At 47.6% G+C, this 288,358-nt stretch overlaps 1 protein-coding gene, 3 long non-coding RNA genes and 1 pseudogene across 8 annotated transcripts; 3 read left to right on the forward strand and 2 right to left on the reverse strand.

Moving 5' to 3' along the window:
• Nucleotides 1-8,701: 8,701 nt before the first annotated feature.
• LOC129042693 (uncharacterized) lies at nucleotides 8,702-11,050 on the forward strand. Of its 2 annotated transcripts, XR_008504188.2 has the most exons (4): nucleotides 8,702-8,834; nucleotides 9,003-9,477; nucleotides 9,698-9,800; nucleotides 10,797-11,050. It is a non-coding gene; the product is annotated as an uncharacterized LOC129042693 (long non-coding RNA). The 2 variants fall into 2 exon arrangements; XR_010127131.1 differs by having other exon boundaries at nucleotides 9,003-9,800.
• Nucleotides 11,051-12,471: 1,421 nt separating this feature from the next.
• Nucleotides 12,472-29,380, reverse strand: LOC134739963 (uncharacterized). Its single transcript, XR_010127130.1, has 4 exons — nucleotides 29,298-29,380; nucleotides 27,023-27,135; nucleotides 14,015-14,128; nucleotides 12,472-12,919 (listed from the first exon to the last, which is right to left on the reverse strand). It is a non-coding gene; the product is annotated as an uncharacterized LOC134739963 (long non-coding RNA).
• Nucleotides 29,381-57,888: 28,508 nt separating this feature from the next.
• Nucleotides 57,889-59,097, forward strand: LOC129042630 (hsc70-interacting protein-like; annotated as a pseudogene).
• A 44,343-nt stretch (nucleotides 59,098-103,440) lies between these two features.
• ST3GAL1 (ST3 beta-galactoside alpha-2,3-sialyltransferase 1) lies at nucleotides 103,441-219,956 on the reverse strand. Of its 4 annotated transcripts, none has more exons than XM_054498153.2 (10): nucleotides 219,581-219,956; nucleotides 193,950-194,102; nucleotides 147,759-147,813; nucleotides 124,883-125,205; nucleotides 124,324-124,679; nucleotides 114,496-114,692; nucleotides 113,385-113,564; nucleotides 112,020-112,065; nucleotides 110,481-110,600; nucleotides 103,441-108,536 (listed from the first exon to the last, which is right to left on the reverse strand). In XM_054498153.2, exons 5-10 carry the CDS (start codon nucleotides 124,627-124,629, stop codon nucleotides 108,363-108,365), a joined length of 1,023 nt encoding a protein of 340 aa, XP_054354128.2. In that variant the 5' UTR covers nucleotides 124,630-124,679; nucleotides 124,883-125,205; nucleotides 147,759-147,813; nucleotides 193,950-194,102; nucleotides 219,581-219,956; the 3' UTR covers nucleotides 103,441-108,362. The 4 variants fall into 4 exon arrangements, with proteins under 4 accessions (XP_054354128.2, XP_063525166.1, XP_054354129.2 ...); XM_063669096.1 differs by lacking the exon at nucleotides 219,581-219,956 and adding an exon at nucleotides 194,219-194,335; XM_054498154.2 differs by lacking the exons at nucleotides 193,950-194,102; nucleotides 219,581-219,956 and adding an exon at nucleotides 147,911-148,087.
• A 45,828-nt stretch (nucleotides 219,957-265,784) lies between these two features.
• LOC129043055 (uncharacterized) lies at nucleotides 265,785-278,783 on the forward strand. The gene is made up of 3 exons (XR_008504278.2): nucleotides 265,785-265,876; nucleotides 268,361-268,516; nucleotides 276,777-278,783. It is a non-coding gene; the product is annotated as an uncharacterized LOC129043055 (long non-coding RNA).
• The last annotated feature ends 9,575 nt before the right edge of the window (nucleotides 278,784-288,358 follow it).

Here is a 288,358-nt window from a genome sequence, read left to right on the forward strand (position 1 = left end):
CCTAAGCCCTCGTGTGCACAAGGCCATATCCAGATGGATTCGCTAGGCTGGTTCGTCGAACTCCTCTGGAGACGGGGCCAAAGCTGGCAAATATTTAACCAGGGAGGGGACGGGTAGGTCCCATGCTTCCCCAGACCTGCATGACTCAGCCCCAGCGATGACCCCAGGTACTTGGAAAAAGTGCTGTGTGAGATTTCTGCCTGCATCTGCCTCCCCATCCCCTACCACTGTGGTCTGGGGGTGTCTCCAAGCAGCTGCAAGCCTGAAAGGCGCAGGATCCATCTTTTGCTGGAAAGAAAACTTCTCCAGACCCTCAGCACTGAACAGCTGAGGTGAAGAAATCTTCTACAATCAGGGCATAAACGCTTAGAGGGAAGGTTTATTGTCTCTTCTTTACAGATGGGGAAACTGAAGCCCAGAGAAGGGAAACTCTTGCCTAGTGTCACCATAGCAGAATAGGGATGTAAACTCAGTCTCCTGACAGCCAGTTGTGGCGTTTATCCTCCCCAGCTTCGTCTGTCTGGGCTGCCATAAACATATACCACAGACTGGGTGGCTTAAAGAACAGGCACTCATTTCTCACAAGTTTAGGGGCTGGGAAGTCCAAGATCAAGGCACTGGCAGATCTTGTGTCTGATGAGGGCTCGCGTCTCGGTTTGCACGTGGCCACCTTCTTGCTGTGTCCTCACATGGAGGAGACAGAGATTTCGTGTCTCTTCCTCTTTTTATAAGGACAGTTACATCACAAGGGTCCCAGCCTCATGACCTCCTCTAATCCTAATTGCCTCTCAAATGCCTCACCACCAAACACCATCACATTGAGATTCAGGCTTTAACCTACAAATCTGGAGGAGGCACATTCAGTCCATTGCACTCCCCAAGACTGGGGTATACCTTGTGCCTCTTTGGTTCTTCACCCAACTGCAAAATCTCCATCCCACCCCTCCTTCTCTATTGTCAAAATCAGTCTGTCTCCTCCCTGGGTCCTGAGCACCCTCCTCAGGGACTCAGGAACCTCTTCATCTCTCTCTGCAACTCTGGAGCTGGCCTAGTGCCTGGCCCAAGGCGGGTACTAAGGGAATATTTATTAAATCCATTTAACTTTCTCTCTTAATGCATTCCACAACCTGCTTCCAGAGTTATCTTTCTGTTTGTGTACAGGAGGGTAAGGCAGGCAGAGGGTTCAGCCCATGCAAAGGCCTCATGGCAGGAGTGTTCATAGTCAGTACTAGGAACTTGGAGGAGGCCAGTGTGTGGCTGGAGCAGAGAGCAAAGGGAAAGTCTCAGGGCAGTGTGTTAGTCCGCTCAGGTTGCTGTAAGAAAGTACCACAGACTGCGGGCTTAAGCAACAGACACTTATTTTCTCACAGTCCTGGAGGCTGGAAGTCTGAGTCCAAGGTGTCAGCAGGACTGGTTTCTTCTGAGACCTGTCTCTTTGACTTGTTTGCCATCTTCTCCCTGTGCCTTGACGGGGTCTTCCATCTGTTTGTATGTGTCCCAGTCTCTTCTTATAAGGACAACAGTCATATTGGATTAGGCCCCACACTAGCAGCCTCATTTTATCTTAATTACCTCTTTAAAGACTCTCTCTCTAAATGCAGTCACATTCTGAGGTCCTGGGGTTTAAGACTTCAACATAGGAGTTTCTGGGAGACACAGTTTATCCCATAACAGGCAGGGCCTTAGAAGGCTTTGCAGAGACTCAGGGAGTTTGGACCTTATTCTAAGTTGCTGTAAGACCAGCAGAAGGCTTTCAGCCAAAAGATAAAGTACTAGATTTGCTTTTGAAAAAGATCCCCATGGCTGCTGTGTGGTGACTCAACTTCCAGGGGGTTAAGTGTTGAAACAAAGAAGAGGCCCTTGGAGTGGCCCAGTGGACAGATGATGGTGGCTAGACCAAGGAAGGATGGGGAAGGTGGCGAGAAGTGGCTGGAGCGGGGTAAGTTTAGAGATAGAAATGACAGTCCTGCTGACAAGTGGGTGGATGGAGGATTTGAGAGACAGAAGATATAAAGGAAAACTGGATTCAAGTCTTGCTCAGCCTCATGGTGGTGAGATGACTTTGGGGAGGTGATTTCATGTCTCTGGGGTCCTGCTGAGAAGTCTGTAAAATCTGAATCAGGAGGCACAGCTCACTGGCAGACGGGGAAGTAATGTGTGGAAAGTGTCCCGTGGAGGCGCATTCATGGGTAGTGATGCTGAGCATCTGATATATGCCCCCCAGGCCAGACACTGGGCCCAACATCCATGTTGGGGGTGATCCACTCCCTGTAGGGGTATCTCGCATGCCTCCCAGGGAGTCCATTCCAACACCCAGATGCTCTGTTCAATTTTCAGCAATGTCCACCCTTATTTCTCAGTTTTATCTCTCTGAGTCACCAAAGCAAGTCCACATCACACTTGTCCCTTTGGGTATGGGAGCCCCCTGTTCTATTCCCATCCTGTGGCAGGATACCATGGAGTCAGAGATTTGGAGATTTCTATTTTTTTTTTTTTTTTTTTGAGACAGGGTCTTGCTCTGTTGTCCAGGCTACAGCCTCAACCTCCAGATGTCAAGTGATCCTCCCAACTCAGCCTCTCGAGTAGCTGGGACTACAGACGTGCACCAGTGAATCCAGCTAATTTTTCTATTTTACATAGAGTCAGGGTTTCTCCATGCTGCCCAGGCTGGTCTTGAGCTCCTGGACTCAAGCAGTCCTCCCACCCACCTCAGCTTCCCAAACTGCTGGGATTATAGGCGTGAGCCACCATGCCTGGCCTGGAGGTTTGAATCCTAGCCCTGGCTCTTAGAGACTGTGTGTGATCCTGGCTGGTCACATCACCTCTTGGGGTCTTGCTTTCCTCAGACATAAAGGAAGGATAATCATAATCAAATCACAGGCTGCCGTGAAGAGTAAACAAGATGAGCTCATACAACGGTCAGGACCCAATAAAGGGCAACAATTTTAACATCAAAATCTATTTGTGAGAAAATAAAAATTACTTAAACTTTGCGTGGGAGGCTTCTTGCAAGCTTTAGGATGGGGAAAAACAGATTTGGTGGATCTCACAGTTTTACTTCCTAGACCATGCCTATGCCACCAGTGAAGGCATTGGCCGGATCATTGGTTGTGGTTATTATCTTTGTTAGGGTCCTAGTCGTCTTCTTCTCCCTGAGCACATGCTTCATGTGACCAGCATCTCAGTGTTTCTGTCCCACTCTTGTTACCGTGAGTTGTGGCTGTCATCAACACCACCCTGCAGCCCTTCAGAACAACTTCCGCCTGAGGCCCACTCACTTCCTGCTGCCTTCAGCCAAGCATCATGGCCGCCCAGAACAGACTTGATGGGGATCAGGCTTTGCTTGGCCGAGAGGCTTCTGCTGAGAGGAGACTCTCTGCCAACTGGGACGTACTAGGGAAGGGGCCGAACTCTAGGTGGTCCCTACCCCACCTTACCAACCACACACCCCTTATGTCTTCCATTCCACTCTGCCTTCTCCTTCCCCCCCACACCATACGAGGCCCTTCCAGACCCACTCACCTTTAACACAGGAAATGACCAACAAGACCACCAAGGCCTGCGTATCCTAGAGAGGGGCCTTAGGGGGATGCAGTTGGGGTTCCCCAACATCATTTTTGAGGCACATGCATAAGGTGTTAAATAAAATCAAGCCACAGCAGACAAAATTTCTTCCTAGTTCCTTGCATCTTTCTGGTTACATCAAGGAGCAGGCCTCGGTTTCGCACCAGAGCAGATGCTAACACCTCCTCTGCTCTCCTTTTAACCAGGAAAGAGCAGCCTCTGGGCTGGGCACCTCCCCCGGCAGCTAGACCTAGCTGGAAGTTAATATCTTGTTTGCTTTTGATTGTGTTTACTTTTACCCAGGCCTTTGATTTATGACCAGCCAAACTGCTTCTCCACTCAGAACAGCTATACACTGGTTTTCCTTTAATTTTTATATTTCAATTTATACAAAGGGATCCATTAAATTTTCAGAAATATAGAGGAATGAGTTTTACAAAGTGTACTTGAATTATGTCAAAAATCATAATTGTGGTACACAAAAAACTACCATTTGGGAAACATTACTTGGACACAAACAGGAATCCAAGCAGGGAGAAAGTGAGGCCCTGGAAGGGGCTTCCTCTCAGCTAGTACTCAGTGGAGCTGGGCCGATGGAGGCAGTCACATTTGTTATGGGCTCCCTACGCACTAGCGTTGTACACACCCAGTTACTCTACACAAGCAGCCTGCGAGATGCTATTTTCCCTGCTATGGTTCTGAAAAATGGGTTTCAAAGAGGTTGGGTGACTTTTCGGAAGTCACACAGCTAATTGAGGTAGAGGCAAGACCAGAGGCCTTGTTTCCTGGGCCTATGTTCTTAGAAAGAACCCTAGCCTAAAGCCCTCCCCCAAAACCCCCCTCTCCCTCCCCTGCACATCTGGGGGGCTGAGTATATAAGGCCTGAGCTGGCCTTTCTTTGTCTTGACATGAAGGGTGGAACTTCTCCTTGTACTGACCCACAACCAAATGCTGACTCACCTCCTAAACCCACAGAACTCAATTTTCTCCTACAAAAGCCACGTGGCAAGGAGTACCTACTTGGGGCTAGGGCCTCATTTATGTTAAGTTGACTTTGCATACAGCCTTGTGTGTTAGCCCATTTTAGACCTTAGTATACTGAGACCCAGACTGGTTCTATAACTTGTCAAAACTCACCCAGCTGAGAAGAAAAAGAACTGATATTCCCACTCGCATTGTTCTGGCTCCAATGCTGACATCAGCATCAGTGTCCCTGCCCTTGACTTACAATTTCAGAGAAGCCCTAGTCTTCCCTGACCCCACTATCTCTGTAGTAACCTGAGTCTCTCACCCCTGATCTCACTCCTGGGGCTGGAAGCACTGTTTTTGGCAGCATCCGTTAAAAAGGCCACGTGGACTTCCACGATGACAGTGGGTTCCTGGGAAGAGGTGGGATTAGGGATCTGAAGGAGGCAGGTAGGCCGGGCTCCTCCCATGAGAGATCCTGCCTCTGGGATGTTCACACCCTTGGCCTCAAGGGGTCAGAGCAGAGGGAACGGTCTGGACTGGGAAATCAGAAATCTCTCTGCTGGACACTTACTCACTCCCAATGACCTTAGGCAAACTGTAGCCCCTCAGTTTACTCAACTGTAAAATGGAAAAGAGCGTCAGGAATTTTGAACTCGCAGGCATCATATGGCCCACAAGCTTGTCCTGGTGTTGTTTACAAAAGAGGAATAATTCTCATTATTTAATCTCTCTAAAGTAATGTCAGGGGCAGTCAGATAGAGGGTCTGTCTACAAAAGGTACACGTCCCTCCCTCCCTTCCTTCCTTCCTTCCTTCCTTGCTCCCTCTCTCTCTCTCTTGTTCTTTCCTTCTCCTTTTTTCCTCTCTCTTTATTCCTTTCTCTCTCTTCCTTTCTCTCCCCTCATTCCTCCCTCCCTCTCATGTCCCACCCTCTGTCCCTCCTCTTTTCTTTCTTTTATCTTTGCTTGTTTGTTTATTTGTTTGTTTTGAGGGAGGGCACACTGATGCATGTATGGAAAGGAAAACTCTTCCTGTTAATATACAAAGTGAATCTGTGGCCATGGCTGCACTCCTCATTTTCACGGTCTGCTGTCTGTCCCAGGAGGCTGTGGCTCTGGACTGGAAGGGCTGGAGGTCCCCTCCCTGAGGACAGCCTCTGCAGCTGCTGGCCAAAGGCATGGCAGCCTCAAGAGTCAGCCGCCCCAGGCTGAGTCTGGAATGTCTTGTTTTGTTGTGTCATTAACACAGTGTTCATTTTTAGGGCCTGATTTGGGAACGGGTGCCAAGAGCATTCCTGAGGGGTCAGAAGGGAGTGTGTTTATTGTCAGGCTACAAAAGTAACTTCCTTCAGTAATCCCTCAAGTACTCAGCAAACCTTCATTAGGCACCCACTACTATGTACCAATCACTGCACCAGGCCCCAGAGATGCAGAGAGGATCAATTAGCTATAATCCCTATCCTTGGACAGCTCCCAGGACTGTGGGAGACGCTGACCTATCAAGGGACAGCTCCCAGAACTGTGGGAGAGGCTGACCTATCAAGGGACAGCTCCCAGAACTATAGGAGAGGCTGACCTATCAAGGGACAGCCCCCAGGGGTAAGAACAGTGACAATGGAAAGCCCAGTGCACTGTAGGGTAGAGATGGTGACGCAGAGGGGTGGCCTCCAGGCTGCTTGAGTGCACTGGCCCTTTATTCTAGGGAATGTGCTAAAAGGACACAGTTACTTCTCCAAGAGGGCCTTTTGCAAAGGTATTCTTTTGCAATTCGTGATTTTTTTTCCTAATTGCAAGACTCACTTATTCCTACTTTCAAAAATCTTAAATGCTATGAAATGTGTGAGTCCAACAGTAAACATTCCTCAGAGATAACCAACGTTGGCTGTGTGCATTTCTTCAGCATTTTCTTGCAGGCTTCAGCATAACTAACACTCCTGGGGGCTTACTGTACCCTAGACCTCCTAAGAAGGCAGCATGCAGCTGCTCACTAAGGTAAGTACCGTCTGCGTGTCCAGCTTACACACAGAGAAATTGAGACACACTCAGAATGAGTCACTTGGTCCAGATCACGCAGAAAGGAAATAGCAAACCAGGACTCAAACCCGGGATATCAGGCTCCCTCCAAGCCCTTAATCCTGAGAGGCAAGAAGTCAAACATGGCTGGGCATGGTGGCTCAGGCTTGTAATCCCAGCATTTTGGGAGGCTGAGGTGGGAGGATTACTTGAGACCAAGAGTTCAAGACCAGTCTGGGTAACATAGTGAGAGACACCACCTCTACAGAAAAAATTAAAAATTAGCTGGGCATGGTGGTACATGACTGTAGTCCCAGATGCTCAGGAGGCTAAAGTGGGAGGATTGCTTGACCTCAGCAGTTTGAGGCTGTTATGAGCCATGATTGTGCCACTTCACTCCAGCCTGGATGACAGAGCAAGATCCTGTCTCAAAAAAAAAAAAAAAAAAAAATTAGTCCAGTAACTCCCCCATCCTCACCTGGCTAGTGTAGGAGCCAAGGTCTGCACCCAAGCAGTCTTAGTCCATAACACTTGGACTTAACCACACTCTTTGCTGCCTTCAACCTAATGATTAAATATGTATACTTACATGAAAACATTATTTACCAATGTCTCATGGTGAACGGGATGTTCTGCACTTCAAGTAGATCTTGTATCACTTTCACTGTTATTACAAGCAAATCTGCCTCCTTCACTTCAAGGTCAATTTGGCAATCCAAATCTCAGCATGCCATTGTTGATTTGCCCAGTGTCTTCTTTACGATTTTTTGGGTGGTTTCTGATGATCTGCTCTTGCAAACAATGCGTCCACAGAGATCTCGGCAGAGGTTGCTGAGAGTTGCATGAAGACTGATTCCTAGAAGAGGGACGGCTGGGTCAGTGGTGTGCACCTGCACGCCCTGGCATACCTGCCCAGAGCCCCATGCAAAGACTTCCAGGGCTCATTTTCATCACCTAAAGAAAGAATGTCAGAGCCGGGTGGTGTTTAAAGGCTTTTCCCCACCATGGCTGGTGGCGGGACCCCATTTCACGGTTTTCACGCACTGTGCATTTTTATCTGTACTCCTAGATGACTTTGGGAAGGTCATGATCTAAAAAGGAAAAAAAAAAAATCAATCATGCTATCAGCAAAAGCCACGGTGCAGTCAGCAGCTGGCATTTCCAGGAGGCTAGTCGTGGCTTGGCAGTTCTTGTGTGTAAGTTACACAGTGGTGCCTCTTCCTCCAAGCAGCCCCAGAGAGCAGAATCCCAGCTGGATTTCAGCTTCTCTGTGCCCCCATGGCCAGGTGCCCTTGTGCAGTGCACAGCCTGACCAACCTCACACATTACTCTAGTTAGAGCTGTAAGCTGGATCCCAGCTGCCTGGACTCAAATCCGATCTTTAAATCCTATTAACCATATGCCCTTAGACAAGCTACTTAAACTGTGTGTGTCAATTTCCTAGTGTGAAATAGAAGCTGATTATAATAATAGTGCCTCCTTTATAGGGCACAGCAGCAGCAGTGAGGAATTAAGTTAAAATATCAAAAGCCCTTAGAAGAGTACCTGGCATATAGCAAACACTCCATAGATGTTTGCTACTAAGCAATTAATAATCCTACTGTGCCATGATTTAAGGAGGCCCTACCATTCCACCACAGGGCTTTATTTTTCTCCAAATACAAAGACTTTCTTGGCCTTTAACGGAAAGATGCTGGGTTTGGGAACCAGAGATAATGGAGCTGGAATCCCGGCTTCTTTCCCTTCCATCCTTGTGAGTTCAAGCAACTGCCTTTGCCGATCTGATCTTTACTGTGCAGAGGTTTGTTTCTATATTGGAGACCTAGCAGTGTCCCTGGCAAGGAACTGCACAGTGGATACTGGTTTCTCTCCCAACTCAGGGCACTAGGACTCAGCACAGGATGGAAGGTGAGGGTTTGGGTCACTCCCCAGGAGGGAAGTGGGAGGTGGAAGAATCCAGAGAGAAGCACACATTTTGTTCCCAGTGCAGCCTTGCCAACCTCTCCAAGGTCTGCCCCAGGGCCGTCTCAATGCCCAGCCCCTGGCAGGCTTCCACACGCCAGGCCAGCATTCCTGCACTTCCAACCTTGCTCATTCAAGAGCCAACACTTGCACCACCTCCTCCTGGAAGCTTAGAACCTTTCTCCAAACTAGGATTATTCCCTCCTAAGACCGCTCACATCTTTTAGCTTGTGCCTTTTTTGCAGGTGCTTTGATTCCACTTGTACTTCAACGGTCTGTGAGCTACTTCTATTCTCTTTAGGAGACTGGCAACTTCCTAAAGGCAGAGGTTGGTGTAATGGGGATGGGAGCATTGGCACATGGTGAGATTGGGGACATTGGAGTTGTGGCTTTATCATGGAACAGTTCCAGGGTTTAGTTCCTAGTCCCAACTCTCACTAAGCCAATATCCTTGGGTAAGGCACTTAACATCTCTGCTTTTCTTTTCCCTCCTTAGCATGAATTGGGGGACAATTGGCCACCATTATGGAGTGTCTACTCTGCCTTGCTCTGCACCTGTGGATCCTCAGAACAAGGAAGCTTGGTTCTTCTCCTTCTGCCCGTTTTGTAGGGGAGGAAACAGTGGAAACTCAGAGGTGCAGACATGTGCCTAAGGATATACAAAAGATAAGGAGCAGAGCTGACATCAGAACTCAAGCTTGCAAATGTGTATGCGGGCCACCATGCCACATCTGCCACCTCTCTCACAGCACTGCTGGGGGAACAGGAGAGGCATTGGAGGTGGCGGGCTTTGCCCTACTACACATGACATACTCATTTTAAATAAGGACTTTGATCTGGAAGCAGGATAGGGTATTTATTGCCTCAACTCAGCTTGATTTGGGCTCTTCTGTCCCACAAATGACACCAACCCTCACCGGCCTGAAGGCCTTGCCTGGAAGAGAAGGAGCAGTGGCGTGAAGTCAGAAGAGGTGCGTTTACCTGCCAGCTTTGCCTCTGTTTGTGTTCTCTCCCTGAGCCTCAGGAATCACATTTCAGTAATGGTTTTGCTATGAGAATTTGGAAGCAGCATGTGTAAAAACCCTAGCTCAGATTGGGCGCTGGATAGACATCAGCAGCGAAGATTCACTGAGTTTGCGCCAGGGCAGGCAGTGGAACAGGTACATTAATGCATATCCCAAATCCTCACAGCCACCCAGAAGTAGATCCTGTTACTGTCATCACGGCTACCCGATCAGAAAACTGAAGTTCCGAACAAGGCAAGAACTGCATTGTGAGTGGATTTTCAACCCAGGTGAGTCGGCAGACATGTGTAAATGCTAGATTTGACCATTTAGTTCATGACACAGCACAGCCCACGAACTTGGAGTGTTTACATGAGAATTCAGAAATGCAGACTCAGGGCAGGCATTGGCTGGGTCCATGTCCTTTTCCCCCGAGCTGTCTGCCCCTGGGCTGTTTATAATGTTGCTGGAGTTTACTTAATGCCAAGTGAGTAACAGACTGTTCACCAGCACTTGTTTTGTGACTCTCATTTTTAAACCGAGTTGGAGTCTAACCCGATAAGGCCCGACCCAGTAAACAGCCTATGGAATGACAAACATTTCTGTTAGCCAGCAACAGCTACACATGATGCCTCCCATTGGCTGAAACTGTGCCTTTGTAAAAGAGATGGTAGTTTGGGGATGACGTAAACAAGGGTAGAAAAAGTCAATTCCTGCAAAGCTTTTTTTTTTTTTTTTTTTTTTTTTTCTGAGACGGAGTCTTGCTATCTCCCAGGCTGGAGTGCAGTGGCGCGATCTTGGCTCACTGCAAGCTCCGCCTCCTGGGTTCACACCATTCTCCTGCCTCAGCCTCCCGAGTAGCTGGGACTACAGGCGCCCACCACCACGCCCGGCTAATTTTTTGTATTTTTAATAGAGACAGGGTTTCACCATGTTCGCCAGGATGGTCTCGATCTCCTGACCTCGTGATCCACCCACCTCGGCCTCCGAAAAGCTTTTTTTTTTCTCATCTTACTGTATCCATCCCTTTTACGTGGACTGGAATGTTGGAAGAACATTACAGTGACAGGTGTCTGGGTTTGGGCTGTGTGACATCAGGCAAGTCACTTATCATCTCTGAGTATTACTGTCTTCAAGAGGAATAATTACACATATCCACCTGAGTGGTGAGGAATAATAAGACAGAAAAAAGCAAAGACAGTGCTGACAGATGGGCAATGCTTGATTTATGTTAATCTTTTTCGTTTCCTCACTGTTAGGAGTAATTTTATCTGTTTCTTTTTCAGAAATGCACTTTGAAGAGACATGCGTTCGTAAGAGGTCGCTCCTGAGAATGTGACAAAAATCGCTGTGTGCCACCTGGCTTTCTTCTTTGTGAGTCTATATCTAGAAGCAGGCTAGATTGATGCTCTGTGGTATTATTCTAACCAACAGCAAGCTGGGCATGTTGGCTCATGCCTGTAATCCCAGCACTTTGGGAGGCCGAAGCGGGTGGATCATGAGGTCAGGAGATCGAGACCATCCTGGCTAACACGGTGAAACCCCGTCTCTACTAAAAATACAAAAAATTAGCCAGGCATGGTGGTGGGTGCCTGTAGTCCCAGCTACTCGGGAGGCTGAGGCAGGAGAATGGCGTGAACCCAGGAGGCGGAGCTTGCAGTGATCAGAGATCACGCCACTGCACTCCAGCCTGGGTAACAGAGCGAGACTCCGTCTCCCCCCCCAAAAAAAAAAAAAAAAAACCAAACCAACAGCATTTATTGAATACCACTATAAGTTTGGCTCGATAGAGCCAGGGGCTGGGGAGTTGAGGAAAACCTGGTACTGCAGAAAGGAGCTTACATCCCAGTTGGGGAGGCAGGAAGCTCTGGCCTGAATAAACCAGGGATTGAAGAGACAGGCACAGCCTGTGAGTATCTCCAGGGAGTTATTCCTCCAGACTGTGGGGATCTGGGGATACTTTCTGGAGGAGGTGGCATGTTCAGAGTCCCCCAAACATGAGTGAGCCTGCTACTGGCAGAGACAGGGAGAAAGGCATCCCAGATAGAGGGAACAACAAAGGAATGGCTGTGCTGTGCAATTTGTGAAACAGTCATGGCGAGCAGCAGCTCTCAAACTCGAGCTAGCATTGGAATCACCTGGTGGGTGCATTAAAACACAGACTCCTGCACCCCACGCCAGCACCAGAGCTCCCAACTTGGGCACTCTGGAGAGCAGCCTATGAGTTTGCATTCTAACAAGTCCCCAGGTGCTGTTGCTGCTGTTGGTCCACACGGGAAGAAGACATTGTAGAGGAAGCAGATGGGTTGGATGGAGCCAAAGCATGGAGGAATGCAAGCACCCGTCTGGTGCATCGCTCACCGGCTATAGCCATCAATGTGTTCATTCAGTCCTTTACTGAGCAAGCAGCACCTCTGAGCCCTACTGTGTGCTAGTACAGTGATGGACTCTAGGTACACAGCGATGAATACAACAGTCTGGGTTTTGCCATATCTTTACCCTGCTGGGGCTCTCAGAGGAGGATGGATGATATCCCACGTGACGTCACAGGCTGATGAACCTCTGGGCATCCAGGCACAGAAGGCAGGGGCTCTGGAGGTGAAAGTTGCCTTCAACCTCATGGCCCTTTAACGAAATTTAATGTGTCTTACCCATGTTAAATTCAGTTTGGTTTAAATGTTTCTTCATACATAGTGAACTATCACCTAACTGGATGTGTAAACAGGCTATAACCAACTCTAGTACCAATCTCTGGGTTTCAGCCAATCACAGACGGCCAACTGTTCAAAGTTCAAAACATGTTCAAAGAAGGCAAATGCCAAGCTAGAACCCATCCAGCTGTTTCTGTACCTTACTTCCGTTTTCCATATGTCACTCTCTTTTTTCTGCCCATAAATCATCCTCTACCATGTGGCAGCCTGGAAGCGTCTCTCAACCCATTCTGTTTTGGGGATTGCCCAATTCAAGAACCATTTTTCAATTCAATTAAATTCTGTTACATTTAGTTTTTCTAAAGTTTTCCCTTTAACGCCCAGAACACCCTGTGGTGTTTAAGGGAAGAATTGCTGCAGAGCTGACTTTCCTAATAATGAGGGTGATTGAGTCTGTTTTTTGCAATATAGGGTCGGCTGCCCCGACTGAGACCAAAAACAATATGATAGAAACAAAAAGATTATTTATTTCTCTTTTCATGCAATGGTCTGGGCTTGGGAAATTCCTGGAAGAAATGTTTGTTTCATGGGGGCCCTGGCTCCTTCCCCTGTACTCCTCCACCCTCCCTGGGGTGTTGTTTCATCCACAGGGTTGGTGATGATTTACGGCCAGGTGCCCCAATGCATAACTCATGGCCATGTTGCATAGAACACAAGGAGAGTGGTGCTCTCTGGAGCCATGCAACACAGTGCTGCCTCTGTGAGGAGAGAAACAGGAAAGGAGTGTGAAGAGGACATCCCTTCCCTTTTAGGGCTCACCCTGGAAGCTGTGCACCTCACTTCTGCTCACAAACCACAGACCAAAACCATCCTGTGGCCTCAGCTGGCTGCAATGGAGGTTGGGATGTGTGATCTTTATTCTTGGCAGTCTTGTATTCAGCTGAACCCCAGCCACTTAATGAATGCAATCTATCCTCTCTTACTTCATTCTTTTAGAGTAAGTTTTGTGTAGCCATTCTCTCTAAGATGTCCTACTCCATCGCCTTGCCTCCCTCTTTTGTTTATTGAAGAGATACAGATATTTCCTTGTGGACAATTATTTTACCCCATCAAAATTCTCTGCAAACCTTCTAGAATTAGATCCATTATTCTCAATTCTAACTTTTCAGCAGAATCACTGGAGGGGTGAGGATGAAGATAGGGGAGGCTCTTAATACTGATGTTCCAGCCTTTTTGCTGGAAAAACCAATTTAATTTGTTTGTGGTAAGGTTGAAGCATCAAGAATTTTGTAAAGCCCCCACTCATTGCCCAGGTTTAGTTCTTTTCCCTTAAAATATTAGGTTTCGGCTATTGGCCAGTGAGCTGAAAGTTGAGCCATAGTGAACAGGAGGTGTGCAAAGGTATGAATTGAAATGTTGAGTATTGGGTGCACAAAAACTGGGCCTGACATAAACACTCAGCATCCACAAGTGCTTGCCACACTGCCTCTGAAATGGAGCCTCCATCCTACTGGCCCTCAGGTGTCAACTCTTTGAAAATTGATCACCAAGTGTCCTGTGAAGATGCAATCTACAGCAAGTTTCTCTGTAGTGGGAGGGGAAGGAAGATAGGTTTAAATAGCAATGTCAAAAAGAAGGGGGAAAACAAAAGATATTCTTTGGTGGTTATCTGGAGCCGTAATTTAACTTCCCTCTACAAAGGTTGTATACCCTTAATTATAGTGGGTTTTCTGTATTTATGTATGTATATGCATCCATTTAATAGTCTGTGTTTATAGGTTAATACCCCAAATGACCCTTTATTGGGATAAGACAGAATCATTCTTCAATTCCCTGCATCCCTGTTCACATACCCGATCCTCCAGATGCTGACTTGCTTGTCCTCTCTTCCTTGAAACATTCCCCTCAGGCTCCACGTGCACAGTGAAGAAGCAGGCAACATGGCATCAGCCAGGTAGAGAACCCATCTGCATAATAAAATATTAGGGTGGGGCAGCCAGTTTCCTCACAAGCTATGCAAACGGCACACCTAGTCTAAACCAGTACTTCCCTCGCTATACAAATGGCCTACCTGCTCCAACCAATCCTTTGTGTCCTACGTAAATCAGACACCACCTCCTCAAGCTCATCTGTAAAACCTCCTGCACTTTGCTGCAGACTGGAAGACCCACTCAGGAGTCTCTCTCTCTCTGCAGGAGAGAGAGCTTTTCTCTTTCTTTCACCTATTAAACCTCTGTTCTTAACCTCACTCCTTATGTGTCCACATCCTTGATTTCCCTGTCATGAGGGAACGAACCTCGGTTATTACCCAAGATGATGACGATGCTTCACCCCCACTGGATGTGAAAGATGAAGAATGCAGCTCAGATTGCAGCTGGCAGCCACTTTGTGATCAGAAAGGAATGAGCCTGTGGATGAAGCCAACACAGTGGAGGGAAGGATGGAGACATGGAAGAAACTGGGCCTTGTTGATAGCCATAGAGATGCTGAATCAAGCCTTTCCTGAAGCCCTTTCTAATTTCCAAGATTTTCAGATATTACACCAACAAATTCCCTTCATCATTCAGTCTGGTCGTTGTATGTATATGCTGTTTCTTATAGCTAAAACAATTGTAGCTTTTGTGAGATATTATAGTAGGTTCTGGAATATAGAAGATACATGCTCAAGTTAGCTACCATATGCCCTAGAGACTCAGAAAACCATGCATGCCACCAACATATCTGTCCCTCAGCATTTTTATGTAGACAAAATCAAGTTAAAATGAAAACCATGGATGGTCTTAAGTGGGCACAGAAATCCTTAGCCTCCTTCAGTATTATGGAGGGGGCTATCTAACCTTTTTTTACTTTCTTGAAGGTAGAGCTGATTGGGGTGGGCAGTCAGTGGTGCTAGTATATAAGCTTTCTGCTTTTTTTCTTTCTCTTTTTATTTTTATTACTATTATTATTTTTTGGCTGCTTCTCTGAGTCACTGCCCAAGATTGTAGGACATCTTATTAAAATGAGGTGATTACTGAAATTAGCTCTAACTTCACATGGCCCTGCAAGAATTGGGTGAAGTCTGAACCCTGGAGATAGTCATCTCTTTCTCAAGAGTCAGCTACATGCACACTGGTCTGAATATGATCCTTCACTTTGTCCAAGGATAGGAAGCATTAGTCCCTTTGTAATGATGATTATTTTTGTTTGAGGGTGGGTGGGTAAACACTTTTGGTGTCCATATTCTTTTATTGAAAATGAAAATGTATTTTATTTCCTGATAATGCCTTATCCTTATCAGCCTTTATTGTGAATTATCCCATTGCTATACACAGCTTGCACAATCTTTGAAATCTTGCACAAAAATACCTTGGGGTTATAAATTCAGTCACATTTGAATTGATTGTGGTGTAGATGAAGGTGAATTCAAACTAGGTCTCTGAATAGCTGTGTGGCCTTGGGAAAGTCACTTAGCTTCTCTGAGCCATTGTTCTTCCTGAGGAATGGGGCAAAGGGTTGTGTTAGGCCAAGTAATGGCCCCCAAGATCATCTGGGTCTTAAGCCCTTAAACATGTGAATGATACTTTATATGGCAAAAGGGATTTTGCAGATGTGGCCAAGCTAAGAATTTTGTGATGGAGAGATCATTCTGGATTATTCAAGTGAGCCCTAATTGTCATCATAAGTGTCCTTATAATGCAAAGGGGATTTGGCAGAGAAGAAAAGGCAATGTGACCACAGATACAGGGATCAGAGTGATGCGGCCACATGCCGTAGAGTGCCAGCAGCCACAAGAAGCTGCAAGAGGCCAGGAACAGATTCTGCCCTAGACCCTCTGCAGGGAGCACGGCCCTGAAGCCACCTTGATTTTGGCACAGTGAAATTGATTTCTAAACTTCTAGCCTCCAGAACTGTGAGAGAAAACATTTCTGCAGTTTTAAGCCACACAGTTTGTAGCAGTTTGTTACAGCAGCTCTAGAAAATGAATGCAAGCATCGCCTAGCACAGTTAGAGTTCATGAGAGAACACCCAGCCTCCCAAAGTCTACTGCTCTGAAATAGCACCTAGAATGTGTGTCCAAAATTCAGATTCCCAGGCTCCACCTGAGAAATACAAAACCGGAATGTTTAGGGGGTGGGCCCTGGGCAGCTGCATTTTTAACAAGCTGCCGGGTGATGCATGTGATTGGGGAGCTCCAGTTCTATCATCAACATCAAGCTTGGCCCTCCCAGCAGGCCTGGGAGACAATTACCACTGAAGAACCCAGGGAAGCTGGGAGCAAAGGAAATCTCCAAGGAAGAAGGCTGGATGAGTATAATGTCTGGGCATATAAAGTTTTTATCTATATTTTCATCTGCATATGTAGAGTGAAGACACAGTGTACACGCATTAAAATAACCTAAACAACACCTGCTCTATAGAAGAAAAAGAGAAAATAATCCACACTTGCCACTTGAATTATGTGGGTGGTTTTGCTTGCTCTTCCTTCCCTCCATGAGAGTGTGCCCCTGGTGGGTGTGAAAAGGAGACAAGAGCCTGTTCCTTAAGTTCCCAAGTGCTCACATGGTGTGGGACCTTTCACAACACCAGTGCCACTCCAGGATTTAGCCAAGTGTATTTTGATAAAATGTGGCATAAACCGTTTTTGCTATGTATTGTGTATAACTGTGCAGAGCCATTGAACAGTTATAGGGGGAATAAAGTGGCAAAGACCCTGTCCTTAGGGAGCACACATTCTAACAGGGGGAGCCAGGCAACACAAAGAATAAACAAGGAACTAAACAGCTTGTTAGTTGGAAGTTAGTTCAGAAGAAAAATAAAGCCAACTAAGGGAAATCTGATGAGTCAGGTTGAAGGGAGGTTTCAGTTATCAATTGCCACATAACAAACCCCAAATGTAATCATTTAAAACAACACCAATTTATTATTTTTTGCAATTCTGTCATCTGGGCTGGGCTCAGCTGAGTGGTTCTTCTGCTCCATGGGGAGCCTGCTGGTGCTACACCAACTGAGTGGGCATCTCCTCTCACATGTCTGGCACCTAACCTGAGATGGCTAGAACAGTCAGGGGTTCTTGGGAATCTCTTTTCAAGTGGCTTCTCCACCAGGCTAGCTAGGGCTTCCTCACAGCACGGTGGTCTCAGGAGTGGCAGATTTCTTACGTGGCAGCTGGATTTCAAGAGGGAGGAAGGGGAAGCTCTCAATGTGACACATGGGCAGGTACGGTGTTATTTCCACCACATTTACTGGTGGATGGAGTCAAAATCCAGCCCAGAGTCAAAGGATGGGAAAAATCTTGCTGCCTTTTGCTATAAGGAGTGGCATGCACATACAAGGAGGGAAGGTATTGGAGGCAGCCATCGTTGGAAACTACCCTTCACAGGGAGGGGCAGTCTTTTGTATAGGGGAGGCCTCACTGATAAAGGTGCACATAAAGCAAGGCCAGAAAAAAGTAAGGGAGACAGCAATATGGATATGTGGGAGGAAAGAATTCTAGGCAGGCTGGGCATGGTGTCTCATGCCTGTATTCCCAGCACTTTGGGAGGCCAAAGCGGGTGGATCACTTGAGGTCAGGATTTCAAGACCAGCCTGGCCAACATGGCGAAATCCTGTCTCTACTAAAAAAAATACAAGAACAAAAAAAAAATTGGCTGGCTGTGGTGGTATGCACCTGTAGTCCCAACTATGTGGGAGGCTGAGGCAGCCTATGTGGGAGGCTGAGGCTTGAACCCAGCAGGCAGAGGTTTCAGTGAGCCAAGATTGCACCACTGCACTCCAGCCTGGGCAACAGAGTGAGACTCCGTCTCAAAAAATAACAGAATTCTTGGCAAAGGGAATAGCAGGCGCAAAAAGCCCTGAGTCAGAAACATACTTGGCATAACCGAGGACCAGCAGGGAGTCCAGTGGGGCTGGAACAGAAGATGTGAGGCCAAAGGTATGGAGATGAGGTTGGAGAGGGTCTAGGTTGGCCATGGGGCATTGATGGCATCAGTGCATTTGGGGTCTTAGGGGCTACGAAAGGACTTGGTTTTAACCCTGAGAAGATGTGGTGTAGAGTGACCAGCTGACCCAATTTGTGCAAGATGGAGACGATTCCTGACATATGGGAATTTCCATGCTACAACCAGGAAATAGACAAAAGGGAAGATGCAGGAAGACTCAAAGTATGAGGCGATTGCAGTACCCTAGGCATGGGAAGAGGGCAGCCTGGCCCAGAAAGGTAGTCATGAGGCAATAAGAACAGACATGGGCAATCCCTGCATGGAGTGGTTTCCCCCAGCTTCATGGCATGGGCAACTTACAGGCTTCCCAAGGGTAATTCTGATTATACAAGACTTCAATATAACCAGTTATAACTGCTGCATAAAGTACAACTTCCTTGATGCCATATGTTCAGCAATGTCCCCTGGGTCCCATTCTGCCCAGCAGCCACAGGCAAATGGGCAGGGGTTGAATCCAAGGGGTCCCCATCATGAGGCTTCCCCCTGCCCCATGGCAATGTAGAATCTCCTCTGCCAAGCTGGTTTCAACTTCCTCCCACTTCACAGCTGTTAGGCCTTAAACTCTAGCCTTAAAGAAGAAACACAGCACTTCCAGGAAAGCCCAGGAAACTGGCACAGGCTCCCTGAACTCAGTGATTCCCCTGCTGGTTTTCTTCTCATGCCATATGGGCCAGCTGAGGCCAGTTCCCACAGTCTGCAAGGAGACTCCACGGTTCTTGGACACTTGTGAAGGGACCACTTCCCCAGTGGGAGCCGTGGAGGCCCCCTGCTCTCTGTGTCCATGGGTTACTTTGGCCGTGGTTCCCTAGCACTGGCCTAGGGACTGGACATTCAGAAAGAAATGGGGCAGCCCAGCCCCGCCCCTAGGAAGAGAGATGCAGCCCGCAGGGAGGGAGACATCACACACACTGCAACAGTTCAATTGCAGGGAGCCAAAGTTCTGACAGACGGAGGGCCAAGGGGATGGGGAGGCTGAGAGGAGGCCCGGGTTCCTTCCTGGAGAAAGTGGCAGACAGAGGAGGACTAACCAGGGGCAGAAGAGGAGAGGACACATCCCAGGCATCCCGACAGCTGGAGTGGGAGCAGGAAGCCCCATGCCTGTGGTGTGGGGGTAAAGAGGCACAGAATTTCAGTTTTGCCAGAATGAGAAAGTAAGAAGGGAAGGAGCAGAAGGAGAGGAAGAGAAAGTTGGCCTCCTCCCTATAGCAGGGCGCTTGTAGAAGTTTCCATGCCAGAAAGAGACAGGGGCATCTTTCCCTGAACCATCCCCCAACCCCAAGCCTTTGGCCACCTGAGCACCCAGCGGAGGCCCCTCCGCCTGCCCCTCACACTGCACACGAGTACCCTGCACCCGCCTCTCAGCACTTTGCACCCTCCCCTCCCTGCTCCACCCTACCTGCCAGGAAACAAAAGGCGCTTTCTCCTTCCTCCTATGACCCACTTTCCAGGGCCAAGGCAGGCTGCTGATTTGATAACCTCGGCCATAGGTACCCTTCCCACAATAATATGTTTGCTCACACCGGGATTCCAGCAGGGCAGGGCCTGATAACTGGAGTGATCTACACCACAGTGCCTCAGATGGGAAAGGAAAGGGGCCTTCCTCAAGGTCCCTCAGGTCCCACCAGGCCTGGAAGTCAGGTTTCCAGACTGAGTCTCCCATCACTAAAGGTAATCAAGGATCGACCATGGAAAGATAGAGATGGTCAGGGAGAATCGGGACCAGCCAACCTCCAGTCTCCATCCTCATAGGGTCTAATGCCCGAATTCGGTGTCTACCTCCTTGTTTATTCACTGCCAATCAGTCTGCAAGCATTCGCTGAGTGCCCCTGGGTGCCAGGCAAAGACGGGGCTGGCTTCCACTCCCAGCTCTATCTCTCGCCAGCTGTGCAACCTGGGACACATAGCTTGTCTCTGTGCCTCATCTACAAAATGAGAATTCAGAGTTACTGTGAGGGTCAGAGATAAGGCACACAAAGTTCCCTGTATACTGGAAGTGCTCAATAAATGCTAGCTGTCGTCATTCCTTAAGACATGAAGAGGTCTGAGAGCTCTGGAAAGTTCTGACATTATAGGGTATCTCTGCTGGCATCCCACAGCCCAGGAGGCCCTGGTATTAGCAACTTGCTCCTTTGCAGGGAGACAGCCGGTCCCACTGAAAATGTAGACACCCTTGTGGCCACACGTCCACCTGCATGCGCGCACGCCTCACACTCAGCCCCCATGCCCTTATTACAGCAGTAGCTTTGAGGAGGCTATTATCCTCCCCAATTGTATAGACACAGAGGTAGTGTGTCCAGGGCCACCCGGAAAGCATGGAGCAGCAATAAGTATGAAGTCCAAGCCTCTCGATTCCACAGACGTGGTGCCTGGGCCATTTCCAGACACATCCATGCATCCCATAGTGCTGCTCCTGGAGTGTCCTTCCTAGCTGTTCAAGCTCCAGCATTTCTTGCAGGCCCCAGTTCACAGGGCCCTCCCCGAGAGGGCTTCCCGTAGGCCCTAGCAGAGTTTTAGGTTTCCCCTCAACTCCTGCAGACCTTGCACGTGGCTGTATTATGGCCTTTTGGAAAACCACCATTAATGACCTGTTTATGTCTCCATTCCCCTGATGTAGAGCTGCCCAAAATCCAAGACCTTGACTTGAGAGGCAAATCTGTTATCTTCCGGACCTTATCACGCTCTGCCCTGGGTCACAGTCATTTAGGTTTCTGCCTCATCTCCCTAGCGGGCTGTCTTCACTTTAAAATATTTTAAAAACCATTTTTGTGTCTATTAGCCAGACTTTTCCTAGCCACAACTAGGTTGAGGCTGACAGTTTCCAAACCACAGGTTGGGGGCAGAGGCAGGAGGGGAACATGCTGAGGGAGAGGGGCAGGGGATTGCCATGGCCTGGGAAAGTTGGGGAGAGGGAGGAGAGAAGAGAAGAGGAAGGAGGAGGAGGAAGGAGGAAAAGAGAGAAAGGAAGAGGGAGAGAGGAGAAAGAGGAGAAGAAAGAGGAAGAGCAGAAAGAAAGGAAGAACCTTAATGCGTATAAAATGCACAGTGAAAACAGGGTTGACTGAGGTTCAAATGTGCCTCCCTGGGCAGCTCTTTCTCCAGCTCAGCTCTGGCTTCCCAGGGCCTTGTCTCTAGGTGCCCCTGTTCCAGGCCCACAGAGAGGCTCTTGTGTGGCTGATGCAAGTCGGCCATGGAGAAGATGTTTCCAGTAGGCTCTTTGCTAGTGGAAACCTGCACCTGCCTAGGGTCTGGTACCACACTGTGATGGGCAGCCCAGCTGTGGGCCAGATCAGATTCTGAGGCTGGCTTTGGCACCAGCTGGCTGTGTGACTGTGAGCAGGCTACTAGGACCTTTTGAGCCTCTATTTCTTCCACCATGAAACAGGACTAGTAATTCCCAAGCCACAGGGACCTTATCAGGGTTAAATGAAATGATGGAAGCAGAGTTTGGGGCACAAGGTGGGAGGGAGCTAGGAAAATGGTAGCTCTTTTCCTGTGAGCACCATGGTGACAGCTCAGAGATGTGTGAATGCAGCCCAGGACATGCAGCTCCTCTTGCCAGGACTTGCGTAACTGATGGGATTTGTTGGGTGATCCTATGACCTGTGGAGCAGGAAGGAGCTCTGGCAGTGGGGAGTGCCGGGGAGAAATCCACAAACCAGGGAGCTTAAAACTACACGGCAGAAAGTTCTGAGCGTCAGAGATGATGTGGCTAGTGCCACAGTCTGAGAAGTTCTCATTTTGAATTCCAGAGTCTTTGGGGAAACAGAATCATAGGTATGTGTTTCTAAGATCTCTTTCTATTGCAAGTGTCAGAAACTCAACTCAAATGGACTTAAGGCACAAGGAAAATACTCTGACTCATGTGGCCCAAAATTCTGAAGGGCTGCGAGCTTCAGGCAGGGCTGGATTCAGGTATTTACACATTGTCATCAGAATAGCATGTGTGTGTGTTTGTGTGTGTGCGCGTGTACGTGTGTGTGTGCATGTGTGTGCCTGTGTGTGCACACACGTGATCATGCATGTACCATGTCCATGTGCCATGGCTCTGCTCTCCTTTATGTTGTCTTCAATGTCAGGCAGACTTCCCAAGCAACGATTAAGTTTTGGTCTCGCAGCAGCTTCAGGCTTGTATCCTACCCAGTTACCATTTCCTATAGAGTTTCAGCAAAAGCCATCTGGGCAACTCTCATTGGACTGGTTTGGGTCATAGTCCAATTAGAGTCAGTCACAATGACCAGGGAATGGAATGTTCGCCATGGCCAGATGCACTCGCTGGCTGAATAATGTCTACGCACCATCCCCTTCCCCTATGTCCACATCCTAATCCCTGAAACCTGGGAATGTGTTACCTTCTATGGCAAAAGAGGCTTTACAGATAGATTTAAATTAAGGATTTTGAGATGGAGACGTTCTCCCCAGTTATCTGGGTGGCCCTGGTATAATCACAATAGTCCTTATCAGGGGAAGTTGAGAGAGAAGAGGTGGCCTTGGAAGCATAGTTTGAGCCATGGTTTGAGATGGAGGAAACGACTCCACCAAGGAATGCAAGCAGCCTCTAGAAGCTGGGAAGGGCAAAGAAATGATTCTCCCCTAGAGCTTCCAAGAGGGAGTTTGGCCTTGCTGACACCTCTTGATCCAGCAAAACCCATTTCAAACTTCTGATGTCTGGAGCTCTAAGAAAATACACTGTTGGCACACCTGTAATCCCAGCTACTCAGGAGGCTGAGCAGGAGAATTGCTTGAACCCGGGAGGTGGAGGTTGCAGTGAGCCGGGATGGTGCTACTGCACTCTAGCCTGGGTGACAGAGCAAGACTCATTTCAAAAATAAATAAATAAAAAAAATACACTGGTGGTATTGTAAGCTGCTAATTTTGTGACAATTTGTTACAGCAGCTGTAGGAAGCTCATGCATCAGGCTGGCTCAAGTGTGCATCTCTGGAGGTGGGGCTGGGGGACAGAGAGAGTCCCCCAAACGAGATGGACTGAGTGGGAAGGAGGGATAGGACCCAAAGGCAAACAAAGCCCCTTTACCAAAGAAAGGGGGGGTGGGAGATGGGCTGGCGAAAAAGAAGGCAGAAGTCACAAAGACACAGAGGCATTGTGGGGTTCCTTTCGGAGGAAGTTCAAGATCAGGCAAAACAAGCTCATGGAAAGTGAGATTGGGGTTGCTTCTCAGAGAAGCGCTGGATATTGACCAGGAAGGGGCACCAGGAGTCTGTGAAGCCGGGGAATGTTCTCTGTCTTGACTTCAGTGGTGGCTTCACGATGTATACCTATGTAAAAAATTCTCACTCTTAAGATGTACATCCACTTAAGATGTACCCACTCTGTGCATTTTTCTCTCTGGGTGAGTCATTCCTCAATTAAACAGCAGTTATTGCAGGGATAATTCATGGCAGCAAAACTCTGCCATTTGAACCCAACTAGCTGTCTTCTCTGTGCCATAATAATATTTATTCATCTCAATCTTCACTCATTTGACAGAGGAGGAAACCGAGGCCCACGTGGTGAGGTGCAAAGCACAGGCGGAGTCATGTAGCCAGACCCAAGCCTGTCTGCTGTGCCCTTCCTCAGCTCTGACTGCTTTGAGCTGGCCCAGTGTCCTGCTCTGCAGGCAGGGGTGGGTAGCCCTCACCGGCACTGCCCCCACCACCGGATGTCACAGTTACTCCTTGGGGCCTCCTGGGGAGAAAACATGAGTTTCTTCTTTTTTTTCAGTGCTTTTGGGCTGCTAGAAACTTCTGATCCCTCACTCACCTCTGCGCTCACTCACCTCTACGCTCACTCACCTCTGCGCGCACTCACCTTCTGCTCTCATTCACCGTCTGCTCTCACCCACCTTCTGCTCTCATTCTCCTTCTGCTGTCACCCACCTTCTGCTCTCACTCACCTTCTGCTCTCATCCACCTTCTGCTCTCACTCACCTCCTTGGGATCTGGTGCCCAGCTGAGGTCTCACAGCAACCCTTGTTACTGCCCCTATGGAAACACAAGACCTCTTGGGGCAACGAGGTGGGGGTGTACCTACTCTCAGCATGCCTTTTGGTATTCACTCCCTTTTATTCATTCAACAAGCATTTCCTGAGGTCTCAAGAATTGGGGGTACAGCTGCAAACAGGGCCTCACGGGCCCTGCCCTCAGACAGCTGACAGTCTAGATGGGAGACACACAGTAGCCAGGTGAGAAACCATATGACTCCACAGATTACCCAGGCACCTGCCATGTAAGGGGGAAGCCACCTGGGCACCCAGGAAGCCCCTGCTGCTCACAGCCATCCTCTCCTCACCTTCAGCACACACTTTGCCTTAAGAGGGAGAAGGAAACTAAGCCGGGCAGCACACACTTTGCCTTAAGAGGGAGAAGGAAACTAAGCCGGGGGTATTAAATGAGGTCTCAAGTCCTCCATCGTCCAAATCCTCTGAATGGCAAAGCCAGGCTTCTCCCCAGCGAGAATCCGGTGCCCTCCCTGCTCCAGGCTGGCCCGCTGCAGTCAGCCTCCTCTGAGCCTCAGCTTCTGACTTCACGGAGGCCCTGCCATCTGCACAGCACATGCCCTCAGGTCCAGAAGAGACTGGGCAGAGCAGGTGTTCGTATCCATTTTTCAGACCTGCAAGCTGTGGCTCAGAGAGCAAAGAGTCCCACCCAGGGTTACTGTTGCTGGTGGCAGGGCCTGGCACCTAACATCCATGCACCTTGGGGTAGAATTATAGGCCTGTCTCCTCCACTGAGCTGGGCTCCAGGAGGGCTGGGGCAGGGTCTGCGTTCAACTCCTAAACCCCAGGTGGGCCCTTAGCTGGAGTCTGGGAAACCAGGGTCTTTTCCCCGTCGGGACTTGCCCAGGCCATGGGTGCTTGTCACTGCCTGGCACAATCCCAAGGCCACTGTTCCAGGCTGGAGAAGGGGAGGGCGGTGGGAAGGCTGAAGGCAAGGGAGGGCTGAGCCTGGAAGCCACCTCCCATCTCCCTCCCACATGGAGACGTGCAGTGCCTCACGCCCCTCCCAGGAATCCCTCAAGGCCCAGAGGTGACTCAGCAACACGTGAGCTAAGCTGTCTGAGCTGAGCCCCGCCTCTTGCCAGATGCAGAGCCCAGTGGGTGGAGGGAACGTGCCACCCGCCACGTGCACCCCTGCAGCAGCTCAGCCTGCAGCAACAGAGCCCCCCCTGCCTCTCCCTCCCAATCTCTCTCCTCTTCTTTGTGGGGACCTCACATGTTCCTCCTGCCTCCATTCAATGCTCACCTCACTCTACAGGCATTAAACGCAGGACTGGTGGCTTGCTGTGCTGATGGTGCCACAAAAGCTACCTCCTGCAATCCTCTCAGGCCAAGTGGGGAAACTGAGACTCAGAGACAGTTTGTGACTTACGCAAGGAACTGAGATTCAAACCTAGCTCAGCCTAACCCTGAAGACTGTGTGATTTCTCTCTCACGAGCCATGCTGAGTAGGATCATTGATATACTCTACCCCTTTTTGCCCATTTTACAGAGGGGGAGGGAAGACTGAGGCACAGGGAAGGGAGGTGACTGGTGGAGGAGGGAAGGGACCAGCATAATATTGTCCTAGGACAGAATGGTGGCTGTGTCCCCAGGACACTGTGGCTGACACTGGGACAGACTCCCTGCCCTAGGAATGTGTGGTGAATGAATTAGTAGGTGCTGGGTGTGCTCTTTCAACGTGATGGTCACAGGCCACATGTGGCTGTGGGGCACTTGACATGTGACAAAGAAACTGAATATCTCATTTGATTTTAATTTAAATGTAAAATATCAATACTGTCTACAGTTGATATATTTCAAGACATACCGCATCATTTACACCATGCTTTAGCACTTGTAGAGCAGTTTATAGCCTCCATCTGCTCTTTCGATTCTCAAAACTCACCAAGACCCACATCTCCACTTTCCAGAAGAACGTGAAGTTCAGAGAGGTCAAGAGACTTGCCCAAGATCGCACAGCCAGGAAATGGCAATGCCAGAGAACCTGGCCACCCTGACTGTCTGCCAAATCCCTTTCCACTTTGTGCTTTAGTCACAGTCACAAGCATTTATATGGCAGGTCCACCTCTCAGTGCTATGCCTGCATTACCTCAGTGATTCCATCCACTTCCCTAGGGGAAAAGGACACCAGTGTTAAAGTTCTAAGATGGGGAGACACAGACAAGCTGAATTCCTTGCCCACTGCTGCCTGGTTAGAAATCAGCAGAGCTGGGGTTTGCATTTGAGGCTCTGGAGCTGGACTCCGACCTTTGTTATTACGTGAGCGGCCTTTGAGTGGTGTGTGGGGCGTGCAGAGTCAGCAACGCTCCCGTCACTGAGCACCTTGGGTGATGCCTGAGAGTCTCTGAGCACTGGGAAGCCACTGGGAGGTATTGAGCTCAGACCATGGGACTTTAGGAGAGGGCTCTGCTGAGGTCTGGGGAGGGACAGCTGGGATGAGTTCAGGACAGGGGGTGCAGGGGGAGACTGCTCAGTAGCCAGGCACTGGCCACAGAAAGGAAAAAACAGAATGACTAGTTAAAGGACTTGGCTGCAAAGCCACGCTGTGCAAGGATGCTGTCCCAGCACAGATAGGGAAGGGACACAGCCCAGAATCCCAGGTGGCAGCTGCACTGCCATGTGGAGGAACAAGAAGGCCCATGCAGAACGTGGCTGGAGGCAAAGGTGCATGGTGAGGAGCAGGCGGGGTCTGTGGGTGGAGCCCCCTATGGTGCCACAGGCTGCTGCCCAGGGCCGGCGACCCAGCAGAAGGACACAGAGACTGCAGACAGGAGGCTCCAGGACACAGGGTTTCCACATGGCTCTGCCCTTGGTGGCCTGAGGCCGCCTGTTTAACTCCAAGCTGCGCTGCAGCCTCCTACCCAACCAAGGACACCAAACATACCTTGTTGCAGGTTTCAACCAGACATACCAATGGTGACAGGGAAGATGCCTCCACCTGCATCTTCCATCTGCTCATGGCTCTGTGATCATTCACTTTAAGAGAGGGACAAAAACCTAAAGGGAAAACAAACAAAAAGCGTCAGGTGATTCTGCTTGTAAAAGGCTGACATATGATTAACTTTGAAGAAGGCTTAAAAGTAGCTTTATTGGGTAACAGTACAAAAAAATACTTATTTAAAGGAACTACTTATTTAAAATTGCAAACCTCCCACACACCTCATGCCCTGTTCTTTCCCACTTCTCTTCCTTTGTGGCACTGATCAGGGTTTCATATGCAGCTTTATGTAAGATACAAATTTATTTTGCTTAAAGTCTATCTTCTTCCATTGGAAAGTGAGTTCCACGAGAGAAGGAATGTTTTGGACTTTCTTGTTCACCATTGAACCTTCGGAGCCTAGAACTGTGCCTGGCATATAGCAGGTGCTCCATATGTTTCTGTTCAATAAATGAACGAAAGGGTGGCAACAAGAAAGCAACAATGCAACAGTGATAACGTGGCACCCAGGGAAGGAGGTGAGGAAGTGTCTTTGAGGCCAGCCAATCACCGGGTGTCGTGCATGTGACATGCATTCGGGGGCTGCTAGGGACCAGGCCCTGGGCTAGAGCTTTAGAGAGGTTTCAGGCAAGGAGAACATTGTCTGCTAAGTCACAGTATCTGGCTAGCGCAGCTAAGGTCTCAGGTGAGGCACATTAAACTCAGCTCAAGGCTATGAGCAAGGCGATGAGCAGGTTTGCCTGCTGCAGGCTGGGCTAGCCCAGCTTTTGGCAGAAATAGCAGGAAGAACTGCCCCAAGCAAGGAGGGGAGGGGCTTCCTGGCCTATTTTGTGTGCTGGCCATTCCTGTCTGCTTCTCCCCCACCTCACCGAGCTTCCCCTTTTGCCCTGGAGACAGTCATCAGTGATTTGAAGCTGGGCTGGTCACTGCAAAGAATCTGGAATCATTTCTAGGAGTTAGAGCTGAGAAGAAAGTGATGAGATGCAAGAAGCAAGACAATGCCAGGCTGGTCGTGGTGGACACAGAGTCCTAGAAGGGGCAGCTTGTGCCACAGAGGGGCCAGCAGAGCCATATCTCCTCTGTGAGTGCGCTTCTGTGTTAAACAAGTACCGCAAGTTCTAGAGTCAGACAGGGTCACGTTCAAATCTACCAGTGGCCCTTCCGAGCTGTGTGACCTGGAGCCAGGTACTTTTCCTCTCTAGACTCTGGTTTTCTGCACCTGTGCATGAACATGTGCCCAGACATATACACACACACACATGCACATGAGAGTGGTATATTTTTGCCTCACAGGGCTAATGTAAATATTATTAAATGGCATACATATAAAGCTTCCCTTTCCTGCTTTGAGCTCAACTTTTAAATTCTTTTTAAAAAGATTAATAATCAATAATCAAGTGATGCGTATGTATTGCAAAACAATTATTAAAATGAGATAAGAAGAAATTTAAAATCACCTATCATCACAAGAATGAGAAGACAAGTCACAGGCTGGGAGAAAATATTTACAAAAGACGTGTCTGATAAAGGACTGTTATCCAAAATATGCAAAGAACTCTTAAAATTCAATAAAGAAATAACACAATTTTTTTTTTAATGGGCAAATGACCTGAATAGATACCTCACCAAAGGAGACACACAGATGACAAATAAGCATATAAAAAATGCTCAACATCATAAGTCATCAGAGACTTGCAAACTAAAGTCTAATGAGATGTCACTATTAGAATGGCCAAAATACAAAACACTGGCAAAACCAAATTCTGGAGAGGATGTGTGGAGCAAAAGGAACTGTCATTCGTTGCTGATGTATTAGTCTGTTCTCATACTATAAAGAATACCACCTGAAGCTGGGCGCAGTGGCTCACACCTATAATCCCACCACGTTGGGAGGCCAAGGCAGGCGGATCACTTGAGGTCAGGAGTTCGAGACCAGCCTGGCCAACATAGCGAAAACCCCGTCTCTACTAAAAATACAAAAAATTAGCTGAGCATGATGGCAGGCACCTGTAAGCCCAGCTAATTGGGAGGCTGAGGCAGAATTGCTTGAACCTGGGAGGCGGAGTTTGCAGCGAGCAGAGATCATGCCACTGCACTCTAACCTGGGCAACAGAGTGAAACTGTCTCAAATAAATAAATAAATAAATAAATAGAATACCAACTGAGACAGGGTAATTATAAAGGAAATAGGTTTAATTGACACACAGTTCTGCAGGCTTACCAGGAAGTGTGGCTAGGAGGCCTCAGAAAACTTAACAATCATGGCGGAAGGCGAAGGGAAAGCAGGCACCTTCTTCACAAGGCAGCAGGAGGGAGTGTGTGGGAGAATGAGGAAGTGCCACACTTTAAAACCATCAGATCTCGTGAGAATTCACTTATCATCACGAGAACAGCGTGGGGTAAACCGCTCCCATAATCCAATCACCAACCACCTGGTCCCTCTCCTGACACATGGGGATTACAATTGGAGATGAGACTTGGATGAGGACACAGAGCCAAACCATATCAGTTGGTGAGAATGCAAAATAGTACAGCTATGTTGGAAGACAGTGTGGCAGTTTCTTACAAAACTGGACATACTTTTACCATATGATATGGTTTGGATCTGTGTCCCTACCCAAATCTCATGTTGTAATCCCCAATGCTGGGGCCAGCTGGAAGGTGACTGGATCACGGAGGCAATTTCTTGTGGTTTAACACCATCCCCCTTTGGTGCTGTTGTCGTGATAGTGAGTTCTCATGAGATTTGATTGTTTAAAACAGTGTGGCACCCCCCTTCCTCTTGCTCTGGCCATGTGAAATGCTGGCTCTCCCTTTGCCAGCAAAATTGAGTAAAAGTTTCCCGAGGTCTCCCCAGCAGAAGCCACTATGCTTTCTGAACAGCCTGCAGAACTGTGAACCAATTAAACCTTTTTTCTTTTTATTAATAAATTACCCAATCTCAGGTATTTATAGCAGTGTGAAAATGAACTAATACACCACACTACCCAGCAACTGTGCTCCTTGGTATTTACCCAAAGGATTGAAAACGAATGTCCACACGAAAACCTGCATGCAGATGTTTGTAGCAGCTTTGCAAGTAATTGCCAAAACTTGGAAGCAACTAAGATGTCCTTTAGGGGGTGAATGAATAAATAGAATGTGGCTCATCTAGACAGTGGGATATATCATTCAGCACTAAAAAGAAATGAGCTATCAAGCCTGAAAATATATGGAGGAAACTGAAATGCATATTACTAAGTGAAAGCAATTAATCTGAAAAGGCTACATACCGTATGCCTCCAACTATATGGCATTCTGAGAAAGGCAAAACTAGTGACAGTAAAAAGATCAGTGGTTTCCAGGAGCTAGAGCGGAGGGAGGGAGGAATAAGCAGAGCGCAGAGGATGCTTAGGATGGTGAAACCCTGCATGATACTCTAATGCTGGATCCATGTCATTATACATTTGTCAAAATCCATAGAATGTGCAACACCAAGAGTGAACCCTAATGTAAATGATGGTCTTTGGTGATGATGATGTGTCTCCGTAAGATCATCAGCTGTCACAATGCACTCTCTGATGGGGGATGTTGATAATGGGGGAGGCTATGCATGTGAAGGGGCAGGGAGTATACGGGAAATCTCTGTAGCTTCCTCTCAGCTTTGCTGTGAACTTAAAACTGCTCTAAAAAATAGTCTAATAAAAAAATCACTCATCATCCCATCCCCTGGTTGTATTTACTACTCTGTTCCTAGCACTTAGTGTGCTTCCTGGCACATAAAAGGGCCATTAAGTCAATAAATGTTAGTTGGGTGAATGAAGGAATAAATACACCCAAAATAATGTGTTAACATTTTGGTGTATACAATTCCAGTTATTTTTTTTTGCTGGGTGAGGAATAGAGACTTGCTTTGTCGCCCAGGTTGGAGTACAGTGGCACAGTCTCGGCTCACTACAACCTCTGCCTCTCAGGTTCAAGGAATTCTCCTGCCTCAGCCTCCGGAGTAGCTTGGATTACAAGCACCCGATACCATACCCAGCTAATTTTTTTATTTTTTAGTAGAAACAGGGTTTTGCCATGTTGGCCAGGCTGGTCTCGAACTCCTGACCTCAGGTGATCTGCCTGCCTCTACCTCCCAAAGTGCTGGGATTACAGGTGTGAGCCACCATGCCCAGTCAAATTCCAGTTACTTTCTTTGCACATATATCATACTTTTTTCATTTAAATGACATTCTACCAGACACATGATTTTATAATCAGTTTCATCTCTTGATATACCATAACTGTTGCTCCAGGGCAATAAATACAAATATTCCTTAGGAACACTTTAATGGCTGTGCATTGTTCTGCCATTTGGATAGACTACCATTCATCAAACTCAGCCTTTCTTTTGGCATCTGGGTTAATTTCACATTGTTGCTTTCAGACACAACACAACAACAGGCATCCCCATATGTGTGTGGTTTCCTACGTGACTGTTTATCTGTCAGGATCAGTTTTAAACAGTCTGGGCAGGATAGAGGGAAGATGGTGGTGATGTCATCTTGGCTTCTGAGTCTTCTGCCTGTAGGGGCATCTCAGTGATGGAGTTCTGCATGACTCATCTTCTCTGAGAAATATCTCTGTGAACACACCAGGAACATGCCACCTGCATCAGCCCCATGGCGAGGGTGACCACATGACCAACCCCAACAGAAGGCCTGGTCGTCTGACAGGAAGGAACATGCTCCCGGGGCCAGCAGGGCAGAGGGGGGCCTGGTCCTGTCACCCCTGAACACCCAGCAAGAAAGTCACTCAAATCCTGAATACCCAGGATTTGAGGCCTGGGCTGCCACTTGTTAGCTGTGTGTCTTTGGTGAAGTGACTTAACCTCTGAGCTTTGATCTTCCTATTTGTAAAACAGACATCACTCACCTCGTAGGGTTATCAGGGGGATTAATGGTGATGATGCAGTAATGCTCTAGGAGGTGTTTGTGCAGAGCCCAGTGTGGGCTGTGAGTTCTGCCTTTCAGCCTTAGTAGTGGACTGCTTCAGGAAATTTTTCAGACAGGAGCTGAGCCAGTGGGCCCCTGGGTTTAGAGTTTATTTTAGAAAGAAACATCCTCACTCTCCTGGTGGGGGCTGTGTTCTCAGGGTGGGAAGAAGGGATTGGGCCATGAGACTGGAGGTGGAACCACGGCCCTCAAGAGCTCATGATCCTGAAGTCACCAGAGCTCTGAGCATCTGCGTCTCCATCTGTAAACCAAACTAGGGCTCATTGGGTCACTAGGCCTTCCCAGCTCTGAGAGTCTAAAAATTCCTTCTCAGAAATGATGAATACAACAATCTACAGCAACCCAAATCCAGCCCAAAGCCCTTTTTTGTAATGATCGAAAGCTAAGAATGGCTTTTACATTTTTAAATAGTTTAAAAAAATCAAAAGAAGAATATTTTGTGACATGGGAAGATGATGTAAAATCCAGATATTAGCGTCTGTAAATAAAGTTATAATGGAAGCCAGCCGTGTTCATTCATTTGTACACTGCCTATGGCGGCCTTGAGCTGAGGTGGTGGAGTGGAGTGGCTGCCACACGCTTCTGGCCAGCAGAGCCTGGGAGGTGTGCTGTCTGGCTCTTCACGGAGAATCCTTGCTCTTCCCTGGTCTAGGGTTGACTGCAGAGATTACTCACCATCTTTGGAATATCTGGAATTTTTCTTTCTTTCTTCGAAGGTCACTACTTCCAAAGACCAATAATGTTTAGAAAATAAAACAGAATGAGTAGAGAACTTCTTTAGCTTGTCCCAGATGCCTGGGCAGACAGCCCATGGCCCAGGGCTCTGCAGGGTCGGCCCAGGGTAAGGGTTTGTGGATGTGTGGAGTCTCAGTGCCAACTTCTCTTTTGACATGCTCACCCTGCAGAGATCCAGTTAAGACATGCCCCTCTGAAGGGGCCAAAAAGGGATTAAAGAGGAAAAATCTGTGCAGTGCAGTGGAGCTAAGTGCATGGGTGTGGAATCAGAGCTGAGTTCCAACCCCATCTCCCTACCTCTTAGCTTGTGTCCTTGGACATGGTACATAACCTCTCACTGACTCAGTGTGTTTATTGGTAAAAATGGGGGAAATAATAGAATCTATCTGTATTAGTTTGCAAGGGCTGCCACAATAAAGTACCACAGACAGGGTGGCTTAAACAATAGAAATTAATTCTCTCACAATTCTATAGGCTACAAGTTTGAGATCAAGGGATGGTCCCTACATAGCTGGTTTCTTCTGAGGCCACTTTCCTTAGCTTGTAGCTGGCCTGTGTCCTCACTTGGTCTTCCCTCTGTACCCTTTTGTGTTCAAATCTCTTCTTATGAGAAATCAGCCACATTGGATTAGGGTCCACCCTGATGAACTCATTTTACCTTAATTATACCCTCAAAGACCCTGTCTCCAAATGCAGTCACATCCCGAGGTCAGGGCTTACGACTTCAACATATGAATATCGGGGGCACATGACCGAACCCATAAATGCCACCTCATAGGGGAATGCAGGGACTGAATGGAATTGGGAATTTGGAATATTAGTGGTTTATGGAAACTTAGTGAGTCTTCAGCCAATGGAAGCTCTTATTTTCATTCATCACAATTCGTATGCATCATGATGCAGCTATTGCAGTGTGTGGAAGAACACTGGAGGAACATACACGCAGGGTTGGAGGGGCTCCTGGGTGGTTCTGAGCAGCCCTGTTGGGGACAGTTGGGCAGTTTGTTCACTGCACAACTCCAGAGGATGGTGTTTATATGTTATTATCATTATCAATTTGCATACTGATTAGAGACATTTTTCTGGCAGATGTCAGAAGAAAGAGCACCTTTTCTGAAATCCCCATGGAGACTCAGTACACAGGGCAGTGCTGCTTCCCAGCCTGACACTCAGGTTGAAGAACACCATGCAGAGACCAGAGCCTGACACACAGTCAGCGCTCAACACAGCTGTGCTGGACAAGTGCACGTGAAGGGTCCCTCGCCTGGCCATTCCACTGGAATGCAAACTGCACAAGGGCAGGGGCACTTTCCCAGTTTCCATCTCGGCCATTGATATGTTTCAGCCCCTATGCAGTTTCTGGCACATAGTAGGTGCTTAGTAAATATTTACTGAATAAAATAAATGGATCAGTTATAGCACAGTTTTTTCCTTTCCATTGAACAAGTCTTCTACAAAACGCATAGGGACTCAGGATGGGGGCACAGAATCTATTGAACACTACTGTGTGTCAGCTGCTCCCTCACTCACTGTAGCCTTTATGCTTCCCTGTCCTGTTTCTTAACATCACAGCCCCGTGGGGTGGATCTTTTCCTGGAAAGGGAATGCACTGTCAGTCAGAGCCAGCCACTAGAGCTCTGAGCCTCCACTGCTTTTGGCTGGAAGTATTAGATGAAACGACTCAGCAGTGTGTCACGCACATAGTAGGTGCTCAAAAAATGTTACTTTGCCTTCTCCTCTTTCTCACCCCAGGATGGTTGGAATAATTCTCTCCATTCCAGCCATCAGCATTTCAAGCCCTCTCTTCATCCAGAGGGCCCCACTGTTTGTCCCTGGGACTTCAGAGGTGAAGGATAAGAATAAAGCCACCGAGTGGAGGAAGAGGAAGGAGAAGGAGACCCCACCCAGGCCATGGGACAGGGCCTGAGGAGCCAACCCATGAGGCTTGAGGGAAAGGGTCACCACCCCCACCCTTGCAGGCTCAGGGACCTCCCATGCAGCAGCCAGGGGTCACAGGTGGCTTTGGGGATAGATAAATGTGACAGCTGCCTGGGCTCCAGGCCTGGAGGAAACATTGGGCATCTAGGGCCTAGAGCTGAATGGGCCCTTTCTCTTTCAGTAACAAACACATCCCTTGTTTGTAGGTTTGTTTGTGTGTTTGTCTCCCCAGGCTGTTTCTGTTCTTCTTCTCCTCCCACACAGCTCAGCCTCGGGCAGGCAGCTCCAAGAGCCCAGGGCTTCAGCACTTCCAGAGCATTGCTCATCTCTCCTCCAGCCAAGTGCAGAGAGCATCTGGGGATCAAAAGAGAAGAGAGGTCTTCAACTGATCCAAATCCACTTGGAAAAACAACCTGTCTGCTGAACTGAACTTAGGGAGCCCTGAACAAAGACCAGGCACCATGCTGGGCTTAGGCAGATAATACTCACAACAGTCCCTCAGGGCCGGGCTGGTTAGCCACACTTAAGATTGTGTCCCCACCTAGCTTCAAGCCCTTCAAGGCTCCACTTTGCTCACCAGATGAGGAGCTCGAGGCATAGAGATCTCAGTTCCTTTCCAGTTACAGTGGTTGAATCTGACCCCTGGACTTTCTACCCTTCTGCCTTGGGTGAGGATCCAGGCTCAGTACCCTCCTGCTTCAGGTAAGGATCCAGGCTCAGTAGCCTCCTTCCTTGGGTGAGGATCAAGAATCAGTACCTGCACCTCTCAGTTCAGCTTCCAGCTCCATCATCCTTTTATTTACTACCATACCACTGGCACCTAAGTGCTCCTATGCTCTCTGGTCCTCACTCCCCTCTTCTGTAAAACGCAGGCACCAACAATCCTACCTACCTCAGAGTCTGTCTTCAGGATGAAATGTTTTAATTCTTAGGAAACACTGAGACCATGGCTTGGGCAAGAGAGTCCAGTTGTTCATGTTTTCTCATCTTTGAAAGAAGAGCTCAGGGAGATGCTGCTGTTACTCCCATTTTACAGGTGAGGCCACTAAAATGCAAGGAAATTAGGTAACTTGCCCAAGGGCATTTCACTGCTAGGAACTAGAGCTGGCATGGGGCTTGGCTCTTTCTTGCCAAGGTCCCACACTGGAGTCCAGACGGGATGGAGGTAGAGCTGGGAAGTCATGAGCCTGGATAATGACCAGACGAAATCAGGAAGCTGGAGAATTTCATGTGATTCCACACATTCAGATTTGTGAGGACCAGAGGCAGAGAAAGGCTGGGTGCCAAGATGTCTCAAAGGGGAAACTGATGTACTTGGTTGGCTTGCAGACTTTGAGGGAGTTTGAGGAAGTCCTGATGCCAGCACCTGTGCCTTCTTTTCTGTTTCCCTGCCAAAACCAACACAACAAGCATCCCTGAGTCACTCAGAAGTCTTGGGCTGATGTGGCCCAAGTATCAGTGAACACTAGAAACTATCCCTCTCCATTTCTCTTGAGCCCCCTTCTCCTGTTCCCACACAAGGCCAGCCTCACTGGCTACTTTCTTCTGATGGAGTCTTCCCATCCCCCACCCCTCCCTCTTCCAAAGCAATGAGGAAAAGCAGTGGGGCTATGGGCTGCCAGCACTGTGCTGTGCAAAACAGAAGGCCTCCTGATTAAGGTGAAATGGTGTCGTTGTCTGGGATAAATACCTGAGATCTTTTGTCTCAAGGCCACAGAAACCTAGGATGAGGACACACAAAGAGTGATGTTCAGAGTGGAAGTTTAACAGGTGAAAGAAAGATAAGAGCTCTCTCTGCTGCAGAGAGAGGGGTCCTGGAGAAATGGGTTGCCGCTTTGGCAGTGAAATGCAGAAGGTTTTATAGATGAGCTTGAGGAGATGGTGTCTGATTTACATAGGGCACGAAAGATTGGTCAGACCAGGTGTGCCATTTGCATAGTGCACGAAAAACTGGTTAGGACTAGGTGTGCCGTTGCATTGCGCACAAAGAAGCTGGCCACCCCAGCCTAATCTTCTATTGTGTAGATGGGTTCTCTACCTGGTCAGTGCCATGTTGCCTGTTCCTTTACTGTGCATGCAGTGACAATGAAAAGGGAAGATGGAGCCTCCACGTTGAACATACCTGGCTTCCAGGTAGCCCTTTTTTATTGGTACAGCTGCCGGTATTCACCTGTGCAAGTTTGCAGCTTGCTTATATACGTTTGCAGCTCAATTTTTCAGGCTGCTCTTTGTTAGAAAAGAAATGATTTGGGGGCTGCTTTTTGTTAAAAGGGAAACCTTGCCAGGGACTCTTCTGTCCTTACTATCTGCCTAAATAATTTCTTTCCATCTCCTAGATCAAAGGCAAATGTGCCAAGGCCTCTCCAGTTGCCTTGATCACACCCTGGGGTCTCGCCCAGACTCAGAAAGAAGCATGCCCAGAAAAGCATATATTCTTCAAGCAGGCAGGGTCTCCCAAGGGGATTCTGCACATGTGATGCTCCCCCTCTGGGGTGGGGGAGGAGGGCAGGAATAGGTGGAGAATGTGTGTGACTGGGGACTCAGGGTTGGCTCATGAGGGAAGAGAGGGTCAGCACACAGCTCTCCAAGGGTAATAGGTCTTAGTACTCCACTTGGTGGTGTGGATAGTCTTGGGCAAGCTGCCGAGGCTTTTGAGCCTCGAGGTCCTCTTTGGTGAAAGGAGAGCACTGGGATTTCAGGCTCACTTCACCACCTTTCCCCCTAAACTCTGAGCATCTAAGTACTGCAGACTGCAATTCCATCACCTCCCTATCTCCAGGGCCTGGGCCATTCCAGATACCCCATTCACTGGCACTGTTGAGTGCACAGCACATGCCAGGTACCCCACAAGGACCTTCTCATGTTACCCTCACTGGCCCAGTGAGTATCTCCATTTTACCCATGCAAGGCAGAGGCTTGGAAAGGGGAAGTCAGCATGCCCCAGATGGAGTTAGGACATGGTGGCCATCAAATCACAGCCAGGCTGATGCCTCCAGAACCTGCCAGCTTAACCACCCCACTACACTGGTACTACATGTGTTCCAGAATTACTTATCAAACTGATGGAATTCAATGTTCAACTGAGGCTGTTGAGAGAATTTAATAAAGTGATGTATATACAGAACCTAACGCAGGGTGTCGTATTCAGTAGGAGTTTAACAGTGTGTAGCTCCTCAAAGGAGCTGCCCTTTAGGGCTGTTGGCAGATTTTCTTGAGATAAAGCCATGCATAATCCAACATCACAGAATGCTCAATAAATGCATCAAGTTCAAGTGTCCTGACTTAGCCCTGGAGGGGCTGAAAATCCAGTCCAAGAACATCTTTCCAACTGAGAAAAATGGTTGGAAAGGCTGTTTGCCTTACTCAACTGATGTTTTGTCTGAGCCTGAAGTACCACCATAAGCACAGTTGGGAGGGGAAGGCCGAACCCTGGCAATACTTCTCACTGGTTTGAAACTCTGAGCTCTGGCCACAGAAGCACCGTGTTTTCTGGGAGTAGCTATTGCCTGGAGAGAATGTGGTGAGGGCGAGACCTCATCCTTCCCTCAGCAGCTTCAGGAATAATAACACACAGCAGCCTATGATGATAAAATCTATTATTAAGACTGTTTTAAGCACTTTGCATGAGTCAGCTCCTGGGTAAGATAAATATTACTCTTTTTTTTTTTTGAGACAGGGTCTCACTCTGTCACCCAGCTAATTTTTGTATATTTTGGTAAAGGCAGGGTTTCACCATGTTGGCCAGACTGGTCTTGAGCTCCTGACCTCAAGTGATTTGCCTGCCTCGGCCTCCCAAAGTGCTGTGATTATAGGCATGAACCACCACACCCAATAATCACTCTTCTTATTCCCATTTGTAAATGAGGAAACTGGTACAGAGAGGTCAGATAATTTGCTGAAGGTCACACAGCTAGCTGGTGGTGGAACTGGGTGAGGTTTGAACTTGGGCTTTCAGGTTTCATAGTGTTCTCTAGTAACCCTCCTTCCCTGATGCCTCCCACAAGCCAGTCTATAGCCAATTCTTCTGTGGTTAAGGGAATCATTTTTCATGGTACTAATAGACGAACATTCCTTGTTTAATGTTATTATTTTTCTGAATTTTCAAAGCAACTTTATATGGGTCCAGAGATGAGTAAGATAGCTTCCCTGGCCCTTGAAGGACTTATGCTCTACTGGAGAAGGAAAAATGAAGCCATAATTTCACTTTCTCCTTTTGACAGATGATGAAATATCAGGAGAGGCATGAAATCAACCCAAGGTCCCAGAGGCAGGGAGTAAAGTTGGGATTCTAACCCAGGTCAGGCTGCCTCCTTTCCATACTCCCAAGCCACTAGAGAATGTACTTTGGCAGACATGACAGCTGCCAGTATTTGACGGACCCCTTGAGGGGAAGAAGTTCTGCCTTCTTCTCTGTGATTCCAGAGGGGAGGACTACAGCCTTGGTTGGGATTTAGAGGGGACAAACAGAGATCTAATATAGAGACTTCATGGAGGGGAGCTCATGTATTTCTGAGGAATGCTTGTGTTTCAGGGACTACAGTGTATCTCTGGTGGTATAGAGAGACTAAGAATCCAGCCCCAGGTTAGCTCAGGACGAAGGAATGTAATATCTTCTTGCGTCTGTTTCTGTCCTGTCTAAAATTGAAAGTGCTGTAAGGAAAATACCCAAGGCACTCATGTTTCCCCACGCAGCAGGCAGCAGACAGCATCTTGATTGGGATAATATTATTCTGTAGGTTCCTTCCATGATTTCCTCATAAATTCACCCTCATGAAAATCCAAGAAGAGCTCAGTGTTTATGTAAGACCCTGATCTTATTCTTCTTCCTCTTATGAAGTTAGATTAAATTAGTTAAGAAATGAAGAAAAAATAATTTTAAAAAATTCCATCTCCTTTTCTCTGCATGAGTAAGTATGTTTGCATGAAAAATAACAAAACGAATCAAGGAAGGAAGGAAGAAAAAAAGGAAAGAAAGATTGATTCATGTTGCTGGGAAATGAATACATCTTAAGGAGAAAAATAGGCTGGCGTGGTAAGCCTACCCACTGGATAATATCCATCAGAGATCAGGCAGCTGGAGAAGCACCAGTATTCACTTTCCTGTTCTCAGCTTAATGGTCTGGTTAGGGAATATAGCCTCCATCAAATCTGGGATTCTATAATTATACATGAATTGCTGTTTTTTTCCTCCCTCCTGAAAATGACCGTGAAGATTGCCCCCACAGGATTTAGAATCACACGCGCACCTGGATTTCAATACCGGCTGTGCTTCTTGGTGACAACAAGACTTTGGGAAAGCCGTGTCATCCCTCGGCATTTTGGCTCCTCCTCTTGTGAAAGGGAAGGAGCAGTCACACCTCTCCATGAGATCATGTGAGGGTGAAATGAGATTGCATGTGAAATGCTCAGGAAATGAGCTTGGCTCATGATAAGTGCTTTTAAACAAAGTTATTTCCTTCCTCTCTTTTAAGAAACTTTCCTAATTGGATTTTTAAAATTGTGAAATAATTTTCATTGTATTTAGCTAAACAGTACAAAAGTCTATTTCAAAAAAAAGTTGATAAACTTTTTGTGGCAGGGAATGCTATTTGGCCATCCAACATCCATTATCCATTTCTGTGTTAGTAATAAAACTCTTATATTATCTGGGCTGCCCAAACGCCGTACCATACAACATGATACTATACAATATAACACAGTTACTGTGGCCAGCTAAAATAAAACTACATTTCCCAGCTTCCTTTGCAGCTAGGCGTGGTTGGTGGGACTTCCGGGATAGCTCCCTAAAAGAGGCATAAACTGTTTCTTCCATGCTCCTGCCTTGGCATGATGTTGCAAGCACTGGCTGTCATCTTAGACCACAAGCGGCTTGAAGATGGAAGGCTGTGGTTAAGGGCAGTGGAACAGAAAGGCAGACAGAGCCTGAGTGAGGACTAGAGCTGCAGCCATATTAGTTCAGGACCATCTATTTCTGAACTTCCTTTACAAGAGAAAACTAAACTTTCTCTTTACTTCAGCCACTTATTTTGGGGATTTCTGTTGTAGGAACCTGAATCTAATTATAACTGATGACATGTCTTTTCCTTCTAGTCCCACCTCTTGACATAACAGGCATTAACAATTGCGTTTTTCTACACATTTCCTTATGCTCACAGCAAAGATATTTTTATGTACACATATGTATAAAATGGTATCATGCTCTATACCATGCTTTTTCATTGCTTAGTAATATACATATCAAGGTAAAATTCCCAGATCAGGGTATGCAGATTTCTAACCTAATCCTTTTAACATTAGGCTATAAAATTATAGTGTGGATACATCATAATTATTTTTTTTAAAGTTACTCAAATATGTCAATTTTATTGTTTCTCTATACACACATTTATATGATACCGAATACTGCAAAAAAAAAAAAAAATAGCACATCAAAGTTTCCTTTTATTGGTATCCAAATTTTTGAAAACCGGAAAATCTAATTATTATGCTCTAGCCAAACTACCCAATGTTTTCATTACATTCTTTCCCCACAAGTGACTTTGCCTCAAATTCTTGATATTGGGTTTCATCTCACTGACTTTAGGCTTCTAAACATGGGAATACTTATGTCCTTTTGGTATTTCTTTGGGTCAAAACAGTGAGTAAAGGTAAAGTATACTGAGGTTATCCAAATACATTCAAACTACATATACCACATACACTACATATATTACTGATTTCATGGTAGGAAGGAAAAAAAAACAAGAAGAAAAATATATCATAGAACTCATTATCAAAATTATTTGTATACAATCCATCCTAGCATAGAGTAGCTTTCTCAATCTGCTACATAAAATTGCCAGCAAGAAAGAAAAGTATGAGAATAAGCTTTCTGGCTGAATTGGTTCAGTGCCATAATTCCCTATTCTAGCATTCTCAGAAGAATCCCATCTGTGATACACACAGAAACCACAGCCACATTTGAATGGTTTACTTCTTTATCATTCTGAACTCCCTTAAGCCCGGTGTTTGTTTTCTTTCAAGCCTAGGGAGCCTGCTGAGTGACATGTATCTACATTTTAGCATCATTTCTTTCCATACAGATAGCAATGTTCTTACTCCCTCCTCCTGTAAGGTAAGCCATCTCTGATGTCCTGGAAGATCATTTCTCTTTTCTCCTATTGTTAGAGTGAAGCTTCTGGTAGAGAAGAAGGGAATTTGATACCAGAGCTGAGAATCAAGTTTAAGGTTCTTTATCAATGTCTCGGAGCAGAAGTTATGAGAGGCCCTGAATTGTCCTGGGAATTTTCTTCAGTGAGCATTTTTGAAGGCTTTGGGATCAAGGTTGGATTAAACTTCTGTGATGGGTCCATTGGCAATCTAGACACAGCACTAAGCTCCTCCTGGATCTTTGAAACCCAGCGGAAACTGATATCAGACTTTCAAATTGCCGCAAGATAGCCGGGAAAGAACTCTCTAGCCCAGAAAGAGTCTGAAAACCTGAACTCCAGCAAATGGTAATGAAAGAGCTGACCAGAAATTTAGGTCTCATCTCCTCTTAAAATACAGATAAGCCAATTATACATCATAATTCATTCAATAATTGTCCTATTGCTATACTGAGAAGGTTTCTAGTTGTTTTTCAGCTAACATAAACCTTGCTACAATAGACACTTGGTACAAATAGCCTTGCCAATACTGCTTTTATTTTTTAGCACAGACGTCCACAGTGGGGTGACTAGCTCTTTTCACTTTTACATCTCCTCTACCCCTTCCTTTTATAGATGAGGCAAGAGAGGTCCTGAAAGATGGTGTGCCAAAGACAACAGAGAAATACAAAGCCAACAATGCCTCCAGAATCCTCCTGATTAGAATCTGAGGTCCACACCCCTATTTTCCTGTATTTTGTAGCAGTAAATATTTGTTGAAAGAATATGCTAGTAATCTTTATTAAAAGCTGTTCCACCAACTCTGTTTGAACATATCTGATGAAAAAGAGAGTATCAACTGCTAGAATGTTCTTCCTACATTGCGTTGCAATCTAATTTCTTGAAACTTCCACTTGCTAGTCTCTGTTCTGACTTCTGGGGTCCTGGAGAACTGATCTACTTCCCCAAAGGACAGGTAGGACTCACGAAGGCAGGCACTTGGTGGTAAAGGCATTGAGGATTGTCTCTTTGGGGCTCTCCACACTTCTCACATCTGGAGTGTATGCTACTGGTTAGGCAAGGAGCATGGGTCTGAGGATGCAAAGAAGAATAAGACATGGTCTTTGACCTCAAGGTAGTTACTATCCAGGGTTTGGGGGACATATCACAGAGGTGTAGCTCATCCTCTGACAAACTCAGCTTTGGGGTGATCTGATAACCCAGAATAATGGCCACAGGGCACTACTTGAGGAATGTTCAGAGGGAGGAGAGGGATGTTTGGAGGGAGGAGAGGAAAGCATGCTGGTGGGGCTAAAAGGTCATTTGAGAGCAATAACTGGAAATAAAGTTGGATGAGGAAGAGGGCAGCCTGTTTTCACCCAAAGGAAGAAATCAATTCTGCTATCAGTGTTGATTTGCTTTTTCTAGAAATATTCGTTACTCAAAAGCACAAAGAGTCACATTCTCATGAGTCCCTCTCTCTCTCTCTCTCTCTCTGAGAGAATTTAGAAAAGAACCTGAAAGAGCACAGGCTCTATCTGCTTTTCCTCTCAACATTCTAAGAAAGTCTGCTCGACTTGGTCATTACTAAGAGAGATTATAGCAATTAAATTTTCCTCTTATTAAAACATTAGGTAATTTGATGGCAAAATAAAAGTTAAAAATGAGTGGTTGAAATCTATAGAAATTAAATCTTAAATGGCAAAAGGCAGGCAGGCAGTACTTTGGTGTAGAAAAAGCATGAGGTATAAAGCAGAGGGCATTGAGTTGGAATCCTAACTCTGTCACCTGTGGCTGGGGAATCTGACTGCGTCACTTCTCCTTGCAGCTTCATTTTCTTGTTGTAGAAAGAGGAGAGAATGGTACCTACATAAAAGATGTCTGCAAGAGAGTAAATAAAATAAAATAAATAACTTCTATAAAGTGCTTAGCCCACTGGAGGTGGCAAGTGCCTGTGGACTTTCCCCTTGCTTGTATTTCCACTTGTCATAGTTTGGGCACATACACAGAACATTCTCTCTGTTTTTATTGGGTGGCTGAGGTCCTGCTTTAATTTTCAGAAAATAATGCATGAAGAATGTGGATCAGAAAAGGCACAAAGCTCTACACAGTTATCAGGGGTCCAAAGTGTCTGCTATGGTCTAAATGTTGGTGTCCCCACAAAATGTATATGATGGAATCTAATACCCAATGTGGTAGTTTTAAAAGTTAAGGCCTGGCCGGGTGCGGTGGCTCACGCCTGTAATCCCAGCACTTTGGGAAGCCAAGGCGGGCAAATCACGAGGTCTGGAGTTGGAGACCAGCCTGGTCAACATGGTGAAACCCCGTCTCTACTGAAAATACAAAAAATTAGCTGGGCATGGTGACGGACACCTGTAATTCCAGCTACTTGGAAGGCTGAGGCAGGAGAATCTCTTGAACCTGGGAGGCAGAAGTTGCAGTGAGCCAAGATCATGCCATTGTAATCCAGCCTGGAGACAGTGTGAGACTCCACCTCAAAAACAAAAGAAAAAGTTAAGGCCTTTGGGAAGTGATCAAATCATGATGCTTCCAACCTCATGAATGAGATTAGCTCTCTTATAAATGAGTCTCAAGTGAGACCTTTTGCCCCTTCCACTCTGTGAGGACACAGCAAGAAGTTTCCATTGATGAGGAATGGGTCCGCACCAGACACTGAATTTGCTGGTGCCTTGAATTTTTTAATTTATTTGTTTTTTTTGTTTGTTTGTTTGTTTTTGAGACAGTCTTGCTCTGTCGCCCAGGCTGGAGTGCAGTAGTGTGATCTCGGCTCACTTCAACCTCCACCTCCTGAGTTCAAGCAATTCTCCTGCCTCAGCCTCCTGAGTAGCTGAGACTACAGGTGCATACCACCACACCAGGCTAATTTTTGTATTTTTAGTAGATATGGGGTTTCACTAGTTCACCATGTTGGCCAGGCTGGTCTCAAACTCCTGACCTCAGGTGATCTGCCCACCTCGGCCTACCAAAGTGCTGGGATTACAGGCGTGAATCACCACGCCCAGCCTCATGCCTTGAATTTGGACTTCCCAGCCTCCAGAGCTATGAACAATAAATTTTTAGTTATTTATAAATTACCTAATCTAAGGTATATTGTTATAGCAGCCTGAATTGACTGGGACAGTTTCTCTTGGGCCTTTGCCCAAATCCCGTGTTGCATAGATGGCCCGTAAGGTTACCAAGCCAGGGGGTCTGGGCCACAGGTTGGCTTCTTCTATCCTATATTTGGCTGATTGCACTTTATATAAGTCAATAGATGATAGGTGAAATGCAATGGAATTAAGGGAAAAAAAAAGGGGGAAAACAAAGGGAGGGACCTGAGGTCTTGTCCTGGTTCTGCCTCTGGTGACCTGTGTGACCTGGAGCAAGTCAGTTAACCAGAGTATCAGGTCCCTGCTGTGTAAAATGGGGGTATTAACCCTCTTCTTGCCTCCCTGAAGAATTCTTCACAAATTCTATGGAATGCAACAATGAAACGGTTCAGAAAGTTATTTAGTGGTAACAATGTAAAGGTTTCATAGGGACAAATTGCATGGGTGGTGAGAATACCCCATCTAAGGGACCACCAGGGAGTTGAGTTTTTTGCCTTTGCTTTGTGGAGAGAATACTAGACAGCCCTTGTTCTACCTCAGCCTCCATCAGGCTGTACCTTTGCCTTTTAAGGTCTCGCTCTATTTTTTATGAGAATCCTAAGGCCCCCCATGGGCTTGGCGTATCACATGCTGGTGATCAATTAGCAGCCTGATCTCTGCTTTGGCAGAGCAGGAGGATTCCAGGTTGTAAGATCTCTGCTTGCTGGGGTGAGTGTGGGTTACTGAAGATCTCAGATAAACAGTTGATTTCTGCAACAACAAAGCCTCTTGCAGATGATGTCTACAACAGCTAGGCCTAGGTACAGCAGCCCTAGTCCTTGGAGTAAGGTGGCTCTGTTACCTTTGTTACCAATACACTTCGTTAACCCTCATATGGAACCAAATGCTGATTGGGAAGCATTATTGTTTATATCCTCATAGTGATACTCTTTATTGAAGGCTTATTCTATGTCAGGTGCTTTTCTTACATTATTTTTCTCATCTGCTCCTCTTGCAGACTTTTGAATTCAGTGGTACTTCTAAATAAATTAGTGCTTGACTAGTCATACCCATGTATATTTGAAAACTGGTAGTACATTTTTTGTGTGAGAAAAGGTTCATTTAGTGTACATGCCATGCCAGGTGGAATATGGCTTTAGGAACCCCTTCCATTACTCTCTAATGCTTTGGCAAACTTAGCCACAGGTCAGTAGGACATACTGATTGTGTTGGTTAGCATATCAGCTTGGCTGCTGTAACATAAAGTCCTAAAATAATAATGGCTTAAATAATGCAGAAATTTAAATTTAATTATCTTTCCCATAATGGTTGGGTAGGTGGGCCAGGTGTGGTGGTTCACGCTTGTAATCCTAGCACTTTGGGAGGCCAGGAGGATCATTTGATGTCAGGAGTTCAAGACTAGTCTGGGTAAAACCCCATCTCTACAAAAAAAAAAAAAAAAAAAAAAAAAAATTAGCCGGACATGGTGGCCCATGCCTGTAGTCCTAGTTACTTCGGGGTCTGAGGTGGGAGAATCACCTGAGCCTGGGAAGCGAAAGCTGCAGTGATCCATGATCATGCCACTGCACTCCAGCCTGGGCAACAGAGTGAGACGTGTCTCAAAAAAAAATGGTTCGGGCAAGTGACCCAGGGCTCATACAGTGACTCTATAGTAATCAGCATTCAAGCTTCTTCTGTCTCATTGTTCTAGAATTCTCAATATGTAACTTATATCTCACGATCCGAGATGGCTGCTTCAGTTCCATCTATCATATCCTCATTCCATCTAGTGCGCATGGGGAAAGAGAAAGTTGCACATAATATTTCCTTTCATATCCCATGAATGAGAACTTAGTCCTATGATTGAATTGCAAAGGACTCTGGAAAATGTATATTTTAGCTGAGTGTTCTGATTAGATAAAAATTCTGCAATTCTAAAAGAAGGGGAGAATGGATATTGAACATTGAATATTGAAGGGCAACTCATGTCTGCCATAGAGGTCAAGATATGAACTTGGAGACCTGTAAACATGAGCTGAAACCCCAGTGCCATAGCTTCCTAGCTGGGTGACCTAGCAAAAGTATATCAGTTATCTATTGTTGTGTCACAAATAATCCCGAAACTTACCAGCTAAAAACAAGTGCTTATTATCTCACTGTTTCTACAAGTCAGGAATTTTGGGGGCAGCGTAGCTGGGTGATTCTGGCTCAGGGTCTCTCATGGAATGAACTGTAATCGTGACATTGGCTGGGACTATAGTCACCAAGAAGCTTGACCATGGATTCCAAGAAGGCTCATCCACATGGCCATTAGCAAAAGGCCTCAGTTCCTTACCATGTTGATGTCTCCATAGGGCTGCATGGCTGTCCTCATGACATGGCAGCTGGCATCCCCACAATGAGAGATCCAGCAGAGAGCAAAGGCGAAGCCCAGCGCCTCCTATGAGTCAGTCTTCAACACCATCACTTCTGCTGTATTCTATCCATTACAGTCACCATGGGCAGCCCACACTCAAATGGAGGAGAATTAGCCCCACCTTTTGAAGAAAGGAGGATCAAAGAATTTGTGGACATATTTGAAAGCCAGAACAGCAAGTTAGTCATTTTTGCTAGCTGAAGTGCAATTTCTCTATCTATAAAATACCAGTAACACCCAAGTCATAGGGCTGGGGAAGGGTTTATAAGAGAAAATGCATGCAAAGGAGCAGATACATACTAATTACTCAGTAAGTGCTAGCTAACATTGTTCCCCAATTTTCCCAGAAAGGCATAGCCTCACTCTCCCACCACCCACAATGGCCTGTGCAGACAGAGCACATCTGCAGCACTCATTGCCAAGATATCATCGGAGATGTGTTCGTAAGGATCACTCATAACTGTAAACATAGGAAATGAATTCAAGAGCAGTGCCACAAAGAGTGGGGATGAGCATGTCTGTTCCCAGCTAGGGCAGCACAGCCATGTGGAGCAGCATAAACACAGCTCATAGTGCACTCCATGTGCCAACTTTGAAATTATATGATTCATATATGGTGGGGCTGGAGTGGGAAATTTGAAATACTTCAGATTTTGCACACTGAGAATGTTTTCTCATTTTACATTGCATGACATCAAAATCACAGGGTTTGGATTCACTCGGAATGTGATGACATTGTAGGTATTCGTGTATCTGTTTCTGTGGCTACATGAATTGTTTGAGGACAGAGATCAGGACCCTCAATAAGCCAGTTCATCTTTGAATCCTCAGTTTTCTTCATCTGTCAATGGGGATGATCTCACTCACTCACACAGCTGCTGTGATGATTAAATGATCTAATGCAATAAAGCGCTTGACAGAAATCTGTTCTAACTGAGCACTCATTAAATGGCAACTACTATTTCTTTTTAACTTTTATTTTAATTTCAGGAGTACAAGTGTGGTTTGTTACATAGGTAAAGCTGTGTCACAGGGATTGTTGTAGAGATTATTTCATCACCCAGGTATTAAGCCCATTACCCATTAGTTAGTTTTCCTGATCCCCTCCCTCCACCCTCCAAAATGCTCCAGTGTGTGTTGTTCTCTACGTGTCCATGTGTTCTCATCATTTAGCTCCCACTCATAAGTGAGAATATGTGGCATTTGGTTTTCTGTTCCTATGATAGTTTACTAAGGATAATGGCCTCCAGGTCCATTGATGTCCCTGCAAAGGACATGAACTCATTCTTTTTCATGGCTGCTTAGTATTCCACAGTGGATATGTACCACATTTTCTTTACCCAGTCTATAATTGATGGGCATTTAGGTTGATTTAATGTCTTTGCTATTATGAATAATGCTGCAATAAACCTACCCAAGCATGTGTCTTTACTGGTGGTAATCACAGGAAGTCTTTCCTCAAGGGCTCAGTGGAGACAAAGTCCAGGAGGCCTGAAGTAGGGGGAAGTCAAAGGTAAGGGGAAAAAGTGGGAAGTAGACAAAATAGAGGAACCCTTCTAATAAGGACTCAAAAACTGGTATCCATGAGAAGTCAAGGCTCCCACAGGTCAAGGGTCTAAGCCAGGTCAGCATCCAGAGCAGGAGCCGACAGGGCCCATGCGAGACAACCGGAAATGGTGGCTGGGCTTGCCGTGGGCTGGGGACCACTCATCTTCCAGCTGCTGTGGCCAGACACAGAGCTGGGTGTCCAGGTCTTGATGTAGCCAAGAAGCCAGGGACTACCAGCAGCCCTGAACCCCTCTTCTGGAAGCAGCCGCCCAGGCTTTCTTAAGCTGTAAATTTCCAGGACCTGGCCCTTTCCTGTCATCTTTGGCATGTCTGCAGGCTCTGCAGACCCAGCATGTCCAAATGGGTCTCCTCCCCAATGGGCCAACTGGCTTCCTGCCACGTTCTTTTCCTTGGCCTGCCTCTGGACCAGCCATCTCCCCAGTCCTGCCTTCTCCCCATGTTTCTGGCCCATCTGTCTGTGCCTCATCTCCTGTCACTTTTCTTCTCCTTCCCTCGGCTGGCATGGCTGGCGATGGCCTCTCCCGCTGCCGACCCATCCTCTGCAGGGCCCTGCTAATGCAGCTTGGAGCACTCCCACCCACTGCTCCAAGACCTTCTGTGACTTTTTCTGACACACAGCTGGAAAAAAACCCAGCAAACCAGGAGGAGGAAGTAGTTTACCTCCCAAAACACTCAGCATGAATTAATCCCCCAGCCCAGGAATCCCAAAAGTCACCCTTGAAATTCCCCTTCCTTCCCGTCAGTCCCTCTCTCTCCTCCCCAGGTCTTTGTCACACTCGGAATCTCTCCAATATACCTCATCACCACTTTTCTGCTAAATGGCTATTTGTGTACCTATTGATTTTACTCCACTCGACTGTAGCTTAAAGACTTTTTCTTATCCAACTACATAAACATGATAAGTATCAGGGCCAATACTCAGAATATTAAGCCCTCTGCAGGAGCTTCCTGATGGAAGAGAAGGCCTAGCTGTTGGATTAACAGAAGTAAAAGAGATAAAGAAGAATCAGATGGAGATTTTAGAATGAAAAACTATAAAAACTGACATAAAAACCCCATCCACCGATGGGCTCAACAGCAGAATTGGAATATAATCCTAACGTCAGGATTAATCTCCCTTGTCTCCTGCAGTATACCAATGGCTCCTGAAAACCTGGGAACTGGGAATAACCATCTCTGTACTCTGAGGGGCTAACCCCAGGAGTGGCTCAGTGGAGAGGCTTGCTTAAGTGTTAGTGGAGTTTGATTTTGGCTGTGAGGCCACTAACAGGTAGATGAAGCCTCTAGAGAAGTTGAAATCTCCTTCTCCTGGGTTAACGCAAGGGCAACGTATACTCATCTCCCTGGATAAAGCTATGGCTTCCAATTTAATTCAGCTTGCCCAAGGCACCATTGGAAAATTTCATCCTTCAGTGGTCCTTCTTCCAGGAGATCTCAGCCTGCAGGGAATAGTTTCAAAGTTTCCAGCCTACAGCGTTGACAGGGTCATCGAAAAGCATCACATCTGGCCCATTTTTCCTCCAGGGAAACTGAGGCACAGAGGAAAAGGGACTTAGCTAAGGATCTATTTGAGTGAGCCTGTAACAGAATTAGAATGAAACCTAGGCCTTCCACTTTACAGTTTTTTCCCGCCAACTCCCAGGAGTCCTTATATTTTAAATCATGATTCTTAGTTCCTGGGAGCTCAGCCTGGGCTTGGTAGAAAGGCCAAGGTAGGGAAAGAAGCTGTTTTGCTCTCCATTAATTCAAAAATTATTTACTAAAAACCATATTGTCATTAGAATTTGTAATGTTTGCCATTGCTGTGTAATAAACCACTCCAAAACTCAGTGGCTTGAAACCTAAGTATTTATTATTGCTCACAAGTCTATGGGTCCTTCAGTGGGTGGTTGCGGTCATCTAGTCAGGCTTGGCAGATCTTGGCTGGGTTTTGTGCTAGATCAGCTGGCAGCGGCTGGCATGAAAGGGCCTCACTCATATGTCCTGCAGTTGGCTTGCTGTGGGCTGCAGTGACAAAGGTGACTGGGTCATATATCTCTCACCCTCCAGTAGGCTAGTCCAAGCTTGTTTACATGGTAGAGGAAAGTTTTCAAGAGAAGATGAAAATGATTTCAAGAGAAGATGAAATGATTCAAAACTTCTGAGCCCTAGGTTTCAAGCTCCACATCACTTCTACCACATTCTTTTGCCATAGTAAGTTCCAAGGCTGGCCACTATTCTAGGAGTGGGGAAATAGCTTCCACCTCTTGATAGACACAACAACAAAATCCCAGTGCCAAAAGGCATGGATGCAGGAGGGCTGGACAATTGTAGTCACTTTTTTAGTTTACCATGGGGCTGTTAAAAAATTTTGCTTCTATTTCTGTCTGGCTTTTTAGGGCTGTGTGAGCTGCTTTGGTCAATAAATTAGAGTGAATGAAATATGGCACTTCTGGGTGAAAACTTAAAAATCCAATGTGTAATTCTCTTCCTTCCTTCTACTGTGGATAGCAGAGGATCACAACGGGGGCCTCCACGACCCCAAGTCCATAAATGATTGGCATGATCAAATTCCATCCCCTAGGCCCTCTGTCACCCATGTTGCACATGTAGCATGAGCGAGAGCTACAACCTTTGTTGCTTGAAGTCCCTGGGATATGGGAATATTTGTTACTGCATCATATCTTGTTATATCCTGACAGATACAAGCCCCTACTATGTGCCAGAGACTATCCACTGGGCATAAATCAGTGAACAGGAAAGGCACAATCCTTGCCCTTGGTCAGCTCACAGTCTTTTGAGAACAAAATACAAAACAAGTGAACAAATAAATGTATACTTACAAGCACGTAAATTATGATCTGTACTGTGAAAGAAAAGAATTGGACTGAAAAAGGAATGAGGAATGAGAGGGACTGCAAAAGAGGGGAATCAATGCAGATCACATGGTTAAAGGCAAGCCTCACTGGAAAGGAAGCCTGGAAGCCAAGACATGGAGGGTGGAAGGAAGACAGCCGAGGCAGCCTGGGAGCAAAAGCAAAGCATCCTGGGGCCGAACAGTGGGTGAGAAGGCAGAACAGAGTGTGAGAAAGCAGAAGAGTGTGTGAGAAGGCAGAATAGAGTGTGAAAAGGTGGAACAGTGTGTGAGAAGGCGGAGAAGTGTGTGAGAAGGCAAAACAGTGTGTGAGAAGGCTGGAACAGAGTGTCAGAAGGCAGAACAGAGTTTAAGAAGGCGAAACAGAGTGTGAGAAGGCAGAACAGAGTGTGAGAAGGCAGAACAGTGTGTGAGAAGGTGAACCAGAGTGTGAGAAGACTGCACATGTGTGAGAAGGCAGAACAATTTGTGAGAAGATGGAACAGTGTGTGAGAAGGCTGGAACAGTGTGTGAGAAGGCTGGAACAGTGTGTGGGAAGGAGGAACAGTGTGTGAGAAGGTGGAACAGTGTGTGAGAAGGTGGAACAGTGTGTGAGAAGGCTAAACAGAGTGTCAGAAGGCAGAATAGAGTTTAAGAAGGCGAAACAGAGTGTGAGAAGGCAGAACAGTGTGTGAGAAGGTGAACCAGAGTGTGAGAAGACTGGAACATGTGTGAGAAGGCAGAACAATTTGTGAGAAGATGGAACAGTGTGTGAGAAGGCAGAACAGTGTGTGAGAAGGCAGAACAGTGTGTGGGAAGGTGGAACAGTGTGTGAGAAGGTGGAACAGTGTGTGAGAAGGCTAAACAGAGTGTCAGATGGCAGAACAGAGTTTAAGAAGGCGAAACAGAGTGTGAGAAGGCAGAACAGTGTGTGAGAAGGTGAACCAGAGTGTGAGAAGACTGGAACATGTGTGAGAAGGCAGAACAATTTGTGAGAAGTTGGAACAGTGTGTGAGAAGGCTGGAACAGTGTGTGAGAAGGCGGAACAGTGTGTGAGAAGGCGGAACAGTGTGTGAGAAGGTGGAACAGTGTGTGAGAAGGCTGGAACAGTGTGTGAGAAGGCGGAACAGTGTGTGAGAAGGTGGAACAGTGTGTGAGAAGGTGGAACAGTGTGTGAGAGGGAGGAACAGTGTGTAAGAAGGCAAAACAGTGTGTGAGAAGGCTGAAACAGTGTGTGAGAGGGAGGAACAGTGTGTGAGAAGGCAAAACAGTATATGAGAAGGTGGAACGGAGTGTGAGAGGGTGGAACAGCGTGTGAGAAGGCAGAACGGTTTGTGAGAGGATGGAACAGTGTATGGGAAGGTGGAACAGTGTGTGAGAAGGCAGAACAGTGTGTGAGAGGGAGGAACAGTGTGTGGGAAGGCAAAACAGTGTGTGAGAAGGCAGAACAGAGTGTGAGGGGGTGGAACAGTGTGTGAGAGGGTGGAACAGTGTGTGAGAAGACTGAAACAGTGTGTGAGAAGGCAGAACAGAGTGTGAGAAGGTGGAACAGTGTATGAGAAAGTGAAACAGTGTGTGAGAGGGTGGAATAGAGTGTGAGAAGGTAGAACAGTGTGTGAGAGGGCAGAACAGAGTATAAGAGGGCCAGAGAAGGAAGGGCTGGCTCACTGCAGAAGTGAAAGGAGGCCACGTAGCAGGGAGAAGTGAAAGGGGAGGGTTCCCCAGGATGAGGATGGTGTGAGGAGGGGGGCCAGGCCACAGGGCCTCAGAGCCTGTGGAGAGGAGCTTGGGCTTATTTGAGGCACCTAGGCCCCCACAGTGGTCAGGGACGTGAAATGGAGTCCTTTGGGAAGCTTCCCATTTCCTGCTGGGCTGGGGGCAGTGCAGCAAGCTGGTCACATCCCTTGTCCTTGGGCATAAGCTCCAGAGATGTCAAGGCTCATTCCAGGCCTCACGGCTGCCTCAGAGAAAGGGAAATGTGACTTCCCCACAGTAGTTCTGACACAGCATAATAAACACTCCTCTCTCCCTGCTTGGCTGAGGCCCTGGTCAGGTGGAAGCTGGCCATAGGCACCTCTCTGGGCCCTAGCCCCACTCTGGATCCTGCAGAGACCCAAGTAGGGGCAGCTGGTGACCAGAAAGCTGCCTGCAGTTGCTCACCCCTGCCAGGCTCCAGCAGGGCAGGAGACATAGGCCCAGGGCTGGCTGGAGTGACTCAGATGTCCTCATAAGACACCAAGGCCAGGCCAGGCCAGACTCTGGGATCCTCAGTGATGTCCCAGCTAGGGTTTCAGTCCTCCCTCCCACAAGCCTGCAGGAAAAATAGTGTGTTGTATGGTGCCCATGAAGACCACAGGCCAGCGAGGCTCAGGGCCTGGGACGGGGCTGTGCAAACACACTCTTTTCCTCCATTCTCTCAGACTGTGTTTCTGTCCCCTGTGACAGCTACTGATGGGTGACAATGTCCAGGCTTGTGGTTGAGTGTTTTGCTTGACAGTGGGTGGATGGGGGCAGGGAGAGGTGGGGGAAGCACAGACAGGGCTTCAGCTGGGCCTCCCTTTGTGTTCCACTCTTCTCAGTCTACACACCCGTACCACACACACACACACACACCCCACACCACATATCACACCACACACATACCACACACACATCACACCACACCACATACATCACACCATACACACCACACACACACCACACCACACACGCATATCACACACCACACACATGCCACAAATAGTCACACAACACACTACACACAACACATACCACACCACACACACATACACACACATATCACACACCACACATAAATACCCACATGCCATACCACACACACCACACACACACTCAACACTTATACCACACACACCACACACACCCCCCACACATATACTCACACAGTACACACCCCACACACACACCACACACATATACCCACACACACCATGAACACACTACACACATATACACACACACCACATACACCACACACACCACACACATATACCCTCCTACACACACCACACACCACCACCCCCACATAAATACCCCCACACACACTGCACACACCATACACATATACCCACACACACCACACACACATACCACACTGTGCACACACAGTCCACCCACTCTAATCTCTGCGTCCATCTCTATGTGCCATTCCCCTCTTTGTGCCTCAAATCTCCCTCTCCTTTCATCTATAAGGAGAACTGACTTTGGATTTAGAGCCCACCCTTAAATCCAGGACCATCTCATCATGAGATCCTTCATTACATCTACAAAGATACTTTTTCCAAATAAAAGTTTTTCCAGTGAGGTTCCAGGCAGCTGTATCTTTCCATATGAGGTTCCAGGCAGCTATATCTTTCCATATGAGGTTCCAGGCAGCTATATCTTTCCATATGAGGTTCCAGGCAGCTATATTTTTGACCCACAGGGTCAGCGGGTTTCACCAGACTCCTAAAGGCAGTCTTGGAGCTTGAGCCCTACGACTTTTCTGACTTGGCGACTCTGCCCGAACACACCACACATCACAGCAGTAATGAGAGCAGAATGGTGCCTCCTGCACTGGGCCCTGCGAGCCGCCATGCAAAAGGGACTGGCAGGGCAGGGACTGCAGGAGCTTCCTGCGTTCTCCCTTGCCTCCTCCCCTTGGGTAATGGGGTCCTGTAATATGAGCATGGTGTAGTTGCAGCTGGCCCAAGTACCCCATGAACAGGTGAGGAAACTGAGGCCTGGGCCACATGAGGAGGCTAGGGACTGGGACTCTGGATTTTTGTATCACCTGGAGCAGGACCCAGAGGTGAGAAAGTAGTTTGATAAACTGAAAGAAGTTATTGTGGCAGACGTGACATGGACCCTGGGTGAGGCTGACAGGTGGGCTGGGTGGGCTGGGGGAGACCTTGCTATACCCACTGGAACAGCAGGAGCCCCTGATCCAGGATTCGCTTCTGTCTGGTGACCTGTTCCATAGAGGGGCAGACCCTATCTATCTTCCCAGATCAAAACATGCTTTTGAGGGAGACACAATGAACTCCTTCATGCTAAGGCACAAAGGGTCATGGGGACAATCAGAGTTGACCTCTTCAGAGGTGCAGGCTTCTTCAGACCAGGACTCTGAGAAGACTCCACTTACAGGACAATCTCCTGAACCCTCTCCCATCCCCTCTCTCCAATGCGTAAGGATGCTGGATTCAGAGAAGGGATATGACTTGCCAAAGTCGCACAGTGAGTTAGTAGCAGAGTCAAGACCCAAGCCGCGAGACTCCTACAGGTATCCTACGCTGTTTCTAGCCAACAGCCCCTGCACGCAGTTCTCCCAGTCCTAAAGCTCTCATTCTACAAACGAGCAAGCTGGGGCTGCCGGCTGAACATTGCTTTGTTGGTTTGGGAACAAAACAATAAAAACAGTGTGTTGTGTAGACTCTTGTTTTGCTCACAAGCTGAGATCTCTTGGGGCAGAGTTCTTGCTGAGCCCCTCTGAGTCATTAAACTTCAGGCCATCGCAAGCCAGAGAAGAGAGATGTTTTCTGGGTCTGGAGTAGAATGAGGGTGTCTTCCTCCAGCCCCCCAGATCCAGTCCTTGGTTCATGCTCCTCGATCCCAAGGCCACTTCTGTTCTGAGAGTCATTTCAGGAGGCAGGCTATGCAGGCTCTGAGGTCTGGAAGAATCAACTTTGTGTCCTGGGATCCCCTCTTCCCTGCTGTGTGACCTCAGGTGGGTTGCTTAACCTCTCTGCAGTCTCCGGTACTCCCAGCTCAGGGATGCACTGAAGAGAAGCCCCACCCTGCCTGGAGTCAGGAGCAGCACAGATCCTCCATGCAAGCCAGTTTCCTCCATTCCACTTCAAACTCAAGGCGGTCCTTTCCTAGTGGTACAAACAGGAACTGAGCAGGCTGGAATGGCTGTTTGAAAGAACTTTCTGGCCAAGAGGGTGTGTCTACACAACTTGGTTCTCTGCCCCCAGGGATCTGGGAAAAGTTCCAGGCCTGAGCAAGTTTATGAAATTCCTTTCTTTACCCACCCAGCCTTGAATTTCATGGAAAACAAAATAGAGAAGAAAAAAACAAAGTAGCCTAACATTTGCTTTAGTTAGTGTATGGATTTTAAAGTTTCTCAAAGCTGGGTTTCTGCACTTGGCTGTCTCCTAACTGTGTCTCCTGGGTAAGATATTTCAGTCCCTCTGAGCTCAGTTTCCCCATTTCCTGCATGTAAAATGGGTACAGTGATGAGCTCTTGCTCTGTGTTGAAGGGCAAGTGAGCCATGCCTGAGAGCGTGCAGCACAGCTCTTGGTATGATGTCAGTGCTCACGGTATGACAGAACTGGTTATTGTTGCCGCAGACAGCCTTTCTCACACTCTGCCACAGTGTCTCCTGCAACAGTTCTTGGCTCTAGCCCTATTTCTGTGTTCATCCAGAACATTCTCTTTCTCCTCCACACGATTGCTCAGCTGCTCACTTGCCGGTCTCTTTGGGCCACAACTTTCTCCCCTGAACAAGCAGAGGCTTAGTGACCTCTGAGGGGTTGTTCAGCTGTGACATCCTCAGAGCCAACGTGGCCTTTGTATATTTTCAGAAAGCTATAACGTCCTTCTCATACATTAACCTCCTCTTCTTCCACCCAAATGGAGGCAGTGCATGTTTTGGCTCTTCAGTATCCATTCCCCCTAGAGTCTGACAAGAATTTTGTTTAGAGGGTCCGGGCGTTGAGCTCTACTCAGTGCACGCAGCCACACAATATGCTTTTGGACGTGGCTCCCTAGAGGGGATGTTATCTCCCGCCTCCTTGAAGGCGCCCATTTCTGGGGTTGCCCCATCCAGGGAGCTGGTTCTTAGTTAAGAATATGAGAATGTATGCGAAGGGAGGCAGGAAACAGCACGAACAGCCATGCTTCTAGAAGATTCTAGGGAGTGCGCAGGAGCAGCACAGAGGGAATAGGAATGAGCAGGCGGAGGACCCGGGGTCACGAGACCATTGGGTGGGAGGAGCCGGCGGCCAGGGAGGTTCTAGTCTCTTCTGCCGTGCGGCAGCCACCCTCTTCTGCGTGGTCACGCCAAGCCAGTGCCTGGGCCTGGAAACGGGCCGCGGTCCCCCAGCTTCGCCCACCACCTCCCTACCATGGACCCCCGCAAAGTGAATGAGCTTCGGGCCTTTGTGAAAATGTGTAAGCAGGATCTGAGCATTCTGTACACTGAGGAAATGTGCTTCCTGAGGGAGTGGGTGGAGAGCATGGGAGGTAAAGTACCACCTGCTACTCAGAAAGCTAAATCAGAAGAAAATACCAAGGAAGAAAAACCTGATAGTAAGAAGGTGGAGGAAGACTTAAAGGCAGATGAACCTTCAAGTGAGGAAAGTGATCTAGAAATCGATAAAGAAGGTGTGATTGAACCAGACACTGATGCTTCTCAAGAAATGGGAGATGAAAATGCGGAGATAACGGAGGAGATGATGGATCAGGCAAATGATAAAAAAGTGGCTGCTATTGAAGCCCTAAATGATGGTGAACTCCAGAAAGCCATTGACTTATTGACAGATGCCATCAAGCTGAATCCTCGCTTGTCCATTTTGTATGCCAAGAGGGCCAGTGTCTTCGTCAAATTACAGAAGCCAAATGCTGCCATCTGAGACTGTGACAGAGCCATTGAAATAAATCCTGATTAAGCTCAGCCTTACAAGTGGCGGGGGAAAGCACACAGACTTCTAGGCCCCTGGGAAGAAGCAGCCCATGATCTTGCCCTTGCCTGTAAACTGGATTATGATGAAGATGCTAGTGCAATGCTGAAAGAAGTTCAACCTAGGGCACAGAAAATTACAGAACATCGGAGAAAGTATGAGCAAAAACATGAAGAGCGGGAGATCAAAGAAAGAATAGAATGAGTTAAGAAGGCTCGAGAAGAGCATGAGAGAGCCCAGAGGGAGGGGGAAGCCAGATGACAGTCAGGAGCTCAGTATGGCTCTTTTCCAGGTGGCTTTCCTGGGGGAATGCCTGGTAATTTTCCCAGAGGAATGCCTGGAATGGGAGGGGGCATGTCTGGAATGGCCGGAATGCCTGGATTCAATGAAATTCTTAGTGATCCAGAGGTTCTTGCAGCCATGCAGGATCCAGAAGTTATGGGGGCCTTCCAGGATGTGGCTCAGAACCCAGCAAATATGTCAAAATACCAGAGCAACCCAAAGGTTATGAATCTCATCAGTAAATTGTCAGCCAAATTTGGAGGTCAAGCGTAATGCCCTTCTGATAAATAAAGCCCTTGCTGAAGGAAAAGCAACCTAGATCACCTTATGGATGTCACAATAATACAAACCAATGTTACCTCTGACCTTCTCATCAAGAGAGCTGGGGTGCTTTGAAGATAATCCCTACCCCTCTCCCCCAAATGCAGCTGAAGCATTTTACAGTGGTTTGCCATTAAGGTATTCATTCAGATAATGTTTTCCTACTAGGAATTTACAAACTTTAAACACTTTTTAAAACAAATTGAAGGTTCTGTTAATTCTTATATTTTTCTTTACTAATCATTTTGGATTTTTTTTCTTTGAATTATTGGGCAGGGAATATACTTATGTATGGAAGATTACTGCTCTAATTTGAGTGAAATTAAAGTTATTAGTGCGAGGCAAACATAACTCATTTGAGGATAAAAAAAAAAAAGAATTTTGTTTAAAGAGTTATTCTCCCTCACTTGTGGGCCAGTTTGGTGAGACATAAGTCAGGATGGGCTACACACCCCTGAATGAGCTGTCGGTGTTTGGCCAAAGCCAGGCCCTTTACACTATCTTACCAGACTTTGAATCTCTGGCAGAAATATATGAGATGGAAGAATAAACAGAGGTCGTTTGTTCCAGCGATTGGCCCCATGGTCATCTGAATACAGCCTCCAAAGATATCCATGTTTCTAATCCCTGGAACCTGTAAATATGTTATTTTAAATGGCAAAAAGCCGGGCACGGTGGCTCATGCCTGTAATCCCAGCACTTTGGGAGCCTGAGGTGGGTGGATCATGAGGTCAGGTGTTTGAGACCAGCCTGACCAACATGGTGAAACCCCGTCTCTACTAAAAATACAAAAATTAGCCGGGCGTGGTGGTCCACACCTGTAATCCCAGCTACTCAGGAGGTTGAAGCAGGAGAATCGTTTGAACCCGGGAGGCAGAGGTTGTAGTGAGCCGAGATCATGCCACGGCGCTGCAGCCTGGGTGACAGAGCGAGACTCCATCTCAAAAAAAAATAAAATAAAATAAAAAATAAAATAAATAAATAAACGGCAAAAAATTTTTGCAGATGTTATTAGGTTAAGATTTGAGGTGATGTATTAGTCCATTTGGGCTGCTATAACAAAATACCTGATACCAGGTAATTGATAAACAGCATAAATGTATTTCTCACAGTTCTGGAGGCTGGGAAGTCCAAGATCAAGGCTCCAGCAGATTCAGTGTCTGGAGAGGGTCTGCTTTCTGATTCATAGATGGCAGCTTCTAGCTGTCTCCTCACATGGTGTAAGGAGCAAACAGGTTGCTCAAGCCTCTTTTATGAATCCCATCCATGAAGATGGAGCCCTCATGATCTAATCACTTCCCAGAGGCTGCACCTCTTACTACCACCACTGTACGGAGTAGGTTTCAACACATGGGTTTTGGGGGAACAAAATCGTTCAGACTGTAGCAGTTGAGGAAATTATATGGATTGACCTGGTAGACTAATATATTATAAGGGTCCTTAGGAGAGGGAGGCAGGAGCATCACAGTCAGAGCTAGAAGAAGGTGATGTGATGATGGAAGCAAGGGCGAAAAGGGCATTTGATATGGGGGCCATGAGCCAAAGAATGTGGGCAACCTCTAGAAGCTGGAAAAGGCGAAAACAGATTCTATCAGTGAACAAATTTGTGTTACTTCAAGCCACCAAATTTGCAGTAATTTTTACAACAGCAAAAGGAATCTAATGTAGGCCCTGATGAGACATTGGCACTGAAGCCCTGGAGCTCCTGATTCCAGCCTTTTCCTTAGCCTGCCTGTCCGGCCTTCTCTTTGATTCTGCAGGATTCCTGATATTGCACTTTGCCCACACTCCACTGAAGAGCCGCTCTACTGTGCTTTACCCAGCTGAGCATGTTCTCCACCCTGTGTGGTGCTGTTTGCTCCACATGGTTGCTCCTTTGGTTGTTTATTTCACATTTAGGTTGGCAGTTCTGACTCATAATAGCTGATAAGGCAAGTGTTGATGATGTTTGTTTGCACTTGTTGCAAACACTCAGAAGAAGAATATTATGCTGGATGTAACAAATGCAAGTTTTCGGGTTCCTTAAACTGCCTTTAAGAAAATGTTAGAGAAAATACAGGAGAAAGATGAGCAGAGTCTGGAATCTTCCTGAGAGGATTGGCCACAGTTGTATACATCATGGTAGCTCATAGATCATAGAGGCCACCCCATTTATGACTTCAGGGTTTGAAGAGAGCAGAACGTGTGTGACACAGAGAGCTCATGCAAAGGCCGCTCGCTTTAGCTTTGATTTTGTTACTGCTTTCATTTCCATGAAAGCATTCCTAGTGCTAATGGTCTGAGCCTTCACTTATTTGCTTAACTCAGATATCTCTGGAAATCATGTTTTCCTGTCTTCCCCTATCGTCATTTTCATTTTGTTGTTGTTGTTCTGTTGTTGTTGAGACAGTCTTGCTCTATCACCCAGGATGGAGTGCAGTAGTGCGATTACAGCTCACTAGAGCCTCCACCTCCTAGTCTCAAGTGATCCTCCCACCTCAGCCTCCTGAGTAGCTAGGACTACAGGCATGTGTCACCATGCCTGGCTAATTTTAATTTTATTTTTTGTAGAGATGGAGTCTTCCTATGTTGCCTAGGCTGGTATCAAACTTCTGGGCTCAAGCAATCCTCTCACTTCAGCCTCCCAAAGTGCTAGGAATACAGGCATGAGCCACCATGCCCTGCCACCATCTTTACGTTTTACCTGTACCCTTCTCTGTTGGCCTCCAGACTCTTCTCCTCTGGAACAGGAGTGATCTAAGAAGCTAGGCTGCTGAACATGAACTCTCCCCTGCTTTACATTCATGAAAGCTTTCTATTGATCTCAGGCTAAAGGTTCAGCCTTTAAGCATGACTGACCAGGCCTTCCCAGCTCCATCCCTGCCCTTTCCCACAATGGGCCCCTGACACCCCCTCTTATTCCAGCCATGTGAGATGTCTCTAGCTCCCGATCCACTTTGGATTTCCTGTCCTCCAACCCTTTCCTCTGCCCACCATGCCAAGCCCATGAAGATGATAGAGAGCAATGGTTACATGGGCACGTGTTAATGGTCATAATCCCAGTTCTTCCATCTCCTAGCAGTGTGGTCTTGGACACATGACTTAACCTCACTGGGTCTTTGTTTCATCATTGCTCTGATGAGGAAAATAATATACCTCCTTCTTAAGGGAAGGGGTAAGTTTTAATGAATTTTTATAGGTAGGGCTTAGAACAGTGCCTGGTGTGTGTTATATGATATTCTAGTTGCTATCTCATTTCTTTAGCTAAGAAAATATTCTTGCTGGTATTTCAAAATTCCATTCAAATGTTAATTCTTCCATGGAACCTTCTTTGAATTCTGCTATTTCACCTTCTGTTCTGCCAATGTTTTCTTCATATATCTAGGATCGCTCATGTTTGGTACACAAATATTTATAATTGTTATGTCTTACTGCTGAATTGACCCCATTATTACTATATAATATCATTCTTTTTTTCTCTTGTGTCAGCATTTGATTTAATGTCTGTTTTGTCTGATATTAGTAAACTACCCCTACTCTCTTTGGGTTACAATTTGCATAAAATATATTTCTCTATCCTTTTACTTTCAGCCTATGTGTGTCCTTAAGATCTTAAGTGAGTCTCTTACAGGCAGCATATTATTAGATCCTATTCTAAAAATATCTGTTTGGTCCATCTATGTCTTTTGGTTAGGGAGTTTAATCCATGTGGAACCTTCTTTAACCATCCCTTTCACTGAGAGTTGTTGGTGCCCTCAGAGCCTGCACATCTCCCAGCATGGCACTTGAACTACTAGACCGTTGTATTTGTTTAATCTCAATATTTCATTTAAGTCTGTGGCTCTTTGAGAATGGGAATTTTGCCATTTCTCCAGCCACTTTGTATAGTGCCTGGCATTTAGCAGCCACTCCATGCATTTTATTAAACAAACACTATAGATGAGAATAATAGTAGCTAATATTTATTGAACACTTGGGCTAGGTGCAGTGTGCAGCTCTTTACTTACATTATTTCTTTCAATTCTTACCACAAACATGAAATACAGACTATGATTATCTCTATTTTACACATAAGGAAACTCAAGTTCAAAGGAGTAAAGGGAATTTTGAAATTTACACAAATGAAAAATAGCAGACCAGGATTCAAGTCCAGGTCAGCCAATTCCAAGCCTGAGTTTTTAACCCACCTCACCATTGCATCAGTTAGCATTAGGGGTTGCTGCATGTAACAGAAAACCCCAAGTTGTAGTTTCCTAGACAGGAGGAAAGTTATTTCTCTCTTATGCAAATGAAGCCCAAAGGAATGCAGCCCAGGCTGGCCTGGCCACACAGCAGTTTCACCAGGAGCCCAAGTTTCTGTTTTCTGTGTGCCTCCCTTAGTATATAGCTTCTGTCTTCGAGGTATCATGGCCCAAGATGGCTTATGTAGCTTATATAGCTCCAGCCAAACATATATTAGGCACTGTTCTAAGCTCTACTGATAACATCCACATTCCACATCAATGACAGGGTGGGGCAGGTCAGAAGGGGCACTCTTCCCCTTCAAGGCAACTTGCTGGAAGTTTTATGCACAATTTTTATTGCTGTATAAGAAATTACCAAAACCTAACAACTTAAAACAACATGCCTATATTACATCAGTTTCTGTGAGTTAGGAGTCTAGGCATGGCCTAGCTGGGCTCTCTACTTCAGGTTCTCATGAAGCTGCAATCCAGGTGACCTTGGCTATGTTCTCATCAGAGGCTCAACTGGGGACGCGCCTAGCATAATAATAGACTAGTAAGAAATCCACTCCTTTAAAACAGCAAGGATGCAAGCTTTTGCCTATAATACTAAGTTTACATTTATGTATGCCTGCTGCATTAGCACATCTCAACACACTTATTCTGTCTTTGGTATCCTTAATTTTTGTAGAGGCTGTCTCATCAGTTATAGTCAATATTTTTCTGGGCAATAACACCAAAACCAGGATGTTTCTTCAGTATATTCTTCTTCACAGACTTGTTCTGGCATCAGGTTTTTATTGGGAATGGCCTTGGCAAACTCAGCAATTAATTTCTCTGTTGCTTCATCATCAGCAGATGCTTTATCATTACAAATCATTAAAAATTTAATGTCATGTCTTTTCTCCAAATTCTGCAACCATCTTGTTGAATTATCACAGTTTCCTTTGATTTGCAGTTCACTGGGATTGATGTTTGCTTGTTTCACGATCACCATACTATTAAGTGGCATGTGTTCAATGCAATGCTGACAGATCCATTTTTTTCAAAACATAACTGAGACCTTCATTTTTAGCTTGATGCTGAAAATTTAGTGTTTTTCTATTTTTTTAATCTATGTTCATCACTTTCAGCATAGAACTTTAATGACTTATCATCCTGTTTCTTCAGGTTCTATATGGTGGACATTACAACACTACAATCTTCTATAAGATGTTTCACACTTACACCATTGTCTAGTTTCTCCAACAGCTTTGACTTTCTGTGCTATAAGCATAAATGCTTTCTCTTTTTCTTATCATTCTTATCCATGGGGGTATCTGGAGGCCTTGTTGACATTTTCATCAATGTCTTTGCACTACAGAGCAGAGAATAAGCAAATAAAACATGATTAATGCATGATGGTCTTGGCCCCATGTGGGGCATCATGGAGAATCTGCCACTGGTGCCTCCAGCCTGCACACATGTCAGGTAATTATCCTTTGTGTGCTTGCTTACATGAGAAAATCTGGACATGCTCAGAAAAGATACATCATGGCTAAACAGGGCTGGGAGGATCTTTTCTCCCTTGGGGACACTGAAGAAACTATGTGTTGTGTGCCTGAGTTTTGACTGTGACCCATCATATTAGGTCAAGTGTAGCATTTTTCATTTGTGGCATCATATTGACACTCAAAATGTTTTGGATTTTGGAGTATTTCCAATTTTGGATTTTCAGGTTAGGGATGTTCAACCTGTATAACAGCAACAACAAGGATGCATTAGGTTAAAAAAATAGGGCAGATAACCGTATGTACAAAATGACCTCAATCATGTAAAACGTATCTGCAATAAAAATAATATGAAAGATAAATTACAAAAATAATTACAATGTTTATATTTGGCTGATGAGATTCCAGGTGCATTTTCTTCCTTCTTTACATATGTTTATGTTTCCTATATTTTACATAATTGGCAAGGATTACTTCTAGTGTCATAAAAATGGAGGAGACAGACAGACATCCACTTGCATTGATGGGGAACTGCATGAGTGGGACATGGTTGCAGTGGCAGCTGGCTTCAGGGCCTCCCTCTGTCAAGCTGAAAAATGAGCATTCCTCCCAGAAAACCATCACCTAGCAAGGGGGGGAGGGTATCTGAGCCCATTAGGCTAGAGTTACTCTTCCCATTGCATCCAAAATGATCAGAAGTGGAAGTTGTTTTGAGGCTGGGGCAGGATGATACGCAATCCATCAGGGCCCATGTGATGCTCACCCATAGGCAACAGCAACCTAGGAAAAATTCTCTGCATCCTGCCTGCAGCTGATGCTGTCAATGTCCTGTCCAGATGCCCTCAGCGGCCTGTTGCTTCCTTCCCAAAGCACCTGCATATGTGTCTGAGCAGAAGCTTGCTCATCCTGTGCAGAGAGCAGACCAGAGGAGCCCTGGAGTCCAGGAGCAGCCCGTAGACAATGACAGACAGGATTTGGTGGATACAGGTCCAGCTCTTTCACCCACCAGTGCTGACTCAAGCTCTCTGCTGTCTCCCAGAGACACCCAATAGGACTGAGTCATGGTGCTCACAGTAGTAACCACTCGTTGGTGCATCCTGCATCGGCGTTCTCTTCCCTGCCTCACTTTCTTGCTCCTGGTGCTTCCTGAGATCATTTCCTGAGTAAACTATGTCCACATATCCCTGTGTTAGAGTCTGATTCTTGGGTAGCTCAACCTAAGATCTGACACCTGTCACTGGCTCTGCTGCAGCCTCGTAAATATTCTTAGCTCCTCACATATCTTACCCCAGGGACACAGGAAAGGCAACTGTCAGCATAGGACATAGAGGTGGAGAGAACACCAGAAATAGGCTAACGATGAACACTGAGTTCATTCAAATGTTGAAGTAGTTCAAAACAAACGTGAGACTCATGGCTGGTAAACAGACTGCAAGTAATTTTAAAAATCACTAATAAAAAGTACAATAACCAGGTGATGGAAACAGAGGAATATTATAAACATAGGTAGGGGCACAGGCTTTCTTATTTTACGTAGTGGGAAATTAATGCCACTGCTTGACATTAGAGCATGTAGCCAAAACCAAGAAAAGAAAAAAGAAATGCAACCTCAATGTTTTTCCTATTGACATATATTTTAACTTTAGTAGAAAAAATATTCAGAAAATAGCATCTTTTGCTGTACAAATTTTTATCAAGTTCCGCATTCTCTTGAATTTCATTTATATTTCCTTTTCTTCATTTTAATTTAAAATTTGAAGGGATAGTCTAGTGATCTAGAGTATCTCATTTTTGTCAAAGTACTTCTATTATTAATTCAACGCCTATGTATTCGGCACCTGCTCTGTGCCGCGTGCTGTTCTAGATGCTGGAGATTCCTCAGGGAAGAAGGCAGACAGCCGTTCTCTCCCCGGGCGCACTTGCTGTGGGGTCTCCAGGGTAGGAAAGACTTGCTGTCCATTCATAAACTGTATGCAATGATGTTTACCAAATAACAACAGTTTTTCTTCTGGGTGGTGGGATTTTGGATGACCTTTTACCATCTCTTTCTTCTTTACAGTATTGCTTGAACTGAAAAGAAAAATCATACATAAGTTTCACAAAAACACCAGCCGGGCATGGTGGCTCACATCCAGCACTTTGGGAGGCCGAGGTGGGTGGATCACTTGAGGTCAGGAGTTCAACAGCAGCCTGGCCAACATGGTGAAACCCTTTCTCTACTAAAAACACCAAAATTAGCCAGGTGAGGTGCTGCACACCTGTAGTTCCAGCTACCCGGGAGGCTGAGGCAGGAGAATCACTTGAGCTTGGGAGGTGGAGGTTGTCGTGAGCCCAGATCGCACCGCTGCACATCAGCCTGGGTGACAAAGTGAGACTCTGTCTCAAAAAAAAAAAAGTTTTACAAAAACACCAAATTGCCTTTTGGTTTGTTTATTTGACAATCCTTGGTCTCCAGATTTTCAAAGACCTCAGCCTGACACACAAGGCACTGGTGTCTGGGAACTGATGAGAGGATGTCAGCCCTATGTCAGCACACACCCGCAGGCACCCTATGTTGCTGGAATAGAGCCATAGAGGCAGGGCCCAGTGCATTCCCCAGTACTCCCCTCCCTGGGAGAGCCCCCTTCCTTCTGGAGATGCCTCTCCTGCATTCCTCACTGACTCATAAAGTGTCCCCTTGCCCCTCCCCTCGGCCAGGTACCCACCACACCAATGTCTTTCTGTACCTGGAACCCTCAATGCTCACTGCTGGTTTCAGCCTGTCTGCTTCCTTGCAGTGTCTGGCTTGCCTAGAGAGGGCAGATTGATGATGGTATTTGCATAAGAAGGACATGTGGACTGGGTGGTCCAGAGAAGCCCAATCCTCCATCACCGGGGTGGTCTGTGGTCTCTTGAGCAATGGGGTTGTGAAGAGTGCCCAGCTTTAGTCAGAGGGGCTTCTATCTGGTCCTAGCCTTGCCTAACCTCCTGTTCTGAGGACTGTGAGGGCTGAAAGTGAAGTTTAAAGTTACCCTTATTTTGAGTTATGACATGGCTAATGTCATCCCTGTCATTTTTTATTTAAAAAGATTCTGGAGATCACACATGACATAGTTTGGATATTTGTCCCTGCCCAAATCTCATGTTGAATCGTAATCCCTCATATTGGAGGTGGGGCCTGATGGAAGGTGTTTGGATCATGGGGGCAGATCCCTTGTGAATGGCAACAATCCCATCTCTACCATCTCTTGGTAACGAGAAGATTCTCTTGTTTTTGACTTTGGATATTGAGGTTCTATTTCCCATTCTGTTACCTATTAGTTGTGAGGTCCTTGGAAAACTAATTGATCTAAATGGGTCACAGTTTTGCTTTTTGAGAAATTATAATCCTGCCATCCTATTTCACAGGCTTTATATTACAATCAAACAAAATATGAAAGCTTACTTCAAGATGTGAGTTCTTAAGAAAAGCCTGCAATGTAATTCCCAGTTCCATGTGATCTTCATAAAAAGTCTATTCAGACACGGAGTCTATTTTTCCCAGGGCCTTGGCATCTGGGTCAGTCTTTGTGATTGCCTCAGTGAATGGGATGTAGCAGGAGGAATGCAGCGTGACTTTGGAGGCCAGGGTAGCAAAGAGGATGTAGTCTCACCTTCTCTTCCCCTGATTAAGGTGACAAGATCTTGAACTTTCAGGCTGACACTGTTGCCACAATGAGAAGAGACTCTAGACAGTATCTAGTTCTCTCATCAACCTGTAGGGAGATATGGCCACTGTTCTGTGATTTACAGTGGTTTTAAGTCATGTGGACACTCCTGTGGATTGGGAGATAATCTGATAGACAACTCTGACAGAAATTACATGGACTAGTGAGATAACAGTTCCCCCAATGGGTTGAAGGAGCTGATAACAGAGGAAAGTGAGAGTTCTTAAGGAAAAGAAAATCAGTAACAGGTTTGCACATGTTAGATTGAGTTAGTCCAGTAGACTCTACCTCCTTAACAATTTTCAAATCCAGCCTCTCATTTTCATCATTATTAAATCAATCACTGTTAGTTAAGCACTCACTGTGTGTCAGACCCTGTTCTCATCTCTGGGGATAAAACCATGAATGAGGCAAAGTTCTGCCCTTGTGGAGCTGACATTCTAGTGGGTATATGGATGGTAATTTCTGCAACTTGCTTAGTTTATCTTATTGTTATGGTTCCCTTGAAAAGCTCCAGAACCCATCAGGCTTGTTAATGCTTCTAAGTGTACTCTCTACCTGGAACATTTTTCCCAACCTTCTCTTATTTTGCCTTGTTAACTCCTACTCAATTTTACTCAGTTTAGGCATTGCCTCTTCCAGGAAGTCTTTCCTGACTTCACACTCTGGGTAACTAGGTATCCTGCTAATGTGCCTCCTTCAACCACATCTCCTCCTATCCCTGAGAATTTTTCTATCCTGATGCTTATCACACTTAATGTAATTTGTTTTTATTCAATTTTCAATTCTTTTAGAAGCTGAACTACTCAAGATAGGGATTATGTCTTTTATGCACTTGTGTTCTGAACAGAGTGCCAGGAAGATAAATAGACAAGTGTTTATTGAATAGAGACATGATGAATGGATAGACTGAGAATGAATGAATTGAAGAATGGATGGGTAAACAGTTGGACAGGTGGAAAAAAAAGTGGGTAGATGGATGATGAATTAAAGAGTGGCTAGATAAATAGTTGAATGAATAGATGGATGAATGGACACTTGGAAGGAAGGATGTTGAAATTAAAGAATAGACAGATTAGTTAATTGCATGTACATATGTATGTATTGTAATAAAATGGTTTGAAAGATTGTGAGAATTACCAAAATGTGACACAGAGACACAAAGCGAGCACATGCTGTGGAAAATCGTGCTGATAGACTTGCTCAACACAAACCTTCAATTTGTAAAAAAACTCAGTATCTGTGAAGCACAACACTGCAAAGTGCAATGAAATGATGAAGACCTATATGTATTTTGGATAAACTAAAGAACAGACAGATGGAGAGTTGGATGGATAGATGACAAATTAAAGAATGAATGTGTAGATAGTTGAATGCATGAGTGAATGGATGGAAGGCAGTCAATGAGCTGGTCTCTTGTGCAGTGTCACCCTTTACAATGCAGGGTCCATTCTATCATTGCCACCTGGAAATCTCAGTGTCACACCATGCTCTCAACCTTCCATCTTCTCTCCATCACCTAGTAGATAAAGTCCAAGCTCTTTCTTGTGCCATATCATGTGCTCTATGACCTTATTTCCTCCTTCCTCTCTAGTTCTTTTCTCAGAGCAACTCCTGCTCCTGACTCAGCATCATATATAACAGAATCTACATGCTCTAAGCTACACTCCCTCACATGGCCTTTAACAGGCATCTTCCAATCTTTATGCTTCTGCTTTCTGTACTTGGAACTTACTTCTCTTCCAGGTCTCTTTCTCTCATCCTTTTGTTCCTTGTTTCTTTATACAGAATTACATCTTTTCCCCTCCAATACCTCAGCTTGCCTATTTGTTTACCTGTTTGTCATTGGCGCTACCCTGTGAATTCCTTCAGAAAACAGGCTTAGATTTTATTCAACTCAGAGTAAGGCACTGCACCTGGCAAAATGTAGGCACTCAATAAATATGTGTTAAAACATAATAGTATGACAAGGTAGAGTAATGGCCCCTAAAGATGTTCATGACCTAATCCCCAGAACCTGTGAATATGTTACTTTACATGGAAAAGGGACTTTGCAGGTGTTATTAGGTTAAGGATTTTTTTTTTTTTTGAGATGGAGTCTCACTCTGTCACCCAGGCTGGAGTGCAGTGATGTGATCTTGGCTCACCGCAAGCTCTGCCTCCCAGGTTCACATCATTCTTCTGCCTCAGCCTCCCAAGTAGCTGGGACTACAGACACCTGCCACCATGCCCCACTAATTTTTTGTAGTTTTTAGTAGAGATAGGATTTCATTGTATTATCCAGGATGGTCTCGATCTCCTGACCTCGTGATCCGCTCGCCTCAGCCTCCCAAAGTGCTGGGATTACAGGCATGAGCCACCGCGCCTGGCCAGGTTAAGGATTTTAAGACAGGGAGATTGCCTTGAATTATCTATGTGGGACAAAGGTAATCAGAAGGGTCCTAAAGTTTTAGAAGAAGGAGGCAGAAGAGCCAGTAAAGAAGATGTGATGATGCAAGCAGATGTAGAAAGATGTGATTGTTGACTTGGAGGATGGAGGAAGGGCCACCAGCCAAGGAGCGCAGGCAGCTTCTAGAAACTGGAAAAGGCAAGGAATCGAAATTTCCCCAAGGCCTCCAGAAGGAGGGTAGCCCTGCTGACACCTTGATGTTTGCCCATGGAGTTCCATTAAGCGTGCCTGACCCCTAGGTCTGTAAGATAATAAGGCCCCTAGGACTGTAAGATAATAAGTTCATGCTGTTCTAAGGCACTAAATTTGTGGTTGTTGCGGCAGCAATTGGAAACCAACGCAAATGGTAACAGCTCACATTTTTGGAGGGGAGGGGTTGATGACTGAGGCAGAGCTAAGATATTGTCTTTCTTTATGCTTCAACAATCATATGTGCAGTTTTACATAAGACATTAGAAAATTGGATCAATTTTCCTAAGAATTTTTAAAGAAATTTTAAAAGACATTCCATTTATCAGTTAATATCCCGTGTCGTATGAGCCAATGCAATGTTGGATGTTTAAAATGACCAAAACTCAGTTGCTCAATCCTAGGCCATTTTGCCAACTGAACAATTTTTATTATACCACATCCACAATTTCCGGCAGCTAAATGCTGCATGTGAGAAGATGTTCACTAAATCTTCTGGAAGCTAACAGTGATTGAAGCCTTCCTACGTGCCTCCACTGTGTTCCACACATTGCGTTCAGCTCCTGGAGGCTGAAGGAAGTGATGTCACTGTCACCTGGATAGTAAGTGGCAGGTGGTGATTGGAACACAGGCAGTTTGGCTCCAGAGCCCCAGTTCTTAGTCTCGTCCATGAATAAAAGAAATCTAGAAACCTGCATCTCTGTGATCCGGAGACTCACTGGCTGGCTATTTTAGTATCAGTTCTGAAAGAGAACCTGGAATGCTCCTAGGACCTTCCTTAATCCAGGCCCCAGAAGCAAGAATCTTTTCCTCCTCTTCCACATTGTTTCACCTTCTCTTCTCCTTCCTTCCTCACGAGGAAGCCATCAGCACTAAGAAAAACAGGCTTCATGGGAGCCAAGTGAGCTGGGAGGCAGCTGCCTGAGCCAGCCAGTCCGCATGGCTGCCTCTTCCTCAAGTCTCCCCCTCTCCTGCCCCATCCAAGCCTGCCACGGAGGAAAGGAGGTGGTGGGGTGTCAAGTCAGCCTCAGGTTCTAGCCAGGTGGGCTGTGGCTTTTCCCAGAAACCTTTGTGCTATGCCAGATCCTTCTGGAATCTGCCTGCCCACTCTGCCAGGTGAAGTTCCATGCTGCTGCACTGATCTGCCTCCCTGGAGCAGGCAGCATGAGGCAGGGTGCTGAGACCCAGCAGCTCGGGGCAGACTGTCCAGACTCAGCGGCCAAGGCCCTCTCCAAAGTCAGTGCTTGAGGTCTACATCGTTGGCTCCCAAGGGCACAAAAGACAGCAAGAGGAAATGTGAATGGTTCAGGAATTAATGGAAAAAGATTTCCCCCACTGGCAGTCAAAGAAACACATTGCTTACCCAGCAAATTCCCGAAGTTAAAAAAATGCTAGTACTCATCACTCTTAAAGTTCCTGGAACAAGTTTCTTACAATTCAACTTAGCCTTATGTATTCCTTTATAAACTTATTATCCTCTGAGCCCCTAATTCTACTTCTAGGGACTCATAATAAAAAGAAAAAAAACCAGACATCTGGACAATTATTAATGTTGAAAAATCATCATTGTTGTGTTATCTATAAGAATAGAAAATAAGCAACAACACAAATGTCAAACATCAGGGGGTGAAATAAATACATGTTGGTAATTCTATTTGATGCTATGTTAAAGAGACTGACTAGAAAATGAAAGTTTTGTAATACGTTGTTAACATGATACATTTTTTCTGATGAAGGATTATGTGAAAATAAGATTCAAATGTGTAAGAATCTACGTGATTCAATGAAATACACACACATGCACATATGTACATATACATGGGTGTACACACACATATTTTTTAAAGAATACATGAGAATGTTAAGCATGGTTATCTCTGTAACTGGGTTGTAATTTTTTTTTTTTTTTGAGATGGAGTCTCACTCTGTAACCCAGGATGGAATGCAATGATGTGATCTCGGCTCACTGCAACCTCTGCCTCTGGGGTTCAAGCAATTCTCTGCTTCAGCCTCCCAAGTAGCTGGGATACAGGTGCCTGCCACCATGCCTAGCTAATTTTTGTATTTTTAGTAGAGACTTGGCCAGGCTGGTCTTGAACTCCTGACCTTGTGATCCACCTGCCTTGGCCTCCCACAGTGCTGGTATTACAGGCGTGAGCCACCGCGCCCAGCCTGAGTTGTAATTTTTAATTTTCTCCTTATAATTATCTGTGTTTTCCAAAATAACATTACATTAAGTTTATGTTACATTTAAATCAGAATAAATATAGGTGTTCTTTGTTTAACCTGTATCTGAGCTATACTGTCTCACTCATTCATTACATTGACCAAGTGCCTACTATGTGGTAAGCGCTCACAAAATCGGGAGTTACAGAGACAATTAAGGTCTAGTGTGAGTTCCTTCCAGGAGCTCTCAGATTTGTGGAGGAGGTGAAAGCCGTGGCTGGCTCAGTCACACAGAGCCTTTAGTGAACCACCTTTTTAAGGAAAGGTCTTAGGATAAAATCAGGTCTGTCTGTAGAGCTCTACCTAACAGCTGCATCTTCAGCAATCAGCCTCCAGTGTGGCACTGACCTCACCTCGGCACAGGTTTCCAACATGCCTTCCTGGGAAGGGCTCCAGGCGTCTCAGGAGGTCGGTCATAGTTTTGAAAACAAAACTGACCAACAATAGACAAAAGCATTTTCTGGCTCCGCTTTTCAGGAGTCTGGTCCCAACTCTGGAGATTCAGATCTGACTCCACAGTGGCCCTCACAAACCCCTCCCTTACACTCCACCCCAGGTTGGCCTGGCCTGGCCTCACAGGGCAGCCCCTAGTCTCCCAGGGCACCAGGCTCCTTCCCTCTTCCTTCCAGCCATGAAGACTGTGCTTTTCTAAAAGGCTGGGCCTCACACAGCTGAGAGCACAGTTTTGGAGCTGGAAACCTGAGTTTGAATTTCAGCTTCATCACTCACAAGTTACATGGTTTAATAACTATGCAGATTGCTAAACTCCCTAAAGCTCAGTTTCCTAATTTGAAACATAGAGGTAATGCAATGACTCTTTCAAAGGACTGGATTGTGAGAGCATTCATCAGATGTGTATTACCAAGTTGTTTATGTGGGTGGGCCTGGTACAGAAGGGAAGAGGCTGTCCTGGGAAACCACACTCTGCAAAAGAAGAAAAAATCCCTGATTTGTAGCCTTTGCCAATTCTCATGCCGTAAATACTCCCACTCAGGCCAATTTCAAGCTACCAAAGTTTAACTGGTTGGCAAGAGTCCTGCGTATTTGACAATCAGCTTTTGGGATCTCTATAAACATCAGCACACCATTTGTCCCAAGAAGACAAGCTTGGTCCTGGTCTTCATGGAGCTCATGATTCAATAGGAGGAAACCAGTTTGTGCCATTTGTGTAATTGCTTAATATATACCTGTCTTACCTCTAGCCTAGAAGCTCTGTGATGGCAGGAACAATTTATTTTTTAAGAAAACATATTCTTGCTATGTTATCCTCAGCCCTAACAGATTGTGTGTACCTTATAATATGTGTTGAATAAATGAATGTCTTTAGTAACAAACATAATAATCAGAAGTTGAGTTAAGAGCTGAGATGAAGAGTGATATGGTTTTGCTGTGTCCCCACCCAAATCTCATCTTGAACTGTAACTCCCGTAAGCCCACATATCGAGGGAGGGACCTGGTAGGAGGTAATTGAATCATGGGGGCAGGTTTTTCCCATGCTGTTCTCGTAATAGTGAATACGTCTCAGGAGATCTTATGGTTTTATAAAGAGAAGTTCTGGCTGGGCGCAGTGGGTCATGCCTGTAATCCCAGCATTTTTGGGAGGCTGAGGCAGGTGGATTGCTTGAGATCAGGAGTTTGAGACCATCCTGGCCAATATGGTGAAACCTGGTCTCTACTAAAAATACAAAAATTAGCCGGGCATGGTGGTTCATGCTTGTACTCCCAGCTACTCAGGAGGCTGAGAATAACTTGAACTCAGGAGGCAGAGGTTGCAGTGAGCCAAGATCGTGCCACAGCACTCCAGCCTGGGCAAAAGAGTGAGACCCTGTCTGAATAAATAAATAAATAAATAAATAGCAGTTCCCCTGCACATGCTCTCTTGCCTGTAAGAGATGCCATGTAAGACATGCCTTTGCTCCTCCTTTGCCTTCCACCATGAATGTGAGGCCTCCCCAGCCATGTGGAACTGTGAGTCCATTAAATCTCTTTTTCTTTGTAAATTCCCAGTCTCAGGTGTGTCCTTATAGCAGTATGAAAATGAACTAATACAAAAAGTAATAGGAATAACTATTTGAAATAGGTGGCCTCTTTAAAGAAGAGATATTTAAGAATGAAGTGACACCATATATTTAAAGGACATAGCACAATGTCCACTATATGGAAAGTGCTTAATAACTCAATACATGGTACTTAATATTTCCCTTGCTTTGTTCTTTGGACCAAATCTTACTACTATCTCAGCTCAAATGATTTGTCACTTTCTGGCACGGTACCCTCTTACTTCCTATCCTCACAATCACCCCCTGTGGAGACCCCCACAGTGGCTCTGCCATAGCTTCATGGAAGTGTTGATGTCTTTTCCTGCCCTTGGCCTTGGTGGCTAAGTCAAGGCATCTTCACATTCCCATGTATGGGCTCTGGAATAATTCTGGCTGCCAGTGCCCAGCATGGACTATGGGGCTTTCTTTCCATCAGGGGTGGTTGGGGAACCTGAAGACACTGGAGGGAAACCTGTTAGGTTAAAACTGGTGTGGTTGAGGTTGCAGGTTGGCTCTGGTTATGAAGAACTGCTCAGATTTCTGGCTAATACCTTGGGCAAGTCCTCATTCCCTGAGAGCTCAGTTTCCTAGTCTGTAGGATGAAGGTTTAAACCCATTCATGTCTGAGCCTTCTTCCAAGCTTTAACATGTTCCAATTATATGAGTGAATACTCTACGAAATGTCCTTGATGTTTTCAAACTTCTGGACCTGGAGAATAAGCTGTGAGTCCTTGTGACCCATCAGCTCCACTGCTCTCTTGCCCTCATGGCTCCTGGATCCCCAGTGGTCAGCTGCCCTGGAGTATACTGGTAGCTCCCTGTGGCTGAGTTGGATCTCAGGCCACCGAAGGTGGCCATCTTTGTCAATTTTTCTTAATGTCAGAGGCATTTGAACAGAGTGACTCCATCTTGAATAGGGGCTGGGTAAAATAAGGCTGAGACCTACTGGGCTGCATTCCTAGTAAGTTAGGCATTCTAAGTCACAGGATGAGATTGGAGGTTAGCACAAGAAACAGGTCATAATGACCTTGCTGATAAAACAGGTTGCAGTAAAGGAGCTGGCCAAAACCTGCCAAAACCAGGATGGCAAAAAGAGTGACCTCTGGTCATCCTCAATGCTCATTATACACTAATTATAATGTATTAGCATGCTAAAAGACACTCCCATCAGTGCCATGACAGTTTACAAATGCCATGGCAACATCAGGAAATTACCATATATGGTCTACAAAGGGGAAGAACCCTCAATTCCAGGAGTTGCCCACCCCTTTCCCAGAAAACTCATGAACAACCCACTCCTTGTTTAGCATATAATCAAGAAGTAACAATAAGTATCTTTAGTCCAGCAGCTCAAGCTGCTGCTCTGCCTATGGAGTAGCCATTCTTTATTCCTTTACTTTCTTAATAAACTTGCTTTCACTTTACTGTATGGACTTGCCCTGAATTCTTTCTTGCACAAGATCCAAAAACCCTCTCTTAGCATCTAGATTGGGACCCCTTTTCCGGTACCATTAATGCTCCACATGCAGAAGTCCAATTTCTGCTGAGATGCTTCTATTTATGGGGAGCTCCCTGCCATAGAGAATAAAGCTTTCCATTGTTGGGGGGCTCTGAGAGCATGGGCAAAGACAATGAAGCTGGAGAGGAGAAAGGGGGCCAACTTCTTACTAAGCCCTTAGGAGGTGCCAGTCACACTGGACACAGCTCTCTGCAAGTCATCTCACCAAATCTTCCTAACAATCTTGGTGTCAGAGGCATTTGAACCAGAGCAACTCCATCTTGAATAGGGGCTGGGTAAAATGAGGCTGAGACCTCCTGGGCTGCATTCCCAGACAGTTAAGGCATTCTTAGTCACAGGATGAGTGAGATAGGAGGTAGGCACAAGATACGGGTCATAAAGACCGTGCTGATAATTACAGTAAAGTAGCCAGCTAAATCCCACCAAAACCAAGATGGCAATGAGAGTGACCTCTGTTTATCCTCACTGCTACATTCCCACCAGTTCTATGACAGTTTACAAATGCCATGGCAACATCAGAAAGTTACCCTATATATATATAATCAAAAACAACCATGAAAATGGGCAACAGCAGCCCTCAGGGCTGCTTTGACTATGGAGCAGCCATTCCTTATTCCTTTTTTTTTTTCTTTTTTTTGAGATGGAGTTTTACTCTGTCCCCCAGGCTAAAGTGCAGTGGTGCCATCTCCACTCACTGCAACCTCTGCCTCCAAGGTGCAAGCAATTCTGCTGTCCAAGCCTCTGGAGTAGCTGGAACTACAGGTGCACACCACCAATATTTGTGTTTTTAGTAGAGATGGGATCTCACCGTGTTGGCCAGGCTGGCCTCAAACTCCTGACCTCAGGTGATCCACCCACCTTGGCCTCCCAAAGTGCTGGGATTACAGGCATGAACCACCGCTTTAACTTTACTTGACGGACTCGCCCTGAATTCTTTCTTGTGCGAGATCTAAGAACCTTCTCTTGGGGTCTGGATCTGGACCCCTTTCTGGTAACATTGGGAGGCATGACTAATCAACCTCCTTTTAGAGATGAGAACATTGAGGCCCGGAGACACTGGGTCACTTGCTGGAGGATGTACATCAGGGATGCCTGAGCCTGAGCACCTTGCCTTGTGCCACATGCTGGTCGGGACACAAAGCCCAACCTGATTTCACTGGGAGGGCAACTTCTGCACCACTCTCACCTTAAGCATGCCCCCAGCCACTCTATGCTTCTCTCTTAGAGGCCGTGGGTCTCTGGGAGCCCTTGGGAGAAAACTCTCACCACCTTCATCTACACCCACGGACTCAGAGGAAGATTTTCAATTATTGAATACTTACTAAGTGCTAAAAAAAAAAAAAAAAAACTCACATCTGCTTTGCTCCATTGTATCACATGTCCCTTAAGACAGGTTGCAGAGTTTATGGTTAATAAGTAAACCATACTTGTTATTGAGTGGACCAAGGCACGTCTCTTGCAGAGTTGGAAGTGGAGGTGCTAAGAGGCTGGTTGACATTCCCACCCCACAGAGGATAAGGAAAGCTGGGACTTGAATCCAAGGCTAGCTGGCTCAGGGCTCAGGACCCTGTCCCCAGAGGAAGCCACACATCCTCAATTGCATCGAATTTACCCCTGCACCCCCACCCCCAAACCCTGAGCTCAAAGTTCCCAGGGAGATTAAGGCTAATCAGCTGTGTTTATAAAAGGCAGGTATAGAAGCCTCCGGACCCTGGTTACTCATTACATTGTACTAAATGCTGATATCGCAAACTCTCATAAATAGGCCAAAGGGTGGTAAGTCACCAAAAGGTCAAGCCAGACAAACAAGAGCCTTGCTGATTAACTAAGGCCCTGCCTTCCAGGCCTGCCAGCTGCCCAGCAGCCATGGAGGGGCCAAAACTACCGCCTCTGCCAAGGTGGCCAAGCATCAAAGGCTGGGCTTGTTTGCTAGGCCTCGCTCATCAGGAATCTGAAAACCTGGCAGCGGAAAGGAGCCCTTGACTTTGGTGCCAACTCCCAGAGCCTCTTAAAGGCCCCGTTGCTGGGTGATTTTAGGGAAGTTGTCTCTGCATTCTGCTTCCTCTGACCCCATGTGGCTCACTGAGGGGAATGGGGAAACGCGCTTTCCTCCTGCCTTCCTCAGGGACATCTGGGGGGCTTGACTGTCTTCTCTCCCACTGGACTCAGGGCCTCAGCTGCCACCACTGCTCTGGTCCTCAGGCTGGATGGAAGTCAGGGGCACTAGTGACATTCTTTGGTGCCCCCAAGATAAGCCCACTATTGTTCTTGGCTTCAAATTTTTCATGAATAATTTTTGTGGAGAAACAGAGAGAGGGGAAGGGGAATGACTGCCAAAGGAAACAAACAACAACTAAAAAAAGTTCTGGATATTCCCCCTGTCACTGTCTTGGTTGCTGGGTGTATGAGTTTGCTATGGGGATTGTTGCAAATAACCACAAACTCAGTGGCTTAAAACAACATGAATTTGTTATTGTAAAGTTCTAGAGGTCAGAAGCCTAAAATGCATCTCCATGGGCTTAAATCGAGGCAGGACTGCATTTGTTCTGGAGGCTCCAGGGGAGAATCCATTTCCTTGCTCCTTGCAGCTTCTGGGGGGCTGCCATTGTTCTTTGGCTCAGGGCCCCACATCACTCTGTCATTACATCTCCTTATCTGCCTCCCTCTTATAAGGACACTTGTGATGACATTGGGCACGCTCAGATAATCGAGGGTAGTATCACCACCTTGAGATCCTTAATTTAATCACATCTGCAAAATCCCTTTTGCTATGCAGGGTAACCTATTCCCAGATTCTGGAGATTAGGACATGGGGGCCATTATTCAGCAAACCACAGTGGCTGGAGCTCTTTCTGCAGTGACCATGGACAGACCCTTTGTCCCAAAGGTCACCAAGCTTCCCAGTGACCCAAAAGCACAGGCATCCCAGACTTCTTGCTTGGGGCTCTCTCCCCATGGCTCAGGGAGTAGGCACTGGAGACCCCTCCCTCAGGAAGGCAGGGTGCACCTTTGAGCCTCCAGGTGGGGAGGTTCTCATGCTGCCAGGCTTTGGGCCCTCAGCAATACCCTTGTGGGCACTTCTCCACCCTTGGATCCTGATGGAGCTTTGGTTTCTGTTCTCAACCACATTTCCCCTCCTGGGCTTGGGTCTGAAATCAGACTTGACCGTGCCAAGGTCATGTGTGATTACAGTCTCCTTCTAACCCTTCATTTCTTCATAGGCATGAAAAAGCCCAGTATCATCTCTTTCCTAAGCTGTTATGAGGATGGATTGAAATGGTGGCCATATAACTCAGATACCTGTGAAAGTTTCCTTGGCCCTTGCAATCAGGATATTTGAAAAACACAGCTCAGATACCAGTACTCCCCTGCTTTAAATCCTGCAGTGGCTTCCCATAGCACTTAAAATTAAGACCTAAATGCCCCTCCTGGAGCCTGTGGGAACTGCATGATCTGACCACTGTCTACCTCTGTAATCTCACCCAAAATCATCCTCTCTTTGGCTTACCAGACACCAGTCACACTGACCTATTTCTTGTTCCCTGAACACACTGAACTATGATTGTCTTATTCAAGTTTCTGTTGCTATAAAAGAATACCACAGACTGGGTAATTTATAAAGAAAAGAAGTTTATTTCTTACAGTTCTGGAGGCTGGGAAGTCCAAGGGCATTGTGCTAGGATCTGGTGAGGGTTATTTCAAGGCAGAAGGCAGAAGGGAGAGAGGAGGCAAGATGGAGAAAAACAGGGGCCAAACTTTTACAGCAACTCACTCACTCCCATGATAGCAACATTAATCTATTCATGAGGGCTAACACTATCACAGTAGCATCAAGTTCCCAACATAGGAGCTTCTGAGGGACACATTTAAACCATAGCAAAGTCCCAATTCTGAGATTTGTCCTTGTTTTCCTTTGATTCTAGAACACTCTTCCCCAAAAAATTTGAATAGCTGTCTAATTCCTCTTCAGATCTCAGCCCAAATCCCATGTCCTCAAATAGTCTTGACCTGGCCACTCAATATGAATTAGTTATCCCAATATGAATTAGTACTCCCACGCTTGATACCTCCTTTATTTCCTTCATAGCATTTGTCTCATTCCTCCTCCTCCACCTCCTCCTCCTGGGCACCTTGCTGGACCACATTTCAAGCCTTGTTTGCAGTGAGGTGTGGGTGGCTTTATGACGATGCCCCAGTCAATGGTATGTGGGTGAGAGTAGTGTGGTCTGTTTTGAGTACTGGTTTGAAAAAAATCTTCCACATTGTCCTTTGTGCTCTCTCTACTCCTGTCTGTAAGGGCAGGCACAGAGAATTCAGTGAGGACTAGATGTTCTTAGCCAATGGTGGAGTCATGAGATAGTGGAGCCTGTACCCCCACATCAAGGAAGACCTCCTAATAAACCCCCATATTGAGTTTCTCTCTGAGGAAAAAAATGCATTTTCATGTGTTAAGCCACTGAGATTTTGCAGGTGTCAGCCAACCCAGCATTTTTATTTGTATTATATTTTCTTACTGATGTATTGCCTGTCTTTTCCTACTAAAGTATAACCTGCATGAAGCCAGTCCCTGGCTATTTTTGCCCCTATTGTTGCCTCAGCATCTAGCACAGTCTCTGGTGCACAACCAAATCTTGCTGAATGAATGAATAAATGAATGTTCTAGGGAGTTCTATGTTCTATGGAGATCCAAAGCCCACCTCAAGTATCTGCTCATTTCTGAGGACTTGGGTTCAAGGGCTCAGGGTTCTGGCACTTTGCTTTTCTTTCTGTTGAATTCGTTAATTTTCAGTGTCATCATTCCATCTTATTTACATTATGATAAGTCAGGCATAAGACTCCATCCCTTCCTATGACACACACACACACACAGCAGCCCAAGGCCTTTGTGTGTGTGCAGGATCCTTGGCTAAATGTGGAAGGCAGAGGAGAGCCTTCACTCCATAGCTATGTCTACACGTGCAACAACCTATATTTTTTTAGTTTGTTTATGTATTTATTTCCTAAGACAGGGTCTCACTCTATTACCCAAGCTGGAGTGTAGTGACACCATTACCACTCACTGTGGGCTTGATCTCCTGGGCTCAGCCATTCTTCCTTCTCAGCCTCCTGAGCATCTGGGACCTCAAGTGTGGACCACCACACCTGGCTATTTTTTTTTCTTTTTGGAGATAGAGTCTCACTACGTTGCCCAGGCTGGTCTCAAACTCCTGGGCCTAAGCAATCCTCCTGTCTCACTCTCCCAAAGTACTGGGATCCTAGGCATGAACAACGATGCTCAGCAATGACCCATTTTTAAATGTCTAGGGCCACCTCTTATCTCGCCCAGGCTGTTTTCACTGCCATTCCCTCCACATTTTGTTCTAATGGTATGCTAGTTTTCTGGGTCTCCTCTTCTTCTTCTGCCTCTCCTCTGATCCATATTATGCTATTTGACTCAACAAAGTTTGCAACCATATATCCCATCTCACATGCTCTTCTACCATATAACTCTGCCATGCTCCCAACCAGAGTAGCAGTTTCTGCCTTGCCCCTGGACTACTCAGCCTGCGACGGCTCCACCCAAGCAGGGCATGGAGAGAGTAATTATGTTCCCTGCAAAGCAGCTTCCGCCTCCTCCACCGGATGCTGCTTTTGGAAACCTGAGCTGACAGGTGAGAGGTTTGACACCCCTGAGCCACAGTACTGTGAGGAAGTCCTGATCACCTGGAGGGGTTGTGACAGATGCTCTGGTCACCAGCCCTGAATGAAGCTCCATCTGTAAAAACTGAAAGTGCCTTTTGATGGCCCAAGGTGCCTGCTGTTGAATCACCCCAATCGGTTGAGTCTTCCCAGTTGAGGTCCCAGACACCCTGGAGCAGAGGCGAGCCACCCCTGCCATGTACTGTCCCAGTTACTGACCCACAGAATTCGTGAGCACAATAAAATAGTTGTTTTATGTCACTAAGTTTTAGGATCTTTGCTCCACAGCAATATAGCAACAGGAACATCTCTTCCCTGCTCTCTCAGAGGCAAAGAAAAAATTCCCTTCATTTTCCTCAGCAGAGCTGTGCAGTTGGTTCTTTCGTTCTCAGTCCCTGCCCTGAGGGTCTCACATTCTACCCCAAATGGCTTGTGAAGGTATTTTCTTAAACAAAGCTTGGAGGTGCTCTGATGCCAGCAATTAAGATAACAAAGTGTTTTATCTCTGCTAAGTTTTTTAGTACTTTGCACATAAGACGCTTAATGAATGTTGGTTTTAAATTCCGTATTCTTCTTTGAACTCATGGGGAGTGGGAAGGTGAGTGGAAGGCTGGAATAGGGAATAATCTCACAATTCCAGAAATATGCATTGGCTCACATTGAACTCAGCATCTGTAGCAAGTAGGATCCAGCAATCAAAGAGCTTCTACTGAAAGTTTAATAGAGGAAATTTAATCCGGAGAATTACGTTCAATGGTATTGGAAGAACTGAGAAGCCTTTTATGTAGGGTTGCCAGATAAAATACAGAATTGCCAGTTAAATTTGCATTTCGGATAAACAATGATTTTTTTTTACATGAAACTATGTCCCATGTAACATTTGGAAATAGGTTTGTTGTTTACCTGAAATGCAAATTTAACTGGGCTTCCTGTGTTTCTATTTGCTAATTTTGGTAACCCTACTCACAAGGAGGACATTAAGACAACTGAGAGGTTAGAACAGCAGGAAGCTTCCTTTGCTGGGGCTGGAGGATGGGGTGTTAGCATCCCAGGGTTAGTAGAGCTAGAACCCCAGCAGGGGCTGCCTGGCAGAGGCTGGGACCAGGGAGGAGGTGCAGCCACTGCAGAGATGCTGCTTGAAGATCAGCAAGAGGGGAAAATGCCCAAACTCCTTCCTTCCTCCTGCCCTCATCTCTCCCGTCAGTGTCTCCTATTGGTTGAACCCAGCCACAAGCCATTGGCAAGGAGCTTGGGAAATGTAGTTTGCAGAAGTCAGGCCTCTGAGACCCAGGCAGAGCAGGACCAAGGCACAGTATCTATCCTGTAAGTGTCACCATATTTACCAAAAATGTGATATCAGACTTCTACAGCCATTTCTTGAGCTCTCCCAATATTTGTGGCTCCATATTAAGCAAACTCTATTACTTCCCTCAATCCTTAACCAAATGAGGAAGGTGCTATTTTTTTCCCCACATTTTACAGGTGAGGATGTTGAGTCTCAGATAAATTAAGAAATGTGCCCCAAGGCCAGGAGCGGTGGCTCATGCCTGTAATTCTAGCACTTTGGGAGGCCAAGGTGGCTGGATCACCTGAGGTCAGGAGTTCGAGACCAGCCTTGCCAACATGGTGAAACCCTGTCTCTACTAAAAATATAAATATTAGCCAGGCGTGGTGGCGGGCCCCTGTAATCCCAGCTACTCGGGAAGCTGAGGCAGGAGAATCACTTGAACCCAGGAGTCAGAGGTTGTGGTGAGCCGAGATCACGCCATTGCACTCCAACCTGGGTGACAAGAGCGAAACTCCATCTCAAAAAATAAAAAATAAATAAAAAATTAAAGAAATTTGCCCCAAATCTCACATAAAATGTATATGGTGGGGTCAGGTCTTTGCTGCACCAGCAGGGGGTGATTCAGCATGGTGGGCAGACCAGGGAAGGTTAGAAGTCAGAGAACCATGGAAAGCATCCATTCATCATAGGGTGCTGGGTCTACAAATGACACTGTCCTGATCCACTGTGCCCATGCGCTTTGGCTGATGCTGTACCTGAAATGCCGTCTAATGCTCTCCCTTCTTAAAGGTATTACTTTCTTTCCAACATTCAGATCATACATGTTGGCAGCCAAGCACGGTAGAAAACAGCAAAGTATAGTATAATAGTTAAGAGCTTGAACTCTAGAGTCAGATGTCCAGGTCAAATCAGGCTCTGTCATTTACTACTACTACTCTGTCGTCACAGAGCTAGTCAATTACTAGTAATTGACTAGCTCGTGACTCTGGGCAAGACACTAAAGCTTTCTGGGCCTCTTTTTTTTTGAGATGGATTATCGCTCTGTCCCCCAGGCTGGAGTGCAGTGGCATGATGTTGGCTTACTGCAACCTCTGCCTCCTGGGTTCAAGCAATTCTCATATCTCAGCCTCCCGAGTAGCTGGGATATAGGCGCCCGCCAAAACATCTGGATAATTTTTGTATTTTTGGTAGAGACGGGGCTTCACCATGTTGGCCAGCCTGGCCTTGAACTCTTGACCTCAAGTGATCTGCCTGCCTAGGCCTTCCAAAGTGCTAGGATTACAGGCATGAACCACCTCGCCTGGCCCTTTCTGAGCCTCTTATTACTCATTTTTTACAGTGCAGCTGGTGATGCCATCTATAGTGTTGATGATGATGATAATGATGATGATAGACAGGCAGGCCTGCCACGGACAGTCAAGCAGGTTGTTCACCATTCAAGGGTGCCTCTGAGTGTCTAGGGCCAGCCACAGCCCTGCCCATAGATGTGAAGGTTCAATAAATTCTTCCATATGAAGTCCTGGCCCAGTGCCTAGTCTGCATCCAACACATATTGGCTGTTACGCATATTACAGAATAATCTAAGTGCAGGATAATGTGTTAAGCATGGGGACACAAAGCTAAAAGTCCTCGTGTGTTGTATCATGGGGAGGTAAGAGGTGGCAGAGACCACACTATTTTAATGTCTTATACTGAGTTCTAACGGGCACTGTCATTAGTCTCAAGGTGGGCAGAGGACAGAAGGAACCAGCTCTGACTGAGGGGTGAACTGGCATTTCTATTATATTTCAACAAGGAGGAGTTGATCTTAGAGAGAGTGTGAGGGAGAGCATTAGAGGCAGGGAATAGCTGGGACAAAAGCACAGAGCATGGCAGACATACAAGTGGAGAGAATGGTGAGATGTGGAGCACAGCAGGGGCAAGATGAGAAAAGCTGGCGATGTGAGCCACGGAGCTGGGAGAGGTTAGCAAGAGGCAAATATTGTGGATCTCACTAGGACCTCTGGCTTATCAAAGATTTCAAAGGTGGGAAGTTGCTTGTGCAGTGGTAGGAAGGGCAGGTGGGAGCAGGCTGGAAGGAATGACTCTCCTGATGCCTTTCTTTACCCCTGGATACCAACCCTGTTTTCCTCCTACTCCCCTACACCCTCATCCACCCTCATCCTTCACTTTGCCACTCCTTGGACTCCTTGCCCTCAAATAGCACCCAAACTGGCAGGACACTGCATTCTGGAGCTTCCCAGACCAGCCTGACCCCTTCAAAATGTATGTGAACTCTATTCTCAACCCTCTGTGCCCTGCTAGGGACTCAGGAGAGCATGCTAGGTAATTTACACAAAGGGGTCCTGGGCATCTGGACTTACTGAGCTCCTTCTCCTAGGTCAGTTTTGCATTTCAACAGATACCTTCAAAGTCCAACGAAGGACAGCAGTGTTATTTTGTTGGGAGCCCCTGGGTAAGTAACTGCACGCCCCTAAATGTGGAGCTGGTGGCTCCTGCTCCCTGGCTCTCTGCAAGAGTCAAAGAAAGCAGATACAATGGTGGACACTAAAGTCTAAGGGAAAAGTCAGAATCTGAGTCTAAAGCAAAAACCCCAGGGATCTAGGTTGGTCCTCCTCCCTACCCCAGGTGGACCCTTCCGTGGAAGGCAACTGTCCAAAACTCCCTGACCGGAGACTTTGGCCTTGGTAAGGTCCCCTCCATCCCACTGAGGAACATGGGCTCTAAATCGTATAGAGGATCAGAACAGGAAAGGCTTTGGGGGACCATGCTGCCTAAACCCCATATCTTACAGATGGGAGACCTGGGGTCCGAGGAGAAACAGGGTGGTCCTATGGCTTCCCAGTGAGTTGGGATTGATATGGGAAGGGGTCTCTGAGCTTGACCCCTAGTCCCCTTTCATTTGCACTTAGCTCCAATCCTTCCATTTACCCATCTACCTATCCATCCAACTTTAAAAAAGCGATGCCCTTTTCAATTCAACCAGCCCTTACTGAGCTCCTACCAGATGCCAGGCACTGCGTCAGGCACTGAGAACACAAAGAAAACTCACACATCTCTAACTAAAAGCTCCCCATTACGGGAGGTAGACAGAAACAGAGAAACAGTTCTGATCAAATGAGAGCAATAGTGGTCCTGGCAGCTCTGGAAGCCTGATAAGGGATAGAAAGAGGTGACTGATGCTCCAGCCAAGGCTAGAACGGGCAGGGGATGATTTTCTGATAGACCGGACGGCTGCTCCCATCCTGGACGAACTAGTCCAGTAGCAGAAATGGAGACAATCGCTGGCAGCCACAGCAACTAGCTCAGCAGGGCTGGGGGACAGGGCCCTCGGGGAGAAGAAGTTACGGCCTTTTCACTATAGCTTGAACTTGATTTTGCAGGGGGTTGGGAGCTCTGGGAAGAATTCAGCCAGGGGGATAATCTGATCAGTCCTGCTTTTTCCAACACTCCCACCCTCATTGTGTCTACGTGAGCCAGGGCAACGAGACTCCCACTGTCCACGCAATCATGGCCCAGAGTGGCGGTGCACTCTGCATTTTCTATCTTACTTCAGAAAGTTCAGCGGGTAAAGGGAAGCCACGTTTATGTAACAGGAAGCCTGATTTCCAGGACGTGCAAAATACAATCAAAGCTCTATTTGTGGAACAATTCTGTGGGCTCCGATTTCCTTAGAAACTCAAATGAAACCTCTGCCAATGGACAATGGAAGGGCTCAGCTTTTCTCTTTCACTGTTCCTGTTCTGACCCTCCCTCCTTATTTTCCTCTGCTCCTTTCTATTCTAAAGGCCTCCTGCTGGGAATGTGTAACCTGTACCCCCTAATCTGGGCTTCTGGAAGAATTCCCACCCATCGAGCACAGGACTGGACAGCTGCCCTGAGACTCAGCCTGCAACAGGTTCCTATCTCCCCAATCTCTGGCCCTGAGGCCCAGCAATGGAGATGCTTGATCCCTACATTCTCCCAAAAAGCAGTAAGGGGGCTAGCTTTATCTAAGCTTTCTACTGTTGCTAATGCCCTGTGAGATTCTGAGCACGTCTTTTAACCACCCTGGGCCAAGATTTTGACATCCATAAAAAGGGGTTATTAACACATGCTCTGCCTGTCTCATAGGGCTCATTATCAAATCAGAAAATATATAAAATTTTAATATAATATTTATATTCATAATATAAGATGAATATTATAAGATTCATATTTAATATAATAAATATATTATTTTTAGTTGTTTTTTAAGTTGAGGTAAAATGTGTATAACATACTGTTAGCCATTTGGAAGCGCAGTACTTAGTGGCACTTAGTACATTCACAATATGTGATCACTATTTCTGTCTAGCTCCAAAATATTTTCATCCACCCCAAATATAACCCTGTCCCCACTAAGCAGTCACTCCTCATTCTCCCCAACCCATGATACCCCTCCCTCCCCCAACCCTGGCAACCACCGGTCTGCTTTTTGGCTCTATGGATTTACAAATTATGGATATTTCATATAAATGGAATCATATGACATGTAACTTTTCCTACCTGGCTTCTTACACTCTGCATGATGTTCTTGGGGCTCCTCCACACTGCAGCATGTACAAGTACTTCATTCCTGTTTATGGCTGAATAATATTCCATCTTATGGTACAGTCGGCCCTACCTATTTGTAGATTCTGTATCTATGGATTCAACCAACCACAGATTGAAAATATTTGAAAAAATTGCATCTGTGCTACATATGTACAGACATATTTTCTTGTCATTATGCCCTAAACAATATGGTATAACAGCTATTTAAATAATATTTACATTGTATTAGGTATTATAAGTAACCTAGAGATGATTTAAAGTATACGAGAGGATGAGTATAGGTTACAATATATGCAAATACTACCGCTGTTTGTATCAGGGACTTGAGAATTTGCTAATTTGAGTATCCATGGATTTTGTTATCCTAAAAGCACTTCCCCACAGAAACTAGGTGATGACTGTATATGCCATAATTTGTTTATCCATTCTTCTATTGGCCATTTTGATTGTTGCCACATTTTGGCTATTGTGAACAGTGTATGTGTTTATTTAAGTACCTGTTTCCTATTATTTGGGGTATATGCCTAGGAGTAGAATTGCTGGGTCACATGGGTAACTCTATGTTTAACTTTTTGAACTTTATGTTTAACAGCCAAACAGAAGCTACACAATTTTACATTACCACCAGCAATGCACAAAGACTCCAATTTCTCCACATCCTCACCAACACTTGTTAGTTTCCATCTTTTTTATTATAGCTATTCTAGTGGATGTTAAGTGTTACCTCAGTGTAGTTTTGATTTGTATTTTCCTAATGACTCATAATGTTGAATATCTTTTCAATTGCTTGTCATCCACTTATATATCTTTTTTGGTGAAATGACTATTGACACCTTTTGCCCATTTTGAATTGCCTTTTTGTTGTTGAGTTGCAAGAGTTCTTTATGTATTCAGAGTATTGGGCCCTTATTAAGTATATGATTTGCAAATATTTTCTCCCATTCTGCAGGTTGTCTTTTTAAAAATTATTTATACTAGAAATAATTTTTTAAAAAGTTGTGTAGTAGTAACTTTTGTATTGCCTTACTCACTGTTTATTATTTATTTATTTAGGACACTAGCTATGTTCTAGCAACTGTGCTAAGAGCTTTATGTGCTCTTCCCTTCCCTCCCTCCCTCCCTCTCTCTCTCTCTCTTTGTTGTCTGTCTTTCTATTTCTTTTTCTTTTTCTGAGATAGCGTCTCACTTTGTCATCCAGGCTGGAGTGCAGTGGCATGGCATGATCATGGCTCACTGCAGCCTCAGCCTCCTGGGATCAAGTGATCCTCCTGCTTCAGTCTCCCAAAACATTTACATGTATTTTATAATTTATTCTGGAGGTACAGTCATTTTTACTTTAAAGAGGGGGAAATGAAGGAGCAGAAGGTCTTTGCATGTGTTTTTCTGCCTGCCTGGACATCCTTCTCTGGCCTCTTCACTTGGCTAACTACTGCTGTCTTCCCATCTCGCCCAGCCCTTCTGTCTCCTTCCCTCAGCCTAGGCTTCGTCTAGCAGTGAGAGGTGACTTCTGGGTCCCTGAGGCATCCTGCCCCCTTCCTATCAAGCTTGTTCATTTAATGATAATGTTCCCCCACTAAGCACCCATCAACCCCCTGACTCCCTGACTGCCAGGACCAAGGGCCTCTCTCTGTGTTCCATAACACCACGTGTAGTGCAGTGCACAGTGGATGTTCAATAAGGTGTTATTTCCTAGATAAAAGTGTTCACTGCTGTTGAAGTGGGGATTGGGAAATGTTTCAGTGTGGAGAGTAATGGTTATAGAATAACAAGCCAATAAATAAAATCCAAAAAATAGATCACCCTCTATTATTGCAACTCTGTTAAAATATACCTGCATATATAAGGAGGGGGGAAGAAGGAACCACCTACTTGGTTCTTAACTCTTCCTCCCTCCAGCCTTTCCCTCCCTTCCCCTCCCCTCCCCTCCTTTCGCCTCTCCTCCCCTCCTCTCCTCTCCTTTTCTCTCCTCTTCTCTTTCCTTTCCTTTTTCTTTCCTCTTTTTCTTTCTTTCTCTCTTTTTTCTTTCTTTCTTTCCTCTTTCATTCCCTTTCTTTCTTTCTTTCTCTCTTCTCTTTCTCTTTCTTTTTTCGAAGAGAAAGTGGAATGGCAAGAGAATCCAGTTAGAACTTCTGGAGCTTTTGGGCTCTTTCGGGATGCCCAGGTGGCTAGTGGTGAGGCATTGCAGACTGCCCTCTTTTGAAAGATAGAGCTGGCCGTTCTCGAAGCTATTGGGTGCCCACTGCCCACCTGGGGGGCATTGAACCTGGGAGTGCAGCTAACACCTGACCAAGTCTTTGTGACCAAAAAAAAAAAAGCCCCAGAGCTTGAACTTGAACTTGGGTATCCCTTCCCTTCCCTTCTTCCCTTCCCCCTTCCTTCCTTTCTTTTTCTTTCTTCCTTTCCCTCCCTCCTTCCCTCTCTCTCTTTCCTTCCTTCCTTTTTTTTTTGAGACAGGGTCTTACTCTGTCACCCAGACTAGTGCGATGGGATGATCTCAGCTCACCGCAACCTCCGCCTCCTGGGTTCAAGTGGTTCTCCTACCTCAGCCTCCCAATTCGCTGGGATTCCAGGCATGTGTCATCATGCCCAGCTAATTTTTGTATTTTTAGTAGAGATGGGGTTTCACCATGTTGGCCAGGCTGATCTCGAACTCCCGACCTCAAATGATCCATCCTCCTTGGCCTCCCAAAGTGCTGGGATTACAGGCGTGAGCGACTGTGCCCGGCCGGGCCTTTCTATTATAAATTGATTCAGTCCAAACCAGTTCATTTCCTCTCACACATTATGCACCTGAACCGGGCTCTCCCCTCACCTCTGGGGATCCAGGGTGGTCCTGGTTTTGTGGGATCTCCAGGCCATCTGGGGAGATGCATGCCTCCTCCCTTAATCCCAATAGGACTGTCTGGAGAGTGTGAGGAGTAGAGGCTGGACACTGCACCTGGGCTCCCTCATCCTAAGTCTCTGGGTGGAATGGGGTCAGATATTTCACGGCCAGAGCCCATGCTGGCTTAGTTACTCCTCGTGGGATGTTGCTCAACTGAGAGCAAGAATGAGAAGACATTTTTAAAATGTGCATGTTTTTTAAATACACATTCAACTACCAACAATGTTTTTCTTTGTGATGGCCCTTCAGATTTCCCTGTTGGCCTCACTCTGCACCCTTTGGTGGCCCCCAGTTTTCTTGGGATAAAGCCCTTTTTTCCTAAAAGACCCAAAGGGGCCTGGATCCTGCACCCCTGCTCCCATCTTTTGCCACTGCTTCCCTTGTTCCCAGGGTCACTGGAACGAACATCATCTGCCTTGTGATTGTGCCCTACTTTCCCTCAGCACTGGGACTTTGCAGTGCTCTTCCGTCTGCCTGGCACACCCTCTTCCCTCTTCCGTGCTTGGCTAACACTTATCACTCACATCTCAGCCTAATGGCCTCTTCCTCCTGGAAGTCCTCCATGACTTCTCTAGGCAAGCTCAGGATCTGTACTCTTCCTTAGTCACTTGTCACACTGTCTTCTGGTGGCTAGTTTGCTATCTCCATTGAGAGAATGCAAGGATTTTATTAGGGCAGTAAGAGCCTCCGACAGCTGTCACAGTGCTGAGACCAATGAACTTGGCTGGAATGAATAGATGTGGTAACTATCCCCAGGTTCTTGTGGGGCATCTGAATTCTTAGGTAAGGGCCAAACCAACTGTTATCTACCCCAGATGTTGCAGCCAATACTGAGGCACTCATGTGCAGGGAGGTGGTTGGTGGTTGCAGGAGGCAAGTCCCCTTCTTAGCTGACAGCTCTCCAGCCTCCTGTCCACTGTCCTCAAGCCAATGGGCTCTTGTCCATCCAGTCCATTCACACAGGCCAGAGTTGAGATCACCTGAATACTGCTGCCCTCACCCCACCCCCCACCAGGCCCAGCTCAGGAAGCACGCAGCCTATTTCCTCCTCTGCCTCTTCTGTTGGGGGAATGAAATGCTTGCCAACCCCTGTGGCATCCCACTACCCTGGATTACTAAGTCTGGTCACATGTGGGCTCCAGAGACAAAGAGAAGATGTCAGGTATACCGCCATCTTCTGCTTCTGCCGGGGTTCCACTATGCTGCTGGAAGACACCTGGGCTTTGAGATCCAGCAGACATGGTCTTGCTCACAGCCCTGCCACACACTGGCTCTGTGAATTTGGGCAGTTATTGAGCCTTCTGAGTCTTGTTCTTTTCATTTTTCATCTCGTGAACAATATCACTGCTGCCACTGCCACCTCCACCACCACCACATAGTGAGCTTGGTGCTCGCTATGCACCAAGCACCGACCATTCTTCACTTCATCCTCACAACAACCCTCTGAGTTCCTATTTCCATCATCGAAGGGAAGGAACAGATAGATATCCACGGAGAGCCTACTATGCACTAAGGCAAGGTACCAAGAACCTCATGTGCTGGCACAGGACAGGTAAGACAGAAGATTGCAATGGGCTGGAACAGTGAGAGAAAACCACATGGCCTCTTGTGGAGGATGATCTCATAGATTATAGGGATGGACTGAAGGTTGGGAGTTGGTGAGAGAAGGTGGACTCCATATCTTGGCTACTGTGAATAGTGCTGAAATAAATATGGAAATGCAGATATCTCTTTGAGATCCTGGTTTCATTTCTTTTGGATATATACTCAGTAGTGGTATTGCTGGATCATATGCTAGTTCTATTTTTGATTTTTTGAGGAACTGTCTTACTATTTTCCATAATGGCTGTCCTAATTTACATTCCCTCCAAGAGTGTGCAAGTCTTGGTCTTTATCTTGATGGGGGAGCCAGTGAAAGTTTGAGCTTATCAACAACATAGCCACTGCAGTAAATTAAATAAGTGGCCCCAGTGTCTTGCTCCCTTGTAATGGGGTACAGCTATACCCTTGCCATGGCTTCCTAGTGCAAAAAGAGTCTTTCCTCATCATTGACACTGGGCTTAGCTATCTTTTCTAGTTATCCATTACTATGTAACAAACTACTCTGAACCTTAGTGGCTCAAAAAAAGAGCAAACTAAACCAAAACAAAAAACTAATTTACCCAGCTCACAAACTTGCAATTAGGATAGGTCTTGGTGGGCATGATTCATCTCTGTTCCACATGATAGCAGTTGGAGCAGCTCAACGGGGACTGGAGAATACTCTTCCAACATGGCACCCCACATGATTGGTGAGTTGGTATTGGCCTTGACTCCTGTCCATATGGTCCTCTCTGTGGGGCTGCTGGAACTTCCTTGCACTGTCATGGCCAGGTCCCAAGAGTAAGTGTCCCCAGAAACAGAAGTTGGAAACTTCCGGACTCTTAAGGCCTGAACCCATAACTGGCATAGGCTTTTCTGCCATTTTGTATTAGTTGAAGGAGTCAAAGGAGCTTGTGCAGATTCAAGGGAATCTGAAGGAACACTCTTGATGGGAAGAAGGTCAGAGAAGTTGTGGTCATCTTTAATCTGTCTCATCATGTGATTTTCTTCAGCTCACCTGATTTAAGAGGACATAACACAAAGGCTTAAATGTGCTTAAGCAGTGGGACTTGTATCCTTGTGCTCCTGCCTTCTGCAGATGTTCTGTACCAAGAGTGATGAGTAGACAAGACCTGGATGCCCTTGCAGGCTGAAGGTAAGTCCAAGTGAGCTAAAACCTGGAGCAGAGCCTTCTCAGGTAACTAGTCTCATAGTTTGTTATGCAGCATTACCATGGCAAATAGCTGACAGATACAATCAGATTTGGATTTTAGATAGATTCGTTTGTACACTGTGTAGAGAATGGATTGGAACGTGGTAAGATAAGTAGCAGAGAAGGAAATCTGTAGTTAGTAGATTCTTGACATAATCTCATTGGAAGATAAGAACCTAAACTAGAGCTGATGGAAGGGGGTTGGGGAGAAGATTAGGTTTGAGCAATAGAGATTACAGAGGCAGAATGGACAGAGTTTGGTGATGGGGCAGCCATGGAGGATCAGAGAGAGGCAGCATCCAGGATGGTGAGCTGGCCTCTGCCTGGCATACCAGGGGGGTCAGTGTGCCTGCAATAGAGACCCGTGGAGCAGAAGCAAGGGAGAGGGGAAGATGAGGATGGTGGCGTGGGCCTGTGGTTGTTGAGAGTTTTCAGACATCCAAGAGAAGCTATTCAGAAGATTATAGATGTGGGGACCTGAGCAAGGAAAGAGAGGAAAATGGGGAGCTGTGCACCCATGGCCAGGAAGAGTGTGGTATGACTGTGGTTTATAGAAGTGGGCCAGGGATGGAGTCTTGGGGAGTGCAGCTAGTTGAAGGCAGTGTTGAGGGTGGGGACCTGCGAAGTGCTTGAGAAGGAATCAGAGAAGAAAACAGCAAACAAGGACAGAGGCATGTCCTGGAAGTCACTGGAGAGCACCTTTTTGGTAAACTCCTATTGTACCCTCAGCACCCAGCTTGCTGTGACCACACTCTCTTCTCTGAGCTGCATGAGCACTCGCACTGCCGCCTGCTATACTCTTCCACCTGGGACTGCTCAGTGTTCTTGGACAAAAGAATCTTCTGGCATCCCCTGGTATTCCCTGGACAGGGCTGGCTCCTTGGTGATGAACCAGCTGATGGGGGCCACCACTGAAGTGCCTCTGGAGCAAAGCTGAAAGTCTCCATCCCTACGGCCTTGAGGGGGATGGAGTGCAAATAATCATTAGCCAGGGCTCATATCATTTCAGGCACATGTTCTCTCCAGGAGCTTGATCTCTACTGGTGCTAACACAGCATCAGGTGTCTTGAAGGCACGTGTAATGGCTGTTTCAGGGATGCTGCAATGGTACGGTTTGGAACTCAAGCTTTGAGCCTGACTGCCGGGTTTGCATTTGGGGTGACGGCTGCTCAGCCATGCATGCTGGGTGAGGTGGTCCACCTCTCAGAGCACTTGTTTTCTCTTCTGTAAAACATGCATGTCAGTGAGGCTCCCTGTCCTCAGGGTCATGTGAGAAGCAGATGGGTGACCTCATGCAAACACTGAGAATGGGCTGAAACATGTGAAATACTCAGCAAATGTTAGCTCTCATTCTATTTAAATAAACTCCAAAAGACCTACTAGTCAATCAACAGGATTTTTATTTGCACACCTACTATGTGCCTGGCATTGTGTTAGGTGCTGAACATTCAGAAGGGAAAAAAGAACACCATTTCTAGCCTCAGTGAACTTCTTTGTAGCTGTCCTGGGAAGTGAGCAATTAGGCAAAAAATAGTAAGACAGATTGATTTTTTTCAAGCCCTCCAATGTACAGATTTGGAAACGGAGGCAACAGAAGCCAGTGTAGGGCAGCAGCCACCTGTCTGCAAAATAGCAAATGGCCTGGATTCATTAGCAGAACCCACTCCCTTTCCATTATTTCTTCCCTGATGCCCAAATTGCTGTATAGCATCTCCAAAAAGCAGCTCTCCAGCCTTTGCCCATGTGGCTCTGAGGACAGAGCTCACTTCCCCATGAGACAGCAGCCCACCCATCGCAGTGGGAACAGGCTTTTGCAGGAGGAGCCAGAGGCCACCAGGAGCACACCCAGCTCCTCTCCAGCACACCAGGCTTTCAGACAGCAGGAGGCAGGGATTGAGACTGGGGTGAACAGTCTTGATCCCAGCACTCCTGTCCCCTGGAGTTCCTGCCGAGGGTCTGCCCTGGTCTGTCCACCCCACTGAGCCTGCAGCGCTCCTGTCCCCTGGAGTCCCTGCCGAGGGTCTACCCTGGTCTGTCCCACTGAGCCTGCAGAATGGAGCACTCGGCCTGTGTTCGCTCAGCACTGACAAGGGCAGCACCAGGAGCCTCTCACCAGCCGGCTCCAAGTCCAGGCCTGTGATATCGAGGAGAGGCATAAGGGGAGCTAGCTAGCACCCCTCTACTGTTCTGGAGGCTCCGAGGCACCTTCCAGTTTTCTTCCAGCTTTGATTGGACAATGTAGCTGGTTTTGGCTCCAGAGCTTGAATGAAAGCGATGGGTATCGACTCCATGAGGAGAGTTAGCAGCCAACAAGCCACCTTTATTTCCTTCTCCCCTTGTGCAGTGACCTTGAAGGGCACATGCTGAAGTTGAAGCTGGCAATGTCCCAAGATGAAAACAGCTGGGTAGCCTGAGCTGCCACATGCAGGGCTCATGTAGGATACTGCAATTTCCATCAGACTTTGACCCTGCAGTGAAGAAACCTTTGTTGTTCCATCTTAGGTCGTTGGGATTGTGGAGTTTGTCAGTATTGTAGCAGCAGCCTCTTCTGTCCAGACTGAGACAGAATCAGACCTGCTTTTTAATCCTGGTTGATGAGTTATGAACTGTGGCTACAGACACATAACTAACAGTCTCTGTGCCTCAGATCTTCCATGAGGACACTACCCCCATGTCACTCATGGGGGCTGTTGTGAGAATTAAAGAAGAAAATGCGTGTGAAATGCTTGGCACACAGAAAGGACTCAGAAAAGGCTGCCTGATGTCTTTCCTTAATATATATTATGTCACCTTATACCCATTTTATAGATTAAGAAACTGAGGTTCAAAGAAGTCAGGTTTTCCCCATTGGTCACACAGCTAAGAAATCACTGGAGAGTCAAGGAGCAGGGGTGGGACAGGTAGGCCAAGTAGAAATGCCAAAGTGTGGAGGTCTGGGCAGGCAGCAGCCGGTGGTGCCACGTAGCCCTGTGAAGCCATGGGCAGCTGGTCAGACACTCACCCTTGCTTGGGGCTTTGACATTTTCCAACTGGACACAGACTTCTTCTCAATCTATTTTCTTAGCTGGATGACAGAGATATAATCTCCTCATCTGGAAGGTGTTGTCCTTGTTACTATCTAAGATCAAGTTATTTTAAGTTCTGGCCTTACACGTGGGTGTGTGGCTTTTCCCTTGAGGTTTTCAGCTTGTGTCTGGTTCCCAACCAAATCCCATGTTGAATCTGGTGGAAGGTGGGTCCGTTGCGCCCTCTGGTGGCCACCATCACCAGGCCCTCTTGGCCAAGGTCCTAATGAATAAACCTGGCCATTGGGCTGGACCAGCTCTGTCGCCATGAGCCAGCCATGGGCACTCATCTCCAAAGTGCTTTTCTCTGGAGCAACACCGTCCCCTGTCCCCACACCCCTGGGGAGTATGGCGCGCTTGCAATCTTTACCCAGGACTCAGGAACCCCAGCCCTTGCGATTTAAGTTCTGGCCACATCCCTAACCCCCTGGCAAGTCACTTAACCTCCTTGAGTGAAGCTCAGTTTCCTCTTTAAATTCCCCTCTCGAGAGACCAATGCCTCTTGGCAGGATTGTTGCAGGATTAAATGAGCTTAATGGAGGTAAAGCACTCAGCCCACGTTGCCAGCGTGTGAAAAGGAACCAGCCGCAGTCATTAACAAGCTCCTTTATTTCATGGGTGTTGCCGCTGTCCGCCCACCCGTCCCCCCACTAACTCTCACACTCTGGGGGCAGAGACCTTCTCTTGCCCATCTCTGTATCTCTAGTCCCCATGGCCCTCAGTGCGTATTTGCCAAGTGAAATATATACATAAAGCACATTCGCTTATCACAGTCCTGTGAGGCAGACACCACTGGAATCACTGTTCCCGGTTTGCAGAGAGGGTCTATCCATGGATCCCGGTCTTTGACTGCTGGGGCCTGTGGCTGTCCATGGGTGTCCATGACCCAGTCATACCCTCCCCTTGGGTGGCTGACAAAGGAAGAAATCTTCCAGCCTCCTGTAAATCTATGCAAATGATTGTTCCCTATTTTGGACATAGCTTCAGTAAAGCCCATCCCAAACTTACAAAACACAGGGGGCATGTTCTCAGAGTTCTTAGGTACCCACCGGAAGCTGGGCCTGGGTGTCTGTGCATGTGAAAAAGCCCCCAGGATATCCCACTTCCCACGGCAATTGGCTCTACGGAGACACCCTCCTGAGGGCTCAGAAGAGAGAGTTCTGATATCTGCCTAGGGTCCGCTGTATGCCAGGAGGTGCCCAGCACCGTGGTATCCCAGGGAGCCCCCAGCCTACGAAGGGGCAGGCTCTTGCCCGACCAGCGCAATGAACCTGGGGGCTGTGTCCCCTGCCAACATCCCAGCCCACAGCTCTCTTGTTTGGCTCCGACAGCAGTGTTGGGGTGAGGTCTGCATCTTCTGTGGCCTACGTGGGTGTTTAGGACCTTTCTTTGCCACACGCTGCTCCGAATTTCCTGTCTCCAGCACCCACCATCTTGCTGCCTGCATTCTGTCACTCATGGCGGACTTTGCAGATCGGTGAGGGTGTTTCTTCCCAACCTGTGCCCTTATCTTGCATGACTCTGGTGTCCCTGCGGAGCTTACGTGCAGCCCCTGCCCTCTGAGACCCTGGATGTCTTGCACCACCTTTCCCTGGGCCCCGCTCCCTCCCTGGGAACTGCACCATCTTGAAACCGCTATTCATGCTCCTTGTGCCCAGGCTGCCCAGCCTCCCAGCCCCCAGGTGGTACCTGGGAAGACCCTGTGTCCTGACACCTGCAGGAATCCGCTCACGGGGTCTGCATCTTCTCCTGCCTTTCCTCTTTCACCCAGCTTCCACTCCCACATGGAGGCCAGCAGCCCATCTTCATCCCTGCACCCAGGCAGTTGCTGAGTAAAGGCACCTGACTGCACAGTTGGAGCCCTCTAACTTCAACCCAGCCCTCCACCCTAGCCGCCAGCTGCCTGTACTCACAGTCATTTTCTCCGATGGTCCACAGTCCGTGGGAAAACGTTCTTCAATTGTTCTCTCCTCCTGCCTTCGCCTCAGCTCAGCATTTTATCTCCCCAACTCTAGGGGAAAAGGAAGCTATCAGAGGGCAATGACCTCAGCTTCGTGCTGCTAAAGCTGTCTGCCCCTGCCTGGGTCCCCACCCCGGCCCCTCACCATCCTCTTGTGATGGAGGTGGGGGTCCCTCCAAGCCCTTTCCCTCTCGAGGGCCCTGCTCCACACTCCTCCTTCTCTCTGCTGCATCTTCCTGTCTCTACTGGCTCCTTCTGGACAGCATTTAAGTCTGCTGCAGTCTTTGCTGCTAGACAAAGCATCCTTCCTCAAATATGTGACCTTCTCCTTTAACCCTGCACCCGCCCCGCATGGCCCTTCCCTGTTTCTCTCCTAGCACACTGCTGGAGTGCCCTACTCACTCCTTATACACGGGTCTTTGTAGCTATTACGCGATTCCAGCCTAGTTTCCACCTCTATCCCAAAGAGAGCTTGCTCTTACCCAGGCCATGCATGGTGCCCCTTCACCATCTCTGGGGACAGGCTTCACCAGGGCGAGGCCTCAGTCTCCTTGAAGTGACCTTGCTATAGCCTCAGAGGCACCGCGAAGCCGGAGACCTGTGGCCTCCCTGGCTGCTTCTTCTAACCTCCTTTCCTGTATTTTGCTCCTTGGACCATCTCATTCAACTCCCTGCAGGCCACATCCAGACCCAGGGCTTCGTGATCTATAGCCTGACGAGGCCCAGATTTCTGTCTCCAAGTGGGTGGGGTCTTAGGGCCTCAATCGCATTACCCTCAGTATGGGCTCTGAGCTAATGGAGGGATTGATTCAGGAACCACCTGTAGCTGTGTTCTGAGTCAAGCTGAATTGGGGCATGTGGCTTAGAATTGCAGCAAAATATCCCTCTTCTTTATCTCAACCAATTGAACTGACTTTCTATACCCAAACACAGCCTCCTCTTTGTGGCAGCCCCATCAGCCTGGAAGGTGAGCTACATGCAGCCAAGTGGGGGCCCAGAAAACAGGAAGCCTCTACTTTTCACAGCTGAGCTGAGAGGTGACTGCGCTGAGGGCCCCAGGGTCTGATCAGTCAGCTGAGTCTTTTCCACCTGCAGGAGGTGCAGGTCCAAGGGAACCAGAGGAGGGCAGAGCTGCCATATTCGGGGGGCTTAGGGCTGGGGAGAGGGAGAAAATGGTTCCCTGTACCAAGCTCCCTCCTCGACCACCATCTGCGGCCCGCTACTCCATGTCCCCTGCTTGGCAGACATGGGTCATTAGTCTACCCCTTACAGCAACCTTTCAGGGCAGGTATTATTACTTCCATATTTTGAGGGAGGAAACTGAGGCTCAAAGAGGCCAAGTCCCTTGCCTGCCTGAGGTCCCTCACCCTGTGAAATGGTGGCAGTGTTAGTGTGGGCATGTGAGTCAGCTTAGGCTACCATTAAAAAAATACCATAGATCAGTGATTTAAATAGAAATGTATTTTCTCGCAGTTCTGGAGGCTGGAAGTCTGGGATCAGGGAGCCAGCGCAGTGGGGTTCTCGTGAGGCTCCTCCTCCTGGCTGCTGATGGCTGCCTTTCAGTGTGGTCTCATATGGTAAAGAAGTCTCTGGGGTCTCTTCTTCTAGGGCACTAACCTGATCATAAGAGCCCCCCCTCACTTCATCAAACCTTAATTACCTCCCAAAGGCCCCATCTCCAAATACCACCCCAACAGGGTCTTAGGGCTTCAACATATGCATGGGTGGGGGTGGCACAATTCAGTCTCTAGCAGTAGGATTGGAGTCAAGCACTCGCAAGATATTGGGAGGATATGGGCATGTAACAGCCGCATCTCTGAGAAGCAGGTAACCTGGAATTTGCTGAACTATGAGGACCTCAAGTTTCAGCTGAAAATGATCAGGAGAGCTTTGACTCTGACACGTGGATGAAGCTTCACCTTGTTCTCCAGGAACAGATGGGCCCAGGGCAGGCATCAGAGGGAGGGAGGGAGGGGGCAGGGCAGATAGATACATTGTTACCATCATTGCTACAGGGAATGTCATCAGGGTGATATCCCACAGGTGTTTGAACAAGACCCCCAGAGTCCTTGAATGAAGCAATGGAAACAGCAGAGGCTGGCCCTTCCCCAGCAGGCGAGGAAGGCCTGGAGAATCATAGATATTTCCTCTCCAGGTCCCCTAGAGCATCGGCTTCCTGGACATGCCTCAGATAGCCTCTGTCCCCTAGTAGGGGAGGAGCCTCTGAGGGTACACAGACAATTTCCTTTTGTGACATGAGGACATTCAGTGAATCCTGTGTGAATAAACCACCTGCCAGAGGCATTGGGAGGACAAGCGGGGAGGCCCCTATGACGACGCTGGAGGACAGGGCCACCCCCACCCCCTACCCTGCTAGGTGACACTGTGGTCAGGCAAGACGGCTGCCCCGGGAAGGTGCTCACTCACAGTCAGGGGCAAAGTGGCAGCCTCTGAGGCTCACCCCTGGTCACTGTGGGCCATCGACAACCAGAAAGAAAAGAAAAACAAGGGGGCATGGGTGGGAAACACCAGCCATGGCTGAATGTAGAGAATGAGCCAACAGGGTTGCCACACTCTCCTTTCAATCCCTGTGCACATTAAATATCCTGGGAAAGCAAAGAGGAAATCGGAAAGTTCCGCTTAGGAACTTCTTTATAGTCCCTTCGCTTTTTGTTGACGACCAAGCATGTATTTGGAGCAGCCTCGCGGTTATTCCTAGGACTTCCCAAGGTTCCCAGGCCAAATCCTGGGAGGACCTGCATTTTGGGGAGGGGTGGGGGTGCAGAAGCAGATGGGCCTTGGCTCTGGTCCCAGCATCCAGGCAGGTGCCAGGGCGCCCTGGAGGAATGCCTTTAGGCCCTCAAGGCTCTCCAAGGAGGGCCCTGACAATTTCTTTCTCTGGCCATGGGCTCTAGCCTGAGACCAGGGTGTGATGTGCAGGACAGGTCAGCCAGGCGCTGGAGCCCTACAGAGCTGGCCTGGAAAAGTGGGCGACGGCGCCGACTGCAGCATAGCACCACCTTGTGGCCGCCGGTCCACATTGCAGCTGTGATGTGAGGCCAACCAGGAGCGAATTTAGGGGAGGCTGCGTCTCCCATAGAATGGAGGGGTGGGAGCGCGTGTTAGCGCCAGATGACGGCAGGGCCCTGTAGGGAGAGGACAGAGGAGTGATGGGGCAAGGGGGAAAGGGAACTCTAGAGTTGAGGAAACAACTTAGAGAAGATACACGGGCAACATGAAGGCCCGTGGCAGGGGGCAGGAGCAGGACAGAGGCATGGGGGGAGGGAAACAGACCGGGCTCCCCAATAGAGCCTTGCTGTTCATTTCAGTCTTGCACACAGCTCCTTCTCCGCTCCCGTGTCTGATGTACTAATAACTAACATTTGTTGTTGTAAGCCTTTTGCATGTGTTAACTCATTTAATCCTCTATGTGTATTTATATAGAGGTATTATATCATTCCAAACTTATCCATCAGGAGATCAGGCAGCGAGGTTAAGTAACTTGCTCAGACTCACACAGCTAATAGGTAGGACCCAGGGTGGCCTGGCTCCAGAGCTCCTGTGTGAATCTCTGCCCCATCCTGCCTCTGGGGGCTGCCCTCAGAAGGTCCCTATAGACAGTGTCTCAAATAACTCAACGTCTTTGCTAAGCAGAGTGACCGGGAGGTGGCAGGGCAGACAGGAGGCCCGGGACTGGAGAGAGGTGCCTGGCTGTGAACCCACCTCCGCCCTCAGCCATGCAGCAGCCCGCAGGGCTGTTCTGAGAGTTAAAGATCACGCCCAGGGAGGTATTGTGTGCCATACAAACTGGGAGGCCTGGTTACCGTGTATACCAATTTTATCTTACAGGCTCCCAACACTGGGTTTCTGAATCTGTTTTTTTTTTAAAGGGAGATTAGTGCCAACTTTGGACCAAACTCATGTCCATCCCTGGGTGTGCCCGTCTCTGTCGGGGAAGGATAGACACTAGCCCAGCCCAGTCAGGCCCTGGCCAAGGTGAATTCACTCAGCAAACGTTCAAGCAGGTGGTGCATGTCTACTGGGCCTCTGGAGATGCTTTTGTTTTTAATCTCACATCTCCTCTGATGGCCAGTGTTGTCGCGCCCATTTGATATACGAGGCAGGCAGCTGAGGTTCAGAGAACTTAGGTGACTCGCCAGTCACACGGCAGGGAATGGCACTCCTGGGCGTGAGAAAAGGCCTCTCCAAGGCCTACGCTGGTGCTCTCCTCTGTATCCTGAATTCTGGCCGTTTGGTAGTGGCGACGCCAACCCAGGAGGCCCTCTGAGCTGGAGTGTTGAAGGAGGCGCAAATGCATGGCCCTTGTAGAAAAACGACAGACACACCCAAACAATAAAATAGCTCTCTGTTTATTCACTTTGATTTGGATCATTGGAAATATTAAACAATAAATAAAATAGAGCGGGGGCTGAGGAAAGCAGGATCTTGCTGAAGTCATTCGAATGCATCCCAACCAGTGCTCAGCTGCGTAACGACATGGAGAGAGGCAGGGGGGAATAGAAAGCAAATGTTAAAACACCAACAGCCAAACACACAAGACTGCACGCAAGAAAAGTGCTCAAGAAACTTTGGCTTTGAGGGGAATTCAGTGAAGGGAAGCGATTGTGCAGGAGGAAGGGAAGAAACCCACGATCACCCTAAGGGGCAGGGGGCTGGAGGGGGAGGCCCTGACACAGGCTAGGGTTAAAGCTGACGTCCCACAGCTCAGGACGTACAACCGATGGCAGTTTTGTACTAGGAAGAAGCTGAGTGATGAGGCTGGGTGATGGGATCACCTGATGGGCTGGGAGGGAGGACAGGAGGTATAAAGGCGGCTCACCTGCCTGTAGGAAATTCAGTGCTCTTTTGGTAAGAAAAAAAAGTCGGTAATGCCCTGATCCTGACAAGCTGTGAGATGCTGCCTTGCCTGTCTCTGCCTTTTCTTCTAAGTCTTCCTCCTTTTCTTTGCACAAGTGTCAGGTAGCACCCCAGGGGTGCAGGAGCTGGTGTTTTCATGACAAACAAAAATGGGGAGGTTGACTCTATCTCAAAACTGGCTAGCCCAGTTCACAGGGCAGGATAATCCTGATGGCGCGTAGCCACATTTGCTGCAAACCAGATGTCTACGATGGATATAATGATACCCCCGGGGCTCTTCTCAGGGGCGAGGACAGGTGCTGGTTCCTGATGGCGCATGGCAGGTGTCCAGTCATCTTTAGCTGGGCAGTGGCCCCTTGAGGCTCGGCCTTCCCTGCACAAGGTATTTTTGATCCTAGCCAGGGGAGGGAGAGAGAGTTATCTTGGTTTCCTTTTTACTCGTTTTCAGGCTACTTCAAAGCAAACATCCCAGTTCCAAATGTTCTTTGTGGTTTGAATCCTGGCAAAGAGGCCAGGGTCACATCCGGGTGGGACTGGCCTCTAGCACCCCCTTCTGGCCACAGCAGAGAAAGGGATTCCATCAAAGCCTCTCAACCAGCCCTTTCCCTAAAGAATCACCCAGATCTTAACCGCCCTCTCCACCTTCTTTTTTTTTTCCCCCTATTTTACATTCTATTTTCTCATATCCAGCTTTTCTCTCTAAGCCTAACCAAATGCTTTGCTGAATGATGCTTGGAAAAGCTGGAGTTTTAAAAGGAATTCATCCATTTATGAACTTTCTTCCATCCCAGGATCCCTGCAGAGAACCAGAGGTTACAAATCTGCCCTCCTTTCTCCCCGAAAAGGTGGCTGAGGGGAGGAGAGGTGCATGTAGCTCCAGCTATAGCAAATCAGTGCCCTGACTCACTGGGGAGACCCAGGGGGCTGGGATGTTGCTGACACCTCATGGGCCACCTCGTCAGCCCATCTTTGTAGCTTCAGGTTCAGCTCTGGGTGCTGCAGGCAGGGACCCCTCTGCTCCCTGCCTGAACGCAGGGCCAGTCTCCAAGGAACTCTCTGCCTGCAGAGTAGAAAGAGCTGTGGGCTGGGATTCAGGGGCCTGAGGGAGCCCCTGCCACTGCCTGCCCAGAACGAGTGCTCCTCATTCTCCTGCTGACAGCATGCGTGTGCCTTTTGGCTAACACACACTCTTGTCTAATTCCCAGCCACCTTCATCCCAGGGATGAGTTCCAGTTGGTTTAAGCCAAACTGGTGCATTTAATTCTGGCTGCAACAGCTGGATTCCGTTAAGTGCCCATTGCTAAGCCAATGAGCTATCTGCTGGGCTATGGGAAAGAGAAATGCGGTCTCCTGCACTAGAGGGTGTGAGAAGGCCACCTAGGCAGCCTGCAGATAGAGCTCGGCACTGAGAAAGCACAGGAGAGTCAGATACCTCCATTGTGGTTACACTTTTTCCAGATGCTGAATGGAGACTCGCTGGGAAAGCCCACCTCCAGACAATTTCAACATAGCACCGGTAACACCCTATTTTTGCTCAAATTCTGACTGGTGCTATCTGTCCCAGACAGTTCACGATTGCCCGTCACTTCCCTCCTTCACAATGCACCAGGAAAAGGCCACACCTCCCTACACAGCAGCAGCCTTTTAGGAAATGTGTTCAACAGGAAAAGTGGTTTTTCTGATTAAACATCAGTAACTAGAGTCAACAATCGCTGTCCTCTCCCGTGCCTGTCACTCTCCACTCCCCACCCAGCTGCAATGTGGCCTTGATTTTCTCATCAGTAAAATGGGAAAGCTGGATTTGGAGGCTGGAAGAGATCTCACAGCTTGACCATCCTAGTGGGAGGGAGGGAGACGAGACCGAGGACAGGAAACCCACCCAGGCAGTATCTGGCTCAGACGCAGACACATCTTCATGTTGAGGGACCTATTCTTACACAGCAAAACCCAGAGAAGTCGACTGCTCAGCCTGAGCCTGTCATCCCTATATAGACTCAGCTTTTAGGAGAAGGGGGAGAGTTGAGGAGATAGCATCGCTCTCTGTATCAGTGTCTGATGATCTGGAGTCTGCCCCTGGGGTCACTCAGCCACTCAACAAACGTTTGTTGAGCTCTTAATGTCATATATGGGTGTGAGCTCTGCCCTTCGAGGCTGTATGTTCTGAATGATGACTCAGCGATTTACCAGCCTTTCTCAGAAAAAAAAAAAAAAGTCTTTAAAGTTTTGGAGGATTTTAAAGCTGAAACAGGGTTTTGGTTTGTTTAACACATTCCCCATTCTGAACCTTTGAGAATCTAATAAAAGCTATGGTCCTCTCTCCAGAAAAATGCTCATATGCAGAGATTCAGGGAAAAAACCAAACTTGGCACGAAACTTCCGGGGACTCTTGTGAATGGTCTGAAGCCACCTGTGACCCATGACTGATGTCTCCAAGCTCCTCCCTCCCCATGTGCAGAGGGGACTCCCCCGAGCCTGGGAGCACAGGTCCCATGCCTCCGTCACACTCCACCAGGAAAAAGTCACGCCTGCTCAAAGCAGCAGCGGCCTTTTCAGGGATATTTTCAACAAGAAAGTGGTTTTTCTGCTTAAACATTAGTAACTGGAGCCAACAATCACCGTTCCCCACATTCCTGTCACTCTCCACTCCACACCCAGCAGCAATAAGATTTCACGGAGTTTTGGAGACTCCTAGCCTGAGAATAAATCCAAGTCCACAATGAGGAAGAAGGAAGGTTGGGTTGGAACGGGAGGATGCTGAGGACATTCCACAAACCATCCAAGCCCTAGATACCCCCAATATCCCACGTCCGAGGACTCCTACAAACCTCCCTTAAGCCCCCCCACCTAATTTCCCAGCTACTGGGTGAGGCAAGCTTCATTAAAACACCAGGACCACCAACAGAGCCAGGGTGCAAACAATGTCAGTTGAATAAAAAAAAAAAAAATCAATAAATAATCAGGAAGGCTAAAGAGGAAAAGAGAGTAGCTGGGGAGTAAGAAGATGAGGTATGTGGCAGTCACCATTCCTGGGATGTCCTTGGCCCAGACCCCCAGTGACAGCCCCAAGATGGCCAGCAGGCACTTGACCCTGAGCTCAGGCTCTTGGGCAAAATGCTGCTGGCAGCCTCCTGTGTGGCTTTGGAGGTTACGGGCACCATATTGAACAGTCTGAGAATGGGAATGTACGTTCCATTCTGACGCACTGCTGGGTGGTGTTGAGTATCCTCAGAGCTTTGTTGCAATTCAGGTGCTGGCTCAGGAAACCAGAAAAGATGTTCCCAGCTACGGAGCAAGCAGGGCCGCTGGTGGGGGTCCCTTTTCCCAAGTAAGGGCTTTTGTTTCATTTCAGCCAACGCATGCTTTTCTTTCCCAAATACAAAGGCACATGGAAGTGGTCAGATCCGCTCTCGCCACGATTAGAACCACGAGACTGACTACTCAAAGGAACATCTGCTTGGGAAGAGGCATCTGCAGGAGTCAGAAACACGGTGCCAAGTTTGGGGGTTTTTTTCTTTTTTTTTTTTTTTCAGAGACAGGGTCTCACTCTGTTGCCCAGGCTGGAGTGCAGTGGTGTGATCACAACTCACTGCAGCCTCGAACTCCTGGGCACAAGAGATCCTCCTTCCTCAGCCTCCCTAGTAGCTAGGGCTACAAGTGTGTGCCACCATGCCTGGCTAATTTTTTAAAATCTTTTATTTTTGTAGAGACAGGAGTCTCACTATGTTGCCCAGGCTGGTCTTGAACTCCTGGGCTCAAGTGATCCTCCCGCCTCGACCTCCCAAAGTGTTCGGATTACAGGTGTGAGCCACGGCACCTGGCCTCAAGTCTCTGTGAAAATCTTTGGGGTAGGAGCCTCTGGTGGCTCATAAATGAGCTTTGGGAAGAAGATGACAGGGTTATCACGCTAAGCGAGAGGCCAGGCTTCGTGCAAAGAAGGGCAGCATCTCGCCCCGAGCGCCAACACCACCTGGCATGTCTCTGTGCTGGAGGTAATCGCCACTCAAGTCTCTGCCCATCTTCCTGGGAAACTGTCCTGTCTCTCAGAATATAGGTGTCTTCCACATTCATTCCCCAAGCTTGCCCCCAGGAGTCAAAATGATTTTAGTGTGTGGAGGTTGAACATTTCCCAGCGTCTCCCCAGCTCTAGGGCAGCAGTAGGGGGACGTTGTCCCCACTCAAGACAGGTTCCAAGACATGCTCTGCCACGCTGGCACAGCTTAGTGACCTTGCTGAGTAGATGCTGCCAACGGCTGGGTGCAAGAGGCTGCGAGCGGTGCCTGGGCACACACCTGAGGCTGCCCCTCCAAGCTCCGGGATGGAACGGCTCCGGCAAGATGCTGGGGCTGGAAACGCAGAGGTGTGACAGTGCGTCCATCCTCAACCCTTCACTGCGTCATCTGCCCTTGAAGATCCGGATTTTATTGATGGAGGCCAAGGTGGCCGTCACGTTAGACTCAAAGTCTGCATCATGCACCCCTGTCTTGCGAAAAGCCCCCGCGGATGGGTTGTTCTCCCAGTAGTGGTGCCAGTTCCCTTTGCTGTCTGCCCCGAAGCCATACAAGTCCACCTGTGGGGGCAAAGCAAAGATAAGAACCAGACAGCAGGGCTGCTGGTGGCACCTCTGAGAAAGGAAGCCTGTAGGCATTCCTGGAATCCCACAGGACCATAAACAGCATTTCCAAGGACTCTGACTAACCCTTCATTAAAACCCTTCTCTACGTTCCTGGAACTCTCAGAGGCTTGGTGAAGCAAATGCAAGTTAAGTAAAACTCAAGTCCAATGCCAGAAGCACCCTGAGAGATTACTGCATGTGGGTGGTCTCAGGGGCCCGGGTCTTACCTCTGCAGCAAGTGCAACCTATTCTCCCAGGATTGAGGAGCTACGGAGTGAAGGAATAGGAAGGAGGGTGTGGAATGGAAGAGAGCGGAAGGAAAGCAGGGCTTTGGGGTCAAGCAAACTGCCCCAAATCCCAGCTCTGCCACTCCGGGGTGCCCTGGGCATGTAAAGTCACTTGTTTGAGCCTCACTTTGCTCATCTGGAAAACGGGTCCCAGAATCACGATTGCAGTGAGGCAGAGGGCAGGGCTGATCCCTTTCTTCTCTGTGGCCAACATTCATCTGGTCCAGGCGCCCTCGGGGCCACTAGGCCAGGCCTTTCACATACATGACAAACACTGTGCATTTATTCTGAGCCCAGCACCCTGCTGGCTGTACTGAAGTTCAGGCAGAGCTTGATCAGATGCCAGCTGGGCAGCTGCTGGGGAAAGCAGCCTTGGAGCTTATAGCTTCTTGGAATCACTCACTGAGTAGTCCTTGTTGGAAATGGGGCTAAATTCAGGGCTCCCACAGCACAGAGGAGGGAGGAGCTATGCCCTGAGAGGTCAGAGGAAGCTCTTCGGAGGAGGTGGCATGTGAGTCGGGTCTTGGAAAATGAGTACAAGATGACCGGAAGGAATTGCATGGAGCGGCTTCCAGGGAGAGGACGTGCTATCTGGGCTGCAGTGTGGAAGATAGATTGGAGGGGTGGGGACAAAGAGGGGACAGGGGACAGCTCCATGCCACATGTGGCTTTCTCAGGAAATACAACATGGACATGGGCCTGCTCCAGGGCAAGGACGTTAGGGCCAAATAGGTGGGAGCAATGGGAGAAAGGGCTCTTGAGCAGAACCTCAAGCAAGGGTCTGGGACCAGCTGGCTGGAGGTGGGTGGGGTGGGGAAATGACAGGGGCACCCACGTTTCTACCTGGGAACACCAGGGCGGGGCTGAGCCTGGGGACCTGCCTTGCAATGCCTCTGACCCTTCCTGGGATTTCCACCAGGCACCAGGCAGGGTGGGGCTGGGGCTGAGGCTGGGCTGAATGAGACAAGAAGGGACACGTGAGGGCCCTGCCTGAACCCAGGGTCAGGGAGGAAGTGGGGGCTGTGTGGCCTGCCCTCCTGCTCCTCTTCCTGGGGTGGCAGCAAACCTCTCAGAGCATAAGTGGAAACCCGAACACAGCCTAGTGGACAGCGAAGGACATTGGAAGGCAAATGCGTGCTTCTCGAGATCACTGGTTCTCAACCTCGGTAGACAGTGGAACCCCTGGGTGCCTGGCTCCCATTAGTTCTGGTAAAATTGGGCCAGGGTGTGGCCTGGGTGCTGGAACTTAGACCCACAGATGATTCTAAGGAGCAAGTGGGACCGGGAACTGTGGCCTTAGACGACTCTCGCTATGAGAATCCGCTCCTGTATCCGGAATCTGCTGCTAGATCTGAGCTTCCACCACCATGGTCCTGGGCACTCACACAGAATGTGCCAGAACTTTTGCTCCTGAGAACTTTCTCATAGAGCACTGTTACTCACTAAAACACCCTGGGAGACACATGTTGCAAGCCCTGTCATAGAGACAAGGAATCCGAGCTTCCGGAAGAGGCAGGCTAGGTCTACCTGCCATCCCCCTCCCTGGCCTCTTTTGGGAACACAGGATGGTGAGCTTCGGGGCAGCCCTGTGGGCAGGGGGAGGGTGGCATACCTCATCACAGACATGCATTGAGAAGATGACCGAGAGGATGCCGGTAGATGGGTATCGCCCGTGCCCTTGCAGCCAGTTGTCAAAGACGTACTTGATGAAGGCTGGGTGGTAGATCAGGATCTGCGGGGACGGGAAGACATGGCCCTTAGTGAGTTCTGCTGGGCAAAGGACATGGAGCATCTGTCAGATGTACACACTGTTGTGGCCATGGAGGCACAGCCATGAGCCTAATAGATACCCCCGCACTCGTGGGCTTCCATGCTCGTAGGAAAGATGGACACTCATCCGCATCACTAAGAGACAGAGGTGCTGAGCTAATAAGTGCTATGGAGAGCAATGATGCAGAGGAGGGCCCTACAGGACCGTGTGAGGAGGATCACTGGGCTGACACACAGAAAAATCCAAGGAGGCCAGGGAGTGAGATGGGAGGCTGCTCAGGAGAAGGGGGCTCCAGGGAACAGCATGAGGTGGGACCGGACACTGTCAGTGAGTGAAGACATCTGCACCAAGCCACCTGATGATGGCTGGAATCATCGCCAATCCTTAAAATGACCTCACATCCCAGGTTTCCCTCTCCTCATGCTGCAGATAAGAAAACTGAAGCCCAGAGAGGCTAAGTGACCTGTCCAACGTCACACAGCCAGCAGTGGCTGAGCTGGGAGGAGGCCGGTATCAGGCCTGGCCTTGATTCCACCACCCAAAGCCTGCCTTGAGGACAATGAAAGGGAATTCTCAGGCAGGAGAGGGCGTACACATCCAGAAAGCCAAACTCCAGCCCCTAGGAATGGACTGGAAGGGTGGATTCTGTGGGTCTCTGGTAAACCATTCACCTCTCAGTGTGGCCTCTTACCATCTCTAGGAGGCTGTCCCTTCCACCAAACCCACCCTATAGAGACACATAAGTGGCTTCTTCCCTGAGGCAGCACAACCCAATGCAAAGGGCAAGATGCTGGAGGCATGGGGAGTCTTCAATTCTAGCCTTATCCAGAACTAGCTGTGTGTCTCTGGGCAAGTTTCCTGACCTCTCTGAGTCTATCTAAGTTTGACAGAGTATGCAAAAGGCCAGTGTGGTGGGCACCTCACTTCCCTCCTTCTTCTGCCCTTTGCCCATCTCTTGGCGAGCCCCATGCCAGGGGCCTGCTGGGGAAGACGGAGACATGGAAAGAGATGGAGAGGCAGGAGGTGCAGCCTGGCTTTGAGAGTAATTCACAAACCGCAGCAAGCACAGGGGTCCCCGGAGAACGTGTTAAAACCAGAATGTGGGGCGGCTAGAGTTTCTGATTCAGTAGGTTCGAGATGGGCCTGAGGATGTGCATCTGTGACAAACTCCCAGGTGATGCTGCTGGCCCGGGGGACCCCACTTTGAGAATCTCTCCCAGTGTTTGCCCTCTTCCCCCAGGGGGATAGCTAAGTGGGAGATGCTACCTCCAGCGGCCTGGGGATCTGGGGGCTGTCTTGCAACTCAATGCCGTACCTTAGAGCATAGCCTTAGATGAGGAAGCCTGAACTTAGAACAAAGTGGCCGGGGCCTCCACTCACCTTATCCTGTTTCACTCTGATCTTTGCAGGAACTGGGACGTAGGTGCTGCAGTTGGAGAAAGAGAAGCTGGTTAATGGGGCAGGGGACAGGCCCAGGAACCTGGGCATGCAGCTCTGGGGGTAGTGGCTAGAGAATGAAGCAGGCGTAGCCTCTCCTGCCCCCCACACTTTCCCTCAGGGACCCCCACCTCCCTACCCCAGCCAGGTTTCTGCCCACAGCAACTGCCGATAGACACCAGAGGGCAGCCTTTCCTAATTTGAGGACATTCTGCTGGGTTTTGGCCCCTATTCCCCAAAAAGGTGAGGAGGACTTGCTCCAAGCACAGCCTTAAGGAGTGGAGTGGGGCCGTGGTGCCCCCACCTCTCAGGGCCAGAGCGCCTTTGCCCAGCTGCTGGGGCACTGGCTGGTGAGGCCTGCGGCTGCCCCTTTCTCTCACCTGGGCGGTTGCGTGCACCCCGAGTGCAAAGGTGCCAAAGCTGGTCCCACGGGTGTGAGTCCTGCTCCCGGAGAGACTGCAGCTGAGCCACATTCGGACCTGGCTCCCACCCAGCCCCACCCCAGTCTGCCTCCCTCACTCCCGGTCTCCTGAGGGCACAGCCCCACAGTCTCGTGCACCCACATCCTGGGGCTAGCTCTGTTCCTAGAAAATCTGGCAGAAGACAAGACAGCTTGTGGAAATCTGGACATCAATGCACTTCCCTTCAGTAAGGGTCAGATGACAGCACAGGCTGTGTCGAGTTCAACCCTAGGCAAGGTGCTTGGCCGAGCTCCAGAGTCCTCACTGGGAGAAGGAGCTAGTGATAATGGCTATTGTGAGGATTCATTGAGATAATATGTGCCGAGTGCCACGTGCGGTGTCTGCTCAGGAAACTAGGCTCTTGATTGTCAGGGAAGCCACAGCCGCGTTGCTCAGCACTGCCTGCCCTGGGGAGGGGCCCAGGCTGCACCTGCACTCCCCACTCCTCATTTCTTAGGAATCCTCACCCCGCCACGCTCACATAAGTTTGAAAAGCAAGGTGTTGTTATTTGTCAGGCTGCACTTCAGAAATAAAGGGAGGCTGAACTCACATGGGCCGACCCTTTTCTAGTGGCGGCCCCTTCCCGAAGAGTCTCCAGGGTGCGTGGAGGTCCCTTCAGGAACTGTTAGCAAGAGGACACTAAAGCTTGTGGTTTATTAAGTCATAGGGAGAGAAGAGTTGGAGTAGTCGGGGAGGCGACCACAGGAACTGGGCTTGTGTGTGCCGGAGGAGGCTGGGGGAGGGGAGGCACCCTGGTGGAGGCACAGCAGGACCACGGCAGGGTAGGGGGACAGAGTGCCACTTCAGGGGGCAGAGCAGCGAGGCGGGGCCACAGGAGGGACTCACTGGGAGATGGTGCCCGTGGTGGTGGCGCTCACCACCCACTCCAAGTCGATGGTCTTGAAGGGCACCAGGATCATGCTGACATTATCTCCCAGCTCCCGGAAGCTCTCAGGGTACACCAGATGGTGGGTGGTCTTGGTCCCAACATCAGCCTCAAACCCTGCCGTGGGCGCCTTGTTCATCCTGGGAGAGAAGGGGAGAAAGCTGAGTCTTGTAGCATGGGCACCCGTTCTCAGACAGCCTGAGCTCTCCGAGAGAGAGAGTGAGCCTCCAGTGTGACTTCAGGGGTGTCACCTGCCTTCCCCGGGCCTCCTTCTCCTTATCTGTAAAATAGAGACACAGCTGGAAGGCTTCTGCTATTTTCCTGTCTTTCATGACCTCAAGGGAGTCTAGCCATCACCACTGCTGCCCACCTGTCACGGACAATCTCATCCAAAGGGTATTTCCACAGCCCTTTTTTTGCAGTCAAGGAAACCTGACTCTGATCCTTATCATGGACGTTCTCATGGGACACCTGGTACACTGAGGCTCTGAGAGGCAGGTAAGTGGTCTAAGGACTAAAGTCGGGAACCACAGACAGGAGAGACTATTCTAGAAGGCTGCTGGGGATGGCCAGCCCCCACCCCTGCACTTCTCAGCATGGAATACTTGTGGGTGGTGTGGCGGGAATGGCAAGAGACCCAGGACAGACTTGGGGCATCTTCCTGAAATATCTATTTCACTTGGCAACAGGGGAAAATATATTTTACATAAAAGATGTGGTTTTATTATGGCCTAGATTACAAAATGGGGATGAGTTTTAAAGATAAGAGTCCTTACATTAATTTTGCCCTCTCCCCAGGCCTCCATGTGCCAAGCTCCCAACGGGGGACCTCCCGTGTATGGCTTCCTCTCTGCACGCAGAGGCCCTTCTAGTCCATTCCCATCCTGCAATGATGCAGAGATGGGGAAGCTGAGGCCCGGGGTGTGCAGTGTGGAGCCTGGGGTCCCTGGGTAAGTCTAGAGACACCAGGACTGAACCTTGCCTTCCTGAGCCTGAGCCAAGATGCTTCCTACAGCTCCAAGGGGCCTCTGGGTGCAGCACGGTAGGCTTGGGAGAGGGTCTGGCACTCACCTGAGCACAAAGTCGTGACTGTCTATCTCAGGCCCATAAGAAGACTCCCTCAGGTTGCCCGAGTTGCCCACAACGGCGCAGCGCCGGCAGCCCACCGACCTCTTTTCCAGCATGGGGTCCACATTCCCAGGCACCACTCTGAACAGCTCCTTGATGGTGTCGTTCAAGTTATTGGGCTTCTTCTCCCGCTGGAGCCTCTGTGGGCGGAGGACAGAAGGGGTCAACCTGGCTTTGTGGCTCCAGCCTCCTGGCAGCAGAGCCCCTGACCTACCTGCTGTTGTTTACTGGGGCCCTCCTGTTCACCCTTCTCTCTGCTGGGCCCCCAGAGATGGAGGCAGCTCACACACAGACACCTCCACTTCCTCCTTCAAGGAGATTAAGGGTTACTCAGGAAGTAAAGAGAGCATTCATGTATTCTGCAAGTGTTTACTGAGCACCTACCATGTGCCAGGCACTGCTGAAGCCGCTTGGGTGATCCAGCCACACCTGGCCTCACAGGCCCCGCCCACTCCACATGTCATCAGCTTTTCTCCAACCTGCTCCTCCCTGGGGGCTCCCGTCTCTCTGAAAGGCCCTCCATCCCCCTACGTGTCACCACTTGAAAGAGAGAAAAACAGCAGAAGCCTTCTAGCTGTGTCTTATTCCCATCCTGCTCAGACACCAGGGCCCAGGGGCTGCATGCTCCCGCTCAAGCCTTAACAAGAAGAGTGAGGAGTAGGTGGAAATGCCAGTTCTCCAGCCCCGGCCAGGGATGGGGGACACAGCAGTAGGGATGTCTGCCATCTTTCCTGCCTGACCCTCAGTTCCCCTGGCCCCAGGACTGCTGGGCTTCAGCCAGATTGAAGAATCAGCAGTTTGCTGGACGCACAAGGCCTCTGCGATCTGCCTAGCAAATTGTTTTCATCTTTTAAGACCTAGCCTGGGCCAGGTGCGGTGGCTCATACCTGTAATCCCAGAACTTTGGGAGACCGAGGCAGGTGGATCACGAAGTCAGGAGTTTGAGACCAGCCTGGCCAATATGGTGAAACCCCATCTCTATTAAAATACAAAAAAGCCGGGCATGGTGGTGCCCACCTGTAGTCCCAGCTACTTGGGAGGCTGAAGCGGGAGAATCTCTCAAACCCGGAAGGCAGAGGCTGCAGTGAGCCAAGATCGCACCACTGCACTCCAGCCTGGGTGACAGAGCGAGACTCCAACTCAAAAAAAAAAAACAAAAAAGACCTAGCTCGAGGGTCAGCTGCTTGCAGATCGAATGCTAGTTTTATTCCCAGGGTGACTAAATATCCTTATTTGCCCAGGTTAAGGGGTTTCCCTAGATGCAGGACTCTCAGTGCTAAAGCCAGGATGAGTTGGTTTCACTACTGGCCCCCGGTAGTTTCGCTACTGGCCCCCGCTGCATGCCCAGGCCCACCCACTGCCTCAGGTGGAGCTCTGGCCACACTATGTAGTGATGCCTGTTGGTGCCTCAGCCTTCCTCACTCATGGTAAACCCTGGAGAGATTTCATAAAAGTGTTGCAACTGACCCTGTCCCCATGCCACAGTGCTGTGTCATTTCACTGTGGGTGAGGTAGGATGCTCTGAGGCCAGAGAGGTAAGCAACTCATCCCAAATACAAACCAGGATTTGAACCCAGGCTTCTAGAAACCCACCTGCAGGTTTCTACCACAACACAACCCTGACTCTGGCTCTTGGAATCTTGGCCTTTGGAAAGCCCAGACCCTGGATTTTGGGGTAGGGGTGATAAGCTGTGGGGTGGTTCCCATCGGCTACTCCAGGCCCCAGGGGCAAGGAGTGGCTGGGAGAGGAAGGAGTGACCAGCAGTGGCTTTGGCCACTGTCCAGAAGATGAGTGACCTGGGCATATGTAGGGAGATCCCGGGGCACCCAGTCCCCACTGCAATGGAAGGAATCGGATGCCCCAAGGGGAGGCACACAAGCAGAACCAGATTGCTCTTCCAGTTAAACCCAGGCAGCCTCTCCTCTGGCTTAAGACCATTAGACACGTCATGGGAAGCAACACGATCTGGACCACACTTCACACCCACTGCTACGGTTATCATAAGTAAAAGTGCAAAACAACAAGTATCGGTGAGGATGTGGAGAAAATGGAACTTGTGCATTGCTGGTGGGGATGTAAAACCGTGCAGCCGAGGTAAAAACCACGTGGTTTTTCAAAAGGTTAAACAGAACAGCCATGTGGCCTACCAGCTCCACTCCTACGTATATACCCCCAGAAATTGAAAGCAGGGTCTCAAGCAGATATTGGTATACCCATATTCAAAGCAGCATTATTTATAATAGATAAAAGGTGGGAGCAACCCAGTCTCCAGCAATGGATGAATAAACAAACATAATATGTTCCAGACATATGATGGGATATTATTTAGCTATAAAAAGAAAATTTCAAAATAGGTTACAACATGGATGGACCTTGAAAATACTAATATTATGATTAGCGAAAGAAGCCAGACACAGAAGGACAAATATTATATGATTCCACTTATGTGAGGTACCTAGAGTAGTCAAATTCATAGAGACAGAGAGTGGCAGCGTGGCTGTCAGGGGCTGGGAGGAGGAGGAGGAGGTAAGGGGAAGTTACTGTTTAATGGGGACAGAGTTTTTGCTTGGGATGACAAAAATCTGCTAGTTATGGTTATAGATAACGGTGATGGTTACACACTCTGTGAATATATTTAATGCTACTGAACTGTATACATACAAGTGGTTAAAATGATAAATATTATGAATATGTTGTCACACACACAAACGTGATATCCAGATAAAATGCCTGATTCTGATGGGATCACCCAGGGTGGCTCCATGATTCTGAATGTGCAGAAAACCCCCTGGGGCTTGCTAAGGCGCAGATCTGACTCAGTAGGTTTAAGCTGGCCCCGAAATCCTGCATTTCTAACAGACTCCCGGGCGATGCTGCTGCCAGGGCTGGTGGGGGGACCACACTCTGAGAGCCCCAGGGTAGAGGACCACAGCCAGACTCCCCTGAAGGAACTTCCACAGAGGTCTCCAACCAGCAAGGGCTGCTGTGCTCCTCAGGCTTGTGAAGATGTGCCCAGGCCCAGGGGGTGGGCTTCCATCATGCCGCTACTGTGATTTGGGAGCCTGGCACCGTGTATCCATCATGCAGTGACATTTACTGAGTGTCTACTGGGTGCCACAGAGGCCTGAGAAGCCAGGACTCAAGGTCGGCCATGGACGTGTGTGGAGTATGCTGCCTGCTTCACACAGCACCACATCATCTCGCTGGATTCTTATTGACTTACTTTTCTTTAATGACTCATTTAAGAAAAATAAATAAATTGATTGATTGATTGATTGATTGATTTGAGATGGAGTCTCACTCTATTGCCCAGGCTGGAATGCAGTGGTGCGATCTCGGCTCACTGCAACCTCTACCTCCTGGGTTCAAGGGATTCTCCTGCCTTAGCCTCCCAAGCAGCTGGGATTACAGGTGTGCACCACTGTGCCTGGCAAATTTTTGTATTTTTAGTAGAGACAGGGTTTCATCATGTTGGCCAGGCTGGTCTCGAACTCCTGACCTCAGGTGATGCACCCGCCTCAGCCTCCCAAAGTGTTGGGATTATAGGTGTGAGCCACCATGTCTGGCCAAAAAATAAAAATAAATTTATCAGAAAGGAAACATCTCATCTCTACCACAAGTAGAAAGCAAGAATTACCTGGCAGAAGTCAAATGGTAGTTGTACAATGCAATGAAAACAAAACGGCTGTATTCGGTTCCAGCTCTACCCTGCTGCCTGCCCAGGCAAACTCTCCTCTCCCTTAGAACAAGGCTGACAAGCGCTAACAAGGTGCAAAGTAAGACACCAGGCCAAACTGAAGCCCCAGCACTGCAGAGACAGGTGGGAAGGAGGGACGGCAGGAATGACCTCCGGGCTCTGTGATGCGACTTTCTCTAGTGCCCTGCCTCACCTAACATCACAAGCCCCACACTTCAGAAATCTCAGATCCATTCCAATCTTCACTGGCAAAAGGGGAAACGGAGGCCCAGGCCCTGGAAAGGGCTCACCTGAGGTCACAGAGTGAGTGCAGGGTGAGTTAGAGCTCAGATGGGAAACTGGCTCTTTCTCTAGATTATCATAGTAAGTCCTCCGCACACCAGCTGAGATAGAGCAGGCAGGTTACTCCATGTGGCATCACTGTTTTGGGAAAGAAATATTCTGGTTTTCTCCACATTTTGTCAGTGACAATAAAAGAACGGCAGTGCTGGCCGGGTGCGGTGGCTCACGCCTATAACACTTTGGGAGGCCAAGGTGGGCGGGTCACCTGAGGTCAGGAGCTCGAGACCAGCCTGACCAACATGGAGAAACCCGGTCTCTACTAAAAATACAAAATTAGCTGGGCGTGATGGTGCATGCCTGAAATCCCAGCTACTCAGGAGGCTGAGGCAGGAGAATCACTTGAACTCGGGAGGCGGAGGTTGTGGTGAGCCGAGATCGTGCCATTGCACTCCAGCCTGGGCAACAAGAGCAAAACTCCATGTCAAAAAAAAAAGTATGACAGTGCTACTGATATGAACGCAGGACAGAGTGTTTGGAAGTCCAGGGACACGCCCTCCCCAGCCTTCCTGACTAGTTTCCAAGTATATGTCTCTGTATACAATCAACGCTCAGTCAATGCCTGCCGCCTGGTGGCCTGAGCTCCTTGGGGAGCACGGGGCCTCGGGGTCGGCTTCCCTGGAAGCAGAGGCTGGGGCACGGATGCAGGTGTCCATGGTGGGTGCTGTCTGGAGAGGGATGAGGAGCAAGGCAGGAGAAGGAAGGGGAGGTCTCCATGGAGTCAAGCACTGCAGGCCAGGGGCGAGGGTGGGCGAGGCAAGTGAGGAGTCGGGCAAGTGGGATAAGGAAGCCCACTCATGCCCAGGGGCACAGCCCAAGAGCGGGCATCTCCTTGAAGCTGGAGCCCTGGGTGCCTCACCTCACCCTGCACTCGGGCATGATCCACAGGAACTCTGGAGCGTGCGCTGTGGCAGAGTTTGTCCTGTCTTGAGGCACGATGGCTGGAAGTCGTCCCTGTTCACAGGCCGCACCCGTCCCGAGAGTGTTGGGAAGAGGTACCCGCGCTCCCTTCCCACCCTCCTTCCTCGTTTCACAGCCAATGAATGATGCATCAGCTTCTGAGAAGCCTCCCTTGGACCCTGGAAATATCAGTCTCTGGCCTTCCACACATGGGTGGCACCACTGGGGCCTCACCGCAGGCCTCGTTCCAATCCCCAGCTGCTGTTGGTTTCCCTGGCCCCTTTGGCATTCAAGCAGCAGAAACAAGCATGCTAGGTAGTACAGGCTCAAGATACATCCATTGAATAAGTGAATGACAACTGCTAAAGCTAACACACATTCATTCATTCAACTCGTCACAACTGAGCCCCTACCACATCCCCGGTGCCGTGTGGGGAGGACAGGTTAGCGCAGGGACAGGTGGTGCTTGGAAATGGCTCGTGCAGGACCCAGATGGCTCACCCTGAGCAGAAGCGCATGTTCTATGGTTGCCCTATGCAGGGCCCTGTGCTGAGAACCTGATAGGCAGCTTCTCACTGAGTTTCTATAATGGTTCTATGAGAAAGGTGATCTTATAGACCCATTTTACAGGTGAGGAAACTGAGGCTTACAGAGGTGAAGTGAGTTTCCCAGGACCAAAACAGTTTGAATATCCTGGGCCTGACTCCAGACCATGTCCTTTAACTAGAAGGGGATCTGACTGTGCCCTTTGACAGTGGGTGACCTGGTAAGTGCAAAGTGAAGACAATGAGATACCTACATCTTCCTGGCAGTGGGGGTGGTAAGGGTGAGGCAGTGGTACCTGGAAAGCTGGGCCTAGGACCTGGCCAGAGTTGGTGCTAGGCACCGAGTGGACAGTATGATGGTATTATTTTGCATTTGGGCACTGGGCATGGATGTCTGGGATGGGAAGATGCCTTAGGAGGGCAGGGGACGGAAATCAGGGGAGGGTCGCACTATTTCTGTCCCTTGAGAATGTCCCCTGCGTATCACAGAATGGTTTCCCAAGTTGGGGGCAAGTAGAGAAGGCAGAGTCAGCATTCAACATGGCTTGTCTCTGAAATGGACATGGGGACTGGGGAAGAAGGAATCCGTGTTCCTGGGTGTCTGGGACAGAGATCCGAGGAAAGGGTCACAGGGGTCAGTAGGTCCAGCCTGGGATGGTGGTGCAGTCTCTTCACTTGCAGGGCACGGGGCTGATTTGTAAACTCAACTCAACTCAACTCAACTCAACTCAACTCAACTCAATTTAACTCAATTCGACTCAACTCAACTAAAAGAGTGAGCCCCGGTGACTGCTCTTGTGTCCCTGTTCCTGCCAGGGCTGGGACGAGCCGGAATTGTGATGCCCACTTGACTGATGAGGACTATGAAGCTCAGGGCAGGACGGGAGCTCAGGACCTCACATTCTCACCTAAGATTCTTCCAACCCCCTCAACAGTATGGGGGAAACCACCCACGTGATTAATTATCTCCCACTGGGTCCCTCCCACCAACACGTGGGACTTGTGGGAGCTACAATTCAAGATGAGATTTGGGTGAGGATACAGCCAAACCATATCAGGACCCAAGTCCAGTTCTGTTCATGAAATGGTCCTGCCTGCAGGGGGGACTTTAAGCAGAGCAATGGCACAGCCTGGAATTCCCAGGATGGCTTTGATGTCAAATATTCCATGCCTGTATCCCGATTCTTTATTCAAAGCATGTGGTTTCTGTATTATCTGTGCATTTTTTAGAACCCCAAAGCTCTAAAGCCCTGCTCCTTTCTGTTGATTTCCAGAGGGTGAAGCCCCATTCCTTCCAAGTGGCTACCCTGCGATCAGCCACCAGAGGCTAAACTTCAGAAAAAGACTGCAGAGAAGGGCTGCAGGTAGGGGAAGACATCTGGTAAATGGGAAACAACTAAGTGGAAATATATTCAGCCTTAATTAGTACTGAAAAAAAAAAAAAAAACCTAAGTTCAGTATTACTTGCCCATTAAACCAACAAAAATAAATACAATTGTTAAAACTAATGTCTGCAGGGTTATAGAGAACCTGGTGAAGTAACTTATTTCTCCCATGTAACACGAAGGAACCTGAGACTCAGTGAGATGAAGAGCTTCTTCAAAGTCACTCCTGATGGGACCTACAAACTGCGACAAAACCTAGGAACGCTGATGCCAGGCCCCAGTTCCTAAGTCTACATTATAGCCTGTGTTCTTTGAAGACACATGGGTTATATCCAGAAGCTGATGTTTTTCGCTTACACCTTTTTAACTCTCCTGGGCGACACCAGCCTAAGAGTTTTAGAAACCACCCTCCCCAAGAAGAAAGATCGATATTGTCTTGGTGATGTTCTCTAATAACAGTTTTTAATACGGTATTTCCAGAGGCTGGATTTGATGTTCTCTTTTGCAAAAGTCACCTAACTTTTCTGAGTTTCAGTTTCCTTGTCTGTAAAATGAGGACAAAGGCCCCCAAGTTTCTCCTTTACCTGCTGATGTGTAAGGTCCCTTCCTGTTTGGTTTATATCCAGGCTGTGTAGCACCCTGTTTGTCCCCAAAAGGCCTTTGTAAACAGAATCCCATGGTGACACTGAACATCACAGACTCCAGGCTCTGAAGAGGAAGTTTGGATTTAACGTGGTCCCAGCAACTGCTGCTACAGGGGGAGTCAGATCCAGAGAGGAGATGGGATGTGTGTGAAGCCACTCTGCCATCAATGTGTCATTTTCCCAACCCTGCTGGTTCTCAAGGGAGGGCAACTTTGTGCATGCATGTGCACCCACACACACGCACACCCCATCTGGGACACCTGACAATGTCTGGAGACCTTCTGGCTATCGCAACTGGGGATGGGGCACTCCTAGCATTTAGTAGGTAGAGACCAGTGATGCTGCTAAACATCCTGCAATGCACGGGGCAGCCCTTGTGACTAAGGCTGATCGTGCCCCACAAGTACATAGTGCCGAGGCTGAGAGCAGACCCTAACCCTTACCATGCCTGGCTCACCACCTCCTTCCCTAGACCCTTGGATCTTTGAAAGGGAAAAGACCCTACCTGCCCGGTTCTCTGTCACCTCCCCAGAGCCCACCCCAGGACCACACAGTGGTGCTCAACACAGATTAGCAAACCAGGACTCAGCCAGGTCTTTGGAAGCATAGCCCAGGGTTTTTGACCCTTCTAGGTCTCACACGTGTTTTCTGTTCATTTCAAATAGACCCTCCCCCAGAATCTACCTGGATAACCTCTCTGAATCCTTCATAATGAACCTGGCCATCACCTCCTGCAGGAAGCCTTCTGTGATAACCCCAGGCTCCAAGGGGAGTTGGACATGAAGACCATAGCTCCTGCGCCCACTTCCTGCACAGCACCTATGATCCTGGCTTAAGTTTGTCTGTTTTCCCTTCTCTCCCCATCACTCCTGCAACCCAAGAAAGGAAAGACTCTATCTTTTCCATCTCAATGTAGTGATGCTTGGCATATAGTAGGTGCTCAATAAATAAGAAATGAACACATATATCTTGCTCTTCTTTGATCTATTTTGCATTTAACAATGGGAATGACCTTTCAAATGACAAGATCAGATCATGAAACCCCCTGACAAAAATTCTACAGTGACTTCCTGTTGCACTTACTGGAAATCCCAGAATCCTCCCCTGGGTCTTGCTGACTCTCAGGCCTCGTCTCACTGCACCTCCCCTGATTTACAGCCCCCTAGCCATGTGGAGCTCCTCTACTACCCAATACATCCAGCAAAGGCCACCCTCGGGCTCCTGCACCCACTGTCCCAGACATCTGCAGTGCACGGTCCTGCTCTTCTCATGGCCACTGCCTTCTCTGCCTGTGGGTCTCAACTTGAGTCCTGCTGTCTCAGAGACCTCCCTGGTGACCCCATTTACGGAAGCCTCCTCTAAGTTTCTATGATAAACCTCATTGGTTCTCTCTTCAAATCGCTTCTATGTGAGCCTACCTTGTTTATTTCTTATCTTCCCCTCCCAGCCAGAATAAAATTCCATGAGAATAAGGATCTGTCTCTCTTTTGCATTTCAATAGCTGTAGTGGGTGAAAATAGTGGCTCCCAAAAAGATATGTTCAAGTGCTAGTCACCGGAATCTGTGAGCATGACATTTGGAAAAGGGGCCTCTGCGGGTGAAATTGTTGAGGATCTCTGCATGAGATCATCCTGGATTAGGGTGGGCCCTAAACCTGATGACAGGCGTCCTCATAAGAAAAGGAGAGGGACATGTGAGACATAAAGGGACACAGGGAGGAAGGCCCTGTGGAAGTGGAGGCAGAGGCTGGACTGTTGCAGCTCTGAGCCCAGGAACACCCAGCACTGCCGGCAGCCGGCAAGAGCCAGGAGCGGGCCTGGGGCAGCTTCCCCCTCAGAGCCTCCAGGAGGAGCCAAGCCTGCCCATAATTTGATTTCAGACTTCTGGCCTCCAGAGGTGCGAGAGGATGCAATTTTGGTGTTTTGAGCCATGAATTGTGCAGAAATTTGTTATGGCAGCCACAGGAAACTAAAGCCGTGCTTCCTGCTCTGACTTAGATATAATAGATCCTCAATAAATAGTGTGGGACAATAATCTGAATCCTACTAACTGCCTGGCAGGGCCCCAGGTGTACACGGGGACTGAGCATTTAACTCTGGGAGCACCTAACTCTCATTACCAGATCCCTACCCTCAGCCCAGACCCCCACTCTCAGCCCACGCCCCCCACTCTCATCCAGATCCCCACTCTCCGCCCAGACACCACTCTCAGTCCACACCCCAACTCTCAGCCCAGACCCCACTCTCAGGCAGCATCTCACCAGCCACCATCGATAGGTGTCGTCCTCCAAGAGCGCGTTCTGGGCGGTCAGCAGCGGCTGCACGGTCTGGTTGAACCTCTCGTCGAACCAGGCTGAGAGCTTGCGCTGCCCGATGCAGTGGGTGCAGGTGCAAGGCCTGTGCTTGATCAGCCTCTTCAGGTTCTCCGAGAGCTCCAGGACCATCTGTTTGGGGAACCAGGTGGCGGCCACCATGGTGTGGGAGTAGTTCAGGAAGAAGGAGGTGAGGAAGATGAAGAGCACGAGGAAGGTGAGCACTTTCAGGGTCCTCTTCCGCAGGGTCACCATCTTCGCAGTCCTGATGGTGGCCTCCCACAATGGGTAGCAGGAACTCCCTCCTAAGAGAGGAGAAAAACGGAAGAAAAATCCCAGAGGTGGAGGCTCAATCAGAAGGGATGGCGGGAATTCCAAGGGAGGACACAAGGGCCGCTAAGCTCGACTTCACTCCCGCTGGGGGATGACCCTCAACTGTGTCCCAGACACCACTGTGTGGTAGACCAAGGCCATTCGTGGCATGTTGGCTTTGCTTGCATATATTTACCTTTTCAGAAGATAAAGTAGCCTATTCTTCTGCAATCTTTAAAGAGCTGATAATGTCTCTTGATCAAGCTTTAACCAGTGATTTCCTTTCCCATCCAAAGAAGATAAGGGGTCATTAATCTCTGTGACAGTCCAGGGTCCCTCAGGAGCGAGGACCTCGAGGGAAGGGTCTTGGTATAGCAGGGAGGGAAGCTGTCTCTGCCGTCCTCCTCCCACTGTGGTTTCTGATGATCCTTAATTAGGGCTTTTTCTTTCCCATGCTGTCACCAGGGGCATGGTGTGTACACAACCAACTTGATGAAGGCACAGAAGGTTGTCTGTCATCTGCAAAGAAAAGGAGGAAGAAAACAGGGTGAGATTCTGTGATCCTGCTATAAAAAACGTTTCTCTCCACATCTCCACCAGGATGTATTTCGTGGTCTTCCTTCTGGTGTCATGCCAACCTGGCAGGTGGCTCTGGATGGTTTATCTACCTTTGTGAGCCTCAGTGCGTGCATACAGTGGATGTTATCATCTCTTTGCAAGGTTATTATGGGATGCAGAAGGTGTCCCTTCCATGTTTCCAACAAGAACTTATCACATTGACACACTCAACAAACATTTGTCAAAGAGCTCATGATGCATGTAGGTACAATATACACAGGAATTGTTAAATGCATGTTATTTGCCTTTCTCTCTACTTCATTCTCTTCCAGATTTTGGATTTCAGCAACAAGCACAACAACAATGGTATGCTTAGAGAGTGGCCCAGGGTTCCTTTTACCTGGGCATTCAAGCTCTGCCAATTGGCCTCAGTTCCATAAAAAGGGGCTTTAGATGGTCCAGGTTCAAGTTCTGATTTCCCAGCTGTGGAGCCTTGGGAAAGTTATTCAACCTTCGTGACCCTCAGTTTCTTCTTCTGCAAAGTGGGATACTAACACCCCTACTTATAGAATGGTTATGAAGATAAGATAAAATGATGTATGCTGGGCTTCTGGTATCTGTTAGGACGTTGCTGAACTTTAATTTTCCTTCTTCAACATGTGAACGAATCAATATTCTCTGATGATCCACTAAGAGCTGAGAGGATGAGATATTCATGCATACGTATCTCTTCAGATAATCCTCAGAATATACTGCCAGCTAGATACTAGTTTCCCTTTTTGTCTTGGAAGAAACTAAGACTCAAAGAGCTTAGATGACTTGCCTAAGGAAAGGAAGGAGCAGGATCTGAGTCCAAATCCACAGTCCTCTGATTCCTTACATCTGGAGGGGTTGGGGGACCAGAAACAGGGGGTTGGGGGGCTCTACCCTGGAGCAGACACCTGTCTTGTTAACTGATCTTCAGATTACTACGGCTGGAGGGATATAGAACAAGGGGGGAGTATTCTTTTGAAGAAGGCAAATGGGTACCTCTCAAATGCCCATCAGAGACCCCTCTGGCTCTCACCGACACCTTGGGATTTCTGTATGGTACAACTGTGGTTACACCTCTGCCCTGGAGCATGGTCTCTTTGGTCTTTGCTTGGAATGCTGAAGAATGGAAGAAATCTGATCGATTCCTCCCCATCCTCAAGGTGTAGATCGTCAATAAGCAGGGTATATTTTTTTCCAGGAAAATTAGAGTTGAAAGGAGATTGATCACCTTTTGGTAGAAAGGGGGGCAGCTCCAAAACCATATTAAATGCACAGCGCCCTTCTGAAGACATCCAGGGCCCAAGATGCATAGGGTACAACCCTCTACAGCTTCCAGAACTAGAAGCCCAATGTATGGAGGACAAGGTCTGAGCTCTGCAGCTCGGTTGGCAATGTCATTTTTATCCGGCCTCTGCTCCAATTTTCACTTTTCATGACAACCTAGATTTTGTTTATAACCTAATGGTGTCCACAGGTATCCCATCCAATTCTCTCCCCACCTGCCCCCATCAAGGAGCAGCTCTGTAATTTAAGTAGGAATAACTTTTGCATCGTCACAGGTAGGCTCACAATTCACTTGACTGGCAGAGGGTTCCCACCTCTTACCCCAGTAATTGATCCAGGGATGGGCATGTGCCTTAATTCATCCAGCCAAGCTTCTGTAGGGAGGGAACAAACTTTCTTTTGCTCTGGCTGGCTTGTTGTTGACATGTGGAACACCCTGCTGGCTATTTTGCTAGCGTGCGTAGAAGAGACTAGAGCTGAACAACCCGAACAAATGGTGCAAAATCCCTGATCCTGCTCAACCTGCAGCCCCATCCTCATCTTGATTTTTCAGTTACATGAGGGAATAAATCCCCTTTATGGGGTAAAGTAGGTTATTTGTTACTTCAAGCAACATGACTGACCCACAGGTCATAGTTGCTCTTACCTCTGTGCCACTGTCCAGAAAACCACCCCACCCTGCTTGGCCGATGGCTCTTACTCATTTTCTAGGGCTCAGCTGGTGCCGACTCCTGGAGGAAGCCCTGCCCTCTCCTGGGGTGAGTTAGGGGCCTCTCCTGGCTCCCCAGGGTCCTGGCTGCACTCTGTCTGTGCTCTTCACAGATATGTCTCCTCCCTGGACTGGGAGCAACGTGAGGATGGAAACCCAGCCTCACTATGGCAGTGACCCTGTCACCTGTGCACACACTCAATGCTCAGTGGAGGCTTGGGTCATGAAGGAACCCAGAAATGAATGAAGGGAAACAAAATGGCCAACAGTCCAGAGGGAGAACTGAGAAAGAAAGCACAGACTCCGAGTCACATTTCCATTCTCAGCAGCCTGTCCCACACTACTCACTGCGTGACCATGAACAAGTCACCTAGCCCTTCTGAACAATCCCTTCAATGGGAAAAGGGGATTGATAACACAAATTCTGCTCATTTCTCGGGGCTGTCAGCCCATCAAGGTTGTCCATTCATCTCATTCATTGACTGCATATTTGCTGGTCCTTGCGTTCTCCAGGCCCTGGACAAGGTGGCTGGAGTGCATCGTAAAAGGATCTAAGGTAGGGGCCTCTCAAGCATCAATACGGCCGCAGACCCCGTGGAACAAAGGAGACCTGTATGGCTGGATCAGACACAGTGTGGAGGAGAGGAGTGGGTGGCGGGTGAGAGGGAATCTGAGCATGCAGCTGGGGTGAGAGCGTGTTGGGCCAGAGAAGCCACAGTCAAGACTAAGTTTTCTCTGGGTGACATGGAAACCTGCTAGTGGGGCTGAGCAGAGGAATGCCATGGTCTTACTACATTTGCCTTTATAATGAGAAGGGCCTAGGACACCCTTGCCCTTAGTGCCTCTGCACCCCTAATGCCAGGGCAGAGATGAGTTCCCTGAAACAGATGACTGTTGAACCGTGTTGATCAAACAAGGCTCTGGATGAGAGGTCAGGTTTCCTACAATGTCCTGCCTCTGCGTGCGAGATATTAATGCTCTAGGCTGCTGCTAGGGGTCGGGTGAGAGGCAGGGCAGAGGGCAAGGTTGTGCTGCACAGGCTGTGGGACTGTGACAGCCTCCTCTCCTCTGGGGCATCCTGCAGCCACAGCTCCAAGGCCAGGGCACTCCCCATAACCATCAGAGGCTTCTGAGCTGGTATCATTTAGCGCTTTCCAAAGCCCTGGATAAAACTGCAATGGAAAAGCAAGAACACTGCTCCACCCCTTCCCTGGCTGCAGGGAAGAAACCAGGACTGCATGTCTTCTCCGTGCTCTAGCAAGTGTGGGGCAGCCTGCAGGCATGGGGGAATGCCAGCCCTGGCTCCCCGAAATGAAATCTGGGCCAAGACGCCACAGACCAAAGATCTCTGCATGCCAAGTGTGCGGTGAGGGAGGCCTGGCCTCCCAGAACAAGGAGAAAGAAGAGAGGGAGCAGGGAAGGATGGGGAAAGAGGGAAGCTGGCTCCCTGTCCTCTGCCAAATGGCAGTCATTTCCCAGCCACATGCTCAATACGAGGAGGCATGAAGCACCTGCACACAACAGAGCTTAGCGGGGTCACCAGCACAAGACTGACAAATGTCAGCACACTTTTGGGGACTAAAAAGTAAGAATTTCCCTAAGGACAGTCCCTAGTGAAGATAAACTCCTCTGGCAATAGGGAGTTGAGGGGCAATGACCAGAGACTGAGAGAACTGTGTGAAACTCCTGGAAACACAAATGAATGAACCGCACGGGGTTTTGAACCTGTAGTAAATACCCGCTGCACGGGATGGTAGTAAATACCCATCACGGCTGGGATGCCCTCCCAGCCCTTCACACAGCCCCTGGCACTATGGCCACCAGAGAAATGCCTGAGCGAACTGTGCAGGCTGTTGGCAAAGTTGACGCTTTCAATACAGAGTGGCCACAACTTCCCCCATGTGATCCCCAAGCCACCGGAAGAGGTGGGTAACCCTTACGCTTGTCTCCCTGAAATGAAAAACTAAAACCCAGAGAAGGCAAGGTCACACAGCAAAATGGTAGCAAAGGTAGACTCCTGCCTTCACCTGTGGCTTTCTATGTAGCTGTGGCTCATCCTTCGACTCCACCAATACCTGCTCTTATCTTCCCTATTTTCCCCATTCCCTTTCTGATAACTTCTTTGGACTTGGTTTACTGTCATCTTTCCAGCCTCTTATGTTGGATAATACCTTGTTTACCCCCACTTCTTGCTGTGCCTACTCTATTCGAATTATGGATTCAGTTCTTCACTTCAGTGGTGTCTTTTAGTTCTGCAATTTCTACCCAATTTTTTGACAGGTTCTACTTTGTGGTGAATGTCTCCACCTTGTCATCTATCTTTGTGCAATTATTCCCCACAGCCATCTTAAAGCCCACATTGGATATCCTGTGATACTTGGATAACGTGGGTCTATTTCTATTGTCTATTTTCTCGGTTGCTCTCTCTTTCTTTGGTTATTTGGTTCTGTCCTTGGCAGGACTGGTTGCTGTTTGTATTGTGTATGACAAAAATGCAGAGGCTCTGGATGAGGCTGTCCTCCTTCAGAGAGGACTGGTTGTCTCCTGATGAGCAGGTACAGAAGTGGCACATTACTTCGTTCTAACTGCAGCTGTGTTTCACTTTTCATGAAGACTGGTCTATTTCTGGTTTACTATTACCCCTGGGGCATAGCCGTTCTCAACAGGTAAACTGAGATGCTTATCAGGGTGACTCTTCCTTATAGGCTCCTATCTCCAATTTCTGTCTCCCCTGTACGATGAGATCACCATAGGCTTAGCTTAAATTTTAGCCTTTCTTTTTTGTTTGTTTGGGTTTTTTTTTGTTGTCATTGTTATTGTTGAGTTTTTGGTTTTGAGATAGAGTCTCACTCTGTCGCCCAGGCTGGAGTGCAGTGGCGTGATCTTGGCTCACTATAACCTCCACCTCCTGGGTTCAAGTGATTCTCCTGCCTCAGCCTCCTAAGTAGCTGGGACTATGGGCACATGCCACCACACCCGGCTAATTTTTGTATTTTTAGTAGAGACGAGGTTTCTCCATGTTGGTCAGGCTGGTCTTGAACTCTCGACCTCAGGTGATCCACCCACCTCGGCCTCCCAAAGTGCTGGGATTATAGGCATGAGCCACCATGCCCAGTCTTTTTAGCTTTTCATCTGCTGTTTTCTGCTTGGTTTCTTAAGACTCTGGACCCATGAAACTTAAGTGCTGGCAAATGCCTTGAAAGGAAAATTTTAAAAGGCACAGAGCACACATTCTTTCCTTTGTGGTTCTTTTTGCTCTAGGTTCTTGGTTCCTTGGGTTTTGGTTGACTTAGCAGTCCTGAACTCACTGACTCCTTCTACCTACCTACCTATTTCTGTTTTGTTTCCCCACCTTGCGAGACTGCCAAACACTCTGAACTGCTGCTCTCTGCTCGTCCTCTGAACCCTCTGCAAAAATCAGCACATACCTTCTGCAGAAAAGGAGCAGGGAATATTGGGTTTATCCCAACTTATTTCCTTTCTCTTGGGGGTCTTCGCACCTCAAGTCCTGGCTGCTTTAGTTGTTCTCTAATGCCTTCAAAGAGCTGGATTTCAAGTTTTTCCAGCTTTTAAAGTTCTCAGTGGGAGAAAAGATCTGGTACAAGCTTCTGCCATTGCCTGAAGTGAAGTTACAGCATCTTTCCTTTGCCTTTCCATGTTCCTGTTCTTGGAGTGGTGGCCTTTATGTGTCAGGGGCTTGGCAAATTCAGAGAAGAGGGTGGGGCCCAGAGAGGCCCCAGAGGTGCCGAAGCAAACCTCCTCACACCAGCCAAGTGCACAGATGGTGGGAGGAAGAGGCAGATCTGCAGGCTGGAAAGTTGCAGCTGCAGCCATGGCAGCCGCCACCTCCCTGCCCCACCCAAGGGGCCCCACTGCATCTGCTTTCACTTTATGTCAGAACATCCTGCTCCCAGGCCAGCTCTGCACAGACAGCGAGGATGACTTCCAATGCAACACATCTGGGGACTTCACATTATTGAAAAACAGATCCTCCCATGTCCTGGCCTTTGGGATCCTGGCCGGCTGGCTTCATGTATGGGCACAGGGTGGGACCAAGTAAGACCTGACCAGTAAATCTTGGATACTTAATGGCCCTCAAACCTTCCAGTAAGAAGAATGACTCCTTTCTGAACTGCTCTCCAGCTCATGCCTGGTCACTGGACGCTTGGAACCCATTTATTCTGGTTTTGTGAAGAATTTCCTAGTGGATCATGGCCAACAGTTGTCTCAACAACAACAACAACAACAACAACAACAACAAAGGCACAGAGAGACCTGCATTCAAATCCTGACTCTTCCCATTCCTGGCTGTGTGTTCATAGGTAAGGCACTTGCCCTCTCTGATCCTCAATTCTTGAATCTACAAAATAGGATTAAAAATGCTTGTTTGACCTCAACAGCTTTACCAAGGGGTGATATGTTCTCTTTCAAAGGGAATAAATGGGGCCAGGCGTGGTGGCTCACGCCTGTAATCCCAGCACTTTGGGAGGCTGAGGTGGGCAGATCACTCGAGGTCAGGAGTTCGAGACCAGCCTGGCCAACATGGTGAAACCCTGTGTCTACCAAAAATACAAAAATTAGCCAGGTGTGGTGGCTGGCGCCTGTAATCCCAGCTACTTAGGAGGCTGAGGCAGGAGTATTGCTTGAACCCGGGAGGTGGAGGTTGCAGTGAGCCGAGATCACACCACTGCACTCCAGCCTGGCCGACAAAGTAAGACTCCGTCTCATAAAAACAAACAAACAAAAATGCTCACACGAAGGGTTGCTGTGGGATAAAAGGCCTTGCAAAAAAGTGAACAGGTCAGTTCCTGCCACAGAGCAGATGATCACAAAGGTGAATTCTGTCTCTCCCCACTAAGCTTCAAGGTCCTCATTTGTAAACAAAAAGGAAAAAGCCCAGCAGAACCCTTGGCCTGTCCTACTAGCAGGGTTATTTAAAAGACCAAATGAAATCAGGCATCAAATCATGGAAACCAGTGGTATTACACAAATGATGATTCTGGCCGAATTCATGATGTGTGTGAATTCCTTGATGTGCTGAACAGCTAAATCTTCATGCTTTCTACTCCTGTGGCCAAGACCTCCCAGGACATGCAGGAAGGAGCTCCTAACACACTGGGGGAAATGTCAGGGTTCCCAGGGGCTCCCAGACCCAGACTCTGCAACAGCCATGCCTTGGGTCAGGAGGCAGCTGGTCCCAGAGGCTTATGTAGAGAGTCAGGCCCACCTGAGTTTGCAACCAGCTTTGACCTTCCCCAGGAAAAGTTCCTCAAAGTTGCTCTGATAGCTCCAATTTTCCACTCTCCAATCAGTCTTTTTTCCCACATGCTTGGAAACGCAGATGCATTGTCTTCTGAAGTATCCAAGATTTACACATCTGCAGGAAAGCCTGGCCACCTCACAACCTCCAACTGCCAGTCTTGAATTGGGGGTCATCTCGTTTTTTGCGTTGTTTTTTATAGTTTGCCAAAACAGTCACAGCTGCCATCCATTTGACCCTTTCAGCAGCCCCATTCACTGGGTGGTGAACAGAATACGGGTATTGGGGGTCAGCCAGATCTGGGTTTGAATCCTGAATTTCCGACCTCCTAGCTGAGAGGTCTTGGGTAGGGACCTCATCTACCTCATCAGGCTCAGGGCCTGCACCAGCAAGATGGGGAAAATCACATCTCTTCAAAGGTTCACATGAGAGTTAAGTGCATAAATGCTTCACATTTAACAGATGCTCAATACACAGGAGTTACCTTCACTGTCAACTTGCAGACAAGGAAACTGAGGCTGAGGGAGGGCAGGCACCTGGATTGAGTTAAAACAACTAGGAGATGGCAGAGCCAACTTGGACCAGGTCTTTTGTATCTTTGGGATCAATGTCTAAACGTTTCTTTCCTCTCTCCTTCCTTCCCTCCTTTCCTACCTACTCTGTGCTCGGCATGGGTCCCCAGGAAGAAGATGCAGTCCCTGGAAGCTGAGTGTGTGGAACTTCCACATGGAACTCTCCCAGTGCAGTCCCTTGTGCCCCTGTGTTATTACAAGGGAGTGTGTCTGACCTCCACTTTAATCCTTCATCTGGAGAATCAGCCTAATAAGAAACCTGGGCCAAGTGAGTCAGAGCCGGAGGCGCCTGGTTGGAAGCCTTGCTGGGCTTTAGCAAGCCCACCCCTGCCCCAGGATTCCTGCCACCTGTCCATCCCCCTGCAGCTAAGGGGTACTCCTGGCCTGATACCTCTGACCCTGGGTGATGAGGCCTTCTCTTTGCTAATGTCCTTAACCCTCCCTGCTCCCTGGGTATCACACCCTGGGAATCGTGATGGGAGACTGTTCAGAAACATTTAAGAACTCAACAAATTTGTAGCTATGATCAATGAATAAGGCTAGAAGCTAGAGTGGTATCTGCAATCCACACAGCTCAAATACCCTATTGAGAGTTGCATCAATCCTGCCTGCATTCGAGGGTTCTCAGGGCACCCTGTTTCTTGCTGCCAGCAGGGGTTGCTATGCTGGCCACTGTGTACAGGAGTGAGGGTTTGTTCCCACCCACTGTGTGCTTCCCGTAACTGCAGGGGCTGGAAGCCTGGGAACTACATTTCCCAGCATCCCTGTCCATAGTGCTCCGGAAATGGTTGAGATCTGACCAGTGATAGTTGGGATGGGCAGGTGGGCGAGGCAAGAGCCTTCCTCCCTCTGGCAGTGGTAGAAGCTGCTGTGTGGCTGCCCCAGAATCTGGACTCCAGAACCTGCCTTCTTCTATCTCCAGGCAGCAGGGCAGCTACAGATTCTGCCCTGACTTCCTGAAGCTTTGTGGTCTGTGGGCCTCAACCTGAACCACTGCAGCCCAAACCCTGGAGGGCCCCCATTCTCACTGTCCTTCCAAGAACTTCATAAGCACGTGGATTCCTGAATCAAATCCTCACGCTTCAAGCTGCTGCCTCACTTCAATCCACAGATGTGGAAGCTGAGCTCAGAAACGGGAAGTCACTTTTCCAAGGATACACGGGAAAAGTGCACCAGGGCTATTCACCAGAAGCCCAACTCCCAAGACACGCTTGACTCCTTAGACAGAACCTGCTGTATTCTACAGGGTGGCTACCCTGGAATAGGTGTTCTTCCCATTCCCAGGGGCAGGATGTTAGGAGGTGTCATGGGCTGCAACTGAAAAGAGAGAGAGGGTGGAGCTTTGGGGAAGAGAGAAGGTCGGGAGTTGGTTTAGTTGCTGCCACAAGGGGTGGGGGGCTGTTTGCGGTGATCCCCAGGAAGTTACATGGGCTGCTGAGCCTCAAGTTCCTCATCCATAAAGCTGGGGTTAAAAACCATCCCTACTTGAGGTGACTGCATACAGCAGTAATGTGTCAACACTGAGGACACCTACCATCACCCTGTTCTAAGCACAATACCGGTGCACATTGGCTGGGCCCACAACAAGCTCCCGATGAAGGTACTGTGTATTATCCCCAGCTTTCAGAGCTGGGACAGAGGCCCACAGTGGTCAAGCCACCTACCCAAGGCCCTCGGCCCGTAGGTGTAAAGTCAGGATTACGGCCGATACAGAATCCCAGTTTCACACCTACTGGTGTAAAGTGGATGATGCCAGGCTGAGGTCGGCCCCTGCCCTGGGCCTCCTTGCTGTCTGAGCTGTGGAAGAGGGACCGGCCTATCCCCGCTCCATGGTGGCAGTGTGAGCACTGAGTGGGCTTTGCGTGTGGCGCAGCTCAGGGCCTGGCAGGGGCGAGCGTGAGCCCTCCCTTGCCTTGTTTTGTTTTCTCCTTCCAGCTCGGCTCCACCCGCTCTGAGTCACCCCTGAAGCTGGCAGCTGTGCTCTCATGGCCGAACCAGGCCTGGACCCACTCAACGCCGCTCTCCTCCCCTGGGTCAGGAAGGATCAGCCGTGAGGGGAGCCAGACCCATTTCCCTCCAGAAAACATCGTCCAAGAGAAACAGGGCCACAGCGAGGTGAGGCCTGAGAGGAGGCCCTGGCCACTGCAAGGTAAACAGGTGATGACAAGCTCCCTGTCAATGGCAGGACTGGGGTGAACATTTCTCTCCATCGATTAAAAAAATCAGTCTCGAATGAAGCCAGCAAGCAACTGTGCTGCCCTGAGGCTCCCTGCGCCTCCCAGGAGAGGAGAGAACACCCATCCCCAACCCCTGGGACAGCAGCCACGGAGCACAGCATGACTTGGGCCACTTCAGGAGCCGAGGCCAGTCAGCTCTCATCTGTAAAATGCAACAATGATCCCAGCCCCTGCTCACCTAGACTCAGCTAATTGAACAAATTAATGAATATTGGTTAGTCCTGAGAGTCACTTTCTTTCTTTTTTCTTTTTTTTTGAGATGGAGTCTCACTCTGTTGCCCAGGCTGGAGTGCAGTGGTGTCATCTCGGCTCGCCATAACTTCTGCCTCCCGGGTTCAAGTGATTCTCCTGCCTCAGCCTCTCGAGTAGCTGGGACTACAGATGCACACCACCGTGCCTGGTTCATTTTTGTATTTTTAGTAGAGACGGGGTTTCACTATGTTGGCCAGGCTGGTCTCGAACTCCTGACCTCGTGATCTGCCCACCTTGGCTTCCCAAAGTGCTGGGATTACAGGCGTGAGCTACCGTGCCGTACAATCATGTTACTAATAATCTTGAATATTTAACACACATTGGAATCAATACTATTGGTTCAATATATATACAGTGCTTAGAACAATTCCTGACTATCACAAAGGACTATTTAACATTAATATTAACATTAGGAGAATGTCACCTACCCGGGATCATCATTCCTCTCAGAAATTCAGAACTGCATGTATGTGTGTGTGGAAAGTGGCTGGTGGGGTTGAAAATGAAGAAGAAATGGCATGTGTGAGTTTCACACCTACTACATGCAGACACTTTACATAGAGCATCTCACTTTGTCTTGGCAACATCTCTGACCTGGACACTGCCAAGCGCCTTTGTGGATTCTCTCTCTTGCTTTCATTCGACAATTACTGGGCACCGGCCATCTAGCAGTTGCTGTCAAGGGCTGAACAAAACAATGGTTAGACAAAGTAGAATGGCTGGGTGCGGTGGCTCATGCCTGTAATCCCAGCACTTTGGGAGGCTGAGGAGGGTGGATAACTTGAGGTAAGGAGTTCGAGACTGGCCCGGCCAACATGGTGAAACCCTAGCTCTAAAAATACAAAAAAATTAGCTGGGCGTGGTGACGGATGCCTGTAGTCCCAGCTACTCAGGAGGCTGAGGCAGGAGAATTGCTTGAACCTGGGAGGCAGAGGTTGCAGTGAGCCGAGATTGCGCCACTGCATTCTAGCCTGGGCAACAGAGCGAGACTCTGTCAGAAAAAAAAAGAAAAAGAGAGAGAGAGAGAGAAAGTAGAATGATCTTCGTCCTTGCTTACTGAAAACAACATCACAGGGCGGGACAGAGGCTGAGATCATTAAGGAATCACACAAAAGACCAGCTGTGATGGTTAGATTTAATGTATCAGCAGGTATGTGGCTTATATCTGTCATCCCAGCTATGTGGAGGCTGAGGCAGGAGGATCACTTGAGCCCAGGAATTCAAGGCTGCAATGAGCTATGATCATACTCCAGCCTGGGGGAGCGAGACTTATCTCTAAGTAAATAAATAAATGTAATGAGTCAGCTTGGCTAGGCCATGATGTCCAGTAGTTTGGTCAGACACTCATCTAGGTGTTTCAGGGAAGGTAGCATGCAGATGTGGTTTAAGCTCTACAATCAGTTAACTTAAGTAAAGGAGATGAATGCAGGTGGGTCTCATCCAATAGGTTGAAGGCCTTAAGGGCAAAAACTGAGGTCCCCTGGAAAAGAAGAAATTCTGCCTCAAGATTGTAACAGAGAAATCAAGTCCTGCCTGAGATTCCAGCCCTCTGGCCTGCCCACCAGGTTTTGAACCTGGCAGCCTCCACAACTGCCTAAACCAGTTCTGAAAGTTGAATCTCTTAATATGCATACACAAATATGGGATAGGCTCTGCTCCTCTGGAAAGCCCTGACTGGCAGCCTTCAGTGCCATAAGCAGAGGGCGTGAGAGGGACTGGCTGGTGTCTGGGGGAAGTGGTAGTGACTGAGGGTCCACAGGGTGAACAGGTGATTGGGCAGGGAGTGTGAGAGCCTCCCAGGCAGGGGAAGCTACAGGTGTGAAGGCCCGTGGGGACAGAAGGTGAGTCCAAGGAACTGAATGAAACAAAGTCAAGTGGATTGGAAGCCTGCAGCGGCACTGGCAGGCAGGGCTGGGCCAGGCGAGGTCTGGTGGCCCACTAAGGTCTGGACAACCTCCTGGAAGCCACAGGAAGCCCTGGAGGAAGGCCAGAGGGAGAGAGGGAAATGGGGACAGGCAGTGACTGCCTTGGTGCCCTCCCTGTGGGACAGCCAACGGCTGATGGCCCCTTGCTCCTGTCAAATGACCCCATCCACACATTAGCTGTGTCCTGGGGGTCTCAGTAAGTCTCTGTCCTCTTGTCCCTTCAGCCCTAGGGTTGGAAACAGTCCCACCATTTCCAGCCCCAGGGACTGCACCACACCTGCTGTTTCCCACACCACACTATGACCTTGTGAATGACCTTTCAACTCAGCCCCCCTCCACTGCCCACTTTGAATGCACCATTTGTGTCCTGTCAGCACCATGACCAGTCCAGGTGACCTCGCAGACCTAACTCCAAGGGGCACAGCTGACAATGTGGTCTAAGCAATGAATGCCCTAGGAGCTGTGCCCCACAGAAAGCCATGCCTCCTCCCCCACCCCGGAGACCCCTCTGAGGTGCTGGCCACCTCAGAGGGTTTGCAAGAAGCGCGTGGGTCAGCTGGATGCCCTGAGCCCTGGCCTCCCCTCCACCTTGGGTAGCTGCTCTCGCTAGAATCTGCCCAAACTCTGCTCCAACTGCTGCTGGGGCACTCACCCATCGGGAGATTTTGTCATCAGGCTCATGACACTGATAGGGTCTTTGGCAGGGATGGCACCAGGGGATCCCTTGCACCACTCAGTCAAGTTCAACACATTCCAGGTCCCACGAGGGGGACACTCCAAGAAGCCTGTCCCCCGAGCTCCCTGATGACAGCATCAGTCCCTCCCATAGAAATGTAGTCAACACCAGTAGAGCCAGAGGGCAAGGTCCCCTTAGCCCGCCCATGGCTGCTCCAATCAGTGCCTGTGGCTTGACCACTGCCCACTCCTGGGCCCCTCTTGGAGTTTGATCTGCTGGGTCCTCTCCTGTTGTTCTCTGACTCCTGCCAGGCTTAAATATCAAAGAATCCTCATGTTTGATAAGCCTGCAGACAAAAGCCCATGGAATATCTCTAACTAGATCTAGTGGCCTCTGGTCCGCCCCTCCTCTCCATCTCACTGCCTCCCCAACTTATCTGTGCATACCTGACCCATCCATAGCTAACACATTTCTTGTGTATGGATGCCTGGCTAAAGTCCCCAGGGGCTCTTCGGGCAGGCATTTGCTCTTTGGGCAGAGAAGGAAGTTGGGCTTTGAGAGACTACGCAGTATTTTAGGGACTAGCTAAAGTGCAGTTCCAGGTCCTATGAGGGAGGTGACACTATCATCCCATTTTACAGAAGGGGATGCTGAGGCCCTCGGGTATCAGTAGCTTACTCCAGGTCACGTGGCTAGGAAGGGGTGAGGGCTGAGTCCTGAGCCTGCTCTTTCATGCTCCACTGCCGTACCTCTCACCCAGGTACCCAAGCATGCCTGCGATGCTTCAAGAACACAGCTGGCGGCATGCATATCTTCACTGCTAGATAGCGAAGCCACACACTAGACCGGCTCCAGGATCTAGCCCAGGGCAGTTCACACATATAAATCTGCTCAGGAGGAACCAGTGCCTTCCAGGACATGATGCCAAGGGCCTTAGTGATCCACAAGTGGCAGGTGAATGACAACCAAAGGGAGAGGGAAGTCTGTGTAAGGCAGGTGGCCATGGAGACAGGGAGCATAGCACTGATGGAGGAGGGCAGAGGGGGAGGGTAAACCAGGCCTGTGCCCAAAAAAGCACATGGTGGTGATGATGGAGACGCTGGTATGTTACAGAAAACAGGGCGCCCTTCAGAGAGGCTGCTGTGGGTGGAGCTGGGTGGTGGAAGTCCTGAGGAACGTGGACTTGGGGACTGAAGGCAAAGGGGAGCCCGGCTGGCTTGTGAGCAGCAGACAGCAGTGATTGCAACTGGCACATCGTGGCTGGACTGGAGAGGGGTGCACAGGACACCCTGTGGGAGTCTAGAGAGTGGCCCAGTCTCCATGAGCGTGACTTGGAAAGTCTGTTTCCTTTGGAGCCTGTTTCCCTGCTCCTTTCTGCATCGACGCCTGCCCATTTCCCCCACAGCCCAGCAGTGCCAGCAGGTTGGCAGAACCATTCGATGTGCTTGCAAATCTTCCTCTTTGCACCTTAGTGCCTCCTGCTTGTTCCTTTGCTGGGGAAGTTGGGGAAAAAAAAAGATTCCACTGAAGCACAAATAGTGGTTCAGAGTAGGCAGTGTGGAGAAGTGCCCCAGAGAAACACGATTAACCAGGATTAGGGTCACATGAGGAGGTGGCGAATATGTTTTCATATTCACAGCCTCACAAAAAGAATTTAAATCCACAAATCTTCTTATGTGTGTGGATTGAGGAGCGCTAAATTTGGAGTCCTAGGCTATCCAAATGACATTAGTAGCGTGTAATGTGGCTGGGAATTCAAGGGGTTGCACTATACGCACACCCAGGCTCACACCTGTCCCAGAAGAAAGGCTTTCCCCCCATTTGGGTGGTGCAGGAGGCTGATAAAGAAGAGACAATTCAGAGCTCCTAATGCCCCTTGCACCTGCCCTCAGGCATCTGTCGCTGGTTCTAAAACCCTCAGCATAAAGGAAGGGCTGGAGGTGTGGCCGCTCTGGAGCCGAGATTCACAGTCTGACATGTAGCTTAAAGAGGCCCCTTTCTCCCTAGTCCTTGACTTCATGGAAATATTTTAATGCTACTGATTTTCAGGGGCATCCAGGAGGCGCCTGAAGGAGCTGAGGGGCAACCTCTAGCAGTGTCCATAATGGGGATTAAGATCACATTATAAACCCAGCTGCTACAATGGCGAGGCATGCAGCACCCAACAGGGTTCTGGGATGGGTGGGAGCGTCAGGCGACAGCAGGCATTTGGCATGAACCATCCCATCCCTAGACACTGAAGGTTGGAGGGGTGTCACGGTGTCCAGTTGGATCACAGGATTAAACTGCTCTGGCCCAGGCTCAGCCCCACCCCCACCCCTGGGCCCCAGAGGAGAGGAAGAGTAGCTCTCATCAGAAAGGGCCCAGCAGTCAGGAAAGGAGGGAGACCTTGCCCTCTTGACAAGGGACTGCCAAGCTGTCCAGTGGGAGGAGCGAGAGTATGGGTGGCCAGAGCAGATGGGCAAGGATCGGCACCACGGGGCCAGGGCGCGCTTAGAACAGCTGAGGCCTGGCAGCCCTGGGGATGGAAGATATGAGGGGACACTGGGCAGCTTGGGCCAGCAGAGGCCCAGCAAGCAGGTGGGAGAGCAGAGGCCAGTTCTGACCAGGAGGCATTCCCAGAGCCTGTCCCTGGGGGACAGGAGGCGTGGACCATAGAGAGAATGAGATACTAGTTGTATGTCTCCCCAAGTACACCCCCAGCTCATGAGTCCTGGAGATGGCTGGGGAAGAAAGCACTGGGTCCTGTCCCTAAAGTGCACCAACTCTGCACCAGGCTCTGAGTCAGCACTTCTCTTAGGTTGCTTGTTTGACCTCAACAGCTTTACCAAGGGGGATATGTTCTCTTTCAAAGTGAAGAAATGGGGCCGGGTGTGGTGGCTCACACCTGTAATCCCAGCACTTTTGGAGGCTGAGGCTGGTGAATCAGTTGAGGTCAGGAGTTTGAGACCAGCCTGGCCAACATGGTGAAACCCTGTCTTTACTGAAAATACAAAAATTATCTGGGCGTAGTGGCATGTGCCTGTAATCCCAGATACTGGGGAGGCTGAGGCATGAGAATTGCTTGAAGCCTGGAGGTGGAGGTTGCAGTGAGCTGAGATCACACCACTGCACTCCAGCCTGGGTGACAGAGCAAAACTCGTTCTCAAAAAAATAAAATAAGATAAAAGGTGATCCAAGCAGCCTGGTTCCAGAGGCCCAGCTCTTCATGCTAAGAATCTACCTTTCGGCCTCAGCTGGACTCTCTGGATGGTGCCCATACCCCACCTCGGGGAGCGTCTATGCGGCAGGGGGAGTTCACCTCCACTCAGCCCTACTCCGCCCACCCTCCCCACAAAGTGATCACGAGTGCTCCTCACCCTCCGTCCAATGAGGAGGCGACTCTGGCAGGAGAGGTAAACTGAGCTACGCCGAATGACTGCTGGGAATGTCCAAACACCCTCATGGCCAGAGGTGCTAGAGACAGCTCTGTCCCAGCTCTGTCTGAGCTGGCCACCAGGTAGGCATCCAACACTGGGAGTGTGCCTCCCATCCCACGCTGCAGTCCCTTCCGGGACCTCCCGGGGGTGGGAGGACTGGACGCCTTGTCCCCAGCTGCCCATTAGAAGGCCTCCCACATAGGGAACACAGCATTTTAAAAACATCTTGTTCTGCTCAACTTTAAAACACACAAGTGTCATTTTATCTCCTCCCACAATGCAGTGACAAGAGGCGGGCCTTGCCAAGGCCGGCTGTACTGCTTGGGTCTTGGAGAGAAACGAAGACTGGAAGGGCAGGAGGTCTAGGGATGGCGATGGCAGAATGTGCCCAGCACTGGCTAGAGACCGCCATCTGAATTCCAGCTCTAATGCTTGGCCAGCTGGCTGAGCATCCTGGGGTGGGTGGAGGGTGCACATGAGTTTGCATGTGGGGGATACTGAGTATAAGCCTCAGCTCCCTTCAGATGTACAGCATGGGGCGGGAGGAAGAAACGTGATCTAAAGAAAAACCACCTTGGCTGGGTGCGGTGGCTCATGCCTGTAATCCCAACATTTTGGGAGGCCCAGGCGAGTGGGCCACGAGGTCAGGAGTTTGAGACCAGCCTGGCCAATATGGTGAAATCATGTCTCTACTAGAAATATAAAAAATGAGTCAGGCTTGGTGGCGTGCGCCTGTAGTCCCAGCTACTTGGGAGGCTAAGGCAGGAGAATCACTTGAACCTGGGAGGTGGAGGTTGCAGTGAGCTGAGATCATGCCACTGCACTCCAGCCTGGGTGACAGAGCAAGACTCCGTATCAGAAAAAAAAAAAAAAAAAAAAGAGAGAGAGGCCACCCTAGCTATTTTCTCTTGCCCTTCTGGGGTTCTGACTCTTTTCACCTTCTTCTCTCTCCTTCTCCCCTAAATGACCAACACCACCCTTTATCCAGGAAGACGCTGGCAGGCAAATTTTGCAAGCATGTCTGAGCGTGTGTGTGTTGTGCACTAGAGCTACATAGCAAACATTAATAGCTTCTCAGTGAAGAAAAGGGATAATCAAAAACCTAGAAGGATAAATTATTAGGAAGAATTTGCTGTTTCTTATTAACGCAGAGAATAAGCACAGGGTCTTCAGATTCAATTTCTATTTACAAGGCCCCACAATATGCCTGGGAAGCAATGTTCTCCCTATTTTACAGGTAAGACATGCAGGCTGACAGAATAAGAGCCTTCTGATACACTGTGCCCTGGAATCTGTTCCAACATTCTCATTCCTATTTGTTGACTGAGGCTCAGCTTCTGAAAGTATTGACTGAGTTATCATTCCCCTTCAAACTCAGAAGAGTTCACTCTGAGCTCAGGCTTTGTGCACAAAAAGCAGTGAGATCTTTCCCACTTTACAACACTCCTGACCCAGGAATCTCATGTCTTCTGCCAGGATCCACGAAACACTAACAGGCTAACTTGTTAGTAGCAGCAGGATAAAAGCAAATCCCAGATCTTGCAGCCTCTCCTGGCCTCTTCCATGCCATTTTCTGCTCTTGCCCCTACCTACCTGAAGCCTCCAGTGGGTTCTCTCCACACCCACAATGCAATCCAAGGCTCTCATCAAGGCCTGTAAGATCCTACATGAACTGGTCCCTGCCTACTCTCTGATTCAATTTTCCATGCCTTTTCCTTGCTCACTCCAGCTCAGCCTCCATGCTGTCCCTCAAGCAGGCCAAGCACAGGACCCATGCACAGGCTATCTGCTCTGCCCAGAATGCTCTTCCCACAGGCAGTAAGGTCATTCCTTTACTCAATTCAGGGTGCTGAGTCAAATGGCAAATCCTTGCAGAAACTGTCCCTGAACCATGATATGTATTGGCCTCTGCATTTTTCCTCTATTCTTTTTTTTTTTTTTTTTTTTTTTTTGAGATGGAGTCTCACTCTGTTGCCCAGGCTGGAGTGCAGTGGTGCGATCTTGGCTCACTGCAACCTTCACCTCCTGGGTTCAAGCAATTTTCCTGCTTCAGCCTCCCGAGCAGCTGGGACTACAGGCGTGTGCCACCAGGCCCAGCTAATTTTTTGTATTTTTAGTAGAGACAGGGTTTCACCATATTAGCCAGGATGGTCATCTCCTGACCTGGTGATCCGCCTGCCTCAGCCTCCCAAAGTGCCGGGATTACAGGCATGAGCCACCGCGCCCAGCCTCCTCTATTCTTTTCCACACACATGACTAACTGGCATTGCATACTTAATACATAGCTGAAATGATTCCCCATGCAACTAAGTTTCTTGAACTCAAGGGCTTTCTTAGTTCCCTACTGTGTTCCCAGAGGAGTGACCCTACACTCTCTTTCACAGTCACCTGGAAAGTAGGCATTATCCCCATCTTATAGAAGAGGAAACTGAGGCTGAGAAGTTCAGCGATTGCAATTCACCCAATTTTGCACTTAATTTCTCACTTAAATTGTTAGACGTAGGATTCAAATCCAGACATGTGCAATGCTAATGCATTGTTTGGAGATGCTTCTCCGTGAGTTTCTTGCATTCTTACACATCTTGCTAGGTAGACAAAGAATGCAAGGCTCTGACTGCTCTGTACCTGGGTTGGGTTTGCAGCAACCAATCCTGAGACATGAGGTAATGTTTCCCTCTGGGACAAAAAGCTGGCTTGCTTGCTGTCTGTCACAAGATGGTGGATCCCCCAAGCTCGGTGTTCCTGTCCTATATCATAACCCATAGCATGTGCGGCATCTATGTGGGCCCTCTGCCTGCCCGCCATGGCACTTAGTGGGTGAAGGGGAGCCGACACAAAAGCTCATGCTGCTTTTGAACTGTGAATAATAAAGTCAAGAACTCTCTGGAGTTTTACCAAATAGAGAAAGTGGTCAGGTTGCGCCTGAACTGCTGTGGAGGGCACACGCTGTGTCTTACTTAGTCTTAGTACTCTTGGTATATGCCCCTGGCCCCAGGCCCTCATAAGCACTTGTTTAATTGACAGACGGACAGATGGATAACCCAGTGGTGCTGAATGATGATGGGCTTGCTGGTCAACCACTGAGCTGCCTGCTCCTTGGAGGGAGGCTACAGGGCTGGGCTCCGAGTCACACAGTGCAGGAGTTTTTTGAGCCTTTCTTACAAGAACGCTTCAGGAGCTTACAGGCCAGAAATCAGACAGAATTGCATTCTGGGTATTATTTTTCCAGCGGAGTAAGATGCAGTTAATGGAAGGCTTAAGAAATACTTCTGAGCTCTGTGGAAAGAGGGACATTCTCCTGCTTCTGGAAATGAGTTTCTGGTTCTGCAGCCACAGGTCTCAGGTCAAGGAGAGGTGAGAATGGGCTGAAGCTCCAGTCTAAATGCGCAAGACAGGATCACCAAGGTACTGCCCCTCCTTCCTAGGACATCTCTTTGCTAAGAGCCAGAGGTCTACAAAATCAAAGGGGAGCTGACAGAAGCCTCGTCCCCATGCCTGGCTACTACCTGCCTTAGAGGCAAAGGTTGTAGCATTTCCAGATCACAGAGGAACACACAGATGACCACACCTTTCTGTTCCATTTTCAGAGTCTCCAGGAGGGGGCGTGACTTGCCCAAGGTTGTACACTGGCTGAGGTGGCACTAAGATGAGACCACAGCACCTGAGGAGGCACCTGGCCCTGCTGTGGAGCCCAGGGTTCTGGTTCCTGGAGCGCCTGGAGCCTTGAAGCAACTTTCCTGGGACGGGGACTGGGGCCTCTTTCAGCCATGATGGGCTCAATCCTGAACGCAGGTGTGCTGATGCTCTGGGATTGTCCAGGCCATGGCACCCAAGGGGGATGGGGCTGTTTTTCCCAAATACCACCCCTCTTCCGAGTTCTTGGCCCCAGGAGCCCTTCTTTTTTATCAACTCACAAATCTATGTGAGCAAAATAAAAACAGAAAACAAAGAGAGAACCTGGGGTCCCTAACTCCTCAGCATGTCTCTTCCAGCACACCCAGCCCCATGAACTGCTCCCTCAGGCTGGTGCCAATACCACCCTGTGATGAAGGAGGGACCTGAGCCCGCACACAGGGCCCTGAGCCTAATGGCTGTGCCAAGACAGAGGTCTGTCAGCCACTGCACCCCTACCTGGGCCCTGTCTGCCTGCTGCACCTCTCTCCCTGAGCTCAGCACAAGGTCAGCAGTGTAGTTGCCAAAACTGTTTCTTCTCCTATTTCTGTGGTTTTTGAATCCGGATTCCTGCCCTGCCTGGAAAGATGGGCCTGATATAGTGGACTGCAGCGTGCTGAGAACTCACAGCCCTAGTTAAAGAAGGCATTTTGAGAACACATGCAAAGCAAGAAGATAAAACCATTGCAAACTTCACCAAAGACAGAAATTGTGCAAAGAGGATTAAGGACTAAGACAAGTAGTTTCCTATTAGAGATACACCTTTCTTCTCTTACATGCAATTTTGTTGGATTTTTCTTTTCTTTTGTTTTTTTTTTTTGTGAGATGGAGTCTCGCTCTTTTGCCCAGGCTGGAGTGCAGGGGCGCAATCTCGGTTCATTGCAACCTCTGTGCCTCCTGGGTTCAAGCAATTCTCCTGCCTCAGCCTCCCGAGTAGCTGGGATTACAGGCGCCCACCACCATGGCTGGCTAATTTTTGTATTTTTAGTAGAGACAGGGTCTCTCCATGTTGGCCAGGCTGGTCTTGAACTCCAGACCTCAGGTGATCCGCCTGCCTTGGCCTCCCAATGTGCTAGGATTACAGGCATGAACCACCATGCCCGGCGGATTTTTCTTGCTACACAACCCCCACCCCACTGCCACACTCCTGCAGACACTTGGAGGTGACTAAGGAAGGGATACTAGAGGTGAGCAGCCACTGTGATGGTAGGGGGTTGTGATAGCAAACACCCAGAGAATCAAACTCAAAGTGCGTGATGTTACACCAAGCAAACTCCCTGCCCCAGGGCCTTTGCACCTGCTGTTCCCTCTACCAAAACTGTTCCTACCCCAGAATCCACATGGCTGGCTCACTCACTGCATTCACGTTTCTGTCCAAATGCCTTCCTTGGAGAAGTCTTCCCTGCTCACCCTAAAATAGCATCGCTGTCTCTGCCACTTGTTCTGTGGCATTCCCCTTCACAGCCTTCATCAGGAACTGGTGCTCGACAGTGGACCGAATGTCTGTCTCTCTGTCTTCCCCCCGCCAGAAGGCAGGCAGTTCATCTGACTCCCTGACTGCTGTGTGCCTGCTGGGAGCAGTGGTAAGCCCTCAATGAGCACATGTGGACTGCAGGGACAGCGAGCTGTGAAACAGCAAAGCGCTCAGCACTCAGGGAGCAAAGATTCATTCTGATTTGTGCCTCCCAAGAGGTGGGGGTGTGGTTGTTTCTGGGCCTCAGTGTCCTCATCTGGAAAATAGGATGATTATAATGAAACTTCCAATGAGCCCTGCCCATGAACAGCCAGGGCTGGTGTCCTGCTAGGGCAGGTGACCTCTGATCTGTGAACCTCGTGTTTGGAGGTTTTTTTTTTTCCTCTAGCTGAGCTCTGCTTGCCCCTGACTGAGCAGACCAACTATCTTCAAAGAAGGGAAGGTAGAACTCAGCCCACAGACTTCCTTTGGCTTTTGCAAAAACAACAAAACCAAAAATACTACAAACCACACCGTGTAACTATGCAACCATCCAGAGTGGTGCTGAGTGAGGATTGAGTCCTGCCTGCTGGGCTCCTCTGTGGCTGAGGCAGAATGTGAGGCACACAGCACACGAAGAGGCACCTGGGCCCTGCTGTGGGGTCCCAGGGGTCTGGTTCCTAGAGATCCTGGGGCCTCGGAGCAACCCTCCTGGGAGAATGGACCCAGGCCCCTGCTGGCCACCGTGGGCTCGATCCTGAACCAGGTGCGCTGAAGCTCCGGGTTTGTCCCGGCCACGGCACCCACTGGGAATGGGGATGTTTTTCTCAAATGCCACCACCCTTCTGAATTTTTGGACCCAGGGGCCCTCTCCTTGCAACCCAGGAATCTGTGTGAGCACCATCAAAACAGAAAACAAAGTCGCAGGTCTCCCCTTTTTAAGGCAAAGAAAGCAAGGCAATTTAGAGCACAGGTTCTGGAGTGAAAGAGAGCTCGGTTCGAATCCCAGCTCTGCCACTTACCGGCTGTGTGACCTCAGTGGAGTCTCTTAACCTCTCTGAACCTCAGTTTCTTCATCTGAAAAATAGAAGAAAATACTCAGGAGACTTAGCATGGGGAGAGGGCGTGAGGATTGGTGAGACAGTTTCTGTCCCTACTTGGCTCAGATACACACAGTAAATGTGAAGTGCTCATGTGAAGCCTCTGAGCCCTTCCAAGCCACTCAGTGTGGGGAGAGAAGAGAGTCACCTAACGAGCACTGGATGGGAGCCAGGGGACCTGTGTGCAGAAGCTTCCTGTCCCAAACTGCAAACAGAAAGCTCTGAAAGCTCTGAACTGCATGATCTCTAACACCACTTCCTGTTGTAAAAATGCTAAATTTGGAGAGCCTGCCCCAAAGAGTTTTAATCAACATGCAAAACACCGAAATGGGGGAAGAATGAGTCAAAGAGGGCCAGGACAAAGGGCTCTTGCTCAAACCCTGAAGGATGAGGATGGGTGGGGTAGACAGAAAGTGAGAGGATGGCACATCCTTTTTCTGGGACCTGCTTTGTGCCCGGCACTGGGTTAAGGCCTTTCACATACATTATTTAGCCTCATGACAGTCCCTTGGGGTAGCTCCGGCATCACCATCACACACAGAAGGAAACCGAAGCTCGGAGGTCGAGCAGCTCGGCATACTAAGGGGAGCAAGGGCAAAAAGGAGACTGGAACCCAGGTCTGCAGGTCAAAGGCTGTTCTCACCCACCCCTATCCCCAAGGAAGCGTGTGCACTCGCAACAGGGCTGGGGGCAGGTCACAGATCTCACTGGGCAGGGGCGGGAGGTAGTTCTGAGTCTGGCATATTTTAACTGGCAGGAAATAGACAGCTAGGCATTTTGTGAAGGAACAGAGAGACGTGAATCTAAGACTCAAGATCAGAGAAGTGGTGTTGTCATTGTTGTAATGTTTTTCCTAAATCTTGAATGAGAAGAGGGTGCTCAGTTGAGGGCAATAACAAATGATAATCATGCTCTACCCACAGCTGGCAGCAGCTTTGGTCACAGCTGCTTTTGCTCCTGTTACCTGTAATGCATTTTTCCACCAGGGACAAGGATAAAAAGACCTTTCTGAGCTGCTAAGGCCGCCTAGGCCTCATTCTTATCCTCTCCCCATGCCCCATCAATAATGGATGAGTCTGAGGCTCTCAGATGTTAATATCACACCAAGAGGCCCACGGGGGCCAGAAGGAGGGAGGAGGTGCCTAGGGCGGGGCTGCCCTGCCTCTGACTCTCTAAAGAAACAACTCGAAAGGGACATTTTTAGTATAATTACAAGTAAGTACTTTTCAGAACAAGCAACACCTGCTCTTTGCGTCCTTTTCCCCAACACTGCAGGGAAGGTTATAGGGAGGAGACACAGCTTAACATAACTAATGTCACCTGGGTCTGAGGGCAGTGATGAGGGTGGGGGGCTATGAAGCAGGACAGCCTGGGTCCAATTCTCAGCCCTGTCATTCACTGGCTGTACATCCTGCCAGGAGTCACTTAACCTCACTGTGCCTCAGTCTCCTCATCTGTAAAGACAAAGAATAATAGTCCCCACCTCCTAGGGTTGCCAAGAAGATTAAGAGGATCAATGAATATGAAGTGCTTAAAGCATGCCTGGCCTGTTAGCCATGCTCCCTGAGAGCTGAGCTATCATCATCTTCGTCATCATCATCACCTTCTACTCTGGGCCAGATGCTGTACATCTCACAGAAGATATCTTTGTTCCTGTTTCCCTGATGAGGAAGTTGAGACTGAGAGGGTCAAAAACGCACTGAATTAGTCATCATACAAATAATGAATTAGCAGTGAGCTGGGAGAACGTCAAGAACTTTCACCTGGTGCTCTCCTTCCCAATGCTGCTGGGCTGAGCCACACAAGGCAAGGGGACTTGGACAGGCTTGGCTGTCCCCATGGCCTTTAATCTGTCTCTCCTCGGCTAACAGAGCTCTCTAATAAACAAACAGCCTCAGACATCGTTCTTTCTAAGCAAGGCCAGATGTGGGAAAGGTAACATGAGCGGGGATAGAAAAATCAACGCAGGGTTTTTCAGTATTGCCATGGAATCCCAAGAGTTCACCCCAAGCCAAGGTGGTTCTGTGTCTGTGGGTGGCTACTCAAGAGCAGGAAAACACTCAGGCTCCTAGTCATAACCAGAAACTGCCCCAGACGCAGGCAGCGAGAGTAAGTTCTCCTATGCCCGTCCAGCCCAGCCCTATCCGGCAGGGTCATTAGGTGCTCTCTTGAGGTGGGGAGTAGTAGCTGTGGGAGGGGGTTTGGAGAAGTACTGTCAACTTGGAATCTATAAGAACATTTATGTAAAGGAACAATCTCTCTGGCCGGGTGCAGTGGTTCAGCCTGTAATCCCAGCACTTTAGAAGGTCGAGGTGGGCAGATCACTTGAGGTCAGGAGTTCAAAGACCAGCTTGGCCAACATGGTGAAACCCTGTCTCAACTAAAAATACAAAAATGAGCCAGGTGTGGTGGCAGGCGTCTGTAATCCCAGCTACTCAGGAGGCTGAGGCAGGAGAATCGCTTGAACCCAGGAGGTGGAGGTTGCAGTGAGCCGAGATTGTGCCAATGTGCTCCAACCTGGGTGACAAGCATGAAACTCCATCTCAAAAAACAAACAAAAAAAAAAACAAAAAAAAAATCTCTAGCACTTTGGCTCTGAGTGCTACCCAATACTTAGGAATAGCCACAGAAAGCCATGGGGAAATGAAATCTGCTGAGATTTTGTGGGCAGAACAAGCCTTGTCTTAATGAGATGCATCCTGGCTGGCAAAAGATGGTGGCTTGGCCAAAGTATCCAAGCAGGTCAGCAACACAGCAGGGAATGCAGCCCAGGGCACTTCAAACCCTGCGTGCCTTCTGTCAACTACCTCAGGATTCACTGGGGGACTCAAGCATCCATTTCCCGGTCACCTCATTTATGCCAGGAATTGGGAGAGGTTGCCAAAGGACAAAGAAAGCAAATGAGGCATTATCAGTGCAGGGAATGGCCAATCATGATAATGTGGGGCCTGCTACTAAGAGCAGCCTGCTCTTATTCAGTGCTTGCCTGTAGGCCAGACACTGTCCTAACCCATTTAAATCATCACAAGAGCCCTGCAGAATTGGCCCTTGCTATGGACTGAACTGTCCCCCACACCCCCACCAAATTCATATGTTGATGCCTTAACCCTCAAGATGACTGTATTTGGAGATAAGGCCTTTAGGAAGGTAATAAGGTTAAATGAGGTCATAATGGTGGGGCCCTAATCTGCTAGAATTGATGTCCTTATAAAAAAAAAAAAAGAGGTGCCAGAAAGCACTCTCACCATATGCACATAAGAAAGCCATGTGAGGACAAATTAGAAGGCTGCCATTTGCAAGCCAGAAAGAGAGCCCTCATCAGAAACCAACCCTGATGACACCTTGATCTTGGGCTTCCAGCTTCCAGATCTGTGAGAAAATAAATTTCTGTCGTTTAAGCCACCGAGTTTGTGATATTTTGTTATGGTAGCTCTAGCAAATGAATGCAGGACTATAATTATCATCCCCATTTTGCGGTTGAGGAAGCTGAGGCACAGTGTGGTCAAGCACTTTGCTGAAGGCCATATGACTACAACTATTAAGTGACAGAGATAGGAGTCAGACCCAGGCATCTGTCTGCAGAGCCCAGTGTGGCCAACTGCATTATGCAACTATTTATTCCCCTTCTAGAATCCTCCACCTCTCACTGTGGAAGGACAGACAATATACCTCCCTGCTCCACTGACAATGGGCTTGGCCATGTCACTTGCTTTGGTTGACAGAGTGTGCATGGTTCTGGCATGTGCCGTCTCTGAGCAGAAAGCTGAAATCTGACTATGCAGTTCTTTCAGTTCTGGTTAGAGGACAGCATGTCCTGGTTAGCGACTACCTTCACCCTGGACCTTAAACTGAGAAAATTCACAGAGCATTGCTGAGCCACAGCTGACCTGCAGGTTACCCACAGCATTTTCACTTGTAATGAACAAGAAATAAACATCTGTTGCAAGTCACTGAGCTTGGAAGATTTTGTTATGCAGCAAAGCTGACAAACACAGAGTTCCTTTTGCAAGTATTCTATTTCCCCCCAACAAACGTTTGATTTGTAACAACTGAGTAGATGGTCAAGAGATCCGACTTCCACTCAGGCTCTGCCATTTTGCAGCTCAGTGGCCATGGATAAGCTATTTCATCTCTGAACTTTAGTTTTCTCATCTGCAAAACAGGGATAATAAGCATCCCCACGTCCTGGGGCTGCTGTAAGGATTCAGTGCAAGGTGATAGAGTTCTCAGCACAGTGCCTGTAACAATTAGGATCCACTGTCTGCTCCCCCTCCGCCCCATCCCCACCACCCCTCCTTGAAGGCCCTCCCTCCTTCCTTTCCTTCCTCCCTCCGTCCAGCCCCCCACTTCCTGGTTGCCTCCAGAAACTCCACCCTAGCTGGACCAATTGTTCTTTGATCAATTGTTTTTCTTTATCTGTGTCTTTAACCGCATGGACTCTTCTGCTTGGGTTTTACAAATGGCAAGTACATCGCAGCTCCACCCTAGGCCTTATCGTTAACACGGACTTTCCTGAATATCTCCAGATGTAGTGAAAGCAGGTACATGTCAAGTGTATGGAACTACATGGCATTTCCTAAAAATAACTGAATGAGAGTGGAGAAAAAAACATGCACTGCCCACCTTGAAAGGCAGCGATGGCGGCACTGTGAATTATGTTTACGACGAGGTGATGCATTAGGGCTGAAGATAGAGGAGTCTGGATTAGAATCAAGTGCTGCTCTTTCAGCACAACCTTACAGTAGGTGCTCCCTCAGCCAGGCAGTGTGGGATGTCTACACTGTACATGGAGAGGAGGGGAGGCTGGTCCTGCTCTGGGAGGTGGCAGGAAGTAGGCTGGGAGGAACAGAACTTCGCTGGGTTCCTGTGAAGTGAAGGCTGGGCTTTCCCGGCCCGGAGGATCACTGAAGCCCAGAATGGAAGGTGGGGGGGGGGGGCATCTGGAGAGTCTGACTGCTCTCCCCCTCCTCCAGTCCCGCATCATAGATGAGAAACTAAGGCCTGGAAAAGGGCAGTGCCTTCCCCAAGGTCATGGAGCCAGCCAGCCTCAGAACTTGGACTAGAACCCAGTCTCCTGAGACCTGCTCAGTCATCATTCCATCGCCTCCTGCTCAGTTAGAAGGAAATGAGATTCATCACTTTTGCTGGCTTGGAAGGCAAATGTCAAGTTTCTCTACACTTGTGGGTGGATTTACCAAAACTCAATCCAATCCAATCAGCTTTTCTTTGAGTCATTTCAAAACATCTCCCGTTTCGGGGAAAGAATCAAGCCCATTCACCCACTGCCTGGAGCTGGAATTGAAAGTGGGTAGTGAAGTGGGAAGTCAATCCCAGGCATAAAATAATAGCTGCTTGTTTCTGGTTTAGTTTTTTGAGTCCTTATTTGTTGGTTTGTTTTTCCCCCAAGTCCTGAGATAGGCCATGTTGGGGGAGAGTGGCCACGGGAAGGTACAGGCTCTGCCCTCAAGAGCTGCCACTCAAGAGTATGAGATAGGACCTTCTATGGTTGAGAAGAGACAGGGGAGTTCAGCATAGGTTGGGCTGGGCAGGGAAGGCTTCGGAGAGGAGGTCAGACTGGCAACTCTTCTGGAAAATGGGAAGAAGATGACAAGGCAGAAGAGAAAAGGAATTCTAGTCTTGGAGGGTAAAGTTTTGAAAAGGAGTGAGGAGGACAAACATTCCAGATTTCTGTTTTTTGGGGGGGAACTAGGGGGAAGTAGAAAGAGTTGGTAATGGGTAGGAGAATCCACGATCTCAAAGTTCAGGAAGTTGGGTGGGAGTCAGCCTCAGTTTCTTCATCTGCTAAACAGAAAAGATAGGCTAACTCTGCAGACACCTGGGGGTGGTCAATGATGTAATACATGTGAAACATCCCAGAACAGGCACTGCAGACAATTTGGAGTTGCAGTATCCAATGCAGCATCCATGGTTGACAGACAGTTCTTCATAGGTCTCTTGCACTTCTGTGTGTCTTGCAAGCAGAAGCACTGACAGGCTTCTTTTCTGAACTACCTTTTTAAGGAGGCACAGAGCATGGAACATAGAGATAGTGTCTCCTTCCAGAGCAGGGCTCAGGTGTGCTCACTCTCCAGTATCATAAAGATAATGCCTCCCTCCAAGAGAAAAGTTGAGTAGGCTCACTTGCAGCCCATTATAACAAAAGATTGTGGTTCCTCATCTATGAAGCAAGCCCGTGGGACTTGGAGTACAAGTAGAAATGATGGAAACATGAAACTTAGGCTGCCTGCTGTGCTGGAGTAAAGTCTTTTGGCTCTGATCCAGGAAGCTGCTATCTTTTGTCAGCATCTGCCAGCAAGCTAATTTGTTGGCTTGCAAATAGGGTGACATCTCAGGTCTGTCACAGTTCTTTATATCTACTAGCCTCACGTGGCTATTTCTTTTCTTTTCTTTTTTTTTTTTGAAACAGAGTTTCACTCTTGTCGCCCAAGGTGGAGTGCAGTGGTGCAATCTTGGCTCACTGCAATCTCCACCTCCTGGGTTCAAGCGATTCTCCTGCCTCAGTCTCCCGAGTAGCTGAGATCACAGGCGCACGCCACCATGCCCGGCTAATTTTTGTATTTTTAGTGGAGACAGGGTTTCGCTATGTTGGCCAGGCTAGTCTCGAACTCCTGACCTTGCAATCCACCCACCTCAGCCTCCCAAAGTGCTGGAATTACAGGCGTGAGCCACTGCACTCACCCGCTATTTCTAATTAAACTTATATTTTAAATTTAAAATATAAGTCCTCAGTTGCAGTCATTAATTAACTAATTAATGCCACTAATTAAATTAATTGATTAAAATTGAATAAAATTTAAAGAACAGTTCCTCAGTTGCACCAGCTAAATTTCAAGTGCTTAACAGTCTCATGTAGCTAGCAGCTACTGACCTGGGCAGTACCGACATAGAGCATTTCCATCATTGGGAAAGTTCTATTGGAGAGCGCTGACTGAGAAGTAGAGAGCACAGGGTCTGGGCCAGACTGACTTGCATTAACCCTTGTTCTATTCTTCACTGGCTTTGAGACTTTGAATAGGTTATTGTACCTCACTGAGTTCCAATTTTTCATCTGTAAGATGAGAACAACAGGACTGAACTGATGGGGTCCTTGTGAGGCTCACACAAGACAACATGTACAAAGTGATCTGCCCAGCTTGGGCATGTGGCAACGGCTCCCTAAATAAGAGCAAATATTTTTAGGTATTAAGCGAATAAATGGCAGATCTCCTTTGTATTACAGAGAGATGGTGATGGGCAACCTTGAAAGATAGGATTGGTTGGAAGAAACTTGGCAAACTGCGGCTGGGCACGGTAGCTCACGCCTGTAATCCCAACACTTTGGGAGGCAGAGGCGGGCAGATCACCAGAGGTCAGGAGTTCGAGACCAGCCTGGCCAACAAGGTGAAACCCCGTCTCTACTTAAAATACAAAAATTAGCCGGGCGTGGTGGTACGCACCTGTAATCCCAGCTACTCAGGAGGCTGAGGCAGGAGAATTGCTTGAACCCGGGAGGCGGAGGTTGCAGTAAGCCGAGATCGTGCCTTTGCACTCCAGCTTGGGGGACAAGAGCAAGACTTCGTCCCAAAAAAAAAAAGAAAAAAAAAAAGAAAGCTGGGCTGGGTGTGGTGGCTCACGCCTATAATCCCAACACTTTGGGAGGCTGAGGTGGGTGGATCACAAGGTCAGGAGATGGAGACCATCCTGGCTAACATGGTGAAACCCTGTCTCTACTAAAAAAAAAAAAAAAAAAAAAAAAATACAATACAATAAATAAATAAATAAAAATAAAAATAAACTTGGCAAACTGCAGAGGGACCTCAAAACCGAGGCCTACAAGTTAGTCCTTGACCCAGAGACATTTGGGAGCCTCAAAAGATTATAGGCAGCAGGAAGGAAAGACAGGAATCCAAGAATTCCACAGAAGAAACGTGTTCTAGACTCTGGAGTCCAGGTAATTTGGTGTTTGAATCAGATGCCAGGTGACAGTAGGGAAGAGAAATGAGTGTGCTACCATGCTGTTGGGGAAAGATGGAAATTCTCAACTCCACTACTCATCAGTAGAGGAAACCACAGGATAGGGTTGCTTGACTTCCCTCTTTGCTCCCTGAAGTCCTGCAGTGCTTTCTGGGTCTGCCTGGAGAAAGAGAAAGAACAGGAAGGCACAGTCTTGTGATGTCTCTGCTCCCCGACCCACGCCCATGGCGATGGTAGGGAAGAGCATAGGCTTTGGCCCAGGAGGGTTGGCTTCGAGTCCTGGCACTGCCATTCCTAGCTGTGCGGTCCCGGGAAGGTATTTCACCTCTGCCAGCCACAGCTTCCACCTTGCAGGCACGGGCATTACAAGGCCCATTTCTCGGGGTTGCTGGGAAAGTTAGATGAGATAATACAGGCCAAGTTTCTTGAAGAGTTCCTGGCACATTGTAGGGACATGAAGAAAAGAAGACGTATTGTTTCTTTCTTCTCCAGGCCGGCCCAGAGGACGAGCAGGAAACGACGTATTGTTTCTTTCTTCTCCGGGCCGGCCCAGAGGACGAGCAGGAAACGACGTGTTGTTTCTTCCTTCTCCAGGCCGGCCCAGAGGACGAGCAGGAAACGACGTATTGTTTCTTTCTTCTCCGGGCCGGCCCAGAGGACGAGCAGGAAACCTGAGCAGCATGGAAGGCAGGGGATGGTAATCAAGAACCGCTGGACTTTCCTTAGGTAGCAAATTACGCCTGGTGACCCTCAGAGCCACTTCACCTGGAAAGGAAGGTTTCAGGTTTTCATTTCCTTAGCTGGGGTCAGGCTACCTGGAAGGCGCTGGGTCCCTGCAGAGTAGATGCTGCTGGCACTCTGCCCGGGGGCCTCTTCTGGCTGAGCCACCAACCCTAAGCTGCTGTGACTATTGGCTGCTGACAGCTCACAGCTGTCCCTTGATCCAGAGAACTGCCTCTGGCCACAGAGGAGCTGCCTCCCCTGGGAGGTGCTCACCCTCTCACCCCCCACACCCTAGGCAGCCCACAGACAATGACGGAGGGACATGGGGTTACACAGGGTTGGCCTCCTTTGCCTTTTCCTTCGGTTTCCCCTGCTGATGGTAAGGACTAGAGTTGAAAAAAAAGGCATCTTTCCCCAGCAGCATGGAAGCACACTCATTTCTCTTCCCTACTGCCACCTGGAGTCTGAGTTAAACACCAAATTACCTGGACTCCACAGTCCAGAACACGTTTCTTATGTGGAATTCTCGGATTCCTGTCTTTCCTTTCTGCTGCCTATAATCTTCTGAGGCTCCCAAATGTCCCTGGATCCAAGCCAAACTTTCAGGTTTGTGGGACAGCCTCATGGTGCAGTTTGTGCTCTGGGATTGGCCATGGGATCAGGCTGAAGGTTGACTCTAGCTGGGAGCACATCCCTGCTCAGCAGCTCCCCTGAGTAGTCCTGTGTCCTCCACCCTTTCCGTGGAATACTTCCTCTGCAATCTACGTGCACGGAGTCCCAGACTCAGGCTCTACAGGGAGGAAACTGAGATCCCTGTTTGAGGCCGATCTCTGCAGCGACTGTAAGGAAGAGACAACCTCAGAAGCAGGGCACTTGCTCAAATTCAGAGACCTTCCTCAAGAGCCGGGAGGATCCTCAATAACCACCGGGTCCAGACTCTTGACTTTTGTGAGGAACCAGAGCCATTGGTCATTTAGTAAAGACTCATTGGGTCCCAAGAATGTGCCAGGCTCTCTTTGGGATACTGGAGATACAATGAGGAGTGAAATATATAGTCCCTCTCTCTGAAAGCTTGTGCATCATACAAAACAGTGCAGATAATGGTAAATGCTTTTGCACAAAACCCCATGAGACTTGGAGGCAAGCAGAAATGATGCAAGTATGAAACTCAAGCTGGCTGCCCGCTGTGCTTTGAGTAATGAAGTCCCTTGTCTCTGATCCAGGAAGCTCCTGTCTTCTGCCAGCATCTGTCAGCAGGCTAATTTGTCAGCTTGCGAATAGGGAGACATCTCAGGCTTGTCACAGTTCTTTACAGTTACTAGCCTCATGTGGCTATTTCCAATTAAAATTAAATTTTAAGTTCAAAATGCAGTTCCTCAGATGCACTCATTAATTAACTAATTAGTGTTCCTAACTAAATTAGCTAATCAATTAAAATAATTAGCTAATTAACTAAAATTGAATGAAATTTAAAGCACAGTTCCTCAGTGTCACCAGCCAAATTTCAAGGGCTTAGTAGCCTCATGCAGTGAGCGGCTACTGAACTGGACAGTACAGATATTGAACATTTCCGTCACTGGGAAAGTTCTATCGGAGAATACTGGTTGTGCGGTTGAGGCACAGGGTCTAGGGCCAGACAGACGTGGGTTCTACCCTTGTGTTTCACTTGCCATGAGACTCTGAGTTAGCTATGGAGCCTCTCTAGGGTTTGTCTGTAAAATGAGAATAAGACTGACTTCACAAGCCTCCTGTGAGGATCACAGGACACCACTGCAAATGACAGGGCATGGGGCACCAGAGGGACTGTGAGACTGAGCTCCTGAGTGAGCCGCTTGCAAACACCATGTGGGCAGAGCAGAGCTCAGGCAGAGGGACATGCCAGTGGGAGATGACAGGGTGGAAAGTAGCTGGTGGTAGTCAGCCAGTGTGGGACAGGTGTGCTGAGTAAAAGGGATAATTTTACAGGACGAAGTCAGTGAGGGAAGCAGAGTGGATCACGTCCTTCTGGAGGGCAGTGAATGTAACCCGGCAAATTAGTGAAGAAGGGCCAGGCGCCGTGGCTCACGCCTATAATCCCAGTCCTTTGGGAGGCCAAGGCGGGTGGATCAACTGAGGTCTGGAGTTTGAGACCAGCCTGGCCAACATGGTGAAACCCCATTTCTACTAAAAATACAAAAAATTAGCCGGGCTTGGTGGCACACACCTGTAATCCCAGCTACTCGGGTGGCTGAGGCAGGAGAATCGCTTGAACCCAGAACGCAGAGGTTGCAGTGAGCCAAGATCACGCCATTGCATTCCAGCCTGGGCAACAAGAGTAAAACTCCGTCTCAAAAAAAAAAAAAAAAAGCAATGGAGAACGGCTCTTCACACTTCTCATCTCTGGGAACTTCCCCTGGTTTCCCCCTGTCTCTGAGAAACTGCATCACACATGTTTTCAGGGGACTTCCCAGGTTAGGTCTTTCAAAACAGAGATTTCAACAACTGAAGATGAATCCTTGGGAATAAGCCAATTAGTGGCCTTTTGAACACCAGCTCCACTTCCCAAAGTGCTTCTCTGTGTACAATGTGCAGGCAACTATCAGATACGAGGCCAATAAATATACCATCGCCCGTTCACCTCACATCATGTAAAACACAGGCTATCGGAAGCTCAGAGAATACCTGCTGAACATCATTAGAGAGGAACTGAGGCAGAGTGAGCTTTCAGAGACAGTCTGCACCTATCTGAAGAGAGCAGGTCCACTACATATATGCCAGTCAATTCTAAACCAGTGCTAAAGCATTTGGACCCTCAGACTTCTCCTCTGTAAAATGGGAATGCAAGTAAAAATGAGAGTGAATTGAAAATTTCAGTTTAAAATGCAGTTTTTCAGTTGCATTAATTAACTAGTGTCACTAATTAAATTAGATAATTAATTAAAATAATTAGCTAATAATTAAAATGGAATAAAATTTAAAGCACCGTTCCTCAGTTGCACCAGCCCAATTTCAAGTGGATTTACAAACTCCATGCACTCTGAGCAGTGTCTGGTCTTCTCATCATTACTGATAGTGTCATGTTGCCTGGACCCAGTGGTCCTCCTGTACCCCATGGTGGCCACCATAAGCTGAGAACAGCAGAGACTCGGAGCAACCTCCATCACAGGGGAAGGACAGGGAATGAAGCAGGTGACTGCGGCGGCCAATCTTTGGCTCTTTTTTCCTAAGTCCTCACACTGTATGATTCACGCAAATAACCAGTGACCTTTTCAAATAGGATTTTAAATGATAAACAGAAGTGCTCGTAGCCATAGCAGATAGAGGGCAAAGAAATGAAAACCTCGTCATTTTCCTTCTTTAAATCTCCAGCATTATTATCTAGCGCCTGAATTAAATCCTTGAGATACACTTGCACATTTTGGCAGTAAATACTCATCTTAGGGGTTTTAAAAGATCAACAAACACATTTTAAAAATTCTTATCAAGCCAAAGCTTGCTAAGGACAGAAAAGCAAGGTTATCTGGGCTTGGGGGCTTTAATTAACAGTGCTTATGGGGAGGTGGATAGGCATTAAATCTGCAGTTCTTGCAAAAGTAGCAAAAGTTAGTGTAATGGAATTGTTCCAGCACATCTAATAACAGAAGGGTGGTTGTATTTATTGAACACCTAGTATGTGAGTGGCACTTGGCCTACAATGGCTAACATTTCCCAACTACATAGATGTGCACTGTTTCAGACACTTGATGTGGATTAAGCCATTCAGTCTTCCAAACAATCTATTATTAGGTGACTTATCATCGCCCCATATTTACACAAGCACAAAGAGGTGAAGTCGCTTGTTCCAGGGTACACAGCTAGTAGGCAGCAAACTCAGTTACCCAAACCTAGGTCACCGGGCTCTGGAGTGATGCCAACGTGCCACGCCAACACATACTACCTAAGTTGTCTCACTGCACCTTCACTAGAGACCTTTCGAGTCACATACTATTAGGGTTCTCTAGAGGGACAGGACTAATAGGATAGATGTATATATAAAGGAGAGTTTATTAAGGAGAAGGCCAGGCACGGTGGCTCACGCCTGTAATCCCACACTTTGGGAGGCCGAGGCAGGCAGATCATGAGGTCAAGAGATTGAGATCATTCTGGCCAACGTGGTGAAACCCCATCTCTACTAAAAATACAAAAAATTAGCTGGGCATGGTGGCACACACCTGTAGTCCCAGCTACTTGGTAGGCTGAGGCAGCAGGATCGCTTGAACCTGGGAGGCAGAGGTTGCAGTGAGCTGAGAATGAGCCACTGCACTACAGCCTGGCAACAGAGCGAGAGAGCGAGACTCTGTCTCAAAACAAAACAAAACAAAAATATTAAGAAGAATTGACTCACACCATCACAAGGCAAAGTCCCATGATAGGCCGTCTGCAAGTTGAAAACCAAGGAAACCGGTGGTGGATCAGTATGAGACCCAGAATTTCAAAAGGATGGAAGCCAACAGCACAGCCTTCAGTCTGTGGCCAAAGGCCCAAGAGCCCCTGGCAAACCACTGGTGTAAGTCCAAGAATCCAAAAGCTGAAGAACTCGGAGTCTGACGTTCGAGGGCAGGAAGCATCCAGCACTGGAGAAAGATGGAGGCTGAAAGACTCAGCCAGTCTACCAGTCTAGTCCTTCCACGTTCCTCTGCCTGCTTTTATCCTAGCCATGCTGGCAGCTGATTAGATGGTGCCCATTCAGATTGAGGGTGGGTCTGCCTCTCCCAGTCCACTGACTCAAAGGTTAATCTCCTTTGGTAACACTCTCAAAGACACCCAGGAACAATACTTTTTATCATTCAATCAAACGAGTTGACACTCAATATTAAGCATCACACATACCATCATCTTGGAGGCCATTGAAAGGTGAAGGGCCTGTCCCAGGTCCTGTGGCCAGCTGTGAGTCTGTGAGTCCGCACAGGGTTGGTCCAGGCCCAAGCCTGTTTCTCCAGTATGTCATGAGACCAACCAAACTGAGGGTCGGGAGGAGACGGAGAGAACACCCATCCGACCCTCTCACACTCAGAAAACCCTTTGCAAAACCGGCTGGGTTTTTTAGTTTATCATTCAAAGTTATAGGATAGGAAAGTTATATCTTAAATACAGCATTGGGTTTAAGAACATCTTTGAAACAGCATTAAAAGAAAAGGGTAGAGGAGCTAAGTGTAAAATTCACATGTGATTCCTTAAGATCAGACATGACAATCCAGTCTCTGGGAGGGTCCGGATTAGAGGGGAGGAAGGGGCCTGATGGCTTCCATAGAAGGAAGCTGGAGGGTCTCACTTGGGGTCTCACTGGGACTGACAAAGACCAGGTAGTTGGCTGAACATGTCTCTCAAGACACAATGGGCCCAGTGTCCTCAGAGAACATGGTCATCAATGTCAGCAGAAAGAATAAAGATCAGAGGAGAGGCACAGGACGAGGGGACACCCCTCTGGAGTGCCACCCCACCCCGGCCCTGCTGAAGAGCTCCCCCAGGCCCAGATGCCTCGGCCTTCACTCGTGACTTTGTCCCTGTCTGCAGCAGTGCCCACTCTTGCCTCTTCTGAGAGCTAAAGACCTACCGAGATCCAAGGAGATGCCAGTATATCTTCTGTAAGCACTCATCACTGCTGGGGCATTAAACTTACATCACTTTTGAGGACTTTTCCTCTTCTCTAGTTTTTTGTTTTTCTTTCATTTAATTTTGGAGTAGGGAAGACCTCCCATATTTATATAGAAGAAAAGACTGAACACATAAGAAATGTGAACGTCTGTGTACACAGTGTCCACGGCTACTTTCGTGCTCCAATGGCACAAACAGATGGAACTGAGATGGCACGGCTCTCAAAGCCTAAAATATTTATTATCTGATTCCTTCTAGAAAAAGGTTTTGGCTGGGCATGATGGCTCATACCTGTAATCCTAGTAGTTTGGGAGGCTGAGGCGGGCGGATCACAAGGTCAGGAGTTCAGGACCAGTCTAGCCAACATGGTGAAACCCCATCTCTACTAAAAATACAAAAATAAAAATAGCCAGGCGTAGTGGCTCGCACCCGTAATCCCAGCTACTCGGGGGGCTGAGGGAGGAGAATTGCTTGAACCCAGGAGGTGGAGGTTGCAGTGAGCTGAGATCATACCATTGCACTCCAGCCTGGGTAACACAGCAAGACTCTGTCTCGAAAAAAAAAAAAAAAGAAAAGAAAAAATGTTGATCCCTGTGCTAAGAGACTAAATGCCCTGAATGACAGTGCAAACTAAATGGCAAACCAGGAAGCGTCTTTTCAGCCCATGTCGGGCACCTGGCTCATATCCGTAATAAACACAAAGAGCTCTTGCAAAACGATCATCACAAATGCACACAACACAAATTTTTTAAAGTAGTAGATAAAAGGCAAATCAATATTGAAGAAATGCACACAACCAATAGGCTACAAAGAGTAGTTCTACTTCACTAATAATCAAAGTGACACAGACAACAAAGGTATGTCCTTTCTTACTCATGGGGAATCTAAGATTAACACCAATGACCCACCCCCAGTTCATTCTTCATAGGACCATTTCCCACCCAGTACAGCAAGCTCCCTGGCCACAGGCAGTGGGTACTATTCATTTTGGCTTTAGGATCGCTGCAGGAGCTCAGAGGGGACCAGTGTCACAGCTATTTGCTCCCCGTCATATCTCCAGCAAGGAGCCTGGGGTGGGGGCTCCTTCCATGCCGTGGAAGAGAATGGAACTGGCAGGAATCAAGAGGGTGAGGGTGGGCTGGGGTTGCCCTGCTCCCAAAGGATCCTGTGCTCCCATCTCATAGCCGCCAGTCCTTTCCTGGGGAGCACCGCTCCTCCACCGCATGTTCTCCTTGTGGGATGGTAAATGCACAGGCTGCCCTCCCACGACAGAAGCAAGGGCTCCCTAGAAGCTCCTCGTACTCCTGCATTCTCAGGCAATGAGATTTCATCCTGGGCCTTGACTTCTGAGCAAATGAGCAAGGCTACAAGGAAGAAGGTGTCCTGCAATTCTGGGGCACTAGGTGGGGAGGGTCAGGGTCCAGACATCACATAGGTCTGCCTGCTAAGACCCTCGAGATCTCCTGGGTTCCTGGTTTTTCCCATCCAGGGTTCTAGGCCTTCAATTCAATCCTGTGGGGGCACTCATAGCTTCCAAGGCAGGAGGGAAGCAACACCGCACATTACCATGTGCCACCCCCGCCACGGCTCCCTGCTCCCCCAGCAGATGCCAAGCCCTCTGGAAAGTCCATCTCCCTCTCACTGCCCAGACAAACCCTACTCATATTTCACAGCCCAGATGACCTGCCCCTCCCTTCTTCATGATGTCTTTGGGGTGATCCAACTCCCCCACCCTCTGCCAGCTTCTTCATTTTCTGGACCTCTCTGCTCTCCTGTCATGGTCCTGGTCTTAGTGGAAAGGCCTGCCTCCGAGGACGAGGTCCTCACTGCCATCTTGCAAGAGAGCTCGCTCCCATGCCACGCCAGGCAGCCAGGCCTCCTGGGCCCACACCCTGCTCCTGGCAAGACTTCAGCCCCCCTCTGCTTGGTCCTCCTGCTTTCTCCCTTACTCTGTTTCAGTCATGTCAGCTCCTGATATAGTCTGGATATTTGTCCCCTCCAAATCTCACCTTAAAATGTGATCCCCAGTGTTGGAGGTGGGGCCCTGTGGGAGGCATCTGCATCATGGGGAGCAAATCTCTCATGCGTGGCTTGGTGCTGTCCTTGGGGTAATGAGTGAGTGCTCACTCTACTAGTTCTCAAGGGTTTTCATTGTTTAAAAGAGCCCCTATGAATGTGGTTTTGACCCAGTAGGCTCTGGCCACCTCCCCTTTTCCATAAAGTTTTTTCTAGAAGCCATGACATTTCTCCTCTTTGATGGAGAAACCTTCCTACTATTACCCTTACCATGAGTTTTCCAGACAAGCAACCTAAAATTAATAATTAGCACAGCTCTCATACTAATTATTATTTTAATCCTAGGCCTAGCCCATGAGTGAGCCCAAAAGAGGTTAGAATGAATTGAACTGGTAATTAGTTAAACCAAAACAAATGATTTCAACTCATTAGATTATGATAAATCATAATTACCAAATGCCCTCTATTTATATAAGTATTATGTTAGCTTTTATTATGTCTTTTTTTTTTTTTTTGGTAGCGGGGGACGGTGTCTGGCTCCGTCACCCAGGCTGGAGTGCAGTGCAGTGGTCCGATCTCGGCTCACTGCAACCTCCACCTCCAGCCTCCCAGGTTTAAGTGATTCTCTTGCCTCAGCCTCCCAAGTAGCTGGGACTACAGGTGCCCATCACCACGCCCAGCTAATTTGTGTACTTTTAGTAGAGACGGAGTTTCTTGAACTGGTCTTGAACTCCTGACCTCAGGTGATCCGCCCACCTCGGCCTCCCAATGTGCTGGGATTATAGGCATGAGCCATTGCACTGGGCCTTATTATGCCTTTAAAGGGGGTAAGTCTACTGATCCTCCCTGCTATGCCTACAAGGTATAATTTTATCAATATTTATTATGAGCACTCTCCCCTCTCTCTTGTTCCCTCTCCCTCCATGGGGCATGCCAGCTCCCCTTCTTCTTCTGCCACAACTTGAAGTTTCCTGAGGTCCTCACAAAAAGCAGATGCCAGTGCCATGCTTTTTGTACAGCCTGCAGAATTGTGAGCCAAATAAACCTCATTTATTTATAAATTACTCACCCTCATGCATTCCTTTACAGCAACGCAGAGAACAGACTAATACACTCCCCATCCATTCTTGGGGAATCAAGCTCATTCCTGCCCCGGGGCCTTTACACTTGCTGAATTTTCTGGCTCCCTCCTATCATTCCTGTCCCAGCTCAAATGTCATCCTTCAAGGAGGAGGAATATAAGGCTAAAACCAGTTTACATTTCTCTAGCTGTTTTCTTGGCAATTTAGATCCATCCATTCAACCAGAGTCTCACAATAGCTCTGTGAGGCTGGCAGGGCAGCAATTATAAAAGTGGCCAGCCCAATGTCACAGCTAAAACACTGCAAGCTGGGACTGCTTACACCCTCATAACTCTAAGCCCAGGTTCGTTTCCTAAGTCATGTGCCCGATCACAAAGAAGAATCAACATCCCTCACTGATTATGAGATTTTATAGGCAGGCTCTCTAAGAACACCAGGTCAAGGGCAAGAGGAATGTCCTTAAATCAGACTCCAGGCATCCAGCTGGAGGGACCCTTCAGAAAGAGATAGAGTTGATCTCTGTACCTTCAGGGTGAACATATTAGTTCAGCAAATACACAAGCCACTTTCTCTGAGCAGAAGTGACACCTTGGCAGCTTCCTGCCCACTGGCATGAGAGCTGTTTTCCTGCTGGTTGGCAGCAGGCTAGAATTTGCCCGTGCCAAGTTCCTGGTTAGGACTTTATTGAAACCATTACGGGGACGTTTTCAGTAACACAGTGGCTGGACAGTCCCATGGATGAGGGCCAGCAAGCCCCAGTCCTTCTCTGGATTCTGCTGTTCCAAGCTATGTGACCTTGAGCAAGTCCCTTTACTCCTCTAAGCTTTAGTCCCTGCCTTGAATAAAGGTGCTGGGGAAGAGCCCACCAAGCTGGTGGATAACTCACCCAGACTTGTGCACTTTTTTATTTTTTTATTTTGTTTTTTTTTTTGAGACAGAGTCTCACTCTCTCGCCCAGGCTGGAGTGCAGTGGTGCAATCTCAGTTCACTGCAACCTCTGCCTCCCGGGTTCAAGCGATTCTCCTGCCTCAGCCTCCCAAGTAGCTGGGACTAGAGGCACATGCCAACCCGCTGGGCTAATTTTGTATTTTTAGTAAAGACAGGGTTTCACCATATTGGCCAGGCTGGTCTTGAACTCCTGACCTCAAGTGATCTGCCTGCTTTGGCCTCCCCAAGTGCTGGGATTACAGGCATGAGCCACTGCACCCGGCCCAGACTTGTGCACTTTGTGTCCATCATCCTCACTAACTCCCTGGGGACTTCTGGAAAGTTCTTAACTGCTGAGCCTCAGTTTCCCAACCTGTCAAATACTGGGCTAAATCAGAGGTATGAAAACAATTGCCCCACAGGCATGTTTTGTCTGCACTGTAGAGCACAACAAAACTTTGAATTAGGTGCAACAATAATCAGAAAGTTTTACATAAAAGTCTAGAGTTCTGGCTACCTTTGAAAAAGGTGGGGAAGATCCAGGAACCCTGAGCTCACATTATCCATAGGACAATCTCACAGAGCTGAGCGTCAGCCATCTCCTTTGGTTGGCACCTAGTCAGTTTTACAATTCACTGCAGACCCCACTGCTCTCTACTGTCTTGCCCAGATGTTTCAACCCATTTGTGTTACCCACGTGGCCCCTGGGGATATATGAAACTGACTCCTGGGCTGAGTGTTCCAACGGTCACCTCTGCTCCTACTGTCCATGACTTGTCTGATACTCACATGCCACCAGATGCTGCCTGCCATCCCCTGGGGCAGTCAATGGAGGGCTGACCAGCTTCAGGGTGGGTCCTGCAGGGCTGCCTTCCACTGCATTGCTAAGGGAGAGGCCCTGCCTCTGCCAGGATTCCAATTCCCCAGTCAGAACAAAGATGACAGCCTCCAAAATGCACCAATCAGCCACCAGCCGTGTGAAGCTCTCTGCTGCAGCTGCAGCCTCCTGTAATTACCTGCCCCGTGTAATAAAGCCCCCATTTAGAAATCTTAAAAAGGATCATGCAAGGAGAACTTTTTCCTTGATAATTTCCTGATCAGAGAATTTCAGGGTTGGAAAATACTTTTAAAAGGGCATCTAGACCAACCCCTCACTTGATGCTGAAATCTTCTCCAGCGAGACTGACACATACCAATTGGTCAAGGACTTCAAGTTTGCTCAGCACTGCTGGAAGCTGGGAATACAAAAATGCAGCAAACACAGCCCCACCCAGGAAGCCTCCCTAGGCTTGGAGGCTGGTCAGGTAAACATAGTGACAAGGAAGGACTGCAAGGACTCTAAAACCCAAAAGCTACCATTTGCTCAGCCGTACTATGCGCCAAACACTTTGAATAAATTATCCCACCTAATTCTCAAGAAAAGTCTTCTAGGAGGTGCTATTTTTAATCCCCAGCTTGCAACGAAGGATCTGAGGCTCAGAGAGATTAAGGCCCTTGGTTAAGGCCACAGAGCCTGTAGGTGCTGGAGCAGACTCTGATCTCAGCAGTGCAAGGCTCTGGAGGAGAATTTGTAAACACGACCTCAGCCTGCTACTGACAAGGGCAGCCCGTGGAGAGAAGAGAGGAGGCCTGAGATTAGAGCCCCTCGGAGGTGCAAACGTCTGTCTATGTTAAATTCTGAAGGGTAAGCAGAAGAGACATGGAGGTCAGGGTGGGGTAGGGAAAGGTAGGACAGAGGGGCCTGGTGAGGGCAGGCAGGGCAAGCATGAAGTTCTAGGGCCTCATTAGCAATCAGAAATGCAAATAAAAACAGAATGAGACATCCTTGACACCTACTAGCCTGGCAAAAATTAGAAGGCACTGTGATGCAAAGAAGGCACTGTGATGCCAAGTGTTAGCAGGCATGTGCAGACACGGGTCCTCATGCCCTGCCAGTGGAAGTGTGGACTCATTAGCCACACTAGGCGCCCCTGGAGGTACAGGGGCAAGTTACACACAGACACACCCTAGGCCCCAGCAATTCCATTCCTGGGTAAATACTAGAGCTGTGCAAGCTATTGAGCAAATTCCAGAATGTTCTTATGTATGTTAAAGGAAGATAAATTGTGGTTCACAAAGAATTTAAAATAGCATGGGGGAAATGCTTTATTATGATGTCAAGCTGGCAAGAGTCAGGAAATAAATGGGATGACAGTAGTCACCTCATCCATAACAGAATTAACTGGGAGGTGTCCGAGAGATACATGCCAGGCACACATTAAGAACTCAGTAAAGGAGGCCGGGCTCGGGAGTGCACGCCTGTAATCCCAGCACTTTGGGAGGCTGAGGTGGGTGGATCACTTGAGGTCAGGAGTTTGAGACCAACCTGACCAACATAGTGAAACCCCATGTCTACTAAAAAAAAAATACAAACATTAGCGGGGCATGATGGCACTTGCCTGTAATCCTAGCTACTCGGGAGGCTGAGGCACGAGAATCGCTTGAACCTGGGAGGCAGAAGCTGCAATGAGCTGAGATTGCACCACTGCACTCCAGCCTGAGTGAAAGAGTGAGACTCTGTCTCAAAAACAAAACAAAATAAACAAAAAGAACTCAGTAAAGGAACGCAGGCAAGTATTGTTACTTCCAAGCATCGTATTTTGGGACCTCTGAGCAGGTCGTTACAATCTTCCCCACTCATCATTCTTTCAGCCCATGCATATTTACTAAGCAGCTGCAATGGGCCAGGTAATGTTTTGGGGGGCTAAGAAGGCTACAGCAGGTAACAAAACAGATGAAGGGAGCTGAAATTCTAGGGGAGGCAGAGACTATGCCAAGAAATGAGTGTGTAGAGGTCAGCTGATAGGGAGGAACGTAGAGAGGCTGGAGCCGGGGACAGCTCGCAGCGGGGTGTGGTGTGCACAGCACCTGCCCACATGCTGCTTGGTATATATTCCGTGGTGAATTCCATCTTGCTGGAGGCAACCCCCTCTTCTGGCACCACAGAAGTTTCTGCGTCTTGATACTTCTGCCTTCAAAATGCTCCTAGTTGTTCCAATTTCAAGTGAAACAATTTAGATCATCAGGACTCCTAGAGCTTCTCACAAGTCACTATGAAAAGCTGTTGGGTATGGGCCCACCTAGGACCTTTCCTGAGCCAGGAGCTCATGGGTTTGGACCCCTGTTCAGCAGAAACATGAGCCGCCTGCAGGGAAGCAGGGTCTCTGGCAGCCCACCCCACCACAGCCTCCAGTCTAGAACAAAAGGACATTCGCTTGAGGTATCAAAAGCCTCAAAAAGTGCTCTCTGCTTCTACTGCATACATAATTCCCCTTTTCAGAGTCTATTCCAGGAAATGGCTCAATGTGCAGTTTTGTGCCCAAAGATGTTTATCATGTTATTTTTTGTGGGTTTTTTTTTTTTTTTTTTTTGACAGAGTCTCGTTTTGTTGTCCAGGTTGAAGTGCTATGGTGCGATCCCAGCTCACTGCAACCTCTGCCTCCCAGGTTCAGGCAATTCTCGTGCCTCAGCCTACTGAGTAGCTGGTATTACCGGTGTGCACCACCACACCCAGCTAATTTTTGTTTTTATGGGTTTATTTTTATTTATTTATTTTTTTGAGACAGTCTTGCTCTGTTGCCCAGGCTAGAGTGCAGTGGTGCAATTTCGGCTCACTGCAAACTCCGCTTCCTGGGTTCAAGCAATTCTCCTGCCTCAGCCTCCCAAGTAGCTGGGATTACAGGTGTGTGGCACCACACCTAGCTAATTTTTGGGTTTGTTTTTTGAGATGGAGTCTTGCTCTATTGCCCAGGCTAGAGTGCAGTGGCGTGATCTCGGCTCACTGTAACCTCCACCTCTTGGGTTCAAGCAATTCTCCTGCCTCAGCCTCCTGAGTAGCTGGGATTACAGGCACCTGCCACGGTGCCCAGCTAATTTTTGTATTTTTATTAGAGACAGAGTTTCATTATCTTGGCCAGGCTCATCTTGAACTCCTGACCTCGTGATCCACCCACCTCAGCCTCCCAAAGTGCTGGAATTACAGGCGTGAACCACCGCCCCCAGCCTGTCATGTTATTTTTAATAGTAAAATGTTAGAGAGTTCCTCCTGCATGCTCCACATTAAGGAAATTATTAAATAAATCATGATATGTTAAAATATCTGTTACAGGACAGAAATTTTCAATCACTAATAGTGCTCATGAAGAATTTTAAATAACATGGAGGAATATCTACTACACTGTTAAACTGGAAACGAAAAGAGAAAAGCATTTCAGAATCATGATTCCAATTTTAGCATATGTTAACCAAGAGGAATCAAAATACCGTGAAAGAAAACAGTATGATCTACTAAGATAGGTACTTTCTGGGAGAGGTGGTTTCTGTAGGATTTTCTGTTTTTGTTTTGGGCTTTTATACTTTTCTGTGTTTTCAGGATTTGTTTCAGTGGTCATGGGCTACTTTTCTGATTCTAAAATGAAACTTCCAAACTTCCAAACAAAACAAAACAAAAGCCTTAAAAATGGTGGCGCGTTTAATCCTCTCCAGCAGCCCAATTCTGGGCGGAAAGCCTCCCAGAAGTCTTTGATGTGAGCACTCCCAAGAGCTATATAGAATGGGGAAGCCATCTAAGATTTAAAATTCTATTTCTAGAAGCTTATACCCAAAGCAGAGAAAAAGTAGGAAGCAATATAGAAAGCTAGCAGGAAAGAAAGTTTAGAGGATATGGAAAAACGCAGACCCAGCAACATTTTTTAAAAATCTAAAAAAAATTGCAAATGGCTTCCTTGGAATGCGGGCTCAGGACACTGCCCCTAGCTGAGGCTCCCCAGGCACAGAAGTTTCCCTGCTTTACTTCGAAGCCCCATCACAGGCACAGTGTGGTTTGATCTCTACCCCCCTGGAAATGTGTTGCAATTCCAAGTCATAGCTGAGGGTCTGAGGCTCAGAGAGGTCAACTGATTTGCCTGAGGCCACACAGCCTGTGTGGGGCAGAGCAGTAAGTGGGACCTTAAGCCTCCTGATCTGACTCTCAGAGTACTTTACCCTGTACCCCAGCTGGTCCAGGGTGCTGAGGTGCTGGCACAGAAAAGCCTACGTTCATATCCAGCAGAGTCACCTGGTGGCTGCAGGGTCTTGCTAGTTAATCCCTGAGAGCCTGGGTTTCATCCAAAAACTGAAGACAAACATAACACTGGCCTAAGGGGCAAAGTGTTAAGCACGTGGCACTCCACAAGCACACACTAAATGGACACACTAATTACTGTTGTTATTTTGCCACCACTATCCTCCCTGGAGTACAATCCTTCTCTGGCCTCCTGGTGTGTCCCCAACACCCTCACCAGGCAAGGGAAGGGGCTCATCTCACTGTCTCTGTCCCCAGAGCCTAGGACAGAGAAGGTGCTGAGAAAATGAGCACTGTGGGGAAGAAACAGGGATGAAATCTCTCAAGAAGAGACAGCCTTGCTGGGGGAGACATTCAGCATGGTGTTTCTAAACTTCATGGAGTTTCTGGACAACTGTGCTCAATTCACTTCTAATTTCAAACAGATGGGGCTGCACTCTGTCACTCCTACCTGGCCCAGGGCCCTGGCGAGCAGCAAGGGGCGTCTCCCTTCTGCCCTGCTGAGAGGGGAGCTGCGTGGCTTCTGGGAGCAGGGGAAGTGGGTCCTAACTCTTCTGTGGGGGGTTGTTAATCTCCCAAACACCACAGAGCACATGGGAGACTGGAGGGTCCAGGTCTCGATTCACAGACACTGCCACACCCCCATGCACACCTCTGTCCTAGCACAAGTCACAGAAGTGTGCAGCTGTTGCTTTCTCCACCCTTAGAAGCAGTACAGAGATTCCACAGCCAAACCACCTGAGCCTCAATCTGGCTCTGCCCACTTTGCTGGGCACCCTCAGGCAAGTAACTCAACCTCTCTGTGCCTTCATTTCCTCCTCTGTAAAGTGAAGATGGTGATGCTTAAACTGGCAGCTACTTCAAAGGGGCACTGCAAGGATGCATCAGGAGTTCCTGCAGAGCATTTAGAAGGGTCTTATTGCAGACGGAATCGCCACTTGTCCTGCTCTGTGACAAAGCAAAGTCAACTCTCATGGGACTCTCAGGACCTCCCTGGAGGCCTGCAAGAGGTCAGCACCATCCCTAGGTACCAGATTTATGACCAATTGAGAAATGTCTGTTGAGCTTCTTGCTGGAGAACAAGTACAAACGGACTGGCAGAAGGCTGGGTATGGGAGCCACAAGGGTCTCTATTCCTTGTCCTCGTCTCTCGAAGTGGGAGTGTATTTTTTCACCCTCTGGATGTTGTAACATGCTTTAGCCAATGGAATGTGGGAAGAAGTGCCAAGATGCCACTTCAGAACCATAATCATAAGAGCTTTGTGTCCTTTGGGGAGCTTCTGACTGCCATTATGAGAAAAACATGCTTCAGGCAGCCTGTGACCCTCCAGTCAGGGCCAACTCAACACAAAGACTAAGCCAGAACCACCACATGTGACCCACAGACATATGAAATCTAAAGGAATGCTCTTATGCCATTTCATGGTTTTGTTACACAGCAAAAACTGACTGATACACTCTCTCTGCTCAATTGCTCCTATGCCTTGACTCTGGCTGTCCCTCTCAGCTCAAGCAAAGCCTGGAACAATAATTTAAAAACCTACCTCTTAAGCTTTTAATGAAGACTGAATGAGCTATTATTACCCCAATTTTTCAGATGAAAATGTGAAACACAAAGGAGTTAAGAACTTGTCCAAGGTCTCCCAGCTAGAAAGTGGTACAGCCAGGACACAAACCTAGGCATTGCCCCTAGAGACAGAGCTCTCAACAACCCGGCAACACTACAGCCCCAGGTGAGACCAGCATTTTGCAGGTGAGCAGATCCTGATGTCACAGAATCCTTCAGTGTCACTTTGCCAGCCAGACACCTCTGTGGCCAGCAGCGCCTTCTACCTGAGTATTGCTCATGCCTGCTGGCTCATTTCACCCACTCAGCCCAGTAGGTTGTGCTCAGCTTATGCTACTAGCCTAGATCACACACCTGCTAAGGGCAAGCCAGGCGTGAAGCAGCAAGGGGTGTGTGGGTGAGCTAGCGCAGGGTCCAGCCAGTGTGCACAGCCAGTGCTGTGACAGGATGGGCAGCTCCAGGCACTGGCACAGGTGCCAGCTCCGTCTGAGGCTGTGGCTGGACCAGATGTACCACACATGGCTTCTGCTGCAGGCACCCATTTCTGGACCCATGTCTGGATGAAGAAGCAAGACAGCTGCCACATTCCTAAGTAACACATCTAGAAATGTTCTAGGGGAACACGGCGGCACCTGGAAGCTTGGAGACACCAGGAACTGCGGAGTCCCAAAGAGGGTGTCACAGCCCTGGCTTGGGGAGCCCCTAGATCTGGGCTCCCCAACGGGCCACAGCTCTTCTCTCCTTCTTGTCACCTGCAAAGTGGTGAACGGAGGGAGGAGGGCGTGTTTCAGCCCTGTTTGCGTTACAGCTCTTTCAGTCCCACCATTTGGTGGGTCCTGAGTTCTTGTCCCATGTCCAGGAAGAATGAGGTATGCAACAAGACAGAGAGGAGCCTCACTGAGTGACAGAACAGCTTTCAGAAGACCTGCAGTGGGTAGCTCCTTTCCACAGGCAGGTCGTCCCCGTGAATGTCTAGCTCTCAGCAGAGAAGACACATAGTGGGTAGCTGCTTTCTGCAGTTAGGTCATCCCAAAGAGTCAAGGAGACCCAGAGTAGGTAGCTCCTTCCTGCAGCTGGTAGTCCTGACACCTGCATGTCTGGCTGAGTCCAGGGTTTTTATGGGCTCAGAAGGGAGGAAGTGTGTGCTGATTGGTCCGTGGATGGCCATGGATGGGCTTGGATAAAGCACCATAAGTTCTTACTCTAGGCCATGGACTTCCCCCGGACTGGCAGCCTGGCCCCCAGGCTTCAGGCTGTCCCTGGGTTGAAGGTAGTGTTTCACCTGGGACCTGCCCCTTTCCGCCCAGGAGCCTGTCTGCCTCCTGCTACCATCAACATGGCATCCACAGCACCCAGGCTGTGCATGCTGAGGGATGCCTGCAGGCCTGCCCTGAGCTGCCCTCAGTCTCCTCTTGGCTTCCCTCCTGTGCCTGTCGGTGACCAAAGTCTGGAGGGGGCCAAGGTGGCAGGGGTCTGGCATGTCAGTGCCACCCAGAGTACATACACACCCAGCTGGGTTGCGACAGCACCCAGGCTCAGTTTCAACTTTGCTCCAAAAATCAGAGTGGGCACTGGGAGTGGTGAGATGCCAGGGAGCGGGAGTAGGCAATTACAAGCCTGCATGACAGGGGGGCTTCCTGGGCCTCCAAGAGCAGAGGGATGCCTGGGTCCAGAGCTGTGGCTAGGTAGCTAGCTGCAGCTGTGCCTGGGAGCTTAGGGCTCCTGCCCTGCCAACTTGATAGAAGGCAGGGTTCCCACCTGTTCCTGGCCCCTGCCAGCTCTGTGGAGCAGGCAGCCCCAGCTACGCCTCCCCTGCTGCAGCTGGCATCCCCACAGCAGCTGCTCCAGACAGGCCACTGCTGCCATCACTGACAATTCTGTCAGCTCACAAAGGTAGCCGTGAATTAGGAAAGTTGGGTCAGGCTCCAGGCAGCCTGCATTCAGGCAAGCTCAAGAGCTGAGGATGCCCACCTTTGCAAACATGGCAACTCTACCCATCCCTGTGTCTCCTAGACACTAGAGCCCCCATCCTCTGCTATTATTCTACCATACTCATTCCCCAGCCAGAGTCTGAGACCTGGGCTCCTGCAGATAATTCTACATCAAAAACAGGGGAAGTAGAAAAGTTCATGAAGGCTCCTAAGTCTCTCCAACCACCCAGGGCCACAAAATCCATGTAGAGGCCTCATGAAGGGTTTTGTCTAATCAAATAGTTTGCTCCAACCAGCCAGCATCTTTCTTTTGATCTAGATGTCTGTCTCCATAGAAAAGGACATCCATTGAGGGTCAGGGACCTAATGGCTTGTGGGTTCCTGAGATACAATTATGTGTCAGGGAGAAACAAAGAAAATTTTGAGACTTTTAGGCAACAGAGAAACCACTGCAAAACCCTGTAATTACAGGGCAAGAAGAAAAAAGTGAGCTGCCACAGTGCCTGGGGTAGAAATAGCCCAACGTTGCTTCCTGGATGGACCTAGAATGTTGCATAAGGTGACGTCAGAGTGGTTGCTTAGAAGAAAGGTCATTGGATGCAGTTTTCCAGCTGAGTACAGTGGGTGGGGTGCACTGTTGTTCCTGGGGCAGAGTGGGCGAGGGAGCTGTGGGGAGAGATGAGGAAGCAGGACAGGAAACCACATTTGCTGAAGGCCAAGGGCTATGACAGGCAGACACTGAGACATATCACTGCACTCACTTCTCAGAACAACTCAACCAAGTCAGGCCTTATACCCCTACTCACTAGACAAGAAAACAGAGGGTCAGAGAGGTGAGGAGACTTTCCCAAGCTCACCTGATCCCTGATCTGACTGATTCCAGGCCCAGGGCACCCATCCATGCTAACTAAGGTGCAAGTTCGTACTGTCACTTCTTTGTGAAGGGGCTGCTCTTTAACAAAGGATAAAATGAGAGGTTGTTCTACTCTGAGGGGAGGGGAGGCAGAGAGAAAGAGGGGAGAGACCTGCCTCTATTTGCCTACAGGTGCCAAGCCAAAAGAGGGGCTTGGGCTTGTGGAGAAAGCATTGAGTTGGAAATCGAATCACCCAGCTTCAAATTCTGCCTCTACTAATGCCATGTGGTCTTGGGCCAATTACTTTAGTTCTCTGTGCAACAGTGTTGGCATCGGGAGAAAAGGGATTGAGGTAGTGGGGTAAGAAGTGTCCACTCTTGGTCCCTACAAGTCTGAATCCTTTATACTGCATGTCAGCTTAGAACAATGATGGTTATGAGCAAGGACCCTGGAATCAGATTGCCGGGTTCAAATCCCAACTTTGCCCTAAGCTACAGTGTGACCTCAGGCAAGCCACATATCTGTGACTCAGTTTACCCTGTGTAAAATGAGGATAATGATAATATTCACAACCTAGGTTGTCATGACAATTAAATGAGATCATGTGTGTGCAACCGTCAGAATAGCATTTGGCTCATCCTAGGCACGGGAGAACTATATGCTAGGACCCAGCACATGGCCCACACAGAGCTAGAGAAGATCTGGAAGAAGGAAGAACAGCTTGCTTGCTGGGGGTTCCCAGACTGCAAGGTCTCCACCTACCCCAGCTCGCATCATAGCTCCTTGAAGTCAATCCAGATGGGCTCTGGCCACCCCAGGGGACTGAGCCCATTCCCATCGAGAACTCATTACAATTACTCAGAAATGGGCTGGGTGTGGTGGCTCACACCTATAATCCCACCACTTTGGCAGGCCAAGGTGAGCAGATCGAAGTCAAGAGATTGAGAGTATCCTGGCCAACATGGTGAAACCCCATCTCTACTAAAAAAAAAAAAAAAAAATTAGCTGGGTGTGGTGGCGCACACCTGTAGCAGCAGCTACTCGGGAGGCTGAGGCAGGAGAATTGCTCGAACCCGGGAAGCAGAGGTTGCAGTGAGCCAAGACTGCCCACTGCACTCCAGCCGGGTGACAGAGCAAGACTCCGTCTCAAATAAAAGAAAAAAAAATTACCCAGAAATGACGCACTTGGAGAAGGCTATTTAGTTTCACTCCCAGGGCCCCCAGAGACCACACCAAGCCCCTTGCCAGCATTTTGTGCCGGCAGGGAAGGAGCAGGACCTAGCCTAGATTGCTAAGCTCAGTACCCACAGAATTTCCATTCACTTGCTCATTGATTTATTCACATATCCTGCGTGCCTATCCTGTGTCAGGCACTGTGCTAGGCATTGAGGGCACAATCCTGACTGCAGGACAGTCTGTGACCTGGAAGAGTCTCTGTCCACTGATGGGAACACTAGTAATTAGCAATTAACAAGTACATTGAGCTATACAAGCTGTTTCCCTCTACGGCCTACACTGAGTCAAGACCAGGGGTCATTGAATGACAGCCCACGGGCCACACCTGGCCTTCCCACCTATTTTTGTAAATGAAGTTTTATGGAACACAAATACATTCGTTCATTTATGTTTTGTCTATGGCTGCTTTGTGCTACAACAGCAAATGTGAATAGTCATGAGAGATATGATTTGGCCCACAAAACCTAAAATAGTTACTGCCTGACCCTTTACAGAAAACATTTACTGCCCCTGAAGCTAGGGTATTAGGGCTCCAAGGGCAGGACCACGTTTACCTCTCCACCCCAGGACCTCGCATTCGCAGTCCAATGTGACCAGATGAAAACGTGTCACAAGACGGGGCATCAGCTTCCCAATGGAGATGGTCCTTCCAGTGCGTTAGCAAGGGCCAGTAAATACACTTGCTGGATGAATAAATAGAAAAATGGCATTTCTGGTAGAGGAATCAGCCTGTGCTAAGACACATGGGGCTCTGCAACTAACAAGCTAGTACAGAAACACAGCACAGGTGGGACAAAGCGAACCAGCGGTGACCGAGCAGAGCATACACAGATTTGCAGACAGCTGGGCAGGGCCAGGCATACAGGGCTCGTGGGCCAACCCCTGTGGTGATGGGTTCTCCCACTGATGGGACAGGCTTTCTAGCTCTGTTGCCACAGTGCTCAAGGTGACGCAGATGGGGGCCGACTGAGTCCTCCCCCTGTGGAATTTGGCAACTACTGGAGGAATATGTCAGGCAAATGCCGGACAGAAAGTGGACCAGAGAGGATGTGGCAGTTCTGATGAATGAGAGAGACGGGGCTTAGGAGCTTAGAGGTCGAAGGTGCTGCTACCGAACAAATGTACAAGGTCATAAAAATCAGGACCTGCCGGCTGTCCCTTATGGTGGGATGGAAAATTGAAACGCCCAGTTAACAGGGGAGGCAGACAGGCAGACAGATGAACTCCTACCTGAAGGTGAGGACGCCAGGCGAGAGCTGACATGGAATATCAGGGGACCCAGAGGAGGGGCTCCGGGCCCCATGGTGGGCTCTAGGGTAGATGGCCAGAGAAGCCTAGGAAGTCAGCAACAGGAAATCACTGCAGTCCAGCAAGGGGCAGTTTCACCTTGGAGGCATGCCATGTCACCAAAGGTCAACAAGAACCCCTCTGGTTTGGCCACCCCCTTCTCATCTCACTCGCCTACTAGCCCCTCATGAACTGCCCAGGCCCCCAGACTCTCAGTTCCCTGACTCACCAGGCATAGCTCAGTACCCCCTATTTGAGGGTTGTCCCCTAGACACCCAAGTGGACAAGGTTCTCGCCTTCCTCAAGTCTCTTCTCATCTTTCTCTTCTCAGTGTTGCTGACCCCGGGCCCCTCTGCTGCCAGCGATCCCCAGCCCCCTGCCTGCTCCTTTCTAGCACCTGTCCTCCTACACATCATGAAATCTCTTATTTGTGAACTTTGTTATTTATCAGAAGTCTCCCCGACTGAACTGTAGTGTACAAGGAACGTTTGCTTGTGAGTTTATGGAAGTGTCCCCAGCACTCTGAACCCTGCCCAGCCCTTGTAGGCATTCCACTGACATTTGATAATTGAATTAATGAATAAACTAGAGCAGGGGGGTGACATGGTGGGTCTTGTCCTATTCAGAATGCCTTCCAGGTGAGCATCACGCTGAGGACCTCGCCACATAGCGGGCACTCAGAGGACAAGAAGCTGGTGTTCTGATGCCTTCTTTTTTTTTCTTTATTTTTATTTTATTTTTTTTTTGAGACAGAGTTTTGCTCTTGTTGCCCAGGCTAAAGTGCAATGACGCCATCTCGGCTCACTGCAACCTCTGTCTCCCAGGTAAAAGCAATTCTCCTGTCTCAGCCTCCCAAGTAGTTTGGATTACAGGCATGTGCCACCACGGTGAGTTAATCTTTTTTGTATTTAGTAGAGATGGGGTTTCACCATGTTAGTCAGGCTGGTCGTAAACTCCTGACCTCAGGTGATCCACCCGCCTCGGCCTCCCAAAGTGCTGGGATTACAGACATGTGCCACCGCACCCAGTCCCTGATGCCTTCTTAGCATACTCCAATGCTGTGCTCAGATCACTGACACCAAGGCTTTTGTTGTTGCTGTTCTTGAACCTATGCGCGTTTTCAAAGGCTAAGGGAATGCACATGACTTTGTAAAGCTCATATGGAGAGCTTCCAGACAAAAAGCATTTCGGGAAAAGCATCCCGTGTGACAGGAGGAGCAGCCTGGGGTTTCTGGGGACTTTCTGGGGCCAGCATCGTGGGTTCCTTCTTTGATTTCTGTGGTGCCTGGAGGCAGATGTTCTCCATCAGGCAGCTAAATGAAGATAGTTGCTTCATCATCAAAGGGAGGGAAAGAAGATGAGGAGTGTGGTCAGGAGTTGTCAGAAAGCCCTTAATCCGGAGCTCTGAGGACACAAAGAGGTGAGGGCAGAGGTCTGCAGACTCCTGGAACCCTAACAACTGACCTGTATCTGGACTCCCACATTTATGATTATGCTCTGCAGCACCCCAAACACAGCAGTGGCTGTCCTCCGCCCTTAGTAGGGGATAGAAAATCTGCCTTAAGAAATAGCTCTTACACATTCATATTTTTAGAAATAATGTGAAATGGGTGACTTTTGCTATAGTAACATTTGTGATTTTTCAATTGGTTTTAGTATATGTAATATATATATAGCATAAATATACATGAATATATAGTACACACACATATACTCACAAATATATATACATTATGTATGTGTACATATATACACATGTATGTATATAGTATGTATGTGATATGTGTGTGTAGCTATAGATACATAACCTGTATAGCGTTTAATATGTACCTGGCTGTTCTAAGAGCTTTAAAATATTAACTAATGTAACTCTTAAAATAATCCTGTGAGTAGCTACTATTATCCCACTTTACAGAGGATGTGAGGTGCAGAGAAGTGAAATCTCTTGTCTATGGTAACCCAATGGGCTACAAGTGGATCCGGGCTACAAGTGGATCCAGGATGCAGTTCCTCCATACCACCTCCCCGACCCCAGGCAGCCTGCTTGAAAAGCCATGTCCTTCTCCAGTGAAAACCCATGGACACAGGGAAGGGAACAACATACACCAGGGCCAGTCAGGCGGCGAGGGGAGGGAGAGCATTAGGACAAATAGCTAATGCATGCTTAAAACCTAGATGACGGGTTGACAGGTGCAGCAAACCACCATGGCACATGTATACTATGGAACAAACCTACCCGTTCTGCACTTGTATCCCGAAACTTAAAAACAGAAAAAAAAAAAAAGAAAAAAAAAGCCATGTTCTTAACCACTGTACTGCGGTTCTTAAAATTATGTTTCAGGGATCTCTGAGTCATTGAGATCCTTCTGGGGACTCCATGATATCAAAGCCATTTTCATAATGAGATGAAGGCTTCATTTACTCTTTCACTCTCTGTCCTGCATGTACAGTAGAGCTCCCCAGAGACAAATGACATCTGATTTTACGAAAGACTGAATACAGAGGCAGAGATGAAAACCCAGCTGTTTTCCTTTAAGCCAGATAGTAAAGGGATCTGTAAAATAATACTACTCTTTTTATTTTTTTGTTGTTGATGTTTGTTTGGGTAAGTAGTTATTTTTTTTCATGAAAATGTCATTTATGGGATGGGCACAGTGGCTCACACCTGTAATCCCAGAACTCTGGGAGGCTGAGGCGGGTGGATCTCCTGAGGTCAGGAGTTCGAGACCAGCCTGGCCAACATGGTGAAACCCCATCTCTACTAAAAATACAAAAATTAGCCGGGTGCAGTGGCATGCACCTATAATCCCAGCTATGGCAGGAGAATCGCTTGTACCTGGGAGGCAGAGGTTGCAGTGAGCCGAGATTGCGCCACTGCACTCCAGCCTGGGTAACAGAGTGAGACTCTGTCTCAAAAAAAAAAGTCATTTATGTTACCATATGATAGATTCATTATTGTGATTTTTCAAATGAAGTACTAAATAAATATTGAAATAATTCCTCAATTTTAATATAGAATATGATACATATTAACAGATAAAAACCATGACATCAAAAGCTACTTGGGACCAATCAATAGTAATAGAGTGAAAGGATCATCCTCAAGAGCAAAAACCTTGGGGCGGCTCATGTGATGCCATACTCTGCTGTTCCTCAGTACCGAATGTCCAGTGGTGTTCTGAGGAGGACACGTTTAGCAATTTGCCAGAACTGTTCTTCCTGCCCTTGCGCAGGATCTATAGCATCCTTAGCCCTCACCTACAAAATGCCAGAAGAGTCCGCAGGTGCTGGGACAGCCACATGCCCCTCCCCAGCGTGGAGGGGGTGATTGTTTGGGGATGAGAAGCATAGCTTTGGAGGGCTAACTTCTGCTTCACTCCTTCTCTCACTCTTTCCCATATTCGTTTATTCAAACCACTAAGGTACTAATTAAGTGCCGGGCTGGAGCTGAAGGAGTAGGTATGAATTAATTAGTCTTTCTTGACTATGTTTACTTCAGAGGAATTACTCAGGGGCCATGGTTCTCTGAATTTCCACTGGATGCTGGAATTCTAGGAATCCCTGGATTTCCATGGAACGTGGGCCTTCTAGTCCCCCAGCGCCCCCGCAGTCCAATGGCACTCTGAATTCCGTGGAGACCCATAGAATTCCAAACCTCAGAGTTGTGTAAAATTCCTTAAGTCTGTGGCACCCTGGGGACCAGAGAGAATGACATTCAGGTGTTGCAGACACCCAGGATCTCATGATCCTTGTCTGTGCTATTTTTCCCCTGTGAATTACCAGCATCCTAATTTTTCAAATGGACTTGAGGTGAGTCATGGGCTCTAGTGCAGGCATGGGCTCTCGAGCAGCCTACACACAGGTATGACAGCTCACCCCGCTCCCCACCAACTCACTGCACATTAGCCCCCAAGAAATGAGAGGCATGAGAATGGGCTTTCTCTCCTATCAGGAGCGAGTTCCTCTGTCTGAACTTCCTGTCTTTTCTTCTGTGTGTCCATTCCTCCCAGCTCCTCGTTCCTCCCTGACCTGCACTCTGTGCCCCATTGGAGGAAGATCCACTTGCCTGTCAAAACAATCCCACTGTGGCTGTATCCTGGCCTCTGTACTGGTCCCTGTCCCAGCCTCAATAGGGATCCCCTTCCAGCTCTTGTTCCCCCATCTCCATCTCCCTTCCACTCCTAATTTCACAGCAAAGTCACAATGGGTAACAGGTGGCAAGAACCTTCAAAGCATTTTCAGTATCTCTCTCCTGGGAACTTATCGCAAGGACATAGTTCAAATGACAGAAAATGCTAAAGGCAACACGGTGGTGTTTGTGATAATGATGATGATGACATACACTAATATGCAAATATGCAGCAACAGGGAGAGATGAGTACTTAAGTATGGCACTTCCTCTTGATGAAATATTAACACAATACAACCATATAGCATAATTGTTTGGGGCAATTTCAGAACACTCCCTGAGTGATCACTCCTCCACCAAAGTACTGGGGATTCAATGGGGAAAAAGACGGGCCCCGCCCCCAAGGAGGTTCCAGTTAGATGACTGACCATCTGTTGAGATTGCAAAGTGCAGAAAGCCAATTCCATTCTATTCAACCAACAGCATAAGCAAATCATCTCCCCAGACCCAAAGGCCTTCCCTTCTTCCTCTTCTTCTGACACCCAATCCTCCAGCACAAAGGATATGTTTAGAGACTGTGAGAAAGTGTTTACATGAATGCCATTTCTTCATTGCCATTGAGCAAAATGGTGAAGTGACTTCCCCACACAGGCACTGGACATATATTATATAATATATAATATATAATATTATAATATATATGGACATTTATATATTATAATATATATATGGACATTTATATATTATAATATATATATATGGACATATATATATTATAGGACATGGCACAAATGCTTGCCAAATGGATTTCAGACACACTGGCTTTGGGTTCACTCGCGTCTCCCTCCTCCTTCACCCCATGCCATCCGTATCAGAAAGGGCTGTGAGATATTTTGGCAGGGTGTGTTTGCCCAAGTTAATTGGAGGCAGACAGAGCTGCAAACAGCAGGTATTCTGTATTCTGGCCTGCACGGAATGCAGATAAGGCGTGGATCGCAAAGTGAAAGGACCAGGAGCCCACAGACATGGGGTCCGCCCATTTCCAGTTCTCCAAAGGCTGGAGGCAAGTCAGAGGAGCTAAAGAAGAGAGAAGTAATCCCCAAGGGGGCCCAGGCATGTGTCCAGGCCAGTAGCAAGGCCAGCTAGCCGGACATCATGTCTATCAAACCAGCAGCTGGGCTGGCTCTGTGTGGCTGACACAAACGGACGCACTGCACCAGCCTTCAGAGCACCAGTCTCAGTGCTGGTGAGAGAAAGTCATGCCTGGCCCACAGTGTGCTCTGTGAGTCCAATGAAGAATAAAGCAGAGGCTACCACTGCTCAAGGGGCTCCCAGTGCAGCAGGTGAAAAGGAAAGGTACATGGGCCCTTCCTCACAAGACAGTGCGGTCAGTGAAAGGAAGGCAGACACAGGCAGGGGTTTAAGGGCTGACGAGGGAGAACCCCTGCAGCTGAGGATGGAGTGGAAAGGGGGAGGAGGAGTCCCAGAAGAGACAACGCTAAAGCTGAGGGCTCCCCAGGAAAGCAAGAGAAGGGCATTCCAGGTGGAGAAGAGCACATGCGAACCTCACAGACCAAGTCCTGCAGACATGACAGGTACTTCATTTGGGGTGATGAGCCCAGGCTATAGCTACATTATATCTCTATCTATACCCATAGACACATCTTTAGCTTCATATTCTCTATAGAATACTGGCTGTTAGAGATTGCTGTGTCTAGCAGGGTTCTAAGCACTTTCACATACATAGGCATACTTCACTTAATCACGCTTCACAGAGGCTCCATTGTTATTTTGTTGTTGTTGTTGTCTTTACTAATCGTGGCAGCCCTGTGTTGAGCAAGTCTACTGGTGCCATTTTTCCAACATTATGTGCTCATTCCATTAGCATTTTTTAGCAAGAAAGTATTTTTTATTTTTTATTTTTTTTTAGAAACAGGGTCTCGCTCTGTCAAGCTCTGATCACAGCTCCCTGCAGCCTTGAACTTCTGGCCTCAGTTTCCCAAGTGACTAGGTCTATAGATGCACATGCACCACCACTCCTGGCTAATGTTTTCATCTTTTTTGTAGAGGGTGAATCTCGCTATGTTGCCCAAGCTGGTTTGGAACTCCTGGCCTCAAGCGATCTGCCCACCCCAGCCTCCCAAAGTGCTAGGAGCATAAGCCAGCACGCCTGGCCAAAAAAGTATTTTTTAATTAAGGTATGAACATTGTTGTTTTAGACATAATGCTACTGCACACTTTATAGACTACAGTACAGTATAGTATAAATACAACTTTTGTGTGCACGGGGAAACCAAAACAATTCATATGACTTGCTCTACTGCAATCCTCACTTTATTGCAGTGGCCTGGAATCAAGCCTGAAATATCTCCACATCTGTATTAATTCATTCAATCCTGGAGTTTGGTGCTGTTGTTATCCGTTATGTCCATTTTGCAGACGAGGAAACTGAGATCAAGAGAAGATACTGTATCCAAGGTGGCAAAAGAAGCAGACGTGTGATTTGAACCCAGGTCTTCTGTATTCAGGGTTCACACTGTGAAGATGACTGTGTGATTAGCAGACGGTGGGGTGGGGTGGGACAGGGAGAGCACAGATGAGGCTGGGGGTCTTGATGGGGCCCTGACCGTGGTGAGCCTTGTCCTTCCTGCAATGTGGACTCTGTTCCAGGATAGTAAGTGTCGTGGGCATTGAAAGGAGGAAGGACATACCCGGATGCCCTTCAGGAACAAAGGTTATCTGTAAATGCCCAAGCGCTTATAGCTGGGCATGACTAGAATAAAAATTAGTCTTTTGAGAAGGGATCAATCTGTAGGTTGACTTCTAGAAGCACATAGAAAATTTCCATCCTTCTGATGGCCCCTCTCTTCTTGGGACATTGGCACTGTAAAGGCCTCTGGGCCTGGCCACAGTGGTTCACCATGGAAAGCCCCTTCTTTCTGGGAAGAATGTCTGCTGCAGCCAGACGGTCTCCTGAGCCGGCAAGGTGGGAGTCCTGGCTCCTGTTCTTGCGGCTCACTCATGTCCTGCCACAGGCTCATTTATCACGGACTCAGTGAGGAACCATAGTGATAAATGCACCTGTCAATTACTCAGCCTTCACAATGGGCCAGACACCATACCCAGCTTTTTGAGTCCTCGTGTCATTTAATCCTCACAGAACTCTCCCAAGTGGGTACTATTATTCTTCCTTTTTTTACAGATGGGGAAACCAAGTCTCAGAAAGTGTTATTCCCACCTGTTTCATAAAATCTCTCAAACCCTGCCTATCCTCTGCTCTCACACCCTAACGGTCAACACAGAAGACTTCTGTGCCCACACACCACGCAGTGGACACCAGCTGGGTGTCCTCCAATTTAATTCTGACACCATCTACCTGGAGACAGTGTCAGTTCCCACAGGTCGAGAGATCAGTGCCCTAGACTGCCCTCAACTCCTACGCCAAACACAAGTCTCAAGTCCAGGTCTCTGCAACTTCTGATCAACTGACTTCAAATTGGGTTCCCATGACCCCCTTTCTGGGCTCGATTAATTTGCTGGAATGGCTCACAGAACTCAGGAAATTATATTTACTGGTGCAAAGGATACAGATAGAGAGATGCATGGGGGGAGGTATGAGGGAAGGGGCGTGCTACCCTCCAGGAACCTCCAGTGCTCAGCTATCTGGAAGCTGTTCCAACCCAGTCTTCTGGGGTTTTATGGAAGCTTCCTGACATCAGCATTCCTTCTCCCAGGGTACAGGGCAGGACCCTCTCTGGGGAAGATCTCAAGACCCACAGTCAGAAAGGCAGAGAAAGATAAGAGCCCTGTGTTAGGGCAGGGGAAGGCAGGCAGAAGAAAGTTGGAGAGATCCTGTGTCCTGAGGCCTGCCACACCCAATATTATCACAAAAGTCTGTAACAAGGGCTACAAAAGAATGAGCCAGGAACTGTGGAGGAAATCCAATTATCATCCTAACACCACACTGCCCAAGCTCCAAGGGCTGGAGGAAAGCATCCGGGAGGGGTGCCAGGCTTGCAGAACGCCAGGCCCATTCTCTGGAACCCTCTACAGCTTGCACATCCCCGCAGCATCCATCTCCCCTGGGGGCCGGGATTGGCCCCACTGAATCAAGAAAACAAGGCCCTGCATGAATGAAGGTCACGAGGCTGGCAAGCAGCAGAGGCATCTGGAATCTTGTTCCTACAAACACAGGGCCCGGCTGTCTTGGATCTTTGAGCACCCAGGGAGGGCACTTCCTGTTGCCGGCTGCCATGGTTTCAGCTGTCTGGTGCCTGACCTTTCTAGAAGATGGTAATGATGAGAGTTGTGACTGCAAAGCCTCTAGCCAACAACTGAGAAGAGCTACACTCTGAGGTCCGGAAGGTCTGTGCATCTTCTGGTCCATTTTACACATGAGACAATAGGGGCAGGGAGGGGCCGCATTTGAGGGCACTGCGGCACCATGGAGGGCTTCCGAAAGATCTCTCTAGTGAAAGCTGGAGGGAGAAAGTACAGGCAGAAGGAGCAAACAGCAGGCCAGACTAAGTTCCATGACAGCAGAAACCATGTTTTTGTTTTTTGCTGCTGTATCCCCGGTACCCAGCACGTCAAAGGCATTGAATTAAAACCTACTGAATGGCCGGGCATGGTGGCTCATGTCTGTAATCCCATCACTTTGGGAAGCCAAGGTGGGGAGATCACCTGAGGTCACGAGTTCAAGTTCGGCCTGGCCAACATGGCGAAACCCCATCTCTACTACAAATATGAACATTAGCCAGGCGTGGTGGCGGGAGCCTGTAATCCCAACTACTTGGGAGGCTGAGGCAGGAGAATCACTTGAACCCAGAAGGCAGAGGTTGCAGTGAGCTGAGATTGCACCATTGCTCTCCAGCCTGGGCGACAGAGCGAGACTCCATCTCAAAAAATAAATAAATAAATAAATAAATAAAATCTATTGAATGCGTGTGTTGAGTGAGTCTGTTACAGCTGCCTAGGAGAGGATGCAAAAGGCTGAGGGAATTCAAGCACTGTTAGCACTTGGCATTCCTTTCTCTGTGCAAATGTAATTAGACACCCTACCTTCACACCAAAAATTAGAGCATTCCACCATGCTGGTTAAAAACTCCTTGTGTGACTCAAATGCATATTATTCCATTCTGCGGCTGGACTGGATTTAGCTCATCTCCTAATCTTGACATTGCAGGTATTTCCAGCATATTGCTTAAAAGCATTAGGCAGTGAGGATGATGGGGAGGCAGCAAGTGGACTGGACTCTGGAGACGCTGTAAGCCTTCACAGTGCAGCCCCCCAACTTATTAGCTGTGTGATTGTAAGTTACTTAACCAGTCTGTGCCTGAGTTTCATCATCCGTAAAAAAGGGAAATGACAGCAGCTGGCTGCCAGGGAGGCTGTGGGGTGAAATCTATGTGTGTGGGGTTGTTAGGAAGGCGTTAAGAGCCACAGCCAGCCCTGCGAGAGTGCTCACAAACACTCCCCCAGCCCCAGGACTCCTGAGCTCAGCTGATTCCTGAGAATGCAGTCCCTGATGTGGGATCACAGGTCAGCCTGCAGAACTTCAAGGAAAGTGCCTTTGAAAACCCCAGCAGAACCAAGAAGAACAAAGTTCTTTAGCCCTATTCCCTGAGCCCAAGCACAAGGACTCAGAGGATCCAGAAGACAAGTAAATTCACTGTACTATGGAGCACCAGGATTCCCACCGCCAACTCCCCTTGTGGCCAGCTCACCCGGCAGGCAGCAGGTAAGAGAAGGCACTCTCACTGACACTGCAGCTTGCAAACCGGGCACAGAACCAGAGCACGTCCAGGAGCTGACGCTCCAGCCCCTGGGCTGCACCCCACTTATCTAGGGCTTGCATTTTATTTTAAAGTCGTAACTTTGCATTATTTTTCCTTAAAGAAAACTCCCAAATTGTATAAGCTTCAGGACCCAAAGAACTAGAACTGCACCTAAACATACCACTGATTTATTAATTGATCTGTTTCTCCCATTAAATTATTATCATCGACCAGTTATGGTGGCTCATTCCTGAAATCCCAACACTTTAGGAGGCTGAGGCTGGGGAATTGCTTGAGCCCAGTAGTTTCAGACCAGCCTGAGCGGCACAGCAAAACACCATCTCTACAAAACTTAGCCAGGCATGGTGGAGCACACTCGTATTCCAGCAACTCAGGAGGCTGAGGCAGGAGGATCGCTTGAGTCTGGAAGGTCAAGGCTGCAGTGAGTTGTGATGGCACAACTGCACTCCAGCCTGGGCACCAGAGTGAGACCCTGTCTCAAAATAAATAAATAAATAAAATAAGGAAACAAGTTATTAACATCTTGAGGACATAGCTCTCATCTTACTCTGTTTTACCTCCAGTGCTCAGTCAAGTGCCAGTGAGCTGGAAGGCACTCAGTAAGTATTTACTAAATGAATGAATGAATAAGAAGAAAGGAAAAACAGCCTGAATGAGAAGCTCCCTCCCTCTTCATTTCACTCATGCCACTTGGATCCATCCTTAAAGTCACCCTCTACACATTAATCCGCTAATCCTTCTCTCCCCATCAGCCTTTCAGATACTCCAGAGTGCTCCCAAGTCTCCTCTCCCCTCCCACCCCAAACAACCCCTGTTTCTGCCACTGCTGCTCTTAAAGGTTATCAGCAACGGAAATTCCAACAGCTCCTTGCTGCTGCCCATCAGAATATTGAATGACTGCCAGGATGTCCTCTTATCTAGTCAGAGTGCCCTGGCCTGCAGTTGGTCTCTGGGCCAGCTGATAACATATTTTGTTGTTGGAGGAAATGCTTTAGCTCCAATGGAGAGTGTCCACCCATGTGACACTGCCCAGAAGGAAAACAGGCCTGGTTCTCTGAGGGGAGGCCACAGCCCCCTGAAGAAGACTGAATCAGTCCCTGTGTATCCTTTGATCAACAGCCCCTGCTCTCCTTCTCACCTCCCTATTTGCTCTTTCCTGTCCGTCATGTGACTTGGTTCTAGAAACATTTCCTGGAAGAGACACTGCTTGACCACCACACCCATGCTATGCCCTGCCCTGGGACCACCTGCCCCTGCCCACACCATATATATATAGACTGTGTATCTCTTCCTCTTTCTCACCCCTAGCTAGGATCTTTGTCTGATTAGAGCAGTGCCTGGCACAGAAGAAGCTCAGAAATGTTTGTCAATGCCTGCCTGAAACCAACATTTATCTGGTGCACATTCTGCATGTTTGCTGGGAGCTGGAGACACAAACGTGTTTAAGTTAAGGCCTCCACACTGAAGCAGCTCTCCCAGGAAACCACCCTGCAAAAGAACAAATGCTCCCTCTGCAGAGAGGCCCAGTTCTGTAATCACACCCTCAACCTGATCAAGGTCTTCACAAGGACAGGACAGCAGTCCTGCATCCCCCACAGAAACTCTCACTCCCACATGCAACTCACACACCACCACGTGCATCTACACACACCTCCTAACAGAACTCCATCTGAGAGATGCAGACCATATACATGGTCCACATGTTTTGGCTGGCCTACACTGTGAGGGCCAGACACTGCTGTCAGCAGGGACAAATGCTTACCCGGGCTTCTGTTCTAGTTTCTGTCCTGAGACGGAGGTTTCTCCCTAGGCCTTTTGATCAAAAGCCGAGGGACAAACAGGTGCTTGCTATAAGCTTACCGCTTTACCAGCTGTATAATCTGCACAAGTTAATTAGCTTTTCAGGGTCTTGGTTTGCTCATCTGTACTTGGGCCACTGAGTTGATGTCAGAAGTAACAGCAAGGGAAGGGGTCTGAAACTGGGCCTGAACATGGTTTAATAAATGCAGTTGGTGGCAACGTTGACAGTGAGAGTAGAATGACTGTCAGCATCATTCAGATAGACATGAATTTCCAGAATGTCCTAGCATCATTAATGTGAACCTATGGTGATTTTAATAGATAGATAAGTCAATTTGAAAATGATCTGAATGATGTGTGGATATACATGTGGATGTGGTTATGTATGTATATAAAGGTGGGTGTCTGTGTGATACACCACACACACACGCACACACACACACACAGACACACACATCCCAGTTATGTCTGCTCAGAGGGCCTAGAGGCAATGCTACCCCAGGAACAATGAGCACACCTAGTGGCTAGATCTTGGTTTCTAAACACCATTTTCCATGGAAAGGAACCAGTGCTCCTATGTTGATTCCACCACTGAGGTGAGGAGAGTAGAAGATGAGGCTAGAATACCTTGCTGTGACAACAAGGCAGCAAGTGCTCAAATGATGATGGAGAAATGTTAGAGACACAGGAGCCAGGCCCTAGTGGACAGATTTGGGGCAATGTAAATGTCAAAATAACTAATGATCACAAAAGACTGCAACCTATTGAATAAAGTTAAAATCCATGAGTCCACAAATATAAAGAAAGGAAGGGCCGGGCATGGTGGCTTACGCCTGTATTCCCAGAACTTTGGGAGGCCAAGGCAGGCAGATCACTTGAGGTCAAGAGCTGGAGACCAGCCTGGCCAACGTGGTGAAACCCCATCTCTACTAAAAATACAAAAATTAGCTGGGCATGGTGGTGCATGCCCATAATCCCAGATGCTCAGGAGGCTGAGGCAAGAAAACTGCTTGAACCTGGGAGACAGAGGTTGCAGTGCGCAAAGATCAAGATTGCACCACTGCACTCCAGCCTGGGTGAGAGTGACTCCTCCATCTCAAACAAACAAAAAAAAAAAAAAAAAAAAGATGAACAGAGGAAGAAAATTTCTTCTTTATAGTAGGAAACCAACTAATAAATGAAAAAGAAACAGTGAAATTAGAAAAATCACCAATTGGCAACTATGATAATAATAAATCTATTCAGGCAAGAATCACGAAAAGATGCTAAAACTAATGACTGACAGACTGAGGACTAATCAGAAATCTACACAATCTCAGAAGTTCTCCCCATGAGATGCTTATTAATTGCAAAGGTGAAACAATAACTTTGCGGTGGAGACACCTGGAAGACTCCACCTTAACTGAGAGCTCCAAGCTATCATCACCAGTAATGGGAGACAGCCACACCAGTGCCTCTTGATAGAATACACTGAAAACGACACATCAGCTCTGGGCTAGTCCTGCTAACCTAATCAGGAGGAAACATCACAAAAGCCAAAATTGAGTGCATTCTATCAAATAACTGGCCTGAACTTGTCAAAAAGGTTAACGTGCTGAAATACAAGATTAAGAAAGTTTTCCAAGAAAGACACATGCCAACTGGCTTTTCTTTTGCCATGAAGGAATTTAGCGGGGGCAACTGATGAAATCTGAATAAGAAATCAGAAGGTTAGATAATAGTCAAATTAATGTTAAGTTTCTGACTTAGAAAGTTGTATTCTAAGATACAAGTTTCTGATTTCAGGAAAAAATATAGAAAAAAAAGAAAAAATGAACATAATAAAATGCAAACATTTGAAAACCTGGACGAAGGGGGTCCAGGAATTTGTTGGCTGTTCTTATAACTTTTCTATAAATTTGCATTTATATAAAAATAAAACAATTGAAAAAAATTAAAAATGGAAACGAATGCTCTGGGTTCATGAGATTGAGAAAAAAATCAATATATTACTTAGTGCATTGTATGTGCCAATAATTTAAAGCTATAATAATTATTATTAGTAATAATAATTATTAGTAGAACATGCACCTGGCACATAATAAGCTGGAAATGGACAAAAATATTATCACTGTTAACATCATCATCATCATTCTTGATATGCTTGATTCTAATAAAGAACTAAAAAATTAATACTATTATTTGTGTTACTTATAATTACTTCGTATCTGCATTAAACTCCATTGTTTGAAGGTTCGTTATAGAAATGCCTGTTTAAAAGGCATACAGCACTCCTCTGTAATGGTGAGGTGCTTGAAGACCAACCAAAAGAAACAGGCAGGGGGCCATTTTCAAATCTAGATGTGCAGAATACATATCAATTAGATCTTTTCTCGTCAATGGAGTCTCTACTTTGTTCTTGCTTGTGCTTGGGTAACCCAAAGATAAGAAAGCCCAATTTCTAAATGCCAAATCTGGGGCCTTTGCCCAGACCTGCTGGCCATCTAGAGTCTCTTCTCTGTTCCTTCTTGGGTCCCTTCCACACAAACTGTGCATCTCAATGATCAGCCCTTTTTATTCCCACTTGCATTGGCTTATGCACCAAGCAGAACCTCCTGCCATGCCCCTAGTCTTGTCCCATCTAAGATGGTGAGCTAGCTCAAGGTCCAAGGCTCTCCCCAACCTGTCTATTGTATAGAACTGGCTGTGTTTAGCACAATTCTGAGATGTGGTATGTTCCCAAGCATCATTACTTTGTTCAACATGTTCTTTCAAAGTAAACCTATGACCATAACCAGGAACCATACTGTCTTTTGTCTCCATTCTTCCTCATTCTTCTAAGACTCACACATGCCACATCTTCAGCTCATTTTCTTCCTCTCCTTGTTTTTTATCGCTCTTGCCCATATAGTTACCCCTTGGGAACATAGAAGCCATTGTTTCTTCCCCTTTAGAGGAGGCCCCACACAGCCCCTGAACTACCTGTGACACCAGAAGGGCTCAAGCTCACATCCATATCTACTTGTATAAATAAAAATAATAAACCCCATGGCCCAAGTGGATTTGTTTTACATGGAGTCACATACAGAGACCAGAAGATGGCTCCCAAAGAAATTTTAAAAGTTACTCCATTCTTATACTAGAGAGAGAGAGTGAGAGAGTGAGCACGAGAGAGAGAGAGAGGTCCTTGCCAATAATCATATAGAAAACAGCTACACACACTCACAGACATCAGCCTTCCTTCTTCTTCTACAATGATTGCAATTATGCCCAAGATGGGTTAGAGACCAGCAGAGTGAAGTGACACATCCAGGGTGATCTCAATTTTTCTCAAGCTAACTCTGTACTGATAAAAATGTCCTCTTTCTACACTACCCATGGGTACCCATAAGCAACATGTGGCTACTAAGCACATGAACTGTGATGTGACTGAGGCCTGAATTTTTCATATTATTTCATTTTAATTAAAATTTCAATATCCCCATATGGAGTGGCTCTGTGTGGATAGCTCAGCTGCAGACCAGAGGTTGCAACACCTTTTCTGTTAAGGACCAGGGAACAAATATGTCAGGCTTTGCAACCACATGGTCTCTATGGTAATGACTCAACTGGGTTGCTGCGGTGTGAAAACAGCCATACATGACACCTGAACAAAGGAGCATGGTGGGGCGCCAGCGAAGCTTTATTTACAAAGGCAGGCTGGGCCAGGCTTGTCCTGTAGGCCACAGTTTGCTGATGCTTGCTCTAGGACACACCAGAGTATCATGCCAGGCCTTTGTCAGGATGACATCAAAGGAGATTCTGAATCCAGGTTTTTACTTACCAGTGTTCATGAGAGCTCAGAAAGCTCTCCATTTAAGAAAAAGAAAGGCTGCTAGATACTAACAGTCTGCATATTTCTCCTGAGGGACACTGTATTCCCCTTCCATGAGAACTCCTCTTAATGGCACGTTTCTGGGCAAGCAGGACATGTTTCAGACATCAAGAAATAGGACAATATCTTCCACATCCTCCATGGAACATAATCAATGGAAAACAAAACAAAACAGAAAAGACAGCACATCTCACTTGTGCTGCAGACAGATTAGTCATTTACCTCCATAGGCTGAGTGACCGTCCATCTCTGGTCCCCAAATGGAATTGTCCTGATCCAAGCTCAACGCATTTGCTCACAGCAGCTCTTGGGGGTGTTAATTTCCTCTCACTGACATTTCCAGTTCAGGAAGATGAAATCTGAAAATGGAACCAACTGGAAGAGAAGAGGAGAAAAGTTTAAGTCAGTTTTGACAATTAGTCCATCCTCTGCCTTTTTAGGATGACTCAAGATAATGAAAAGATATTCACCCACTTATTCCACTCACTCACCCAATTATTTATATAGCACCATCTGTTAAACAAACACCTATTCTGTTCCAGGCACAGAGCCACACACCAGGACAGGAAGGTGAGTAACTCACAACTGCTCTCCGCAGGGAGTTCAGACTGGGAGAAAACAGAAAAATACACAGACAATTCAGGACAATGTAATATAGGCGGCTTGGGTGCCTGTAATCCCAGCACTTTGGGAGACCAACGCAGGCAGATCACTTGAGGTCAGGAGTTCATGACCAGCCTGGCCAACATGGTGAAACCCCATCTCTACTAAAAATACAGAAATTAGCTGGGCATGGTGGCGCACACCTGTAGTCTCAGCTACTTGGGAGGCTGAGGCAGGAGAATTTCTTGAACCTGGGAGGTGGAGGTTACAGTGAGCCGAGATCACACCACTGCACTCCAGCCAGGGACACAAAGAAGGACTCCATTAAAAAAAAAAAAAAAAAAGGACAAATGACCAACTCCGTCTAGAAGAAGAATTTGAACAGGAGATGATATTTTTAGCTGCTCCCTAAACAAAGCACTAATGAGGTGCTGTTTAGTAAAAATGCAAAACATGGGGAAAGGAAAAATAAATATGTAAGATATGAATGTGAAAGTGTGACATCGGGGTTAGGATAAATCAGGCTGAGGCCAGATAGGAAACGGTTTCTGAAGACTTCATCTGGCACGGCGCGGTGGCTCATGCCTGTAATCCCAGCACTTTGGGAGGCCAAGGTGGGCGGATCACTTGAGGTCAGGAGTTTGAAACCAGCCTGGCCAACATGGTGAAATCTCATCTCTACTAAAAACACAAAAGTTAGCCAAGTGTGGTGGCACATGGCACATGCCCATAGTCCCAGAGACTCAGGAATCTGAGGCAGGAGAATTGCTTGAACCTGAGAGACGAGGTTGCAGTGAGCTGAGATCACACCACTGCACTCCAGCCTGGGCAACAGTGAGACTCCGTCTCATGAAAAAAAAAAAAAAAAAAGACGACTTCATCTGACAGGAAGAATAGCATAGAAACCCTCAACTCTTAACCACTGCTGTAGAAATGGCCCCAATTTGTTCAGGCCACCTGCACGCACACTCTGCAGTATGGCTTTGCCTACCCCCAGCATGAGGGAGAATCGAAGTTTGGCTACGAGACTTGCTTTAGCCAATGGCACAATAGAAAAGGTGACACAAATAAAGGCTGTAAAAGTGCTTATACCTAAAAGTTTCTCTCCCTTGCTGCTGGGAATCTTTTTTTTTTTTTTTTTTTTGAGATGGGTCTCACTCAGTTGGCCAGGGCTGGAGGGGCCGTGGCATGACAACCACTCACTGCAGCCTTGACCTCCCAGGCTCAAGTGATCCTCCCTCTAAGCCTCCTGAGTAGCTGGAACTACAGGCTCGTGCTACCACACTAGGCTAATTATTTTTATTTTTTGTAGGGTCTTGCTATGTTGCCATGGCCGGTCTTGAGCTCCCGGGCATGAGCCACCATGCCCAGCTGCTGCTGGAAATCATTCTGCTGCCACCTTAGCAAGCCTGAGGTAGCCCCCTGGAGGATAACAGACAATGTGTGGAGAGAGGCTGAGCCATCCCAGCTCAGCCCCGAGATGTGTGGATGCGCCAGCACAGGCAATCAGCCTAACACAAACTGTGCAGACCAGATCATCCACCCACAGAAATCATAAATGTCTGTTTTTAGGCACCGGGGTTTGGGGCTGTTTGTTATACAGAGAAAGCTGACTGATACAACCACTGAGGTTTCTTTATACCGCTGGCAATGGTGATGCATGAGGATAAACTTGTGTGTTAGGAAGAAAGTTCAGCCCCTGTCGAGTTGGTGATTATGAAGAGATAACGAGGGCCAGAAGGCAGGGCCCTGGGCAAAAGGAAGAGTGAGAGATTCAAGAGCTCTTTTAGAGGGAGAAACAACAGCATTTAGTGACTGTCTAAGCCCAGAGTTGTCTAAAGGCATTTGCCTGGTTCTGGAAACCATGTGTGGTGTTGACTATAAACAGATTCTATTTGGCACCTGCTGATGGGGGCAGGATGTTTACATAGAAGATAATGAACGTGACCAGAGTCAGCACAGTTAGGGGTGAGGGTCCAGGAAAGCCACAGGAACGAAACTCTTTCTTTTCAGAAATGAGAATTAAGGCACGATGCTCACTGCCACAGCCTCCTAGCCAGTCTTAAAATAGCCATTGCCTCTAATGCCAACTCCCTCTCTTGGCAGCAGGCAGGGGGATCCCTGTAAATTGTAACTCAGGCCTCCCTCCCTTGCATCACTGGTTCACACCTTCCCCATTCCCTCTGTACTTTCTACTCCCCCTTCAGATTTCAGTGTAAACACCACTTCACAGAGACATCTTCGCTGACTCTGGGGACAAGGCTGGGCACCGCCCCTCGATATTTTCAGTGTTCCCTGCCTTCCTACAAAGCATTATCGCCAACATGTGAACTCCATAAGGGCAAGGGTATGTCTGCCCTACATACCACTGTGCCCTCACCACCCAGCACACCACTTGGCATGTGGGAGAAAGTCTATTCCTATTTCTTGAATGAGAGGGTGACCAAAACAATACAGGTATCACACTTCTAAGATGTTTTCTTGGACACACCCCCTTCCAAACTTGAAGCTGGGTTAGGGCCTTACCTGGGAGCACCCATGGCTTCATTCATGTTCCTTCATTCGTTCTCTCATTTAGCAAGAATTTACTAAGCACCAGGCATCACCTCAATCCTACTGTTGGTTGCTCTCACTAGACCAAGCCTTCAGAGGTGGGGAAGGGGAGCTGTATTTTACTTGTCACTAGATTTCCCCACTCTCACCCCCACTGGCTATCATATGGGTGTAGGAGGCACTAAATAATGACCAGTGAATCCATGAATAAATGAGTGAACAGCCAGATAAATCTCAGAGAATCCATCAGGATGTGGCTGATTTATAACTCTGCAGAAGCTCATTACTGAGTTTGAGCCTTACGTATGTTACATCTTACTAAATAGTTGAGAATCCTTGTAATGTAAAAACCTGCATGTATATATGCCTATATCAGGATATATACTGCAACTGTTCTATGCCATAAGATATAAGGCGGTAATCTATGAATCAGATTAAATATGGAGCCCTGCTCTGAATGAAGCCTCTGATTCCACAGCCTGGCACCTGTGGCCAACTGTGATCTTCAATTAAAGCCTAAGACTCTTCATGAAGCAACGCATAACATCTTGAACCAATTCTTTCATTGGTCTTAAGTTGGCTTTGAAAAAAATAAGTTGGCAATGGCATTGGATTCCAAATTCCAACTGACAAGTTTGCAACCTGGAGGCTTATCTTAAAAACTAGAACTCGTCAGGCGCAGTGGCTCACGCCTGTAATCCCAACACTTTGGGAGGCTGAGGTGGGCAAATCACCTGAGGTCAGAAGTTCAAGACTAACCTGACCAACATGGAGAAACCCCGTCTCTACTAAAAATACAAAATTAGCCAGGCGTGGTGGTGCATGCCTGTAATCCCAGCTACTCAGGAGGCTGAGGCAGGAGAATCGCTTGAACCCGGGAGGCAGAGGTTGTGGTGAGCCGAGATCGTGCCATTGCACTCCAGCCTGGGCAACAAGAGTGAAACTCCATCTTAAAAAACAAAAACAAAAACAAACAAACAAATAAAACTAGAAATGCACCCCATGTGGGGCTCACCTTTTGCAGCCTCAGTTTCTCAGCTTCTCTAATACAGCACTGGGGTGTTAAATGCAGAGAAAAGGCAATTATTCCACTGTCTTTCTGCCTCAGATCCCAGGAACAACCTGATGAGCTCCTTAGACTTTCCTTGCCTTTTGGTTTTAACAGGAGCCCTGGAAATCTTTTCTAAAAGCCATGTCCCAGTTCTCTTCTCATTCGTGCTCTGCTGTCATGCCTCTTTCTATATTGAGTCCCTATTTCCCCACCCTTCCAAGATTGCTTCCAATTAAGAGCAACAACTAAACTCTTACCGCTGAAACATCTGTGAAGCGTGTTCATACACACGAGCCATACAAGAAAGACAAATCAGAAAGTGTCCCCATTTTTGGAGAAGTTCAGAAAAGCTCATGTGACTCTCCAAGACCACAAATGAGGAAACCAAGGCCCAGAGAAGTGGCTCCTCCATGACACAGCTAGAGAGCTGTGCAGCTGGACAGTGGGCAGAGGGCCTTAGACCTAGGGTTCAGTGTTCTTCCCAATACCAGGCGAATTACTATCGTCCTATTCCAGCCCATTCATCCCTTTCATTTCCATCCATCCAACTGGTAGCCACTAGCACCAATCTAGGAGCTAAGCAGGGAAATGCTGGGCTTAAACCAAGAGACTCGGAATCAAGAAAAATGTCTACCTTCTCCAGCTAGAGCACAGATTAGGACAAATTCCACTCAAACAAATCATGGTTATGTTCTCATTCCTCCTGTTCTGAACCCATAAATCATTATTTCTTGGCCCATATTCGCGCTTCCACCATCCACAGCCCCCTCATGCCACCTGAGGCTCCTTTCTACTGTATAATATAATACAATAACTCTCATAAGAGAGTGTATTCTCCAATTTTGTGTCTTCTTGAAGTACAGCAGCAAACTAGAAGTAAAGCTGGATACCACTCCTGGAGGAGCAGGGCTAGTTTGCTTAATAAATCATAGCTTTTCCTCTCCATGCAAACAATCATCTGGATAACTGTTAGCACTGGGTCTGGCTGAATACTATTGCTGCATTTTTAAATTATAGGGATCTTTTCTGAGGCCTGCGGGCATGACATGTTCCATCCAAAACAGTGTGGCCTGCTTCTAGGTGTGCCCCTAGGGGACACTGGTCAAGTAAAGCTGTGTGGTTTTAGAAAAACAGCCTTTCGGTAACTCACGCCTATAATCCCAACACTTTGGGAGGCCGAGGCAGGTGGATCACGAGGTCAAGAGATCAAGACTATCCTGGCCAACATGGTGAAACCCCGTCTCTACTAAAAATACAAAAATTAGCTAGGTGTGATGGTGTGCACCTGTAGTCCCAGCTACTCAGGAGGCTGAGGTAGGAGAATCACTTGAACCCAGGAGGCAGAGGTTGCAGTGAGCTGAGATCATGCCACTGCACTCCAGCCTGGCAACAAAGTGAGGAAAAGAGAGAGAGAGAGAGAGAAAGAGAGAGAGAGAGAGAGAGAGGAGAGAGAGAGAGAGAGAGAGAGAGAGAGACAGAAAGAAAGAAAGAAAGAAAGAAAGAAAGAAAGAAAGAAAGAAAGAAAGAAAGAAAGAAAGAAAGAAAGAAGGAAAGAAAGAAAGAGAAAGAAAGAAAGAAAAAGAAAGAAAGAGAAAGAAAGCAAGCCAGGCTTTCTCTGAGTTTTACTTTACTCATTGGTAAAATGGAACTGTCTCTGCTTCAACTACTTTGCAGGGCTCTGCTAAGAAGTAAGTGAATACAAAACAACATGAAATCACTTTGATACTGGTAGTAGCAATAACAGATAACACTTAAACTAGCATTTTAACAGATAACATTTTTTAAGTACTTATGGGCATTTGCTAAACTAAGCCCTTTATACTCAAAAGCTCAGTTAATCTTCACAATGGTCCTTGGATGTGTGTACTATGATTTTCATCATTTTGAAGGTGAGTAAATGGAGGCTTGAGGAGATTAAGTAATTTGCTCAAGGTCATATGACTGATAAAGGCTGGAGCCTGAATGATTAACTAATTCCTAACTCTACTCTATTGTAAAGTCTGGGACTAACACAGTTTACTTCCCATCAGTATTTACTGAGCCTTAGACTGGGCTGGGCCAAACACTGTGTTCTGCCCTGCTGGGGACAACAGTACACTTTTGAGCTCTGCCCTAGAAAAGCCCACTGCAAGGGGAGAGAGAACACAGGTCCATCAGCAAGGAACCACACCACTCTGTGTCCAGGGCAGGCTCATGAATGTGCAAGTAGGTGGTTTCTTCATCTAGATTCCCATCCGGGACATGACACTGATGGAAAAGGAGATCAAGACTGAGACAGTCTAGCTAGATCAGTTCACAAATGGGACAAGTTGCCCCGGAAGTAGGAAAGTGCAAGAGCAGACACAGAAGCTGAGTGAGGAATGGTGAGACGACCTAAAAACATCTGGTGTGAGTGCTGGAAGGCCCTCAGCAGAGACGTTGGCGGGGCTGCATGTCGAGAACCAGGTTTACGGGCAGAAATTCTGGGTGTGTGAACCAGGAATGACATGGCTCATGCCAGAGTGTGAGCAAACTAAGCAGGGAAGCTCAGAGGGTGGGTCCCCTTTGGGTACGGTAGCATCTCCCTCTGTGGAGACCCAGGGACTCCGGAGGCCAACTCGGCTGATCTGAAAGTAAAAGTGAGAAGAACTTTGGGCAGGAAGCACATGTACTTGTTAGACTAGGAAAGCTGTTCTCACTTATAACCTCTCTCTCTGAAATGGGCTCAACACATGGGATCCCTCATAATGAAGTGCCTTTCTGAATTTGAAGGCTAACCACTGAGGTCTGGCTGCTTCGCTAGAAGAGCTATTATCATCAACAATAGCAACCATGGGTTAAGTATGGACAACGAGGCCAACAGCACACAAAGCATCTCATGTGCATGATTTCATTCAAGCTTCACAGCAGTCCTCTGGGGCTTGTAGTTTTACCCCCATTTCACAGATGTGGAAATTAAGATTCTGAAAGAGTATAATTTGCCCAGGGCCACACAGCTAGAAATTGGCAGAGATGAGACTCAAAGCCAGGTCTGTCTTGAACACAATAGCCCTTTGTGCTCAAAGGGATATTGAGTTCAAATGCAGAGACAGTGCCAGGGTTGACATGACCTTGAAGCACACGCTATCCAACCCCCAGTGCACCCGCCTGTTTGCATAAAAAGCCCTCCCTGCTCCACTCTGCTCTGCTGTTAACAGCTCGCAGCACCACATAAGTGGCCATAAGCAGATTCACTGGGGCCAGAACGTAAGCAGAACTGAGACAATCAACTTCCGGCTCTCTCCACCTTCAACCCCAGGATGAGTTCCTGTACCCCAGTATCCAAACCCCTAGATCCCAGCTCCTGTTTCACCAGCCTTGCCCGTGTGCCTCTGGAAGCCTCAGTTTCCTCATCTGTAATGTGGAAATGCTGATGATGATGGTCACAAAGAAGACAGATGAGGAAGAGCCTCACTTTGCCTGCTGTTCATAAGGGACAAACACAATAATGATTTGGCCAATGGCTATGCCATCGACTGACCAGGGTCTTGGACAAGTTATCTCATCACTCAGTACCTATGTCTCCTCTGTTGATGATGGGGATAATAAAAGCCCCTGACCTCATAGGGTTATGAAAATGAATTAGAAAATGTACACAGGAGCTCAGAACAGTGCCTGGTATGCTTGTTGAGAAGTGATAGTGAGTATCTTTCTGTTATCATCATTTGAGGGCACTTAGTAAGGCATGGAGCACCAGGAAACATCAGTTGTGATTAGGATCATGCAGTGAAAGGTCCACAGGCAACCTGTGCCACCTTTGGGAATCTATCTTAGGACTAAATTAGAGATGGCCAACAGCCTGGATACCAGGTTCCTAGAACAAAGTTTGCAACATAGGTTGCGGAAATCTAAGAGGCCTCTCAGTGAGGGTCCAGAAGGATCCAGTGAGCAGGGTGCTAAGGGGGCCAGGAGGAAGGGACACAAGGGAGAAGAGTACAGGGAGGTGTCTGGGGCCTTATTGCTTCTGCAGACTTCATGCACTGAGCCCCTGGAACTGGGGCCCTTCGACAAGATCCACCCAATCAGGGCTGTACAGCGGCTTCTGATTCTTATCAAAGGTGGAGGATTTCTGTCTTTAGGGAATAGGACCGCTCCTCATTGTTGAGCTCCTACTACGTACCAGGCACTTTTCCAAAATTTAATTTCACAACCATGAGCATGAGTCAAATTCTAGTCCCATTTTTCAGAGTCTGCAATCACCTGCCCAAAGTCACCAGGCTACTCTGGAAGACATCTGAATGCACATGACCATCTGCTGCTCTCCAGCTGCCCCAACCCCATGCTCCCTTGCAGCGAATGACATGAATGAGCCACGTTTACACTGCAGCAGTCGGGGTGGATCCATTCCACTGACCCTCTGACAATGGCGTTCCAAAATCCTACACTTGACAGTGGGATGTAGGGGTGTAGGCAGATGAGGGGCTGAAGGCTGGAGAGTGAGAACTATGAATCAAAGGAGATGGGCCCCTTCTGAAAGGACTAAGGATGTCAAGAAGGCTAGGATTGCGCTGACTGCCCATGACCAGGTCAGCATGAGTGAGTGAGGGTACCTTCTCCTGGGCCACCACCTCCTCCTCTTCACACCTGCTACTGCCTGTCTGATTCAGATTGGAGAAACGTTAACGGAACACCTGCTTTCCTCCTATGTGCTGGTCCAGCCATCTACTTGGGGTGTTTTTATTTCTTTTCTTTTTTTTTTTTTTTTTTTTTGAGTCGGAGTCTTGTTCTGTCGCCAGGGTGGAGTGCAGTGGCGCGAACTCGGCTCACTGCAACCTCTGCCTCCTGGATTCAAGCGATTCTCGTGCCTCAGCCTCCTGAGCACCTGGAATTACAGGCACACATCACCACACTCAGCTAATATTTTTGTACTTTTAGTAGAGGTGGGGTTTCACCATGTTGGCCAGGATGGTCTCGATCTCCTGACCTTGTGATCCGCCAGCCACGGCCTCCCAAAGTGCTGGAATTATAGGCGTGAGCCACCGTGCCCGGCCTACTTGGGTTTTTCTATTTCACTCTGAGGGCTGGGAAGACAAGGGAATGGGAAGGTATTTCTTGGCTGGTGTCTGTGCGGCCTGGGGAGGAAGCAGGCCACCCCCGCAGGGGACTGCTCAGCCTTTCCAGAATTGAACTGAGCTTCACGCCTCTGCCTTTGCTTTTTCTTCACCCGTCTCAGCCTGGCCGGGCTTTAGTTCATCTTCCTCATCTCAGATCCAGTGGGTCTGTAATGGGAGGAACAGCACGCTTCCCTGGTGTGGATTTCTGTTGCTCCCCCCGCCGTTGTCATCCCTGGCTCCCCAGTTCTCTCAGCCACCAGGCTGGAAATCTCCAAGTCACTTTCCAAGTGTCGTTTCTCAGCACTGTAGTGCAATCTGTTCTCAAACCCCAGAGATAAAGTCACCAATTCTCACATTGGAGCAAACACTCCAAATGCGGCTTACAGTGACTCCCACCCGCACCATTGATGGGACATTCATCTTGCCCTCCCATCCACTGTGAACCTGGGCCACATGGTTTTCCTAAAAAAAAAGAAAGGAGGGGGAGTCTGATGAAATCCCGTTCTGCAGGAAGGAAAAGAAACCTTGCTTGCACCTCATTACCGAAAGGATCAAGCCATTTAGGACCCACCCGATTGGGGCCTCCCTGTTTCCTTTTTTTCCACCTCTTCCCTCCAATCACAGCAGTTGGCAGGTGCCTGGCTTGGGCAGTGGATTCCTCCATGGGGTGCCCTCTCCACCCTCACTGCTGCTGTTGGAAAGGCTCACCATCTTTCCAGTCCCAGCTTGAAGGCCATCTCTTCTCTGGGGTTGTTCCCAACCTACCCCTGTTTTTTTTTTTGTTTGTTTGTTTGTTTGTTTTGTTTTGCTTTGTTTTGTTTTGTTTTGAGACAGAATTTCACTTTGGTGCCCAGGCTGGAGTGGAGTGGCATGGTCTCGGCTCACTGCAACCTCCGCCTCCCGAGTTCAAGCAATTCTCGTGCCTCAGCCTCCTGCATAGCTGGGATTACAGGCTCCTGCCACCATGCCTGGATGATTATTTTTGTATTTTAGTAGAGATGGGGTGTCACCATGTTGCCCAGGCTGGTCTCGAACTCCTGAGCTCAGGCAATCCGCCCATCTCGGCCTCCCAAAGTGCTAGGATTACAGGCATGAGCCACCGTGCCCAGCCTGTTTTATCTTTTTGAATCTCCACTCTCACCCAGGAAGATGAGTTGGTGTCATCCCCAGAGCACAAGGGGTAACACTAAGCTCGGACGTGGAAGTCACTTGCCCCAGATCTCACCACTGATCAACAGCAGGCCTTGTGACTCCAGAGCCTGTCTTCCCCCCAGGCCTTGGCCTCCTGGACAGGAGACAACCCCTTGGCGTTGCTCTTGGATGGACTGAATTTGCTTTCAGAGGAGTGAGATGCTGGCAGGCCGTACAGCTGTCCTCTGGGCCCAGCATCTATTGTTCTGTCTGCTCAGAGTCGCGTTCCTTTCTCGGATCTGGGAGGAATTGTGAAACATGGACCTGTTTGTCTTCTAGGCCACCTCAGCTAATGAAGGCTGCATAGCTACGTACTTTCGAACAGGATTTTTAGGATGAAGAAACAAAAGAAGAAAGGGAGGGAGAAAAAGAAGGAATGAAAATGGAAAGGAAGAGAAGGGAGAAAGAAAACTATTAGCCATGGAAACCTTGGACCCAAGGACACGGCTGACATCATATAAAGTCTGTCCCTGGCAAATGTGACCCAGAGTGCCACCACTAACAGTCCTATTTATAGCCCTTTGAAATATGGTGTGGTGGAGGGGGGACATTTTGTTCTTTTGGCCTCTTAGATGATAAAACTAAGTGGAGGGAAGTGGGAGGGATGTTGGCAGCAGTGCTATTAATGCAGGCAGGGAGACCAGATACACTGGGTCTCGAGCCTTTTATGATGTGCATGCATGTGTTAGAAGGAAACATTGTGACATGGTGGAAACGGGTATGTGACAACCCCCCAACCTGACCCTCCCAACCTGGGAGAACTTCAGGCAATGGCCAACTTCAGCGAGCCTGCCTTCTCAGCTGTAAAACACTGATAGCACTAGTGAGCTCAAAGCCTGATTAGACAGTGAATGGGCCTAGAATGACCAGTATGTGGTATTTCCTGGGCAGAACCTCAGGAAGAAAAAGAGGGGAGGCAGATGCCAGAATTCACGACAGACAATTACAAGCTTGCTCACAGGGAGGTCTAAAGGAAGCGAGGAGACTGTGCAGTGTAAACACAGTGGAAATCACCCAGTCAATCAACGCCTGGCACAATGGGGTCCTCATAAGATACCTGGTACCCATGGTCCAGGCTGCTCTTCCTGCCTGCTCTAGTGCAGGAGGGCACAGAAGACATGTTCTCTAGGGCACCCTGAGCAGCCCAAGATGAGAGGAGAACTGAGTGATAATGCAGGCCTTGGCAGTATAACCCCATGGGCTGGCCTCCCATCCAGGTTCTGCCTGATGATGGGCTGAGCTGTTGCACCAGCCAGGCCCCGTCTGAGCTGTCTTCTCAGCTGTAAAATAAAGAGGCCATGGTCTGACTCACACCTGTAATCCAAGCACTTTGGGAGGCCGAGGCAGGCAGATCACAAGGTCAGGAGTTTGAGACTAGCCTGACCAACATGGTGAAACCCTGTCTCTACTAAAAATACAAAAATTAGCCAGGCGTGGGGGTGCATGCCTGTAATCCCAGCTACTTAGGAGGCTGAGGCAGGAGAATCGCTTGAACCCAGAAGGTGGAGGTTGCAGTGAGCTCAGGAGGCTGAGGCAGGAGAATTGCTTGAATCTGGGAGGCGGAGGTTGCAGTGAGCTGAGATCGTGCCACTGCACTCCAGCCTGGGCAACAGAGTGAGACTCTGTCTCAGAAAAGAAAAAAAAAAAAAAAAAGAGGCCAGGGTCTTGAGGTCCCCCTCATGGCTAAAATCTTAGGTATGTCTCTTCTGCCTCTGATGTCCAGCGATGATACCTTAGCTTCACAGCCCAGACAACTTTCCCATCCTTAAATTCAGATAGCTCCTGAGAGCACCACTCTGCCATCTGCTCCAGGAAGCTCTCTCTGGTTGGAAGCTTTGAATGAGAAAGAGCCTTCTAAACCACAAAGCTGCCCAGAGGTCAAAACACCACTGTGTGGGGCACAGAGCTCCCTACCACAGGTAGTGAAAAACACTGCTCAAGGAGGCGGAACAAGAATGTAATTGATGATGATATGTTGCCACAGCATATCTTTAACAAGGACTCTTCTGAGCACGGTCCAAGTGTTAACTCATTGAATGCTTATTTACTACCTCGTGGGAGGTAGGTGCTATTATTATCCAGATTTTATGGATGAGGAAAGGGAAGTACAGAGAGGTTCAGCAACTTGCTGAAGGACACACAGTTAGGCAGTGGCAGAGCTAATACTTTTATGAGTAAATCAAGGAATCAATGAATGACTCAGTGGATAGAAGAAGGTTGAACAAGGTCACTGCTAAGGCTCTTTGCAAATGCTAAGATTTTATAATTCTTTGACACTATTTAAGTGTGCAACCTCTGTAACTAATTATTCAACCAACATACCATGCCCCCGTCCTCCCGCAAGTAATGGTGACTAAAGTTTATGACACCATGGCTCAGAAAAAAAGAGAAAACCTCCTTTACTCCATCCGGGGCGGGTTCCTGACAATGCAGAAGTATTCTGATATTCAAAACTATCTCCACAGCCAGTATATTTTTTCTTCTTGTTTGGATTTCTGACATTGCATAAATATCAGTTTAATGTATAAAATCCTACGCCGCCGGTCTTCCAGTAATGCCGTTTCATTCAACATCATTTCATTATAACACTGATGAGAAGAAGATGGATTCCCGGCCGGGACCACTGTGTGTGTGGAGTTTGCAAGTTTTCCTCATGTCCTCATGGGTCTTCTCCAGGCACTCCAGTTTCCCACACCCCAAAAAGCTGTGCATGTCAGGTGAACTGATGTGTTTATGTGGTCCCAGGGCGATAGAGTGTGGTTTTGTGTGTGTGTGTGTGTGTGTGTGCGTGCATGTGTGCACGTCCTAAGCCACTGGGACAGGCTGTGGCCACCTGCGACGCTGTTTGGGGCCTTCGTTTAGAAGTTTGGTGATGTTTTTATGAACAGAAATACACCAGAGAAACTTAACTCTTGTTTATATCAGTTACCCTATAGTGAAATCAGTTTTTTATGTCGTTTCCCTTAAACTCATCATTTCCAAGGACCTATCGATGTCATTAAGTGAGGACTTACTGTGGTCCAAGGATCATGTTTGCTGAGCTCAGTTTGTTCCAGGTTGCAGGGAGAAACAGAAAAATAGCAGCAGACCTTAGGTTGGAATCAGTTCTTCAACCCATTCTGAAAGGTGTGTTTTCCATTTGAAGCTTCTATCAGGTGGTGAAAGAAAGAACGACGGTACTGTCCCCCTAATCTCTCCCTTTCATTTTAATTTCCTTTTTTTTTGCCAAAAGACTGAATTTTAAAACATAAGATTATGTTTTAGAAACAACCAGTAATACACCTCACAAAGACATTCCTATTCGTGGCAGCTAATATGTTTCCTGAGCAACAGTCTTTATTCATCAAACTCTCCACCAGGTGGTAGGATTAACAGCGTTTTCAAGTAAGAAGAACAACAACAAACCTTTCTCTCCATTGTGAAGATGTTATTAAAAGGGAATTTTCCAAGGTTGCAACAGCAACCTTTTACGTGACGATTCCTTTTACGTGAAGCAGGTTGCCTCCAAGAGGCTCCCATCTAGCTAGGGAGCTGGCTAAGTTTACATGCCTGATTGCAAACTTTGCACTCAGCCTTCCTGCTCAGTCCTTTCTCCAACCCCCCTGGCAGGTTCAAAGTGGCTCACTGCCTCCCTCAATCCCCAGGCACCTTGGGGCTCTTCGAATTCAATTTATATCAACAAGCCACAAAGATGAGTTCTTGCAAGCAGCCATGCAGGGGTGGACGTGGAGCAGTTAAAGGAAACAAAATTACAGATACGAGGAATAGGTTCTAGTGTTCTGTGGCACTGCAGGGTGGCTATAGTTAACAACAATTTATAATATATTTTCAAATAGCTAGAAGAGAGGATTTTGAATGTTCCCAACACAAATGATGAATGCTTGAGGTGACGGATATGCAAATTACCCTGATTTGATCACTCTACATTGCATGCATGGAAACTCACTATGTACCTCATAAATATGTACAATTACTATGTGTCAGTTTTATTTAAAAAAAACACACTGAAATACCATCATTCCCATCAACATGACAACTTATAACAGAAAAAGTATTTGTATTTCATGTGTATTATCTATTGCTGTGTAATAAATTATGATGAATTTTGCGGCTTAGAAGAAAAAAAAGCCAGACTGTAACAGGCTAAATAAACCCATGGACTCACCCAGGGATAGTGAATTGGGGAGAAGACTCAGAGCCCCAGCCTTTGGGAGAATGAAACTGCTGGTGTGAGACCTGGAAAGCACCAGGTGCAGAAAAGTCAGGAACTCCTGCCCAAAAGGATGTTACAGAGCATGGGTTCATGGTCACCAGAGGACACAGGTGGTCACGTCACAGCACATCTCGTGGGCTGGGCCAGGGGCCAGGCACCTGGTGTGACCAGTTTCCTATCTGAACCTTAGAGAAGCTGCTCTTCCCTTCCAGAGTCCCCACTGAGCCAGGGATATAGGATGACCTGGGAATTACATTGCATGGGGCCTGAGGTCTCAGGCTTCGGACAGAAATGGTGCGCTTATAAATCCTGGTTCTGCCACTTTCTAGCTAAGTGACCTCGGTTAAGTGACTTAACCTCTCTGAACTTTGGTTTCCACATCTATAAAATGGGATTAGGAAAAAAGTGGAAACATACACTTTACAGAGAGTCACTGTAAAGACTAGGCTCCCACAGTAAACGAATGAGAAACTAATGAGGGGAAGTAGGCAATGCAGCCCAGCCCAGGTGGAGGGCAGACAGCACCCAGACAGCCTGTCACGTAGAGTGCACAGTTAAACTCTTAAAGTTTTCTAGAAAATGCAATCAACTGAAATTATTTTCTGTGAAGCCTTACTCAAGGTTTGCCCAGACCCATCTTTTTTTTTTTTTTTTTTTGCTTGCTGCCAGTTAATCAGTTTGCCCCAAAAAATATGCAAGCAAGATCCCCTGTCCCCAAACTGTCTGCAGGATTTTCCTCCCCTCTGGCCTCTGTTGCTTGACTTTGACTCCAAATCCTTAGAAGCTGATTTCCACCTCTGCAGGAAAAGGATTCATATGCAAAATAACTAAATAATGGGCCAACCACCCAACTGCATGTCTCTGAGTGCTGTGAATTCCTTGAGCTTTCTGGAGGTTCCACTGAGACACACATACCTGGGTCTCACCATCAGAACCCTCCACTGCCTCCCCTCAGTCTCACAGGTGACAAATGAGCTCTCTGACATCCTAATGCTAAAGCTGGTTCTTGGCCAAGTCAGCTTCTGGTTCTGGTTCACTCCTATTTCACATGAACTGTAAATGGTGGTCGTGGTGGTTGTGTTATGTTATGTGTTACGTTATATTGTTGTGATGATAATTTGGGCTCCATCAGCGGACTCGAAGATCTAATGAGGATGTACAGACTTAGATTTATGTTGTTGTTTTTGCCACTGTTCTCACGCTCAGCCAAGGAGGGAGCACGCGGGTGAGGTGGAGGCAGTAAGGTAACGGGGTGCCGGGAATGAAGTGAGGTAGCTCTACTAGGGCTCAAGGCCTAGATCTGTCATTTCCCAGACACTCGACCAGATGTTGATCAAGTCACCTCACTGCGCTGTGTACCTCTCTACAGTTCAGAGTGGGAAGGGTGATTGATGGGGACTCTAAAGGCATAAACTAAGGACGGGTGTGATGGAACTGCAAGGTTGGTGAAGGTCTGGGCTTATTCCTTCACCAAGAGTGATCCACAGTGGCATACACCTGTAGTCCCAGCTACTCAGGAGGCTGAGGTGGGAGCTCAGCAGGCGGAAGTTGCAGTGAGCCAAGATCATATACTGCACTCCAGCCTGGGCAACAGAGCAAGACCCTGTCTCCAAAAATAAAACTTAAAAAAAAGAGAGACCCACCAAGTAGAAATGATAATTTCAGACACACAGAAGATCTGGAGGCAGGGGCCCATGTGACTGTGGCCAGTAAGCCACTTCTCCCCTCTGAATCCACATCTCTTTTTTTTTTTTTGTGAGACAGAGTCTCATTCTGTCACCAGGCTGGAGTGCAGTGGCAGGATCTCAGCTCACTGCAACCTCCACCTCCCAGGTTCAAGTGATTCTCCTGCCTCAGCCTCTCGAGTAGCTGGGACTACAGGCACACACCACCATGCCCAGCTAATTTTTGTATTTTTAGTAGAGACGGGGTTTCGCCATGTTGGCCAGGATGGTCTCGATCTCTTGACCTCGTGATCTGGCCACCTTGGCCTCCCAAAGTGCTGAGATTACAGGTATGAGCCACAGGGCCTGGCCTGAATCCACATCTTTATCTGCAAAATCAGGAGGACCCTCAGAAGAGTTGAACTGAGGGCCAACTTGGGTCAGGGCTGTAGATGCTGGTGTCTGTGAATGTCGCTGAGTTGTTCTGGGTGTTTGAGCTCTTGACCACTGGCAGTTCTTTGCCCTTGTTAGGGCTCCAGCGCACTAAAGACAGGGAAGGAGAATACAGTCCTTTAATCCTTGGCCAACTCAGGGGATTTATTTTCGGCTCCAGTCGAGTCTTCTAAGGATCTAAGAAAAGGGTTTTTTTTTTCTTTCTTTCTTTCTTTTTTTTTCCACTGGGCCTTTTATTTCCAAAAAGGTAAATGTCCAATTAGATAGATTTTTGTTATTTTATGTGGAGTTGTTTTAGGCTTTTTGAGCTTGAAACAATATTTTGGAGTCATTCCACCCTCTCAGCTAGAGAAGTAGCTGGATTTGCTTTGGTTGGGGTTTATTGGTTGGGTCTTTCTCAAGAGCTCTCTGCTAAGTAAATATGCATGAAGGGACTTTTTAGCCACTCTGGTGTTTTAGTTCACTGTGGATTCAAATGGATTTTTTTTTAATGTAGCAAAATCTATTACAGTGCTATCTGTTGTATTTGATCTTTTCTTTTTTTAATGTAGCTAATGAAATTCAGAGAAAGTACTTTATTTGTACACCCCAATGTGTACTTTCCAAAAGTCATTTGTAACCCTCTTTTTAATTCTGCCAAATAATTTGGAGTTAATGTTCTTTTCTTCTCAACTTTTCTGAATTATTGCAAGTAATTTTTAAGTCATATTTTATACTCCCTTAAGGGCTTTAGAATCATACATGATTAGATAGGATTTGTTTAAAAAAAAATTATAGAAGGCCATTGTTTTGGACTAAGTTTCTGCACTAGGTCCCAATAGGGCCGGCTGAAAATCAAAATGGAGTTACCCACGCTAAAGTTCCAGGTCCCCAAACCCAAACTGAGGCGGGATAGGTAGTCAAAAAGGGAACCATATCCTCGAGATGTGGCAACCGTGGCATGGCGACCACAGGGTCAACACGATAAGTGCCAGCATTCACACTGTAGTCCAGTTCATTCAAGCCAAACTAGCTCCAGTAAGGAATTTCCCCCATAAGAGGGTGCACATTTTGATTTTACCTGTCCTCAGACTGAACCTTTGCTCATTATAATAGTAAAAAACACACCCTGGGTGGAGATTTCAGATGTTAATGAGACATGTAACATAAAAGCAAGCAGGTACAGCTGCTGCACATGTGCACCCCGAGGACCACCCAGAACATGCTTACTACTAGCGCCTCTTCCTGCCTCCTTACGAATAACCGTGTAAGGCTGTCATCAAGGGAGTCTCCCCAGTAAGTCAATGCTGTCCCATCCTTACGAGCAGCCCACCCTGAATCCTGTCTCAGAGTGTACTGTCTATTCTGCACGTCACTTTCAGAATATCCTGCCTCTTTTGCGATAAATCACTCCATGCTGCATCTCCTTTGCTGTGTGTCTCTTGTTTAATTTCTTTTAAACTAAGGAGACAAGAACCGAGGTTTTACAACGGCCATCGACAAAACTAAGTTGTCATCTGACTTCCTGAGAAAACAGGAGAGAGTCAATTTCCCCAATAGGCAGGATTAAATTGTCAACTGGTATGATCATGAAGTTCCCTCAGCTTTAATCCTTAGCCAAAAAAAAAAGGCAGCCTAAAGTAACCGGATGTTAACTAATCAGTTATTTTTCTAGTGTTCTCTCTAAATGTAATGAATACACACTTTGTTGCTTCTGGTTTCTTCAGTCCTGTTTATAAAGCCAACCTCCTCTGCTCAGCTCACTGGAAAACTTATTCTGTTTTGTGGAACAAAGTGTTGCTCAATTCTAGAATCACAATAAAGCCAATTTAGGTCTTTAAATTTCTTGTCATTCTGTCCTTTGGCACTTTCATGTGTTTTAAAGAGAAAATACACACACACACACACACACACACACACACACACACACACACAGAGAGAGAGAAAGAGTCAGAAGAAATGAAATAAACATCGTCAGAATAATTGGAAGAAAGAACCTTTTAACCTACAAATATTCAAATCATATTCTTTGAATGCTGAATAGGTTAAAAGGCCATGTTGAAGTACCACTCACCCCCACACCGCCCTGTCTAAATCTTGACCTTCTCAGGAATCAAAACTAACATTTGTTGAGAGACCTTTACTGAATAAACTTGTTTAGTTTTCACATCAACTGTACAAAGTGTGCCTTCATGACAGAAGAGGAGGCTGAGACATAGAAAAGGTCAGTAATTTGATCACTAAGTAATAAACCTCCGATTGAAACCCAGGCAAACCTTAACACTTAAACTATTCTGCTTCTCATTAAGATGCTACTGATAACAATTTTAAGGTCTTCATAATGTTTTACAATGGATCTTCTTACTTTACTAGGGCTGATAAGACACAACGGGTTAAAATGTGGGCTCCCACCAGCTGTGTGGCCTTAGGCAAGGGGTTTACCCTCCAGTTCCTGGGCATCTTACCTGCCAACTGGTAATCTTGAGACTACCCCTCCCCATCCCCGGTTGTTGCAGATTCAAATGAGATGACAGCTCTGTGTGCCTGTGTGTGTGTGTCTGTGTGTGTGTGTGTGTGTGTGTGTGTTTGTGTGTGTCTCCTCCAGGCCTGCTCCTAATCCACCTCCACCTTGTCCTGCCCTGGGGGGGCTCCATCAAGGAGCTCTCTGCCTTTGGCTGCTGGGTGGGCTCAGCTCTTGGTGCCACAGAGTTGCACAGGGCAGGACAGAGGAAAGCAAGGTTGTAGGGTTGACCCGCCTGGCTCCTCTCCTGCCAAGTTGAGGAGGTGGCCTGTGGTCTCTCTCTTCCAGAGGCTTCTGGCAACTATTGCGATGCTCTCCCGGTTCCCCTAGCCCATCCTCTGCCGTGCCACTTCTTCTGGGGGTGGTAAATGGGCCCAGGTGCTAGAGCATCCCCTGCTGACTTCTCTGAACGTGGGCACCACCTCTGGAAGCACACCTTTATTCAGACCCTCCATTCAATGCTTCCTGCTGAACCCCAGAATGATAAGGTGTTCAAAATACTTGGCACTACTGGGTATACATTAAACTATAAAAAGTAGATGCTACTAAAATTCTTATCAATAAGGCAGGTTCCTGTGCTTCATTCTGTGGGGTCCTCCTAACTCTCCTGTAATAGAGGGAGTGGGAATTTATACTACCATCTCCCAGTTGAGGAAACGAAGGGTCAAAGAGGTTAAACAATGTGGCCAAGGTCCCCAGCCCGGAGCAGATGGGCCAGGGCCAGGGCCCAGAAGTTCTGTGTCCTTGGCCAGTGGTTTCCCTGCAGGGATTCCCCTGACTCTGTAGAAAACACCTCAACTCCAGAGCCCTCTCTAACAGTTGTCCCAGGTGGGAACCACAATGGCGACCACTGCAGGTGCCTTGAACTGTGACACAAGTCCCATTCCTGCTGGCCAGCCAGGCCACACAGGAAGGGCTCCCTCCAGGTGGCTTATGATGCTGGGCACCCCGACCATCTTACGCTGCCCCCCACCTCCCTTGTGTGTCCCTGCTCCTGGTAACAATGCTTTGGGTGGCTTCTTAGGCCAGGGTTCTGGCTAACTAGTAATTCTGTGTCCTGCCCTAGGGACAAAGAAGCCAAAAGTTTGACACAACCCATAGGAATGAGAGGAGCATGCTCCCCCAACACAGTCATTAGGCCTTACTGCTTCCAGGCGGATCATTCACAAACCATTTTACCTTAACATCAGCCTCCTCCTACTTCAAGTGCTTTTCCAGGAGTTTTCGAAAACTTCCTGCCTTCAGTCAACTCCTCTGTCTCCCGTAGGCTCTGTCTTGAGGAATGCGATCACTTTCTCTTATAAACAGACTTAATGCAAGTGGAATCAGGGAGGCTCTGGGACTCCCGCGTGCACAACTCTCCCAAGAATCCTCTTCCTTAATCCTCCTGGGGCCCCTGCCTCCCCCGCATTGCAGGGGGTGATCACCCACATGCACATCAAACCTGGCTCACGGAAATGCAGAGACTTGCTCCAGCTCACCCAGCCAGCCTGGATAGTAGCGTCCCCCTGAAAACCTGGGTGCTTTCTCCTACCCACCACCTGCCATGCCACCCTCCCAAATCAGCTATGAAAATCTGAGATAAAGTATACGGACGAGCATTAAAAACAAAGCACTAAGTTTTATTTTATTTTCTTAAAAAGGCAAACGCAAAGCAGCCACTCTCCATTTTATACACAGGCATTCCAGTGCTTGGAGGCTCTCATGGTGTAGGAACTTGCAGGCTGGCAAGGCAACAATTCCTCTCATACAAACAAACCAGAGATCAGGACCTAAGGAGGGAAACGGGGCCAAAGCATTGAACGCCTAAAATTCCCAATTTCCTTACCTCTTCAGAACCATGTGGAACAGGCTTACAGCCAATCTTTTATTTTACTTTATTATTATGATTATCATTATTTTGCACACACAGGGCACATGACGCTTTGATATTGAATGTATTCAAGAAGATACCTTTGCTCTCTTGTAGTCTGACTCATCCATCTCTAGAACACCCTTCTGTGGGTTTCTCAAGGTGGAGGGAACCTTTCCCTTCTCCGTTCCCATTTTGCTTAGCACCTGTGTATTTATATACGCAGCCTGACGGGGTATGTCTTTGTCCCCCTCCCCACAGCACTGTGACCTCTGGGACAGCAAGGAACAAGAACCGAGTATTCTTTCCTCTCTGTATCTCAGCACTTTGCCTGGTGCTCCTGGAAGGTAATAAGTTCCCAGTAAATGCTGACTCAACTGAAATCAAAACAACCCAACCACCACCAATAACAAAACCAAATAAACAATAAAACCCCAGATTTTACAGTCCAGTGACTTCCCCTCTGAGCCTCAATATTTTTGCATTAAAGTGAAAGGGTTGACCAAAGTGATTTCTAAGGTCATGTTCAGCTTGTGGATGGGAAGCAAAACAGGCCCCAGTGAGATCACTGGGGTTCCTTCTGCAATATGTACCATTTGGGAGTCCCCACAGATGGCACCCTGGCTCTGTCAGGTTTCAGACCTCAGAGTCTGAAGCTTCTGGGACTGCTTTCAAAATCTAGTGTTGAGAACTGCTAGAAAATGACTTTGCCAAGGGGGTGTGGGCTCTGAATGGTCCTGGCCACTCTTTGAGAGGGGAGATGCCCTTGGCATGGGGTAGTAGACAGTCCAGCTGCCCCAAGCCAGGGTTGTCTGTGATACCGGGAGGGTTTTGAGGGTGATGCTGGCTGAAGCAAACATAATTCAGGTGGTGGCTGTCTTCACAAAGAGAAGCTTTTAATGGACCCTCAGTGACGGGCAGCAGAACTCTAAAGCCTCTCTCTCTTTTTTTTTGAGACAGTCTCACTCTGTCGCCCAGGAAGGAGTGCCATGGCATGATCTCGGCTCACTGCAATCTCCACCTCCCAGGTTCAAGCGATTCTCCTGCCTCAGCCTCCTGAGTAGCTGGGACTACAGGAGCCCACCACCGTGCCCGGCTAATTTTTGTATTTTTAGTAGAGGCAGGGTTTCATCACATTGGCCAGCTGGTCTCAAACTCTTGACCTCAAATGATCCACCCACCTTGGCCTCCCAAAGTGCTGGGATTACAGGCCTAAGCCACTGTGCCCAGCCAAGCCTCTTATTTTGAGAGTGAAACTGAGACCCAGAGCCTGGAATAGTTTGAGAGCCAAGTTGCAAAGTAACTGAGCGCTGCCACTGGGACTCAAATGCAGGCTTTCACGGGGCCCCATGAAAAATTTGGGCTCCTGTGACCAAATTAGAGCAGAAGAGAGCTCTCAGCTCCTCAGGTGTGCTAGCAGGGATGCTGAAGTTTCCACAAAGGCTACACAACTGAACGAAGCTGCATGTAAGTCTTATTCTAGAATTCTTTGTGACCGGGCCAGCTCTTCCATCGGCCTGTGGAGTGTGTGCACACAGGCATGCAGAACTCACTGGAAAGCTTTTACAAGATAACTGGTGGATTTTATTTTTTGCTTTCCTGGTTGCTTTTCGTGGTGTGGGAGGGGCCTAGAGTGAGGGTTAATGTTTAGATCCCTGGCCAAAGCTCTACCCAAATATAAACCCTTTGAGTCAGCAACCTTCTACACAGGAACTGACTCAAGCAAGGTTAACTGACCAGAAGCCTCAGAGTGACACATGGGAGAAGGCCCCTCCTTGCGTAATGTCAACTGCCTGCCTTTGGGTGGTGTCCTGGCTCGGGGGCTCCTTGGTGGGGAGGGGAGACAGAGATCTACTTCACCCCCAAAGACCCAGGACCTAGAAGGACTCCTTCCTGTCAAGCTCACAGACGACTTCATCCCCATAAGAAGGGCTTCCAGATCAGTGACAGCCAATGCTGTGAGTGCCACCAGGGAAGGGGGGCAGTACAGCCCTGTCTACCATCAGCAAGAAGGCTGCTCAGAAGGCAGTTTCCGCCTGCTGCTGCAGAGCTTCGAGGAACAGACTCCACACTCCCCAAGAAACCCTCCTCTGCCATCACCTCTAGCAACGCTTCCTGTTTTTCTCTCTCACCCTGGGTGGGGTGCTGTGGCCTCCCACCCAGGGAGGTAGACAACAAAGGCCCTGCTCAAGCCCAGGCCCTGGTCTTGTCCAATCAGACTCTAAACAGCAAATGCCGGCCCAGAAAAATGCAGGGAAAGCAAACTTCAGGGTTTGTGGGATTTTGAAAAGGCAGCAGGAGAAGGAGCCCTCTATTCATTCTTTATTTAGCAAAAAGTGTACGATGGAACTTTTTTCCCTAGACCTGAAGTTAAGGTATACACATACACACGTAGAGTATGAACTACCTATACATACACACATTCACTTAATTATATGTATTATAGCCACTCGCTATTATTCAGAACGTATGTTGGAGAATGTATTATTGGCCTCATTTTGCAGATATAGAAACTGAGACGCCGAGAGGTTAAGTCTGGCGACCAAAGAGAGACAGAGAGACGGGAGACTAGAAGAGGCCCCAAGCTGTACCCAGATATTGGCAGAGGCTGAGGGGCACGGAGTGGTGAGCTCTGGTCAGTCATTTCAGCCAACCATGGGGTTTCAGAAAACAGCCGGCAGGGGTCCTAATGTTTGGAGCAGGAAGGGGAGGTGCGGGAAGGCACTGAGCGACCCCCGCACGGGGCGCCCCTTCCCCACCGCAGAGACAAGCGGCGGTTTCCACAGCAGCCGGCAGGGGGCAGTGCACCTTGCCTTTTCCAAGCCTCTGGGCGCTTGGGTAGCGCGGGGTAAAGAAAACCAGGAGGCTCCGCCCGCAGCTTCTAGGAACAGGCCAGGAGTAGAGCCCCGCACGTAGTAGGTGCTCCAGGCACGTCTAGAAGCCTAAAGGGCTTGATCGATACATTTGAACTCCATTTTAGAGACTGGAAGGGAAGAAGGGGGCGTCCGGGCCCCTGCCAGCACCTTCCACCTTGGGGCCTTGTCAATGAACACAGCGTTAGCACCTATGACGTGCCAGGCGCCCTGGCGACTATTGGAAAACCCGGCTCCCCTCTCACCCCGTTTTCCTCGTTGGCGAGTCGGCCTCGCCTCCTCCTCCCGTGTCTTCCTCTCACCACACACACCCAGCCGCAAAGCGGGGGTGGGGGCTCGCTGTCTCCGTAGAGAACCAGCTCGTCGCAAACTTGCGGGGCTTGGGGACCCGCGAGGGGGAGAAGTCGGGAGAGGCCAGGGGTGCCCGGAAACAATCACGAGAAAGCCGGGCGAATGCCTGATGCAGGGACGCGGCGAGCCAGTCACTGCCCTCAGGGTCACGGCTGTCTCCCTCTGCGGGACTCGCCCAGCCCACGAGACGCAGTGACCTGCCCAACCCCCACCCCCTTGCGCGCTTCTGGGTGCGCACGTGTCCCCTCGCCGAACGCACCACCGAGCCCCGCGCGTGGTACGGCCACCGAGGACCCTCGCGTAGGAGGGAGGAGCGAGTCAGGGCTCCAGCCGACGAGCAGAGCCAGACGATCCCCACACGCTTCCTGGGAGACCCGGCTGCAAGGCCAGGCTAAGGCGGGCTCCGGAGTCTCTGTGCCAAGCCGGGGCGCAAGCTGAACCCCATCTCAAGTTCAGCCGCGCTTCCTCCCGCAAGGTCACGCTTAAACACTCGCGCAGAGAAAGGAGGAGCGGAAAGTTGCGCCACCGTCCCGATTCCAAACTAACTGTACCCTCACCAGGGCGCCTCGCCCCAGTGTCACCGCTGTCCGTCCCCGTGCGCTCCCAGAAGGGGTGGCCCTGCCCCCCACGCAGGTCACACACACGAGAGACACAGGCAAGTTGCTAACTTTTGTCAGATTATTTCTCGGGAGCTGCGACGCCTCACGGGGTTGGGGCGGATTCAGAGTTTCGAGTTGCCACTAACACGACTCCGGCCGTGCTCTCCTTGGCCCACCCCCGTCCCCCACTGTCCGCCACGCCGCGTTCAGCTCTCTTCTCCTGGGTGTCAACTTCACCCCCAGATCCGGAGCAGCGTGCTCTGACGGCGTCCCCGGGGCCGATAGCCACCTCCCAGATCTGCGCCTGCTTGCAGCGGATTGGGGGACTCGAACCGGATGCTGTCCCACGGCCGCTCGTCCAGAACACTGGCGGCCTCCGCGGTGTCCCAGCCTGTGACCCCAAATCCGCTTGAGAGCGCCTGAGCCCGGCCACCCAGCGAGGTCTCCTCCCACGGGCGGCCCCAGCGGAGGAGATCCCAGCCCGGCGCCTGGTGCAATGTCACTGGGGCTGCTTTCGGGAACCGCTGCCCGGGACTTGGCGTAGGTTCCCCACAGAGCTCCAGGCGGCTCCTCCAGTGTCGGCCGAAGACCCCTAAGCCCGAACCTCCACCCCGACCTTCTTCCTCTCCCAAAGCCCTGGGTGGTCGCCGCTGCCAAGGAAGGGGTCTCCCTTCGAATGTCTTCCACTAGAATCCTGGGGTCTTCAGTCCCAGCTCCACTGTCACACCCTCCTAGTCCCCTCCCCACCCCTTCAGTTCCCGGGTCCAGACAATCAACCTTCCACTCCGAGAATCCACAGGAAACTGCCCGAGCCCCAACTCCGGCGGACGCAGCCCCCGCGCACCCCGAGCAGGGTTCGCCTCCGCGCGCGCACTCACCACGGCTGGAGACACGCTGGAGTTTCCGGGATTTGGGCATGAGGGGGTTCGGAAGAGAATACAGGGGTGTGGGTGTCCCGGACACTTGCCCCCTTCCCAGCTCACATCGCCTCTTCCTTCTCTCTCCGCTCCTCTTCTTCCTCCTCCTCTTCCCTCCGGTCTAGGGCTCTTTGTCTTTGCAAAGTGTCGAAACTGTCTGGCATAGTGGGCTCCGCCGGCGGAGGCTGGAGCCGGGGAAGCGAGGAGGCGGGATGAGGGTGGGAGAGGGCTCGGGAACACCTTCCCCCGGGTGTAACGGGAGTGAAAGGCGGGGCGACCGAGGAGGGGCCGCCTTCCCTGGCCGGCCGGGGCCGGGTGCCAGGGCGCGCCAGAGCCCAGCCACCGCCTCCCCTGCGCGCGGCCCTCCCCTTCCTCCGCCCAGTGCCCGCCCCTCCCGACTCTGCGCCTCCGTTCGGCCCCGCCCACCCCGACTTGGCTTGGCTTTCCCTTGGCTCCGAAGCAAGCCGAATTTAGCTCTGCCAAGCCACGTGGACCGCAGCGGGCTCGGCAGAGGCCGAGCCTGGGAGACGCCGGAGGCGGCGGCTGCGGCGCGGGGACCTGATCGGCGCCCCGAGAGGAGCTCCCCGCTCCCTGGACGCGGCCCTCAAGCTGGCGGAGCTAAGGAAGAGGGTCCGGGAGGCCCGGGAGCCACTGGGGTCCGTTTCAGCAGGAAGACAGGCACGCACCGAGAGGATGGCAGTGCCCAGAAGAACTCGAGTCGGGGGCACGGTGGGGAGAAGGGGCCGATCCCCTGCTGGCGACCGGGCAGAGCCACCCACTTCCTCTAAGGGCGCGGGACTCGAGGTGGGATTTAGGGAGGGGGAAGGGAGGAGCGTGGGCTGGAGGACTCTTGCGGCCAGAACCGCGTTCAGAGCCACAGAGCCCGGCACTGCGGCCGGCCCGGGTCCCGGCCCCCGCCCTGGCCCAGCCCTTGCCCTGGCTCTCGTGCCGCCGCTTTTTCCTTCCAGATGCGGAGGCTGCGGCTGGGGCTTGGGGTTTGCGGATTAGGCTTGCAGTTATTCAGCCCTCCCTCTTTTACAGGGAAGCGGGGGCGGTGGAGACTTATTTTGCTGAACGGCAGAGTGCAGCGCTTTGATGCTAAATGCAGTACACAAGTCATGTAAATCTGGTTTTATGGTTCTTAGCCCCTTACTGAGACTACCTCTTTCGCAACTTTTCGGAGGAATGTTAGAGGAAAGAGGCATAGTTTGGCTTTAGGGTCATTGCATCCTTCCAGCGCCCCTTGCTCCAGCTGGAGAGAGATCAGCCTTTTGCAGTGGAAGGCGAGAGTCCCCCAGCCTTTGTTTCATCAGACGGCTGCTGTAGTACAGGGATTCAGGCCAGGGCCCGCATGGCCAGACTTCTTCGTTCAAATCCTGCACTGCCACTCAATGGATGCGTGAGCTTGGGCTAGTGACTGAACCTCCCAGCCTAGGTGACTCTGTGCCTCGGTGTCCTCATCTGTGAGAACCGACCTAAGAAGTGTCTGTCTGATAAAGCTGTTGTGATGAGTTAGTGAATTCGTACACATAGAACCTTTGGAACTGTCTTTGACATGTAGTAAGTCAGCTGTGTAGATGGTGGCTTTCTCCAGTGTCAGGTCCCTGCCCACAGCAGGAAGATGACCTGTCCTAGAGGATGGGGACTAGGGTGTTGGGGAAGACTTCAGGGACTTGGGAGAGAAAAGGAGAAATATTCGGAGATGAGAAAAGTAGAAGAAAAATCAGCTTTTAAAAGCGGGAGGAGAGAGAATGAGAAAAATAACTACTAGAAAGGGAAGGAAAAGATGAATAGCCTTTTAGGTGCTTCGGGACATGCTCTGAGACCTCTTGCCTGACGCCCTTGGTTTTTGATAGAATTCTAGAGAAGGGGTGAGCCCTTTTGTCTGCCTGGACACATCCTGTGGGCTTTTCTCTTTCTGAAATTCAGGTCAAGGTGTTCACTGCATCTCCAGATTGCTGTGTGCATGGGAGGAGGCGGGCAGAGAGTTCGACTTGCATCGGCTACTGTCCCCTCCAGCAGCAGCGTCTTCCAGCAAGGAGGAGCTTCTAACATGCACCAGACTTTTAGCTTTGGCTGGGAATATCATTTGGGCCAATAAAGAGTTTTTGGATGAAATAACAAAAGTGTTGTTTATTGTATGGATCAAATAATGTATGGGAACATATTTGAAAAATAGAAAATGCTATACTCATATAAGACTATGCTACTATATCCTAGTAGATTCTGTGGGAAGAGGATCAGATTTGGCAAGTGAGGAGCCCCAGGTCATCCAGCTGTTCCACTTTGCAGCCAAGAACCAAAAGCAGCTCAGTTTTAGCTGAGTTCTTACTGTATGTATTATACGTGCGATACTGGCAGTGCAGTAGTTTTGTTTATACCAGCATCACCACAAACATGTGAGTAATGCATTGAGCTGATGTTCTGATCACTAGGCACAGGAGTTTTTCAGCTACATTAATATATTGTGAGACCACTGTCTTATATGCGTGTGGTCCATCATTGACCGAAATGTCATTCAATGCATGACTATATATGTGAATAGTGTAGATTGTATGGGTTCTGCCAAATAGTTCCGCTAACTCAAATGCCCACCAAGATTCTCAGGGTTGGAGGGAGGCTTCAGGACCATGTCTTGGAAGTTCCCCTGGATGACTCTATAGTGAGATGGAAATTCCTTATTAATTGACTTTGTGGTGAAACACACATAAATCACCACCTTATTTGAATAAAAGGTTGTACATCAGATGCATCTTTAGTTGATCTCTGAAGGATTAACCTGGGCAAGACGTTTTCTGAAAGCCCCACTTTCTTTCTGTTAAGTTTCTTCCCAGGTAACAGGGACAGCCTCTCCCTCTCTCTTTTTTTCTAGAGTTTTGACATTCCATGCAAGTAGCACCCTTAACACCCCCTTTGAGGACCCTTTCCAGGGGCTGTGTGTCAGAAGTGTGTGCATGCATTCCTCTTTGTCACCCTGAGTATATATCCCATCACATCCTGCCAGAGAACAAAGAGTCATAGTCATTACTGGGAGTGTCTTCACAGTGGGTCTCCAGGGAGCGCTGACATTGATTTACTGCATGCTGCCACCTCCTACCTTTTTGGAGCACCAGCAAAGCTCTCAGTAATGATGGTTAAGGAAATTGATTTCATCCTTTCCCTACCCCCCTCTTTCTTGGCACAGCAGAGCGGAAAGATCCTAATGGGTTCTGATCCCATTTGGGTGATTGTGCAGAAAAGAAAAGGCCTGCATCACTTGTCAGAGATGAGTTCAGAGGTGCTGGGCACAACACGTGGTGTTTTGTGTTTTAGACAGTGTTTTCCCTAGGGATCTTGGGACTGTGAGGAACTCACTCAAGTTTCTTTAGAAAAAAGAGTTTTAATGTAGAGATGTGCAGACTGAAGCTGAAAACAAGCTGGCAGGAGAGAGAGCCCATCTCTGTGTCTCTGTCTCCCTCCTGGCCCCCACCACTGCCCACCTTCCCCCTCTCTGCTCTGTTCTCTCTCTGCCCACAGGCTTTCTCTGGTAAATCCTGGTGTCTGTTCTAAAGTTTTCTGCATGTTTATGGCCCCAGCCTTTCTGCATCCTGGCAATTGTGGAAATAATCTTTTCAGCTTCACTTCCCACTGTGGTTCCACCAAGTGTTTTAGTTTTTCCAGGGGAGGAATCTGACTGACAGGCCTCATCTACAGAGTCATGAATCACCAATCCAACACTGGATGGACTGCCCAGGCAGCCTGAGCCCATCCCATGAATGACTGTGCAGAAGGACATTCCTCCAGGAGATGAAGCATTAGAGGGAATGTAGGAGACATGGTCCTGACTCTGAGAATCTTGGCAGGCATTTGAGTTAGTAGAACTATTTGGCAGAACCCAGCTACACTTTTCACATGTACAGTCGTGCACTGCATAGTGACGTTTTGGTCAAAAAAGGAATGCGTGTATGACAGTGGTCCCCTCTGATGGCACTGATAAATTCCTGTCACCTAGTGGTGTAGCTGGCATAACATCAACTCAGTGCATCACTCATGTGTTTGTGGTGACGCTGGTATAAAGAAACTTACTGCACTACCAGTATGGCACATACAATATGTACAGTATATAATACTTGATAATGATAATAAACAGCTATGTTACAGGCTTATATATTTACTGTACTATACTTTCAATCATTTTAGAGTGGGCTGCTTCTGCTTATAAAACCAAGAGTTTACTGTAAAACAGTATTCTGTATCATACCGGCAGTAGCCTCATTCATCTCATTTTTTTCGATTGCATCATTTTCTCTTGGGCTTGATTTAATCTCATGCTGTTTTGTTCCCCACGGTCCCTAAGCATACAGAATCCATGGCTAATGTTGCCAAAGAGAAGCCACATTGAGTGATTGTATTAGTCCATTATCACACTGCTAAGAAAGACATGCCTGAGACTGGGTAGTTTACAAAGGAAAGAGGTTTAATGGACTCACGGTTCAGCATGGCTGGGGAGGCCTCAGGAAACTTACAATCACCACCAAAGGGGAAGTAAACACATCCTTCTTAACAAGGCAGCAGGGCTGGGTGTGGTGGCTCACGCCTGTAATCCCAGCACTTTGGGAGGCCGAGACGGGCGGATCACGAGGTCAGGAGATCGAGACTATCCTGACTAACACGGTGAAACCCCATCTCTACTAAAAATGCAAAAAAAAAAATTAGCCGGGCATGGTGGTGGGTGCCTGTAGTCTCAGCTACTCTGGAGGCTGAGGCAGGAGAATGGCGTGAACCCGGGAGGCGGAGCTTGCAGTGAGCCGAGATCGCACCACTGCACTCCAGCCTGGGTGACAGAGCGAGACTCCATCTCAAAAAAAAAAAAACAAAAAAAAAAAACAAGGCAGCAGGAGAGAGAAGAAGGAGTGCCCAGTGAAGGGAGAAGCCCCTTATAAAACCATCAGATCTTGTGAGAACTAACTCAGTATCATGAGAATAGGATGGAGGAAACTGCCCCTATGATTCAATTATCTCTACCTGGTCCTTCCCACGACACATGGGGATTATGGGAACTACAAGTCAAGATGAGATTTGGGTGGGGACACAACCAAACCATATCAGCGATTGAGCTGGAAACGAAATTGAAAGTGATTAAAGACCACAGAGGTGGAAAATTCGTGATGGTTATTGCTCACTAGGCAGGTAAGTCACATTCCATCATAGCTACAATCTTGGAGAAGAAGAACAAAGTGACAAAAGTTGAAACTATCTGCTTCATTGGAGGCAATGAGACTATCAGCAATTTAAGAAGGGCCTATATCAGATATAGAGAAATTTCTTATGACCCGGGTTGAAGACTAGACTGACACACAAGTGTATTCCACCCAGCCCCACGATGATCCCAGCCAAAACAGAAAGTTTGTGATGCTGAAAGAAAAGGCTGGATTTGACTAGGATGTTGAATTTACTGCTAGCTCTGGGTGGTTTAAAGGACTCAGGAATCGTTCTTTATTATGTAATATGAAAGTGAGTGGTAAGTCTGTGAGTGCTGATGTGAAGGCAGCTGAAGAATTTTTGGAAACTGTAGATAAGCTGACTGTGGAGGAAATTGACTTGCCAGAGCAAATCTTCAATATGGATGAAACCTCCTTATTCTGTAAATGGATGCCTGGAATGACTTTTATCTATAAGGAAGCCAAGTCAATGTCAGGTTTCAAGGCTTTGATGGACAGGGTAACAGTCTTGCTTGAGGGAAATGGTACAGGCTACTAGTTGAAATCCTTCATGATCTGGCCCAGTGAGAACCTCAGGGCCTTCAAGCACAGCACTGAGCACATGCTGCCAGTGGGCTACAGGAGTAGTGAGAAGTCATAACGGATGCAGCTCCTTTTCCAGGATGCTTTCCTGCATTGCTGTACCAGTGAAAGGAAAAGCACAGTTTGGAGAATGATCCACCTTTCAAGATTTTACTTATTGTTGATAATGCTCCCACATGTCCTCTTTTTTACTGGTGATCTTCATTCCCAATATCAAAGTGATATTTCTTCCTCCAGGCACCACCTCTTTGATCCACACAATGGATCAAGGAGTTATAGCAGCTTTTAAGTTCTACTACCTGAGGAGGGAGGACTTTTGCCCAGTCCCATACCGCAGTGGAGGAAGACACTGAGAAGACTCTGATGAAATTCTGAACAGCATCAAGAACCTTGTTTAGGCTTGGAGTATGTTGCTAAGGACTGTAGGAATGGCACCTGGGAGAAGACACGCAAGAGGTTTGTCAATAACTTCAAAGGATTTGCCAAGGATGAGGAAGTTGCAAAAATCAAGAAGGCTGTGGTTGAGATGGCAAACAACTTTAACCTGGGTATGGATGCAGATGACATTGAGTAATTCCTAGAGGGGGTTCCTGAGGAATTGACTAATGGGTTGCTGTTGGAACTGGAATAGGAGTGCATAGCTGAAGAAGAGGTAAAAGAAAAAGAAAAAAAAGTACAGGAGGAGGGAAAAAGAACTCCCAAGAACACTCACAGTGATGGGTTTAGCAGAAGCTTCTTCAGACTCCAATGAGCTCCTTAAGAAGTCTGAAAACATGGACCCCAAAACTGAAAGGTTTTCACTAATAGAGAGGAAAGTTCATGGTGCATTATCTGCCTACAAGCAAATCCAGGATTCAAAAAACCCTTTGAGCTGGATCTTCAAAGCACAAAAAAAAAAAAAAAGAAAAAGAAAAAGAAAAAGAAAAAAAAAAAAAACAAGCAAACCTCCATGGACGTAGTTATGAGTCTATTAGTGATGGGGATATGTTCTGAGGAATGCATTTTTAGGCAATTTCATCCCTGTGCCAGCATCATAGTGTACTTATGCAAATCTAGATGGTAAAACCTACTGCACACCTGGGCTATATGGTTTAGCCTATTCCTTGTAGGCTGCAAACCTGTACAGCATGTTATTGTACTGAATACTGTAGGCAATCATCACTCCATGATAGGTATGTATGTATGTATCTAAACGTATCTAGATGTAGAAAAGGTGCTATAGAAAAACAGTATAAAAGATAAAAACAGTATGCCTGTATAGGCCACTTACCATAAGTGGAGCATGCGTTACTGGAAGTTGCTCTAGGTTAAGTCAGTGAGTGAGTGGTGAGTGAATATGAAAGCCTAGGACATTACCGTATACTATTGTAGACTTTATGAACACTGTACACTTGGGCTACACTGAATTTATAAAAACGTGTTTTTCTTCAATAATAAATTAACCCTAGCTTGTTGTTACTTTTCTTACTTTATACACTTTTTAACTTTTTTGACTTTTTTGTAATAATACTTAGCTTAAAATACAAACACATTGAACAGCTGCACTAAAAATATTTTCATTTTCTTTTTCTTTTTTTTTTTTTTTTTTGTGATGGAGTTTCACTCTTTTGTCCAGGCTGGAGTGCAGTGGCATCATCTTGGCTCACTGCAACCTCCACTCCCCAGGTTCAAGCGATTCTCCTGCCTCAGCCTCCCGAGTAGCTGGCATTATAGGTGCGCACCACCACGCTAGGCTAATTTTTGTATTTTTAGTAAAGTCGAGGTTTTGCCATGTTGGCCAGGCTGGTCCCGAACTCCTGCCCTCAGGTGATCCACCCACCTCAGCCTCCCAAAGTGCTAGGATTACAGGAAAGAACCACTGTACCCAGCCTAAAAATATTTTCTTTATATCCCTATTTCACAAGTTTTTTCTATTTACAAATTATTTATTCATTTGCTTTTCAAACTTTTTTAGTAAAATTAAGACACAAACACTCACATCAGCTTAGGCCCACACAGCGTCAGTCATCAATATCACTGTCTTTCACTGTATATCTTGAACCACAGGAAGGTCTTTAAGGGCAATAACCTGCATGGAGTTGCCATCCCCCAAGGTAACAGTGCCTTTCCCTGGAACACATCCTGAAGGTCCTGCCTGGGGCTGTATTACAGTGAACTCTGTGAGGTTTGCATAGCCATTAAATTGCCTAATGACGCTTTTCTTGGAATGTATCTCTGTCATTAAGCCACTCCTGATGGTTTTAGACCTGAAATCTATGCTAAGCCATCTGGTTAGTCTCAGTCCATCCTGCCCAACCTAATCTCTTTGTCAAAAATCAGCTCATGAATGAGTAGCTTTAATCCCTACTTGGACCACCAAGATAAAGAGATAAATATATTGAGTCTTCTAGGAAAAAAGTTTCTAAGAGTAAGCCCTGAATATAGCTTACTTCTAACTGAACATGAACAAATGAGCATTTTTAACACAGTTGCTCTGGGAGGCATCTTTGTGCCCATGAAGAAAGCCAAATAAAGACATTAGGTTCAGAGTCCTAATCACACTATGCATGAAGTCTATTCTGGACTTTCTGTTTCATGAGTCGATAAAATTCTTTTGCTTACTCCACTTTAGGCCATAGTTCTGTTACTTGCAACAAAACACTTGATAACGACAGTCAGATTGATTTTCCCGAAGCCCCTCTCCTTCCCTCAAGTCATTTCCAAGCTCAAACCCCTTAAAACATTTGTGGCTTCCCATTGCCTAGGGATGTAAGTCCAGATTTCTGAGTCTAGCAGTTAAGACCCTCCTTGGTGTGGTCCCAACCTGTGTTTCTCACTTGTTTCCTTCTAATACTCCTCTTTACAAACCCTCTGCTAGCAGGCATGACTTGGCCCAGAAGCTCTGGTTAACTTATATGTTATGTTCTTAAAATCAATATAGATCTCTAACTTGCTGGGCTGGTGAAGCCCCCAAGATATACAGAAGTCCAGAGGGCTAATGCAGGGCCTGGTGTGAGGAAACTCTGACTCCTGGCAATCCTCACTGCTTCTGCAGAGCCTCCCACTGTCCTGGGCAGCGAGATCCATAAGGATCGTGGTTCCTAAGCTTCCTCGCCATAAGGTCCAGCTGGCCCAGATATATGCATTTCCTAGGATAGCCATAACCAACTACTACAAACTGTGTGGCCAGAAACAGCAGAAATTTATTTTCTCATAGTTCAGGAGGCCGCAATGAAGTTGTTGCAAAAGTTGGTTCCTACTGGAGACTCAGAGAGGAACTGTCCCATGCCTTTCTATATGACCTCATCTCAACTTGTTTAACCAATTACATTTGCAAATACCCTATTTCCAAATAAGGTCAAATTCTGAGGATCCTGGTAAGCATGAATATTTCAGGAACATTATTCAACCCACTAAACCAGGGACACCAACATCTCCTTGCCCACCTCTGGAGCAGATGGCTTCCATTCTCTGTAGCTCCAGCTGACGGGCAGCTCTGGAAACCCTTTTCATCCTTCTTTCTGGTGTTCTCAGAAGCAGACTTCTGTCCCCTTTTTTCATGTAAATGGATTTAAGTTTGATTTCCAAAAAGCTAGACCTTCAGCAACTTCTAATTTTCCCTAAGGTAGGTAGTCCTTGAGGCAAGGAAACATTAAGGGCCTGACTTCAGGCTTGAAATGGGGGAAATGGGAATCTATAAGGGATGAAAACCACAAATGAATATTTGAAGTGTCCTGCCATACCTATTGCACCTGCATTCCACACACATCAGTTAATGGAATACCCATCATTCCTTCTAGAAGAGCCACCACCTGGCTTTGCATATGAACCACGAGTTCCCTGGAAGGCTCTCCACCACCTGAATCCCCTCCTGTCTAATGTGCATGGCTCTTCCCAAGGCAGCGGGGGCAGTGGGGGTGGGTAGTGGAAGGGCTTCCCCCACATGAGGCCTTTGCTATTGGCCCTGTACAGCCCTCATCCCTTCCGCTTATCCCTACTGGGTCTCCCTTAAAATCCATCACCACTTTGCACCTTTGCAGTTACAGGCTTATTAGGCTCTGTTTCCTGTTCGATGGACAGATCCTGAAGGAGAGGTGCAATCCTCCCTTCTTTCATTCATTCATTCATTCATTCAGCAGAAATTTTTTGAGGATCTACTGTGCGCCAGATACTGTGCTAAGTGCTGAAGACATGCAGGTGGACATGACATAGTTCCTTGCCTCAGGGAATCCACAGTTTGGTGGGGGCCTAATTTCCAGTTATTTCTGCACATTTGGGCAGAAGTGGGTGTAGTGAGACCTCCTCTGGGGTCAGGTTCCCTGGGCTTTCGTCGAGAACTGAGTGTGCAAGCCGAGTGTGTGTGGTGCTGCCCTAAACCAGCAGAACTCTGTGAACCAGAGTCTGGCTCTGTTTTGAGAGCAATCAGAAGCTCTCAGAGAATTTTACATGGTGAGCGTTGGCAGATTTGCATGCTAGGCAGACACCTCAGGCAGCCTTGTGGCCATATGTCCAGACAAGAAGCAATGAGACCATAATTTCAATCATCTAAGCGCTGCCAGGGCTCTGACCTAAGGAAGTGGCAGAAGCCTAAAAGAGGTAGATGAGTTTCAAAGAAGGTGAAATAGATAGATCACAGCCATTTTGGTCAGGGGCAGGAGGAGAAGGAAAAAGCTTGTATTTCTGTTTTCCATGAGAGCAAGCAGTGGCACTGCTAATTACGCTGCCCCCTAGCATCCATCTCTTACTTCTTTCTGGCAACAGAATTATTTTTGTTTTGTTTTAAACATGCATGTGCTATCTGGAGAGGTAGCATCCATCTAGTAGGGCAAGACCAGCATGAGAAATATGGGGTTAAAAGATAGAAAGCTCTTTGATCCCTGAAGGCATTCTTGAGCATTGGAATCGATGTCAGCAGTATCCTATCTGGGGATCTTTTCTTTGTTTTATGAAAGAAAATATGCAACAATGGCTGGGCTGGGTGGCTCATGCCTGTAATCCCAGCACTTTGGGAGGCCAAAGGCGGGTGGATCACTTGAGGTCAGGAGTTCAAGACTAGCCAGAGATGGCGAAGCTCCATCTCTACTAAAAATACAAAAATTAGCCAGGCATGGTGGCAGACGCCTATAACCCCAGCTACTTGGGAGGCTGAGGCAGGAGATTCGCTTGAACCTAGGAGGTGGAGGTTACAATGAGCTGAGATCACGCCACTACACTCCAGCTTGGGTGATACAGCAAGACTCTGTCTCAAACAAAAAAAAAAAGAAAGAAAGAAAGAAAGAAAAAAAAATGCAACAATACTCAGCCCTAGTCCTAGTCCTTCAAGATAGCATATGGAGGTTTCTTGTTACTTGCAACCCAAGTACAACCCTCACCAACACTCAATGGATGGTGACAATCTCCAGAATGGGCATCTGCCAAGACAGAGGAGAGGAGGCAGTGTCATTTTTATTTGTCACAGTATTTTCTGTGCACCATTTAGTTACAGCTGGTTCTAGTTACTAATCCTGCCTGACAAACCATCCCAAAATTTAGAGACATAAAACTGATATTTCATTATGATCATAGAATCTGTGGGTCATAAATTTGGATGATACTCAGCAGGGATAACATGTCTCTGCCTCACCATATCTGGGAAGACTTGAAGCTGAGGGTAACTCACAGGAGTCACCTAGAGGCTTCTTCACTCATGTATGTAGGATAAGGAATGAGCTGACTTGAGGGCTGGACGCAGCAGGGACTGCCCACCGGAGCACGTCCATGTGGCCTCTCCACATGCCTTGGGCTCTTTGCAGCAAGGGGGCTGGATCGTGAGAGTGACATTTCCCAGGGAACCGGGGGAAGCCACATGCCTCTTGTGGTCTAGCTCCAGAAGTAAGGTAGCTTTACTTCATTGAACTGTATTCCTTTTTATGCAGAAAAAGGCAAAGAGTCTGTGGCCATGTTTTAGAAAGTCATACAGCCACAGGCAGCCGCATTTTCAGGAGCTGGGGGCCAGACTCAATTCACAGCCAACAGAGGGAGGTGGAGCCAGATGTGGAGGAGATTGCCTGGGAATATTGCAGAAAATGAAAAGAGGGCCAAGGATGGGGCCCTGGCGACATGGTGATTCACAGGAAAGGCTAATGGAATGAATAATTCATTCAATAACATGACTTTATATAGCTAATTCCCCAGGTCAGTGATTCTTTAGTCAGGCCCAAGTAAGAGGATCTCAGTTGGCTGAGCCTCTAGTTACCTTTTGGAGTCAGACAGGAAACCTTAGAATTCTGCTTCTCAAACCTTAATGTGCATAAGAACTACTTCAGGAGGCTCATTCTAAATATAAACCCCTGAACCCCTTTTCCAATAAATTCTTATTCAGTAGACATTGAGATCTGAATGTTTTTGTCCCACTCCAATTCATATGTTTAGACCTAATTCCCAGTGCAATAATATTAATGTGGAGCTTTTAGGAGTTGAGGAAATCGTGAAGGCAGAATGGAATTACTTCCCTTATAAATGAGGCCCAAGGAAGTTCATTTACCCCTTCCCGGTGTGAGGACACGGCTAGAAGGTGCCATCTATGAAGCAGAGAACAGGTATTCACCAGACACCAAATAAGTTGGCCTCTTGACCTGGGATTTCCCAGCCTCCAGAACTGTTGGCAGTACATTTCTGCTGTTTAGAAATTACCCAGTCTAAGGTATTTTGTTAGAGAAGCACCAACAGACAAAAACAGTAGACCTGCAGTGCAGTCCAGGAATCTGCCTGTTTATAACAAGTCCCTTCTGTCATGACTGTAGGGGCTGGGCTGACCACACTCACAGACAGTCCAGTCCTCAGCCACCCATGCATAAATCCCAAAGAGAAAAGGCAGTCTTTTTGCTAAGATGTTCTGGCTTCAAGTCCTCGCTCTGCTGCTTTGCAGCCACCTGACTTCTGATGGTTTCCCTCTCTGACATCAATGTTCTCATCAGCACGGTGAGAAAGTTGAGTTAGAGCAGTATTTTCCAACTAGCCTCTATGGAACCTGAGGGGTTCCACGTTGGACACCCATCTGCATCAATCAATTTAGCGCATATTCATTGAATGTTTGCTGGATGTCAGTACCTGGACTAGGTGGTGGGCATGAAGTGGCATACCAGAGGGGCACTGTGTGTTCTTCAGAGGGCTGACATTGTAGGGGAGAAGGCCAGGAATTACAAAATCAATGAATAATTATCAATATCGGGCTGGGTGCAGTGGCACATGCCTGTAATCCTAGCACTTTGGGAGGCTGAGGCAGGTGGATCACCTTAGGTCAGGAGTTCGAGACCAGCCTGGCCAACATGGTGAAACCCCATCGTTACAAAATACAAATATTAGCCAGGCACAGTGGCAGGCATCTGTAATCCCAGCTACTCAGGAAGCTGTGGCAGGAGAGTTGCTTGAACCTGGGAGGCAGAGGCTGCAGTGAGCTAAGATTGTGCCACTGCACTCCAGCCTGGGTGACTCTATCTCAAAATAATAATCATCATCATTATGAAAGATGCTTCAAAGGAGAAGCACTAGGTGCTGTGAGAAAAGGTAAGAAAGGTAAGAGACAATGAACGTCTTCATTCATTTCTGCTGCTATAACGAAAGTATCCTAGACTGGGTTGTTTATAAACAACATAAATTTATTTTTCACAGTTCTAGAGGCTGCGAAGTACAAGATCAAGGCAATGACAAACTCATTGTCTGGAGAGGGGCTGCTTTCTGGATCATAGATGGTGTCATATAGGTGTCCTCACATGGTGGAAGAGATGAAAGAGACAGACTCTGTGTCCTCATACGGTGTAAGGGACATAGGGACACACTCACTCCCTAAAGTCCTTTCGTAAGGGCATTGATCCCATCCAGGAGGTGCCATCTTCACAGCCTATTCACGTCCCAGAGACCCTACCTTATAATACCATCACCTTGGGTTTCAAGTTCCGACATATGAAATTTACTGGGACACACACATTCAAAGCACAGCAGCAAAGATAGCTGAAATTGTGTGTCTCTGTGTGCGTGTGTGTGTGTGTGTGTGTGTGTGTGCTTCTTCTTGGGTTGCCACTTGGACAAACTGTTCTCAGGATGGAAAACACTGGCTTAGATGCTCTCTAAGGGCCCTTGCAACTGGAAACCTTGCAACTGGTAACCTTGCAACTGGTAAAATCATAGAAGGACATTATAGTTCTTCTATGATTTTACCTGTAAGTACATTCATTTAGTCAGAATGCAATTACTGGATTTTACGTCTAAGACCCCAAGGTTACCTCCTTCATTCTTGAAAATAAATTATGGGGCTCTATAGGGCTCAAAAATGTTCTATATCATACTTTGATGGCATTTAAAAATTAGCACTTTAACCTGGGAGATTGAGTGAGAGATCAGACAAGGAAAACTGAAATACAGCCCTGCCTGGCGCAGGAAGCTACAGAGCACAGAGGATGGGGATGAGGACTCTGGGCTCAGACATGTGTTGTTGAGCAGCTCACCAGATGTGCTCGCCAAGTGATTTACATTTCTTTTTTCTTTTGTTTTCTTTTTTTTTTTTTTTTTGAGATGGAGTCTCCCACTGTTACCCAGGCTGGAGGGCAGTGGCACGCTCTTGGCTCACTGAAACCTCTCCCTCCCGGGTTCAAGCAATTCTCCTGCCTCAGCCTCCTGAGTAGCTAGAATTACAGGCATGCACCATCATGCCTGGCTCATTTTTGTATTTTTAGTAGAGATAGGGTTTCACCATGTTGGTCAGGCTGGTCTCAAACTCCTGACTTCAGGTGATCCAGCTGCCTCGGTCTCCCAAAGAGGTGGGATTACAGGCATGAACCACCATGCCCCACCAACTGATTTACATTTCTTTCTTTTTTTTTTTTTTTTTTTTTGAGATAGAGTTTCACTCTGTCACCCAGGCTGGAGTGCAGTGGTCTGATCTTGGCTCACTGCAACTTCTGCCTCCTGAACCCAGTTGATTCTCCCACCCCAGCCTCATGAGTAGCTGGGATTACAGTCATGTGCCACCACACTCGGCTAATTTTTGTATTTTTAGTGGAGACGGGGTTTCACCATGTTGGCCAGGCTGGTCTGGAGCTCCTGACCTCAAGTGATCTACCCACCTAAGCCTCCCAAAATACTGGTATTACAGGCATGAGTCACTGTGTCCAGTGGTGATTTACATTTCTGAGTCTTCGGATTTACAACTGCAGAATGGGTATCTGGTACTGGCCTCAGTCATTTTAAGAAAGATTACATAGAAAAAGTTACTAGCTCAGTGCCAGATGTTAAACACTCAATAAATGATGGTTATTACTAATTTTAGCATCTTTCTTACATGTGTTATGCTTGTCAACATATCTGCAAATGTTTTATAAAGGAGAATGGAAAATTACATCGTTTGAGAGTTGCCTAGTATCAGAAATCTGCCAGGCCAACTGCATCTCTCTGGGGAAGAAAGCCCTGTAACTCTTTTTAACAATATGTGCCCAGCCGGATGCGGTGGCCCATGTCTGTAATCCCAGCACTTTGGGAGGCCGAGGTGGGCGGATCACGAGATCGGGAGATTGAGACCATCCTGGCTAACATGGTGAAACCCCGTCTCTACTAAAAATACAAAAATTAGCTGGGCGTGGTTGTGCGCACCTGTAGTCCCAGCTACTCCAGAGGCTGAGGCAGGAGAATCGTTGAACCCAGGAGGTGGAAGTTGCAGTGAGCTGAGATCGCGCTACTGCACTCCAGCCTGGTGACAGAGTGAGACTCCGTTTCCAAAACAAAAAACAAAACAAAACAAAAAAACCAATATGTGCTCATGGTGATAGCCTTAAAATTTTGAGCTTGTCCCCTCCCTTTATTTTTTGCAAGGGAGAGCAGGTTATTTTTTCCCAGTTGAAACCAAGCATGAGTATCCAAATTTGGGATATAAGATTTCCATGCTCAAAAAGAATGAAGTTGATACCCATATATGTTGTTGAAACATAAAAGGGGGCCAGGCGCGGTGGCTCACACCTGTAATCCCAGCACTGTGGAAGGCTGAGGTGGGCAGATCACTTGAGGTGAGGAGTTTAAGACTAGCCTGGCCAACATGGTAAAACCCTGTCTCTACTAAAAATACAAAAATGAGCCGGGCATGGTGGTGCGGGCCTGTCGTCTCAGCTATTTGGGAGGCTGAGGCAGTAGAATCGCTTGAACCTGGAAGGTGGAGGTTGCAGCGAGCCAAGGTCATGCCACTGCACTCCAACCTAGGTGACAGAGTGAGACCCCGTCTCAAGAAAAAAAAAAAAAAGAAAAAGAAAAGAGATCTGAAAAAAATTTTATGTGGATGTCTTACAGTTTAATAGGTTAACTTTCTTTGAGACTAAACCTTCAAATCTTTTCCTTTTCCTTCTTTTTTTTTGTTTTGTTTTGTTTTGATAATTAAAACCATACAGAGAACGTCCAAGCGAAGGAGTACTTCTATCACTTAATGGTTTGTGGAATGAAGCTGCCTGTAGGAACTTGGGTGAGATGTTTAGCCTTAGCTTTCTTTTTTTCTTTTCTTTGAGATGGAGTTTTGCTCTTTTTGCCCAGGCTGGAGTGCAATGGCACCATCTCGGCTCACTGCAACCTCTGCCTTCCAGGTTCAAACGATTCTCCTGCCTCAGCCTCCCAAGTAGCTGGAATTACAGGTGCCCACTGCCACGCCCAACTAATTTTGTATTTTTATTAGAGATGGGGTTTCACTATGTTGGCCAGGCTGTTCTCAAACTCCTGACCTCAGGTTGTCCGCCTGCCTCAGCCTCCCAAAGTGCTGGGATTACAGGTGTGAGACACTGCGCATGGCCTGCCTTAGCTTTCTTGTCTTTAAAATGGGGATGATGCTAGAATGAATCTTCTAAGACTGTTGCAAAATTCAATAAGGTGAAGTATTAAATGAACCAGAAGCAAAGTAAGTGCTCAGTAAGTTAGCCAACTTACTAAAAATAGCTATTACTATTTTTAGGCATATGATTTACCAAATATTCTGGTGTTGACTTACAAATTTTGAACTGCAAACTCATACAAAATATAAAATAATGTTAGCTTCTTGCCTTGAATGATCTGCATTTAATGATTCTGGAGGCAGCTAAATCGACCTTGAAGTTACATTGGGAGCTATGTCCCCAGTTTTAGGAGATGTGATATCCTGCCACTGATTTTGGATACCAATAAGGTAAAACCGTTTAAGTCATTAAGGTGCCTTAGGAGTGTGTTCTATGGCCAGACATGGGGCTGAATTGTACCAAGCAGTCAAACAGCTCACTAGTGAACAATCCTGTGGGGAGTGGGAGAATTTCATCTCTACAAATCATGTGATAGTGTCTGCAGCCATTAGGATTAAATTTTGCTGCAGAAAATTCAAAATAACAGTGTCTTAATTAGATAGAAGTTAACTTATTCTTTTTATAAGTCTTGGTAAACAAGGGTGGTATGGCATTCTACAGTTCCAGGGACACAGGGTTCATCCACCTTGTTGTTTTGCAATAGTAAATAATAAATACTATTCATCCCCAAGTTTACCTCATAGTCCAAAGTTGACTGCTGCAGCTCCAGCAATCAAATCTTTATTCCAGGCAGAAAGAGAGAGAAGAACATGATCTTTACCATTCATGACATTTTGGCAGTTTACTCACAACACTATTTCTTACATTTCACTCCTCAGTCTTCTCCTAGTTGCCTAGTTGCAAGCTGGTACATCTAGCCTTTATCCCGGGAATATATGTGCCAAGGGGAACTGGCATTTAGGGGACAATTAGCAGTCTGTGCTTCAGGGTAAAAGGTGTTAGATTACTCAACTTAGATCAGGGCCACTGGTGCAAAAACTAGTTTCATCTATAATGTGTGGACTTGGAGTTTCTTGTTGCCTTAGTAACTAGAAGTAACTAGAGAGAAGACTGAATATGCCCAAATATCAGGCAGAAAATCTCAGCCTGATAGATCATGAGTTCAGAATGAAACTTTCTTGTGATATTAAACACAACTTGTTTATCTTTTCACGCTGGGAAAGTTTAGAATTAATTGTATAGAGAGATTAGAAATAACACTGTGCAGGAAATCAGCTTATGTTTGGTATTTGAGTCCTGTATAATTTTTTTAGAAAAGTTTTTGACATATTAGAGACAAATTAATCTTATAGTGGCCGTTTAAAATGTAACTGAGTAGCAATTTGATTTAGACATGCTTTTTCATTGAAAAAAATTCAGGAAAATATTAGAAAAATTACTATGTTTGTTTAAAAGAACTCAAGAGTCCTTCTACCTGTAAGCTTAGTTATTAATTTACCAGATTTTCACCGGGCGCACGCATGCCCTGTAATCCCAGCACTTTGGGAGTCTGATGCGGGCGGATCATCTGAGGTCAGGAGTTGGAGATCAGCCTGACCAACGTGGTGAAACCCCGTCGCTACTAAATATACAAAAATTAGGCAGGCATGGTGGCTGCATTTGTAGCTACTCAGGAGGCTGAGGCACGAGAATTGCTTGGACCCAGGAGCTAGAGGTTGCAGTGAGCCGAGATTGTGCCACTGCACTCCAGCCTGGGTGAGAGAGTGAGATTTTTTCTCACTGGAGTACAGTGGTGCAAACAAGGCTCACCAAAGCCTTGAACTCCCGGGCTCAAGTGATCCTCCCACCTCAGCCTCCTGAGTAGCTGGGATCACAGGTGAGTGCCATTGTGAGCAGCTAATTTTGTAGAATTTTTTGTAGATGTGGGTCTTACCAAGTTGCCCAGACTGGTCTTGAACTCATGGGCTCAAGCAATCCTCCCACCTAAACCTCCTGAAGTGCTGGAATTACAGGCATGAGCCACTGGGCCTATCTGCTGTACCAGATGTTTTGACTACCTTTGCTTGTTACATCATTTTAAACACTGGGTGCAATTTAATGAATTTAGTTGTTACCTGAACTCACTGCGTAAAGTTTATTTCAACATTGACCAAGAAACCTCTTGCAAGTAATGGTTAAAGCATCATCTATGTTTAAATGAATTTGCAAATAGAAGTTAAAACCTGAGGAAAAGTGGATTTCATGTTAATACATTTTTAGAAACCAACCTTAAATATTTTTTCTGTGTGTAAAAGCTGCCCTCATAGATAATAACATATTTAAACTCACACTGACAACTTCACTTTTATCTTTATTTGTTTATAAACACACCTAAAGGGCTCTGGGGATAATTTCTTTATTGTCTATTAGGGGAACTCTTATTTGTTTATTTGTTTGTTGTTCCAAAATAAATCTAGGCTGGCTCACACCTGTAATCCCAGCACTTTGGGAGGCCGAGGCAGGTGAATCATCTGAGGTCAGGAGTTCGAGACCAGCCTGGCCAACATGGTGAAACCCCGTCTGTACTAAAAATACAAAAATTAGCTGGGAGTAGTGGCGAGTGCTGGTAGTCTCAGCTACTCAGGAGGCTGAGGCAGGAGAATCACTTTAACCTAGGCAGTGGAGGTTGCAGTGAGCCAAGATTACACCACTGCACTCCATTCTGGGCAACAGAGCAAGACTCCATCTCAAAAAATTAAATAAATAAAGTAAATCTAATGTGAAATCTTGTGTTTGACTTTTGTTTTGAGAAGTGACCCTCCCTCATTCCAAGTCATTTGGGAAACCTGTCAGGCAAGAGACTCCTCTTCCTCAGTTGCAGGGTGGCAGGTGTCCCCAGCCAGGTAAATCCTCTATGCCACTTACTTGAAGAGCCTGTGCTTTATTTCTGTCTACCTAGATCACTAGCCTTTACCTTCTTGCTTCCAGTTTTTAGCACAGTAGTAAGAAGTATCGATTCAGAAACCAGATTCTGTGTGTTCAAATCACATCTCTGATGCTTCTTCACTGTGTGACCTTGGGTTTGTTGCTTAACTTCTCTGAGTCTCAGTTTTCTCATCTATAAAATCAGGATCATAATAGTATCCTCTGTCTAGTATTTTTGTAAGAGTAAGTTAATACATGTAAAACTCTTAGAATAACAACTGCTACACAGGAGATGCTCAATATATACTTATTATTATTGTTATTATTATTTATCATTACCATTTTTATTATTAAGACCTAGTTGCTGAGGTTTTCTTTCAATTCTGTAAATGTCTTTTTGCCTCTTTTTTAAACTAAGGTTGGTTTCTTTTCCTTGTAAGCAAAGTCTTCTGGGTGTAGCAAGCCTAGTGTAAAAGAAGGTGTCCTCAGTGCAGGAAGAAAAAGCCCTGGCCTCACCTCATTGACCTCCCTTTACCTGCTGCAGTTTAAGATCACGGATCAGGGGCCACCAACTAACACAGTTCAAGACCCACTGCCTTCAATTATGCTAAGAGATCCTTCTTGGTTTACAGGCTCTGACTTCCTTCTCCAGTTACCTCTGTGGGCCTGGGCCACAGGGTCATGTGCAGAAGAGTGACTTCACACTCTGGACAAATAGCCAAGGCGGACCTATGATGTTCACAAGAATCGCTTATTAAAACAAGGAAATAAACTCGTAATTTTACAATATATTCAACAAGGTCTAATTTAAAACGAAGGAAGGGAGACAGAAGGAGAACAGCACCAGCACCATCACCTCCTCCTCCGGACTACCTAGGAGCTGTGACACAATCACAGCTCATTGCGGCCCCAACCTCCCAGGCTGAAACGATCCTCCCACCTTAGCCTCCCCAGTAGCTGGGACCACAGCTAGGTGTTGCAGTTTAACATTTTGTTCTGTGACCCCTCTCATCTGTGGACTGAAGGTGACAACTCCTCAGCAGGATGCTCACAGACCTCCATGGACTGCCCTTGCCACCTCTCCACCTCAAATCTTTCTCTTCTTCTCTCCTCCTCCCATCAGATTTCTTGTTCCAGCAACACCAGCCTCCTACTACACACTATCAATTCCATGTTCTCTCATGCCTCCATACCTTATGCATTTCCTTTCCTTCTTGCTCTCTTGGCCATTTGGCAATACCCACTTCTCCTCAAGCCTCAGCTTCCATGCTATTTTTCCTGGAAACTATCCCTGACTTCTCCAGGCCTGTCATTGAATTGCTTCCTGTACTGCCCATTTGCACCTGGTACATAACACCGTTTTTACAAGCAGTAGGTTTGACCTCCTTGAGAATAGACTGTCAACCTAGTCCCTGACACAGACCCAATGGTCTTGAATATTTCCCAAACGTAATCTTCCCCAGACCACACTGTTCCTCTCTGATGTGCTTTTCTTTCCTGGGCCTGGCTGGTAGAGCATTATTCTAGCTGGGTTGGTTATTGGTGTAAGTATTGGTTTGATTTCTGCATCTCCTCTTAAAGGGATGTTCCATGAGGACACAGACTGTCTTATTATTATTATTATTTTTTTGATTAGCTGGTTCCCCGGTGCCTAACATGAGTGACTTAAGAAGATGCTCAATGAACCTGATTTAAATAGAATAACAAATTTATCCACTCACATATTTGCATATCTCTGTAAATGCAGGCCCACTGTGGCCTTAAATAAAAAGGCAATCTCAGCCAAATAGATGGGCTGTCATGTTCTGCTCGCCCCAACATGAGGGACTGTCTGAGCTTTCCCTGGAAGCAGAAGCCTGTTACTTGAAATCTGTAGATGCCAGGGTTTGGTGTCAAGGTGAAATGATTCTGATACCCATGAGCAATGTATCTGGTACTGTGATACCAAGGTGAAAAGAAATCTTGTCAATGCCACCCTGGGGACAGTGTGACAGTGTCAAAACAAACTCACAGCAAATGCCGTTAGCTTGGACTGAAGGAACATGATAAGATGCGCACAGAAACGGGACCCAAGGCAGAGAGATGACATTATGGGTGCACAGCTCTCTTGCTCAGTCCCCGCACCCGTGACCTCTCAGCATCTTCCCCTTCCAAACCGACAGACGAAGTCGAAGGCTCTGAAATTCTCTCATGGCAGTTCTTCTATGAAGGTGACAAAAGAAACCATAGATTGTTTATTTTATGCAATTGTTTCTTTAATAAAATATGAAGTGTTTTATGGTAACAAACAGACAGCATCTTGCAAAAAAAACTAATTAAAAAATTCACTTATTTATCCAAAATTGTTAGGGAAGCTGCAACAGCCACATGGAGTCCTGGGCTGGGTACCCACCATGTGCCAGATTTAACACACAGCCTGGTAGGCAGGGAAACAAACAAGCGGATTCTAATCCAAATTGTATTTCCCCTCTGGAGTTTTTTATTCTTTTTTTTTTTTTTTTGAGACAGGGTCTTGCTCTGTCATGTGGGCAGATATGCAGTGGTTCGGTCATGACTACAGCCTCCAACTGCTGGGCTCGGGCAATCTTCCTGCCTCAGCCTCCTGAGTAGCTGGGACCACAGGCATTGCCATCATGCCCAGCTCATTTTTGTACTTGATGTAGAGATGGGGTCTCCCTTTGTTGTCCACGCGTTGGTTGGTCTCAAATTTCTGGCCTCAAGGGATCCTCCTGTCTCAGCCTCCCAAAGTGCTGATCTTACAGCCATGAGCCACTGCACCCAGCCTGTGTGTTTTCTTTATTCAGACCCTTATAACACAGCACAAATATGAATCCATCTCATTTCACACATCTGCCCCAGACCATTTGGTAGTGGTCACCCTTTTTATTGTGATTTATCAAATATGCAGAAGAGCACCCCTTCCATAATCTAAAAATTGCCAAGAATGCAACCAGCCTCGCTATGTACATCTTCAACACCAAAGCTTAGGTATCTCCAGTCTTACTTAATCAGTGGGCTCTGTACTGCAAAGAAGGGCTTTTGATTCAACCGGATCCAAGTTTGTATCCTAACCCTTCATTTCACTCTGCACCATGGACAAGCCACTTCACCTCTCTGATCCTTCTTTTTCTCATCTGTAAATTACAGGAGAATGCACCACAATGTCACAGAGCTCTTGCGAGGATTAATTATAGCATAATATTTCTAACCTTGAGACCATATATATAAGCTCTTCAGACTATTCCTGCGCCACAAAGGGGCTGAATTCATGTTAGTGCCTGGGTTATCCTTAGAATATCAAGGGTCAGAACTGGCAGATACTTGAACATTACTAATTGAGATCTGTCATTTTATTCCTGAAGAAACTGTGGCCCAGAGAAACTCACTGACTTCCTCAGAGTCCTGCCTATAAATTCAAGGGAGTTGTTTGTTGATTTGTACATTTAATGAAGTCGTAGATAATACTTACAGTGTATCAGACAGTGTTCTAGGTGTTTTACAAATATTAGCACTTTTTAAATGCACAAAAACCCTATGACATTTAGGGTTATTATTCACACTTTGCTGATGAAGAAACTGAAGGTTAAGTAACTTGCCCAATTACAGGTTTGTAATTATTAAGAGGGATGCAAACCCAGGCAGTTGGTTCCAAATTCCGTGCATTGAACTGGTTTCCACTCCTGTGATACTCACCATACCTCTTCAATATCCATCGACAGCCAATGGCTCTCTTTTTCTCTCTCCTTCACCTTTCTTCCCTTCCTCCCTCTCTTTAGCCATCCCAATTAATAATAATGAGAGTAGAAATTACTTTCTTTTAGAATCTGTCTCAGTCTGGCTTTCCCAGAAAGCTGAGGCTAATGAGAACCTGACATGCTGCTACTTTACCAGAGAGAATGATCCCAGAGAAGCTGGGCAGAGAGAGAGAAGGAGGTAGGCAGGGAAGGAAGGGGACAAATGAGAGGTCGTGTTACCAAGCTGGCCACATTTGGTGCCAAGTGCACTGACTGTTCTATCTCCTGGACTGTCTTCCAGGAAGCTTAGGGACTACTGTACCTCGGAACAGACTGTGAGGGTGGGAGGAGGGAGGCAGCAGAGTGTCTGCACTACTTCCCACCAACTCTACTTCCCATCAGCCCACAGTTCTCCCCATGGACATTACCTTTCCTGCCCTGTCCAGGGTACTGGTGCACAGCCATGGCTGGGGGATGGGCATCTCCCACTTCAGCAACCACAGAGAGATGGACCCCTTGAGAAGACTGTCATGGTAGTGGTGGGGGTGGGTCCCTGAGCCCATGCAGAATTGGGGTGGAAGAGCAACAGCTGGGGTGGCCAGGGTACCGAGACAGGAGAAGCTGTGAGGAGCTGAGGGGACTCCTGGGGGAAGAGGGGGTCTACTCCACCTGCCCTGTAGAGTGCAGAATCCTCTCGACATCCAGATCTGGCCAGGAGTTTTCAGTCTAGTGTATTCTCCTCATTCCAATCGTATCCTTAGGCTAATTGTCTGTAATTTGAGATGCATCTCTTAATTTCTATCACTTTTCCATTTATTACATGAAATAGTATAAAGATCCAATAAGAACATGAATTGGAAAGGGACACGTCCAAGATTACACAACTCGTGGTAGAGCCAAAAGAAAAATCTAGCTGTTCCAGGGACCTGAGATACTTTTCAAGCAGCATTTCAGAGTAAGAAACTTTTGACTGTCTCCAAGCCCACCACTGAAGGAGCCCACAGGACAAACCACATGAGCCCATTTGCAAGTAGCCATTCACTTCCTCACATCCCTGTTGCACATCTGGAAGTACAAGCTCACAGTGAGTCAAGAAAATGAATTTTCTTTGTTGTCTAACATCCGAGTTGTCAAAAAAGGTTTTATACATTTATTTATTTATTTATTGGGACATGGCCTCATTCTGTTGCCCAGGCTGGTGTGCAGTGACACAATCACAGCTCACTGCAGCCTCAACCCCCCTGAAACAATCCTCCAGCTTTATCTTCCTCAATAACTGGGACCACAGGTGTGTGCCAGCACACTGCTATTTTTTAATTTTTTTATAGAGATGGGGTCTCCCTGTGTTGTCCAGGCTGATCTTAAGCTCGTGGTCTCAAGCTATCCTCCTGCCTTGGTCTCCCTAAATGCTGGGATTATAAGCATAAGCCACCTCACCCGGCCATGTACTCAGTTTATAACCCAATGTCCCTGCTTGAAGATGGGATCAGTGGATAATAAATACACCCCTGCTTTGCCTTATTGTGAAAGAGGTTAACTAATTATTCAAGATATTTGGTAATTTTTGATAAAATGTATTATAAGAATAATACTCATTTATTAAGCACTTCTTAGTTCCCAGAGACCGTGCTGTATATCCATCAGAATGGTTAGCAATTTTTAGGCACTTCTTATATTCCAGGCATTTCTCAATGTGGGGCGACACGTATGACCTACGCAACATTCGTGACAGTTCTGGGAGACAGATTTGGTCGTGAATATCCCTATTTTATGGAGGAGATACATGAGGACAGAGAAGTTCAGTAACTTGCCCCACATCACACGACTGGTGGAAGGTGGAACTGTGATTACTGACCAGGCATTTGTTCTAGAATTTACCTTCTATACTTCTCCTCATTGCTTTTTAAGGCTCATGAGGATCCACATTTGGCCCCTGTGCTGCCAAGTTGCAATCTTGCCTGAAGGACAAAGTGCAAACTCTCTGTAGAATATACTACCCAGCCAGCCTCCCCAACCCCACCACCCTGTTCACCCTCTGCCGCCTCTGCCTGTGTCAGAAAAATTACAATCCAACTCCTGAACCTGCTACATTCTAATTCCATGATCCTGAACAGTCATTTTCACCTCTCTGAGCCTCCATCTCCTTATCTGCAGAAGGAGGAAAATCCCTTTCTTTACAAGGGTCTTTCGAAGAGCGACAGGCATTGTGTGGATAACCCCTAACTCAGTTCCAGGAACACAGAGGAGTTTAGCCAATACCTGTTTTCTTCCCTTTCCTCTTCTGAACTTCTGAACTTGCAGTGAGATTACTTTGTTGTAACGTATCTGTCTGCCTTCCAAATGTCCCCAGCCAAAATGCTTCTCTGCACTTTGCACATGCCAGGAGAGTCAGCACACCCTTATATTTATCAGGTTGTGTGTCCATCCTTTTCCAGGGTTATTTGAGGTGAGGCTTCTGGTTTTACCCCTTTGTGATTGACTGCCCCATAGCCAACATAGTTTCCAATAGATACAGAAACTTAATAGCTAATGCCTGTTGAATGAAGTAGGAAACAACTGAAGACAATATGTTCTGGTCCATAATAGCAGCTCAGTAATTACTTGGTGGCTGGGATTTGACTCGATTAGATGTGAGCATGCCTGGATTGATCTCTAGGAGAACACAGTTGAGATGGATTGTTTTTTAGCTTTTCCTTGCTCAGTTCAACAAACATGGTATTACCAACCACAATGAGGCTGAAGTGGGCACAGGCAGAGGCTGATGAATGACACGCAGCCCTGCCCTAATTTCTGCACTTATTGCACCAGTTCTTCCAAACCCCTGCACAAATTAGCCACTTGAGGAGCATTTTAAATGAATACACATTTGTCCATGTCCTTTGACCAGACTAACAGCAGCTCAGCAGAAAAAACAACCAGGCAGTCTCTAAGATAAAAGGGATTTGGGGCCGGGCTCAGTGGCTCACCCCTGTAATCCCAACATTTTGGGAGGCCAAGGCGGGCGGATTACCTGAGGTTGGGAGTTTGAGACCAGCCTGACCAACATGGAGAAACCCTGTCTCTACTAAAAATACAAAATTAGCTGAGCATGGTGGCATATGCCTGTAATCCCAGCTACTCAGTAGGCTGAGGCAGGAGAATTGCTTGAACCCGGGAGGTGGAGGTTGCAGTGAGCCGAGATCATGCCATTGCACTCTAGCCTGGGCAACAAGAGCAAAACTCCGTCCCTCCCCCACCCAAAAAAAAGGGATTTGGGGTGTTTACTTTCTGCATTAACCTCTCTCTCTCCTTTCTCTCTCTCTCTGTCTCCTTTCTCTCTCTCTCTCTCTCTCACACACACACACACGACACACACACAACACACACAGTGGTTTTCCAGGTTTAAGAGTGAATGATCTCATTTTCTCTCTCTCACACACACACACATACACACACACATAACACACACAGTGGTTTTCCAGGTTTAACAGTGAATGATCTCATTTTAAGTAGCATGGAAACAGTAGGCCTGCCTCGGCCTTCCAGCTAGGGTTTTTAAACAGTTTTATCACAGCTTAACAAAGGTGTGCAATGGAGTATTTTACACTAAGCAGGAAGAAGGGGCCATGCCCGTCCTTCCATGATGTGTTCAAGCAGCTGACACAGGGAGAAGTGAGACATGAAGACTCTTTGGATGGAGTGCACCCTTTTGTTCCAACAGCCAGCCTGTCATCCCATTCATGAGCAGACAAAGGCATCCACATCAATTAGCATGATGAGCAAGTGTGGCAGGGAGGGGGAGGAAGGTGACAGAGGCTGATGTGCCCCCTCCATTGTGACCAATGGTGGACAGATGATTCCGTGGAATCGAACTTAACTTGAATCACTTTCAGGTAAAGAAGTGGACTTTTCCAGCAGACTGTCTGAGCTTGTGTGTTTCAAGTGGCAGAACTGAGTCCCCTCCTCTATGAAGCTATCAATCATTCCACACAGGAGTGCATGACGATGGGACCAGACAATGCATGAAATGGCCTGTGGTAGAAAGGTACATGGCAGGGACGTTTCTCCTTTGCATGACTGATACAGCATGCACAAATCTTCAGTGGAGAGCTCAATGCATTTTTACACGTGTCTGTATCTACATAAAGAAATGTCACCTCAATCACATTATGCGACACTCCCAGCACCCTACGCTGCTCTACTCTAGCAATTCTGACCTCAAGTGATCCACCTCGGCCTCCCAAAGTGCTGGGATTACAGATGTGAGTCACTGCGCCCAGACACTCTGGGAATTCTTAATGTAAGTGACCCTTTCTTTTTTCCCTTTCCCTCCTCTCTCTAATAAACATTACCCCCATCCCTTATACTCTCTTTTTCTAACTCTTCACTTACAAGGATACAAAAGACCTTCACATGTAGCACTACATTAGAAAATGGAAGTTGACTAGAAAATTACCACAATGTATTGCTGCTCTTGCGGCTATTGTTATTTTCACCAGGCTTGTGTTGAATACAGTCATGAATACGATGATTGCTGTTTATAAAGAACTTGGAAGTCTTCCGACCTCAAGGAATTTGAGTTTCCAAGGAGTCATAAAGACATAACACCATCTTGTGGCCCAGTCATTGTTTGTGACGCTGAGGACGGAGCCCTGGAGTCAGCCCTCCCTGTCCTGTTTCCTGCATTTCTAGGAACCCCCTCAGAGGCTGCAGGGCTGGGAGGGAGGACTGCCACAAGTAAGGGTTCTCTGAGTGGTGCCAGTAAAAAACCGTGGGGCCTTGAACAGGTCGGTTTGCCTCCTGGAGCCTCAGCCTTCTCATCTGTAAAACAGAGGGAGCAATGTTTGCTTTGTTTTTATTGGTGTGCTTTAAAGGTAAGATGCCATATTTCTCCAGACCCTTTAGGCTTGGCTCCCTCTAAATCCTCAGTCAGAGAGTCTGAGCATTGCTGGCTTATATAAATTCTTCAGGCATTTAGGAAAAGGTGCATCTGCTGGGCAGTGCTCAACTTGGGATGCGGTGGCTACTTTTGGAGAAAAAAAGTCCCACTTGCTTTGGGCAGGTGTAGCGCTGCACCCACCACGGCACACAATTTGATCACAAGAGGGTGGGCTGGGTTTTGCCCTTACTCATTGTCCCCTTTGTGTGGTGAGCACCCTGCAGAACTGTTTGCAATGGCCCTGCACAGAGTTGGCTGTTGCCTCAGTATATTTGCATTTTTTGAGTCCTTGCTCTGACTGTGCCACTTTAAGATCCAGATCAGATGGAACCCTGTTGGTAAAGTCTTCTTGACTGTGCCTGGCAAGCTCTGTTGGAGGGCCTCCCCATCTGCCGGCCCCTCCAGCTTCCCTGATGCCTGCACATGCCTCTGCCGTGCTGTTGTGGACTTCTGCTCCATGCTTCTCCTCATCATCTCACCAGCTTGTGAGGATGAAGAATGTGCCTGCTGCTTCTTTATGTTTCCTTTTATACCAAGCACAGCACCTGGCTTTTGATCATGCTCAGAAAATATCAGAGAGATGAAGGAAGGAAGGAAGGAAGGAAGGAAGCAAGGGAGGGAGACAGGGAGAAAAGGAGGAAGGAAGGAAAGAAGGGATTGAGGGAGAGAGAAAAGAGAAAAAGGAGACCCCAGTGGACTCGCCTATGCTTCTTCTATCACATTTGAGCTGTAGCGTGTGATGCATGGGCCTGATCTCTGCAGCCTGTTCTCTACCCACTAGCTTGACCTTGAAGGGCAGGGAGTAGATCTTCCTCATCTTTGCATTCTCTTAGCACTTGGGACCACACCTAGCCTGTGCGTGGGGCCCCACCACTGATAAATTGAGTTGAGATCAATGGGGTTGAGGAAGTAAGCTACAAAGCCTACTCCCCAGACCCTATTTATCTTCCAGCATCCCAACACGTGGCCCAGACAGCATCAGGGCAGCCCACACTGGCAGCAGACCCCAGTTCTCTCCCTGCTCTTAGCTCCTGCCTTGATCCAGACAGACCATTTTCACTCTGGACCTCCCTGACCTCAGCCTCCCTGACAAGGCCACAGGCTTGGATCTCCTTCCGTGTGTAGAATGGCCCCCTGGCATTTGTGGATATTCCTTTCTAGGTTTTGACTCTATGTAGAATCAATTCAGAAGACCTACAATAAGGTAATTTGTTTACAGCACTGGTACTCAATCCAGGCTCAGCAGGTCCTTAGTTTTGTGACCCTGGTCAATTTATTTATACTTCCTAAGGCTCAGTGTTTCTCATCTGCTGTAAAATGGGATGATAATGGGTATCTTATGGGGTTAGTGTGAAGACTAAACAATGTTATCCATAAAGGCTCCCAACATGTGTGCCTGTGATATGGATGGGCCCCTCTTATGTTTATTCTCTAATTTGGAGTCAGCAATAATTTTCCGCAAAGGAAAGATAGTAATTTAGCCTTTGTTGCCCACATATGGACTCTGTTGCATATATATATATATATATATATATATATATATATATATATTCATACATAAACAAATCTTTAACAATGTAAAATTCATTCTCAGTTTGTGGATCATTCAAATAGACATCTATGGCATGGGTGAATTTGGTTATTGCACTGCTATTTGCCAACACTGCATATGTCACATGTTAGAAATTGCATCAAGTGTTTAAAGGAGTCATTTATCTATTTTTTCAGTTGTCCTTTGTTGAATTTTATGCAGGAAGCACATTAACTTTTTTAAATTGTTTTGTTTTTAAAAGTTGAGAGATTCATGGTATTTGTTGACACGATCCCTCAATGATTTACTCTCTAATGAAAATACATGCTCCTCTTATTTAATATCTGTATGTGACAGACATTGGCTTAGGTTGGGTGCTATAACAGAAACATCATAGATGGAGTGGCTTAAACAACATTTATTTCTCACAGTTCTAGAGGCTGTGAAGTCCAAGATGAAGATGCTGGCAGATTTGGTGTCTGATGAGGGACTACGTCCTGGTTCATATGTCTTCTTTGCCCCTTATGAGATGGAAAGTGCAGGAAAGCTCTCTGGGATCTCTTCTTATAAATGCACTAATGTCATTAATGAAGGCTCCACCCTCATGACCTAATCACCTCCCAAAGGTCCCACCATTTAATACGTTTACTTCGGAGGTTAGGATTTCAACATAAGAATTTGGGGGCAGGGCATGAACATTCTGTCCTTAACAGGCATAGTGTCCAGTATTTTCCTTGCATTACCTAATTTAACCCTCAGAAGTTTTCATCATATCCTCATTTTATAGATGAGGCCAGAAAGGCTCAGAGAGAATGAGTAATTTACCCAATGTCACCTAATAAAAGGCAGAGCTGATCCCATGGTTGGTCCTGACCTACCAGCTGGCCCACCCTATTCCACATCTAGATAAGGGGGAAGATGCTGTTCAGTATTTCCTGCTTAGATTCTGAGCCAGGCACCTCTTCTGTCTATGAGTCTCTAAGACCTGCAAAGCTGAGAACAAGAGTCTGAAAAGGAGTTTCATCAAGTCCAGAAAACCCTCAAAGAATAGAAGGCCTCAATGATTAAGCCAGTGCTGGATCCCAAAGTTGCCTAGAGAATCAGAGGCTGCACACAGCTGGCATGCCTGTGGGATGAGGGCAGGGAGCCAAGGCCACTGCAGGGGGCAGAGAGGACTTTGGAGGAGATGCCATTTGGGTTGTTGCATAAGCTTCTATGTGGTTTAGGGTCAATGTAAGAGAAATTCAAATAAACCAGTGATAGCAGAAAGAAGAGGGGCATTTTATGTAATACATGTCAGAAATGATAACTAAATAAATACAGTACCAGAAGTGTAATATTGATCTCGTTGGGAGAGCAGAACATTTTGTCTTGCCAGAGGTACTGAGATCAGCCATTGGCTGATAAGTAAAGCACTTTATAAGCTCTTCTCTTCAGATGATATTTTTGAAAGTCTGGAGTAGTCTGTGGATGGATCAGGATGCTAAGCTCAATTATGATGATTACTGATATTATTATCTTTATTTCTAAAAACAAAAGTTCTTAAAAGTCTAAAATGACACCCCATAGATGCATGCTTCCTAAAATGTGTGTGCACACATATCACCCAGGGATCTTCTTAAATGCAGTTGCTTATTCAGTTGGCCTAGCATGGACCTGATTCTGCATTTCTAACCAGCACCCAGGGCACACAAGGCAGCCGGTCCACAGATCACATTTTTAGTAATAAGGCTTTCTTTTTTTTTCTTTTTGAGATGGAGTCATGCTCTGTCGCCTGGGTTGGAGTGCAGTGGCACAATCTTGGCTCACTGCAACCTTCACCTTCCAGGTTCAAGCAATTTTCCTGCCTCAGCCTCCTGAGTAGCTGGGATACCAGGCGTGCACCACCACACCTGGCTAATTTTTTGTGTTTTTAGTAGAGATGGGGTTTCAACATGTTGGCTAGGCTGGTCTCAAACTCCTGACCTCAGGTAATCTGCCTGCCTGGGCCTCCAAAAGTGCTGGGATTTCAGGCTCGAGTCACCATGCCTGGCCTGAGTAACAACACTTTCTAAGCCAATTGTACTTGGAGGTTGCCCCTGCTTTTAAGTAACCTCTAGGATTCACTGAGGGTCACTGTTGATTTGTCTGTGGCTCTGTTGTAGCAGAAAGAATCCAAGGCTATGGGTCAGAGGAGTCCACATCTTGGTCTGAATCTGTCCCTTATTTATAATAGGGCCTTTGGCAAGTTATTTCAGCTCTCAGAGTCTCAGTTTACCCACCTGTGAAATACAGGAGACAAATACTTATTCCACAGGGAATAAGCTGGACAGGTTAAATGAGTTGATGTATGTGGAGACACCTGGCACCTGGTAGGTGATCCAGACATGCTCTTTATCCCTATATCTGGGCCTGCAGACGCTCAAGGCAAGCCCTCACTCCACATGTCACCAGGGCGCCCTGGGGGTCACAGGCTGGAGCCCCAAGCTGCCCGTGCTCCATTATTTCTCCCAGATAGGCCTTTGAGTCTGTGCTTGAGGGTTGGGAAAAGCAGTTATTTTTCAAACAACTGTTCTAGTCCCTTCCTCAGCCCAAGACATTCCTCTCTTTCTTCCCCACCTTGTCCCTTCCCTCCTCTATCTTGCTGTCACTTGCATCCCACATGATTGCCCCTAGTTCCCTGCCTCAAAGGTTCCGTTTGGAGATTTGCCCTCTTTTAAGAGAAGTACCTTTCGAAGCCCCTCCTGTGCAGCACCGTAGAAGCATCTAGAATGGGGACCACCCCACTTCCCATCCTCCAGCTGAGAGGGAAGAAACAGCTGTGGGAGCCCCAATCCCTCACCTGTTACAGTCTGTTCACCCAGTCTCTGCCCCCGAAACCCCCAGACCTCATGACCCACTGCTCAGTGTTCATCAGGCACAAGCTACCCTCGTGGCCCTGTCAGTGACTACTGGGTTATACCAGGAATGACCTCGATCTGCTGCCAGAGGGCCAGGGTTCAAATATCAGCCCTGAGGACACCAAAGGCACATGAGCAACTAAGGAGACATAGACATAGTGGACTTCAAGATGAAAAACTTTTGGGCATCAAAAAACACTATCAAGAAAGTAAAAAGACAACCCCCAGAAGGTGGGGTAATATTTGCAAATCATCTTTCTGGTAGGTATCTAGTACCCCAAATATGTAAAGAACCCTTACAATCCAACAACAAAAAGGACAAACAATCATTTTTTAAAAATGGGCAAAGGTCTTGAATTGACATTTCTCCAAAGCGGGTGTGCAAATGGCCAATAAGCACATGAAAGATGCTCAACATCATTAGGCATTAGGCAAATGCAAGTTAAAACCACAATGACATCCCACTTCCCTTCCAATAGTATGAACAAACACACACTCTTACACACACTCTCACACACACTCTCACACACACACTCATACACACTCACACACACGCTCATACACACTCACACACACGCTCATACACACACACATACACTCACACACACTCACACACACTCACACATTCACACACACACACACACATTCACTCACACACACACACATTCACACTCACAAACATTCACACTCACACACTCACACACATTCACACACACTCACACTCACACACTCACTCTCACACACACACTCACACACACACTCTCACACACACAATAGCAAGTGTTGGCATGAATGTGGAGAAATTGGAACTCTCATATGCTGCTGGTGGAAATGTAAAAGGGTGCAGCCAGTGTGGAAAACTGGCAGTTCCTCAAAAATTTAAACATAGGATTATCATATGACCCAGCAATTCCACTCCAAATATATACTCGAAAGAACCAAAAACAGGTACTCAAACAGACCCATGCACACCAATGCTCATGACAGCATAATTCACAATCCACAGAGGCAGAACACAGATTGCTGGTTGTCAGGGGCTACAGGAGGAGGGAAGAGGGAGTAGCTGCTTAGTGGGTATGAGGTTTTACTTTGGGAGTGGTGAAGGTGTTTGGAACTAGATAGAGGTGGTGGTTGTACAACATTGTGAGTGTACTAAATACCATTTTCAAATGGTTAATTTTATATTAACCAACTGTATACTTTCAAATGGTTAATTGTATATTAATCAATTGTACTATACTTTCAAATGGTTATTTTTTTTCCTTTTCTATGTTTCTTTTTCTTTTTCTTTTCTTTTTTTTTTTTTTTTTTTTGAGATGGAGTCTCGCTCTGTCACCCAGGCTGGGGTGCAGTGGCGCGATCTTGGCTCACTGCAACCTCCGCCTCCTGGATTCAAGCAATTCTCCTGCCTCAGCCTTCCCAGTAGTTGGAAATACAGGCACGTGCCACCACGCTCGGCTAATTTTTTTGTATTTTTAGTAGAGACAGGGTTCCACTATGTTGGCCAGGCTGGTCTCAAACTCCCTACCTCAGGTAATCGACCCACCTCGGCCTCCCAAAGTGCTGGGATCATAGGTGTGAGCCACCGTGCCCAGCTGGTTAATTTTATATTATATGAATTTCATCTTAATGGGAAAAAATGTGTCACAAGAACTAGAAGACCCCCACAAATGCTCTTTCGTCATTAAAAAAAACCCTGAAAGTTTCTGACTGTGTGGTTTTGGGTGAGTCCCTTGGTTCCTCTGAGTCATGTGCCTTGTTGTGTAAGATGGAAATGCTTTTCCCCTGCCTAGCTGAACTGCTTTGATGATTAGATAAGGGAGCACCTGATATCAGACCTTAAAGCTAAATTATTAATAAGAAAGTAAAAAGATGTCAAATGCCCACTAATATAGTTGGAATTCAGCCCCTTCTCCTTTCTTTTAAAATATATTTTAAAATATACCCTCCTTCTCCTTTCTTTTAAAATATATTTTAGTCACTGTCATATATATCATCACTTAATTATACCTTCCCTGCTACTTGTCCTTTAAGCATTCATCCGTAACTATAAATCTCAGCTCTTTATCATAAATCTCATAAAGAGAGAGATCATCTTCATATCCTCCCTCCAAGCCTCTTGGTGCCTAACCCAGCATCAATCACACAATCATAATGGTACTGCCTTTTTTGTGTGTTTTTAGTGTGCTGAGTCCCACGCTAAGCACTTTATCCACACTGTATTTTATTACATTCTTGCAATCATCTATGAGGTAGGTATTATCATGCCCAGTATACTGATAGGACAACAAGGTCAGAAGGCGAGGGGCTCCCCCAGAGTCCTGCAGCTAGTGGATGACAGAGCCAGGATCCACATTAACATCTGCCTGATTCCAAAGCCAGAGAGCTTAATCCCTGGATCACATCACAAGGACCTTAAAAAATCAGGATTAAGAAATTTGTTTCCACAATTGGATATGAGCTTTGAGAGAATCTTGGTGGTAAGGAAAGCCAGCAGAATGACATAGAAAGACACTTGTCTGTTGGAAAATAAAATGTAGATTATTATTATTATTATTATTATTATTTTGAGTCAGGGGGTCTCACTCTGTTACTCAAGCTGAGCGCTGTGGCACAATCACCGCTCACTGCAGCCTTGACTTCCTGGGCTCAGGCAATTCTCCTGCTTTAGCCTCCTGGGTAGCTTGGACTACAGGTGCACACCACCACACCCAGCTAATTTTTGGTTATTTGTAGAGACAGGGTCTCACTATGTTGCCCAGGCTGGTCTCAAGCTTCTGGACTCAAGCAATCCTCCCGCCTCAGCCTCCCCAAGTGCTGGGATTACAGGCATGAGCAACAACTCCTGGTTCCAGAAAATGTAGATTCTGATCCACAACTGCCATTTTCTTTTTTGGGCTTCAGTTTTCTCATGTGTTCAAAGGGAGGCTGAATTGGTTGCTGTGATGGTGTGAGGACCTGAAGGAGACTCATTACCTAAGAGTGACAGTTTCAAGTTTCCCTGTCTTTTTTTTTTTTTCTTTGCAGGGATTGGGAGAGGGATTCTCAATTTTTTTTTTTCAAGGGGAAACTATAGAAAGTCATTCCAGTGTTTGAGAAATGGCCCCACTCCCATACAGTCACCTAACTTGTTATCAGATAAGAATTATGACAAGATCTCCTCAATTCACAGTGGCTGGGTCTTTGGGGAGGTCCACATTTGTGCTCCACCCAGCAGGTTTGCAGTGGGTGTGGTGGGCTGCCCAGGGCCCCTTCCGGAAGACTCTTGGCCCTCAGTTGCTGAGAGAGTTGTCAACCATAAACTCATAGCTGAATCCTCCCGACCAGGAATTGCTGGTAGTTGAAGGCAGCTGCCTCCCCTCAGGTCATGCTTCTGTCCCCAGGCTGTCTGAATCCAATGACTGGTCTGAGTAGGGGCACAGAGCCAGGGCCTCTGACTCCAATTCAGCCCAACCCTGCAGGACCATTCATACCCAGAGCTCCCCGAGAAGTCAGCTTTGCAGCCCAGCTCCTCCTCCTACCCAACCTGACTTCCTCCCTCCCTACAAATGCTGATGGGGTCCACTCCCTCATACCCCTTCTCAACCCACATCTCTCCCCAGGCTTGCTTCCCAGGGAACCTGAGGTTGGACAGTGGTGTTCTGGTTCCTTCTGTATTTTGGATGAAGAAAGAGGGACCACACAGTGACTTAACTTGCCTTGGGTTACAGGTTTGTAAATGCCCCCTCCCTGAGGGGTGTGGTTGCCCCCTAGTTTAGGGGGAAGACAGGTGTTGAAGTCCATCACCATGCTTACCTACCCTTTATCAGATAGCCAGGGCACCCCTTCCTCATGATGTAGGAGCCCCTACCCTGTTGCTATTGATGTCTTCACAATGTGTTAATATTGTCAGTTTATAGAACTGTCTCCCCAATCTGTGAGCACAGGGACTGAGTTTTGTTTAGTCTAACCCATGCTCAGCACATCTGGAACAACCTTCCAACACCTTCCCATGACACACAGGGCCATCTATGTCCTGGCTCTCGACCCCTCTCGAGCCTCGTTTCCTGACATTCCCTCTGCTGAGTCCGACCCACAGACCCTAGCCTAATGAGGGATGAACAAATGCACTCAGACACAGATATTCAGGGAAAGAGCAGGCTAGGGGACTGGGCCACTCACAGACACCGAGGAGAGTGCTGTAAAGAGTTAGCAGCTTTGGCCCTGACAAGCCAGTGCTGCAGGCATTTATTCAGTATAGATTTAATGACAAAGACCTTGAGTCAACACACTTGTGGGCAATTCACATGGTCACCTCCATCCACCGCCCCCCTGCCCCCTTCCGAGACAGTAATCCTGCGCTCGGATGATTAAAGGGCAGGTTCCAAGGCCTAAGTAAACCAACTTACCTAGATCAGTTTCTTTACATCCGCTTGTTATCTAACCTAAGCTTTCAGGCATTGGATAAGAGACTCTGGCTGCCTTCAGCCAAATCTTTTCCCAAAGCTTTTGTAAAACCTTCCAGCCTTCCAAGGTTTGCCTCTTTCTACACTTTTTCCCACACCCTGACCGATCTCCTACACCTCTGCTTTAGTCCCTGACCGCCACATTTGCACTACACAGAGCGACTTCCGTTGATGCCACCAACAACATGTAACTACTGAGCCTCAACCACTGATCTTGGAGCAGAGGATGACCTAGGTCTTGTCCCAGAGCAGCTCACCATAGAGGGAGAGGTAGACACATGAACAGACAATTACTCCAAACTGGTAGTGGATTCCATGGTGCTAGTAGGCATGGGGTGGTAGGAAAACATAAAGGGGGTCATTTCACTCCATGTTATGGGCCATTCTTGCCCTCACAGAGCTTACACTACACAGGTGGAGCCCACTCACAAAGAAGTAGGTTAAGTCAAACAATCAGAAGATTTGCCCTAAGGTAGGTAGAGAAGGAACATGGTGCTCCAAGGGTGACCCCAGGCTTCTGAGTTGCAGCATCCGTTCCAGCCCGGTTGCTTTGCATATACTGTTCCTATCACCTTAAGACTCTTTTCCATTGACTTGGTGAACTCCTGCTGACCTCTCAAGACCAATCAAAGTCATCTCCCATGTTGATCCTTCTCTGGGCCTCCCAGAAAGCATCTACCGCTCCTCTCTGGGTGACCCTTCATCTTGTTATAGAAACCTCTGGATTAAAGGTCGGGGGGTACTGCAGTTGCTATTTCATTCTCTGTGAACTTCTCCAAGGGAAACTGGTCATCTCTGTTTTCCAAGCACTGAGCATATGTCCTAGTGCAGGGTTGAACTATGGGCCACATCTGGCCCTTCATCAGTTTTTATAAATGAAGCCTCATTGGAACATGGACACACCCTTATTGTTTGTGGCTGCTTTCATGCTCAAACAGCAATGTTGAGCACTTACAACAGAGATCCCGCGACCTACAAAACCTAAAATATTGGCCGGGTGCAGTATCTCACACCTGTAATCCCAGCACTTTGGGAGGCTGAGGTGGGTGGATCATGAGGTCAAGAGATCAAGACCATCATGGCCAACATGGTGAAACCCCATCTCTACTAAAAATACAAAAATTAGCCAGGCATGGTGGCACACACCTGTAGTCCCAGCTACTTGGGAGACTGAGGCAGGAGAATCACTTGAACCTGGGAGGCGGAGGTTGCAGTAAGCCGAGATTGAGCCACTGCACTCCAGCTTGGTGACAGAGCGAGACTCCGTCTCAAAAAAATTAAAAAACAAAAACAAAAAAACCTTAAAATATTTGCTATCTGGCCCTATTTTAGAAGAATAGTTTGCCAACCCCCACCTTAGAACATTATAAATGGTCAGTCGATGCTCACTCAAATAAACACATAGGAATGGATAGATGAATAACAGAGACTACTGTTTTCCTGAATCAGAGCAGTGCATTCAAATGAAGAAGTGGAGTTGGTCAGGCAGTGGGTGGAAAATCAGATACAATCCTGCCAACTCTAGGGGAAAAAGTGCCTAACATCCTTCACCATCTCTTTCCCTATCGTCCTCATCTTCTGTTCAGCCTCCTTGAAGTAATATCAAGTTCTAAGACACGGGTGGTGATTTTAATCTATAAAGCAGATCTAGCTTGGCTTAGAATTTCTCGAAAGCACCTTTCCTTCCTTAGGCTTCAGGCCAGAGGCAGAGATTGAGGGGTTGTTGATAGTTGCTATTATAGCTAAGCATGGGCAAGGGAAGGACAGTGGCATTTCCTGAGCACCTGCTACACACCTGGGATATTACATATATCATTGCACATGGTCACAGTATTCCCAGGTGGCAGAAATGATAACTTCATATGAAAGCTGAGGCAACTGGGGCTCAGAGGAGCAAGATGACTTTCCAAATACTATACTGCTAAACAGACCCAGATTCTCCTGAATTCAAAACCCTGCTTTTTGCACTGTAGTACTTTACGGTTGAGCAGTTATAGCTCCAAATATGTCCGGGGGTGCAGTTAGAGTGGATAGTTTGGGGCATGAAGGTGGCCTTCCCTGTACCTCACCTTTCTGCTACCTGAGTATAATAGAGCCCTGCTTCCTTGGCTCCTAAGAAGCTGCCTCCACTCTGGTTGAGAACAAGTTCAACTGCTGCTCAGTTCATTGATATTTTGGCTGAGATGTAGCCCCCACTGTTGGGTCACATTTATGACCATGGACTAGGCAGCACAATCTGAGTAGAAGAAAGGAGGTGGGCTGGGTGCGGTGGCTCACACCTGTAATCCTAGCACTTTGGGAGGCTGAGGCAGGTGGATAACCTGAGGTCAGGAGTTCAAGACCAGCCTGACCAACATGGTGAAGCCCCATCTCTACTAAAAATACAAAAAGTAGCCAAGTGTGGTGGCACACACCTGTAATCCCAGCTACTTGGGAGGCTGAGGCAGGAGAATCGCTTGAACCTAGGAGGGGGAGGTTGCAATGAGCCAAGATCACTCCATTGCACTCCAGCCTGGGCAACCAGAGTGAAAACTACATCTAAAAAAATAATAATAATAAATAAAAAAAATGAGGTGGCACATGAGCTGTCAGAGGATGAGGAGCAGGGGGGAGATTCGGATCTCAACTGAAAATCTATGACACAGAGCAGGTACTGGATTTCCCTTGTTTGGAAGAGCTCTGCCTCCCACTGTACTACAGTCCTTCCCAGGTAGGAGCTGGGGAGGCTCTGGGAATGGGATGGAGTAGGCAGCTCAGTGGCACAGGAAGCTGGACATGTGCATTTCCACACAAAATGTGATCCGACTGGGACTTCTATTTGTTCAGCAAAAGTGTAAAAATAAATTGTGTTTGTAAAAAGTGACAATAAATAGAGAGAACAAGTGAGTGCCTATGATAGAGATATGCACCACCTCTGGGATGGCTGACCACACCTCCCCAGCTCCATAGTAGTCGCATTCTGACTCTGTCCACGCTGTGCGGGACACTGGGCTGGAAAGCACATGCTTGCATGTTATCTAGGGAGTGGTTCTCAAACTTGTCTATGCATTAAAGTCACTTGGAAGGAGGGAAGAATCTAAACATGTTCATCCCCAGGCCCTACCTTAGATCAATTCAGCCCAAATCTCAAGGCATGGGTTTTTTGTTTGATTTCCATGTGAGTCTACCATGCAGCTGAACTTTGAGAATGAGTGGTATTATGTCAATTGGCTTTCATAACAATACTGAGATGGTTATCAACTGACTAGGCCAAGGGGTGCCCAGATTAAGCATTAAACATTATTTCTTGTGTGTCAGTGAGGGTGTTTCATATGAGATCAGCATTTGGATTGGATTCTGTAAAGTAAATTGCCCTCTCTAATGTGGGCTTCATCCAATCTGTTGAGGGCCTGAGGAATTAAAGGTGAAGGAAGGAGGTACTTGCCTCTTTTTTTAGCCTCATTGCCTGAATTGGATCATCTTTTTCATCGTCTTCTGCCCTCAGACTGGCATATACACCATAAACTCCATTGGTTCTCCTGCCTTCAGACTTGGCCTGAATAACACCACTGTCTTTCTCAGGTCTCTACCTTGCAGATGGAAGATAGTGGGACTTCTCAGCCACCATAACTGTGTGAGTCAATTCTTTATAACACATCTCCACATATTCTATTGGTTCTGTGTTTCTGGATTGCTGTGACTAACACACCCTCTAAGAACAGGTTTTCTTCTAATCTGGAAAGTTTGGCTGGATCCAGCCCTTGTAGCCTTGTTGCCCAGCTTGCCTCTGAAGTTGGGGTGAGGACATGGTGAGGACACTAGGAGACACTGATACAGTGTCAGAGTGCCTGGGGATGGTGATGTTGTGGTGTCGTGTGAGTGAGCATGTCTCACTCTGCAGCGTACAGCTGTGGCATGCCCAAGGCAGTAGGATGGGGATAATTCAGATTTCATAGGATGAAATGAGGTCATGCATGTAAAGTGCCTAGGGTATTACCTGGCAAGTAGTAATAAAACAACAGTCATGAGAAGCACCACCACCACCATCGCCATCACCACAGCAACATCTACTATTTTTCTCTGCTTACCACCTGGCTTTGTACTTTACCTGGATATTTTCATTTAATCCTCCCACCACCTTTAATACTTCCACAACACTAATAGTGCCCCAATTAGGCACTATTAGTCTTATTTTACAGACAAAGAAGTGGAAGTGCAGAGGCCAAAGGAGACCGCCTGGTGCAGCTCCACTCCAGGGCTGTGTGCCAAACCCTGCCTCCCCAGGGAGCTACAAACCTGGGTCCAGTGGGAGCAGCTGAGGCTGGACAATAACTGCAATCCATGAGAGAGTCAGGATCTCAAGTCTCCAGGATTGCTGTCTCCCTTTTCCTAGTAAGACTGAAAAAGGGAGAATAACATTCTCTGTTTGTTTTGGAGGGGACTCTCAGATGATTTCTCTCCAGCAAAGAACATTTTAATATGAAGGACCAAACAGAGTCTTGAAGCAAGATCAAATGATGGAGGAAAATGAGAAGATGAGGTTTAAAGAGACAGCTGAAGGTCTGGCACATCTCCTTAACTGGAAGACAAGCGGGAGAGATTTAATTTTAAAAATGTTACAATCGCCACGTATGTTGGCTCAAGCCTGTAATCCCAGCAATCTGGGAGGCCGAGGTGGGGGTATTGCTGGAACTCAGGAGTTGGAGATTAGTCTGGGCAGCATAGTGAGACCCTGTCTCTACAAAATTTTGGTTAAAAAAAATTAGCTGGGCATAGTGGTGCATGCCTGTAGTTCTAGCTACTCCGGAGGCTGAGGCGGAAGGATCGCTTGAGTCAGGAGTTTTAGGATGCAGTGAGCAATGATCACACCACTGCACTCTAGCCTGGGTGACAGAGATGACCCCGTCTCAAAAGAAAGATTACAGTCCTCTGTCCTGATAGATATTAGAATGAGAAAGCTGAGAAGGCCTTTCAGAGGATAAGATCTGGAGCAGTGGAGATGGCTGAGGACTGCGGAGTGACTGGGATGTGCAGATGGGTGGATTTTCAGGGACATTTCACTTTTTTACTGGGGTGTGACCCTGTGCCAATGCCTTGGTCTCCCTCAGCATCAGCATCCTCATCTGGAGAGGAGAATGAGGTGAGATCACACACATGACCCTTGTGGCACATAAATAAATGTCTATCAAATCTGAGTCCTCAGTTATAGCTGATAGGATGGACTTAGCAGGGGAAAGGAGTAACAGAAAGAATTCACTTGCAGAGTTGAGGATCTGCCAGGGTTGTCCTTTTGGGCACTTGTTCTGTGTTAAACATCTTTCGGAGTGTCATCTAATTCTCTTAACTTCTTGGATGAAAATTCCATTTGTATTGCAACTGGACTTAAATACAATCAGCGCATATGCATGCACACCCAAATTGGTAGAGCCACGGTGGGGTATGGAGGTGAGAATTAGAGGTAAGTCCATTCCAGCTACCCCATTTTATTGATGGGGAAATGAAGCCTGGAGAAGAGAGGGTTCCAGAGTGCCCCCATAGAAGGATTAGGATTTAGGCTTTGTGATGCCTTTGCGTTGGCTAAGAGAAAGGGAAAAAGGGAGGCAGAATGCTTGGTTCAGATGCATCTTACCCTTTTCTGGCTTTGTAACCTCAGGCAAGTTACTGAACCTCTCCGTGCCTCAGCTTTCTCATCCAATTCATGGAGAATAACAGTGCCAAATTAATGGAATCATTGTAAGTTTAACCCTTGTATTTACATATTCAGAGACAGACACTGCAGATCCATAGGTAAGTACAGAATGCATCTAACAATCGAAGCGTATCAGACTGTATACCAACTATACATCATGGTCATATACGTTTTAGATGAAATGGTTAGGACTGGAGTCCTCGGAGTCAAAGTGGCAAAGGTGCAAGCCCCAGCTGTGTAAACTTGAATAAAGATCTTCCTGTTTCTGACCTACAGTTTCCTCAACTGTGGACTTCCTGATTGGTAGAGTTCCAGCACAGGGCCTTATGGGTTGGCAGTATGTGTTAGACAGCACTTGCTGCACTGACATGACTCAGCAGAGAAGTCATTGCTTGTCATGGCGATTCTGAGGGGGGCACATGCTTCTTTCTTGCATGTAAGGGAGGGGATGGGCAGCTCTGTCACACCAGCACCATTTGTGTTTATTTGTTTGGTTTCAGCATTTTGCATTTTGATTCAACATGGTTTTTAATTGCACAAAACATTACAAGTATTGCTTTATACAGTCATTACTTACTTATATTTATCCTCCCCAACATTCTTTTATCACACTCTTATTTTCATGTTTCTTCCTGGGATTGTTTTCCTCTTGTGTGATGAACACTCTATTTTTTGTCTCTTTCTGTTTCAGTTTGCCTGAAAATATTTTGTCTTCTTCATTTTCAAAGGATAACTTTACTGCCTATATAAGATTCTAGTTGGCAGTTATTTCCTTTTTTGCAACTGAAAGATGTTATTCCATTGTCTTCTGGCTCATATTGTTTCTGTTAAAAAGTAAGTTATCAGTCCTATTGATATTCCTTTGAAGGGAATCTCTCTGTTTATCTTCCTTTTCCCCTCTCCCTCCCTCAAGTTCACAGTTCACTGGCCCTTCTTTCCCTCCCTCCCTCCCTCCCTCTCTTTCTTCCTCCCTCCCTTCCTCCCTTCCTTTCTTTCTCTCTCTGTCTTTAAATAAAAGTAAAGTATAATATACATACAGAAAAGTGCACCTAACCTAAGTGTATAAATAGCTTAATGAACTTTCACAAGCTGAACACACTCATGAAATCAGCAGACCAATAAATATACAGATGGTAACCCATGCCTCAAGACACTCACTTCCAACACCATCATCATAGAGTTGGTTTTTTCTTTTTCTGTACTTTATATACATTGAATCAGGTAGACTCTTGTGTTGGCTTCTTTTGCCACACATTATGTTTGTGAGGTTTCTTCATAAACCTGATGTGTGTAGTTGCTGAGCTGTGTCCTCAGTGCTCTGTAATATTCCATGATGTGAAGGGTCCACAATTGATCCATTTGTCCATTCTACAGTGAATGGGCATTTGGGTATTTCCACCAGAAGCTGTGTTGGTATGAGTACCTTAGTGCATGTCTTGGATAAACACAGCTAGGAGCAGAATTGCTGGTCAAAGTTTATGTGTGTATTCAACCTTTGTAGGTACTGCCAAACAGTGGCATAAATGGGTTATGGTTTCCATCTTCAGTGACTAACAGATCCATCTGTTTCATACCTCCCTGAGACTAGGTAACTTTGTATTTTATATTTAAATCATTCTGGAGGGTGCAGCAACCTTTTTTGAGCTTAGCACAGACACCCTTATTGGACTGGAAACCACAGGTTCACAGGCCATTGCAGACCGGAAACCAGAGATGTGAGGCAGGAAGCAGAGGCAGGAAGAGAGCACCTGACAACTATAGACCTTGAGGCCAGCTAAAGCATTATGATTTCCACTTTACAGATGAAGAAAGAGAGGCCTAGAGAGCTGGAGTGACATGCCCAAGGCCACAGTGTTGCTAGGAGACAGGATCTGGATTAGACTATATTCTTACCAGAAGTAAAGCCCCAGTCATACCTCACTGAACACTCATCTGCCTCTTTGACTTCTGGTGCACACCCTGCTGACTGCTTCTTCTGAACTCCTCTGCCTGTTTTGAAGATCTAGGCTCCTGGTTTTTTTTGAGACAGAGTCTCACTCTGCCACCCAGGCTGGAGTGCAGTGGCTCGATCTTGGCTCACTGCCACCTCTGCTGCCCTGGTTCAAGCCATTCTCCTGCCTCAGCCTCCCAAGTAGCTGAGATTAGAGACTCCTGCCACTGTGCCCTGCTAATTTTTGTATTTTTAGTAGAGACAGTGTTTCACCATCTTGGCCAGGCTGGTCTTGAACTCCTGACCTTCTGATCCACCCACCTCAGCCTCCCAAAGTGCTGGGATTACAGGCGTGAGCCACTGTGCCTGGCTGCTCCTGGCCTCTTTGTACAAAAAAAAAAAAAAAAAAAAAAAAAAAAAAAATCAGTGACAGCAAGTAGGTAAAATGTGGTTGTCTATTTTATTCCTACACTGATTTACATGTGAGAAGACTGAGGCTCAAAGAGGTGAAGTGATTTGTCCATGTTAATGTAGCTAGTGGGTGGCCAAGCAGACTCCAGGCCTATTAAGCTCCCTGCCACCTTGCCTGTTTACCTCAGTGGCTTCCAGGGCAGTTCTGAGAAAAGCAGAAGGCAGATTTCTGTTTTATTTTCTTGGCATGAATTAATGTTTGTCTTGAGCCATAATGTGAGGACTGTTTCCAAATGGGGTATACGTGCATACATACATGTGTTTGTCTATGTGTGTACATGTGTTTGTCTATGTGTGTGCATGTGTGTGTGTAAAGACAGCATTGTTGAAGTGGTCCCAGCATGTCAGACACAACTATTCATCCTTATTTTGATTTCTAAATCTTCACCATAGTAGGTTTTGACTACAGGACTCTGTTCCATGTTTTGCAAATGAACTGGTGATGGATATAAACGAATGTGTGTGTATGGGGTGGGGAGGGGGAGCGGGACGCACACACAAACACTCATGCAGGCTTTACCAATAGCCCTGTCTTGAGCATGAATAGGTTAAGAATAAAAGCATTCATTGCTCAGGGTGCTGCCTGAAATTCTGGAATGTTAGGAAAGATGTTTACAGTTTACTCCTAGGTCCTGGATAGAACCCAGAAATAGGGGCAGGCAAAGGAACCTGGCTTGCAGTGGATGTCTTCCCACTCACCCACCCATCCATCCCCCAAACATTCACTGAGTACTCATATTCACCACACACTGAGCTGGGGGCTGGGGTATGAAGATGAGCCATACATAGTCCTGGTCTTTGCAGAGATTTGGAGCGACGAATATCAAAACATCTGTGTGAGAAGTGCCCTGACTATGTACATGCACAATGGAGACTCCACGAGGACAGGCAGGGGCCTTACCTTTCCGGCTCACTTCTGTGTCTCTCATAGCTGGCATAGTCCTGGAGACACAGAAGGCCCTCATAAATATGCTGTATGGTGAGTGTGAGGGTGGCACTGTGTTGACCTAGGCAGTCAGGGAGTGGAGGGAAGTTAGCTAATACAGAAGCCTATGGGCTAATAAGCTTAGCTAATAAGAAGCTGGGCACCCATTCATTCATCCATCCATCCATTCATTCACTCTTCATACCCTCAGGTGTTAACTGAGCCATTTGCTCTTGTGGTGCTCCTGATCCAGCAGGGAGAATCAGTGAAAACTAAATTGCAACACAACTTGGAAAATGCCGCACCAAGGTCAGTGTGAGATGTGGAACTCCAGAGGAAGCAGGGCCAGAAGTCCAAGGGCGGGTGTGAGGCTCCCCAGAGTGGGTGGCATTTGAGCTGGCCTCTGAGGGCAATGGCAACTTGCAGGTTTTCAAAGGGAGTGGTGTGAAGATGTCAGTGAGACTGGGGCACCGTGGAAAGGGAGCTTCCTGAACCCTGAAGACCCCAAGTTTGGTGAAACTGACAGCACATCCCAACACTGCCATATGTGTGGATGAGCTTTACAGACTGTGAAGCACCCTGTGAATAATCAGTGCAGGCTAAGCAGAGTAATACTAATTTGAATGCCTGTAAATGTTGGCACCACAAGGTGTTGGCTCTGAGAGGAGGCATTACCACTCTTGACACTGCAGCCAGACACAGAGCTTGATGTCAGGCAGTGGGAATGGGGTTGAAGTGCTGGGTAAGAGTGGGCGATTCACTGGATTTCAGTGGGAAGAAGGTGGCATGAGGCAGACCTTGAGGTCTCTTACTGGGTGGCTGTGGGAAGCATGGAGCCATGCCCTGAGAGACAGAGAAGGTGGGAGAAGGCTTATGGTGATGTGTCCTGCCTGCCCTCCCAAGCCCCTCCTGACATGCATGGCAACACTGAAATTAATTTCCCACAAAGTCAGGCTTAATGCTTGTCATCTTTATTTATTTTTTTATTTTTTCTTTGAGACAGAGTCTCGCTCTGTCACCCAGGCTGGGGTGCAATGGCGCAATCTTGGCTCACCTGCAACCTTCGCCTTCCGGGTTCAAGGGATGCTCCTGCCTCAGCCTCCTGAGTAGCTGGGATTACAGGCATGTGCCACCATGCCTGGCTAATTTTTGTAGTTTTAGTAGAGACAGGGTTTTACCATGTTGGTCAGGCTGGTCTCGAACTCCCGACCTCAGGTGATCTGCCCACCTTGGCCTCCCAAAGTGCTGGGGTTACAGGCGTGAGCCACTGTGCCCGGCCCGCTTGTCATCTTTAAAAGGCAAAACATAACTGCGATTAATGTTGCAGGGACTAACTCCAACTTTACTTGGAAGCATCAGCTCCTAATATGTCAGAGTTGACCCTCACAGAGCATCCTAACGAAAGACTATCCAAAAGAGGGCGTCCACGTGTTCGACGTCGGCTCCTGAAGGGCTTGCCCTCGAAGTTGTTTCTGCCACCTCTTTTCCTGTGACAGCAGGCTGGTTACCTCATCTCTCCTTCCATATCTTGATGTGAAAAATGGGGAGGCTCACTCCAGTCTGCAGGTTTGTGGTAAGGATTTGACGAGATGGTGACTGTCATGTGTTTTAATAACATGGTCAGCTCCTCTCGGCTCAGCAAAATATTTCTTCTTCTAATTAATTATTGTGGTGGGTATTAGATTTCTGACCCATCCTTTCCCCCTCCTGAAGAGACCCAGAGGGAAAATAGAGTGGCTTTTCAAAGCTAAGCAGCCTCTTAGTGGAAGAGTAAGGTTTTGGTTTCAGGTCACCCTGTTCCCAGCCCTAAGTTCCTACTTCTCACGTGCCCCCTTGGGTCTCCTTCTTAGCAGCTGCTTCCTTCTTCCAACTCTATCCTTCCTATAAAGGATCAAAGGCTCAAAAGAAGCCCCTGGAGAAGGGAACAGTCTCCAGGTGGCCTTCAGGATTTCTGCAGCGGGTTTCTTTGTGGAATTTCAGAGCAGGAGATGTAAACAGCAACAACACAACCAGCTTGACCAAGAGGCTGTTGAGGCCAGTGCAAGGACTGGTTTCACAAGGTCCTTCTACAAACACTACCAGTCAACAAAAGAAAAAAAAATTTAACTATTTATTTACCCAGTAAAAACAGTCACTTTAAAAAGTCTCCCTCGGCCGGTGCAGAGGCTCTTGCCTGTAATTCCAGCACTTTGGGAGACCAAGGCAGGTGGATCACCTGAGGTCAGGAGTTCGAGACCAGCCTGACCAACATGGTGAAACCCCATCTCTACCAAAAATACAAAAAGTTATCTGGGTGTGGTGATGCACACCTATAATCCCAGCTACTCAGGAGGCTGAGACAGGAGAATTGCTTGAACCTGGGAGGCAGAGGCTGCAGTGAGCCAAGATCATGCCATTGCACTCCAGCCTGGGCTACAGAGCGAGACTTCATCAAAAAAAAAAAAAAAAAAAACCAAAACAAAACAGGTCTCCCTTTATTAACTAACAAACTTAAGTGGTTCCATTCAATTCAGCCAGTACGTTTCACTAGTGTTTTTTGTGCACCTACTATGAGCAGATGATGTGTTGGGCATGTTTACACATTCGTCCTCACTGAGGCCTCACTGCCACCATTTCACCACTGGGGAAGCAGAGGTACAGAGCTGAGCAAGGCCAGAGTGGGAAGCCAGGTCCTCCAACCCTGGGTCTAGCATCCTTTCCACCACAGTAAACTCCCCGGTCACGACAGAACTGACTAATTCATCAGGCCATATTGACTGAATCCCAGCTCAGCAATCTTTTCCATCAATACAGGTCCTCTGCAGTCATTTCCTGATTAACAGTGGATCCATTTAGTTGAATTGTGGTCAGACTGGTTGTGTCTGTGGACATAGAAATACCGATGACCTGATTTCCCCCAGGAGTCTTTCAGCTTCGGGACAGGACATGACAGAAGCTGAGAGTGACAACGTGAGTCCTACTCCCATCTGAGCCTTCAGGGACATACTAAGTGGGCTTCTCTTGGAGGAGAAGAGAGGAAAATGATGACAAGATGAGCCTTTAACAGATGCAAAGTATTGGATAAAGGTTCAGGGAGTTGAGTGGGGCTGAGCAGGATCAAGACCCCTCTTCTGGCATCTTTTAAATGGATAAACTCTGACGTTAGTGGTGGTTTAGTATGTCTAAGGCTTTATTTCCAGGCCTAAGAGTGGGGCTACTAAGAGCAAGCTTTTAGGGATTGTAGTGAGCATTAAAAAGAACACCTCAGATTGGGCATCGTGGCTCACGCCTGTAATCCCAGCACTTTGGGAGGCTGAGGCGGGTGGATCACTTGAGGTCAGGAGTTCGAGACCAGCCTGGCCAACACGGCGAGACTGCGTATTTACTAAAAATACAAACAAACAAACAAAAAAAAAAACAATTAGCTGGGCGTAGTGGTGCACGCCTGTAGTCCCAGCTACTCGGGAGGCTGAGGGCAGGAGAGTTGCTTGAACCTGGGAGGTGGAGGTTGAGGTGAACAGAGATCACGCCATTGTACTCCAGCCTGGATGACAGAGCAAGACTCTGTCTAAAAAAAAAAAAAAAAGGGAACACCTTTGCTGAAAATTGCATTCACATCCAAGTCTCAACCCTCAGACAACAAGCATAGGGCTGGGTACACCCACATTCACCCACATTTGTGGTACAGGGAAGTAGTGAAGACTGTAGCTTCCTGAGCCAGACAGCCTGGGGTCAAGTCTAGACAGTGACCTTGAAGCAGTTGACTCAGTCTAGATTTCAATGTCCTAACCGGAAGATAGGGACTGCATAGGTTATTCTGAGAATTAAATCAATGAAAATCATGGCTCTTAGGCTGACAGTAGAAGCCCGGAAGCAAGTAGAAGGAGGTGCTGGATTAGGTCATCCAGGATTTTAAGATAAAGATCAAATCCTATTCACCAAAACACCAAAGTGATACAGATCTGGCCCAATTCCTACTGCACAGAGTTGCTGCGAAGGCAAGAAATTAGTGCAAAAGAATGCACTTTGCTAACGTAAAATGCTCTACAAATACCGAAATAAGGCCAGAGCTTGTGCTTGTGACCATTTTTATGGAGTTGTTCTTATTATTCTGGAGGGCTGTGTTTCTGGTTCATGTTTTCTGGTTTCCAGGACCGTCCTGGCTTCTAACAGAAACCAAGTTTCCCCCCAGGGCTTGGCCCAGTTTGTGGCATATTGATGAAGTTCCCCAAGGGTTTGCTGAATTTCATGTGTCTGCTGGGTGGGACTAGATTTTCTAGGACTCTGGGCCCTTCACACTCTATGTGGGGTGGAACTCCACTATATTAGCTGCTACTGTTTCTGCTAATGATACACATATGTGCATAGTGCATTGCCAACTTCAGTATTTTGTGAATATTCACTAACATTATTATCTGCCAGCGGGATCCCAAATGTCATCTACCCTTTCTAGGGAAAGAAAATAGATAGTTATCTGCTTGCAATATTCTTCATCTAGCATTTTAAATACACAGCTTGCCATGTTTTTGGAAAGAAATGCAAATGAAACCATCTCCAGGAACAATTTTCTCTCTCTAAATTTCCACATTTGCACGATTTCCTTCAATTAAACCTGAAATCAAATTATGTTCCCCTTGAGTGGTCATTTTCATATTTGCAGGTTTCCTGGGACGGGAGATTAGGAGGCGCAATCGATTCTGTGAGCCCTCTTCTGCCTCCAGAGACTCTCTTGAACGCCAGCACAGTTCCGTCAGGGGCCTGGAGCAAAGCGTAGCTGCACACTTGGTCCCTCTCCTTCCTGTGTCTCCTCCTGGCAACCCTGACCCAGACGCAGTCTCTTTCTTTAAATATTGTAGCCCAAACAGCGGCTTGCTCCTAGAATGCACTGTGTCTTTAATCTCTCTGTCCTTGTTCCCTGCCATTCCCTGTATCAAGGCCACTCTCTCCTCACCTGTCCGTTCACGCTCCTCTTGGACCCTGAGCAAGGCACCTGTGTCTCATTTCCCCAGGATCCATCCTCGGGTCTCTGATCAGAGAATCTTAATTTTCCCCTGGGTGCCACCTTTCCCACACTTTCTAAGGTGCCACATTCTCTGGCCCTGCCTTCCCACCCTCGTTTGACATGCTCTTCTCCCTGTCACTCGCTTGGGTCAAGCTAGGGGACTCTTTGCTGCTCCTGAAAACTGTCAGGCCCTTGCTCTCTCAGGACCTTAAAAATGGATCTTCCCGGCCAGGCGCCGTGGCTTACGCCTGTAATCTCAGCACCTTGGGAGGCTGAGGTGGGTGGATCACCTGAGGTCAGGAGTTTGAGACCAGCCTGGCCAACATGGTGAAATCCTGTCTCTACTAAAAATATAAAAATTAGCCGGGCATGGTGGTGGGCGCCTATAGTCCCAGCTACTTGGGAGGCTGAGGCAGGAGAATTGCTTGAACCTGGGAGGTGGAGGTTGTGGTGAGCTGAGATGGCGCCACTGCACTCCAGGCTTGGCCACAAGAGCAAAACTCCATCTAAAAAATAAAATCTTCCCCCCCTCTGTTAAATTTTCTCTTATCCCAGGCAGTCACTTGGCTCAGGCCTCAGCCCCTTCAGCTTGTATATGAATGGTGTCTCCTCAGTGAGACCCTCAACTCCCCTTGTTAATACAGCAGCCTAAGCCCCTCTCCCAGCACTGCACCCCCATTGCTTGGTTTATTTCCCCGAGTGCTTGCGCTTCCTGCATCTGCCTCACTATGTCTTTTACTCGTTTGTAAGCTCCCTGAGGGCAGGGAATTCTGTTCTTTCTGTCCTGGTGCCCCCTCTTCTCTCACGGCAGTGGTTGGCTCACAATAATCCTTAATGAATGTTTGGGAATAAATGTCACTAGCAAAGGTTGGCAAAACCTCTTCCTTATTCCTCTGACTGTAAGGATGGGCACATGGCCCTGGCCTACCCCAGGCAACACCTCCACCCCTGCATGAAAGGAAAATATCTTGGGCCCCCAAAATCACTAAGGAAAACTCAAGCTGGAAACTGCTTAGGGCAAACCTGCCTCCCATTCTGTTCAAAGTCACTCCTCTGCTCAATGAGATAGATGCACATCAGATTTGCCTCCTTTGGAAAGGCTAATCAGAAGCTCAAAGAATGTAACAGTTTGTGTCTCACCTATCTGTGACCTGGAAGCTCCCTCCCGCTGTGAGTCTTCCTGCTTTCCTTTCAAGTTGTCCCACCTTTCCAGACTGAACCAATGTACTTCTTACATGTACAGATTGATGTCTCCTGTCTCCCTAAGATGTATAAAACCAAGCTGTGCCCTGACCACCTTGGGTACATGTCACCAGGACTTCCTGAGGCTGTGTCACGGGTGCGTCCTCAGCCTTGGCAAAAATAAACTTTTTAAATTAACTGAGACCTGTCTCAGATTTTCTGGGTTCACACCTGCTAGCAGCAGGGATTGGCCCAGGGAGACACAACACCTAAGCCAGGGCTGGGCGTGGTGGCTCACACCTGTAATCCCAGCACTTTGGGAGGCCGAGGTGGGCGGATCATGAGGTCAGGAGATCGAGACCATCCTGGCTAACACGATGAAACCCCGTCTCTACTAAAAACAGAAAAAAAATTAGCCGGGCGTGGTGGCGGGCGCCTGTAGTCCCAGCTACTCGGGAGGCTGAGGCAGGAGAATGGCGTGAACCCGAGAGGCAGAGCTTGCAGTGAGCTGAGATCGTGCCACTGCACTCCAGCCTGGGCGACAGAGCCAGACTACGTCTCAAAAAAAAAAATAAATAAATAAATAAATAAAATAAATAAATAAATAAAAATTAAAAAATTAAAAAAACAAGACTTAAGCCAGGTCGAAGACAGTCGGCCCAGGACTACTCCTGGAGCTACTGGGAAATACGCTCTTTTCTTCTCTGGAGTTGCTGGAGGCTCTGGGGGCTGCTTGACCACTACTTAGGGAAATGTGCCCAAGGCTGAAGCTTGCTGAGAGCGAAAGCCAAGCCAGGAGGTGGAGAGAGAGCTGCCATGGGGCCTGCGAACAGGCCTTTCCTTCGGCCAGGTTCCCTGGGTCTATCCATGCCTGAGGCTGTACCTCTGGACTTGTTTACTTGGGCCAGTAAATTCTCTTTTTTCATTTAAGCCAAGTTGAGTCCGGATAAGTCCCTGGCAACAGAAAGGGTCTTGAGTAGGCCGGGCCCGGTGGCTCACGCCCGTTATCCCAGCACTTTGGGAGGCGGAGGCGGGCGGATCACGAGGTCAGGAGATCGAGACCATCCTGGCTAACACAGTGAAACCCTGTCTCTACTAAAAATACAAAAAAAAAATTAGCTGGGCGGGGTGGCGGGCGCCTGTAGTCCCAGCTATTTGGGAGGCTGAGGCAGGAGAATGGCTTGAACCCAGGAGGCAGAGCCTGCAGTGAGCCGAGATAGCACCACTACGCTCTAGCCTGGGCAACAGAGCGAGACTCTGTCTCACAAAAAAAAAAAAAAAAAGAAAGGGTCTTGAGTAGTTTCAGGTAAAATGCTTCCTCCCTGGGGGAAGCTCTTCTCTCTTCCTGGAAAATGAGGCATTCATTCTTCATCTTCTTTGCCTTCCCGCTGTGTATCTCTCCTTGAGGGCTCTCATCATTGTGTTGTAGTTTATAATTGGCTCATAGTGTTGCAGGTTATGATTGGCCTATCTGATTCCCCACTGGCTGGGGTGTTCCTTGAGGGCTGGAACCATATGGGAGTCATTTCTAGACGTTCCATGCCTGAGACAGTCAAGCTCATAGAGGAAGCCCAATAAATATTTGTTGAACAAACAGTTGAGTGAATGAAATCGACTTGTTCCATTCCTCGGGCCAAGCTTTTTTCAGGTGTTCATCCATTTTCAAACATATCCGACCCAAACACCTTCTTGGTGATGAGCTTCAGACTCCTCCAATCTTGATGTGTTCCCAAGTGTATGGCCTCTTAAAGAGCTGATCAGAGCCAGCTGAGATAGCTGCTTAATTCTCTACCAGATGCCAACCCATGTCCTATAGAAAAGTGGCATTTCACACAGATTAAGTTCAGCAAACTGAGCCCTGCAGTAAGTTAGAAATTTCTTTTGATTAAAAAATACCTTTTATTACAAACACATAGAGGCCAGGAATGAGTTTACATTTTTAATAAGCTGTTCCATGTTCTGAATCTGATTTCATTTCTCAAGTGAAAGGAAAACTGGGGATTGGGAAATAATCTACTAATATTTGTCCACGTGGCCAGAGGGGAGTAGGTGGGAGTGAGAGTGGGTAATGTTTGGTGGTTCGACAGGTACGTCATGCCCCTAAATCATAGACCAGTGAACCAGCAGCGGGAAGGGGGTTGCTGTCTTATTTTGAACAATGGAGCAATGGGCAGCTTCTGGACTGGAAGCTGCCTGTGCCTTCTCCATTCTCCCACCCACCATCCATTTTTCTTTAGTCACTAGAGTGCTTTGTGCAAATTCTGAACTTCATCACTTAATAATTCCCTGGTCCCACAGGCGATCCAGCCCTATGTGTTTAATGTGGCCTGTATGGCCCTGACCACCTCTCCAGCCTCATGTTGCGCATCCTCTCCAGGTGCCGGCCTTGTGCCTGAGCATCCCCTGCTCCCTTCCACCTTAGGGTCTTAGCTCCATTTGAAGATTTTCTCACTCCATTGGCTAACACCTGTTCATCTTTGGATTTCCTCTCAAATGTCTCTTTTGCAGAGAACGCTTCTGTCCTAGAATCATGAAACAGTTATCTTTCCATAGCATTTGTAGTTACTACAGCTGCTCATATACATTTGTGTGTACAGCTGGTTGATTGTTATCAATCTCCCTCACTATGGGGATAGGGGGAGTATCTGTTGAATTATTGTCGTTGCTGTTTCTCTGCTGTGTCTGTCCCAGTGTTTATCACAGAACATGACACGCAATAGGTCCTGCCAAGTATTTGCCATGTGATGAGTGGATGCAGCATGGAGCTCTGGGTCTGGGGCAGGGGTGGCCCACACCTGGATGGATAATCGTCTGTGGGTCCCCTCTGCTGGTGCACAGCGGCACAGGGATGGGATGAGCTGATGATGGTGAGGAAAACTCCCTCAATTGTTGACAAATACACAGACAATGAGGGCGAGAGTAGGGATAGGGCTGAGGTGGGGGTATCAAGCTGATTTTCACTTTTTTTTTCTGTCCTGTTCTTTCCCTTTTTTTTTTTTTTATTTTTTATTTTTGAGGCAGATTGTCACTCTGTTGTTCAGGCTGCAGTGCAGTGGCACAATCTTGGCTCACTGCAACTTCAGACTCCCCGGGTTCCAGCGAGCTACTACTTCAGCCACCTGAGTAGCTGGGATTATAGGCACCCACCACCATGCCTGGCTATTTTTTTTTTTTTTTTTCGGAGTCTTGCTGTGTCTCCCAGACTGGAGTGCAGTGGCGTGATCTCGGCTCACTGCAGCCTCCGCCTCTCAAGTTCCAGCAATTCTCCTGCCTCAGTCTCCCGGGTAACTGGGATTACAGGCCTGTGCCCCCAAGCCTGGCTAATTTTTGTATTTTTAGTAGAGACAGGATTTTACTATGTTGGCCAGGCTAGTCTTGAACTACTGACCTCAGATGATCTGCCTGCCTAGGTCTCCCAAAGTGCTAGGATTACAAGCATGAGCCACCGCGACCAGCCTGATTTTTATATTTTTAGTAGAGATGGGGGTTTCATCATGTTGGCCAGGCTGGGTCTTGAACTCCTGACCTCAAGTGATCCGCCAGCCTTGGCCTCCCAAAGTGCTGGGATAACAGGTGTGAGCCACCATGCTTGGCCAATTTTCGCCTTTGTTTTTCTTTTTTTTTTTTTGGTGGCGGGGAGGGTGGAGTTTCATTCTTGTTGCCCAGGCTGGAGTGCAATGGCTCGATCTTGGCTCCCTGCAACCTCCATCTCCCGGGTTCAAGGGATTCTCCTGCCTCAGCCTACCAAGTAGCTGGGATTACAGGTGTGCACCACCACGCCTGGCTGATTTGTGTATTTAATTTGTGTATTTTTAGTAGAAACGGTTTCACCATGTTGGCCAGGCTGGTCTCACACTCCTGACCTCAGGTGATCCACCTGTCTTGGCCTCCCAAAGTGCTGGGATTACAGGTGTGAGCCACTGCACCCGACCGATTTTCACCTTTCTTAAGAACCCACATTCCAGAACCCGCTACATTACTGTGAGGAATCACACATGCACATAACTTAGAGTCAAATCTTTTTTTTTTTTTTTTTTTTTTTTTTTTTTGAGACAGAGTTTCCCTCTTGTCCCCCAGGCTGGAGTGCAATGGCATGAACTCTGCTCACTGCAACTTCCGCCTCCCGGGTTCAAGCAATTCTCCTGTCTCAGTCTCCCGAGTGGCTGGGATTACAGACGCCTGACACCACGCCAGCTAATTTTTGTATTTTTTAGTAGAGACGGGTTTCACCATGTTGGCCAGGCTGGTCCTGAACTCCTGACCTCAGGTGATCCACCCGCCTAGGCCTCCCAACATGCTGAGGTTACAGGCGGGAGCCACAGCGCCCAGCGGAGTCAAATCATTTGTATCCACTCACTCTAAATATATAGGTAGAAATAATGCATATATGCATGCTTCTATAATTTATTTCTACTAACTAGACATGGACAGTATTTGTGTCTGTTGAAAATAGGTAAATTATTTGTTTTCTTAAATTATAGATGGCATATTTATGACAAGCACATATAAATTGTGAGTGCACGTTATAAATATATAATCCTGTTTGCAGACATTTATGGGCTGTATGCTGTGTGCCAAGCTTTGTGCTGAGCACTTTACAGTCATTATTTCATTTTATCTTCATTGCTGTCCCGTGGAGAAGATAAAATGCACTGGCTTTCAACTTTGTCTTTTTAAAATAGAACCTATTTTAAAAATAAAATACAGCACAGAAACTTCAACATACAGAAGAGACAGAAGCTTTGCAGCATCCTGGAGATGCTCTTAGCATTTCTGCCTCCATCTCTACCCTACCCTCCAAGGCAAAGAGGCAGAGGCAAGAGGACTGGATTCCCAGGCTAAGATGCTCACCCCTTCCCAGCTGTGTAACCTGGGGCAAGTTGCTTAAATCTCTGAGCCCCAGTTTCCTTACCTCTAAAAATCCCCAAACATTAATTATGAGAATACAATGAGATAATATATTAAAAATAAGAAAAACATTATAACTCAGTGACTGGCACATAGTGGGTACAAAATACCTGTTATCTGAATTTCCTTCTGCCTTAGGTTGGCTTCCCCAGAAGCAGATCCTGAAATAATGAATGTGAAAGTGGTGCATTAGGAAGTGTGCACCTGAAAACACTGGTATGGTTGTGGGGCAGTGGGCTTGTGTAGGGGAGGAGACCAAGCAAGGCTGTGATGTCAAGCAAAGGCCCGTGGAGGTTGACTTTGGCTCAGCTCCACAGAGGAGCTCGGGAAACGGTGTAGGTCATACTTCAGAGCTGCCCTAGGCAGGGGCCAGGGAGCTGCAGCATTGATAACCTGTACCCATCAACTGAAGGCTGTTCCCAGGGACTCTGCCCATTGCACTCACCCCCAGAGTGGGTTCCAGCTGCCGCAGGGCAGCCGTTTATCAAAGTGAGGGAGCAATGTGGGTTCTGTCGGGAGTTAAATGCACTAGGAGCCGCATGCCTTGGATGGTCAGAGTTCCCTGGGTGAGGTGGGCAGGGTTCTGGCTAATGACCCCCCACAGAGTCCTAATATGTGACGGTCTGCAGAAGGCTCTGGAACCATTTAGAAGAAGGGCTTTCTTCATCATCTCTGCCTTTACTGGACCAAGTCCAAGTGCCAAGTACAATCGGAGCCCTCCTTACTGTGGATTCGCCCCTTGGTGTCTGGCAGCTCCTTCTCATTGGAGGCTTGCCTGGTAACACAGTGAAAGACCCAGTATCTCTGGGTACCAGGGTGCCTCTGCATAATGCACCAGTCCTAGGGCACTGGAGATACATCTGTGCTTTTTGCTGTAGATTAGAATCAGGAGGGTGCATTTCTCCAAAGGTACCTGGAGGACAGTGACCAGACACACTCCAGGACTGTGCACATGGAGACAGCCCTTTCCCGAGGGCTCACTTCATGCCTTTTCCTTGGATATCACTCAGTCGTCTCATTTCACACTAACTCCAGGAGGCATTTTGCTGTTTTCATTCCCATTTTCCAGATGGAGATACTGAGGCTCTGAGAGACTCTGCAACTTTAAGGTCTTGGAGTTAGTTACTACCAGAACAAGAATTTCAGCCCCAACCTTTCAGACTTCCCCTCACCACTCTGCCCTTCAATTAACCTCAGAGACTTGGGAGCCAGGAGGAAGATTCTGACATTGCTAATTAGAGAGATACTACAGGGATTATAACAAATCTGGAGAATGAACTCTAAGATCACCAGGTGGTGCCTTAGTCCAGCTGCCCAAATATGGAAGAGAATGAGGCTTCAAGGAAGGATGGTCCCTTCTGTCTATGGAATTAACCTATGTTAATTTATTTCCTACTAAATTTCAAGCTGCAGTGTAGAAGCTTTAATTAACACTCAGAACCAAGGATGGGTCCTGTGGGACTGTCCCGAGAATGTGTGCACACAAGCTCATCTCTAAATTCATCCCTAATACTAATTAGCCCCACAAGTTCTCCAAGGGCCTTGTCTGCTAATTTGGAACCTGGTGATGAGCTCTATCTCTGCCTAGCCTTGGAGATCAAGGACACAAATCTCTTTATCTCCATTATCAATGTCATGCCAATGGCCCAGGAGGACTATGGAATCATTAATGACTCCTCATTGGTTGGCACAGCAACTTGAAGCCCTTCACAAAGTGACTGCCTGGTTTGCTCCTCAACATCCAACTGTGATATAATGGGGTTAGTTCAGTGGACAACACTGCTGCAGTCTGGTGAGGACATTGGCCTCACCCCCTACCATGCTGACCTCGGATGGAAATGTACATTCTCGAGGCTTTGAACACAAAGATGAACACAAGAACACTTCAGAGGAGCATGGGGCTGGCAGTTGGAAAGCCCAAGACCTCTTCCCAGCAGCACCAGTTTTTTCCCGTGGAGTTCGTCATTACTTCTCTGTATCCCAGTTGCCTTAGCTGTAAAAGGGGGCTGTAATTCTTACAAAACCCTTGTCCCAGGATGGTCATGAGAATTCCATGAGTTAAAGCATCTGCAACGCGTAGAAAAGTGCCAGACACATTGTAAGCATAAAAAATAAAAATAAAAAATAATAAAGTTATGCTGCTATAAAGACACATGCACATGTATGTTTATTGCGGCATTATTCACAATAGCAAAGACTTGGAACCAACCCAAATGTCCAACAATCATAGACTGGATTAAGAAAATGTGGCACATATACACCATGGAATACTATGCAGCCATAAAAAATGATGAGTTCACGTCCTTTGTAGGGACATGGATGAAATTGGAAATCATCATTCTCAGTAAACTATCGCAAGAACAAAAAACCAAACACTGCATATTCTCACTCATAGGTGGGAATTGAACAATGAGAACACATGGACACAGGAAGGGGAACATCACACTTCGGGGACTGTTGTGGGGTGGGGGGAGGGGGGAGGGATAGCATTGGGAGATATACCTAATGCTAGATGACGAGTTGGTGGGTGCAGCACACCAGCACGGCACATGTATACATATGTAACTTACCTGCACATTGCGCACATGTACCATAGAGCCTAAAGTATAATAATAATAATAATAATAATAATAATAATAAAAAGAAAAAAAAAAGAAAGGCCTGAGAAAGAACAGAGTCAAATAAAATACATATTAATAGTTTCCAAAAATAAAAAAATAAAAAAATAAAGTTAACCCTTGATGTTATGATTCTCCCATCTCGGCCTCTGAGTTCCCTCCCAACTAGGCTTCCTGCAGGGACAACGACCAATGTTTGTGCACCAGGACATGCCATGTCAAGGCTCCCAGACCACAGGGACCACTGCTTCAGAGGTCTGCTCTATCATCTCTTGCCACCTGCCTCTCAAACTACATTGTGATATCTTTCAAAAATCAATCTAATAATGCCACTCTCATTACTTGGAAGTTTATCCCAGGTCCCAATCTACTTATAAGACCCAGCCTAGCCTAACTTGTGACTGCCTCTCACCTCATTTGTCTCTTTTTTTTTTTTTTTTTTTGGAGATGGAGTCTTGCTCTGTCACCCAGGCTGGAGTACAATGGTGCAATCTGGGCTCACTGCAACCTCAACCTCCTGGGTTCAAGAAATTCTCCTGCTTCAGCCTCTGGAGTAGCTGAGATTACAGGCGCTCACCACCATACCCGGCTAATGTTTTTGTATTTTTAGTAGAGACGGGGTTTTGCCAGTTTGGCCAGTCTGGCCTCGATCTCCTGACCTCAGGTGATCTGCCTGCCTCTGCTTCCGAAAGTGCTGGGATTACAGGCGTGAGCCACCATGCCCAGCCCTCTCACCTCATTTCTGACTGCACTCTGCTCGGCTCATGCTTCTGTTGCGGCACTGTGCTCCTTGCTGTTCTAGGAGCTGCGAGCACGCCTCTGCCTCAGGGTCTTGCCTCTGCCTTCCCCTCCTCCTGGAACCTTCTCACAGTTATAGTGTTGCTCATTCAGTTCTTTCATCTCTCAGTTTAAAGCTGACTTCATTTGAGAGGCCACCTGAAATATATTCACAAGAAAGGACAGGATGAACAGGAGGTTCAAAGTCATGGCTTAAAATAGCAGTTGAAGGGCTGGGTACGGTGGCTCAGCCTGTAATTGCAGCAATTTAGGAGGCCAAGGCAGGTGGATCACGAGGTCAAGAGATCGAGACCATGTTGGCTAGCATGGTGAATCCCTGTCTCTACTAAAAATACAAAAGATAAGCCGAGTGTGGTGGCACGCAACTGTAGTCCCAGCTACTCGGGAGGCTGAGGCAGGAGAATCGCTTGAACCCCAGAGGCGGAGGTTGCAGTGAGCCGAGATTGTGCCACTGAACTCCATCCTGGGTGACAGAGGGAGACATTGTCTCAAAAAAACCCCCCAAAACAAAACAAAACAAAACAAAACAAACAGTTGAAGAACAAGGACAGTTTAGCCCAGGGAAGAGGCACCTGGTGGTTGGGGGACAGGACTGAGTTGGAATTATCATGCCTCTTAGGGGCTATCGTGGAAAGACAGCAGGCTTGCTTTGTGAGGAAATTTGGGGAGAACAAGGATGAAGAGCTAGACACCACAGGGAGATAGCCACATCTTTAAAGTAACACTGGGAGAGAATACTCTCCCCATTAGACCTGTCCAGAGCTGGGTTGAGCAGCCTCAGGATACTTGAAAGTGGAGGCTGAAGAACCACCGGGCAAGATAATCCAGCTATTCCAGTTGGAGGATGGAGTGTTTATAAGTGGATGTAGGTACTGAATTTGGTAAAATTCCAAACTGGAGCTTCTAGGCTTCTTCACTGTTTTCCTAGGCATTTTGTCTCCAGAAGACCTCAGCGAGACTGTCAATGACCCCAGGAGGGGGCAAGTTTCTTGGCCAGGATCAGACCTTTGAACTTCACGTGCTACTGAGACTGGGGAAGCGAGTACAGCCTCCTTTATTCTCTAAGACAATGGTCCTTCTACACTTATTAAAAGGAATCAAAATATTTTGTTTCAGGGTTTCTCAAACATTTCAAAGATAAGAAAACCTGTGATGTAGGGCACTGCACTGCCCCAGTCTCTCTTCCATGACCTCCCACGGCATTTTGCTTCGAGGTCTATCTCAGGAATTGATACAATGTACTGTAAGGATGTATTTGACCCCTCAAAAAATGAGTCAATGAGTTTTTTTTTTATTTTTTAATTTTTTTAATTTTTTCTTTTTTTTTGAGTTGGAGTCTCACTCTGTCGCCTAGGCTGTAGTTCAGTGGTGTGATCTCGGCTCACTGCAACCTCAGCCTCCTGGTTTCAAGTGATTCTCCTGCCTCAGCCTCCTGAGTAGCTGGGATTACAGGTACATGCCACCACACCCGGCTAATTTTTTGTATTTTTAGTAGAGATGGGGTTTAACCACATTGGCCAGGCTGGTCTCAAACTCCTGACCTCAGGTGATCCACCCACCTCGGCCTTCCAAAGTGCAGGTGTTGGGATTACAGGCATGAACCATCGTGCCCAGCCCCCTAAATGAGTTTTTTTATGTGTAGAGTTTATGTCTTATTTATTTCTGTATCCCCAGTTGAGTTCAATGTGTGTGTGTGTGTGTGTGTGTGTGTATGTGTGTGTGTGTGTGTGTGAGAGAGAGAGAGAGAAAGAGAGAGAGAAAAAGAGAGAGTTAGGGGGTGAGGGGGTGGTTTATTCAATCTGTGTGCAGATTGCATAAGCCAGATGACATTTGAATGATAATCAAGATGCAACTTTTCAACCTTAGGCAGTTTTGGTTCCTGTCCTCTGACTGTGGATGAAAACGATAGGCTAATAATATCTTTTTTAGTCACAGGAAAATTAGCAGACATTCCCTGCATTGCTTTAGGTTTTCACTTCGAAATTTGAGACTTCGAAATGTGAGAGTTGTGTTAATTCCAGTCCCACATATACACTAGAACTCTCAGCTGCCTTGGTGCTAAATCTCTTTTCTCATAGCTTGGGTTGGCTTTGGGGTGCAGCCTGCAGTGGCAAATGGGGGTGTGGCTGGCTTCTGCTTCTGTTCCGTCCTTTGCCTGGTCTGCTCTTTTCTTTCTCTATGACTGGTTCTGATGTGCCATAGAAAATGCAAACAGACCTACCGAAAAAGTCTCCCTAGAGCCGTCCTAGTTATAAACCAGCTTTGTCCACTTTGGGCCTGGCTGTTGCTCCAAAAAAAGAGCTCTTCCTCCTGTTGGCTCTGGACGGCCCTTTAGGGCCTCCCTGCATCCCCCCTGACCCAGGGAGGTGGCCTCCTGAATCCCCTTCTTCGGCCACCAGGTGCTCACCTGCAGCTTCTTGTTCCCCCTCTTCCTACCCTCCACTGAGAAGGATCTGAGGCTGTTCTAAGCTGCCTGCCATAGCCCACGTTTTGCAGAGTCACCGTCTGACCACAGCGTGCACTTACACCCCTGCCCGTCTATAAGCGAACATACTCCAATGAAGCAGTGCACTCATGGCCCCCAGGGCAGCTGCTCATCTTCTTTAATCACTTAGGCAGAAGTCAGACCTAGTTTATCCTGTTCCAGAAGGTACAATAGAATAGGTCCTTGCAAGCCCCGTTGAAGCCCCTCTTTCTGGAGCTGGGGTGGAAGGTAGCATCCTGTCCAGATGAAGGGATAGGGGCTCTTGCCTTATGGACTCACATCACTCTCTCCAGAGGTTTCTCCACCACTCTCTTTTTAGTTTCTTTCTCACCTTGATGTTTCCCACTGAGGGATCCAAAGAGCAGTAGAACAGGCTTTCCTTCATTCTTTTTGTAAATTTTGCAGCTGCCTGTGTTGGTGTGGGCTTTTCCCCACATCCCCTTTGGGATTCTGTTGGCCTAGTCCAGGCATGGTGTTTAAATTGAGGCAGGAAGAGTACCACTGGAACATCCTGTTGCTTGTATGATCCACCATGTGTCAGGTTCTGGGGAGTGAACAGGGCTGAAAAGGGGAATGAGGCCAGGCTTGTGCTCTAGAGGAGTGCTTAATCTGGTGGGTGGAGGGAGGGAGAGGAACAGAGAGAGACAGAGACAGAGTGCTTCCGTCAGCCCGTATTTACTGAGTGCCTACAGACGTCAGGTATGATGCTAGGTTCTCAACATGCATAGGTGAAGAAAATGGGCATGGTCCCTGGCATTAAATATAACATTGTAAGGTCCAGAGGGCATGCAAGGGAGAGCAGTAAAGCTGAGGGCAGAGAGGTGAGGGGACTGGGGAGCAGAGCACTTATGTTCTTGTGGGTGATTGTCAAGGACTTTGGCTTTAACCGTGATAGGGAGCCATTGGAGGGTTGAAAGGTGTATCATGATCTGATCTATGTTTCAGAAGGGTCATTGTGGCTGCTCTGCCCTTATAGGGGCACAGGGCAGAAGCAGTGAGACCAGTTTGGGGGCTAATGGAGCAACGCTGTTGAGCAATGTGTGAGTGATAGGAATGATGAGAAGTGGTCAGCTACGGGGTTTATTTGAAAGTACAGCCAACATTTACTAATGGATTCCATGTAAAGGGTGACTTCAGGTATTTGGACCAAGCTCCAAAAGAATGAAATTACCATTAACTAGGATGAAGACAATTGTGGGAGGAAGAAGTTGGAAGAAGGGTGGGAAATCAGAAATTTTTGGACAGGTAAAGTTTGAGATGCTTTTTACGCAATCCAGTGGAGATATTTGTGTGCAAGAGAGATATCAGACCTCTCCACAATAAAACTTGGGGAGTCATGAAGGAATAGACGATATTTAGGTCATTATCTTGAGGTGCTGACCTCAAAGGTGCATGTAGAAAGAGAAGAGTTCTGGGGAATAAGGCTTGGGTCATTCCAGTGTTTGTTAGTGGCTGACATGGGGAAGAACTGGCAAGCGAGAAGTCAATGGAGGAGGAGGATGGTCCAGAGCCATGTCCTAGAAGCTAACTGAAGAAAGGGTTTCACAAGGAAGCAGTGATTAACTTATCAAACATGGCTGGTACAGTGAAATATAACAAGACTGAGGCATAACTGTTGGATATAGCAATGTGCAGGTTATTGGAGTCCTTGACAATGGTTCTTTTGTTGGATTAGTGGAGACAGAATTAGGGTTGGTTAGAGTTAAATAGAGAATGAAAAAATGGTGAATGTAGACAATTATTTCCAAGAGGGGGAAGGGAGATGTGTGGACAAGACAGAATATTTGAAAGATAAAATATAATACAGCTGATTAAAATAATGATGCAAAAGAGAAAGATGAGAATGGTGAGAAGATGGGATGTAGGGGAACTAGCTTTATATAGGAGCATAGACAGTCTGTAGCATTTGAAAGGAAGGCAGAGGTTGGGAGTACAGGTGCAGGGAGGTACATGAGGTAGTGGCACTATGTGGAATTTATCTTCTAATTGCCTAACTTGCTCAGCAAAGTAGCAAGAAGAGGGTAAAAGTGGAGAGAACTTTTGGAAGTCTGAGAAGAGAGTAGACATGGAGTAGTCTAAAATAGTAGGAGATTGGATTGATGCGGGAAAGGTGGCAAGATAGCTGGGTAGCCTTAAAGACTCTCACTTGAAGTTGGTGGTCAGGTTGTCATTAATTTAAAATCAACATTGCTTTGGGTTTTCTTCCAGTGAAAGACAGTTGTTTGGGTTCAGGCAGAGAGTGTGAGCAGAGAGGATTTAACAAGAATTGTAGTTTTTCCAGGAAAGTACAACAACAAAGAAAAGGGCAGTGGAGATAAAGGTGTATGAAAGAGATGATTATAATGGTGCTCCGTGACATCTATGCTAGGCTGCAGGGAAGTGGCCTCGTGAGTGGGGTAGGGGACAACAAAAATATGGTAGGGTCAATGGATTATAGGGTTGTGTTGAGGCCAAGGACTTGTTGGAGTTAATGTAGTATATGGACTGCAAATAAGAGAGGTGGTGGTCTGAGAGAGAGATGCTTGAAGTTGGAATTCTGGAGGGGCTAAAGTCACTGTAATGACAAGGTCTAGGAGTGAGTAGGAGGTAGTAGAGGAAGTCAAGTTCAAAGGCCATGGCCATTGCCTAGGAAAACCATGGTGGTGGCTTGAGTTGAAATGGCAAAAAAGAAGATGGAGAAAAGCATATGGTGATGAACATTCCAATATGATCATGGGACTCCATGCAGCATAGCATTTTCAAGAACTCCAGAGTCTGATCGCTCAGGTTCTCTTCCTGGCTCCATCATGTACAAGCTCTGTGATCTCGGGTAAATTATCTTCAAATGTGATATGGGTGGACAACAGCACCTACTTCGTGCCTTTGTCATGAGGATTAAATAAATTTGTACAGGCAAAGCACTTGGCATGTAATAAAATATCAATAGCTGATAATAATTTGTAACTCCTAGGCCTGGCCCCCTATTGTGGATCTCCATGGCCTGGCCTACAGCAGAGGTTCTACAGGAGCACTACCTGTTCCCCTGGGGACTTATATCCTAAGAACAACTGGTATTTTAAACAAAAAAATGACATGGGGTGAGTTAGGTTTTATAAAGTTTACTCTATTTACTGCAAGGAGAATGGTTTATTTCAAATTTCAGATGTAAAAAGGGCTTGGGACTTTGACGTTCATTGAAGTGGGACAAGCATTGTAATGCGTGTAGAAATGGGCCTATAGGTAGGAGAAGGTGCTCCTTGTTATGTTACTCAAGGTCCTTCAGAGTTGCCACCCCACTTTTCCTGGTAGCTGGATCTCCAGCCACTGCCTCTGCTCAGCATTAGGCACAATTCCCCCAGCCAAACTCACACCTTGGTTTATGGGAGACCTCTCAACCCTTTCACTGGCCACACAGTTATTCATCCTTCAAAACTCAGTTCTCAGCCCATCTGTGTAGACTTCTCTAGTGTCCAAAGCTTGAATGGTTCCTACTTGCTGTCTTCATTAGGATGTCCAAACTGGTTATATTTGCTGTATTCATAAAGGGATGTATCATAAGACTTAAGATTTTTAGGCCGGGCGTGGTGGCTTACACCTGTAATCCCAGCACTTTGGGAGGCCAAGGTGGGCGGATCACGAGGTCAAGAGATCAAGACCATCCTGGCTAACGTGGTGAAACCCCATCTCTACTAAAAAAAAAAAAAAATGCAAAAAATTGGCCTGGCGTGGTGGCAGATGCCTGTAGTCCCAGCTACTCAGGAGGCTGAGGCAGGAGAATGGTGTGAACCCGGGAGGCAGAGCTTGCAGTGAGCCGATATCTCGTCACTGCACTCCAGCATGGGGAACAGAGCAAGACTCCACCTCAAAAAAAAAAAAAGAAAGAAAAAAAGACTTAAGATCTTCCTCTTTTAGGAATAAAGTTGGCCCCTAAAACTCATTGGCCATTTTACTCTTTAGCCTTGGAGGAGTCAAACTTCCATGTTTGTTCAGGGAACACAATGGTTGATTCTTGTGAGTGCACATACCCCATGGTCTTTTCAAGATTGTGGCAGAAAATATTGACTCTCTTTTTGTTTCAGGGTTTTTCTCAGTCTCTGGAGGATTGAAGACAGTTGATAGTCCAATGGCAGGGCTCTTATCTGGAAGCCTTTATCAGATTTCCCACTGAGGCCTAAGGCTGAGAACCCTTTTTTTTTCTCTTTCATGCTTCAAGTTGGGAGTGATTTGTGTCTGCTGTCTATAGCTCTCAAAGACCTGTGGGTACTGTTTCTCAAAAAATAAAAAAAACACATTATTTCAACAGGGAGAACATGCAGAACTGGTGCAGATTCAGCGAGATCGTCCTGGAAATCTTATGCCAACCTGCTGTTGGTGTGTCCAAGAGAGTGTGGGAGTGGTCTGAAACCCTCTTCCCAGGAATATATTGTGGTTATGGTCAGACTTCAGGTCCCAGCTGCAGAAGCCCTGGGTAGCAAAAGTCCAGTTGTAGATAAAACCCTAAGGGACTTTCCTCCTTCAAGTAGAGGTGCGGAGGAGCGGTGGTGGCTTGAGATTTACTGGGACTTTTGAAACCAAGGAACTTCCCTAAGCAGAGGGCTGGATCCTGGGGGTGATGTTTGAATGCTGTCTAGAGAGAATAGAGGGGCTGCAGGAGAACCTTCTGGGGACTCCTTACGGCTTTTTTTTTTTTTTTTCCAGATGGAGTTTCACTCTTATTGCCCAGGCTGGAGTGCAATGGCGCAATCTCAGCTCACCACAACCTCCACCTCCCGGGTTCAAGCAATTCTCCTGCCTCAGCCTCCCGAGTAGCTGGGATTACAGGCATGTGCCATCATGCCTGGCAAAGTTTTGTATTTTTAGTAGAGACGAGGTTTTACCATGTTGGTCAGGCTGGTCTCGAACTCCCGACCTCAGGTGATCCATCCGCCTTGGCCTCCCAAAGTGCTGGGATTACAGGCATGAGCCACTGCACCAGGCGCCTCATGGCTCTTTCTGCTTTATTCTTTATTTGTTAAATGCTAACATTTTAAAAACTGTGGTAAAATCCACATAATGCAAAATTTACCATCTTAACCATCTTTAAGTACCCAGTTCAGTGGTATTAAGTGCATCCACATTACTGTGCAACTGTCACCACCACCTCGTATAAATGGAATCACATAATATTTGTCCTTTTCTGACCAGCTGATTCCACTTAGCATGACGTCCTCAAGGTTCATGCACGTTGTAGCAGGTGTCCAAACTTCCTTCCTTTTTGAAGGCTGAATGATATTCCGTGGTATATACATCCCACATTTTGTTTATTTATTCATCCATCCATGGACACTTGGACTATTTTCACATTTTGGCTATTGTGAATAGTGCTGCTATGAATACAGGTATATTTTACTCTTTATTATAAAAGAATAAAAATTAGGCCTATTCTTAGCGGAGAGATACATCTGACTTTGCCAAGTGTGTAAAACTGGCCTCTGAGAAGGACTCAACATGGAGGGTTGGGGATGGTTCTCATCCTAGAGCCTTCCTGCCCCAACCCGAGAGTGACCTTGGAAAAAATGGCTCCCTGCATGGTGTATGGGTGTGGGGGAGAGTTCTGGAAGCCTGGACCATGAGGGCTACAATGTGCAGTGAACTGTCCATGACCAAGCACAGTAACCTGGAGAGAAGAACCCGTGACCACCTCAGTGCACTCCAGTAGCCCCCTGGGGACTCTGCCCCCTGGGGCAGAGGAGGGTACTGGGCAGTGGCCAGATGGAAAACAGGGGTGTAGCCAGGCAGCCTGTGTTGGTGTTCTGGCTATGCTGTCTGCTGCCACCAGGACAGCTTGCCCACATGTTTAG

The sequence above is a fragment of the Pongo pygmaeus genome, chromosome 7 (genome assembly GCF_028885625.2).
Source record: "Pongo pygmaeus isolate AG05252 chromosome 7, NHGRI_mPonPyg2-v2.0_pri, whole genome shotgun sequence".
Classification (NCBI taxonomy): domain Eukaryota; kingdom Metazoa; phylum Chordata; class Mammalia; order Primates; family Hominidae; genus Pongo; species Pongo pygmaeus.

What these genes read in the sequence shown, in the direction of transcription:
- ST3GAL1 (XM_054498153.2), bottom strand. Translation starts at nt 124,629, where the DNA reads ATGGTGACCCTGCGGAAGAGGACCCTGAAAGTGCTCACCTTCCTCGTG. An exon ending in AGTCACGACTTTGTGCTCAG is followed by an intron (nt 113,565 to 114,495) that starts GTGAGTGCCAGA and finishes CTTCTCTCCCAG; the next exon opens with GATGAACAAGGCGCCCACGG. An exon ending in TCAGAGTGAAACAGGATAAG is followed by an intron (nt 110,601 to 112,019) that starts GTGAGTGGAGGC and finishes CCGTCCCCGCAG; the next exon opens with ATCCTGATCTACCACCCAGC.